Source organism: Mustela erminea, chromosome 11 (genome assembly GCF_009829155.1).
Source record: "Mustela erminea isolate mMusErm1 chromosome 11, mMusErm1.Pri, whole genome shotgun sequence".
Taxonomy (NCBI): Eukaryota; Metazoa; Chordata; class Mammalia; order Carnivora; family Mustelidae; genus Mustela; species Mustela erminea.
Genome location: NC_045624.1, coordinates 12,420,063 through 12,653,634, shown reverse-complemented (window position 1 = coordinate 12,653,634; position 233,572 = coordinate 12,420,063). Strand labels below are relative to the sequence as shown.

The 233,572-nt window shown below is 43.5% G+C and overlaps 7 protein-coding genes and 1 long non-coding RNA gene across 17 annotated transcripts; 7 read left to right on the top strand and 1 right to left on the bottom strand.

Moving 5' to 3' along the window:
* The first annotated feature begins 4,407 nt into the window (after positions 1-4,407).
* Positions 4,408-77,274, top strand: AGK (acylglycerol kinase). 4 transcript variants are annotated; one of them, XM_032303904.1, is made up of 16 exons: positions 4,408-4,667; positions 8,135-8,252; positions 28,736-28,775; positions 31,618-31,697; positions 36,762-36,837; positions 42,213-42,305; positions 44,021-44,053; positions 45,370-45,464; positions 53,154-53,223; positions 59,542-59,621; positions 62,607-62,664; positions 66,516-66,663; positions 67,058-67,155; positions 73,665-73,735; positions 75,592-75,676; positions 76,582-77,274. In XM_032303904.1, exons 2-16 carry the CDS (start codon positions 8,152-8,154, stop codon positions 76,717-76,719), a joined length of 1,266 nt encoding a protein of 421 aa, XP_032159795.1. In that variant the 5' UTR covers positions 4,408-4,667; positions 8,135-8,151; the 3' UTR covers positions 76,720-77,274. The 4 variants fall into 4 exon arrangements, with proteins under 4 accessions (XP_032159795.1, XP_032159794.1, XP_032159797.1 ...); XM_032303903.1 differs by lacking the exon at positions 4,408-4,667 and adding an exon at positions 5,338-5,463; XM_032303906.1 differs by lacking the exon at positions 4,408-4,667 and adding an exon at positions 5,607-5,631.
* On the bottom strand, positions 71,119-124,172 carry DENND11 (DENN domain containing 11). Of its 4 annotated transcripts, none has more exons than XM_032303900.1 (10): positions 123,812-124,172; positions 108,139-108,238; positions 106,997-107,155; positions 96,109-96,262; positions 89,409-89,547; positions 88,339-88,470; positions 88,004-88,154; positions 87,328-87,396; positions 85,261-85,475; positions 71,119-72,716 (listed from the first exon to the last, which is right to left on the bottom strand). In XM_032303900.1, the coding sequence occupies exons 1-9, from the start codon at positions 124,077-124,079 to the stop codon at positions 85,280-85,282; spliced, it is 1,368 nt and encodes a 455-aa protein (XP_032159791.1). In that variant the 5' UTR covers positions 124,080-124,172; the 3' UTR covers positions 71,119-72,716; positions 85,261-85,279. The 4 variants fall into 4 exon arrangements, with proteins under 4 accessions (XP_032159791.1, XP_032159792.1, XP_032159790.1 ...); XM_032303901.1 differs by lacking the exon at positions 71,119-72,716 and adding an exon at positions 79,536-85,085; XM_032303899.1 differs by lacking the exon at positions 71,119-72,716 and having other exon boundaries at positions 79,536-85,475; positions 123,812-124,171.
* Positions 121,036-126,576, top strand: LOC116568501. Its single transcript, XR_004276651.1, has 3 exons — positions 121,036-121,105; positions 121,604-121,671; positions 126,347-126,576. It is a non-coding gene; the product is annotated as an uncharacterized LOC116568501 (long non-coding RNA).
* A 6,588-nt stretch (positions 126,577-133,164) lies between these two features.
* WEE2 (WEE2 oocyte meiosis inhibiting kinase) lies at positions 133,165-167,578 on the top strand. The gene is made up of 11 exons (XM_032305119.1): positions 133,165-133,509; positions 146,520-146,716; positions 148,642-148,693; positions 150,688-150,860; positions 152,712-152,833; positions 158,109-158,255; positions 158,934-159,041; positions 159,372-159,457; positions 160,431-160,601; positions 162,248-162,390; positions 166,187-167,578. Exons 1-11 carry the CDS (start codon positions 133,165-133,167, stop codon positions 166,341-166,343), a joined length of 1,701 nt encoding a protein of 566 aa, XP_032161010.1. The 3' UTR covers positions 166,344-167,578.
* A 5,046-nt stretch (positions 167,579-172,624) lies between these two features.
* On the top strand, positions 172,625-213,947 carry SSBP1 (single stranded DNA binding protein 1). Of its 4 annotated transcripts, none has more exons than XM_032305128.1 (8): positions 172,625-172,719; positions 173,388-173,450; positions 175,306-175,366; positions 175,985-176,125; positions 176,358-176,445; positions 177,881-177,969; positions 182,090-182,163; positions 213,929-213,947. In XM_032305128.1, the coding sequence occupies exons 2-7, from the start codon at positions 173,427-173,429 to the stop codon at positions 182,131-182,133; spliced, it is 447 nt and encodes a 148-aa protein (XP_032161019.1). In that variant the 5' UTR covers positions 172,625-172,719; positions 173,388-173,426; the 3' UTR covers positions 182,134-182,163; positions 213,929-213,947. The 4 variants fall into 4 exon arrangements, with proteins under 4 accessions (XP_032161019.1, XP_032161018.1, XP_032161022.1 ...); XM_032305127.1 differs by lacking the exon at positions 213,929-213,947 and adding an exon at positions 194,604-194,915; XM_032305131.1 differs by lacking the exon at positions 213,929-213,947 and adding an exon at positions 194,604-194,915 and having other exon boundaries at positions 172,633-172,785.
* TAS2R3 (taste 2 receptor member 3) lies at positions 204,583-207,003 on the top strand. The gene has a single exon (XM_032305120.1). The coding sequence runs from the start codon at positions 205,252-205,254 to the stop codon at positions 206,200-206,202; it is 951 nt and encodes a 316-aa protein (XP_032161011.1). The 5' UTR covers positions 204,583-205,251; the 3' UTR covers positions 206,203-207,003.
* Positions 213,844-215,257, top strand: TAS2R4 (taste 2 receptor member 4). The gene has a single exon (XM_032305121.1). The coding sequence runs from the start codon at positions 213,844-213,846 to the stop codon at positions 214,744-214,746; it is 903 nt and encodes a 300-aa protein (XP_032161012.1). The 3' UTR covers positions 214,747-215,257.
* A 6,290-nt stretch (positions 215,258-221,547) lies between these two features.
* TAS2R5 (taste 2 receptor member 5) lies at positions 221,548-222,974 on the top strand. Its single transcript, XM_032305122.1, has one exon. The coding sequence runs from the start codon at positions 221,888-221,890 to the stop codon at positions 222,773-222,775; it is 888 nt and encodes a 295-aa protein (XP_032161013.1). The 5' UTR covers positions 221,548-221,887; the 3' UTR covers positions 222,776-222,974.
* The last annotated feature ends 10,598 nt before the right edge of the window (positions 222,975-233,572 follow it).

Below are 233,572 nucleotides of genomic sequence, written 5' to 3'. Positions count from 1 at the left end.
TGTTACATTGGGAAGATATTCTCTCTCCTAGGAACCTGCTGGTTTCTCAAAAGGCCTCATTTACATGTCTCCAATCTGGTTGTAGTAACTGCAGTGGATAGTAAAGGTCACAACAAGGAAGAGATTTTAAGCGTAAATACCACAAGAACACCATTTTGTACTTTTTCCTAAGGGAAACAGAGTAGTCTGAAGAGGAGTCTGTAGGCATAAAATAAGTAAACAAACCAGAAATGAATGTTAAAAGAATCCATACATAATTTTCTATGATAGAAGTTCTGCCTGGGGAGTACCTATTCCCGCAGGCAGATTTCTTCTGAGATGCTACATATAAAGCTATTATACGTAGGGACGAGCATTATATCAGTTTTTCTGAATCTTGAACTCTTTTCATGTTAGTGAATTTATCAACAACAAACACGGCACGGGTCCAGGGGAATGGCTGGAGAGTGTTATTAGGAACAGTAAAAGGTAAGGCATACCATTGATACCAGTAGTATCTGCCATTTACTTTCACCTATATGCCTCATAAACACTTAACATCTTTTAAAAAATACTGTCCCTACTATGTCTTCTACCCACCCATAGCCTTCGGCTTACAGTTCATCAGTTCAGTGCTCTTGGCATCAAGAAACAGAAAACCCTGACTCTTAACTGACTTATGCATAGTTAAAGGAATACAATAATATTATTATTATATATTATATAAAGGATAAAATAATATATATCACACAAAGGAATATAGTAATATATATTATATAAAGGAATATATATTATATGAAGGATAATAATATATAAAGGAATATATATTATATAAAGGAACATAATAATAATATTATATATTATATAAAGGAATATAATAATAATAAAGGAACTATTTCCTGTAATAGGATGTCCAGAGTTTGAGCAAGCTCTAGAAACAGTCCAACCATGTGGCTCAATGACGTCATTGGGGACCCAGGTTCTTTCTCTCTTTGCCTCCCATCCTCTGTGAGTTGGCATTGGCCCAAACTGGTTCCCGTCATGGCTGAGCACGGGTTGTGGCAGTGACATGGTCAGGCTGGGTCTGAGCACCCCAAGGAGGGTCCTGCAGGACTAGTCAAGATGGTCCTTGGCCTCACACAGGGTAGAATTCAAACGCAAGCTGGAGAAAGTGAAAATTGAGTTTACTGAAGAGTGTGAGCGACAGGTAAAGGATAGACAGAGTGACTGGGAGACTCAGAAAGCAAAGGAGAATGAGTCTTGTCATCGCTTGGGATTAGAGGTTTATACTGCAAAGGGGTCTAGGGTACACATGCCCATAGGAATCCAGGGTAGGGTCTGATCAAAGGCAGGGGACAGGTGGATGACAGGTGTTATAAATTACCAATGGTAGGGGTATTGATGCCTGCATCAGCGAGGTTTGTCTGAGGCTAATGTCCTGGAACGTGGGCAGGAACTGGCTCTTCTTAGGTGTTATCAGGTGTTTGGGGCCTAGAGCAGAACTAGAGAATGGTTAACTTTCTTGTTTCCTCCTTGAAGTGGGAACACCACTTCTTTGGCTTGCTCAGAAGCAAATATAGAACACGAGTTTTCTTAGCAGAAAAACAGCAGAGATGGAGACTTTCTTTTCTTTTTTTAGATATTTATTTATTTATTTGACACAGAAGGAACACAAGCAGGGGGAGTAGGGGAGGGAGAAGCAGGACCCTGGGAACATGACCTGAGTGGAAGGCAGACACTTAATGACTGAGCCACCCAGGCGCACTTCTTTTGTTTTTGTAGAGAGGGAGAGAGAGTGTGCGCCAGCTGGGGGAGGAGAAGAGGGAGAGGGAGTGAGACAATCTCAAGCGGGCTCCACGCCTAGCACGGAGCCCCATGCTGGGTTCAATCCCACAACTCTTGAGATCGTGACCTGAGCCGAAGTAAAGCGTTGGATGCTTAACCAATGGAACTACTCAGGTGCCCCTAGACAGAGCCTTTCTAAGATGGAGTCCCTTCAGCTTCTCCACCTCAGCAATTTTAGGTATTATGCACCCGTATGATCTTGTCTGAGGAAGAAAGTCATCCCGTACCATGTGATTGTCCCCTTACTGTACTCCTAGAGTCCTGCAGCCGTCACCACAGCCAACCATCGCACATTGCATCCCAAAAAGAAATCTCAGATCCATTAGCAATCATTTTCCATTTCTCCCCAACCACCCCCAAGCCCAGCCCTGGGTAGCCTCTACTCCACTCTCCAGCTCTACGTATTTGCTAATTCTGGATGTTTCATGGAATTAGAATCATATAGTATGTGGTCTTTTGTGACTGGCATATTTCACTGAGCATAATGACCATAAAGTTTGTAAGGCTCATCAGCATCTCTTCCTTGAATTCCTCCCTTTTAAGGAGAATGAAACCTTTCCTGAGATCTCTCAGCAGACTCGTCCTTAAGACCCTTCGGTCTAAATGGAGCTACATGTTCAATTTTTAATCCAATCACTGGCACTGGAGGAGGAATTACTATGCATATCTTAAACTGATGCCACTCCTTGGCAGTATACCCTTCACCCAGATTTCTGAAATATTATCCAAAAACCTATCAATTATTTACCATTTTCACATTTACTGCCCACCACTCTGATTTCAGGTCTTCTTCTTAAAAGGACCTTGTGATTACATTGGACCCACCCGAATACTCCAGGATAATTTTCCCATCTCAAGAACCTTAACTTAATTACCCCTGCAAAGTATTAGTAGATTCCAGGGGTTAAGGAGATCTTGGCTGGGGGGGGGGTCATTATTCTCTCTACTACAGTGTTCAGTGTTCAGCATCAACTCTTTTGTTGAAGGACGCAGGCTTGGGCAGAGGGAGAAGCTGAGCTGGGTTGTGTCTGAGACAACCTCAGCTGACCCTGTGAGGAGCTGTGGGGCTCTCAGAGATGTCTGGCTTTGGGCCAAGTGGCCAAGCTTTTGAATTCTCCCCTAGATCAGTCACTGGATGTGGGCCACCTCCAGAAGGCAGTGACATTGGTGAAGATGGTTCACCACATTGGAAGCTGTCCCTGGAGGGGCCGACAGCTGAAGGCTGTCTGCCCAAACCACCCCCAGCAGCTGGGACAACAGGTGTTACATATCCATGTCCAACACTCAGTGCTGGTAATGATGCCTGAGAAGAGCATTTGAGAAATTTCCATGTTTCAGCATCATTTGTGTCCTGTCCTTACAGATTTACAAACCACATGCTTAAGATGTGGCTTTCACTATAATCCCTTGTAGGATGGGAATGAGGGGACAACGTCCCTCTGGAAATGATTTGAGGGGATAATTGTTAGCTTCACTGAGGGGCCAATAGTAGCCTTACTACAGGGAAAATATTAGTAGCATGAGTTATATAACTTCAAAATTAAATGGGATACTACAACAATGCATTAAAATGTCAGTAAATACGTGTAATGGGTACAGTTAACTCCTGGAAGATGAATTTATGACTAATTTATGACTTAGTCCTATTTTGATGCAGATATTTCCCATTTGCTGGTGACATATCTGAGTCATAGGCTCCCCCGTTTCTATCTATACAAACATGCAGTATAGGAGAGAACAGAAATTCTTTTTCAGAGACCTACCATGCCCCTCACCACTGCTCCCCTCTTCTTTTGCATGGGTAGTTCTGAGGTTTTTACTCCATAGAGATGTCTCATCTTTTCTAGTTTCAAAATCCATGCAGAAACCTGGGAGTTGTTTCCAGATTTCTCTGCTGGGAACACAACAGGCTGACATCACCATCCTCATTCACCCCTGTACTGGCCACAGTGAATTGAAGACTTCATATTAAAGAAAGAACATAAACTAACAAATATTCCCGTGTGGCCCTGGGAGCGCTTTTCAATTAGGGATGTTCCTGAGTGAGGCCTGCGATGCTATGCATGTCTGTGTTTGGCCTCCTTGGAGGGGCTGCTTCTCTCCAGGGGTGTGGTTTTCTCCCAGGTGGCAGACACCGGCCACCCTTCTTCACAGGCTTTCTGGGCATCTGCCTCGTGATGCCTGATCTTTCCAACAGGATATGGTTCCAACTCAAAATCAAGTTTTCCTCTCCCAAGTTTTAAGACAAAAACTTCTTTCTAGATTTTCTGATTGGAAAATTATGGTATGTGCATCCAAGCAGAACTTTTCTCATTTTTGGAAACCACTGTTTTGTTGAAGCCCTAAAGCTCAGTCTGCCCATTGGACCCTCCCGCCTTAGTCCCGGATTTTTCTAGCCTTACAGGGACGCAGTTCAGCAACTCATTTTAAAGCAAATGTTCTAAGAGGTTGGGAGAAGAGAAGCGAAAATAACTATCTCCCATACCTTCAACATCACATTTTATAGCTACAAGATGTGCTTCACGATGATCTTCTCACTTCCCTCATTTACTGACAGAGCCTCGGGAGAGAGGGCATAGCAAGTTCCCACGATCTAGTGTGGCCCAGTGAGGACGAGAAGCTGGCAGAGTATGAATTATTTCGCCAAAACCTCGCTGGATGTTCTCATGGTTCCTAACACGTACGTGGAGTGGAAGACAGAAAGGACTCGTGTCTCTCTGTAGCAAACGGGGAACTTAGAATTCAAGCTCTCCGGAGGCTGGAACCGTGCGGGGTGTGGTCCATGAGCGCATCCCCAGGGCCGCACTCCACACCCGGCAAAGCTGGCTGACGGAAGGAAGAAGGTGAGAAAGAGGCGTGCATGGACCGGTTTAGTCCCAACACTAACGGAGGGGTGGGGTGGGGAGGGGCCAGGCGCTGGTGGGAGGGGGAGGAATTCGAGCTGCTGCCTGGTGGTCGGCGCGGGCCCGGCCTCTCGGTAGCTCTCGCCTCCGGGATTTATCACTGCACGTGGCCATGGAGAAATGTAAAGTAACCAGATCCCATCATTGCCCTGGCTTAATGCCCCCACTCCTGCCCTCTCCTTCCGTATAACGGGCGGACTCCCTGCGACCGCGACCCCGGCCCACCTCCCCCGCGTCCCCGCCCGGCGGACTCCTTGGCTTCGCCCGCCCGGGCCTCCCCGTGCCAAACTGCCTCCGGCTTTAGAGCTTTCGCCCCGGCTGTTCCCTCCCCCAGGTCTTTGCAGGCCCCGCTCCCTCTCCTTCCCATCAGCGGCCCCGCTCGGAAAGGCTAACCCGGGCCGCCCGACGTAGCGTAGGCCTCGCCCACCCACTCCCTTCAGATCACGCCGTTCGTGGAGCGTTGGTCTCGCCCTTAGGATCGAAACGTGACCCGTTCATCCACGGTCCGCTTTAGAGCCGGTCCTAAAGCAGTGTCTGCCGTGGTGGCTCCCGGTAAACGCTGCGGAGCGACGAATCACGGCGCGGAGGAAAAGCGCCGGCCGCCCCCGGGCGGCGACCCCCGCGCGTCGGGAAGCGCAGCGGAACCCCGGCGCGGCGGGCGCGGTTTCCCGTCACAGCGCGGGGGAAGCTTGAGGGAGCGCACAGGAAGGCAGGGCGTTGAGCGGGAGCGGCCCGGGTGAGTGGCGGGGGGCGGCGGCGGGGAGCGGAGAGCGGGTCGCGGGCGCCGGGCCGGGCCGAGGGCTCCGGGGTGCGGGACGGAGCTGCGGGAGCCTGCCCGGGGCGCGGCGGCGGCGGCGGCGGCCGGGGGCCGGGCGTGCGGGCCGCGGGAGCCGGCGGGGAGAGGGTGGGAGCCGGGGCCCCCCGAGGGATGGCGGGGTCCGGGGTGTCACTCCGCGGGTCAGCTGCTCTGGGTTCTGGGACCAGAGCTGTCGCTGCCCTGTGTGACCCTTACTCACTCTTCTTGCCCTTTGGGCTTCGGCTTCCTCATTTGCAAAACGGGGAGAATCGTTTCTGATCGTCTGACGGCTTCATTCATTCCCGGTGCTTTTCTAGGTTGTGTTTCCTAGAGATGCCTAGACCGCGCCCACCCGGGAGGGGTTCGCCGTCTAGGGAGAAAATCCCCTCGGTCCCGGCGAGGAGGGCCCAGTACAATTAGAATTCGGGCGTTGTTACAAACAAACAAACAAAACAACGGGAACAACCAACCCCCTGGCCAACCCGCTTTACAGAGGAGAGATGTTCATTTTGAACATAGAAAATTTAGACTTTAACTCAGATTAAGGAAGACGAATTCTCTTGGGTGCTTTAGAAGGAATATGCATTCTTGGCTTATATTTTGCGCAATTGCCATGACAACTTAAATCCAGAAAAATTTACAAAGGGCATTCACCGTTCTTCCAGATGTGATCTTTTTAGCCAAATGACGTAATCAGATAGGTGTAGTATCCTCATTTTTTACTAATGAGTCATGTGCATTCGCAGCCCCATCAGAGGTGATTTGTACAGCCCGCTGAGATAATGAGAGCAGGTGCTGTGTTCTCATTTGACTAACAGGGAAAGACCAGTCGGTAGAGGCTAAGTGACTTACCCAGGCTCTCCCTGTCATAAAGTGACTCTGGAATTCAGGCCTCAGGACCCTTGCACCACTGCTCATTTCACTACACTAGATTGCCTGCGTGTTTCCATGTTTTTATGCACGAATCACTATTTTGTGGCCAAAAGGGAGTTCCACTGGGTCACGGGTGGATAATCATGGATGAAAACAGACTTTTATCAACTGTCAGATTGCTCTGTAACAGCATTGGTGTTTTCCCCTCTTTCTACCCTTGCCTTGGGTGATTTTTATCTGCACTCAAACTTTGACGAGTCCCAAATCTGTATCTTCTACCTCGTTTCTCCCAGCTTCAGACTGCTAGATCCAGACTTCCACTGATCATTTGAATATCCACTTGGACATCCTCTGGGCATCTCAAACTCACTCTCTCAACAGCACACGCCACCTTTCTACACAAACGTGTACTACAGATCTAATGATTGAAAACTTTTATTGAGTTAGTCGCCCAAGTACAGCCCTGGCTTGGTTTCTCCTCTCACCTCCGACAAGTGGGCAACTGAGGTTTATAGCCAAGGAGCAGGCTGATGGTTGGTGGATAGAAAGTTAGGTTTGATGAAGGGTGGACAGTTGTGAAGGAATATGTTAGGTTGAGTATGAGGAAATCAAAGTAAACGGGAAACTAAGGAAGGCCTGTTTGTTAGGATTCTTCTTGGCATCCTTTGTCTTCAGAGATGGTGTTCCTTTCTTCCGGGTTCAGGGAGTGTATTTCACAGATGAGGGTTTTATGACTGATTTCAGGGAAGAAGGTCAGGTGAGGAGGTCACAATGACCTTCCTGCTTCTGTCATTTTCTCAGACTCCCTTAGCTTAAAATATTCAATATGCTAAGTTGCCACATATTGGGGTAGTATGTCCTGAACCCTATGACATTCACCAGTTAGCTGTTGAATGACTATTGTGTGCTGTATCTTATTTTAAGCACTGGGGATACAGCAGTGACCAGAACAAAGTCCTTATTCTTACAGAGTTGACATTTCAGTGCGATGAGCTCATAAACAAATTAGCAAATAAGCATCATCAAATGATAAGTGCTGTGAAAAAGCAAAACAGAGTAAGGATCTATATTGTCACTTGGTTTTTTAGTAAAGTTGTGTGAATTTACTTTGCTTAACAGGAGTACGTGAGTGTGTCTCTCTCCTTTTATTTTGTCATCAGTGAATATGACCATGTAACCATTTCTTAGTTTTAGAGGTGAATGGTACTAATCCTTTGTCATTTGCATGTTTTCATTTCAGTTAACTAGAAGTTGAGCATTTTCACACAGCCATTTGCATTTGCCCTGTGAATTTTCTGTGCATGTTCTCTGCTTATTTTCCTTTTGAGGGCCTAGTGTTTTCCTTTATTTTGAATAAGCCCTTCAGAGTCCTTTATATGTAATAGACAAATACTCTTTAACAGTGGTAGAGTGACTGCAGGGAGAAAGGAAAAGCGGGAAGCCTGGAATTCGCTTCTCTGTACGTCTCTGCTTGCTTTGAATACGTGAGGTTCGGGTGAGCAGAGAGGGAAGCAGTGAGTTTAGGTGGAAACAAGTGAGGAAAGAAAGAAGAAAGACAGGTGGGCAGTGAGAAGATGAAGTTGATGAGCCTGGAAGGGAGCAGATGGGAAGAGACCAGAGAAGGGGTAAGGAGGAGTAGGAGTGAGGGAAGAAAGACAGGTGCATGGAAGGCAGGTAGGGGCCTCTACACAGTGAGCTGGGGTACTTACTTTTTCTTTTTCTGCCTCTGTTAATCTAGCAAATCCTTAGGAGAAGATGACCGTGTTCTTTAAAACACTTAGAAATCATTGGAAGAAAACGACAGCTGGGATCTGCCTGCTGACATGGGGAGGCCATTGGCTATATGGAAAGCACTGGTAAGTAACAGCCCCACCCCACCTTCACCTCCAACGACAAAACCACCCAAAAGGGCCTACGGTCAAAATCTTGTCTCTGTAGCACATTGTGGTGTAAAAGAAAATTAAGTGTTAAAGCCATAAAGACACGGGCTTCTTGTAACCAGTTCAGGAAAACTGTAACTATAGCGGTGCGGTGTCTTTAACACTGGACGACAGTAGATATATAGTAGTGAGATCGGAAGCTGAGGAAATTGAGAAGTTCCCTCCCAGACTCTTAGTAGACAGGGATTGACCCCCTGTGTCTCCTTGTGATTTTATTCTTTCAGTTTCTTACTACTGTCTCTTGATCTGTTACCACGGGTGCTGTTAGACCCTGACTGAATCCGCTTGCTCCAGCCCCTGTGGCTTTTCCAACATTTATCCCATTAGCCTGGGTTAATAGAAATGAGACAAAGACTTTCACATCTTTTGTTTGAATAAGGAATTCAACAGCCATGGGTTTTATTAGCCTCTAGGTATGAAGGGAGAAGAAAGTGCCAGATCTCCCTTCTGGTTTAACATGGTAATAAGATTTAAAGAAAGTTTTTGTGTAAAATTATATAAATAATTATGAGAGCCAATTAAATTTTCATCTTTTGGGGATTAAAGGTGACATCTCAAGTATTTAACAGCACTCTGTAATCCATCTAGGTGTCTTAAATGACTGCTTTGTTAAACAGAAAACAGCTTTTGTAAAGAAGTCTCCACAGTGGAAAGGAGATTCATACTGATACTTCTGTAAACTGTCTTAGTTCACCTTTGCATGGGTCAGAGATAATCTTAGGATGCACCATGGTATTGAGTTTTTTGGCAGCTGTAGATTAAAGGGAACAGATCCCCCCTCCCCCCTAAGTATTCTCAAGGCTCAGTGCTTGAATTCCATTAGCTAGCATGTAAAGAACAGACTTGAGAAGCTTAAAATTTGTAATACATTAAAAAAAAAATAGGTGGAGGAAATGTTTCGACAAATGGAAAATGAAACATAATGTGTGCCTTTTCTCCCTTTTCTAACCATCCTTGAGTCCTTACACGTCCTGCCACATGGGCACTAGGATGCCCTTTGCAGAAGCCCCCAGGCCGAGCCACAGCTCGTGCAAGAAATGATCCCTGAGGATCACAGCCGTTTCTGCTGCTAGGTGAAGAATTGAGGCAGTATCCATGTACCCTGTCCAGGATGTCTTGTAGATACCCTAGTAATTACTTAGCTCTGAAACTGCTAGAGCCAAAATGCCTTTGGAGTCTCATTTTGCTCAAAAGGCCTCATTTTGCTCTGTTTCCACCCTTGACAATCAAGGGTGTGTTCAGGATGCAAGCCCTATTGTTCTGTTGCTTTTCCTTTTCTCAAACTTTTCTCTTGTATTTTGTAGTACTATGTGGTCTTTTTGTTTTAAAATTGTAGTAGAAAGCACATGATTTGTCACCTTGGCCGTTTTTAAGTGTGCAGTCAGTAGTGTTAAGTAGACGCACATTATTGTGCAACAGAGCTCTAGAATTTTTTCATCTTACAAAACTGAAACTCTCTACCTATTAAACACAACTCTGCATTTCCTCTCCCCACCCCCAGCCCCTGGCAAGCACCATTCCACGTTCTGTTTCTTTCAGTTTTACTATCGCAGGTCCCTCGGATAAGTGGCATCATACAGTGTTTGTTTTCGGTGACAGGCTTATTTTACTTATGATGTTCTTAAGGTTCATTAACATTGCAGCCTATGGCAGGATTTCCTTCTTTTTAAAGGCTGGATCCTATTTTGTTCTATGCATGGATATAATCACATTTTCTCTATCCATTCATTGTTAATGAACGTTTGGGTTGCTTCCATCTCTTGGCTGTTGTGAGTAATGCTGCTACAGTGAATTTGGGTGTGCAGTTATGTCTCCCAGATCTTGTTGTCAGTTCTTTTGGGTATATAGTCTGAAGTGAGATTGCTGGGTCATAAGGTGGTTCTCATTTTTTGAGGAAGCCCTATGCTTTTCCATAGTGACTACACCATTTTACAATCCCACCAACTGCAGGAGGCTTCCAGTTTCTCCACATCCTTCCCAACACTTGTTATTTTGTTTTTGTTTTGATAGTGGCCATCTTATTGGGCACAGTACAGCATCTTTTGATTTGATTTGCATTTCCCTAATGATTAGTAATACTGTGCATCTTTTCAAATGTTCAGACACCATTTGTTTATCTTTGGAGAAATGTCTGTTCAATCCTTTGCCTGTCTTTAAAAATCACTTTCCCTGGTTTTTTGTTGTTGTTGTTAAACTGTAGAGCTTCTTTAGCCCATTATGAGATACATGATTTGCAGATATTTTTCTCCTGTTCCATAGGTTGCCTTTTCACTCTATTGATGGTGTCCTTTGATGCCCAGAAGCTTTTAAGTTTGATGTAATCCTATTTGTCTATTTCTATTTTTGTTGCCTTTATTTTTGGTGTCCTAAGAAATCACTGCCAAATCCAATGTTACGAAGCTTTCCCCCTGTGTTTTCTTCTGGGGGTTTTATAGTTTTAGGTCTTATATTTAGGTCTTTAATCCATTTTGGCCCTTTCCCCATTACATTGTTTTGGTGTCCTTGTCTAACATCAGTTGATCATAAATGTAAAGTATTTGTTTATTTACTCACTTGTTCTCTGTTCTTTTGGTCTGTATGTTCGTGCCAACACCACCAGCTTTTAAGCTTTGTAATATGTTTTGGATATTAGGAAGTATGAGGCCTCCAACTTGGTTCCTTTTCAAGATTATTTTGGCTAATTGGGGTCCCTTGTGTTCCATATGAATTTAGGATTTTTTTTTTCTATTCTGCAAAACATGCCACAGATTTCGATAGGGATTGTGTTAAATCCGTGGCTCATTTGGGGTCATATGGACATTTTTGTGATATTAAGTCTTCCAGTCCACAAGCATGCATTTATTGGTGTCTCTACATTTTTTCAGCAGATTTATAGTTTTTAGTGTACAAGTCCTTCACCTTCTTGGGTTAAGTTTATTCCAAAATATTTTATATTTTGGTGCTATTGTAAATGGGATTATTTTCCCAATTTCCTTTTTTGGCTTGTTCATTGTGAGTGTATAAAAATAATGGATTTTTATGTGCTGATTTTTGTATCCTGCAACTTTCCTAAATTTGTTCCAGTGGTTTGTTGTGTGGAATCTTTAGAGGTCATCTGCAAACAGATAATTTCTATTCTTTTCCAATTTAGATGCTTTGATTTCTTTGTCTTGCCTAATTGCTCTGGCTAGGACTTCCAAAACCACGTTGACCAGAAGTGGTGAGATCTTTGCCTTGTTCCTGATCTTTAAGAAGAAGCTTTGTTTTTCACTGTTGAGTATAGGTTTTCCATATGTGGCCTTTGGCTCTGTTCAGATACTTCCTCTACCCTTGGGGGCTGAGGACCTTATCGTCACTTGCCCCTGTTCCGCTCCTGAAATCTGGAGCATCGGTGTCCGAGTCCCCCAGTCTGCCATTATTCATTTCCTAACCTTAGTTCCCTTTCTCAGTGTCACCAAGACTTCCTGTCCCTTGGGCCCTCCTCCAGTTCCTTCCTAATCTGTCACTCTCTCTACTTTCTTCACTTTTTTCCGATCCTAATTTCTCGATTCAGCACATCACCCACTTCTCAGCTGCACGTTTCACGCGCCCTCCCAGCCTTCTCGGGCTCTCGCTCCTTCTCCTGCACAGTTAAGCCATTCGAGTTGGTTTTGTCCGTTTCCCAGCCTCCTACTCCTTCTCTCTCCTATCCAGTCTTGGTTAGAATTATTCTCACCAGTTTTAGTCCCCATCCTTTTTAATAGCCCAGCTCCAGACCCAGTTGACTGTCCTTGAAGTACTTTTTTTCACCAGCTCCTGTTCTTCCTCCTTGATGTGTGGGTGTTTGTCGCTCTCTGGCTCTCTTGGCGTGCCCTTCCCTTCCACTCCGGCCTGAGGGAAGTGGTTCTCGAGGACTCTGCTCCAGGCCATCTTCTCACACTACGTCCTCTCCCTCTGTGATCTCTCCTTACAGTGCCTGCAGTTTCCAGCTGTAGTCGGCAAATCCCAGGTTCATTAGCATTTTGACCTCTTCAGAGCTCCAGACCTACATCTGTGTTCAGCTGTTTACTTATCTATTTGCCGGCTTCTCCAGTGCCTAAAGCTCAGCGACTTGAAAATCAGGACGCTCTTGCCACCTCCACCCTTCTCAGTGATCAGTACCACTCACCGTTTTCTGGCTTCCCAAACTAGAACCTGAACGTCACCCCGTGACGGTCCTTGCTCCTCCGTTCCCACATTCAGGCCATGCGTTCTAAGTGCGTTTTGCCTCTTCTACATCTCCGAATGTGTTCAGTTTTCTTTTTGCTGCTGTACTGTCACCACCACCAAAATGTCATCCCTGGCCTGGATTGGTATTAAATGTATCCTAACTGTTCTCTCCTCACAGGTACTCTTGCCTGTTTCTTATCTAATTTCCCCACCCTGCCAGAGTGATCTTTCAAGAAGTGAGGACTGCTTAACAAAATAAATAAATAAAAAAGAAGTGAGGACTGCTGCTTTTAGACTCAAGTTTACATGACTTGGCCCCAAGTGTATACGTCTCCAGCCTCGCCACATCTACACTTTGGTGTGTAGAATTATCAGGTCACACTCTGGAAGAAGTCTCTTTCCGTGAAGTTCTATTTCAGGGTTCCTTGGAGGGTCTTTACACATGGAGCCCTCCTGGAACACTCTCCTCAACCCTTCTTCCCCAGCCAGCTGCCTTTCCTCCAGGTCTCAGACATTCTTTCTTCCCCATGCCCTGCACACACATTTATAATCTTCCTTTCTGTCTCACTGGGCAAGGTCACCATCCTCCTGCCCGAGGCCAGCCCCTCCAGTGCGGATCTAAATCCTGTTCTCCCAGTGGTTAGCCCGTCCCTCCCTTTATGTTTAGTCTCACCCTTCCTGTTTTTCCCTCCTACTTGTCAAACTCCTTGTGGCTTGAACATGTCCTCTCTCAACTTTGTATTTCCATTTATCCACTGCCCTGTGTCTCTTCTTCCATTTTTGCCATTCTTGAAAGCATACGCCACCTCTGCAGTCTCTACCTTTACAGAAGAATAAGCTTAGTAAAATTTGATTTCTGTTTCATCATTTGATTGAACCTACTGTTGTCAAGGTCATTAATAGCTTCTTGGTTGTCAAGTTCAGTGGATACTTTTCAATCAATTTCTGTCACATTGATTCTTCTTGACTCTATGTTTTTTAGCTACTTGGAGGTGATTTCTCAATCTGCTTATCCCTTTGATGTTGGACTCTCCTAGGTTCTGATATGCTCATTCCACACCTGGCTGAGGTGATCATAACCACACTGCTATTTTCTTTCTTTCTTTTTTTTTTTTAAAAGATTTTATTTATTTATTTGACAGAGAGAGATCACAAGTAGGCAGAGAGGCAGGCAGAGAGAGAGAGAGGAGGAAGCAGGCTCCCTGCTGAGCAGAGAGCCCAATGCGGGACTCGATCCCAGGACCCTGAGATCATGACCTGAGCCGAAGGCAGCGGCTTAACCCACTGAGCCACCCAGGCGCCCCACACTGCTATTTTCAAGTACAGTATCATAAGGGTATCATAAAGGTCCTTATCTTGCTTCTCTTGACATTGTCTGCAAATAGTGGTCCTGGGGTTATATCATGTGACCAGCCATCAAAATATTCTTTCCAAAAGAGAACTCAGATCATAGCCTCCTTCTGCAGATGACCTGTAAACGACTCTCCAGGGTCTAGAGGACAAAGACCCAATTCTTCAGTCTGGCATAGAGGCCCTTTGTGATTTGGCCCTGGTCTTCCTCTCTAGTCTTTTCCTGGTCCCTTCCTGTCCCACCTCCATTGCCTATCACCTTGTCCTGTGTTCCAGAAGTCTCTAAAAGAAGGCCTGCTCTGTTAGCCTTCTCTTCCCCTTTGCATGTGTTCTTCCCACCTCCCAAACACTTCTACTCTTCTTCACCTGGCCGGTAACTCAAAAAATGTGTCCTAGGGCTGGCATTATTTGATGAAGAGGAAAGAAAAGCAACAACTACTCAACAATGTGTTGAATAATTACTCTTTATCTGGGTCTGGGTTGGTTATTTTCATGCGTGCGGTCTCAGAACCCTGAGATCATGACCTGTGTCAAATGAAGACACTTAACGAACTGAGCCACCCGGGAGCCCCATATGCCTTCTTTTTTGAAAGGCTTCTTCCTCTCTGCACAGTGGCTTTGAGATTCATCTGTGCTGTTGGATTTATCCGTAGTTTATTCCTTTATAGTGCTCAGCAGTATCTACATGATAAGCATATAATAATTGCTAACATCTTAGAGAATTTTAAATTACTTGTTTTTTATTTCTAAGATGGGTGAATATAATATCTTATACATTTTAAAAAACAAATTGTTTTATTATGTGCATTTGACTTTTTTCTTCCCTTTGGAAGGAAAATAGTATCTCCTGATGTAGGATTCACATGAGAATAATAACAATTCCCTGTATTTTCATGTTTATTTTAAGATTTTAATAAGGGTCGTGGTTTTTCTAAGGAAAAGTTTTTTTCTGCAACAGAATTGGAAAAGGTTGCACATATTTATTTTTATCTGCCCCATTTTTGGCTGCTGCCTTGAATTTGTCTTTTGACCCAGGTATTATTTATTTGCAGGCTCTTTTCCATGGTTACTGTAAGTTTTCTTCTCCCTTGGGAATTCCTTTCCTTTTTTTTCCCTCCCTTCCCTTCACATTCAAGGGAAAAAAAAAAAACCCTGTGATGCTTTTCCCTCTGCCTCCTTCCCCTGCAGCTGGTTGCAGGCGTCGGCAGGAGCAGCAGGGACTGCTCTCAGGACTCCATAAGGGCAATTGAAGAGGAGGAAATGACCCTGTTTGCTGAAGTAAAGAGAATCTAAGTATTGCTCGTTCCTCTTCAACTGCTCTTCTCGAGCTTTCTGGGCTCCCTGGGGGAAATCCCGGTCCGGTCCTTCAGGTCACCATGCCAACAGTTACCTGCGGTCGTCCCCCTTGTTTCTCACCCTTGTAGTGGCGAGGAATCTGCTCATAGAAAGCGCAGGAGAAAGGAGGCAGGAGGCAGTGGAGTCTAAAGTTGTCTCTGGAGTCAGAACGGATGCGTCCTGGCGGCGTGACCGCCGCTCCCTGAGCCTCCGCGCTGTCCCGCCCTGTAGAGAGGGCTGATGACAGCGCCGCACTGGTTATGGAAGGACCAGGTGGGTCACGGTAAAGTTCTTAGCATCGTCCTGGTAGACCTAAGGGCTCAATAAATGCTAGTAATTGTGAGTAAATTTGATGCACTGTATGTCCAGTACTTTGAGAGTTAAAATGAATTACTTCTGGTAACTGGGCAGCTAGTGATTCGAGAGGCCGCTAGTGAGGAAGGGAAGCAAAGATGTGCCAGATGGTCCAATAGCATCTCAGCCTTACTTATTTTACCTGACGTGTGTAACCAGACAGCTTGGAAGGTGCAGTTCGAACACAGAACGTAACCACAAGAGAGGCAGGGCGAAGCAGTTCCAGCTAGCTTGGTCTGCGCTGTTCTGCATCTAATTTAAGCTCAGATTGTTCCTTTCACTGGAGATCTTGTCTTTGCTTATCCCGGCTCTGGTTTCTCTCCTAGTGATTTTGGTGCATGAGCCTTGGCACAGCATCTCAACAAAGACTCTTGCCTCAGTTAGCGGTAGCCCTTCTCTTGCTCCTTCTGGCTCCTGGCATTCAGCGGAGTCCTTTGGCTCCATGCTCTGGCGCTGGGTCTGCCCCCAACCTTGGCCTGTAACCCCTGGCTCCCTCCTGTGGTTTTCTGTGGGGCGTCTAGCTTCCTGGCCAGAATTCCCGATCCTTGGAGATTTTAAAGTCCCATAACCACTATGAATCCCTCAATGTGAAACTTGCAAAGCAAATACGATACTATAGTGATGATCTTGGGTCATGTGTCCCTAGGTTTTTATTAATATTGGAGTTCCCCCCCCTGCCACTGAATATAGAAACACTCATCTTGGTTATTATACATTGACTTTCATAAGTTGGGTGGGAGCCCACCTTTCAAGGTCTGTGGCCAAAAATTCCTTAGAAGTAAAAATAAGTGGTTGTAAGTTGGCCTGGGGCGGGGGGTGGTTGTGTGTTTCAGTGTCATTCAGTTTTATTGAGAACTTAGTAATGTTAATAATCATTAACACTTAATCAGTGCTTGTCACGTACCAGACACAATTCTAAGCACTTTATGTTTATTAACTCATTTTATCTTCTGAGCAGCTTTGAGATGATTATTAATCTCATACTGGTGTGAGATTAATAGCCCTGTACAGATGAAGAAACTGAGGGACAGCAAGATTAAGTCATTTCCCTAAGGTCACACAGCTAGTAAGTATTAGAGCAGTGATTCCAAGCCAGGTGGTCCTCATGTTAACCGCTCGCAATGGCTTCTGTGTCTAAGGGAGCATGAGAACAATGAAGAATCATAAGCTGAGGTTGTCTTCTGCTGTAGGCCCCATAGGGCATAAGGCAGGTATTAGAAGGTAGTGCTTCAAATCTGGGCTTCTGAGCCAGGTGGGTCTGGGTCCGAGCTTTCTCTTTGTCACTTGCTGGATGTGTGACTTTGGGCACAGTTTGTTAAACTCCACTTTATTCGTGCATATAGTATCTGGCAGCACTATACTGGGACACTTAGGACATATATTCACAGCTCCTGGCACAGATTAAAAAAAAGCAGTTACTTTTATTACAGATGTGTGAGGCACTCTGGGCTATGTCCTGTGTGAGGGTACAAAGTGAATGTTAGGGGTGACTAAGAAAAAAAAGGATTACTGTCAAGTTTTTTTTTTATTATGGAAATTTTAATCGTATAAAAATTAGAAGAGGATAATCAATCCCCATGTGTCATCACCCAGCTTCAGTAAATATCAGCATTTTACTAATCTCATTTCATTTCTCTGCTTTTTTTTTTTCTGGAATATTTTACATAGATGCCAGAAATTCTAGCTTATATCATTTATACTTCGGTTCCTTATCTTTAATAAGTAAGGAATTAAAAAAATCTTGCCATTATGATGAATCTAACAAAATTAAGTCTTTCATGTTCTCTGATATACAGCCCGTTTATATTTTTACCTATTATCCCTAGATTCTTTGTTTTATGGTTTTGTTCACATCAGTATCAAAACAAATTTTCACACATGCATTTAGTGCCTGTCTCTTAAGCCTCACAAACTAACCCCCTCCTTCTTCCATAGTATTTATAGCATTTGCCCTGGAGAATTTCTCATACTCAAGATTTGGTGGATAACTTACATCGGTCAGTGCTGTGCAGAGTCCTGTAGCCTGAGGCGAGAAGAAAAATCAGTGCTCCTGGTTCTCTCTTCAGTTAAAACTGTGATGTTTTGTTCATTGTGGGTCTTTGCATTCATTTGATTTTTAAAATTATTGTATTAAAATATTTGTCCCCATTGTGGTTTTTTTGGCCTAAATTTTGCACCTGAGGCAGATGCATCCCTCTCCTCACTGTAGCCTGGTCCTGAGGTGTTTAATCTGTTCCTGTGTCTTGGAAACTGGTGATCAGACCCAGATGCTAGAGCTTTGCTATCTGAAGTGTGCACTGTGGCCCCGCAACACAGTTACTCCTGGGAATGGATCAGAAATGCAGCATCTCGGGCCCTACCCCACACCTGCTGAGTCCGAATGGACACTTAACCAGGTCCGCAGGGGATTTGTGTGTATACTGAAGTTGGAGGAGCCCTGCTCCAGAGGCATAATTGGATTCAGGTTTAATTTTTTGGTACGAGAATGCCTCATACATGTGTTATAGATTAAAAAAAAAAATATTTTGTTTAGAGAGAGAGCTTGCAAGCGGGCTGGGGGAGGGGCAAAGGAGAGATTGAATCTCAAGAGACTCTGTGCCCAGTGTAGAGGCCAATGCGGGACTCAATCTTATGACCCTGAGACCAAGACTTGAGCCGAAATCCACAGATACTTAACCAACTGCACCACCCAGGTGCTCCGTGTGTTGTGGATTTCTTATGATATCAAGTCAGAAAGTATGCAGCATTGAGTTGTTCTGTTTGGGGGGATATTAAGGTCGATCGGTGCATTTAGAGGCGATCGGCTTGGCCCACCCATTACAAAGTCAATACAGTCGCTTCTGAGAGTTACTAGAGCCACGCGGTTAAGAGGAGGAGCGACCCTATGGGTTAGAATGTTGACTTTACACCTGCCAGCAATGCACCATGGCTGGGCTTCAGTTCTCTGTAAACTGGAGATGATCAGAAACCATCTCCTCAGGTTGTTGTGCTGATTTTTCTTAGAAAAGGGCCAGCCACAAAGAACGCACTCCATCAGAAGTAGCCCTTCTTTTCTCTTTTGGCTTTGCATCCTTGTGGGAGAAAGCATCCTAACTAGGATGTGTTTGGAGTTGGGCCTTCAGCGAGTGCGACCGTGTGCTAGCTGATACAGAGACAGAAGATGGAAATGCACAGTGTATTTTTGGAGATTGGCAAAGAGTTTGACTTCACCAGAGACTCCAGTCTCTAGGTTTTTTTTTTTTTTTTTTTTTTTCCCAGTAGAATGGGAGGAAAAGCCCAATTCCGGAAGTCTTTGTGTAGGCAGTTTGTAGCATTTGGTGAGCAGTGGTGACTTGGTGACGACGTTTAAGGAGAGGAGCGGGTCATGAGCAAAGTTGGGCTCAGGAAGCGTAGTGCAGCCCCCTTAGGCAAGAGACCCTGGAACGGAGGGCGTGGGAAGGCTGCAGGTGTGTGTGTGCGCACTTTGATAGTGTACATACAAGCTGAGAGAGGCCAGACCAGAGTGGTGGCATTGGGAATGGAAAACTAAATGGAAGCAGTGAGGCTTGACCGTGTGAGTGATACGTGGGCATGAGTTCTGTAGGCAGGTAGACGTGTTTGCATTTCACTACTTAGTAGCTTTGCGACCCCTATCAAGCCCCTTAAAATCCTTAAGCTCTGCATTTTGGTCTCATTCTGGGGTAGTGGGGTCTGGGGTAATGAGGTCTGCTTAGCAGGTGAGGTGTGAGGATGAAGTGAGCTGATGCATGTCCTAGTGCCTGGTCCTGTGCCTGGCTCATGGCTTCCCACCGTAAGTGCTTGCTGTTACCAGCATCAGATAGCGGACTGGCTGGTTGGTTGAAGGAGAGGAAGAGAAGTCATTTTTTGGTTTCAAGACTAGGATAATTGGTGATACAGAAAGAGGCAAGTCGCCTGGGAGAATTGGTTTGAGGAGGTATTATTCTATTCCCTTTTAGCTATGTCGGGTTTGAGACCCTGACAGCATATCCAGGGGGAAATGTGTTAGATTCCAGGAATAAATTATGCATGAGCCACACTTGACTGGACCCGTATTATTTCTTTTGGTACAGATTATGGTTTCAGTAATGTCTCGAGCTTCATCTTTAGGTATCTTGGGGGTTCTGACAAAGCAGATGTTTTACCTTGACATCAGTTCGGATTAGCCTCTGACTTTGCAGTTGGTGGTCTAGGCAGGGCTAGTTCAGCACTGGGGGGAGGTAGGGAGGGCTTTTCCCCTCACAGCTTTTCCTCATTTCACATTCTGTTGTGGTTTTAAGGAAACAGTTCGTATTGCTTTTCAGCCATTTCACGGTTCTCCCTCTCTTCTCTCTCTGCACAAGCTGATGCTAAAGTTTGGGGTATTAATAGGTGCTATTTAAAGAAGCTCATTTATGGGCAATTAAATAACGTGCCTGTCAGCTCAGATTTGATAGGGAATGGGGAACTTTTTTTTTAAGGTGCAATGAAGTTTAATTATATTCCCTTTCCTTTTAGCTCTTTTGTCATTTTATTTAGAAAACGGATTTTTTTTTTTTTTTTAAAGAACCTGTATTCTTTCCCATATGTTGATGGTGGAGGGTGGGGTAGGGAGGACTGAGCTGGAAGGGCAGGAGGCGTATCTAAATTTTGTTGATTTCACATACTATTCAGGGCTGTTTCTGTGAGTGGTATTAGCTTCTCCAGGCTGTGCTGAGAGAACTGTCCACTAACATCTCAGGTAGTGCGTGTCGTGGGACAGCAGAAACACTGACCGTAGGAGCTGGCTAGTTTATGATTTGCTAGGTCAAAAGGTCTGCCCTGTATCCTAGAGCCCAGAGTAAATACCCCTTTATGCCCGTGGTTTATAGAAAACACCCGGTAGGCCTGGAGGGAAAGAAGGGACTCCCCCTTGTGTTTTCTTCTCGAACAGCTGACGTAACCTCTGTGCAATCTGTTTTCTGTCTTCCCTGTATCTGCCTAAGTAGAGGAGAGTACCTTGTGTATAATTTACAAGAGTAGCTATTTTCTCTAGATTTTTAATTTCAGTGAATCATCCGTTCTCGTTCGCTGCGGACTCGAGGGACTGATGCCTTCCCTCGCTCCTTCTTTCCCTGTTTTAGTAAATACAGTTCTTTGGAGAATGCCCTTGGCTTGCTTTATGTTGTTACGGAAAATGTTAAGAAAAGAAAAAAAATGTTGATCCTTGTGTATTGTTGAATATACCACCAAGTAAAGAAATCCATCCGGGGTACACTGACCTCAAGATTCCTGATGTAAGGGGCGCCTGGGTGGCCCAGTGGGTTAAGCCGCTGCCTTCGGCTCAGGTCATGATCTCAGAGTCCTGGGATCGAGTCCCGCATCGGGTTCTCTGCTCAGCGGAGAGCCTGCTTCCCTCTCTCTCTCTGCCTGCCTCTCCATCTACTTGTGATTTCTCTCTGTCAAATAAATAAATAAAATCTTAAAAAAAAAAAAAAAAAAAGATTCCTGACGTAAGTGTGGTGTACTTTTCACTAGCCCAGGCTGAAGTGGTGCCATACATTTGTCTTTTACATTTGATGGTAGACTGAACTTTGTTTTTCCTTTGCTAGACTTCCCCAGCAGCAACAGTGATGACAGATTTTAATGCCAGTGATTGCTCGTCTGACTCCTTATTTTCTCCCTGTATGTGCTCTAAGGGGCATTGAAATGAAGACAGTCACCACTTAATATGTGGTTATCAGTAGGATTTCTTCTTGACTTTCCTGACCATTATGGAACTTCTTTATCTCATTGTGGTTGGGAGAGGTAAGAAGATACAAATTTCTGAAGTAGCAGGTAGTACATCATGTGGAGGCCTGGAGAACAAGAAGGAACGTCATCCTCTGGTTAAGTGGAAAGACCAGACCAGAAGGCCCTAAAATCCTCTTCAAAGTCATCAATGTCTTTATTGTTCTCCTGGAGTTTGTGACCTGGCACTCTAACAATTTACTTGTCTCGACTGAGCATTCTTCAGGCCCAGAATATCCAGCATGTTCTTCAGCAAGCTGCACGTCTCCTTGCTTGGTGACAGATCTTTGTCTCGGGCAGAGATGAGCAGTATCGTCCCATGTGTGGTGCTTCGCACAGAGGCAGCCTTCATGTGTTTGGGTGGGGAGCTGGGCTGTGGGGTGGGAGGGGGCGATGTTTACTTGACAAAGGTCCCCCACTCTGCACACAAGAGAATCTCTTTCTCTAAGGTTATTTTCTGTCTCTACTTCCGTTTCCACTGCATCCGGGTTCTTACACAGACAATCCTTGGGCAGTGCCACTGGCAATATCATGATTAATTATTCTAGGAAGCTCAGAGAAGTTGAAGTAGTTGTTATAAACATCTAAGCTTGAAACCTGCTTTGTGGAAAGCAGAAACTGGGTTTGCGTGCACCAAGGGAAAAGCCAGTGGTAGAAATTGCTGTCCAGTTTGCCTCTACACTGTAGATGGAAATATCTTTTTTGGGAAATAGGATGGATCAATATGATATTTTTTTCTTTCCATGTCAAGTTGTTATTGAAATAACAACTTATCTTATTTTGCAGTCCTGAAGTAATAAATAAAACCTTTATGGCGCAGAATAAATTGTGAGCATCGCATTTCCTGTGGTAGCAGGCACGTTCGTGTTCTTCCGAAGCCTCAGGCAGAGTGACATCAGCAAATTTTTTAAATTTTCCAATCCAGAAGCTTCTGGTTTCTGTCTATCAAAGAACCTGCATTTTAGTACTAAGCAGATCTTCAGGGACCTTTTTTGATGTAACTTTTAAATTGTGTTAAACTTCAATTCTCTTGGGAGGCAGCATGATGTAGCAGAAAGCGCATAGGCTTGGAATTTATATACAGTAGTTTGGATTTTTTGTTTGTTTGTTTGTTTGTTTTGTTTTCTTTTTTTTTTTGGTAAAAGGGTCTTAGGTTCACTTTCAGATTCTTGCCCCATTAGCAGTCTAGAATTTCTCTGATACCAGACTCAGCTACTGGGACAGTTCTTGTGGGGCTTCCTGGTGTACCAAAAGGAGTTCCTCATTCAGCTTTTAGATGGTTCTAGTTCCATTACCCTGTCCCCTGAACACGCGCACACACGCGTGCACACTCGCACAGCCATGCGTCTTGATCTGTCAGGTGTCCATGACTGTTCTACATCTTCATCCTCTGCTGTACCACAGCAATTTCTCCTCTTGCCCTTTGGTGGTGATCACAGTGAGCAACTACCCAGGCAATCTGTTGGCTTGAGAATGCCAAGTACTCCCATGAAGAATCACCTTCAGTTTTCCCCTACAGGACAAAGCCTGCCTGTGAGTCCTGTGAGTCAGTCTTTCCTGTTCAAACATTTGCCACTTACTTATTAAACAGTTATTTATTAAGCGCTGTTTATCTGCAAGAGTCTGTGCTGTGTGCTGTGGAAGAGAAAACGGTGAACTGTCCATGAATTCAAGGCAATTGTATTGATGGAAAAGAAGACAAGCAGTTCTGTCTGTGGTGGGGCAAAAGGGTGGGTGGTGTTGTGCTTGGCCGTCTAGTTTTTAAAAGGGAGAGGAGGTAGAACGATCAAATCCCTGCAGGGGTAAAGCTCATTGTGTGCGCTAGGAGGAGGAAAACGCACAGCTTGCTGAGAGTGGAGACAGCATCAAGGGCCTGATGGGGATAAGGAAGTGGTTCTTAACCTCTTGCCTCAGTTGTCCATCACGTTTTTCTTTTCCTTTATTTTTTTAAGATTTTATTTTATTTATTTGACAGAGATCATAGGTAGGCAGAGAGGCAGGCAGAGAGAGAGGAGGAAGCAGGCTCCCTGCTGAGCAGAGAGCCTGATGTGGGGCTCGATCCCAGGACCCTGGGATCATGACCTGAGCCGAAGGCAGCGGCTTAACCCACTGAGCCACCCAGGCGCCCCTCCTTTATTTTTTTAAAAAAAATATTTTTTTAAAGTAACCTCTGCATCCAGCGTGAGGCTCGAATTCACAGCCCCAGGATCAAGGGTCGAGTGCTGCACTGACTGAGCCAGCCAGGGACCCCTCTGCACATTCTTCCTTTGGTTTTCAAGTGAGGCTCAGTGTCACTGTAGTTGAGATTCACCTGGCATTCTCTGTCCTCTGTCACAGGGCTCAGGGCCTCTCTTCCTGCGGCTTCTCGCTTCCTTGTGTAGACGATCTGCTCCACTCTCAGCCCACTATTACCACGTGTGTCTTTAATCAAGATCAATGTCTGCAATCTCAGATGTGTTTCTAGCTGTCCCCTGGACCCCTCCACCTGTACTGGCCGCTATCCCAGATCCACAGATCCAGAATGAACTCTAGCTTCCGGCCTCCCAAACCAGTACCTACTGCTGCCGTCCATCTCTGAGTGGTACCACCTTCGGCCAAGGGCTCAGTAAAAATATGTGGACACTGCGTTCGACCCCCTCAATCCCCACGGACCAGTCGTTAAGTTTGCTTCCTAAATATCAGCTACCCCTGTGCTCTGCTCAGTTCTGGTTCCAGGGCTCATCATGTGCTCATCGCTGACCAGTGTTCCTGGAGAACCCACCCTGCTCCCTAGATCCAGACTTGCCTTGATATGGACTTCACACTGCAACCAGAATGATCCTTCTAACATGTAAATCTGGTCACCTCACTTATCTTCCTGAAACCCTCTCATGGCTTCTTATGGCCCTAAAGGTCAAATCCCAATTCCTAAAATAGCTTAAAAGGCTGCTGGGGCCCGGGTGTTGCCTGCCCTCCTCTTCTCGGGCTCCTCCCATGGCAGGCTGCCTCCAGCTGTCCAGAACTACTTTCTGTTTCTGAAATTGGCCAGGCTCGTACTCTGAGGCTTTGAGAGGCTTTTGCCTTCGCCTGCGTTCCCCTTCCTGTTTTTGCCCTGCTACTTTTTATTTCTCCCCAGATCTAGACTGCAGTGTCACTTCCTGTAAAAAGCCTTTTCTAATTCCCTCAAGCCTAGGTTAGATATTCCTGAACGGGCCCCTGTTGCAGAGCACATAAGAGTCATGTCATGTTATGACTGTTGAACTGCCTCTCTTCCCTTCTATCCTGTGAACTTCGTGAGGATGGGGAGTGCTGGGTTTATGCACCAGGACATCCACACCTAGCACAGTGCCTGGCACATCCTTTATCAAGAAACACGTCTCTTCCTTTATCACTGATACTTGCCAGGAGCTGTCCTTTGCCACGCGCTCGGAAGCTGCTTCAGGTCAGGACAGGATCTGGGTTGTACGGTACCCAGTGCTTCGTGCTGAGTGAGTTAGTTTCACCTGCTACTTTGGGGAGCTTTATCACACCTGAACTTATGAAAAAACACTATGAATGTAAATTTTAAAAATCAGATGAGATTAGAAGTAATGTGTGATTCATGAATGTGCTATCGAATCTATATACTGATGAGTATTATGTATCCAGTATTGTCTGAAGTTAAGAAAAAGCATTAAAGCATTTATTTTGGGTTTGAATTCCAGTCTGCTGTTTAGTCACATGGTGATCTTGGGAAAGTCCGTTAGTTCTCTGAGCCTTAACGACATCATACATAAAATGAGAATATAATGCCTGTCTGGCAGGGTTGTTACAAAGGTTAAAGGTTTGTGAAAACGGTGGCTGTGGTAGCTGGCACATGGGAGTTGCTCCATGAATTTTAAGTTATTTTCTCTTTTATTCCTGTAAAAATGCCTTTCCTGGAACATTTTTGGAATTTCTTTTTTGAAATAGTTTTCAGAGCTGGCTATAGGCGATCGGAATAGATCAATGGGAGAAATCTTTTTGTGGATATGTTTGATTTTTTAGAAACAGCTTGGTTCAGAGAGCAAAATCAAGATGGTTAATGCCATTTTTGATATTTAAAAAAATTAAGTATGATTATAATGAGATTTTCTTTTGTAGTATTTAAATTGGCACATAGTCTGGCTTTCTCACAGGTGGCATTGACAGCATATTCCATCTGGCACATTAAAATCCAGGGAATTAATTATAAAGAAATCTTTTTTGATTTTGAATAGCACTCCGATAAATCAAGAAGTATTAGCAAGCTCAAGAGAACTGAGGTCTTTAATCATATACTTAATCACAAGTTAACATTCAAAATTTTACTTCTAGCAAAAAAGAATTTAGGAAACAGTGAACCAAGGTGCTGTATTCTTGTATTTGGGGCCATTCTCTTTTCATCTAGGTCCACAGGAATCCGTGTGGCTGAAGTGCAATAAGGAAGACGGCGTCTTATGAAGGACCCCAAGGAGCCTGGCACCTTCAGAGGCCTGGCCCTAGTGGGAGGGGAGGAGCCAGCTGGGGGCATCGGGCAGGGATGTACGGGCAGGTGTGCAGCCATTGTAGCCGTAAGGGGGCTTGTACAGAACAGCCCGTAGGATGTGTTCATCACAGAAGAGACTGGAGGTACAGGTTATTCTATCTATAGGAAGAAACAAGTGTTTGGAAGAGCACAGTTCTGTGTGGTTCTGTGTGGTGGTAGTGGTACCCCCAGGGCCAGTGTGGAAGCCGGACTGAGGATTAGCCTAGACCAGGGGGATCCAGTGACATTGCTCAGGTTACTACAAGGAACCCAGGTTTATTTGGTGATCTAGTGGTTACTAAGGATTTAGTATTTTACCTCAGCATTGTATAGAGGTCATGAATGGGAGGTGTCAGGGTCAACTCTAACGGGTTATTGACATGTTCATTATTTTTAAATATTTGACTGCTCTGTACATTGAGTTGATTTCATCTTGTATATGTGTAAGATCTATGTAATTGTTGCTGTTGGGATGATTCACCGAGAGGAGTTGCTGGAGAGCATTTGAGAAGAAGAGCGAAACGTGAATATTCGTGAACCTTGAGTGGGGGGAGGGAGAGAAGCCTGTGCGCCTCCCTTCTGCTGCGCGGGAGTCACGGGGCCGTATCAGTCAAGTAAGTGGGACTGAACCTGGCAGTTAAGGTGCTTGGGGACTAGACTTCACAAGGGATTAGTCCGCGTAAGATGTTTGTTACGGGACAGAATGCACTTTTGAGGTATGGCTTTATCATTTTAATTGAACATTGTTCTTAGGTTTCAGATGGGCAGTATTTTTTCAGTTAAATTTGAATGCCAGGATAGTTAACAGTGTTATATCAGTTTGAGCTGTGCCACATAGTGATCCAGCACTTCCGTACATCACGCCCTGCTCGTCACAGCAAGTGCGCTCCTTCATCCCCGTCACCGATTTTACCCCCCGCCCGCCTGCTCGATAACCAGAAGTGTGTTCTCTATATGAAGACTGTTTCCTGAGTTCTCTTTCTCTTCTTTTCCTTTGGTTGTTTTGTTTCTTAAATTCCACATATGGATGAAGTTTTACGGTGTTTGTCTTCGACTGACTTATCTCATTTAGCATTTTACTCTCTGGATCCATGCATGTCCTTGCAAATGGCAAGATTTCATTCTTTTTATGGCTGAGTAACACACCACATCTTTGTGCATTCATTAGTTGATGGGCACTTGGGCTGCTTCCATAATTTGGCTCTGGTAGAAAATGATGCTATAAACATAGCGGTGTACATATTCCTTTGAATTAAGTGTTTTTATATTCTTTTGTATTCTAAATACCCACAGACAGGCATCATTGCTTCTTCCCCTCACATGGTGCTTTCTAGTTAAAGCTGACTGCTGTTGATGTCTAGGGTTTGTTCTTCAGTCTGGCTCTGGAAGAAAAATTATTGCGTAGCCTTGGACAGCAGCTGTGGCAAAAGGCGAAAGGTTGTTTATTCTCTTTCAGTTCAGACTTAACTATCAAAATTAGTTTTGGATAACTGTAAAAATGCAAAATTTGAGGACTTCAATGTTAGAAGGAAGGTCTAGGAAGACTTTTTTTTTTTTGTTAAAAGAAAGAATTTAAGTGAAAGAACCCTTTTCTCTTTTTAGTTCTTTCATATACATTGTTTATTGGCTGTTTTTAACTGTCATTAACCAGGTTGAAGTTACTATCTTAGCAATGCCAGCAACATACATTAGAGATGACTCTTCAAGAAGATTCTGGAGCCTGGTGGGCAATTGGCCATTTACAGTGTTCTTACAGTATAAATGGCATAAACACATTTTAGGAACCTTTATGTTACATAGATGAACATTTTTCTGATAGAATGTTTTCATTTTTGCAAGCCAGAGTTTCACCTCATGCCAAAATTTCCCATTTGGGCTGCAACTGAGTGTCTGACAGTGACAGAAAAAATAAGAGATAACATAGTAGCAAAAGTGACTAAGCATCAAACTTATTTCTGGCAAATCACCTGAACAATTTCCACCAGATAAGGAAAATGCAGGATATGTGCCTTCATCTTGTATTGCTGTGCTAACAAATTACTACAAACTGGGTAGTTCACACAACTCACATCTATTATCTTACAGTTCTGTGGGTCACAAGTCCGACACAGGTCTTACAGGGCCAAAGTCAAGGTGTTGACAAGGACTGCATTCCATCTGGAGGCTCTAGGGGAGAAGCCATTTCCTTGCTTTTCCAGCTTCTAGACGGTACCCTCATTCCTTGACTGTGGCCTCCTCCCGTGTTGAGCAACAGCAAGCTTGCACCTTTCTGACCCTTCTTCCATTGTCACATTTGCTGCTCATCCCAGCCTAGAAAATTTTCTGTGCTTTTAAGGACCCTTGTGATGAGATTAGAAACCCCTGCATAATCCAGGACTGTCTTCCTATCTCCAGATCCTAAGCTTAATCACATCTGTAAAATCCCCTTTGCCACCTAAGATAACATATTTTCAGGTTCAGGGGATGAGGATGTAGACATCGTGGAGGGAGGGGTCTTGTGCCCCCCATCCTGTGGAAACACTCAAGGTAGGATTTCATTCAGAGAAAGTTCCTTGCACATGTGCTAGTTATGTGTCACAGGTTTTTTTTTTTTTTTTTTTTTTTTTTTTTAAAGATTTTATTTATTTATTTGACAGAGAGAAATCACAAGTAGGCAGAGAGGCAGGCAGAGAGAGAGGAAGGGAAGCAGGCCCCCTGCTGAGCAGAGAGCCCGATGTGGGACTCGATCCCAGGACCCTGGAATCATGACCTGAGCCGAAGGCAGCGGCTTAACCCACTGAGCCACCCAGGCGCCCCTGTGTCACAGGTTTTGAAGAGACTTTCACTTGGGTGTTTTATAGGGAAGAGTTGGGCATATTTAAAGAAAAAAAAAAAGCAGTTTTGTTTGTTTGGATTGTAACCTGCTTATTAAAGCTAATGTTCGTTCTTTTGTTTGCTTTGATAGCGACAACCTGCTAAGGAGAGCTGCCTGTCAAGAAGCTCAGGTAATACCACTGAATGTGCTAAAATCAAAACCTGCTTTATCTCTGTTGCGCAGCAAACTCGGGCTAACCCCGGGGGACAAGCGCGGTGCCTTGCCTCGGTGCAGTGTGGATTTTTTCCCTACCGTGGGGGGGATGAGTCAGGCCGAGAGCCAGCTCTGAACAGAGCGGGAGGAAGTTAACCATCTGGTGTAGAGCAGTTCCAGCGCCCACCCTTTTAGATTGTTTACTTCTGGATTAGTCCTAAGAACACATACTTGGGCTGGTTGGAGCCCTGGGAGTTTGTTCATGTCTGTGGTTGTCCTTAAAGATCGGGCTGAGCCCTGAATCTTCCCTGATCCAAGTAACCCCTGAGGATTTCTGTTCAGAACACGCGTTACCCCTTAAAGTCAAATGTTCTTTCAAGGCATTGATTCATATTTTTAAAGCCTGTTCAGCACAGCTGATTCAGACCATGTGAGCATTGTTCTCCCAGGCCCATGATACTGCTCTGAAATAATCATGTATCTGGCAGTATTAGAGTTGAATTATAAATCTTCTCGAGTTCAAGACCACATTTTTGTTCTGTCCTCCCCTCCAAGTTTGTAGGTTGTGCCTTGCAGGTGAATTTCCATGACTGAGTTGTCTTTTTGTTGTATGTCATTTAAGCTTATGATATCAGAAATACCAAAAAAGAAACTTGAAGTAAAAAAATGACAAAGGTATGATGTATTTAGTGGAAGGAGGTGGGCAGCAGACCTCATGTTTGTTACGGAAATGTTTTCACGGGTGACAATGACAATAGATACTATTAATACATTGCTCTTTTTGGTGGTGATCTAACTGCTCTAAATCTGTGTTTTAAGAGTTTGATTACTTTTCCGTTCTATCTCCTATGGCTCTGCTGTTTTGAAAATGAACGATCCCCACACTGAGCTGATTTTCCATTAGCAACTGGGAAAGCTTGGGAGGAGAGCCTTTTCTTGGTCCCCCAGAGGAAGAGTGGTCACAGGGTCCTTGCTTTCTTGTTGAAGGAAAATGCTTTCCCCTCTGCGCTGAGTGCCTTCTCGTCCTTTCTCAGAGACTCTTCCTCTGGTTACTGCTCACTCTCCATATTTCCCTCTTACCATGCCGGAGTTCTTTCTGTCCCAGTCCCCATGGGGCTCCTTCTGTCTGGCAAACAGAAGCAAATTCATCCTCGGAGCTGACTCCAGTTACTTTTCCTGTTGATGGCTGCCCTTTACAGTCTAAATTCCTGAAAGAATGATTTTTTTAATCTCACGTAATCTCAACTCCCTGTAGTCTTACATAAGCTCCTTAATGCACCGTAAACCTGCACCTGGAGTTGCCAGTAGGTAAGAAACCAAGACACAGAATAATCTGGAACTGTAGATCTGGAGTCTGGTAGGCCAGAGAAACTGGCTGACTGAAAAATTTTTGCCCACATTCCAGAAAAACTATGGGTAGGAAAAGAACACGTTACAATGTTTGGAGATTTGGCAGCAAAATATTAAGGTCGAATTCAGTAAAAGTGAAGACAGGGTAGAAATTATAATGTACCAGAAACTTTGTACTAATGAAACAGTATTTCTTTCTGAAGCTTTCAGAAAAAGTGTATTTCTTTTCTAAAGGAAGAAATAGATCATGGAGAGAACAGCTCCCTGGCGGACTGTCAGGAGGGGTGGTAGTCGCTTACTAGAAGAGTCACTTAATAAAAGTCTTGATTAACTCATTCTCTTGGTTAATTCATTCTTTGCGCTTCCATACCTGAATTCTGCCTCCTTGGCCCAGACCTGCTCCCCACTGTCAAAGACTCGACATTCTGACTCTGGTGTTTTCCTCCTTATTTTTGTTGGTGGTCTTCTCCAGGGGGAATAGCAATAGTTCCCGTTAGTTCCTGTTTTGAGTCTGCACAGCTGGTTTCCTGTGCCTCTGAACTCTGCCTCCTTTATCTGCTCTTCAGAGCCGACAGAGTAGAAGTTGGGGTTTGGGAGTGTAAATTCTAGGCTTGTAACTTATAAACTGTGTGACTTTCACTTAATCTTTTTGAATCTTGGTTTCTCAACTATTAAAAGGAGAGCACTTAGTACCTTCTAAGTTTCTGAGCGCTCTGAATAATGTGTAGCACAGCAGCAAATACTGGGTGCCAAGTAAATATTTCTTTTCCTTGCCAGTTGATGCTATGGATTATTATTATTATTACTATTATTGTTATTATTTATTTCAAGTTTTTATTTAAAGTCTTGTTAGTTAACGTATATGGAAAAATTGGTTTCAGGAGTAGAGTGTTGTGATTCCTCACTTACATGCAACACCCGGTGCTCATCGCAAGTGCCTTCCTTCAGCCCCTAGCTGCTGCTGTTTAGTTAACAAGTTATACACATTGCAAAGAGGAGGCGACAAATAAACTATTAGGATTATTTTTTACATGTATGAAAAATATGAAGATTAATTGGTATCACAGTTCTTTATGAATAAGCCTTAGGAATGAATTGAAGGAGAAAAAGATTATACTCTGAACGCTATGGGCAGGTGGGTTGAACGTCCCTTCTAATGTACTGTGGCTTCCTGGTTATCTGTTTATAATAAACTTAGCCACATCTTAGCAAAGAAAAGTTACTTACCTCTAGTAGATAGAGCAAGAGTTTTTTTTATTACAAAATTTAGCTGATCGTCATTAAATAATGGTAGATTTGGTGGTGGTTCATGATATTTTTATCAGTATGAATCATGAAAGAACATTCTTTTTCCCCCCAGAGTAGGTGCCATGTCTCCTGGAAGTAAATTCCTTTGGAATGAAAGAATATATATAATTGCTAACTGAACAAAAGAATATTTCTTAAAACTTTGCTTTTTTCCTTTTTAGGTGTTTGGCAATCAACTCATTCCTCCCAACGCACAAGTGAAGAAGGCGACGGTTTTTCTCAATCCTGCTGCTTGCCGAGGGTAGTTCAGTGTGTGATTTGTCACATGCTCAGTTGTCCTGAGGGGGGAAACGTCACAGAATATTAGGAAGCTAGTTGGACTGTGTGGAGTCGGAAGAAGTAGGTTCCGTACTTGTCTAGCAATGAGATTAATTTGTGATGGAGAAATAGTGGTTAGTGAGCTAGAACTGTAAAGCTAATTGATGCTTGGCAAACTTGTCTAATTGAAGTTTAATAAAAATCCCAGAATTAGGGGTGCCTAGGTGGCTCAGGCAGTTGGGCGGCCAGCTCTTGGTTTCGGCTCAGGTTGTGATCTCAGGTTCCTGGGATTGAGTCCTGTTGCTCCCCTCTAAATAAATTAAAAAAAAAAAAATCCCAGAATTAATACTCTCAGGTAAGTCTTACCTGCTTGGGGACAGCTCCTGCTGTTGTGGTGTAAATGATTGGGCCTTCTCTGTTCCAGGATGTTCCATGATGGCCAAAACATTGTGGGCTTGTGAAGTCAGAAACATTCTTTCCAAAAGGAGTCAACCTTGAGCTAGGTCTTGGAGATCAGCAGAGGAAGAACATTCAATCTTCCTAAGAAAATAGCTCTTGGTGTGTGTGTGTGTGTGTGTGTGTGTGTGTGTGTGTGTGTGAATATGAATACCAGAGTAACTAGTTCTCTCCCTTGCTGTGTTGCAGGCCAGTCTGCGGCCTTGTCTAGCTGGCCTGGAAGAGTTGTGTGAGGAAATTGTGGGAATTCAGGTGTGAAGAACAGTTGGGACTTGGGTTGATAATCATGTATTCCTGTTCATTTATTATAACAGAGGTCCCACCCTGGTGCAGGATTTGAAAGTGGGGGAGGCTGTGTGTGTGTGTAACTGGGCTAGGGGCCCATGGAAATTCTGTGTATTTCGTTCATTTGGGCTTTGAACTTAAAACTGCCCTAAAAAATAAAGTCTATAAATTTTAAAGTACCACAGGCAAACAAAAATGTGTTTCAGTGTCTGTTGCAGTTCTCCTTCAGTTGGAAAGGTGAATAAAAAAGACCTTGAAGGCTTTTAGAAGAAATCATTTAAAACATAAAAAGTATTTTTTAAAAATAGAATGAAAAGGTTGTCTGAGGTGGGGAGGGGAGTGATACCTTTGATTATCCCTAGCAACCAGAACCTTTCTTTTTGTCTTTTTTGAGGATTGGAAAATTAATAACCGTGTATTAGGTTGGATTCTTGGGTGCCTGGGTGGCTCAGCCTGTTTCGTGTCTACTTTGAGCTCAGGTCATGATCTCAGGGTCCTGGGCTCCCTGCTCAGCGGGGAGCCTGCCTTTCTCTCTACCTCTGTCGCTCCTCCTGCTTGTGCTCTCGTTCTCTTTTTCTCTCAGTCAAATCAAATCTTTAAAAAAAAATATGTACTACATTGGATTCTATAAGACCTTTGTCAAATGACATCAAGATATTAAGAACAACACAACAGAAAGACTAGTTGGGACCAGCTTATAACTGGTGGTCTTGTGTAAGACGCAGGGATTCTGAAAGAAGTTTCTCCAATAATTTGAGAGAGTGAATGTGGCTTTACAGATAATAAGGAGAAATCATGTCTTTTTTTTTTTTTTTTTTCCTTTTTTGATAGAGTGAGAGAATGAGCAGGGAGGGGGAGAGGGAGGGAAAGAGAGAAAATCCTAAGCAGGCACCACACCCAGGATGGAGCCTGGCACCAGGCTCGATCTCACAGTGACCTGAGCTGAAATCAAGAGTTGGACGCTTAACCGACTGAGCCACCCAAGCACACCACACCTTACTTTAAATTCTGCAGTTTAAGATATTTACCTACAGATTGTCTGAACTGGCTCTGTGATTCTGCCTAATTGACTGGCTTTGTTAGAGCCACCTCTCCCCACCTGTAAACATCAATCTTAATGCCTATTGATCATTCTTGTTTAATAAGCAATACGAACAAATGAACAGGTTCTAACCCCACACAATCAAAATATCCAAGATAACTAAACAATGGTGGCCTGTGGCAGCAGCTACCAGAGAACTGTGGGCTCCAGGGTTTGAAGGACTGGCCTTGGATATTCTTCTGCTCTGTGATATTATAGGAACTACTTAAATCCTCAGTGTCCTCATCTGTAAAATGGGAAAAGTGATGGCTCCTACCTTAAAAAATTACCGTATGGAATAGGTGCCTTTGCGATTAAGTGAGATAATGCCTACGATGTGTTTACATTTCCATTTCATGGTGAGCACTGGAGGAAAGGAGTATAAGCTACTGTGATTATTACTGACATGTCAGCTAGGTTCAGAACATTCCCTACTTTGCTTCCCCACCCTTCCTGAAAGTGCTTGTGTGTCTCCCTCTGCCTACTTTAATGTTACTGTGCCAGGTCCTATTCCTTTAGAGACCTAGTTAGTTAGGAACCAGCTAATTCTGAAAAAGAAAAATGTATGGCAGTTTGTTTAAGCTGTACTCTGTTACTTTAAGTTCCTACTTACAAAGGATAATAACTCTAAAAAACAATTTTTTAGAGCAGTTTTAAGTTCTGTTTATATTTTTACATGTAAATGTGTTGGCATTTTTAAAGGTGGATTACTGTTTAAAAGTACATTTTTATCTTTAAAGGTGAGGCCGGGGAAAGTCTTTAAAGTTACTGTCCCCTTTAGCAAGGTGAATCCCTCCATGCTTCTGGGTATGAGCCACTCTGAAGCTCTCCGGCATCTTTTTTTTTCCCTAAAGCTTTCACTATTTAATTGCACTATTTTTGTCATCTCGGCTCTACTCTGAAACATAATATATAATTCATCATGTAACTATTTCATTATGTAGTACTGGTTTAAAACTACATAGGCGCCTTAAGAAATAAGATAACTGTGTGTTTAGCATTAATAAATAATACATTAAGAAGTAATTATTTTTCTGTGTGTACGTGAACCTAGAAATTGTGGTACATATATAAAGCTTTTATTTAGCTCTGGTGCTATCTCACCTTTAATTATATAATAAATAATGCATTTCTTATTGGTAACACTTGCTTTTCAGTCTTTTATATGGAACAGTAGAATTTTAGAGGTTTTCCATAGCGTGGGATCACATAAAGATGTGAGTAAAAGCCCAAATGTTCAAATCCTTATTTCTTTAACTTGGAGGAGCTTACAGATGTGTTGTAAATGATTAATACAGCCGATGGAGACTTGTCCAGAGTTTTGTTTCTCAGAACGGATCTACCTCCAACTGATCTTTTCTTATCAATCCAGTAATGGAAACAAGCCTGGAAGGAGAAACGTTTGTACTGTCATTAGCTCAGCTCTTCCTTGTTGGGTTAAGCCCCACCTGTGGTGAGCTGGAAAGGGGGAATTTTCATTTAGCCTTTTCTGTTCATTCTAGTAAGAATTCAGGTCAGGAGAAAGGGCAGGGGTATTTGTGTAATTTCCTTATAACATGCTCAGGTAGGCCCTTGGTTTGAGGTACTTTTTTTGAACGGTCTGTGTGAAAATTTGTCCAGTAGTTTCTCCATTTCTATTTTAATTCCTAAGAAGAAATGTTGTGTGTGCTTCTGTCTGCCCTTTGGTGGTTGTTTCTTTTTAAAGAATGTTGAATTTGGTTTGTGCGTGACTATGCATGCTCCTCATTAGCTACCTTCGTATGTCTTTCTGCTAAACTTGCATCACTGGTTTTAAAAATCTTTGAAAGAAGACTGAATAAATGTGGATGTGAAAGTTACATGTTCGCTGTGGTTTCAAATGTTCTACTTTTTTGTTTTGTTTTGTTTTCTGATGTGATAGTTGAAAATATCTGGGTGAAAAACAGGTCCACTGATTGGTATGTTCAACTTTGAGACCGTGCCATTGGGGACTACTTGCTACTTTTGCATCCCCTGATGCCTGGGCCCTGTTTCTGACTCCTGACCTGATTTGGACAAGAGTCACTGTCAGGGCAATGTGTACAGTGCTTCTAACACACATACACACACACACACACTCTCTCTCTCTCTCTCTCTCTCTCTCTCTTCAAAGTGCTCTTTAACTGTTTCTCTTCTCACAAGACTTCACAATCCTGTCCTTTCCTTTCCTGCACAATTTACATGTCTGCACTGGGGCAAGCTCATTTATTCATGCTTTAGTGCATTAATTCATCAGACACTTATTAAGTATCTTCTCAGTGTGCGGACATAATTCTAGAGGCTGGGGGACTCAAGGATTATAAGATTTGGTGTCTGTTTTTGCAAGGCTTCCAGTCTCATCCCAAAGACTGTCCTGCAAATCATTGATTGTCATGCCATATGGAAATTCCTAACAAAGATGTATACAGAGTGATGGGGCCACAGAGAGAAGGATGCAACTTTGCCTGTGAGCTTCAGACAAGCTGCCGGTTTTCCTAACATTGCATTAGACACGTTGAAACCTTGCCTTTTGTAGCAGAAATTCTGCCTTCATGGAAAAAAATTTTGCTCCTTCTCCAGGGCTTTCACGACAGGTTTGAAACTCAAGAAATGGAGATACCTCTAGTATATGAAATCGTTAAAAATGTGTTTCTCCCTCAAAGGTTGTATCCACTGAGTTAGAATTAATCCGTATTCTGTGGGGTTCAATATATTCCCTTGGGCCACATGAAAAATGTTAAATACACCTTCCTCCCTCTACCACTGGAATATAAATAAGTTCTCTGAGGACTTATTACATGCTACTTTAGTTGCAGGTATTTCTGTCTGCTTTGTCTTGTTGTATCCCTAGCTCCCACCCCTGTGGCTAGCACGTAGTAGGTGCTCAATAAATACTTGCTGAATGACTCAAGCATTGTGTCCTGAGTGGGGCCATATATACTGTCACGTTCTTCTCTAGAGGAACTAGACTGAACTGCAAGCATCCCAGATGGGTGAGAGCCAATTGTATTAGAAGGTAAACTCCTGGAGGCCCCAGAGTGGTAGCGTCTCCATTTCTCCCCGTAGAACCCAATGACCTGTTGTTTGCCTTCCTGTGCTTGCAGGAGTGAAGGAAACCCGTGTTTCTCAGGCTGTTTCTTGTTCAACTCTAGTGAAGGTGGTTAGGCTTTCTCTTCTTCCTCTTGAGAGCTTGTGTCAAAATTTTTGTGTTTTTTCCTTTGTCTACAGCAAAGCAAGGACTCTATTTGAAAAAAATGCTGCCCCGATTTTACACTTATCTGGCATGGATGTGACTGTTGTTAAGGTAAGAATACTCCACAGTGTTGATTTTATCTGAGCTACCTACCACTCCTTATAACTTACTCTCTTCTCTTGACTTTATAGCAGAAATCACTTATAACGTAAGAAGCTGGGAACAGAGAAATCAACGTTGTGTTTTGTTCTGATAGTTAATAAAAGCGGTTTTTTTTTTTTTTTTTTTTCAAAGCATTGTCAGCTTTTTATTTTCAGAAGAAGATTAGATGGAGGCATGAACTTGATTCCTTTCATCTGAAAGCTGGAGTGCGGAATTATTGTCTCTTGGAAGATGAAAGTAGTTATGGCTGTAGGAATTCTTTTCCTGAAAATAAAAAAAAATTTCCACTTTGAGTAGTTAATTTAATTTCTTGGTAGCTCCACAGACAAGTAAACATTTTCTCTCTGGGGAGGAATTTTCAATGGTAAAGCTCTAGAATTTGCGATATTTAGCTAAGAGAAAAAGGGGACAAAAATAAGTTAGAAGGAAATGTGCTAGATAGAAAACGCTCCAGACTCCACACTTTGTTGACTTTTAAGTGATGAGTTTGGTGTATACACAGGTATGTGCATTTGGTGAAAATCACTCTCGTCATGTTTCTAAGTCTGTGGTTTATTTTTAATATTACTCTTTCATGAAATCAGAGATGAAAAGGTAATTTAGTCCAGTTACCATGAAGCCTTGAACTCCTTTGTCCAACTGGTCTGTGATGTGGTCTTCCTGTTGTCTGTGTCCAGGGATGGGAGAAAGGGGAAGAGAACTAACACTGAAGTGAGTGCGTGTAGTACACGTTACGGACTCCACATGTGAGCGATCCCAAGATGGTTACATAAGAGTTCTTCCTTGGGGCGCCTGGGTGGCTCAGTGGTTAAGCCGCTGCCTTCGGCTCGGGTCATGATCTCAGGGTCCTGGGATCGAGTCCCATATGGGGCTCTCTGCTCAGCGGGGAGCCTGTTTCCTCCTCTCTCTCTCTCTCTGTCTGCCTCTCTGCCTACTTGTGATCTCTCTCTGTCAAATAAATAAATAAAATCTTTAAAAAAAAAAAAAGAGTTCTTCCTTGAATGTTCGTTCATGTGAACTCAGATTGAACTATCTGAACCTGGAGCTGTCTTTGAGGGGAAACTATTTTGTATATTAAATGTCCTTAATGGTTCTAGAAGTAGTCAGGTTCTGTTCTTGAATTAATTTTCATAAGGCAACATTTTCAAGGAATTTGTTGCTTCCATCTAGGTTTCAAATTAATTGGTATCAAGTTCATAATTTCCTCTTTTTAACTTGTAAGTTTCTGTTACATTTGTAGTATCTCGTTTTAATTCTTCATATTGTTTATTTGTGCCCTCTCTTTTTTTCTCTCTATAGCCTCTATAGAGAGATATATACCTCCATGTACCTTTATAGAGAGATATGTCAATTAATCCTTGCCAAGAATCATTTTTTGGCTTGTTCATTTTCTCATTTATGTTTGTTTCATGAATTTCTAGTCTGTTTTTTCTGTTTCCTTCATTCTACTTAATTTGGATTTTTTTTCTGCTGTTCTGTTCTGACCTCTTAACTGGGATGCTTTTTTATTTTTCACCCTTTTCCTATTTATTGAAAGCTATAAATTTCCCTCTACTGCTTCAGCTACATCTTCTAAGTGTTGATGTATAATATTTTCATTATCATTCATTTAAAAATATTTTCTAAGTCCCATCATGATTTTTGTTTGACCTATGATTTATTTAGACTCGTTTTTAGATTTCCTGATACAAAGTTTTTCTAGTTATCTCTTTGTTAATGATTTCTTATTTAATTGCATTATGGTCAACAAATGTAGTCTCTACGATTCCTGCTTCTGAAACTTTCTTGAGTCTTGTTTTAATGGCCTAGCATGTGTTTTGTTTTCATTATTGGGTACCATGTTCTGCACATGTCCAGTAAGTCAGGTCTGTCCATTGTGTGGTTCTAGTCTTCTGTGTCCTTAGTGATCTTTTCTTCTGCTTTAACTATGTTGAGAGGGAGTTTTTAGAAATCTCCCACTGTTATTGGGGATTTTTGTTTCTCTCTGTAGTTCATTTTTGCCTTTTATATTTTGAGATGATGTTAGTAGATGCTCTCAGGTTTTACATGGCTTTATTCTTCTCGAGTTTTGACCCTGTTCTGGACTGGTTCTCTTTAGCACCAGTATTACCTCGGCCACAGTCTATCCTACCTAGTGTTCTTAGTGACTCTACTAGCTTACTTTGGCTGAGTTTTGCTTGGTATAATATTTTTATCCCTTTACTCTCAGCCTTTTTAATATCTTTATATTTTAGATGCATTATTGGTGAGGCATGAAAACAGTGTATTTAAAAGATCCAGTCTTTTTTTGGTCTTTTTATTGGGTCCCTGAATCCATTAATATTTATTGTCATTATTGGCTGTATTGATTTCTATATGAGTTATCTACAGCTACATAACTGCCTTGACAGCTCCTTCTGTGCCTCAGATTCTGTTGGTCTGCAGTCTGTTGAGAGCTGCCCTGGTGCTGGTCACACCTGGGCTCCTCAGTGGCACAGCTGAGGAGGGCTGGCCTGCCTCACACGTCTGTAGGTCGAGGCTGCTGGTGTCTGGCTTATGGGGGTCCCCAGCAGGCGTCTTCACTTGATGGCTGGGTTCTCTGAAGTAAATTACAGACATCATGTCATTTTACCCCTCAATGCTTCAGTGTGCACTTTAAAAAAAAAAAAAGGGTGCCTGGGTGGCTCAGTGGTTAAGCCGCTGCCTTCGGCTCAGGTCATGATCTCAGGGTCCTGGGATTGAGTCCCGCATCGGGCTCTCTGCTCAGCAGGGAGCCTGCTTCCTCCTCTCTCTCTCTCTCTGCCTGCTTCTCTGCCTACTTGTGATTTCTCTCTGTCAAATAAATAAATAAAATCTTTAAAAAAAAATAAAAAATAAAAAATAAAAAAAAGGCTACTTTTCTATGTAACTTCAGTATCATTATCATATCCAGCAGAAGTAACAGTTTTATAATGTCATGTTATGCTACCTATTGTCTTCATTCACTTTTCTTTATTCAATATCATAAGGCTACTATTTTTTTAATCCTTCCTTTGTTGCTGCATTTGGAATTTTCTTCTTCTTCTTTTTATTTATTTATTTATTTATTTATTTGACAGAGAGAGGGATCACAGGTGGGCAGAGAGGCAGGCAGAGAGAGAGAGGAGGAAGCAGACTCCCTGCCGAGCAGAGAGCCCGTTGCGGGACTTGATCCCAGGACCCCAAGATCATGACCTGAGCCGAAGGCAGAGGCTTAACCCACTGAGCACCCAGATGACCTGCAATTTTCTTCTTAACACCAGAGCCTCAAATAGGTTATCCCTATAATCTTTTAAATTATGGCCTATTAAATCTGTCAAAGTATTTTTGAATTTTGGTTCTTTCATTTGTGTAATTATATTTATTAATTTTTTTTTTGCTAGTATTTATTGACTGCCTGCTGTGAGCTAAGTCCTGTTCTAGGTTATTGGGGATATAGTCTGAAGAAAATAAACTTTTCATATCTGTCCCCAAAGAGCTTCTCTTCAAAGTGGGAAAGGGAGAGATGCAGATAAAAGAAACAGATACAGAAACCTGGTTTGTCAGATGGCAGTGAGGGCCGTGAAGAAAGGTCCAGCCGATTAAGGGGACCAGGAGTAATGGGAGTTACTTTAGTTCAGAAGGTCAGGAGAGACGGGTTTGAGGAGATGGCTGTTCAGCAGAGACCTGAGGCAAATGAGTAAGTCCTGCAGATGTGGCGGAAAGGATCTGGGCTGGGGATGCTGCACGTTTAGGACTCTGAAGTGGGAGTGGACTTGGCACGTTTGAGGAATAGTCAGGAGGCCAGTGTCCGTTTTTAAAAATAGTGTCATTTACATATACACATTTCACCTCTGTTGTTGATATAGCCCTGTATAGAGAAAGGCTTGGGGCCCCTGGGTGGCTCAGTCCATTAAGCATCCGATGCTTGATTTCAGCTCAGGTCTTGCTCTCAGAGTTGTGGGTTCAAGCCTGGAGTTGGGTTCCACTGTGGAATCTACCTGCAATTTGATGTCACCGCCCTGAGCTTCTCACTTGCAGCACAGACCTTCAGTTGGTAACTAACTAATCTACTTGTATTCTAGCACATTATTGCCACATTTCTCCATTTTGTCCCCATGGGTGTCATCAAATAGTTTACCAGGTGCCTTGCTGAAGAGCAGATAGACTATCCATCTGGTTTCCTGTATCTCCTGATCTAGTAATGTCAAAGTAGTTGAGGATAGTCTGAAATGCCTCTTTCTTAGCAAACCCGTACCAAACCCATCGCTTATTTTGGGTACTCACAAACCATCCTTTTAATCTGATTGACATATATTCTTAAAAAAATTTACTGTTTGCAAATGTGTAACTATAAAGCCAGTCTTTTCACTTTTAGAATAAAAGTGAGATAATTCCTTGTAAAATTCATGGTGTATGTTTAGGGACTTCCTTTTTACTCTGCGTTAACTGTGCTCAGGTGCTTTAGCCCATCTGTAATTCAGATCTTCAGTTTTTGTCTATTAGTGTGTCTTGTACAGTGTCAGTAGGAGAGGATATTTCCTATGTTAGTGTTAGCTGCATTACGCATTCTAGAATCTACTGTTTGGTTATAGGGGCAGCAGCTTAGAGTCACTGAAGGTTGTATATGTATCTGAGAGGAAATACTCTTAATAAAAATAGTGAGGTTTAGGTACTATTTTGTCACTACTCTGAGTCACACCTGTATTTTATTGTATAATCATAGCAAAACCCAACCTTTCGTTGAAGTACAGTACCGGTCCTGAACGGTTTCCTTGCTAGTTGCTTCATACACTGCTTTACAACAGTACTATTGGGAAGCTGTTACTACCCCAACCCCAACACACATAATTTCAGTGGTGAGGCAGTTAAGGTCCTGAGAGTTTAAGGCCACTCAGCTGAAAAGTAGCAGAGTTGGGGTTTAGTCTGGGTCTCTTGGGCTCCCAAATCTGTGCTTGTTTCATTACATCTGTGTCTCTCTCTTTGCATATACACTTGACTTCCTGCTTTCAGATGAAAGGGGCCGGGTAAATGGTGTAATAGAATCTGCACTGGCCTGGAAATGAGTCCTTTGACTAGTTAGCTGTATAAGTGGACACAGATCACTGGGTTTGGGTTTTATTTTTAAAGAAAGGTTAAAGATGGTTTCTCAGGTCCCTTCCAGTTCTAAACAGTACAGAACTGTGTACATGATTGCTTTGATGGCTACTGAGTTTTTGTGTCTATCAATTATGTAGAATTTGAGGAAAGACTGTGTCAGACTGTAAAGAAAATGTCCCATATTTTTTAATCTTTGATTTTATGGCCCTAGGCTGGCAAATTTACCAAAGACTTCTTTTGTATTTCAGACCGATTATGAGGGCCAAGCCAAGAAACTCCTGGAACTGATGGAAAACACAGATGTGATCATTGTTGCGGGAGGAGATGGGACATTGCAGGAGGTATGGCTGTTTTTCTATTTGAAATCATTTTGAAGGTGAGGAAAATGGAAATTAGATCTTAGAGCACTGGCATAAAGTGCTTATAATTTAAGGAAATTCTTTGTAATTTATTTTTTTAGGATTCTTATTCTCTGAAACAGGTGTAGCATTACATTTCTGTCATGCACTTTTATTCTCTTGTTTTGTATAAACCTTATACCCAACATATAGGAGGATTTTTGTTGTATCAAATTTAAGTTGGATAAAATTGAATAAATAAGGAAAAGATATGGTGATGGGTATGATAAGCTTTTTATATTTTGGGGACTGATGGAGTAGCCCTGTATGTTAGGGAGTTAGGGAATCAGTTTTAATCACGAGGGATGGTTCTTATAAAATAAACTTAGATCCTTCTTTTGAAAAAATGCTTCTATTCTCACATCATTTCCATTGCGTGAAATGTTCTCTCTTAATAGTATGGTTAGAGGCAGGGATCTACAAGTTCAGATGTGTGTATCTGCCTTTGTTTTAAATTTTCACGTCCTTAATGCTTATTCTGGTCCAATGAGGACAATAAGTGCATTGCCTTAGTTGTGCTCTTTCGAGGGCTGCTAATTGGAAACCCCTGGAAAGCCCTGTGCGGGTGCCCCTCCCACTGCTCCGTCCTCCCCTCCTGTGGGCCGTCGCTCACAGCTGGGCCTCATTTCTGATGGCCTTCTGCCTCCATCTAATGGTTTCCTCCGTGTGGAGGGATCCGGAGCTAACAGCAGACAGAGCAGTGTCCTATGTTTGACTTAGTAATTATGTGAGCCTTAGTAAGCTGCTTTTAGAAAGGCTGTGCTAATGATCCCGTAATTGTTTATATGGCTTTCTAATGAAGTGTGAAGAATACTGATAGCATGCCAACACAGAACGAAGTAGACCTCATGGCGGCCCCATTTGATGCAGAAATTCACGGAGGCAGGAGGTGAAGGGAGAGGATTGGCGTCCGTCCTTACTTCACAAAATGTTTTAAGAAATAGACCAAATTATATATTTGGTATAGTTGTGTATTTGTTATGATCTCAGTCATATACAAATACGTGCTGAATGAAAAAGGATTGGAGGGAAATATGCCAAAACGTAAGCAACTGATTCATGGTGGTTATCCGGCATGTGGGATGATGAGAAAGCATTTCCTTCTTCAGGTATTTTTTCACCACTAATGCAAGGCATGGATATTATATTTTAAAAATAAAAAACCATCATGTACAAATTGAAATTAAAAATATCTTTTAAAAGAGGGCTGTTGTTCCCCTTGTCTTCATATTCCTGGATGAGAAATCTTCATAGAGCACAGACTTCTCTGTGTGTAGCAAAGTGTGACTTTTGTTCCTGTGTGTGTGTGTGTATGTGTGTGTGTGTAGTGCGACCCAGGCCGCTCTGTATGATCGCTGTGTACCTCACATTTGTATCCAGTGTAGAGAACGCAGAACAATCTTGCTAATATAATGTGGAGGTTTTGTAATTATTTCATCTTAGCCTTTATTGGGCTATTGATCTTAGGTCAAGAATCCAATCTAATTTTGCTCTGATCCCTCTGCAGAACACTGTATGTTTTAAGAGCCAGTACATCTTTTGACACAGTTTCTAAGAAGAGAACAGACACAAGATTGTGATCCATGAAAATTGAATCCAATTCTTGTTTGATAAGGGAACTACACGTTGTTTATAATAATTTTTTTTAATGTTTGTAGGTTATTACTGGCGTTCTTCGAAGAGCAGATGAGGTGAGCTTTCAAGAAAGAGTGACTGCATTTTAGCTTTTACATCTCCGTGCTTTTTATAGCCTTTTACCTTTTCTTGTCATTTCATATTTTAAGGTGGGCACAAATTGTGCTTCTTTGGGTTTTAGCAAATAAAGTACAGCTGCGTTTGTCCTAGAACACTTTGGTCAATCCGTAGCAAACTCCTACGGATAGCGGACTCCTCTGTTTCAGTATTCCAGAGCACTCGAGAGCTTTTACCAGAAAAGCTGTTGTTTGAAATATAAATTTTTCCCATGGAATGTTCTCTTCACAGAATTCCTTCATAAATAAATGATGGTATATTTATGTACTGGAAGCCATGTAGCAGTAAGAATGAATGAATTAGACCTATAAATATCTATAAATATTTACAGATTTATAGATATATAGCTAGATAGATAGATCTATCTATCTATCTATATAAATATCTATAAAATGATTAAGTCTAAAAAATAATGCAAAAGGCAGGTTGCCAAAGTACATTACCGCATTTCTGTAGAGTCTTGCAGTTCAGGAAGCAGGACTGCATACTATTAATGGATGTGTAAATACATCGTCAAAGAATAATAACGGGGCCGGACAGGCATCACAGCGTTGGCAAGATAGTGGCTTCGGCTGAGGAAGGGCTGCTACTTGAACTTGCTTGTTCTCTTTGCCTTCTTTACACTTCAGATAGTTTATAAAGCTCTGTCATTAGTTACTGTACAAATGTTAGGTATTTCTAGTTGAATTTTATCTTCAACGTTTTTGAATAGTGTGACAACATAATACGTCTCTGTCACAATAGCACGTTTATCTAAATCCTTTAAAAAAAATTTTTTTTTAAGATTTTATTTATTTGTTTGACAGAGAGAGACGCAGCGAGAGAGGGAACACAAGCAGGGGGAGAGGGAGAGGGAGAATCCGTCTTCCTATGGAGCAGGGAGCCGAATACTGGGCTTGATCCCAGAACCTTGCGACCGTGACCTGAGCAGAAGGCAGATGCTTAACGACTGAGCCACCCAGGGGCCCCTATCTAAAAGCTTTAAGACCCTCCTTTTTGTAACTAAATTTCTTTCAACCAGTTGCTGTTAAAGAGTACCCAAATACTTCTTCCAAATTCAGAGAGTCCTATTGTTTTTCGGGCCTGCCTTATTCTGACCTCAGTATTACCTGATTGCTGGGGTCTAGGGACCGGAGAGACTGGGTGGCACACTGAGGGTCAGTTACTTTGTCATGACGGACACATCTGTGTCTCTCTGTTCAGTCTGATTCTCTGACCATAACCATAAAAACTTTCCTCTTCTTTTTTCCCTTAGGCTTCCTTCAGTAAAATTCCCATTGGATTTATCCCATTGGGACAGACCAGTAGTTTGAGTTCTACCCTCTTTGCTGAAAGCGGAAACAGAGTCCAGTAGGTTGTCAATGTGGGGTAGTAGCGTTTGTGAGTGAGTGAGCCTGGGAACCGACAGCTCATGTGTGGATGATATGAACTTTTTGTTTATTTTTCGTTTGGATAGCATGGAACCACAGATCATTAAGAGGAGGATCTAGATCAAAGTACAACCTTTCAGTTCATTGGGAGTTTCCCTGTAGGGTTCTGGGACCCCGGTGTTCTAATACCAAGTGCCCAGGTCAGGTGTAGAGATGAATACTGATGTTGTTCTGTCAGTTCTGAAGATAGCATCCCCAATCCAAACTGTCTTTGTGCCTTTATTTTGGAAGATTCTCTAGTGAAGTCAGATTTGCACTGATTATTTGTTTTCTTTAAAAATATATGATGACAAATAGCAAGTCCCTTGTGAAAACAGAACGGGTAGCCTTGGCTTCATTATCTTGATAACATAAGTAGCTAGAACAGTGAAATAATAGTTAATAGTCCCATCCTTCAGGGAATGCCTAAAGTGGAAGGCAGTATGGATAAAGCAGCCAGGAAGGCACTGTAGCCCTGGCATCTAAATCAAATTGCGGAGTCTGACTGTCTTCGGGATTGTTGTTATCGTTCTTTTCTCGTGAAAGTGTTATGTAAACAAAGCTGTAGTCTTTTAAGAAGATAGCAATCTTGAGCTTGAGTCCTGGCTTTGACAGCGGTAAGTAAGTAGTATAATCGTTCTAGTATAATCGTTCGCAGGCTCTCATTGTCAGTAGTCTCATCGTTCATGCAAGCTTTGTGACGCACTTGGGGGAGGCCAACAAAGAAATACTTGTTGGAGGTATTAATTAAAATCTTCGTACAACATTTTCGGTTATATAACCTTCTAAAATCACGACAATGGTAATAGGTGATTTTCTGTTGGGCTTTTTTTTTTTTTCCCTGCTTTTGGATATTGATTAGGTTGGTTTTTGTGGATTTACTTTTGCTGTTAGAATTTTAGGAGTAATTTTATATCTTTTAACAATTCTCTCTCTATATATCATAAAAGTCTTGGTCCATATATCGGACACAAGGCCTAACCATAGACCTAACCATATCAGTCTTTGTCAAAACGGCTCCTGCTTCAAGCCTTCATCTTTTGGGGCTGTCTGCTCTTCACCAGGCATCCTGAAGCCTCATGTGGCATTTCGGTTTGCCAGGCTTTTTATTCTTAGTTTAGAATTTCTGAGGGGCGATGGGTATAACAAATAATGAATTATTCAAACATTTTTGCTTTTGTGAGATAAATTCTATCTGGTTTGGGTCTTGGTTACCTTAGAGAGTTAGTCTTTGGCTTTATGTCAATGTAGATGATTTGAACTGCTTCCCCAATGTTCCCAATATGTCAGTGATCCAGAGGGAGACCATATTCCTTAGAGAACGCCTTGCCTAATCCCAAAGCCAGGTAGGCGCAGAGTGGCTGCCCACAAGGTCTTAATTTCTGGAAGGTCTTTTGTTTTGGGGGGAGCTGATTTTCCCTGGGTTAAGCTAATGTTGTTGCTGCTTCTATTTAAAATTTAAAGATTTATAAAACTTAATTTATAAGCATGCCCCGGGGCTCTGAGGTAATTAAGTAAATCTGCCCTGGGTTCAGAATTTTGTAGACCTCTCAACATGGCAGATGCCTAAGGCCATTTGAAAGTACAAGGCTTTGCTTTTTGCACTGCTGTCAAGATTTGTTGTACCATAATTACTACAGGAGAAAAAGGAATCTTGCATTTGGAATGTTGTGGGTAAATAATTCTAAAAAATAGCTGGTTGGTGCTACAGTGCTGCTTTAGCTAGAACTTTCAATTACTGCTGGGGCATGATAAATCTGTAGTTGTATTGTAGCTGTGTGCTGCTGTATAATTTTGGGAAAAAAATGAATATTAAAAGGCTTTTTCAGTTGCAGCGTTTTGTTGTTGTTGTTGTTTTTAAGGTCAGTCTCTCAAAAGTGCTTCCTAAGCCCTCACGGTACTCAGTACCACTCAGAGTCAGTGCAGAGCTCTTGGATCCTTTCTAATAGTTTCCTTCAGAATTAATGTATTCCTATCAGATTAATCTCAACTTGGGATCATGCCTCTTGCTTTCTCCTAGATTGAATCTCATTTTCTAAACTGCTGCTTACTTCCCAGATAGCATCTGTATTGGAGGGAAAAAATGGGGTTAAGGATGTGTTGATAGAGAAATATTGGAAAGTAAAATAGGCTGTTTCTTAACCTTGGTTTTGCTTACTACGGAGCCTGGAATGTAATCTAAGTGTTTGAGTTGACGTGTATATTTGTCTTAAATTGTCTTAAATTGTACCCAACGTTGTCAGAAGTGCTGATTCCAGTGGTTGCAATTCCTGACTTAGATGTTTTCATATTAAGCCTGGTCACGCCCGAGGGGGAGGCCTGTTCGCTGTGGGGTTGCCCTTTGGTACGGCCGCAACTGCCTTGCCAGGTGAGAGAGCACACCCTTGGAGCGAGACCTGCCGCTGAATTTCGTTTTGCCACAGGCTTTCTCTGTCGTCTTGAGAATTGTACTGAATCACTCCGAGCCCTGGTTTCTTTCCCTGCCTTTATCAAATGCCCAACAACAGTACTTACTTCAGAAGATTGTTAAGTTAAAATAAGGACTTGTAGGTAAACAGGTAATTATGCTTGGTAACTTACTGGATACGTTGAAGACCTTATGCCTATTTATTGATAATTTAGTATGGAAAACAGTAGATAACAAATAGGGTGGCTGTACAGTTACTGAGACCAATTCTATAATTAAAACGGTATAAGCCAATCGAAGAGAACACTCTATTCTCTTGCTGTTTCACCTAAGGCAAAACACTTTTAAAGGAAAAGACATTTTATAGATATTCCAGTTAGTTACTATGGAAAGGTGACTTTTTCTACCAAATTGACATTATTAACCAGAACTGTACAGAGCAGAATAGATTAGGAGAAGCCATATTAAACGAGAAACTATACTTTTTGGAATGGAGAGTGCAGTAATTTCTAAGTGACTCCTTTCATTTTTTAAATTTTTTTTATCCATTTATTTGACAGAACACAAGCAGGGGGAGCAGTAGGCAGAGGGAGAGGGAAAAGTAGGCCCCCTGGCAAAGTAGGGAGCCTGATGCAGGGCTCTATCCTAGGACCTGGGGCCATGATATGTGCCGAAGGCAGATGCTTAACCGACTCAGCCACCCAGGCTTTCCTAAGTGACTCCTTTCTTATAGTTGTATTTAAGTGCTAGACACAATAAATATTTTACTTTCTTAGTAATTACTATATTTTCTAAAATACAACAATAAAGACACTCTAGTACAAACAGTGCTTTACAAAAACATGAAATACTTAGGGATAAATCTAACAAAATATGTGTACGATTTATATGCTGAAACTATAGAACTTTGAAGAGAGAAATCTAGAGAACAGTGAAATGGAGAGATATTTGTGTTCATGGGTTTCAAGACTCAATATTTAGATGTCTGTTATCTCCAAATTGATTTCTAAATTCAACACAATCTCAATAAGAATTTCAGAAGACTTTTTATAGATACTGACATGTAGATTCTAAAATTTATATGGAAAAATTAAGGAACTAGACTACCCAGAATAACTTCAAAAAAGAATAACAAAGTTCGAGGGCTTACCCTGATTCCAAGACTTATTTTCTAAAGCTACAGTAATCAAGACAGTGTGGTGTTAACAAAAGAAGAAATGAAGAGATCAATAGAAGAAAATGTCCAGAATTAAGCTCACACATATCTGGACACTTGATTTTTTTTTTTTTTTTTTGACATAGGTGCCAGGGCAATTCAGTGGAGAAAGGGCAGTTTTTTCAACAATTGGTGCTGCAGTAGTTAGCTAAGCACATGCAAGAAAATGAACCATATGTGTAAAAATTAACATGAAATCGGTCATAGACTTAGATGTAAAACCTGAAACTTTAGAGGAAAATCTTTGTGACTTTGAGTTAGGTGATTTTTTGTCATTTTTGTTTTTGTTTTTGTTTTTTAAGATTTTATTCATTTTCTTGACAGAGAGTGAGAGAGCAAACACAGCAAGCAGAGCACCAGAGTGGGAGGGAGAAGCAGGCTTCCCACTGAGCAGGGAGCCTAATGCAGGGCTCCATTCCAGGACTTTGGGATCATGACCTAAGCTGAAGGCAGACACTTAACTGACTGAGCCACCCAGATGCCCCAAGGCAATGATTTCTTAGGATACAAAAAGCAGAAACCATAAAAACAACAAAGAATAATTTTGGCTTTAGCAAAATTTAAAATGTTTGTTCTTTGAAAAAAGTGTGTGTGTGTGTGTGTGTGTGTGTGTGTGTGTGTGTGTGTGTTTTAAGATTTAAATTTGAGAGTGGGGCACCTGGGTGGCTCAGTGGGTTAAGCCGCTGCCTTCGGCTCAGGTCATGATCTCAGGGTCCTGGGATCGAGTCCCACATCGGGCTCTCTGCTCGGCAGGGAGCCTGCTTCCCTCTCTCTCTCTCTCTGCCTGCCTCTCCATCTACTTGTGATTTCTCTCTGTCAAATAAATAAATAAAATCTTTAAAAAAAAAAAAGATTTAAATTTGAGAGAACATGTTCATGAGAGACAACACAAGCAGAGTGGATTCGGAGAGGGAGAGGAGAAGCAGGCTCCCTGCTGAGCAGAGATTCCCAGTGACAGGGGGCTCAATCCCAGGACCTTGGGATCATGACCTGAGCCGAAGGCAGACTCTTAACCAACTGACCCACCGAGGTGCCCCTGAAAACCATTGTTAAGGAAATGAGAAGACAAGCTGCAGACTGGGAAAAAAATATTTGTAAGGCACATATCTGGTAAAGGACCAGTATCCAGAGTATACAAATAACTCCTTCAACTCAATAATAAGAAAATAAACAGCCAATAAAAGGGCAAAATATTTCAATGACCCTTCACCAAAGGCATAGATGGCATATAAGCCTATGAAAAAATGTTCATCATTAGTCATTGGGGAAGTGCAAATCAAATCCACTATTAGCTGTGTATGTTAGAATGGCTTAAACAAACCAGATGGAAACCTTAGGTCAAGTGCTGACAAATACACAAAGCGATTAAATCTCTCATATTCCTGGTGGAAATGCAAAATGGTACAGCCACTATGGAAAGGAGTTTGGCAGTTTCTTTTAAAATTAAACATTTGAAGGGCGCCTGGATGGCTCAGTGGGTTAAAGCTTCCGCCTTCAGCTCAGGTCATGGTCTCAGGGTCCTGGGATCAAGCCCCACATCGGGCTCTCTGCTCAGCGGGGAGCCGGCTTCCTCCTCTCTCTCTGCGTACTTGTGATTACTTGTCTGTCAAATAAATAAATAAAATCTTTAAAAAAAAATAAAATTAAACATATGAGCAGCAATCACACTGCTAGGTATTTACCCAAAAGAAATGAAGTCCTATGTCCATACGAAAATCTATACATGAATGTTTATAAGTCATTTCCTTTGTAACTGCCAAAAACTGGGAATGGTGCCAGCATCCATCAACTGGTGAGTGGATAAGCTGTGGTAAGTCCATACAATGGAATACGAATATGCAATAAAAAGAAACAGTCTTTAAATCCATTCGGCAGCATGAATGAATCTCATACTCATGCTAGCAGTTCTGAAAAGCTAAACTGCAAAGCCTTCATATATTTGGTTTCAATTTATGTGACATTCTGGAAAACAGGAAACAGTAGTTGGCCAGGAGCTGGTGGTGGGGCACGTGGGTTGGCCACAAGGGGCCTTGAAGGGACTTTCCGAGATGTTATAAATGTTCTATGTCTTGGTGGTGTGATGGTTACAGGAGTGAAAGCATTTGTCCAAAACTGTAGAACATTGTGCCTAAAAGGATGGAATTTGCTATGCATAAATTGTATTTATATTAAAGTTCTTCTTTCAAACATAGATAATTCTACTTATGTGAATAAGGGCTAGAGAGGAGCTGTTAGTTGTTCCTCAGTGTGGTTGACATTGATAGGGACCTTCCTTGGCGGCTCTTTCTCACTGTTCCTTCTGATTATCTACTGACCCTCATACTCCACCCTTGAAACTCATTCATTTGGGACAATTTGAGTATCAGTAAGGCTAATAACTATAATGCACTGAAACATATCAAACATATTTAAAAATACTTATGAATATGTAGTGATACTTTGGAATAAAGGTGAAAAACTCATTGGTCCTTTTTAGAGGCTCCGGGGATATCAGCTTATTATTTTGAAAATTGGTGAAATTAAGAAATCAAACATTTACCCTGATTTTCTCGTATGACCTCTATTTTATGGTACCTAAATCACTGATGAGGGAAAGTTTCTCTTTATGGACCAGATGATAAGTTAGAAGGAATGATAGGATTGAAAGATCACTATTTTGCAACTCTGTTAACCAATATAGCTATTGATTATCAGTGGTTGCTACTGTCACACACACAAAAAAGCAAAGAGATGCATCTACTTACTGGTAGAAGTACACACCTCTGATGGAAGTGCACACTGCTACCTTTGGAGTATTTTTGCCAAACACACCAAGCTGAATCAGATAGAGATTTTTAGGAAATGCAGGGAATAGGAACACATGTTAATACCAGGGGAATGCAACAACAACTTAGTAAGACAACCCATTTCTTTTTTTTAATTTAATTTTGATTTTTCAGTTTCCAAGCTTCATTGTTTATGCACCACACCCAGTGCTCTGTGCAGTATGTGCCCTCCATGATACCCACCAGCAGGTTTACCCAACCCCGCACCCTCATCCCCTCCAAACCCTCAGTTTGTTTGATCTCAGACTCCATAGTGCTAGAGAATTATACGGAAGGGCCTATAGGCTCGTTAGGGTAAACAGTGACGTTTCAGCGAAGATCTGAAGGATGAGACAGACTAGCCAGCCAAACAAAGAGACAGTGCGTAAGTGACTGTAAGGGGTGGACAGGCTGGGCAGGGAAAGTGTTTGATGTGGGTTGACTTGTTCTTTCTGCTGCAAGAGCAAATACTGTCTGGCCACTTGTTGATTTAATATTTCTTTGGCTGACTGTTGTAACTTAATGTGTGTCTAACCTGGGATCTAATTAGAGTATGAACCCTAGAACTGCTTTTAAGCTTAGCATAGTTTTTTCACATGCCCAGTATGATTGTCAATGGTACCAGGTTTTCTTACCTATAGACTTTTTAACTGATGATCAGAATGTAGGTAGGAATAGTCTTGTTTCTATGAACGAAAGTACAGCCATTAAAATTACATCCTTGTAATCCTGGGAAGTCAGAGGAATAGGTCTTGGGTTCTAGATTATATTTTGCTGAAGATAGTTCAAATCCTATCCCTTAGTTACCTTTTAGGTTATTAGAGTCAAATAATATTTTTTCAAGTGCTTAAATTTCTTGGAATGAATGAAAGATGCTGTTAATATTAAGTATCATATTTTCCAGTGATAAGAGTTAGACACAGAGTAGAGATTCAATAAGTTGTGAAGTAAACAAATGATTGGTGCCTTGTATAAACTTCTCTTTGCCAAAGCCTTCCCTTATATTTGTATCAGTAATTTTTTAATAATCATTTGTTGTGCTGTCTGGGAGTATTTTGAAGGAATAGGTCTTTTTCCCGACCTATTAGTTCTCTGGGCAGGAGTGTGTGTGTGTGTGTGTGTGTGTGTGTCTGTTTGTGTGTGTGGTGGGGTGGGGGTTGCTGTTTTTCCACACATGATCATCTCTTCCCTTTGTCTTTTTAGACATATTACAGATGCCACCCTTGCCATTGTGAAAGGAGAGACTGTTCCACTTGATGTCTTGCAGATCAAGGTAGAGTCTTTTTTTTCAGAGTTTGATAAAATTGCCAAAGTAATACAACACATACATGTTGAAGAAAATATGATATAGCAGTTCAAATGGGGTTACAGTGAAAATAATATCCTTTCCTATCCCAAGCATTACTCTCAGAGAAGAAGAATTTACCTGTTTATTCTAGTTGTTATCACTAGAAATATGCTTATGATGCTACTTTTTAAAATTTTGTTAAACATCCCCCCCACCAAACCTAAGGGTTACCATCATAACCATGTTCAGGTGTATAGTTGATTGTTAGTGTTTAGTCTATGATATTGCTTTTTGATTTATCAGTTGTAGATTCTAACTCTTGACCTCTTTGTTATAATTAAGAATTCCTATAGACCTCCTCTCAGTATGGTGTCACTATTTTTAGTTCCTCCAGTGATTACCTTTGGACTGCATAATTTCACTGTCTTCTGTGGTGGTTTGGGATGGTAGAAGAGCCAGCAATACGAAGCAGTGACTGGGACGGTGACGGTTGGCATGGTGGCCACCACTTGCTCTCGTGTCCCATCCATCCTTTGGAGGGGCTTGTCTTTGGAATTCAGGTTACTTGGCTGTCCTGCAGTCTCAGCTCCCTCTCTGGTGGGGTCAAGAAAAATTATGATTTTGTAGATTATCTGGCTTTTTCTCATTTTTGGGAGGGGATAATGTTCTTTGGAGTGTCCTACATCCTGGATGGGAGCAGAACTTCCCATATTTCTATTGGGTTGTCTAACATTTTATTGATTTGTAGATGAACTCATGAATTGTTTTAAAAAAATATTTGCTGGCTATGCCCACTGAAAGGGCTTAGAAGCAATGAGACCGAACAGTAATGGACACACCTGGCACTTAGATTTTGGTCTTGAAATATTGTTCCCTAGTAAAGGAAACCAGGACTCTGTGAAGAGAGGGATTTCAGAGATAAGGTGAGAACAGAGCCAAGAGCTACTCAAAAACTAATGGAAATAACCTGAAAATACATAGGAGCTCGCCGGATGGTATCCACCTGGCCAACTGTGGGACAGTTTGAACATCCAAAAGAATAATAATGCTAATGGCTTATAATGCAGTAAATAAAAATGAAGAATCTGTGGGCCTACAGTTTAATATTAGAGAATTTCCAGCTTGTAAATGCAGAAGAAATGATAGTTATTATTTTGCAATCACTAATGAAATGATTCAGATAGAGATCATCAGTGGATGCTAAAACCATTGGTTAGAAGGTTATCGGGGAACATATATCGACATGGTCTTAAAGCATCACAGGTTACTAAATGATTACTTAGGGGAAGATGTATGGTAGAGAGACCCAGGATACAGCATGTAACCAAGTGATCAAACCTAGCATCACCAGTAATGGGACAGATGGACAGTATCTGCCTCCTCATGTGATCTGTTGAGAAGGATACAACATCACCTATGGAGTTTCTTGTCTAAAATGTCCACTTCTCTGAATCTAACTGAAACAATGATGAGAAGAAAAGTCTATCAAATCCAAATTATAGGACATTCTAAAAACAATTGTTGGTCTGGCCTCTTCAAAAATTTCAATGTCCTGAAATCCAAGAGAGGATTAGTTTCAAGATTAGGGAAACTAAAGCAATATAGTTAAATCCAGTACAAAATCCTAGATTAGAAAAATGTAAAGACCACAAAAGATACTATTGGAACAATCAGATATTTAGTTCAGAATGTATATTAGATATATGTCAATGCTAGATTTCTTGAGAATGACAATAGCATTATACATATGTCTTTCCTTGTTCTTGGGAGATGCATGCTCAGATATTTAGGGGTGAGGGCCATGAAGTCTTCCATTTATTTGCAAATGATTTAACAAAACTACAAAAAATGTACACACCCAGATAAAGCCAATAGGGGAAAATGTTGGTGGCTGGTGAACGTAGTTGAGAGAGATAAACAGTGTTCATTATATGTTAAACAATTTCTTGGTTTGACATTTTTCTAAAAGAAAAATTTTGGAAGGAAGAAGACCCAGTAGCCATTCCGGATTCCTGATTGGAATCCTCTCTTTAAAAAGAATTTAATTCCTAGAAACAAAGATACCCTCACTATGCAGTAGTTAAGTAGCTATTCCTCCTTCATCAACCACCCCCCCATCGCTCCCCACCCCGCCCCGCCCACCACAAAAGGGCAGATGCCTGAGAAGTCTGAGTCTTAACGCCAAACAAATTTATGAACAGTGAGCCCTGTCATTTACTCCGAGTCGGTCCTAAAATATACCAGCTACACTCAGGTTGCCCTTCAGAGGCTCCGAACATTTTATATTCACTCAAGTTTCCCTGCTGTCTCTGAAAGAAGGTTCCACACTGTGTCACGATTCCGAACTTCAGTCCTGAAATACTGCTGTTAGTTATACAGCATTGGCCAGACGCATGTTTGCAGTTGGTGAACCTATGCGCTTACAGCCTGTTTCCTTTTGTTTTCTTTTGTTCTTCATGTAGTGACGTCTGGACTCCCCACCCTGACGTCACTGGTCATGATAAAAGTGATTTAGATTGCATTGGGTTCTTTAGCGTATAGTAAATCTTAGTCATTCTGACAAAATGGAAGGGCTGTGTGAAAGAAATTCTAGTCTAGGAAGGCAGCACAGATTGGCATCTATGCCAAATTGTTTATTAAAATGTTATTTACCAGAAGAGGTGAGTCAGGCTGTATCTCCTAATAACTAGGTGACTGACGGCTGCGTATAAGTGCGTGAGAAGTAATACACTCCAGGGTAGTTAGGATTTAATTGACAATTGTGGCTTGTGCTTATATTTAAAAGTCTTATCTCCTCTTTTTCTTTTCTTCCAAATGTACTGATTTTGTGAATTAATGAATCCTGTATCAAATTGGCCACAGGCTCTGTATGTTGATGACACAGCCCAGGAAGCAGAAAACTTCACAAGTAGTTCCTCGGAAGCACAGCACAGCAGCCTCCACTGTGGCTTCTGAGGCACCACGACGCTGACTTTGTCTTCTTGGTCTTCCTTCTTCCTGGAAATTGTTTTCAGAATATAGAGGGAAGCATTATAGTTAAGGCCTGATATCAGATTCTTGTTTTAAAAAACAAACTCAGAGCCAGTTAAACATAAATAACTGGAGCATCTCCGAAGATCCAGTCCTTGGACGTTACCGTGATGCTCTGTGTTTAGCTTTTTGCAGTGCTCACTGTGCGCTTGTGTCTCGCTTGGACCTCCGGCTTAAGAAGACAAGATGTCTGTTAGTATCTTCATTTGACAGAGTGAAAAAAATGACAAGTCATGCTAGACAGAAGTAGAATCTAGATTTTTCTGTCTTACAGTCCATTGCTTTTTGATGTGACTGTTTTGCCCAGGTGGTATCACTTGTGGCACCTGGTCCTGTGATTTCTGAAGGCATTTTCCCATGTAGACATCTCCAAAGCCTAGTATTTGACTTGAAAGTAATTACTGGAAAGACTTATGGAAGTCTTTCTAGTTCTTTCTTTTTGTTCCGTCAGTTGAATTCTTAGAACCTGTCAACCCAGAACCCAAAGAGGAGGATAGGGTTGCTGGTCGAAGTTAGAATTTCTCCCTTTCTTCTGTCGTTCCTGGCTTTCTTCTGTTAAAACCCTGACTGAGCAAAATCTCAGGACTTCTGAATTTTTTCTATTTGTTTCTGTCTCTTTATTTAGAATTCCTAAAATTCCTGGATCAGGAATTAAGAATTACCTACCTAGTTGACCAAAATGGCTTTCTTTTCACTGTCCCTTAAGCTTTTATTCCAACCAGAATTCTGAGTTAGTTTTTTGTTCTGTTTTGTGTTGTTTTGTTTTGTTTTAGCAAACCATTGGGCCATTTTCTCTTTCCAGGAGGTCAGTGACTTGGGACTACATATCTTCTTTGCTGTTAAAATCTGGCTGTGTGCCTGTCTTCTGTGTCTGCTTTTGTTTACTGACCTGTGCATCTGATACTCTTGTCGCCCGGGCCTTCGTCGGGTTAACGTCCGGTGGTATTTTGTCTGTCGGCTTCTGCTCTGTCTCCCTGCCCTTGTTCATCTTTCTTGTGCACCCCAACAGGGGCCGGTCTCTCCATTACTGACCCCCAGGCCTCTCCTGAACCCTGGGGCTCTGTGCCCATCTGGCTGATAGCTGGGCTTCTCTAGATCTTTCTACACTCATTTCCTATTGTCCAGAGTCCCACCCCTAGCTAGGAGTAGCACCTCAAATCAATGACACCTTGAGCTTACAAGGCTCTGCAGCTAATCTTAACTGAATATTCCTACCCCCCGCCCCCCCGGAGGAAGAGAAAATATTCTTAGTGCAGCAGTTGGGAAGGCTTGAGTAAACGTCCTAAACCAGGACGTGGTGTGACAGTGCATGCTTTAGCTCAGCCTTTCCCGAGGAATATTAGTTATGCAGAATGCCTCCCAGAGAAGGGGTGTAGTCAACAATTCAGGGAAACTGTGTATTTCTCCTTTTGGACGTTTATAATGTACATTAACATATTAAAGATCCTAAGAAGAACTGCAGTAAACAAGGAGTTCTGGTCTTTCTCAACTCCTTTCGTCACGGAATCCTCTACCGTCATTACTGTCATTACTGGCTGTGACACTTCCCAGTCCCTCTGGAACACTTGGGGGAAATAGTCCCATATTTCCTGTAGGTACTGCAAACTCCCGCAGTGCTGCTTCTCTCCCTGACGCTGGGCCACCCTTTCTTCTCTCTTCTGTCTCTCCATGCTTCTCAACCTCCCTCAATCTAGGCACTTTATTCTTTAAAATTTAATGTAGTATTAATTTTTTTTGATAAAAACTGTTTATAAATTAAATGTTTATATTATTATTACAGACATAAACGTTTATAAATGTTGTATTTCCCCGGCCACCGGTCTCCTTGCCCTCTCCCCCCGAGCCGCACACAGACACACCTGCTCTGCTCTGCACTTTCATAAACCTCGACGTCTGTCTGCGTCATGTGAACCGCTGCATTGTGCCGTCATCCTGTGTGTCTGCACACCCTCCTCGCACCCGGAGCTCTTTGAGGGCAGATACTTTTTGTATCGCTAGTCCCTAATATGGGATATGTATTCATTAGTGATGATTCCATGAAAAAACTGGTGAGCTTTCTACCATCTGGATGGTTCCAGGCCCTGCTGTGTCCACAACATCCCCTTGGCCCCGGGACACTAGCATATCCTTGCTGTGCTGGGCCGAGGTGCCTCCTCAGCACCTCTGTGCGCCGCCGTTTCTCGCCCGAGTTCCCTCCTCCTTGCTTAAGCTAGTGCAGGGACAGAAAAGCACATGTGCTGCTTGAGCAGGTACACACCGAGGACCAGAGGCCCGTGTCTTTCCTTGTCAGCTGCCCCTATTAGTGCATGATTCTCCTGCAAATCCTTCACTTCGTTTCGGAGTCGTGGCATCAGAGTGGGATGGAGGGGAAGACTTCACGCCCTTCCTCCAGACCAGCGTTTGACAGTGTCAAGGGTCCTCCGGTTCTTAATCTTCCACTGCTGCTGGTTGTGGAAATCGAACTGATTCTTCCCCCATTTAGCAAGTTCTGGGGAGTCGTGTTCTCACGTGTGACAGCTCTGTTTAGAATATGGGCAGAGTCTTGGGCTTTGGCGGTAACTCTGAGCTATGGGAAAAGGACCTTTTACGACTTATATATCTGTATCTATATACACATATACGCACACATATATTTATACTTTAAGGAAGGTCCATCAAGAAGTACAAGCTCTTAAAGACAGTGGCTCGACTGTGCATGTTTTCTATCTATTTCTTAACTCATAGATTTATTAGTAACTCAGTGATTGTAATATGCGATATTTTACCATAAAGCATTGGACTAAATCCGAATCACTTTTTATTCTGACTTGTTATGACAGAGACCTGACTCTAGTTTTAGATATTCAGGTGAAACATTTTAGAGTACCAGGATTTTCCTGACTTGAGAGCTCTTGGACCTCTAAAGAGAATGCAGGCTTAAATTAGCTTTGCCTTGGACGTGTCTCTGAGAGAGGAGAAATTCGGGCCGACTCAATGACTGACTGGTCAAAGGGCCAGTGTAGTCAGCCACTTCATAATTTAAGTCTGAAGTACGGTAACATGTTCCTGGCCAGCAGATTCATGAGGTCTACTACAGAAAAATTAATTTCATTTTACAGTGTTGTTTACTCAGGTCCTTTTACTGACTACTCACTTAATTTCTGAGATTCTGAACATCCTTTCTAGAATTTGGTGTGAGGAAAAATAGGCCCTGAGCATTTGCTGGGTACTTACCTGTAGAGCATTCCAAGTAACTGGAATCCTTAACTGAAGATGAATGTACTTCACTTCCAGGGTGAAAAGGAACAGCCCGTGTTCGCAGTGACCGGCCTTCGATGGGGATCCTTCAGAGACGCCGGCGTCAAAGTTAGCAAGTAAAGCGTTCCTGTACTGATGTGGGATGATTTTTTTAAAACTATTTTTCTGCTCCCGTCTTTGCGGTTTCAATATACAGTGGTCATCTAGGATGAAGTTGGGTGGGCCTGGAGGTGAATTACTTATGAATAAGAGAGACAGAGTTTAGATCTGACACACAGAAAGGCTAGGGAAGCTTCCCGTTTCCTCCACACTTGCCGGCAGTGAAGCGGCCGCGATGGCGTCCGTGTCTTTGGCCATGGTGTCCGAGCACAGGGCAGGCTCACGCTGGCCTGGAGTTGCCTGGCATCCTGCAACCTGTGGGGCCGGCCCTGCGGGCAGCCCAGCCTCATGGAGCTTTTCCAGCCCTGGAGACTGGCCCTGAGAGGTGTTCTTGTTGAAAGCCTAGTGGATCAAGAGACCACAGGCTGCAGACAGAAAGAAAGGCGGACGTCGGGCTGTGTTGTGAGCTGGAAGAAACGGGCCTGTCCGAGGCTGTGGCTGGCTTCCATGAGAGTGGACTTCTGTTTGGAGAGTTCACTGTGCCGCATGAAAATGTTGGCTTGGAAAGCGGCTGTGGGTGTTCTGTTCCGAGTGGAGGGTGGTGCAGGCGCAGGCTTCCCGAGGGGGCACTGACTCCGTGCCTGGTGGGTAGTGCTTTCTCTTTACCTTTTTTTTTTTCCCTAACGTTGGCTTATGATTTTAGTATGGTTTAAATGAACTATGATCAGTCTCACAGCTTTTATCAAGAAGACGCCTCTTGCCCCTCATAAGCTTTCCTGCCACACTCTCTTTATGGAAATTTCTCTTACTTGTCTCACTTTGTTATTCCTGCTAATGAGGTTCTCAAGAGTGAAATGCCAGAGGGGGAGGTGCTGTATTGTTTTACAGGCTGCGCTGTTGAACAGTTCACATTGTTTTTATTTGTAAGTTGGCTGTGATTACCTTGATTCCACAAATCACCATATGGTGTTATTTTATTTTATTAAAGATTTTATTCATTGGAGAGAGATGAGAGCAAATGAGAGTGCAGAAGTGGGGAGAGGAGGTCAGGGCAGAGGGAGCAGCAGACTGGGATCCCACAGCGGGGCTTGACACTAGCACCCTGGGATCATGACCTGAGCCAAAGGCAGAGGTGTAACCAACTGAGCCACTCAGGCAACCCAACAAATCACCGTATGTTTTATCTGTGATCTTGAATACCAGCAACTCGCCAAGAGTAATTGCTTTATTTTCCCTGAAAATGTCTGGTGAGAACAAATTGCTTCGTGAAATGTGTTAATCAACAACTGAGCACGAGCATAGGTCGGCCCCTTTAGGAGGATCTCACACGCTTGCCCCTCTTTTGATTGATTTTTGAACAGTGAATTTTAAAATTTTGGTGGTGATTATCTAACACCTCGACTGGGACCTTCCACGGAGTCCCTCTGTGTGCCGTAGGAGAAACAGTGGGCATGCAAGAAATGATTTCCTAGCTGGACATTAGGTACAGGCATAGTGTCATTGGTAGAGATGAGTAGAACTATGGATAGTTAGGAATAAACTGCCTTTCTCTCTGGCTAGCTGGGAAATGAAATAAATTATTATGTAAGCTTAGAAAAAAATCAGATGATCAAGGCCCTCATTAGTAGCATCACAGTATGATCCTGAATAATACTTAGGATGGCTCCACATTGTTCATTGGATTCTATCTAACCCCCTTATTCTGATCCGTCATCAACCCTAATTCCATAGTTACGTATCTTTACTTCTAAGGCTTTGCTGTGGCTGCTGTTCTCAGTGTTTCCTGTGCCTTTGCTACTCCCCTCGCCTAGAATGACTTCTTTCCCTCTTTCGTGGATCTAAATCTGAGCCTGTTATCTTTGCTCTTGTGCAGGCCTGGTTGCCGCGATGATTTTCAGTCTATAGTGATTTCTTGTCCCTTGACTCTCCTCACCATTAAATCATGATATATATATATATATATATAATGGAAAAAATATATATATATAAAATGGAAAAATATATATATTTATATATCTATTTGTATATCATATATTATATTTCCATATATTTATATATCAGTTGGCACTGACACACACACACACACGCACACACACACACACACACAGCCATTTATTGTTTTCTGTTACTTTTTTGGGCTTTATTGTCTCAAATTATAAGCCTTCAAAGGCAGGAGTTTTATGCTTTTACTTCTTTTTCCTTCATATACATAGTAAATGCTAAATAAATGCATATTGAGTGGAATCAAATAGGGAGCCCTTAAGATGAGCTGGTAGGAGACAGAGATAAATTTTAAGAGAGGAACCTATTTTATGTCACTTTTCTAGTTCCCATTAGGCATCTTTCTCTCTACACTAGCTTTTATGTATTTAGCAGTATGCAGTAGACACTCTTCGTTCCCAGATTTAACATTTCCCGTTTGGAAGCTGCATAACACGAGTAATGTGAAGTTAGGCTGATTTACAGATTTTAAGTGGTGTGCGCGTGTGTGTGCGTGCGCGTCTGTGTGTGAGAGAACGTGGTAGACAGGATCCAGTCACTTGAGCATGTGAGTCACACACCAGACCACCCAGCATCTGCGTCTCATTGTGGCTTCATCATCCTCCACCCACTGCCCTTTTGAACGTAGACTCTGCTGTATTCTGTGGTTGAGCCTATATATCACAGTGATACCTGTGAATTGAGAGAGGGAGACGCTGATTATGTATTTCTTGTAAATTGCAAGGGTCTCTCCACTGTGTAACTCATTACGCACTATGTGACACGACATTGAAATGTAGATGAAAAACTTAACTGTCCTTCTTTGTTTCTGCTAAAGCACAATCCCCAGCCTCCAGAGCTGGGAGTGGTGTATTCATAGTCCGCCCCTCACACTGGAGGTGACTGTGCAGGGTGTCCGCAGTGGAGGGGCACTTTTAACATGCTATTCTTCTTGAATGATGTCTAGCCCTTTCAGAGTTCTCTTAATGTTCTAACCAGGTTTTTGTCTTGATCGTTCTCAGATACTGGTATCTCGGGCCTCTAAAAACCAAAGCAGCTCACTTCTTCAGCACTCTTAAGGTAAATGCAATTTCCAGTATAGAAAGTTGCCCTGTGTTCTTTTGTTGTTACTCTGTGATGTGTCAGTTTGGATTTTTAAAAATTCCCTGCTACAGATATATATGACATGTTCCAAATGGGGGCTCTTTACTCAGAAACGAGCGCAGGAGGCGTTCCTGTCACATAAGCCGTCGCCCTCATCTACCAGCTCGTTCCTTCCCTTACCAAACCCGTAGTTAGTTTCTCTTTGATATTCCACTTCCTTTTGTTTATTCACTCACTCTTGCCAGACAAACCTGGAATAGAATGCCTATATCTCATCAATTATTTGTAAGGGTGTCTGCATTAGTATCTGGAAATGAACTGGAGATTTGCATCCGAATGTATGTAATTGAACAGTCTCGTGTATAATAGAGTAGGTTCCACACTGTGCTAGCAAAAATATGGGTCGTAGTTCCTGTCTTGGACAGTACAAATAGGGAATATTTCTAGCGTCAGAGAACATTCCATCGGGCGCTGCTACTATTGCCTGTCCACTGACAAATGTTGTCCTAGAGAAAAGCTGAATGGTGTATATTAATGAAAATGCTAATAGCAAAGTCATCCTTATCTGTGGATGACATCCTGTGTTCAGCTTTTATGCAAATCAAAGCAGTATGTTCAAAAGTTGGCAACTCAGTCTGAAAATTGGCAGAGCAAGTTTGTTGTGAAAATATTGGTTCTGATGTTAATATTCAGAGCGTCAAGTGTTTTTCTAATTGTAAAAGTGATGCATGTCCATTGCAAAACATTTGGAAAACATAGCTCCCTTTACCTTCTAAATAAATTCTTGTTGTGTTAAGGAAATGTAAAAATCAAAACCCCTAAGTACTGGGGGTGGCCAGTTTACATGATTATGAGCATGAACTTGGAGGACAATGCCTTTCTACACTGAAGGCACACCGTTTTAGTAAAATGCGTTGTTACTCTTGCTTAGGGGATAATTTCAGTGGGGGAGTGGGGTGCCGTTCGGGAGAGCAGAGTGGCTGTGTGTGTAAGCTGTCCCGTCAGGGAGAAGGTAAACTCTTCCCAGCCTTTCTTCAGCAAACGGTTATTAAATATCTAATGTGGACAGCCCTGCTATCTACTCGGCAGGTTCCTGCCTGCAAGGAGGATCCATGTTTGGGGAGTGTGAGGCACCAGTAAAGCAGGGGCGTGGCAAGTGCTGGGAGAGCCTGTGGAAAGACAAGGTGGGAGCAGTTGGGGGGGTGGGGTGGGCAGTCGTATCTGCCTCAGGGGCAGCAGCCTTCCCAGGGCAGGGAACACGTCTACTCAAGTTTGAATCTACACAGGACTGCATAAAGGGCATTCCAGGTGGAGGAGCCAGGATGTGTGAAGTGGCTGTGATGTCACGCCGGGACAATGGAAAGGCAGGAAGGGGGTTCGAGGGGTGGGAAGGGAGGTGGTGGCAGTTGGGCTGTGGCAGCTGACTTTGACCATGACAGCGTTGGGGAACTACTGAGTCTTAAGCAGGGGAGAGACATGAGCGGATCTGCATTTCAGAAAAGCTATTTGTCAGCAGTGTAGACAAGAGATTGCTTGTGGGTGTTTAAGGCGAGAGCACCAGATAGAAGATTGTTCAAGTAAGCCAGGGGAGAGGTGATGAGGTCCAGACTAGTTTGCAATCTGGAGTTTTCATGAACTCCGACAAGATTAGAATAGGATCACGTGTGTGAAGAAAGATGCAATTTTCAGTTGGGCACATGGTGCAGACAGGCCAGGGATAGCCTGAGGAATGGAAGCACCTGAAGAGCCACAGAGCTGCCCGTGAAGCCTGAGGGGAAGGGGCGGTCCCCGCGAGAGTCCCCGAGAGAGACCTGCTAGCCAGAGGGAGCCAGAGCGTCACGAAGCGGCAGCACAGAGTCTAAATCAGGGCAGGAAGGTGCACGCTGCATTCAGCAGCCTCTGAAGGTTTGCTCACCTCCCAAGTAGAGGGGCTGAGCCCCCTCCACGGAAGTTAGGGAATAAAGGTAGGTTAAGCCGCACGGACAGCACTTCGAAAGGAAGGAAATAGAAAAGGCAAAAGCTAGTGAGAAACAGGGGGCCAGCCGAGTGTTGTTTTTATTGATTGGAGAGGGGGCTGTGTCTTTCTACCCTGACACAAAAGCCAAGAAGAAAGGAAAGAGGTGAGAGATACGGAGATGCAAAGCAAGACTGAGTCGGCAAAGCCTGGGCGCGGTGGGGAGGGCGTGGGGCCCACAGTGCTGGGTCAGCCTTGGACAGAGGAAGGGCGCCTTTTTCCTTGAGAACGGAGAAAACTAGAACAGAGGTCCAGGTGCAAACAAATTTATAGAGTGTTAGGCAGTTCTCCCTGACATCCTGATGGTCTCACTGAAGCCTGGGGAGCAAGGTGATCTATTGAAAATGAGGTGGGTGGTCGTGGTGAGGGATTTTGAAGAGAGATGAAAATAGGGAGCTTTGGAAGGATTATCCAGTGGTACTGAAGACCCGAGACCCAAGAATTTGTCGTGGCACAGGTCTATTGACCTGGAGTATTAGTTGCCCCTCTAATAACATGGGGCCACAATGTGCGATACAGATAGCTAGTGACAGGATTGATCCAGAATAGGGGCTTTTCAGGGCACATGATGCAACACCAAAGATATAGGAGGACCAACAGTGATGGGAAAAAGAGGGACTTAAGGTAATCAGCTGTTAATTAGGCACTGAAGGAGAATGGTGTGGTCAGGGACTGGAATTCTCAGTGGGATTGGAAATTTGGTGTGGGGTTGGATCTACAGGGGCCAAAATATAACACCCTTTTCTTACTCTTCTGAGTTTGAACCAAGTTATGAAAAAAAATGCAGGAACCAGGCAGATGGAGATCAAAATACCAGCTTTCTAAATGTCAGCAGGACTAAAGGACATAGCTTAGATAATGCGGTCACAGATTTCCAGATACTCTGAATTGAATTCGCCCCTTTAAAACGTCTCCTTTAGGGCAGACACTGCCATAGGAAGCCAACTGCACGAGGAAGCAGTGAGTCCCCATGACAGCCACTTTGGGGGACAGAGGGAAAGAGAGAGGAGCCAGAATTGTTACTCCTTTGTCATTCACCACATGGAAACCTGAGAATAGGGGGGTGGGTCACCCTGAAAGACATACTGAATACAAAAGAATCAGTCAGAAGAACAGAAGAATATGGGACATGGTTAGAGAGTAGAGCATCAAGCTTTTAGATTTCCAGGATGGAGTAGTTCTGGGTAACAGGAAGGACCAGGATGTGGCCGTGGAAATGGGTAGCCAGGGGGTTAGAGCGCACATCAGGGGCTGGGTGACTAGGGAGTATTTTAATTATTCCTGTGGACACTGATGAGACTGAATTGGGGTATCAAGAAGTAGAAGACAGACAATCTAGAGTCTGAGAATGATGGTCCTTGAAGCCTTGGCTCGATCATGAGGCTAGCCTGAGCCATTCTGGGCTCCGAGTGGAATAGGATTCCGGAAGGGAAGAAGGTATTTGATGCATTTCATTTTTGTGTCACCATCTGTAAACCAAAGATAAATTTATTATGGGATGATTCTCTCTTCATTCGTACTGATTTTTTTTTTTTTGGGACAAGTATAAATAGTGGTAGTCTACTTGGACTTCTCTGCTCTGTGTGTGTGAGAGCAGTGAAGGCAGCCATCACCCAGTTCCTGGGTTTCAAGACCAGCCTTCAGTAGGAAAAGAAACTGAGGAGTCCGTGCTCCAGAGTAGAGCTAATTCCGTTCCATGAGATGATTAATTCGCTTGCAGGCAGGCGTAGGTGGGTGACTGACCTTTGCAGGGCTCCTCCCTGAGTTTGGACTTCGGTGCGCATGACAAGTTTTTCTCTCTTCACATTAAAAGGAGTGGCCTCAGACACATCAAGCATCCATCTCGTACACGGGACCTACAGAGAGACCTCCCAGTGCAGCAGAAGAGAACCCTCCTCGGCCCTCTTTGTATAGGAGAATATTACGCAGGCTCGCGTCCTACTGGGCGCAGCCGCAGGACGGTGAGCCGCATGCTGGGTGCAGAGCCCTGGTTGGTTTGGGCCCCCAGACCCCTGTGAGCCACTTGCCTCATGCAGGAGAGGCCCTTCAAGGACCCAAACCAGCACTGTCCGATGCATGGGAACAGCCTGCATCACTGGTGACAGATCACGGCTCCCTCTTTCTGGCACTGACCTTTATGTCGTCGTGCTGGCTTTGGCAGGGATGTTTGGGTATAGAGACTTAACTGGGAGCCTGGCTCCTCCTGTGTGTGAGAAGCTAGGCGATAAATCAAAGTGAGGCAGAGTCCGCAGGCAGGCTTGGGTGGCCAGGCTGAGCGCCGGCAGCTGGCCTTTGGTGGGGGAGTGGGGAAGTGTTAGTGGAAGAAACTGACCCAAATCTAATGCCCCCACACAGCCCATTCCCGAGAGGTGAGCCCCAAGGTCTGGAAAGAAGTGCAGCTGTCCACCATCGAACTGTCCATCACGACGCGGAACAGTCACCTTGACCTGACGGTGAGTGGGCCTTTTTTATTAGCAAAGCCTTTGGTATCTGGGAAAAGTGGCAAAGGCCACCTGCCCTTCCACTAATTGGGTATTTTTATTTTATCCTTTTTGGGGAGAGAAGAAAGGATCAGGGGAAAGAGCGTATGGTGTGGTTTTAAGGAATAACAGCAATGGGAAGAAACAGTGGAGTGAGGCGGGAGCTTTAAGCTTGGTGGGCTCTGAGACGGTATTCTGGGCCCTGCTTCGTCGCCGCCAGGCTTTCTAAGACTTGAGGGCAGAAGACTGTTAGAAACAAAAAGTTAGCCTGCTCCCTTTTGTCTCAGGAATAAAAAATTGTGGAACTTTTACTTGAGTGAATATCACTATTTTTGTGACTATATTAAATATATGGATTTAGGTCCCCAGGAGAAAAAAAATACACATACTCATATACATAGAGTCCTCGCTGCTGACACGCATGGTCCAGTACGGTGGCTGCTAGACCCGTGGCTCTTTGAGTCAGATAAAATCTAGCACTCACTTCAGGTGCCCATTAGCCATACGTGGCTGGCAGCTGCCACACTGGAAAACAGTTGCCAGCACAGATACAAAATGCCGTCAGTGCAGAAAGTTCTGGATGGTGCGCCTGTTGACCAGATGCTAAAAAAAATGTTGAAATACAGCAGAGGTTGACAAAACTGGCCTGCCCCCTATTTTTGTTTGGTGGCACACAAACTAAGAATTGACATTACGTTTTTAAATGGCTGTGAGAAAATCAAGAGAGTATTTTGTGATACACAGAAAGAATACAAAATCCAGGTTTCAGTATCCATAAGAAAAGCCTTATTGGAACAGCCACATTCACTCACCTGCGGGCTGTCTGGGGCTGCTTTTGTGCCCTGACGGCAGAGTCGGTCGTTGCCTCCGACTCCGCGGCCGTCCAGAGCCTCCTGACCCGTGCTCTAGAAGAAACCTGAGTAGTTTGTATTCGCCAGAATGCTAATAGGAAAGCTACCCTGACCTGTGGATGCGTTACGATATTGGGTTTTATGCAGATCCACGTAGTCGCGCACATTTGACCTGGTCCGTCTGGAAGCAGCAGGTGGACTCGGACAGGGTGATGAGCGTGCGCATGCGCCCGGGAGTCTGGCTCTGATGTTTCGTGGAGGAGCGGGTCGCTTTCTAATTAGGAAAGTAACACATGTCCTTCGCAAAACATGTGGGTAACACAGCTTCCCTCATCTCCCAGCTGGACTGAAGAGTTAAATTAGGAAATTCATGAAGCGTAGAGTGAAATGGAGGTGATTATCAGTATAAACGTGGGGAGGACCAGGCCTTTCTAAGCATGGCGTCTAAGGCGCAAATCACATCAATGCATTTGTCTACTTACAATTGAAGAAACTAGAAACAAAAACTTTCATGACAAATTGGGAAAAAGAATGTGCTAGAGCAGGAGTTAATAGCTTTCCTTATGGTAAGGGGGCCTTTATTCTTAGCAAAGCCTTTGGTATCTGGAAAAAGATATACTGGCTCAGAGCCCGCCAAGCCCCCCAACAAACTCTTAAGAAGTAGGCAAAGGACTCCTTTAAGTAACAGGCACGAGCAAAAACAGAAATTCACAAAGAACATAAACTTGGAAAAATAGCTTCTATTTGCTGAATACGTCCTTTCTGCCAGGCACTGCCCTGAGAATTTTACATCATGTCAACTCCTGTAATTCTTATAACTACATTACCGGGGAGACATAACTTTTATATGCATGTAATAGGTCAGGAAACAGGGAAAGTGTTCAAATCGAAGAAATGCAAATTTAAAAGAACAGCGAAATGTCCTAAATTAAGCATGCTGGGTTGTGCCGTGTTGGTGTGCATGGGGAAATGGGCATTCATGCGGTCCTGCTGAATCTGTAAATCACGACACCCTTTCTTGGTGTCTTGCTGGTCTCTCCAAAGCATCTAAAAAAGACTTACTAGGGCCAAGGGTGTGCTTCTGTTTCTAGGAGTTTGTCCTACAGGAATAATCAGATGCACACACATACATAGTGTCGCCATTCCCTTATTTCTTACATAATGGAATTCAGCAAAGACTGGTGAAAATGGAGGTATTAAGGTTGAAAAACAGATTCTATGCTAGAGGAATTTCAAAAAGAAAGATAAAATTTCTAATTATACATTGCTTTTATACCTTGTCTCTGATAATAGGTATTTCTAGTATTTTGTTCTTGCTGTTTAATGTGGCTCTTTTCTCTGATGACGGAATACCAATGAACGGACGGAGTTGGGTCCAGGCTGTGATTGTGGCCCCAGATTAGCCACATGTAGAGTGCCAAGTGCTTTTAATCTTGGTGCCAATTATGGGAGCATAAGATTCTGTGCTGTTATCACAAGGAGCAGCACATTTGTTTTCTGTTTCCACACCTCTTTAAAAGCAAATGCAATAAAATATTCAAAGACAATGAAGCTGCCATGTGATAGCTCCTAACTCGTTTATCATTTATAAAAGTACATTCAGAGTCAAAGAGGCTTTAAGGGGTGTGGAATGTGTGAAAATTAGGATCTCTTGTACAGCTCTGTTCACTGTATTTATAATAGCAAAATATGTGAAACAAATGAACCGGGGGACTGATGAAATCCATTCTGGTACATTTATTTAAGACGTTCTCTCTTCAGTGACATGGAAAGATACTCATCATATATTGTTAAAACCCAGACTGGTATGATATGCATCACATGATTCTCTTTTTCTTTAAAAAGAAACACTTGCACCTATAATTGTGCTTTGTGAACGATGGAGGTAAGGCTCCAATTTTATAATCTTAGCCCAGAGAAAGCCACTGGTCCAAGCACCATTTACTGAAGTAAGCCCCTATTCTACAGTGAGAGCTGGTGTCCCTTGGGCATGTTTGTAGGTTCTCTCTTCAGTTGCTCCGTTTGTCTGTATTAGTACTGTGCCACTTTTGATTATCTTCGTTTTACAATGAGTCCCCTCTGCTTTTCTTCTTTAAGAGTCCCGTTGGCTATTCTTGGCTCTTTGGCCTCTATATATCCCTTAGAAGGTTGATTTTATGAAGTACCATATAAAAATCTGTTATATGGGGTGCCTGGGTGGCTCAGTGGGTTAAGCGTCTGCCTTCAGCTCAAGTCATGATCTCAGGGTCCTGGGATTGAGCCCCGCATCAGGCTCTCTGCTCAGCGGGGACCCTGCTCCCCCCATCGCCCCCGCCTACTTGTGATCTCTGTCAAATAAATAAAATCTTTTAAAAAATCTGTTATATTGATCACAGGATTACACTGAATGTGTAGATCAATTGTAGGAAAAATGACACGTCTCTAATATTGACTCTTCTGTTGTATGAACGTGACATAGCTCTTCATTAGGCTGGTAATGCCTTTCAGGGAGGTTTTATGGATGTGCTGGATATGATCCTGGTTATTTTAAATTTTCATAGGATTATAGATGGTATCCCTTAAAATTTTGTTTTTAAATATTTGATTTAGATGGACATGTAATTGACTTTTTAAATACTGATACTGAATCAACAACTTCATGACTAAATTCTTATTAATTTATGGATTCCTTTGGATTTTGTATAGATTCAGTCATATCAGCCGCAAATAGTGCAAGTTGTCTTTTTCCTTTCAAATACTTAGCCTTCTAATCTTTTCTCTCACCTTACTGCCTTGGCCAGGACCTCAGTCCAGTGTTCAGTAGGAGTAGCGATAGCAGCATTGTTTTCGGACTCCTGCTGGTTTCATTGTGGGGCTCCTAGGTGGCCCAGTTGGTTAAGCATCTGCCTTTGACTCAGGTCATGATCCTGCACTGGGCTCCTTGCTCAGCAGGGAGCTGGCTTCTCCCACTGCCTGCTGCTCCCCCTGCTTGTGCTCATGTGCTCTCTCTCTCTGACAAATAAATAAAACCATATATATATACACACACATATATATATGTAATATATATGTATGTATGTAATATATATATGTATGTATATATGTATATATGTGTGTGGTTTCATTGCTATGTTCTTGAGATTGGTGGGATTTTTTTTATAGATACCATTTATAAGAATAAGGAAGTTTCCTTTTGTTCCTAATCTATGAAGAGTTTTATCATGAATGGGTATTTAATTTTATCAAGTTTCTTTCTAGCATCTTTTGAGATAGTCATGTCATGTGCATCGGTCAGTTCCCACCGTTGATTTCTGCACGTGGACTAGTCACTAGATTTCTGTGTACAATTGTCTCCTCGCCTTCTCCTCTCGGGTGGCTAATACGCCTTCCAGGCTCTGCGTGCCCCACCCTGAGCGGCCGGCCTTCCCTTCCACCCGTCGGCGGCCGAGCTCCATCCAGTCTGCCCCTCAGCTGGTGGCTGTAATTCCGTGCATGCAGTTGTTCAGGCCAGACCTCTTGGAGCTGCCCTGTCCCCCCTCACGTCTAATCTTGGCTTCTAAATACTGCCCGTGCTTAACACAACGCCCCTGCTAACTGTTCCAAGCCACCGATGTCTTTTAGCTGCGTGACTGCGTGGATTCTTGAATGCAGCACCCCCCACCCCCCGCCTTATTCTCGAACTACAGCAGCCAGAGAGGTCCTGTTGAAATGGAGCCAGATCGTATTTTCTCTGCTTGGAATCTTCTCCCGGCTCCTCATTTCTCTAAGCCGCACAGCCTTGTAATGGGCTACAGACCCTCGGGCTCGGGCCTCCCCTCTGCTCTGACTTCGACTCCCAGCGTCTCCTCCTCCCACTCTGCGCCGGCCTCCGGGCTTCCTTGCTGTTCTTTCCTGCGTCAGGCGCGCTTCCTCCGCACAGCCCTGCCCTGGCAGTTCCCTCTGTGTGGATCGCCCTTCCCCAGGCCAGTGGTTTTAGTCCTTGGGAACGTGTTAGAAATGGATATTCTTGGGCCTCACTCACCCCAGCTCTACTGAACCATCAACTCTGAGCACGGGGCCACGGTCTGAGTTTCAACAGGCCCTCCAGGTGATACTTGCTCACGTTGGAGAACCACAGTCCTGGGTACCCACCTTGCTCATTCTCTCACCTCCTACACGTCTGCTCAGAGCTGTTTTTCCAGGAGGCTCACCCAGACCGTCTTTAAAAATGTCACTCTGACCACCCACACCATCTGGTGTTTCTTGTGTTTTTTTTCCTGTCATTTTTCTGATAAATGCTCATATACTTCTAATATACTCATGTTCTAATATACTTCATAATTTATCAATTGTTTCTCTCTATAATTTACTCTTTCTGTGCTTCTAACATGCTTCTAATATATCCTGTAACTCGTTATTTTATTATGGTTAGATTTTATTTTTTGGTTTATTCCCTCCACTCTCCCCAATAGAAGACAAATTCTTGGTAAGCAGAAATACTTGGTTTTTCAGTTCATTGGAGTAACCCAAGCACCTAGAAGAATTTATGGTAGTCAACACTAAATTGTTGCATAAAAGGTGAGCTGAGAGCCGAGTCATCGCCTCGGTGTTCTGTAATTCCCGGGCGAGAGAGAAAGCTGTGCTTCGGTGGTGCTCTTTAATCTTAGGCAGAGGCTGTCTGCTCCCAGCAGCTCATGGATTATCCTGGGGCAACGGATTTTGAACCTGTCCAAAAAGAAACAATACTTGTGTTGGAAGCAGGCACAGAAGCATTGGTTCTGATTTAGAGAGAGCTCAGTTCGAACTGCTAGCCACTGGCTGGGAGAGAACTGGGGGAGTGGCCCAAGAACCAGGTCTGGTTTTATAGCCACTGCCTTGGAGCTCAGTTCTTCCAGACATTTTGCTGGGTGGTAATGAGAAGTCTTTAAACTATCACCATGGCAGAAAGGGACTGCTGCTCTTTGCCTCTGGTTGCATATCAAAACTGCACATAGCACGTTTGAAAACATACACTTGGGGGGCACCTGGGGGAATCCTTGAAGCATCCGACTCTTGGTTTCAGCTCAGGTCTTGATCTCTTGGGTCACGGGATCTAGCCTTATGTCCGGCTCTGCACTCAGTGGGGAGTCGGCTTGAAGATTCTCTCCCTCTGCCCCTCACTTGCACACACTCTCTTTTCTCAAATAAATAAATATTTAAAAAAACAAAAAACCCACATATACTTGGGCTCTGCATAGCAAGAAGCTGAACCCGCGGGTGTGGTGTGAGGCTGATGCACAGTGAAGAGGGAGGCCGGCTAGGGTAGATGGGCTGGAACGTGACCCACGGGGAGGGGACCCCAGAGACCCCAGCAGCTGTGAGGGTTAGTGTCAGAACTTCCCAAACCTCCTACTCTGAGTTCTCACAAACCCAAGTTTTTGTTTAGCTTATCTGGGTAGTGATGAGTTTTATGATATGTAAATTGTACTTCAGTAAGGGTCTTAATGTTAAAAAAAAAAATATATATATATATATATATACATACATACATACATACATACATTTTCAGGATTAAGTTACTAAAAGTGAAGGTCTCTATATAATAAATAGCTTTGACCTCTGAGGCTGAAGGAGGACAACAGGCTGCATTAGCCAAAATGGGGAGTATTAATGTCAGTGTCCTTGACCTTGCAGAGCCAAGAAGACTTCATGAACATCTGCATTGAGCCTGACACGGTCAGCAAAGGAGACTTCATAACCATAGGGTAAGTGGGCTGCGGTTTGTGGGAAACGTGCGCTGAGTAGTTCGTATTCTAGCACCTACTATGCAGATCCCCATGAAGTCGAAGACAGACCCCGTGGAGGACTTGTGGTTTGGGGACTGTGTAGCCTCTTTCCTTCAAGCGTTTGGGTCGACATGTAGGACGCACCTCTCCAACTTCGGCCTTCCCTGTTAGTTTTGGGAAAATCCGAGTGTGGGGGCAGCTGCCTTTCCAGGGAGATGAAGGACTCCTGGGAGCACGGCCCAGTGTCCAAAACCTTGGCTCAGGGTCAGGGTTGCTGGCTACAAATCTCGATCCCGCCACATCCTGGCCTCACGACTGGGAAAGATCCGTAAATTCTCTGGCTCCTTTCCTCTGTGGAACGGAAGACCGTGATCACCACTACCTACCTCAGGCTTGTTCCGGAGTCTCAAATGAGAGGACGTGTGGGAAAGTCTTTCTCCCGGGAAGCGCCTCACCTGACCTTGTCCTCCGTCCAGGGCAGCGATGGAAAGCCGGAAAGCCCGCAGAGCCACGGAGCACTTTGCACAATCTCCCGGCTTTTCCCCTTTTCCACTGAAAAAATATCCCCAGTCCTGCCTGCTTTGTGAAGCCCGACCTCTGCCGGAGGCTTATTGGTTACGAGCGCTCTAACCCCCCACCCGGCTGCTTCAGCACAGCCTCTGAGCCCGCAGGTTGCCATGGCACCTTGGGAATCTGCTCGGCGATGGCGGCGTCCTGCTTTGTCTCCGAGCTCCCTCTTGTGCCCACGAAGGAGCAGACATTGCTGCCGCCCTAGCCCGGTCTCCATGGCTACTCCATTATCCGCACCAGCACTCAAGGCAGAATGTCTTTGCTTTGTCGTGTTCTTGCCTTTGGTACAAATTCTTCAGATGCCGAAGAGCTGATTCTGCAGCCTTTGATTTCCTCGCTGTATGTGTAGTAGAAGGAAGAAAGGGAAACCTTTCCCTTCTCCTGGAGAGTGTCTAGAAGCCACACACTGTCTTAATTGAGACTCTGGCCCATAGGGCCTGCTGTACTCAAATCTCCTCCATAAAACTGACATCCCAAAATAGAAAACCGATTCTATTGCTCAATGCAGGTGAAGTCAGATGTTCTGCACCACCGCTGTCCTCGTCTTCGGCAGCAGGAACACGGCTTCCTTTGGTCTCTACAGGAAGTGAGACTGAGTACTGTTTCCTCTGGGTATGGGACTAGAACATTATGAGGTTACTCTAGAAAACTCTGAAGCTTCATATACTAAAGAATTAATGTTATCATTTAATGATAAAGAATGGACTGATTTACTTGGATTAGCTTTCCTCTTCCCGTTGACCACGACTGGCTCCCAAGGATATGTGTGCATGAGGAGAGAGAGGGAGTGTGTGTGTGTGTGTGTGTGTGTGGTCTGATAGGTTTACTATAAGGCAGAGATAGCATACTACTGTATGCTAAGCAGACTGTTAATATGAATATAGAGAATCATATATATGAGATGTCTACTTTAAAAAATGTTTTCTCCTTCAAGTAATGAGAGACTCACAAGTTTAGTGCTTCCCCTAAAAAAAATTTCAGTCTAATTTCTAAATTCAGGATTTTTAATGACCCAAGAATTAGGTACAGAATCACTCAGTCTTAACTTCACACGCAGTTCTCTACAGCAGGTTAACCTCCTTACTCGGGAATACCTATCACACTGCTAAGCAAGAAGCATCGTGGGAAAGTTATTCACAAAATCCCATGGTTCAGCATGGCATGAGTCCATCTGTTTAAGCTCAACAAAAGGAACTCGCTACGCTCTTGGGGTCGCGTGCAGTCGCCGGCCTGGTGTCTGAACATGCTTTCTCCTGTACCGACAGAAGCAGAAAGGTGCGGGACCCCGGGCTGCGTGCGGCCGGCACCGAGTGTCTCCAGGCCAGCCAGTGCACTCTGCTGCTTCCCGAGGTGAGCGGGGCCGCCCGTCTTCCTTTCGAGAAACAGACCCTCCTGTCTGGTTGCCTAGTGTGGGCTGAGCATGTGACCAGGCTTGGGGTGACGTTAGGGGATACTCGAGAGGAGAGGACGCCCTTGAGGAGCCCCGGACGCCCGGGGCTGAGCTGGGGACACCTGAAGACTTCCAGCATGGGTCAGCACAGTTCTGTAAGGAGATCTTTACACCTCCTGGCCTTTATTTTCCTGCATGTCCATTATGCAGGGGTTACTGTGCTTTAAGACACACACACAGTTCTCTAGTTGGCAGATACTCACAGCAGAGTCTACCTTCACTTTTTTTTTTTAAATAAAGGACCTAGAAACAGTTTTTGGGATGGCACTGAGGTCTCCTGTATTAGAAAATTCCGAGCTTGGAATACCTTATATAAGTGGGGAAAATGTTAGGAATGTAGTCTAAATTGTGTAGTCATCCTAGAAGTCATAGCTCAGGAGGAAGTTCCCGCAGATGGCGTCTGCACACTCGGGGCCCGTCATCCCACGGTATTCAGAAAGGATTGTAGGTAAAACAGACGCTGTTCCCCACAGTGGGTGGCACTGTCGTTTCAACATAGCCACTGTTGAACTAAATGCATGAATTAGGGAAGGTTTTACAGACTCTGTAACATTAATGTTGCTGTACTTGAAGGATAAAGCCTAGTAAGTCCTAAAGAAGAACCATGAAAATAAAAAGCGGACATCACGGCTTTCCTAAGCTAAGGGCTGAGAAGGTCCTAGAACATTGTATTTTAGGAATTCCTGGAAGGTGCGGCAGGACCCCTGTATTTTAGTAAATATTTTTAACTCATGGCCTTGTTTCTCAAATTCCCAAATACTCTGGGAGGTGATAGAAGCCGACCCCTGTCTCCTCCTCTCCACAGGGAACGGGGGGCTCTTTCAGCATCGACAGTGAGGAGTACGAGGCGATGCCTGTGGAGGTGAAGCTGCTCCCCAGGAAGCTGCAGTTCTTCTGCGATCCCAGGAAGAGGGAACAGTTGCTGCCCAGTGCGGCCCCGTGAGCTATCAAGGTGGGGAGCCGGCCGCCCCCACGCTGCACTTTAGGCCTCCGATGGGACCAGAAGCCTCCCCTGTCCCCGCAGTGTTGTCCCAGGACCCCAGGGCACCTCCATGGCAAGCACCCTGCCCTCGCAGCGCTTCCCCCTACTCCGATCTTCCCGCTAGCGCATGCTCAGCCTTCGCTGCACCCCCTGCTCCCTCCTCCAGTGGTTTGCCCCAGGAGGGTCCGGAGAGGCCCACCTGCGCAGGCTGGGAAAGGGCTAGACCTCCTTGGTCCCCATGCGTGCAGCCACAGTCCAGGCCTCCCTGGTCTCGCCCGGGACTTGAGGGGGTGCGGGTGCCTGCCCTCTCCACTGCCGTCCTTTTTCTAGGCTTCTCCACGGGTGCTGCTACTTTCTGAGCTCAGATTCGAATTAAGCTTGTTTCAATCCAACGACCTGGGAGGGGTTTTTGTCTTCAGCCCTCACTAAGAAACTTAGTTTGTATTATTTTTTAAAGTAGTGCTTAACTATGGGTTTGCATGAGAACCACCTAGGATGCATGTTAAAAACTGACAGGCTTGGGGCGCCTGGGTGGCTCAGTGGGTTAAAAACTGACAGGCTTGGGGCTCCCTCCAAACCTGGTCACTCAGTCTGGGAGTGAAGCCCAGGAATCTGCATTTGTAAAAAGCAGGCACCCTCCCCAGGTGCTTCTACTCCAAGAGGTCCCCCAACCTCACCTGTTCACCGTTGTAAAGCATACCCCCCCATTATGCTTACGCACCCCCAAGAGTATTTTGAAAGATCATGTATCCCCCTTCTAGATATCAACTTAAGAGTTGCCAAAGTATGTGTTTCCTGGTGTCATGTAAATATTGAATTATTTTAAAATAAAATTGTTATATCACTCTTTTAAACATATTTGGTGCAATTTAAATGTAGAGCAATTTGATACTTACTCTCCATTAACAAAAATAAACCAATAGGTTCTTTGGTATTTCCATTCTGTGTTCAGCAAAGAATGCTATCATAATGTAATGTATTTTCAGGCCTGAAATTTTATCACTTATCCTATTTTCTTGCCAACAAAAATATAAGTGGAAATTATTTTTTAGCGTTAACTTGGTACAGGATTAACTGTACTGATGAAAACCATACTGCAGATTTTTGATAATTAAAAACTAACACTTTTAGAATGCTCTTTACCTTAATGAGGCCAAGAACATTATTTACAGCTAAGATTAAAACAGGACTCAACATCATTTATATTCCTTGTTTCATTTTTTTATAGATCGAAGCACCTAAGTTAGACGAGAGAAAGAATTCTCATGTCATACAGCCCTTTTAACGTAATAGCTTGATAGATCTTCCTTTTGTTTGTTGAAAGAGAACTAGAAAGTACCTGATTTGTTAAGGATTTGTAAGTCCCTTTATCATTCATTTTTAATACCACCATCAGGAATTTTCCTGTATTTGGTTGCCCCTGAGGTTTCCATACTCCAGAGGGCAGTGCCCGGAACGAATGAGCTATGAGCCTTTCTTTTTCTAAAAAGGGAGCATGGAGTGAATGGGGGAAAGGGGAAGCAGAACTCACAGGCCTTGGCCACAAGCTCATTCCCCAGACAGATCAGTTTTCGGACCATAGGAATCCCCTGGAGAATGAAGACCAATGCTTAAAAGGATTATAAAGCAGCTACAAAGAGCATATGAAGAAAGATCACTAAAAACAAGGCTCACCTGTTCAGCTCTGTTCTTCAGAGGTGTTAAAAGCTGTGCTTTGCTGCCCCAAAACAGGTGGGTCCCAACCTGCAAAAGGAGCCCCCACTCCCTGGTGCCCACAGAGGGGCGCGGGGACACTTTCTCCGGGAGCCAGGTGAGTCCCGAACCATCTCGGTTTTCCGACAGATTGTAAAGGACCGGCGCCCAAGCTGGCTGGCTTCTTCCTTGATCAGTGGGCGGCCAGCACGTGTGTGTATTTAGCGGTTCCGATCCGTCCAGTGAAACCACGGGACATAAGATCAGGGAAAGATATTTAAGAGATTAATATTCTTATTCTTTTTGACATCCGTGATCCCTGGTGGGAATTTTGCTTTCTTGCTTCAGGCTATTTCTTGCGAGAACATTCTTCCTTCTCGTTTACGGCCTTGTTCTTGCCCTGGTCCTGGCCATGGCGTCCACAGGAAGGACACGCGCAGTACAGCTCAGAGAAAGCCTTGGCAGCCCGGCCCTGAAGGCAGGCGTGGAGGAGAGCCCTGACCACCTCCTGTATGCAGAAACCGTTGGCTAAGGCTTGACTCAGAAGCTAGGATGATTTCCACTAAAACCCCAGCAGATGTCTTCGAGGACACAAGCCGCTGGCTGAGCCCCATGGCTGGTCCGCACACACAGCCGTAGTGAATGTGCCGGTGCCTTCTTTACACACGCTAGGGCTTCCCTCAGTTCTCACCCCAGCCGTAGCAAGTAGGGATGTCAGATCGGGGGGTCACAGACCTTGGAAAGGAGGAACCCGGCTTTGAACACAAACGCCAATGACATTAGGAATTCACCCTGTATTGCCTTAAAAGAACTCCCCAAAAGGTTACAAATGAAATAAACCTTGAGCGTGTGGCTATGTGTGTGCAGGCCTCCCTCCTGTATGTGCGGTCAGGCCCAGCTCTGGTTCCCATTACCTGGAGGTGGTTTACGCGGACCGTGGCCTCTTGGAGAAAGGGCCCCAGACTCTCCGGCGGGCACTGTCGTCACCTGGCCATCCACGTTCGGGTCCTGCTCCTCCAGCGGGCCACCCCTCCTGCCTACCACAAACCCCTCTCTCAGGCCAGAGAAGGACTGCAGCAGACACGTTCATGTTAAAATCTGAATTTTAATTGTAAAAACCGTATTCTGTAAATATAGTTATATCAGCCTCTCTGCACGCAGCCTGGTTCAGATATCAACAGCTAGGGTACACGCAGATGTCACTGGTACCACGGAACAAAATCAGTTAAACATTTACTCCTAGCTTCAGGCCCTTAAAATTCTTACCATTCAAAACAGAACAACATACTTCTATGCACTACTATTCAGGGTAAAATGATCAACTGTCTTTCTAATTTCATACTATGAGGTAAAGAATTTAAACAAAAATAGATTCAGTGTCTCCTATTGCTCTAAGTCTTACGCTGGGGTATTAATCCAAGTAGGGGTTTGACACTTAAGGCGACAGGGAGGCTATGCTGATCCTAACTGGGGAGAAAGAGGAAAACCATTTTTCCAAGGCTACAAGTTCAGAAAAGGTTTATATCCCAGACCTACAACAAATAAAAAATTTTAGCCAATAAGCTCGGGTAGATAGGAGGTTAATTTTGCTTTCCTCTACTCTATACCTCTAAAGTCTCCTGCCCAGTCTGTTCGAAAGCACAGACTCTATACTCTTCCTAATGATGGTCTTTGTGGGCACCCTCTACAACCTTCCTGATGCCACCTTCAGAATTTTTGTCTACTTTTATCTTCGCTCAGTTTGGCCTAAGGAAGTTTTTACTCCAACAGCAACAAAGTATATTTGCAACCAGCTAACTCAGTGACCACTGTGTGGTTTTTTCATTTTGTGGATAATCCCTGGCTAATTTCTAAGACCCTAACCTACCCCTGTGTTCCCTACCTGTCCTCAAAAAAGCAGAGTAAATGTATCATTAGTCTAAACCCGCATTCTAAAACCAACATAAGTAATTCACACCTATCCTTCTCCCGTGGTAAGTAAATAAATTTTCTGAACTGAGGTTAGGTTACCGCTAAAAGCCCATGTTATGCTGGGCTTCTAGAATAACTCTAAAGGACTTTATTTCCCCATCTTCATTTATAAGCACTAGGAAATTTTCATTTCCTTTCTAAATGTGCAGTTTCATCCAACTGCCCCTGTATTCCGGCTCCAGAAAAGAATTAAAGTGCCAGGTTATAAAACCACACCACTCTAGGAAGAGGCTCCCTAATCAGCATTGCCACGTTTACACACTGTACAGGAATTTTCCCTAAGGTCGGGGACCGTGTCCTGCTCCCCCAGACCGTCACATTCATCTCCTAGAGAGTGCAGTTCAGACTTCACAGCACCATCTCCTTACTCTCGAAAACAAATACTAAAACGTTTATGGGGTCTCAGTTGCTTCCAGATTACAAAACTTCGCATTTTTTCAAGGCTTCTAGTTTGGAAATCTCCATTTCAACATCTGCACACTCCATTCATCACACAGTAATATCGATAGAAAAATAAACTCCCATTTCTTTTAAGAAAAACATGAACTAAATTCACAGTTAGCCTTTCTCCCAACAGTCGGGGCCCTAGCAGCTCCTGGGAACAGAGAGGTATATGAGTCTTACAATGGAATCCCCAAAATCCCCGACTCAGGAGTAAGGAGCCCTTGACTCCTCCTCTTCCCCTACCTGAATCAGAAAACGGTTTTCCTGAAATGAGAAGGGACAGGTCGGGGAGCCTTGCTGCAGGGCAGGAAGTAGGGCCGAGAGGTGCGGCAGGAAGATCCTTAGGCTGGCCCTCACGGATTCCGAGCCTGCTAGCAAGGAACCAGACAAGGAGGTGAAAGCCCCTGCGTGATACATTGGTCCCCATGTTCATTTTTTTGCCTGTTTCAGAGTGGATATCCTAGCGAAGCCAAGTTCACAGTCTGGCTGACCATTGCCTTATCATTTACTCAGTACCTTACTGCGCCCTTACTTCTGCAAGTCTGATCTGTCCAGGGACTTGGAGAAAGTATCTTAATCCATTCCTTGGGCTATACAGTTTTAGAAAAAAGAAAAAGAGAAAAAAAAAAAAAAAGGTCCCTGAGGTCCCTGCCTCTTCCCAGAGGGCTGCTGTCCTACCACTAAGAATTTAATTCATCACTGCCCTTTACAGAAGGTTCCCTAAGGGCCCCGAATAATGTCATTTTTTTATTGTATCGGAAGGGCTTTCAGTGTATCAAGACAAAGAGCAAGTTCATCCTCCTAGCCACCAGAATGAAAACCAACCCAGCTAGGGCTTCTCTTTATCTTCTCACTAAAATTCCAGGTAGTTGCACTGATAAGTGAGTCTGCACAGGTCTGTGCCCTGTGCTACTCTGAAAATTCCCATCTTGATGTTCATGGGGAACAAAACAAGGTAAGTCTGAGATGCAAATTCTGGGCTCAATGGTTTCGATCACGACCCATGAATTCAGCACCAGGAGCCAAACGGAAGAGCTGCCATGCTGGGCGGCAGCTGTGGGGGGCGGGTGCCTTCTAGTTCACGGCTGTCCTGACCAATGGCTGGACGAGGCCCCAGGTGGCGCCCTGGACAGATCTACACCAGGCCCAAGCAGTGCTTCCTGCTGATGAAAGCCATCGCGGATGCTAAACTAATTGGCGCACATTTTAGTTTCTCGTAAGAGAGAAATCCTGCCGTTTCTGACTCCTGAGGAGACTCCTAAGCCAGAGCACAACTGGACATGTTCTCCAAGGCTGAATATTACCATCTGCCAAGCCTGCAGAATTGGAAAAAAAACAACCCACTTTAATAGGCCTCTGTCACATTTTGCTAGACATCAGTAAACCCTAAACCCAGATTCCTGGCCCCATAAGGCATCTTGCCACCTGGCTTTGGTCGGACTCGACTCAGGAATGACAGCAGCCCAGATGTCTCAGGTTAGCCGTGTTTTCAGGTGAGCACGTGGCTCACAGCATGGCATCGGATCAGGCTTCAAGGTCTCGGAAGGACCAAGCCAAAGTGGGTAAGGGTTGGGGGGGGATGGGGTTCAACAGTTGACAGAGTAGAAGGCGACCATGAGTCAAGCTCCTCCTCCCTCGGCTTCCAGCCCTGTTTCAGGAATCCCTGCCCCTCCAGAGTTTACGGACCTACGAGGCAGGAAAGAAGACTGCTGACCATGTCTTCCGAACAAAAGCAGAAAGGTTTTAAGGAAACTGTTCAACAACGGCAGAAAAGCAAGTCCGTGTGGCCTCTAGCTCCTGCTTTCACCACGGAGTGTCCTGCCAGGCACCTCACCCCCCAGCTCCCCCCTTAGCAGAGGGGCGGCAAAGGACGCTGGGTGGGGCTGCTAACTGCACAAGTGGGGAGAAGGCGGGGGGGGGAGAAAGCAGAGTCAGGAACAATGCCCAAGGGTGACCTCAGAAACAAGAGGCTCCTACCACAGTCCAGGCAAGAGATACTCGGGGGATGGGAACAGTGACAACTGGGCATGCTGCTCGGCCAGCTGGTGGGGGTGCGGCGCCGGACTTCGGCCCGGAATCAAGCTGCAAGGGAAGGACCGAGTCCTTGCGTTCTCTCTCAGAAGGGATACAGGGTGCGGTGGGGGGGTTCTGTTTCGGGGTCAGCTGGGCCCAGGCTTGCTCGTGCACTCCCCTCGGCATCCATCCTGCCCCCTGCCTGGGTGTGAGGGGACCGCACAGAGACCCCACGGCCACCTGGAAGGGCGTGGAGCTGCACGGAGCCCAGAGCCCCACCCAGCATTCAAAGGAAAATACCAGAACCTCATTTTCACCTTATGACCTTTACATGAACACCCGTGAGCATCAAGTCACAAAGCCACAGAAACACAGGTGTCTGCCTGCAGGAGGGCATGGGCGCCGACGTGCTCAAAGACGGCTTCCAACAAAGCCCTCAGGTCCCGAGAAAGGACCCACGTCCACTGAGAGAACCCGACCTTTCCTGTCACCCCTAGCCCTGCTTCTGACACACCACCCCCTAACTTTGAAAACCTTGAGCATTCAGACACCACAAAAAGTAACTGTTACTCGACGCAGGTCGGAAAGTCCGCTCCTTCCAGAGACAAGAGAAGGCTGCTCTTAAAGGAGAGAGGCGGCGAAGCTGCTTTTGTAAACATGGACGTTACTGAAATGATGGCTAAACCCACACTGCAGAGGAGAGAAGAGTGTCCGCAGCACAGCTCACACTTCAACGCCCAGACTTATTGATATATTTACATAAAAGATGCTACTTTGACTACCCAGTATGTATTTGCATTTGTACATGTGAATTTCTTTAGTCTTGAGTCCCGTATCAAGGAGCTACAGTGAAAATATCTCTGAATAAAGCAATGAGCCCTAAAAAGCTAGTCTTGAGATAAGACGTGTGATCCATCCATTCAAAAGTTCTTTCTCTGCCATGTGTATTAGCCTGGGTGGTTGCTGGTCACAGACGTGGACACGTGGACGGCTAGGCCAACGACACAGCCAGGCAAGAAGGGCGAAAGTGAAGAAACTGTCACCAGCAACTCACAAGCCCAAGTCAAAATCCTATGGCCAAAAAGACCTAAACTCTACTCATGAGAGCTGGCTTCAAACAACCACTGTCTCCTTGAAGCTGGCATCCCTGGGATGCCCGGCTGAGGAGAAGAGGCAGGGACTGACGGGAGTCACTTCAAACCAGAACGTGTCAGGGGGATGCAGTGAACTCATCACGCACACTCGGGCTCCAACCACTTCCCCAGGTGAAGGCACTATCAAATTCGCTCTTGACACATGTGTAGTCTCTGGCCCCAACTACTTAGCTCAAGGAATGGCATCTCTGTGGAAGAGAAATTTGTGAGGGGCTCCAAACGGGTACAAAGTCTTGCTCCAAAGTCGGAGTGACCAGCTCAGATCCTTGTTTGATTACAGAATCCAGTCAATCTCTGTCTTGATCTAAAGGCTCTGCTATGATGTGTCCAGAGAACTCTCAGATGGAGAAACGTCTTCTCTATCCTGTTTGAACCCCAACTGCTCTGCCTTTCCTGGTAACAAACAGTACCCTTTAAAAATACCTTAATTACCCCGAAAGGATGCTTAGCCCTTCAAAGAAACTACATTGTATAATGAATTTGCTTGCAAGGTCCAGGGCCATCCCTAGAGGGGAGTCTAGGGATGTCCCTAGAGGGGGACTCGGGGAAAGGAGGAGTACCACCACCACCAATTTCCTCTGCGGAAAGCTTCAGGCTTCATTCTACAATTTTACTTTCCAGCTGGCTGGTAAGAAACCTCTTCCTGTCATTCTGTCCTTAGAGAAGCTCTCCTTAGTGACAGAAACATCCTTTTGTTCCTCTTTGAGATCTCTACTCACATGACCAGACAAGACTCAGATTTGCCCCAGTGAACAGGGAAAGGGATTTGATGCTAACACTGGACCCCCGGAATGGAGAAAAACCGCGAAGGGTCATGAAGTCTAGCTTCCACCTCTAGGAGATACACGTCCACAGCTGTCCGGGGACAGCGCTCTCGTTCTCCAGTACCTCAAGGGATGAAAACCACAGAGACTTTCTGAATAGTCCTCCCCAGTGTTTCCAGAGCTCGGCCCACTGCTGGTGACAGACGGCCTTCAGCACATCCCCTCAAAGTCACTCAACAAGGAGATGAGAGACTGCTCTGGGAGAAGGTGGTGGATCCCGGCATCGTACCTAAGCAGGACATAAAACCGAGATGGTCTCGTCTTACCACTAGGGAGGAAGCGAAGAAAGAGACTGCAAAAATCACATTTGTTGGAAAGTAGAAACCATAATCCTTTGTGTCAACTTAATAAAAAATGAGGTCTTCTGGGGCCCGTTGTGATATCCCCCCGTGAGGGAGGCTCACCAGCCTTGGCTCACTCTTCCTATGGGCAACAGGGGTTGTCGATGACCAACATGACGTCGATGCCGTAGGCCTCCAGCAGGTCCATCAGAAAGCTCCGGTCTCCCTGGGGGTCTAGACCCATGCCGCGGGCATGCTCAGCGGTCAGAGTTTTATCTTGACTGGCAGACACCTCCAGCAAAGTCTGAAATATCCGGTTGTTTTGCTCTAAGAAAAACCTGCATTCACCAGAGAAGACACAAGGAAGGGAGGGCAGAAAAGCCAAAACAAAACAAGTCACCCAATAATCCCCTCATGAGGAACTGGGACTACATGGCTTTAAGATGCTTTTAAATGGTTTCAAACTCAGAAATAGTCCTGAAAATAAGGAAATAGGACCAAAGTTCCAGGGTTGACACTAGGTTTAGCAAAGAAACCATGGACAGTAATCACAGTATGATTGGCAAAGTCTTTGAACCAGTGATGGCCTGACTGCCAAAACCCAACTTTCCTATGGAGGGTTCCTACAGATGCTGTACTGTGCTCCCATGCTCTGTGTTCCTCTGCCTCCTAGTCATAAGGGGAGGAGAAAGAAAAAACAAAACCCCAAACCCACTGATGATGCAGCTCTGAGGTCTAGAGAGAACGTGAGAAACTAAAATTCACCTTCAAAGCCTCGGGGACAGGCCACTGGAGCCAGCAGCAGGGGTGAGCCGTGGTGGGAACAGAGCAGGGCTCCGAACCGGTCCAGCCCCCAGCCTGAGCCACTGGGGGCCTGAGATCCCACAGAGCATGCTGGGCAGAGCTGGGGCTCAGGAGCCGGGGCAGGCCCAGGGAGGTCTCACAGTCAGCAAAGCTGGGAGACAGGGGTGATGGTGACACAGAAGGCACCAGGGACATTGACGGGGACATTGATAAGCCAATACTGCCATGGCTCCCCGTATTTGTTTTCCTTTGTTTCACTTTTTTTTTTTTTTCTCCCTGCTGCTGCCGGTGGTGGTGGGATTATACACAGAACACGATTTGAATGTCATGGGTTTGTGGTACTACATAAATACACAAGTCATATGCAGAAAAGGCATTCACTGTCCTGACTTTCTATCTGTGGGGTCTCAGGCTCGGCAAAGGCTCCTCAGGCCCAAAGCGACTCTCAGCTCTCAGGAATTTCAGATGTAGCAGAACGTGTCACACCTTGACAACACTGTGGGCTCTTTGCTCAATTCACTGTGACATGTCAACATCACAGGAGGACTGGGAAGGACACTTTATCAAAAGTTTTCAAGCCATGGGGCTCCTGGGTGGCTCAGTCAGTTGAATGTCTGCCTTCGGCTCAGATCATGATCTCAGGGTCCTGGGATGGAGCCCCACAGTAGGCTCCCTGCTCGGCGGGGAGCCTGCTTCTCCCTCTGCCTGCTGCTCCTCCTGCTTGTGCGCTCTTTCTCTCACATAAATAAGTAAAATTAAAAGAAAAAAAAGGTCTCCAAGCCAGGTACCGTTCTAGCTGCAAGGGCCCCTTCTTGCCCCCACCCCAGCACACAGGGAAGGAAGACCGACAGGGACCACGGAGAATGGCTTCTGTTGGAGGCGCTGTTCTGTCCTCCACCCTGATCGCTGCTTCCCACAGCTGCTCAGACAGGAGACGAACGCCGTGAGGTGTACGGACCACGGGTCCTGTCCCGACCACCATCACATTCAGGGGAAAGAGCTTTCATTGGGTTCAAAAGGCACAATTTCTGATTCTGCCATAATACTTAATGCGAGGAACGGCTTTATTCAAACAAGGCGATGGAGGAGCCCTGAGTCCTGAGGGACAGACGCGTCTATGCAGTGGACATCCGCAGGGAATGCTCACGGGAAAGACACACTGGGACTCCCATTTTCTCTGAACTTCCCTGCTTCTCTCCTTAACTTCTCTGGGGGGGGGGGGGTCCCCTCTATGGCATCTCAGGGCTCACGGCGGACTCCATACGGAGCCCAGCTCCCAGCGCAGTGGGCAGCAACAAAGGACGTGCCTGGGCTGCGGAGGGTGACAGCGAAAGTGTCGAGGCCCAATGTGGTGGTGGATACCCCACACGCGCCGGGCTGACTTACAGCACAAAGAGGTCCTCCTCACAAGGGTTGTAGTCTTCCTCCACCTCCTGGGAGTACAGCAGCATCTGCCTGTGGGGAGGGAGGGAGGCCACCATCACGCTCCGATGCTGCTGCAGGACCCACGACACCGGGCAGGTCCTCGGTCAGGCCCCTGCATGGGCCACCCCCTGCCGCCTGCCCCAGGAAGGGCAGCCCCAGCCCCTGGCCCCAAAGCTGTGGAAGACGGACGGGAAAGGAAGAGACTGGGCTTGGAGTCCAGCCCCTGGGGTGCGGGGCCAGTTGCAGCCCGGTGTGATCTCAGGCAAGCGACCATCTTTCTTAAACACCCCCCGAACAGGGATGATGGGGACGATATTACTGATCTCGCCACTGATACCGCAGAGGCCACTCATGTCGCAGAACCAAAGTCTGAGAATTAGGCGAGAGGACGCATAAGCACGCTGGCAACACCGGGCTCCCTGGGTGCTCACTCCAGGCTGGTGCTGTCCCTGGGTCCCCCGGGGTTCTGAGGCCCACCGGAAAGAAGTCACCCCACAGGTACGTGCCACCCCGACGCAGCACGGCCTCAGGGACAGACCCCGGGGGCCCCTCTGGCAGGGCGCGGGCCGGCCCCGCCCCCCACCTCCCACCCCTGCCCCCCTGCCCCCTTCCCTCTGCCCCTCCCCCTGCCCCCCACCTCTGCTCGTTGAGCCGCCGGTACTTCTCGCGGTCGGCGCTGTTGATCTTCAGCAAGGGCTGCAGGTGGTCGTGGTGCGTCTTCACGTTCTGGTTGTCCACGTAGACGTCGTACAGCTCCCGCTTCTCCTCGAAAATCTTCTCCGTGGTGCCTGCGACATCCGAGTTCGGGGTCTGGGAACCTGGAGGCCGTCCCCGAAACACACCCGCCCAGCCCCACTGAGGAAACCAGGGGTCCGGGAGCCCCGCATCTGCGAGGAGGAGGCCGCCCCGGGGGGCCGGAGGGGTTCGGGCCGAGGACGTGAGGGCAGGACGCGGGGAGGGCCCCGTACTCACAGGCCACATAGGACACCTCTACCTCCAGGCTCTCGATGTCAGCCACGTTCACATAGAAGAAAGGCTTGGACTCGGGAATGGTGCCCCCGATGCCAGGCAGGGAGACGTTGGCCAGACAGCAGCAGCAGTACACTGTGGGACAGGGAGGGGAGAGGGGAGAGTGTGTCCCTCCTCCCTCACAGCCTGCTGGCCGCCCCCTCCGAGCAGTCAGCCTGTCCTAGAACCCCGGTCACCGTGGAGCACTGGCATTCTGAGGGGTTTGGGCAGGGGTGCCAGCCTTTCCGGTCCCACAGCGGAACGCGATATCAAGGGACACCAAGGAGGCCTTACACAGCCAACAGATGGTTTCCAGTCTTCCCTCACGAGGTCTTGCTTAGGATCTGGCCCCGTTGACCCTCCCCCTCCTGGTAACACCTGGCTGTGGTAACCCCCACATCTCCTGGTTCCCTCCCTTTTTCTGACTGCCCCAGCTCAGTCACCTTTGTCATCCCCGTGTGTTGCTTCACCTCCTGTGCCTACATCACCTCCCTTCACTCTGGCTCTCCCCAAGGGACACCATCAATCCTGTGGTCACCGGCACTCTGCGTGCCACTGTCAAATCTCTTTCTCCAGCCTGACCTTCCCCTGAGGTCCTGACCCGACCACACCGGTGCCTGGTGTCCTCCTCGTGTACAAGGCAAAGACTACCACCCCACCCCCTCTCCTCCTCCTGGGCCCCCATCTGGTGGCCCCACCATCCTTGTCATCCTGAACACTTCCTCCATTACCTCACACACATCAGAACCGTACGACCCACATCACACACCAACGTCGGCCAGGTTTACCTCCTCGACGTGTCAGAGGCCACCTTCTCTCACATCTATTCTCTGCCACCGGACTATGGATGCATCCCCCAACCCAACTTCTGCTCTGCCACCAGAGCCCATTCTAGAACACAAGGCCAACCTTGATATTCCCACGCTGGAAACCTGGGACCCCCTGGGACACCCCAAACTCTTCCGAACTTGGTCAACAATGGGAAGACTCAGGCGGTTTCTGCTCTAGAAAACCGAACGCTGGCTTCTAGTTACCTCTGTAGCACACGACACCCACAGGAGGGGGAGAAAATATCAAAATGCGTTTTCGAAGTAAGGCGAATTTCCAAAGGATGAGGATCTGTTCTCCAAAGAACTTGATAAACTGAGACATGCAGCCAGCTGGGTGCGTGATCTGAAAAAAAAAAAAAAAACCAGAGGAAGAGGCAAGCCCATTCAAGATGTGAAAAATGACTCAGTACAGCTGTGCACTAAACACCTACCTCCCGCCCCCCACAAACCAGAGAACAACCAACAGAGGCACCGAGGGATGGCTACTTCCACACAAAATGGTATTATTCACTTTAGAGCCTCACTTTCAGATGAGATTTCGATCCTCCAACGGCTCCCCTGATACAATAAAATGAGGTCTGAGTTTCGGGATCATGAAGTGCTTTACTCAGGAGAGGGGGCGCACAAGAAAAAAGATAAACGTGATTTTTGAAAAGTCAGGAAGAAAAGTTTCTGAATCGACAGTACAGCCTCAAAGAGAACATTCAACTCAAAACCATTGCTGAGCCCTGGAAGGGGTGAGGTAATGAGCTCCCCATGTATACGGGCGTGCTACTGTGGGAAGGGAGTGAGTATGCAGGTTACAGGTAGAGGACCTCAAGGGCCTCCGTGCTCAATAACGCTGCACGTGGGGTCTAGCCTCTTCCTTCCTGCCAAGTGCAAGGAGCCTGTTGCCGCTGAGGGCTGCTTCTAGGAGCCCTGGGCCAGGAAGTCCCCAGGAGCTCTGACCCCAGAAAAGCTGAATTTCAATCCCAGCTCTGCCATTTACTGATGGGAGGCCCGGGGGAAGTTAGCCAACATTTCCTGTTCCCTCTCCTGATCTGTGGAATCCTGTCCCTCCCATGGCTGTCAGGCCCATCTGAGAAAAAAACCACATGAAATGCTCAGCACCGAGGCACTGATGGAACAGGAAATCCTCGGGCTCTGTCCCTCAGCAAGGGCTTTTGGAAGGTCACTTCCACGCTTGTGTCAGAAGCAATAGCGCCCACCACCCACTGGGGGCGCTGACGAGAGGACGTCTGAGGAGCTGCGCCCACACAGAGACTGGAGCCGGGCTTGCTGGCTGGGAGCCCTGGGGACCCACCGCATGAGCCAGCCTCTCCTGGGACAGCATCGTCCCCACACTTGCACCTTTCACTTGCCCCCCACTGGCAGAAAGGCTGCCCTCTGCTGAGGGTCCCTGTCCCGCCCCTGTGCTATGCCTCTCCCAGATCTCGAGCAGGAGAGGCCCCAAACCACCAGATCTGGTCAGACTGCTCCAACCCCAATCTTTCACAAAACTAGGCAGGCAACGGGACAGGAACAGGAGCCCACGCCCCTCCAGGCCCCTCCCAGCCTCCCCTCTGGTGATCCTCAAGCCCAAGCATGTTCCTCCTCTGCATGAAGGCCCAGCAGCGTTTTGCCTGAACATGTCCTGGGCCCTAGGATCCCAGAATAAATGATCAGTCCTTAATTCTGGTCTCACTCACTCATCCATTCACGGATGCACACACAGATGCACTCGGACAAGAGATATTTCTCACACGCTAATTTTGCACTAACTGTGCGAAGTAAGCTCAGTCGGATAATGAACCTTGGAAAGGCCCAGCCCTGGCCCCCCATGTAGTGTAGGAACTACAGGCAGAAGCAGGTGCACCCGCGATCCGATCCGAGCCCGAGAGCGGATGGAAGGGGGCAGGGGCTGCGGGAGCTCACAGGAGGCACCGACCCGATTCTCGGAGAGACAGGTGTGTCTCGGCTTGAACATGGAGGAGGAGCTGGACCAACAGCGTTCTTGGTAGAGGGGCTAGTGTGGGCAAAGGCCCGGAGACAAGAGACAACACGTTACTTCCTGGGAACTTCTAATAGCTGAGGTGCAGGGCCGGGCCCAGTCAATGAGGGAGGGGGTTACGTCAAGGGACGTTTCTCCTGCTTTCACCTAAATCTGTTTCCCTGGTCTGGGCCTCATTTTGCTGCTGCTTTTATAAGAAACTCGTCTCCTGCCTCATGCAGCTCCCGCCTTCACATTTTCCCTCCGGCCTTCCCAGGCCCGTACTCAGGCTCTCTTCGCGCCCTGGCTGCGGCCGGTGACCCTGTGGGCTCTGTCCCCATCCCTCGCCTCAGCTCCACCCTGTACCCACGGCCCAGGGACTCCATCGGGTCCTCGGGCGCAGTCCCTACGCTCTCTCCCACTTCCCCACCTCCCGAGGCGGGACGTCTACCAGGCACTGCCGGACCCATCGGAGAGGCCTCGAGCCTTCCTTCCTCCCTCGCCAGTGATTTTTGTCTCTGCCACCGTCCCAGATCTGACCCCACCTTTAATCGCTTACTGTAAACCTTTCTTCCTAGGGGTGTTCGCACTGTAGAAATTCACTGAACTACATATTTATGTTTTTTAACTTGTGACTACAAAATATCATGTTTCAAGAGAAAGCTTCTAGAGACATTGCTTTATATGTACATACATGCGATATTTCATAAAGGACCACGGGTCATATATATGGCATTGTTTCAAGTGCTGTCATTTTTCTCCTGGTCCTTTCCTTTTTTATACTTATCCACACCGTCCCTCCATATCTTATCTCACCCCCGGGGAATATATGTATTAGTAACCTAGTGCATACCGAAGCCCTGTCCCACGCCGATGCATGTGTGTAGTATGTGCCCACACCTGAGGCTGTGATTACTGCACAAAAGCACGTGATTGTATCACATACAGCTTTCTGCACTTTGCTGTTCTCACCCAAAAACACTTCCTGGTAGACCCTCCACATCAACAATGTATGCCCTAATTCATTATTTATGCAGGCTGTCTCATAGATGGGGCATTCTCACTTTCCAACACTCTCTCCACTGCTGACTTCAACATGCTTAGAGGGACATCACTGTATTCTGGTGGTTTATAAATACAGGAAAAATCCTAAGGAGCCGGACTGCCAAAGCGAAGGGTACAGGTATTTTTAATAAGTACCTACAAATTGTTTTGTAAAAAGATCACTCACATTTCCATCTGCGACCTACCCCAGGACTCTTGCCCCTGCAGGAAGTAGCGTTTGACATGTGTGCTCGTGAGCTGCCCTCAATAGAGCAGAAGCAGAAGGCGATTTTCCTTTCTCTCCCTGCTGTCCCTCCTTCATGGCCTATGGGGAGGAGGAATCCTTGGGACACCCAGGTCAGATGCTGGTCACCTCCCTGTGGGTTTGAGATAGCCCAGCAGCAATGTGAGAAGGAAAATGTGGGTCAGAGTTAGAAGTGGCGAGGACAAGGTCAGGGTTCAGTCAATACAGACCCAGAATCACCTAATGACCCTTAAGGAACATTTCTTAATTACTGCCTCTCAGGGAACACTGTGGTGCAGGGAACTCTTTAAGCGACATTCCTTGGACTCCCGTGGCAGCCGTCTTCCTGTTATATTCCTCCCCTGGGATGAAATGACTGGCTGGAAGGGAGAAGGAGCTCTCTTCAGTGTCTCACTCCTGCTAGTATTCTGCCAGCAGCAGAGGACATCTCTGATTCTGGCCTTCAGCTTCTCCCAGCAGCTGCAGCCGAGCCACATCCCCCCTCAGCTCCCCCCACCCCGAGGGTCCAGCATCAGCAGGTGCAGACAGCCTAAGATACCTGAGCACAGGCTGTGTAGGGCCCTTCCTCAAGCCCCTGTAGTTTTGATAATGTCATCCTGGCCTCTGCTATCCCAGCCTTGGGAGGGTGCACACAGCAGGCAGCCTCTAAGAGGGCCCTCGGTGATCCCCACCTCTTGGTATTTACAGCCTTATGTAATCCTCTCTCCTGAGCAACTTGCTTTAACCAACAGAAGACGGCGACTTTGCAGGGCTGTCACTTCCAGTTAGGTTACAAAGGATTTTGATTTCCCCCTTGCTAGGAGACTTTTGCGCTTGTTGACTTTGATGAACCAAGCTACCGTGTTGGAGAGACCCACCTGCTATGGACTAAGGACCACACAGAGGCAGCCGTACCGAAGGCCGCAGTCCACTGGCCCTCAAGGAAACCAATCCTCCAACAACCACGTAAGCTTGGAAGTGGATACTTCCCCAGTCAAGCCTTCAGACAAGACCCTACCCCTGGCTGAAACCTTGACTACGGTCTCATGGGAGATCACGAAGCAGAGGACCCAGCCAACACATGCCTGAATTCCTGGCTCACAGAAACTGTGAGCTAGTAAATATGTATTAATTCAAACCATTAACATCGGGGTAGCTAACAGAAGGTGGGAGCTATCTATAAATACAAACATCTAGATTCCCTTGTCCCCTTTTTGTTCTTTCAGCCTTCCAGTGCCTAGGTTATGGATTCTCCGTATTAAAGTATCTTGGAGGGCGCCTGGGTGGCTCAGTGGGTTAAGTGTCTGACTTTGGCTCAGGTCCTGATCCCAGGGTCCTGGGATGGAGTCCCACATCAGGCTCCCTGCTCTGCGGGAGCCTGCTTCTTCCTCTCCCTCTCCCTGCCACTCTCCTTGCTTGTGCTCTGTCAAATAAATAAACAAAATCTTTTAAAAAATGAAGTTTCTTGACTATATCTAACATAGTTTATGTTTTCCTGGCAAGACCCTAACTGGTACCTACTGGGTTCATATTCATTGCTCAAGTATTTAAGGTTCTCTACAATTTGATTCCAACCTACTTTTCCAATCGTTTCTCTCCTGGTCAGTTGCCACGGAAATTCAATCCCAGTCAAACTCCAGGCAGACCTCATTTTACCACCCTTCACTTTATTGGGCTTCGCAGTTGCTGCATTTTTTATAAATTGAAAGTCTGTGGCAACCTTGCACCGAGCAAGTCTGTTGGTATCATTTTCCCAATGGCAGCTGCCCACATTGCATCTCTGTGTCACATTTTAGTAACTCTTACAATTTTTCAAAATTTTCATTATTATTGGGGTGCCTGGGTGGCTCAGTCGGTTAAGCACCAACTCACGGCTTCAGCTCAGGTCATGATATCAAGCCCCGTGTCAGGCTCCGTGCTCAGCAGAATCTGCTTGAGATTCCCTCTCTTCCCCCCTCCTACTCAGGCTCTCTAAATGAAATAAAGAAATAAATCTTTTTTTTTAAGATTTTATTTATTTATTTGACAGAGATCACAAGCAGGCAGAGAGAGAGAGAGGGAAGCAGGCTCCCTGCTGAGCAGAGAGCTCGACACTGGACTCAACTCCAGGAACCCAAGACCATGACCTGAGCCGAAAGCAAAGGCCCAATCCACTGAGCCACTCAGGCGCCCCAAGAAATAAATCTTAAAAAATTTTTTTTCATTATTATTTATTTATGATGGTCCTCTATGATCAGTGATTATGATACACTGAGAGCACAGATAATGATTAGCATTTTTAGCACTAAATTATTATTTCATTAAGGTATGTACTTTTGCTTTCTAGACACAGCATTATTGCATATTTTGTGCAATATAAATGTGCACATTTAAGAAACTACAGCATGGTATAAACATAACTTTTGTCTGCACTTCACTGCAGTCTGTCACCAAACACTGCACTGAACTCACTTTCCTGCACTTTACCGTGGCAATCTGGAGCCGAACCTGCGGCATCTCTGTCCTGTAAACCGGCCTTGGCCTTTCTTCCACCCGCCTCTCCACAGAGCTGGTGGGGGGCGTGTACTCGCTGTGGCTCCAGCCCCATGTTTAAATCCTGGCTCTATCTCCTAGCTGTAAGGCCGTAAGTCACTGAACCTTCACAGACCTCACTTGGTTTATGAAACAATCCTTTACTTAAAAAAAAAAAGGGGGGGGTGCCTGGATGGCTCAGTGGGTTAAGCCTCTGCCTTTGGCTCGGGTCATGATCTCAGGGTCCTGGGATCGAGCCCCGCATTGGGTTCTCTGCTCAGTGGGGAGCCTGCTTCCCCCCCTCTCTCTGCCTGCCTCTCTGCCTACTAGTGATCTCTGTCAAATAAATAAATAAAATCTTTAAAAATAAATAAATATTTTTTAAAAAGATGGCGCATCAGGTAGAGACAAATACTGGCAGAACACCTGCGTTCTGAGAGAGCCACAGACCACGACTCCCAAGAGCCCCCCCTCGGTCTGGAATCAGCATTCCTTCCTTCTCACCCAGCCAAGTACTTCAGGGACCAACTCCTCTTTGAAGATGCCAGAGTTTCCCCTCAAACCCCAGCACAGAATCCCCACCGGGGAGCTCTGTCTCCCCTGACTTAGCTTGTGACCACCTGCAGGGGAGGGAGAAGGAGCTTCACGTTCCTACTCATCTCGGCAGCCTCCCAGCACCTCAGGCTGTGAACTGTGAAGGAACCCGTTCCGGCACCCCGGCAAAGGACTTTGGAACAAAATGTGATAAGGCAGCATCAGGAAGACGGTAACCACACAACAGGACATCTGTTCACCATGTTCTTCTTCTTTCTTCTTTTTAGTTCAAGGGTCTGGTTTTAAATGATCTCAGCCAATACCAGGATCAAAGCCCCCTTCCCCCCGCTAGGACTCCGCCACGACTGGCCTCGCCTCCCACGTGGCTTTGCTCCACGGTGACAGCCACGTCTAGAAAGCATACTGTTGCCTTGTGTTTTAAAAGAACCCAAATGCTTAGGTCAGAAACCCATCAAAACCAGACTTTGGGCATAGGTCCCAGACATAAATTCCTTAGGAATTTAAACAACAACAACAACAACAACAACAACCACGGTAGCAGACACAAGTCCAGGACCGTGTGAGCGCACGGCTAGCCCTACCTTCATCTCGGGGTACATGTATCGGTGGATGGAAGGCAGCCAGTAGACGGGGGGCAGGCTGCCACCTCTCCCCGGCCCGGCGTGGAGCACCCCTTTCTTGTCCTCGTAGAACGCAGCCAGATGGGAGTAATGGCCCGGCGTCTCCAGCTGGTGTCTGCAAACACACGCACAGTGAGAACAGCTCCAGCCCCGGTGCTTGCCACTCAGGCCCCTCGTCCCACGGGCTAGAACGCTTAAGGACAAAGGGATAAACCAAAAAGACCCCCATTCTGAAGTTGCCTCGGATGCCTACTTTGGCTACAGAAGATCCTTACAGAAAGCTCGAATGTGGGGTCTGATTCTCCCTGACGCCTTCGATCACATTCTCCTCCTTGAGGGAAAGTCACAGAAGGAACACAGTATGACTACCGTCCACACCTCTAGGGCAAGGTGTGCTCACGGACGTGTGGCTCTTCCCAGAGAACACAGAGACAGGGACAGCTGGCAAGACCCTAAACCCCCAGCTTAAAGCCGCTCGCTGTCGAGAAACCATGCTTGTTTGCTTTGTTATATAAGACTCAGAGGAAGCTGACCCCTCAGTGTCTCAAGGGAAAACAATCATTACTGGATGTCACCAGGCCTCATACTTTCTGCCTCAAGTAATTAAATAATAGAAACCTCAAAATCTCTTATTTTCCTACCCTAACTGCTTGGGCCTGCAGAGACTGGGCTGTGGGGAGTCCTGTCAACTGTCCCCCAAACCAAGAAAGCCACATTGAATCCCTGGGGCACCTGGACACGGAGAATCCTGCCTTCAAGTGAAGCATAGGAGCATTGTGGGTGTTCTGTGGTGCCATGTTGAATGGGGGTGTTCAGGGTCAAGCAGAGGAGCACTGTGGGCATTCTGTGGCGCCATGTTGAATGGGGGTGCTCAGGGGTGATTTGTCCCTCTCCACTCTCCTCCAGAAAAAAGTTCTGCTGGATCCCTAACTCTCAGTACCAAAAAGCACTGTCTTTGGAGACAGAGTCTTTACAGAGATAATCCAGTTAAAGAGAAGTCACCGGAGTGGATCCTAGTCCAAAGGATCAATGACCTTATCAAAAGGGGGCAATCTGGACACACTGAGATACACATGAGACCACCACGTGAAGACAGAGGCAGAGGTCAGGAGTGAGGACCACCAGAGATCACCAGCAGACCACCAGAAGCCAGGAGAGAGACAAGGAGCAGATTCTCCCTCACGGCCACAGAAGGAGCCAACCCTACCAATGTCCTGATTTCAGACTTCCTGCCTCCAGAACATAAGAGGATTCCTGCTGCTTTAAACCCACCACTTTGGGGTACTTTGTTAGCACAGCCTTAGGAAACAAACACAGGGAGGAATACAAGGCATTACAACCCTTTCAGTCTTATTTTCCTGGTGCCCTAAAACTTCCATCATATTGCAACAATCAAGAGTCAAAATACAGCCAATCACGGTTAGCTGTGGAACAACCATGACCACAGTAGGCAAGCGCCTCAATCCGTCGCTGTCGGCCGACCCCAAACTTGGGCATAAACTGCTCAGGGTCAAGATTCTCACAGTCCAGCCGGGAGCCAGCTGCCCTGGAACTGCCTCCTCTCCAGAGGAATCCCCAGCTCCCGACGCCAAGGCAATGCCTCCACCCCATACGGTGAGATCTCAGGCAAGTTACCACACTGTTCAAAACCCGCTGTTTCCCCACTCACCTTCGGACAGAGATACCGGTATCACCTCAAGAGTCTTTGAGGGGAAAATGAAGCAGAAAGAACACCTCACGCAGTTCATGCCCCACTTTGGTCGCTCACGACGCGCGGCTCCTTCCTCCCCAGCCATCCCGCAACATGTAGCTGGGCGCACGGTGAGGGCCCGACACACAGGGTAAAGGGTAAAGGGGGAAGAGTCAGGCCAAGCCCCTGCAGGAGGTCTTGGGACAAATTCATGTTTAAAAAAGAAAAAAAAAAAATCAACATCAACTACATTTTAGAAACTTACCGCTCAGGTAAGTTCCTCTGGGGTGTGTTGTGGGGGAGGCTCTCTAATTTGGGGGTTCCTATACATTTCGTTCTAAGCTTTGCACAAGAAGGCAATCCCATGACCTAACAATGCCTGCCAATGGGAGGTGGGGGCTTATAACCCTTTCTTTCACTCTTACTCGTGTGCTCCCTGGGAAACCCACGGTGCCTCAGCTCTGTGTAATTCTGAGACAATGGCAGATTCCAGATACCCTTTAAGGATGTGTGTCCAACTGACAAAAATTTGCTTAACACAAAAGAATGCAAAGATGATGAAGTTCAAAGGTGTTTTCACTAGAATGTAATTTCCCTAAAGGAACAAGGAGAATCAGTTCACTGTATTTTCAATACACTGTTTTCTGCACTAAAGGGGGGCTTTACCTGTATCCAGGGTAATTTCAGTGACACTCTTTATTTCCTAGGTTGTGGATTGGATGCCCGATTGATGGTCTTTTTTGTTTGACTACCTTAAGATGCTATACTTAGGGACGCCTGGGTGGCTCAGTGGGTTAGCCTCTGCCTTCGGCTCAGGTCATGATCCCAGGTCCTGGGATGGAGCCCCGCCTTGGGCTCTCTGCTCAGCAGGGAGCCTGCTCCCCCCCCCCCCCCACCGCCTGCCTCTTTGCCTACTCGTGATCTCTGTCAAAAAAATAAATAAAATCTTTAAAAATAAAAACAACGCTATACTTGAACCGGCTTTCTAAAGAAAAGCTCACTACGTTAGAGAACCTTAGACAGAAAGCTAGTTTCCGGAGCCTGTCCTGGGACAGTCTCAGAGATCTCTGACGGGCAGAGCGGAACAAGGCACTGGTATGGAAGACCGCATATGAGCATGGGCATAAACAGAACTGGCAGTTCCAGGTCAATGTTACAACTGCTGTACGAAAGCCGTGAAATATAAACCCACTGGAGATTTTGCAACAGACGACACTGATGAGCGAGCTGCCACACTGAGATAACTCGAAAGGTACTGAAGCAAGGTTGAGAGCTGGGAGGTGTGTTGAGCTTCAGAGATGTGCAAAAGGAGACCTTCTGGGTGATCTTGTCTCTATGGATGCTTGGACAAGAAAGTACCACACCAAAACGCAGGCTAAGCCATCTATGCAGACAGTCCAAGAGATGGGACCTCGTAAACACTAGAGAACGAGGCACACGGTATATGCTAACTGATCTGAAGCCTCAGGCCAGTGTCCAGGCCAGATGGAGAGCTCCCTGCAGGGCCAGCGACACGGGGCTCTCCTTAAGCGCAAGCCCCTTCGCGGACAGAACATGAGCTCCTGTGACCACGCGGACGCCCACTGCAGCTAACCCTGCCTTCCCCTACACGCCCCAGCGATGATGCATCCAATGTCAGAGCTAGAAATGCCTCTGTGGGACGGCTACCCTGTGTCACTCCGTGCACTCGCTCCCGGTCTGAGCCCGTCTGTCTTCTGGATTCGCAAGTACAGAAAGACAGGCATCGCTTTGACTGCTGGGGTAGGTACAAAAGGGTACCACCTTCCTGGAGGGGCGCTTGCAATTTGGATCACATTGTACGCTGCATGTACTGTCTGACCCCGTGACTCCATCTCTAGGAGTGTGGCTCAAACGACTGTATCTGGATATGAACGATCATTTACCTACAGCGGTGCTCATGTTTCCAGGGGCAAAATATAAGAAATAACTGAAAAGGGGCACCTGGGTGGCTCAGTCGGTGAAGCAGCTGCCTTCAGCTCAGATCATGACCCCAGGGTTCCGGGACCGAGCCCCATGTTGGGCTCCCTGCTCCGTGGGGAGGCTGCTTCTCCCTCTCCAATCCGCCCAGGCTCTGTCTCGCTATCTCTGCTGCTACTTCTCTCTCCCTCTCAGATAAATAAAATCTTTTTTTTTTTTTTTAAAGAAACAACCTAAAAGCCCAATGGCAGTGATATAGTTAAATAAATCATGCTATATCTAAACACCGAAATGCTTGGAACCACCATGATGCTGAGAACTATGATGCATGATATTCATGGGAAGATTACCATATCAGCTCAGGCATTATAGATGTTGAATGACCTTGTATTTTTTTTTATTGTATATGTATATATTTACATATGGGAAAAAAGACTAGAAGGATATAAATGTTAATGGCAGATATGACTCGCTGGTGGGAACATGTTCTTTTTATTTTCTTGAGCTTTTCTCTTTTTTTCAGTCTTCTACAATAATTACATGGTAATTTTATTTTTGGTGTTTTACACTTCTCATTACAGAAAATTTTAAACTTATACAAAGAGTAGAAAAAAGAATCTGAAGCCCCATTACCCATCACTTAGCTTCAAGAGTGTTAATATTTAATCAACATGGTTATACCTGCACCCTATCCCCCTACTGCCATTCTTCTTAGAATACTTTAAAAGCAAATCCCTTATCCTAACATTTTACCCAGAAACACTTTGGTATACATCTCTAACTGATAAAGTCTATTTAAAAAAGAACATAAACACCATGCCATATCTTGCCTATCAAAAATAATGATGAAGCCCGAATATAAATTAATGCCAAGCCCATATTTGAATGATATCAACTGTCCCCAAAACGTTTTACACTTGGCTGTTTGAATCATGATCTAAGCACAGTCCAGAGACCTGGTAATGGGTTCTAAGTCCCTTTTATTACGTAACACTCCTCCTTCTTTTTCTATGTTTTAAAAATTATAAGGTACTTCTCCAATGTCTTCTGATTAATAAGAACTAGTCACAGGAAGGACTAACTAGAGAGATATTGAGGCCAGGAGTTGTGGAGGAAATCTAGTAAATTAATTTGGGGTACGAAAAATAAGAATGGATAGAAAACACAGACTCAGTGTTTTCAGAAATCAAGTCTAGTTAATTTAGACACAAGTCACTGCTGTAGTCCAATACAGCCCCTGCCTGGGCTTACCTCAAATACTCCCCTCCCCCCTCACACCCTCATGCAAGACCCTCCTCTCGTGTCACCTCAAGTCCTCTGTAATCACCAAGCTGGAAAACCTTCCTAGCTGTGACTGGAAATCTAGGAGCCATGGAAAGATAAATGAATTCAATGAAGAAAAACATCTGCATGACAAAAGGTAATGTGGAAAGATGAATGACGGGGCACCTGGGTGGCTCAGTCGGTTGAGCGTCAGACTCTTGATTTCAGCTCCCGTCATGATCTCAGGGTGGTGGGATTGAGCCCCACACTGGGCTCCGTGCTCAGCAGAGTCTGCTTGGGATCATCTCTCTCCCTCTCCTTCTGCCCCCCCACCCCGCTCACACACACACACACACACACACACACACACACACACACACTCTCTCTCTCTCTCTCTCTCCATCTCCCAAAGAAATAAAATCTGGGGCACCTGTGTAGCTCAGGTCATGATCCCAGGGTCCTGGGATGAAGCCCCACATCGGGCTCCCTGATCAATGGGAAGCCTGCTTCCCCCTCTCCCACTCCCCCTGCTTATGTTCTCTCTCTCACTGCGTCTCCCTCTGTCAAATAAATAATAATAATAATGATAAAACAAATAAAATTTAAAAAAGATGAGTCACAAAGTGGAAAAATATTTCAGTTTATTTCACAAAGAACAAATCTCCCTACTACACAAAGAACTAGAAATTAATAAAGCCAATAACCAGAAAAAAGGAAAAAAAAAGAAAACTGGGCCAAAGTTTAGACACGATTCACAGAAGAGGAAAAACAAGTAACTCAAACAAATATAAAGGTGCTCAATCTCACTCACAGGAAAATGCAGATTAAAACTATACTCATGTACCTTGTTTTACCCATCAGAATGCCAAAACTCTCAACATTTTGTTTTTGTGTTGGCAATGTTGGGAGGAAACAGCATTGTCCTGCATTACTGGGGATATGCAAAATGGCACCATCTTTATGGAAAGCAATTTGACAATATCTATTACAATTATAAATGCCTCTTCCTTTTGAACCACCAATTTCATTTCTGGAAATTTAAGGTACACATATGCTGTTCATACGTGAAACGATTCTTGTGCGTAGGTATTCATTATCCATAATAGCAAAAGACTGGAAATGACCAAATGTCCATCAATAAAAAAGACTTGATAAAGAAAGTGTGGATCTTCTCTGTAGGGCACGTACACAACTGTGAGACATGATACTCTCTGTACTGATAGGAGAGTATGATGTCCTAGATATAGTGATCATTGCGAATGGCAAGGTACAAAATGACATGGTTAACTTGATGCTCTTTCCATGAAAAGCGGGGTGGGGGTGGGGGGCGGATACAGAATATCCACTTGTGTCACATTTTATAAAGACAGAGAAGAAATTAACAGTAACTACTGGGATTACTGGATGGATATGGGAACTGGGTGAAGGCTTTCCTTTCTTTCCTTTTTTTTTTTTTTAAGATTTTATTTATTTGAAAGAGACAGCATGAGCAAGGAGAGGGGGAGGGGCAGAGGGAGAGGGAGAAGCAGGCGAACCAGTGAGCAGGGAGTCCCATGACCCTGGGATCATGACCTGAGCTGAAGGCAGATGCTTAACTGACTGAGCCACCCAGGTGCTCCTAGGCTTTTCATTTTATGCCAGTGGTAGAGCCTGCCACTCTCTTCTTCCCTGTGTAATAGACTTTTCTGATTGTAGCTCGTCACACAGTCACCTCATTAAGGACCACAACTGCCAGACTTCTTGCTACCAAGCATGTCTAGGAATGAAGAACTGCCTGCCGCTCCCCCTACTTGTATGCTCTCTCTGTCAAATAAATAGAATCTTAAAAAAAAATTTTTTTTTCTTTCAAAGCTTCTGTGGAAGTCTCTAGTTAGGAGTAGAGTCACAGGAGTCACGCCCATTTGCAAAGATCAGATTTCGGGTGCGGCCTCAAGGCGGCTGCCATTAAAATGAAGAAAGATGGGGGCACCTGGGTGGCTCAGTGGGTTAAAGCCTCTGCCTTCGGCTCAGGTCATGATCCCGGGGTCCTGGGATCGAGCCCCGCATCGGGCTCTTTCCTCAGCGGGGAGCCTGCTTCCTCCCCTCTCTCTCTGCCTGCCTCTCTGCCTACTTGTGATCTCTGTCTGTCAAATAAAATAAATAAAATCTTTAAAAAAAAAATGAGGAAAGATGGAGACGCCAAGCACAGACACCAGTAACTAGTATGTCGTCCAGGGATTAAAAACTAAGACCCCAAAGAAATCTTCGGCAGTGGATACTTTTATCTGGAATGGACTGGAAGCAAACAGACCAGAAGACTATTTAGTTTTTGAGGGATCTGTAGTGTCACTTGCCTTGTCTATAAAAGCCTGTGACTTCTCAATCTTTAAAGAAACCTTACACGCACAGATGTACCAGTGGGAAATGTGTTCTCCAGCTATGCAGCCTCAAGAAGATCACGTTGGAGAGCACGCCTGCTTCAGAAGTGGTTGCAGTGGAAAATGGACAAAGAACCTCCGAGAAGGCAAAGCCAGGAGCCATGGAGGAAAATGGGCAAGGGGGCTGTCAATAACAGAACCAGGGTTTCAGCAAGGAACACACGGCTCTGCCAGGACAAGAAGGCTTTGCAAGCCCTGCCCAGCAGAATTTCATCATCATTAGGGACGAACAGCGGCTTGGAGTTCCCATCCTTCCTTTTTCCAAATGGAATCAGTACGGTCTACCTTTTTATCCCCTGCAAAGATTTATTTCTTTATTTGAGAGCGAGAGAATGCATGAGTATGTGCAAGGGTGAGCAGAGGAAGAGAGAGTCTTAAGCAGATTCCGGCTGAGCAGAGAGTCAGATGTGGGGCTCGATCTCACGACCCTGAGATCAGGACTGGAGCGGAAACCAAGGTGGACGCTTAACCAACTGTGCCACCCAGGCACCCCCCACATTCCACTTTTTATATTGCATTTGGGAGGTGGGGAGTGAATGGGCTTGTCTACTCTTTCGTAGGTTTTCAGGGTATGAGAAACCATGTGCTGATCTAATGGTAGGCCTTATGCCACACGGAAATCCTGGATTTTAGACTAGAGTGTTAAATGGAGGAGCCTCTGTGAGGGCTCACGTGGGGTGTGGGGAATGTCCTCTACATGTGGGAAGAAGAGTGCCCATGGATACTTGACTAGTAAAAAGGGCAAACTGAGGCAGGGGCTGCTAATTTTGCCCCAAAGTCCATCTGTCCCTTTTTCCTGTCTGCAACAGTATCACCAGATTTTTAACTGGTCACAAGGTCACCAACCTAGAGACTACCTCTTCCAGTCTCCTTTCCTGTGAGGTGTGTCTTTGGATGGAGAAGTTGACAATGGTGAGTGAGAAAGATGATGCAATTTCCAGGGGCTTTCTCTCCTCCCTCGGGATAGATGCAAACAGTAGTGGTGAGCAGCTTTGAATACAAACGTCTTAGAATACAAACACTACTCTTAGGATATGATCGAACAATCTGAGCAAAGAAGTGTGGGTCCCTAAACAACCGTAGGGAACAGCAGGCTTCCCACCTTGAGCACCTGCCTACCACAGACTATCACATCAGAAAGAGTCTTCTACCTTATTTGAACCACTGTATTTTGAGGCCCCTGGTACTGCCATTTAGCTAGGACCCTAATTGATAATAATGCCATTTTCTAATTTTTAACAGTTGAGCCATGAGAAAATATTGTCTACTTGGGGAAATTAGTTTTTTCAAAAGGAATAATAATTTTTTAAAAAGTGTCAGGATCCCAATAAAATTTTTTTTAACTCCATAATCTTACTTCTGAGACACAAAACTGAGGAAGTATTTCAAAAACAGAAAAAGAGATCTAAATGAAGGTGTTCTCCACAGCTCCAGAGTGTAGAGGAGCAATTAAAAAAAAAAAAAAAATTAGAAGCATGCTAAGTGCTCAACCCATAGGGAACAATCAAGAAAACTTATGGAACAACTAGCATTACAGAGTTATTAAAATAATCATCAAAATGATAAATACAGAGGTTGAGGCAGAGAAAACATATGCCTAACCGGTGCATAAAAGAAGGAAAAAAAATGCAATGGAAAACTTGAATATTTTCTTACAGGTGGAAAGTTCCTGAAATTAAAAATAAAAGGCATATCTCTAGATCAGAAGGGACAAACCATCCCTGGAAAGAAAGTTCAGACACTTCACAAGTTAAGAATCTATATGGATCTAGAAATCAGAGACTTCCAGACAACAAGTATCAGAAGATAGAACAGCAATATTTACAGCATCCTGAGAGGAAGGAGGATCGATCCCCATACCTTCTACCCATCCAGAGGAAAGGTGACAGACACATGTGATTAAGGGCTCAAGACCTCAAGGAAGGCAGCACCCATGATCCTCTCATGGGGGACAGAATAAAGCACCTGATGGACTTGATGATAAAACCCAACCAGCCAAGAACAAATCCAGTCAGGAGCTGGGGAACAGGGCAAGCCACAGCCAAGCCATGGCCATGGTGGTACACATGGAACCGAGACTGAGAACAGTGGGAAGCAGGACTGACGAACTAAATATAGGCTAAGTCTCACCATATGTAAGAATTGAGATGTGAACTAGGACAGAGGAGCTGAGAGGCGGTAGACAAGATGGCCGACTACGTCCACAGTCGAGACACTGAAAACCACCAGTGACGCTTATGCTGAGAATATATATGTTATTTCTCAACAAAAATAGGAATGACACACTATCTTTGTGGTTTTCATAATCTTTTTCCTTAACTTTGAAGGACTCTTTCAAGAAATAATGTAAATCATTGCAAAAAACAAAAAAGGAAAACAACCAAACATCCACTGGACGTTTGAGAATTCCTTCAGTTCCACTATTCTTTTCCTCTGAACTCTATAAGAAAGATTAAATTCAATGGACTTCAAACCAGCCCGCTATGTGATGAAATTAAATCCTCGTAAAGCATTAATCCTATTTTTGTAAAACTATTTCTCTTTTAGACTGGCATTCACTGAATATTCATAATGGATAACTTGGTGTTAAAATTTAGAATTTTTTTTAAAAAAATCATTTGTACTTTTATATATATTTTAAAAAATAAGCTTTTCCCCATAAACAACAAATTTCATGTTCTTTCAAAGATGACCAAGAAAGACAATTATATAAGAAAATTAAGATGATAAATTTTAAAAAACAGACTCATATGTAGAGTCTGGTGCCAAGTATATAATTTTTATAAGTATACATACATATATACCAGAAAAGATACAAATGTGCCAAAATTTTAATAATGCTTCAGAGATTAGGAATAGATTTCTCTGTTAAAATCTGAAATGAGGGGCGCCTGGGTGGCTCAGTGGGTTAAGCCTCTGCCTTCGGCTCAGGTCATGATCCCAGGGTCCTGGGATTGAGCCCCGCATTGGACTCTCTGCTTAGCAGGGAGCCTGCTTCCCTTCCACTCTCTCTGCCTGCCTTTCTGCCTGCCTGTGATCTCTGTCTGTCAAATAAATAAATAAATTTTTTAAAAAAAATCTGAAATGAAATTAGAGTAATAAAAAATGTATGAAATCATGAATGGTTTCACTGCTTCTGTTAAAAATTTCTTTCTGTTTACCACAGTGGTAATAATAACCCCAGATAATAAAGGATTAGGCTTAAGAAGAGTTTATAGAGTCTGTCTGCCTACCAGGGGCAAGCAGGTATTTCCTGTGGTTTAGGGTAAACAAAGATCAGGTAACTGTCAACAGATTTTGTCATTAAACAAAACACAAGCTGAAGGCAAACCCATCTGGCTTTCCCTGCAGCGTGAAGAATCTTTAGGACAGAAAGACCCCCCTCTGAGGCATGAAATGTGGCCATGGATGTCCGTGGAAGGCCATCTGCTGCGTGGGCACACAGGCTTCCCCTCGGAGAGCTCCTCACACACACGCCCCCCCACCCCCAGCAGGTGGTACGGCCCTGTGGCCTCCCCACACACGCACGCAAGCCACGTACCGAACCTGGTTCTCCAGGAAGTGCATGTACCGGTAAAGCAGGGTGTAGGACGGAGACAGGATGCCCACGGACTTCATCCGGGCGCCACGCTCCAGCTCGCTCTCCACAGGCATGTTGGCGAAGCAGGCCAAGCCGAAGAAGGGCCCCTTCCGGAAATAGCTAGAACGGACCCAAGGTGTAGCATCAATCACCATCAGAGAAATTTTGTGCAGCTTCGTGTTCTAATTTGAGATGCAGTCCCGAAGGAGACAAGTAGTGGTGTCCAGGGCTCTACCTGACGAAGCTCGGCCTGAAGATGGTTTTTAGAACCACAGGGGAACACTGGTCCAAGCCACTCAACCCCAGAGATGCGACAACTGAGGCGTAAGGAGATAGTGGATGCACCAGCGGTCATCCAGCGGTCATCCAGCGGGCGCCATAACTTGACCTCTGGCAAGCCTGCTGCTCAACACCCCAACCATGGACAGATCCCTCCTCCTCTCTCGCAACACAGCGCATGCCATGAGAGGGAACCAAAACAATGATCCCTCTTCAGGACCATCTGGAACGGAACTGTTTTATGAGCAAAAACCACATTGATTTTTTTTTTTTCTCACTTCCTGAGTCCTGACACTTTTAACGGGGCACAGGACCAGAGCTGGCCTTTACTCCTTCCCCTTTCTCACGCTCCTAGCCGGGCTGCAGCCCAATGAGAAGATTCAAGCTACCTCGCTCTTCATTACCCTGATGTTCTAGCTGTCTGCTCCTCCTCACACCGATCTCCATTACACAGGATTATCACCCGGCCTCACTTAAAGCTGGAGTTTCAAGTTTGGGGACATAAATGTCTTGAGGTAACCCACACTGAACTGAAAGTCCACTCTTTCAATAAAGCCAAACCTTAAGAGAAGTCTAGTGTTTTCCTAAAAGGGAGAGAACGTCTGATAGTTCTTAACGTTCGGGGGTCATGAAACCCACTGAGACTCTAATGAAAGCTGGGGACCTTCTTGTTAGACAATGGATATAAACACAAACTACACCTATACTTTCAGGGCCTTTCCACACACCCTTGGAAGCCTCTCTGACGAGAGCCCTTACTCTGAAGGGAAATGCTGTGAGGAGAGGAAACGGTACACAGAAGACTGACATTCGGAAATACTTACATGAAGTCAGACTGAATTTTATGGGACCCACTGGCCATAGACTTGAACTCAACACCTTCAAGGTCAATATCTTGGGGTAAGCACCATTCCACCATGTTTCCTGCGGGGGAAGGAAGGATCCACGTTAAAAGAAAGTCATTCGAAGAAGAGGGCCTTGTGCAGGAGCTGAGGGCGTCCAGCTGTCCAGCTGCCCGCTGACTCGGCCACCAAGACACTCAAGTGGGTCATCTCATCCGCCACCCACATGCTGGCAGAGTCCCCCGGTTACTCCAAAGTGCCAGGAGACCGGCCTTGAAGAAGCCTTCCATATCCGCCTTGGGATGGGCACAGACTCCCTTCTAGCACGGATATGGTCTTTGGTGATGTCATTCTGCTTCATCACTTCCAAACCTCCTTCCTTTCAAAGCCTCACCTCCAAGGGCGTGTTTTTACCCTCTCTCCCCCTTTCCTTTCCTTAACCTCCCGAGATCTTGCTCCATCTTGTCCTTCTACAGCTACTGACTGACAGACCTAAAACTCTGTATTTTGAGTCACATTTTCATTGACCTCTTTGTAGCATTTGCGAGTTCCTCAAAAATTTCTTCCTCGGGCGCCTGGGTGGCTCAGTGGGTTAAGCCTCTGCCTTTGGCTTGGGTCATGATCTTGGGGTCCTGGGATTGAGCCCTGCATCAGGATCTCTGCTCAGCAGGGAGCATGGACCTCTTTGCCTACTTGTGATCTCTGTCTGTCAAATAAATGAATAAAATCTTTTTAAAAAGTTTCCTTCCTCTTTTCCCTTGATTCCCATGATAGACTACTACTTTGGTTCTTTCCCTGCCTCTCTGATCGAGGTAGCGGTTTCCTTCCTGAACTCTTTCTCCTCTCTCCCCAGGTTAGGCCCACATCCTAGATTCAGCCACTGGTTCTTTGCTTCCAGAATCTTGGGGCCCATTCACTCATCATTAATTACTGAGTTTCTACTGAGCTAGATGTTGGAGCTACAAAGTCAAGTAAGACATAGCCCGTGACCTCAAAGAGATTAGAGTCCAGAGATAAACAAGGAGCCCAAATGATTACACTTCCGGGGGATAAATGCCATGACAGAGGAGAACATAGGATTTAGAACGAAGCGGTCATGAGCATTCATCCGACTGAGGCAATCAGAGACCTGCACAGTTAACACTGTTACCCAGAACACTACAGAATATTTACTATTGTTTTCTCGCATATTCATAAATTTTCAAAATAGAATACTAAGCTACGTGTGAGATTTCACTTTTATCTTCTCCTAACAACCTTACTGAGATACAATTCACATACGGTACAGTACACTCACTCAAAGCCCACAATTCGAGGGAGAGTTGTGTAATCATCACATTTTCAACTTTCTCCCATTTACGTATGAGGAAACGAGACATTAAGGAAACGTGCTTAGTCACCCCTACCAGCTGAGCGGGCACCCTGAAGGGGTCGGCAGGAGTTAAGGGGCCTGGCCTGGCGCCCCCTGCACGGGGCTAGACCAGCCCCCTGGTGGCGGACAGTGGTGTAGCAGGTAAAACACACACTTGGGCCAGGGGAGACTTGGCTTCCAGGCTTGGTTTTGCTACAAGCTATTGACCCTTGGTAAAACCTCTTGGAGCCTTGGTTTCCTCATTGCAACGGGAGGGCAATTCAGGAAGCGAGGAGGGTGACTCACCTGTAAGATAGCTCCCAGCTACGTAATTCCCAACTTCAATGAAGGGAAAAAAATAAAAATAAATCCCCGAGCATTCAGTACAAGAGGGATACGAACTCCCTGAAGACAGAGGCTTCGCTCCTGCTCTGAGCACCTGGCACAGGTCTTGGTGTTCCTCATGGACCAGCCTTGGCCAGGTGCGAGAGAAAGTGTGAAATGAGCCGTCCAAAGGCAGAGAAGGGTGGGAAGAGGTGGGGGGGGGGGCAAGAGCGGGGGCAGCGGAAGCAGCAGGCCTTGGGATGGTCTGTCTGCCCAGGAGTGGGCAGTGGGCTTGTGAGGGTAAACGGGGTGGCGGGGACCGTGGGATTTTTATTTCAGAACAAACTTTCGTAGGCATTAGAATTGCCATCAGGAATGTAGCCAACAGGCCTTACAGATCACTGCTCGGAGCATCAGAGATGCTGTGTGTCCCATCTCCCGACAGATGATCCAGTCTCCAAACACGGCAGACATCACAGAGGGTTACCCAATCCCATAGTCACAGCCTCGGAGCTTTCAAATAGTTTACTTTCAAGAGAGGAATCATGAATCTAACAGTGAGCTAAAACAAAAAGCCTGGAAAGGGGAATTAGTATTTTATAAAACAGGCTAGAATGATATTGTGTGTGTCCAGGTTAAAGACAAGAAAAAGCACAGTGCACTCTGAAAGAGGGGTGAACTTGGGGATAAAGGTATCCCCATCTTTCCCCTTACCATCCAGGTCTCCAGTCTCTGGAGTTCAGGGGCTCTTTGCCTGTGGAGTGCCTCAGGACCCCCCAGGGAACTTAGAAAGGGCTGGGGCTGATCCCAGAAATACCAGATCATGGTCCCTACCCTCGTGCCGTGGAGGTGAGTCTGCTGGTGAGCTCCTGCTTTGGCCTCTGTGTCCACGGCCTTAACCCTTCACGATGGCAGCACATGGCTGGCCTAGGAAGGGACAGCCTGGGACAGAGCTGTGATACCCCTCAGGTAGACTCTGTCTTCCTTTCTCACAGAACCTGCTTCTTCCCGGACCTGTTGCCTTCTCTCCCTACACTAACTTCATCTCTTTCCTCCAACTCGAGGAGGAAATGATCCGTGACTGCTCAGCAACTTGTTAAAACTTTAATTTGACCTATAAGCTTTTTTACTGCAAGTACAGGAGCGCACACAAATCAAAACCAGCTCAGTGAATTTTCCCACAGGCACAGAGCTGTGGAACCAGCACCCAATCAAGCAGAAGAACATCACCTGTGCATCAGAAGCCCCTCTCCACAGGAACTATTATCTTGCCCTCTAACATGGTAAATTAGCTGGGCTGTCTTAAAATGTACATGGATACAATCACAGTTTGTATTCTTTTGTGTCTTCTTTTGCACAATACTTTTTTGCAAGATTCATTCATGTTGATACACAAAGCAATGGTCTGTTCATTTCTCCCTCCATTCTGGCATGTAACACAGTAGCTATTTAACTGCTGGTGCACATTGAGCTTATTTCCAATCCAAAGCCATTACAAAGAGACCACTATAAAAATTCCTAGGCTTGTCACCTGGTGAATACATGGGTGGTGGCTTTGTAAGGCGTCAGCCCGCCTGGGCTTAACCAGGTTGCTCAGAATTCCCTTCCTTGTATGTTTCCCGGGGAGACAGGGGATGCAGAAGGGGAGCAGTAGGCATCTTGTATTCACGCAGACGGCCGGTACAGAAACATCGGGCACCTCACGTGCACTGTTACTCATCTGCAGGCCACCTCGATTGAGGGCAGGGTCAAGGTGCAGCCAAGCCTGTGAGTGCTGGACCCACCCTGCCCTGGGTCCTCTCTCACCTTCTCTGACTCCTAAGCCAGGTGCATGTTTGGTTCCATAATGAAGGCCATCGGCTTCATCGGGACACCCACATCATTAAAGTTGGAGGTCGACTGACCTGGGCCTCAGGAGTTCCAGCTTCTCTCCATCTTCCAAACCATACACACTCTTCTCTTCCGTAACTGCCTACCCAGTAGACTTCAAGCTCCGTCATTAGGCAGAAAGACAGCAGCCTCACACAGACTGTCCACCCAGCTCCCACGACTAGGTAAGATCAAATTCTTGCAATAAATCCCTTCAGACATCTCCTAGAGGTTCTGTTTCTTTGATTAGACTTTGACTGACATAATACGCGCACATGTCTGTTGACAACACCCCTAGGAGTAGAACTACTGCAAAAATGTCTACATCACTGCAGACTAAGAAACCTTTAATCATCCCCGAAGCAGCATTTTTCCAAAGCTTATGCTAATAGGGCTTCTGTGAAAAATAAAACAAATTTTTAAAAAAGGGATTTTGGCCAAGTTATCTTAGGTTAAACAAGGATACACACATTTCTTTACTGCAGAACTTCTCAGAGGCTTTAATAGGTTACTCTGCACTGTGAATTTCTGAGACCTTAATGTTTCCATTTTTTTCCCCCAATAAACCTATTTTTAAGAAGCATCTTAAGGGACTAATTTTATAGAAGGCTTTTTTTTTTTTTTTAAGAAAATATGCTAGTATTCAAGGAGGTGCAAGTTGGCCTCAGTACCTACTCTTCCTTTCTTACAGGGAATAGAATACCCTCTATTTAACCAGGCACATGGCCTTGCAAATGACAACTGTTTCTCAGTACCATCTTGCATCTAGGTAAGGCTACATAGGTCGGTTGTAGCCAGTGGGATCTGGACAGAAGTGAGGGGTCTAGTAGCCAAGATACCTCACAGGGCACGTCCGGTCTGCTCCCCTTCCTCCATCCTGCGCCTGGGATGCAGACGTGGTGACAAGCCATCACGAGTCTAGGTCCCCGGATGAGCCCACGGATCAGAGCCAGCGTGCCGGCCCCAGGCCAGCTACCTCCTGTAGCATGACAGAGGAATCAGCTCCTGTCTTGATGAAGCTGCTGTTAATTTGGGTCTCCGGGATTCACGGCCAATTCCACGTGTTACTCAATACCACTGACCTGTAGAATAAAGCCCCCACCCCGCAGCCTGGTTCTCAGTGCCACTGTCCTTGCTCCGCCGTGCCTGTCCAATCCTCACTGCACAGAAACTCAGAGACTCAGACAGAGGGAAGGACATCCTGGGAAAGACATTCTTAACTTCTAGATGGATACAAGTCCCTCAGGGGAAAGTTCCATCGGGGCAGCTAGTGGATCATGGAATGGGCACCAGCTCCACAACATGGCTCTGGGCACAGTTCTCTCTGCCTCGCAGGTCCCCGGAGTGCAGACACACTCCTTGAATGAGAGGAAAGTAGATGAAGCTACTATGGTCCTTACCCTCATCGATAGAATCACTGTCTAAGATGTCTCTCCATGGGAGACAGGACTTCTTCAAGACAGGAACTTTGTTTATCTTCAGATCCTAACACAGTATACTGCTTAGCGCAGGACAGGATGGGTTTTTTTGTTTGTTTGTTTTGTTTTAAGATTTTATTTATTTATTTGACAGAGAGAGATTACAAGTAGGCAGAGAGGCAGGCAGAGAGAGAGGAGGAAGCAGGCTCCCTGCTGAGCAGAGAGCCCGATGCGGGACTCGATCCCGGGACCCCGAGATCATGCCCTGAGCCGAAGGCAGCGGCTTAACCCACTGAGCCACTCAGGCGCCCCAGGATGGGTTTTAATAACAATAATAAAAGAAAGAAAAACAGCTTTATTGTGGACAAGCACATTTTTTTTTTTTTAAAGCTCATTGATGAGCTTATGTTAATCACCTTCAGGGTAATGATACTGTGGTTATATAAGAAAATGTCCTTCTTCCTAGAGGGTTTATACTCAAGAGTTTAGGAGTAAAGTATTGTGTTTGCATTTACTTCCAATGGCTCAGGAAAAAAAAAAAAAAGTTATCCCTGTATACAGTCTGTTCTGATATGATGCTTGCGGAATTAGAAATGGAGAACAATGGGCGCCTGGGTGGCTCAGTGGGTTAAAGCCTCTGCCTTCAGCTCAGGTCATGATCTCAGGGTCCTGGGATCAAGCCCCACATTGGGCTCTCCGCTCAGCAGGGAGCCTGCTTCCTCCTCTCTCTCTGCCTACTTGTGATATCTCTGTCAAATAAATAAATAAAATTAAAAAAAAAAAGAAGAAATGGAGAACAATGCTGAATTAGAAGTGGATAACAATCTGACCATAGGAAACTTCACATTTCCTTATGCTAAAGATCCAATGCAATTTCAACCAAAATCCTAACAAGTTATTTGTGGATATTAAAAAAAATTAATCCTAAAGTTTATATGGAAAGGCAAAGGCCCCAAATAGTCAACACAATACTGAAGAAAAAGTCGGAGGACTGACACTACCCAATTCTAAGACTTAGTATAAAAAACTATAGTAATCAAGATGGTAATTAGACAAGATAAACAGATCAAGGGAACAGAATACAGAGTCCTGAAATAGACTCATGCAAATACAGTCAGCTGATCTTTGCCAAAGAAGCAGAGGCAATACAATGGAGAAAGGATACTCTTTTAACAATGGATGTTCACAGGCCAAAAAAAAAAAAAACAAAAACAACAACAACAACAACAACAAAACTAGACACAGAGACACAGACCTTATAACTTTCACAAAAATTAATTGAGTACAAATAGTACACCTAATTGCAAAATAAAAAATTATAAAACTTCTGGAACGTAACACAGGAGATAATCTAAATGACCCTGTTTTTGTTTTTGTTTTTGTTTTAAAGATTTTATTTATTTATTTGACAGACAGAGATCACAAGGAGGCAGAGAGGCAGGCAGAGAGAGAGGAGAAAGCAGGCTCCCTCCTGAGCAGAGAGCCCGATGTGGGGCTCAATCCCAGGACCTGAGATCATGACCTGAGCCAAAGGCAGAGGCCTCAACCCACAGAGCCACCCAGGCGCTCTGAGTTTTTAGATACGACACCAGGAGCACAATCCATGAAGAAAAAATTGATAAGCTGTACTTCATTAAAATTAAAAACTTCTGATCTGTGGAAGACACTATTAAGAGAATAAGAACAAGCCATATACTGAGAGGAAATATTTGTAAAATATTTTTACAAATTTTTACAAAATTTTAAAAATTATAAAAATTTTTACAAATATAAGATATTTGTAAAGTATTTGTAAAATATAAAATATTTATTAAAATATTTTACAAATATAAAATATTTGTAATATAATATTTGTATATTTGTATTGTAATATAATATTTGTAATAAAATATTTTACAAATATATTTGTAAAATATATATTTGTGACAAATATATTAGTAAAATATTTTACAAATATTTTATATTTACAAATATTTAAAGCCTGATAAAGGCTTAAATCCAAAATAGCCAAAGATTTCCTAAAACATGGGGCAGCTGGGTGGCTCAGTGGGTTAAAGGTTCTGCCTTCGGCTCAGGTCATGATCCCAGGGTCCTAGGATTGAGCCCCACATCCGACTCTCTGCCTAGCAGGGAGACTGCTTCCCCATATCTTTCTCTGCCTGCCTCTTTGCCTACTTGTGATCTCGGTCAAATAAATAAAATCTTAAAAAAAAAAATCTCCTAAAACACACTGAGACAATATAAACACCCTATTTAAAAAATGGACCAAAAAAATCTTTAACAACATGTGTGTATGTATATATACATACCCCTATATATACATATATGTGCCTTCTGATCTCAGGGTCAGGAGACTGGAACAGTGATCTCACCAAACAAGATATACAGATGGCAAATGAGTATAAGAAAAACAGGCTCAAAATTACAGGTCATCAGGGAGTTCCAAATCAAAACAAGATTCTACTACACACCTATTAGAATGGTCAAAATCCAAAACATGGAAAACACCAAATGCTAACAAGGACATAGAGCAATGGAAAATCTCATTTGTTGCCGGCGGGAATGCAGAATGATACAACCACTTCAGAGGACAGTGTGGCAGTTTCTTACAAATCTAAGCATATTCTTACCATATTCTTGATCAAGCAAGCAACCACATTCCTTCAGTTATCAGATGAGTGAAAGCTTATATCCACATGGAAGCCAGCATGTGAATGTTTACCGCAGCTTTATTTATAACTGCCCCAAACTGGAAGCAACCAAGGTGTCCCTCAACAGGTGAGCGGATAAACAAACTGCGGGACAGCCAGACAATAAAACACTATTCAGCAATGATGAGCGATCAAGCCACAAAGACATGAAGGCCACGCAAGTGCATATTGCTAAGTGAAAGCAGTCAGTCTGAAAGGCTACTACTATGCAACACCGGCTCTGCAACATTCTGGAGACAGTAAAGAGATCAGGGAAGAAGGAAGGAGGAACAGGTGGGGCACTAAGGATTTTCAGGGCAGTGAAACTATTTCTCTCTGATACTGTTACAGTGGATTCGTAACATTGAGCCTTTTTCAAACCCATAGAACGTACCACACAAAGAATAAATCCTAATGTAGACTACAGGCTTCAGTTAACAATGTATCAATACTGGTTCAGCAACTGTAACAAACATCCCACACGAATGCTAGATGTTAGTGACATAGGGAAACTAGATGGGAAGGTAGCATAGATCAGCAGAAAAAGAGAAGCACCCCTATCTACACAGAGTCAGTTCTGCTAAAATGCTGGCTGAATTTGTTCCAAAGCATTTGATACATTAGGGGACAATCTGATCACAGAGGATTTCCTGTTTGCTGATCCATGATTTTGATCACAAGGGTCACAATGCGAATGCACCCAGCTGAAATAAGCCACACGGAAATACACAGAACTCAGCCCCCTCCACACCTCAAGCCCTCAGGCCTTATCAGAGCCCACCATGTTAGGATATGCACCTGTCATTTCTAGGGTCACGGCTGTCCATCAAACGGCACACAGCCCTGCTTCCACGGCACCATAAATCACAAGCTCGACCCTTCAGACATCCACCTTCATCAGCAAAGACAGGTCTTAAGGTCAAGTGCCATACTTGGAGGATCTATGTATTTCTTAACTAGTTACCAAATATAAAACTGTCCTACCATTTGTATTCGGTTCCCATTTTCTTTTAAACTTGTCACTGACAGCTTTTGAGTGCTATGCCCTGACCCCATCTTCTCCAGAGACCCTGTGACTTTTGCAGCATGTCTTTCCTAACACAGTGATTTTTAGGAATGCACGTTTCACATCAGAGCTGAGCAGCGTAAGGATAAAGCAAATGTAGCAAAGTGTCCACAAATGGGGGCAGACCCTAGGTTTGCACTGCACTGCTCCTCCAACTTTTCTAAGGTTTAAAAAATTTGAACATACAAATTGGGGAACATAATGTAAATACTAGGGAAGGGAAGAAACAGAAGGTAAGCAGAAAGGACTTTGCAAAAGCAAAATTTAATGGAGGCAACGTGTCACAAATAGGGCAATAAAGAGGCACCTTGGCTAAAGGTCATGCTTAACAGAAATGTTACACTATTTGCAAAAGCTGGAAACCAGTTTACCCATACAACTTACAGAGGCTTAAAGGTGATTCTGCAAAACTAAAATCGTTGCATTTAATGCCAGAACCCACCCCCCAACCTCCCCAAATCCTAGCCACCCCAGACTCAGTCTTCCCACTGCAAGCCTTCTGGTTTCCCAAACACTCTCAATGTACTTTAGGGACCCTGCCAGGAAGCGGGGGACGGGAAGGAGTTGACAGAAAGGGCTCATCTGAGGGGCCAGCCATCGAAAAGAGAGGAGTCAACAATGCCAAGTGCCTTCCCCCCTTACTTCTCTCTCCTTCCTCCCTCCTCTTGGCCACCCACGGACCCACCTCGAGGCCCTGCCTCACCTCTAGCTGCAGAGACAGCTCATAGGGAAGGGCCACGTGGGGCCAAGTGCATTATGTACATCCAGCCAGCCACTCAATAAATATTGGCAGAGGAGAGCTTGGCAGCAAGTGCCAGGGGCAGGGCTCATACAAAGGCAAATATGTCCCTGTTGAAAGGCACCAGGACTGCCCAGCTTATTGGGCAGGCAGCTCAGTCACCCTGGGGGAAGGAAGCTAGAGGGCAAGGCTGAGGCTGGCTGTGGATGGACAGATGGTTGGAACCTGCCAGTCCCAAGTGAGGAAGGTCAGCCCGCAGCTGTGTGCACACCAGTGCCTCCCAGGGCGGATGCTCGAGGAGCTCCTGGGCTCGCTAAGACATACTCGCTCCTGTCCCCAACAAGGAGGACCGCCTCTGTCTTCTTTCCGCTTCCATGCAAGGGGCCTTTGGCAACCGGTGCTCCTCGGGGACAGCAGACCTCTGGTGCTGCTGCTGCCTGCTAGAAAGTTCAGCTCAAAATATTTCAAGTAGAACAAGATCTTACCCAAAATGATCTCTAAGGGGAAACACGTGACTTTCCTTCCTCCTCCTCCCTCCTGTTGGGTGGTTCCCAATCAAGCATTTCCTCTTGAACACAGGGGAAGGGAAGGGAAAAGAAAGACGAAAACAGAGAGGGAGACAAACCCTAAGAGACTCTTAACTCAGAATAAACTGAGGTCGCTGGCGGGGCGGGGGCTGGGGGGTGGGGGACACTGGGTGACGGGCAGTAAGGACGGACACGATGTGATGAGCACTGGGTGTTATATGCATCTGATGAATCACTGAACTCTACCTCCGAAACTAATAATACACTACATGTCAATTAAATTGAATTTAAATAGAAAAAAAAAAAAGGATTTCCTCGTGAAGTCCTCACATTAGAAGCAGTGGCTGTGTCAGCTCACACTCCTGTCACGGCTCCTTCTGACCCCAGGAGCTCAGCTTTGCAGCCCTCTTTCCTCCTCAACATATACTTTGGGTTTTTTTGTTTTTGTTTTTGGTTTTTTTTTACCTGGTTCATCAGCTCCTGCTCATCAGCATACAGACATTCGCTAATTCCGGTCAGGAAGTAAAAAGGAATCTTGTCTCCAGAAGAAAGGCAAGAATCCCTACACCACATTCCCTTCCTTTCCTTAGGGGGCCGCCAAATGCCAGAGAAGGAAGAAACCTCAAAAGACTCCAAACACCAGAAAAGGAAACAGCCTCTATCGACTTTCGGTCTTAAATGCTTTTAAATAGTTTTAAAACCACCTGGGATGAGAGTAAGCGCCAAGCAAAGAGGAGTCAGTATAAAGAAACCTAAGGCAGGAAGAAATCAATCCTGGTGATTTCAAGTCAGCCCTAGGCCAGTTCATGGCTAAATTCCAATGCATTAATTTCAGGTGGAAAAACCATTCCATTTCATGGGCCCTGTACCATGTTACCCTGACAGCGGTGTGTGGAGGGCGGGCAAGGTCCCGGAGACCCGGCTCACCGCTGGGCTCTGCCCTCTCTGCTCCATGACCTGAGATGACTGAACGGCTCAGTGCATCTGCTGTTCTCACCATGCCAGTGACGAGCAGTGTTGGAAGGATCAGAGGTCAGGTCGCTGAAGCCTCCAGCCCAGCTCCCGGCCACAGCGGGCACCCCATAACTGGTGGGCACGATGGCTCCCACTCCTGCTTTACTCTCTTATCGTTTAAGCAAAGAAACAGAATTCACAGCAGATGGCCACAAACGGACTTCTCCCTGAAAACCACAAGCAGGTGAATCACCATTAGCCAAGAAGATTCTGCCAATGTGGGATTAATGAAATGAACCACAACTGTATTCCACTGACATCTGAGGGAACTACTGAGAAACGATGTGGCGTGGTTACTTGTTCCAAGGACCTGGTTGGTTGGCAGAACAGGCCTTCTCTTTGCCCTTTGAGCTGGCTATTCTCAGGACTGCTCTTTGCATCTCAAAATCATGTTCCAAATCTTCCTTTCTCCTTCTACTTGGTCACCTCCCCAGACACGGCTGGAGCCATTTACTGTCTGCGCAAGTCAGGTGACCTGGGCAGTGCTCCAGCCTTGTGTCTAGGACACCTACCTGGCTCGAATCTGCTGTGTCCCCTCGTCTCCGCTGTTGTAAAAGAAAATGCTTGCATTGTGTGGACTTCATGGAGAATGTATGGAGATTAAAATTAGTGGGAGTATCTTAAACACACTCACTTGACATAAACAGGAGCATTGAGATGAAATTAAACAGGTGTTGAGGTTGGGCGCCTGGGTGGCTCAGTGGGTTAAGCCGCTGCCTTCGGCTCAGGTCATGGTCTCAGGGTCCTGGGATCGAGTCCCGCATCGGGCTCTCTGCTCAGCAGGGAGCCTGCTTCCTCCTCTCTCTCTGCCTGCCTCTCTGCCTACTTGTGTTCTCTGTCAAATAAATAAATAAAATCTTAAAAAAAAAAACAAAAAAAACAAAAAAAAAAACAGGTGTTGAGGTGTAATTTAGGCAGTGGCTAGCAGGTGAGGGAAGAACAGGTAGTAAATTCATCCTTCATCAGGAAGAACAAAGGGAAAAGAAGGATCTTAACCTCAGCTCCCCGCTCAAGACTTCCCCAGAGTCCTCCTGGGAGCCCTCCCCAGCAGCCTAAGGCAAACACAGAATGCACAGGAATTCCCCCCAGCCTCCCCATGAAACAGTGTTGGGGGTGCGATGTAGCCTTTTAAAGCAGATCTCGTATCAAGAAACACTCCAATGAGTCACTGGTGTCAGACTCTCTGTCCAAAGACTTATCTGCCACAGGCCCACACACAAGTGGGCAGAAGTACGAAAATTTTACTAGAAACTCAAAGAACGAAATACAAATTAAAAATCCGGGCTTGAATCATGGGTTGAACACAATGAAAAAACAAGATTCTGGCTTCCAAACCTCTCCCACCTGGCTTGCATAGTTAGCATCTGGGCCTGGTGTCAATAGCATCTTTGTAGCCCAGATGGCCAGCACCGCCATCCTAAGGGCGCCCAGCTCCAGGGAGAGGCTGAATGAGGGAGAGAGGGAGAGGGGGAGAGAGCGAGTGTGTGCACCTCTACTCCACTCGAACCCAAAGTCCTTAGTCCTTATGTCATTTATAGATTGACCAGCATAATTGTCAAGCCATGAATCCAAAGAAAATCACATTCTTTATGCCTCTCTCTTCTTCTGATTCTTCCTTACAGATGCCCAACCGAAAATCTGTATTCAGAAGTACAAAAGAACTACTGTCTCACTGCCATAGTCTGCAAATCACTCGGCGTATTCCTGCCAGACGTGTGCGCGCCCGTGTGCACACCCACCCACACCCTAACAAGGCCGCACCCCTCCCTCACACCCTCTTCCAACCACTCCCGCAGCACAGACCACGCCCACCCCACAGATGCACCACAGCTGTGCATTCTCTCCTCCTGTACCTTCTCTCTCGCCCTCTTGTGTGCACAGGTGCCAACAGGGACATACGCCAGGTGGGAAGCTGAATGAAATCGCCACGGGCCGGGCAGTAAATGACTGGGTAGGTCTGGGGAGAAGGGAGGAGCTTCTAGGGAAGGGAACAGGACACAGGTGGAAGAAACATGGGGTGGGGGGAGTGGAGAGGTACGCAGGAAAGAGAAAGTCTAGACAATTTCTCCCACATGAGAAATTGTGATGTGTTCTGGACACATCTGTGATGTGTTCTGGATTTTTGTAAAGAAGCCAGTATTCACTTTATTATTTTTGGTATCACAGGCTAAGGAAGGACCAAAGTTTCAGTGGGCCCAGGTTACTAGCACTATGCCCTAACCCACTGAGCCACCGGACCGAGAACACCGAACTAAAACCGGGAGACATAGCCTGGTCCTGTGACCGTCCCCAGCTCACGGGGCAACAGAGGACGGGCATCTCAGCTCTCTAGACCATGACTTCCTCACCCACCACGCAAGGGACAGTGCAGCTCTGAGTCCTGGTGGACCCCCGGGGGATCCAGAAACTTCCACTTTGGGAGATGCACCCTGTAATTTTCACTTCACAGAGGACTATCAGAGTACTCTTACCGGATGCCAAGTGCCATCCTCGACTGCGAAAGATGACAAAGGAGAGGTACGTTAAATGGCAGGGAATAACAACGCTTTCCGAAAAAACCAAAAAACTACCAACCAAAGGGAAACACTCATTCTCTTCCCTGACCTCTCCCACGGCTCCTTCCCTTCCTCTCCACTCCCCGGACATGGTAATGATAAAAAGTTGGGGGACAGAGGGTCATGCAATGCAGTACACCAGAAAGAACACTGGACTTAGAGTCGAGGGTGGACTGGCTAGTTAATAGCTCCAAATGACTTCCGCATCCTTGGTCTGCTTGCTCCTGGATGCCCTGGGCATCAACGATGCTCACAGTTACATGAAACGCCACCGAGAGTAAAGGCCTGTGCAGTGTCCAAGTATCAGTTACAATCCCTTCTTTCCACACTAACCTTAATCTGAAAACCATGCCATAGACTCACCCTTGTATGTACCTACATCACACCATCACACTTACAAATATTCCATATACCCAAACCTGGCCAAACCACAGTCACAGCTGGGACCGACAAAGCAGCGGAAGGGTCCCAGCTCTGCTGTGCTCCTCGATGTCATCAACTCCATCTGTGGTTAGTGTAGGATTTTTTTTCTCCTTCCCCCTCCCTACACTCTGCTGCCGGAGCTACCACTGCTGAATCAGACCCTTCGGTGTTCCCTTGCTGTTTCTTCTAGTGATCCTTCCTCGTTTCCCAGAATGAGTCTCACGCCTGCATCTATTCACCTGTAGGTGATGGGGTGGGGCTTAGGGAATATTATTAGTTAATACAAAGTATCTGTTTTTGTCTAGTAAGAAGGATCACTTTGGTCAAAAGAGTACCTTTTCAAATTACTGGTATCTGGGAGTCCTAATCATACCAGTCGACCAGGAGGTGTTAAAAAAAAAAAAAGGAAGAAAATACCAGTATGTACTACAGGTAGAAGAGGTCAGTACTATCTCATGGAACTTCAGTCAGTCAAGCGTGTATGAGTGCACTGCGATGTGAAATTAACTTCCAACAGTGGGTCACCGTCAAAGAATTGTCAAAGCCCCAGGGCTAAGGAACAAAAACCAGTCAGAAAGGCCTAGTCCCTGCACCTGCTGGCCCTCTTTCTTTCTGAGTCTTGCTGGTTTAGAATCCCTGGCCCTAGTTAGGTGACCCAGCCAGGTAACTGTGTCTTCCGGCACCTGAAGATCCCAACACTTTCCCCATGGCAGCCCACACAGGGCTTCAGAGTCCATCCCTCGAGCACCAGGAGGAAGCAGACCTTGTCTCTCACTAACAGGCACTCTGCATTCCAGGACTCCGATGGGGAGTTAGGATCAGAAAAATGCCTGGGTTTCCTAAAACCTCATAACAAGGACTACCAGCCCTGCTTCCTTCAGTGCTGAGAGCAGGTGCGCTGGGACTTCACGCTGCTCACCGCCGCCTGAGAATTTCCGAGGAAGCGTATTCACTCACTTTTGACCCTCCCATGAAGTCTCTTACCGTCCACTTGGACACTCTGTGGGTGGCTAAGTCCAAGATTATTTTAGATAACCCTTTAATTCTCCAAATCAACCAGGAAGAGTCTACTTGAGGAGGCTTCTCCTTTAATCCGTCTCCAGCTTAATCCCTCAGTCCCAACCCTTAATGCTCCCTGCACGGATTCCTCAAAATGTGTTGTCAGAGCGAGTGAACTTGGCTGCTTGGAAAGTTACCGTGCGGGGAGCGATGGGGAGCGAGGGCGGGGCAGCAGAGAACCTGGGAGCTCGGTACAACCCGTTACAGGAGTTCACCTGGGGGGCGTTTCTGCTCTTGATGGGAGAAAAAAAACCTTTCAGCAAAGCAACAAAACAAAAGCCAGCGCGCCCGTGGCCGCACTCAGGATCGGCCAGCACTGGAGAAGTGCAAACAAGGCTGTGGGGAGGGGGCGCGGACCGCGGCTCTGCTCGGAGGCCGCGGGACGGGAGCAGAGGGGTCCGGAGGGCGCAGGGAACAAAGCCCCGCGTCCCGCGCCCAGACCTCGCGGGGGCACTCTGCTCGCTCGGACCGAGCCCGCCGGCGGGGTGTGGGGGGGGGTGCAGGTGTGTGGGTGCGGGTGCGCGCGCAGCGAGCCCCTCCCCCCGCCGCCCCCAAAGCCCCGGGGGTGGACGACCGTCTCCCGCCCCCCGCCCCCCGCCCCCCTCCGGAGCGGCTCTCACCCGAGCGGGGATCGAAGGTGACCACGAACACGGCCACCACCTGGTCCTCCTCCACGTCGCCGAGCTCCAGGCGCCCGGGCTGCAGCAGCACCTCGGAGGCGCCCAGCTCCTCGGGCTCCCGCCTCCTGGGCGGCTCCGCGGCGGGCCGGCCGCCCCCGCCGCTGCCCCATCTCCGGCCTCCAGCCTGCAGCTCCGGGGCCTGCGGCGGGGACACGGCGGGGCCCTCGGCCCAGCGCAGCAGCGGCGCCGCGTCTCCCCGCTCCACCATGGCGAAGCGAGGAGGAGCCGCGGGCGGCGAGGGGCGGGCGCAGGGGCGGGCTGCGGGAACTCCCCTCGCCGGGCCGGGCCGGGCCGCCGCACCGCCCGAGGCCGCACCTGCCCCGCGCCGCCCCGCCCCGCCCGCGCGAGTCCCGCGTCCGCCCCACCCGCTTCGCCGAACTGCGTGCGGAGTTTGGGTTCACGGCTGCATGTGTGTGCCCGCGTACAGGAAATGTCCCGTGGCACGGACGCGCGTCCACCTGGCTCCGTCCACCTGCGCTGGGCTGACGTGCCTTCTCACCTAGGATCCCGTCGGATAACTGTACCACCGTGCGTGTCTACACGCCATCATTATTTTTGTCATTCCCCTGGTCATATGGACCGTGACAAAAATGTGTTACATAATCCTGGAAGTGCGGCTAAAGCTAGCGCTGGGCTGGGAAGTGAAGCAGAAGAGGCACCCCCGGCCGTTCTGATGGTATTTGGACTTGGGCCTGGCTTCCCGGAGCTGTGGGCTTTGGTATTTGGCCGGAAGTAGTTGTGTCTCTAACCCACTCTGCTGTGCCCTTGACCGAGCTGGATAGTGCCCAGCCCTGGCCTTCACCGGACCCTACCCCGGGCTCATCCGTTTGGGTGACCAGGTCTCCAGAGAGAGTGGTGGATGGTCACTTACCTGGCCTTGGGGTTGGGAGCGGGAGGTGGAGGTAAAAAGATAAACGATGAAAGCAGTCCCCTTTCTTTAAGCTAAATGTTGCATAAATAGATTATTGTTATGTCATAGATTTTGACCTGGAAGCGGTAGCCCTGGGCAGTCACTGACCATCTCCTTGGGCAGAGGGGTGCAATTGTATCATCATTGTATCTCTGGCACATAGGGCACATAGGATGGGGAGTCTTCATCAACACCCCCCAGGGGACAGCCCCTGCATAAATCCCCTGGGCCCTTCTGAGAGCAAGCCAACTGCTGGGCCTTCCTGAACCTTGGATGAATCTGGTGTCCAAACAAGTCTCCCTCCTCGCTTCATGCTTTCTTATTCTAATACCTATTCCTATTATTCCCACCTCCTCTGATTACTTAGTGCTGATACATTCAAGGGGTGAGGCATTCGAAATAGTATTTCTCAATATAAAAGTGGGATTTCCTAGAAAATCCATAGTCAATTTCCAAAACCATCACTTTCGGTTCTGACTTGTCTTTCTCCCCTGAGGAACTTCTTTTTCCTGATCTTTTGTATGAACTCCATCCTGAACCCCCTTGTTTAATACCTTCAAGTTGTGTATGTACCAAGAAATAAACTCATAGTCTCTATACTACATTCATCCTATATATATATATGTCCTATATATAATTTGCTATGTAAACAGAAGCCTCAGACGTCCCAGCCTTAAACCTAGAGCCTTTCCCAGTCTTCGTTTATATGTGTGTATAATATAGCTCAACTGCCCACCGTGTCTACCATCAAGATTCCTAAGGCCTTGAATAACAGGTGCACAACAGACATTTGTCAACTAAGCAGATGAAGAGAAGTAGAGACTCGCCGCTCTGTACCACTGGCTCCTCCTGCCAGGCCTAACCCAGTATCTTGCACTTAACAGGTGCTCGAAAATGTTAATGAGGCTGAAGACAAGCCTTTCCACACACATTCACAGTCTGAAAGAGGCTCTACACGGGACCACCAGATTTATCTTCTTGGGATATGCTGAATTTCACAAAATGATAGGAAAGAAACTAATTAAAATTAGAAACTAATTAAAATTTGTCCACTCTTTGGTGGACAAAGAGTGTGGAAGGCGAGAGGAAGTGCAGGGCAGTCACAGAGACCCTAGGATGGTGTTCTATTTTAGAACGAGTTCCCTTAGAACCCCATATATTTAAAGTTTGAAATAAAATAATTCTATGTTCCCAAATAGTGAATATATCTGCATTCTACAAAACATTATATAAAACATACCTAGGGGCCCCTGGGTGGCTCAGTTAAAGACCTGCCTTTGGCTTAGGTCAGGATCCCAGGGTCCTGGGATTGAGCCCTGCATTATGCTCCCTGCTCAGTGGGAAGCCTGCTTCTCCCTCTGCCTCTGCCCTCCCCCCCTCCCTCCCCCGCAGCCACTCCCTCTCTCAAATAAATGAAATCTTTAAAAAACATATCTACATGATGTAAATATATAATACATAAAAATGTGTATAAAATACATTATTTACAAGTAATTTTGATCTATAAGCTCACCGCTAAGTTGGCCATTGTTAGGATTTGGCTTATTCTATTTCACCAATTCTAGGGTGAAGCTTTTCACTTGCTAACATCGCTATGGTGACGCAGAAGTGCTGCCAGCCCCACGGAGGAGATCGTGTTCTCACGGAGGAGAACTGGGTTTGCTCTTATCAGCCATCGGAAGGCACCACCAACCCAAGACGACTTTGAGTTAAATTCTCTGCTTGAGGGATGCCCGGGTGGCTCAGTTCGTTAAGTGGCTGCCTTCGGCTCAGGTCATGATCCCAGCGTCCTGGGATGGAGTCCCACATCGGGCTCCTTGTTCCGTGGGGAGCCTGCTTCTCCCTCTGCCACTCTGCCTGTGCGCTCGCTCTCTCTCTCTCTCTCTGAGACAAATAAATAAATAAAATCTTTAAAAAAAAGTTCTCTGCTTGAGGTTCTTTGGACCACGCTGGTAGCGGGAATTCAAAATGCAAGCTAGCACAAACACTGGTGTGCAGTTCACATTCTTGGGCGAGATGTTTTCCTTCCCTCCAGCCAACGACAAAGTGGAGATGAGCACGTTTCTGTCCCCGCCCTCTCCGCGTGGGAGGTTTTTTTGCCACAGTCGCATTGGGGCTACCTTGCTAGACCCGGCAGCTGGGACATTCTAAAATTCTTCGTGGCATGTAAAAAAAAGGGGATCTCTTAAAATAAAAGATGCAATTAAAAGTTTTCTCCGTTTATGTTGAAATCATACTGTATATCAGTTTTGTGTTCTTTTTTTTCCGTAACATCAGACTATGAACATTTCCCCATCCTATTAGGAACTTCTTATATGCCTCATTTTAATGGTTCCCATTGTGTGTTTGAAAATTTACTTAACCATTCTCTCCTTGTTCAATGATCAAGCCCTTCCTTTTTTTGTTATGTTTAAAGTGTTGGCCAAATTTCACTCTGAACTAACATTGCCTGTTATATGCCAAGCCCTGCACGTAGTACTTGGGCAGCTAGGAAGAAAGCCGACATCTCTCCTCATCAGGCTTAGAGCCTAGCAGGGAAGGCAGCGATCAGGCAAGGAATGAAATCTAGAAGGAGGGGTGTCAGACAGGGCAGCTGTAATCAGTTATTCGGGATGTTGGTTTATGACAGAGTGCCAGATGGGGCAATGCTGGGTTGAAATATATTCTTATTTTTAAGGTTTTCGATAATCTTGCCAAATTGTTGATTCACTGTAGGTCATCAATTTCTTTTCATTCTTGTCCCAGTTAGATATTACCATTTAAAGTTTTTTCTTGCCAATTTATTGGATGAACATGGCATTTTGTTTTTAAAATAATGTTTTATGACTGAATCTAATCATGGTTTCAAAATCTGTGTTGGTGATTTGTGGTCGCTCTTTCTGCTTGTGATGCCTCCTGCTTGTTTATCTGCACTTCGCACTCTTGCTATCAATTTACATGAATTCTTAATACAGTAAGAATATTATACATTTGTCTGGCATAATTTTTGTTAATCTTATTTCCGATTTATTATGGTTTCAATGCTGCTTAATTGTTTTATGAAATTTAGTAGTTCTAAATCTTATTTTGCCAAACTTATCCATTCTTTTTGTGATTTCTTATGTTGATTTGACATTTAGAGATTTGGTCCCCACCCAGAAACTGGATCGATATTCACTTTTATTCTTTTAGTGATTTATACATTGGTTTTCCACATATGACCTCCTAATCTAATCAATGTTCATATTGCAAAAGTGATAATGAAGTGAGACTCAAATTTTTATTGAATTTGGTAACCAATAATTGCTATACCACAATTGAATAATTCTTTCAATTCCTATGATTTATAATTCCCCTTTAAATTGCAATATTGAATTCCTGGTATTTACTAATATGTGTACACTTCCCCATGGATGTGTCTATTCTTACAAGTCTTGTAAGCTTTTTATTTCTTAGAGAGGTAGTCTTCTCTTTTTACTCTTTTTTAATAAGTAGATCTCCATGGCAAAATAATCAAATGACACTTAGGACATACAGGGAGCAGCAATTTCCTTCTCCTCCACCCCTGGCCCAAGACCCCTCTCCCACCTCAGGGACACCCACTTTTGACAGTTTCTATCTTTAGAGTTTCTGGTGGTTACCCTCTGTGGAAGAGCTGTAACTCTTCCTTATCACACTTCCCCCCAGTCATTGAGCATTTGCTTTGCTTTATTTTAGGAAGGTAAAACTTCAGTGTGGGGATCTTTTAACTGGATCTGAAGCATGAAGAAATGGCTGGTGATGTTCAACCAAGTTACTAGTGACTTCTTGAGCCCCAGCCCTCACAGCAGAGATCTCATCTCTGTGGCTGGGGACGGCCTTGGACCAGGTCACGTAGGCAACCCAATCCGCTCTAATGTTGGAGAATCTGGGAATGGCCAAGTGCCACATAAATTTTCCTGACCATGGATAATAGAGATCAGATCAGCAGATTAATGAGTCTAGACCATAGTTTCAAACTATCTGCTCCTTAAAATATGGACAGTACATCAATGGTCTCTAAATTATTGGGATGTCACGTTAGCAATCTGTTCTTGTTATAAGAAGAATACCACGTCTTTGTGAGTGGACAAGCAGTGTGTCTCTAAGAACTATTTTGACAGACACCCTCTAGTCTTAGCAAATGGGACATCTTGGCAAGAGAAGCAGTTTGTTAGAATCTGATTTCTTCATCAAGTAGGATGGATTTTTACTTAAGGGCGCTAAAGCCTTCGTGAGTGAAAAGACATCTTGTCAGTGATTTGCTTTAAAAACAAAACAAAACAAAAAAACAACCCTCCAGTACCCACCCCCTCCAACAAAATTGCAGATATAAATGAAACAAGATTTTACAGCTGCCCATAATTTTTGAAGCTACGTTACTGGTACATGGAGACTCATTATACTGTATTTTCTCTACGTTTGCTATGATTGAACATTTCCACAAGAAAAAGCAAAACAAGAAGAAAAGAATTAATGAGGCTTTAAAATGACCCCCAGGCTTTATCTTACTTAGCCCATAATCTTTCCTTGGAATTCTGTTCTGCTGTCAATGCTACTTAGTACATACAGCTGTGTAAGCACTTGGAAATGAGAAACGTGGTGGCCAGATATAAAGTATTGTTAATGATTTATATAATTATCACTGGATTCACTGCGAGTGAGAGGTGTCTGCTTCTGTGTGCTCTCTCTTGGGGGGTGGAGGAAGGGGGTCAAGTGTAGATCCCCTTCAAGGCTCCTGGCCTCGCTGAGCACCCTGGGGAGTCAGGAGCACCTGAGACGCCGTGCTGCTGTGGACCTAAGCCCAGGGCAGCCACGCCAGTCTACACCTGCTGTCATGGCTCCTGGTGGATTTTCCCGGGGAGCTGGTGAATGTCTGTTACTGATGAACATGGTCCGCTTTTCTTGAAGTGACGGTCAACTTCCCTCTGTGGGGATGAAGCAACACTTCCAGTTATGATGAGACACTGAACGAGATAAGGACAAGGAAGAATATGGGACGGGAGTGGGCAGGGACCTCAGAGATACTGTCTAGTCCTCTACTTTCCTCAGTGAGCTGGAGAGAACTCCCCCCTGAGTCCGCAAGGCCCACAGGCCCCAGTCTGAGAATGCTGACAGCCGCACTCCCCAGGGACACGTCCTGGTGACGGAGGCCAGCGTTCCTCTCTATCACCCTAGAGTTCCCTCAGGTTTGTCTCTGGTCTTCAGAGTCCGGGCCCAGCGGTCTGAGGCCCAGAACGTTGCTTGCAGCCCTAGTCCTCTTCGAGTCTTTGCTTCCTGTCTTGGAGCCTGCCAGCCTCCCAGAAAGCCCCAGAGGAAAAATGTTCCTTTCTTGCTTGGGAAACCAGACTTCCCAATGTGTCCCAGTGGGCAGTCCCACCAAATATACCATAATCCAACACCAGTATCTTTCAGAGTCTGCAATGAGTCAGTCCTAATTCAGTCTTCAATAAATAATGTGTGAGAGCTTTGCTTTGGCTTGTTCGTGCCTTTTTTTTTTTTTTTTTAACAACTCTCCCTCCTGAGGGAACATTGAGGCCAGCATGTTCTTCCATGGAGCTCAGACTCTCAAACAAAGAGCTCATTTTCCGTGGCGTTAGCTTTACTTTTACAAAGGAACGGTCCCTCCCAAAGTTGAATATGAGTTTCTACCTCTCCTGAATCGATTTGAATCGATAGACTCTCTTACTTCCGTTCTTCCTACTGGTGTTTTAAAGGCCTCAACGCCAAGGTTGGTTCAGAGTTGGGCTCTGAGTCTAGCTTGCTCTTCACTCAGCTTCCCCCGAGCACAGGGCTTAGGGACCTCAACCCTGAGATGCAAAGCAGGCTTCTTCCTTCTCCATCGTACTCCTTGGGAACATCGCTTTTCTCCACTGCAGCAACCCCTGAAACAATAAGAAAAATACTCAAATTTCTAAAATGCCAAACACTGAGTATTTAAAACAAAACTGAGATATATTAATTTTACTTTCCCAAGCCCATTAAAAAAAGGCCCTAGGGAACACCCACTACGGGTCAGATATTAAGGGAAAAAATCCCCTTTTCTCTCTTCTTGCCACAGAGTATCTGCATTCCTGTCTGACCTCTGGTCTCACGATGTGAAGCTGTTGGCCTGGGATGGCTGCCTACAGTATTAACACACGCTGAAGCAAACAGGGGATTCTTCATACTGTGCAGAAAACTGAGAACAAAGAACAAGAGTGAGGCGTGACACCCCAAATAGTGAGGCTGTGGGCCAGAGGCAAAATGCATGCTTCCGGAGATCCCCCTGGGCCATCAAGGTCAGGAACTGGCCCGTTCCCATCATTCTACTTTCCAAATTGGGAGTATCTTCTTTGTACTTGTCATTCTGCCTTTCTTATTCTGAAGCCTTAGCACTATTGTCCTTTGAGTGACAATATGTGACAGGTAAATGGTGCCAGTTTCTAACAGAATCAATGCTGGTGACAAGGGACCCCGGAACAGCTGCCTCCCTAGGTAAACAGTGTAGTCATAAATGAGGGTGACTGAGAATTCTAGCAAGGCCGAGAGGAAGGGGGAAGTCGGGGGGGGGGGGGGAGGGGTGATGGTAAAGAACCACTTGGTCCATCTAGGTACCGTCCATGAACCAGCCCCTGTGCCCTGCCTGCAGGCCAGTGATACGCTCAGAGTGTTTCAGGTGAGTCCCACCCTGCTTGAGAACAGAGTCAACCTAGCCATGGCCTGAGACGGGGACACTGGTCAACACCCAGGCTGTAGCGAAGGAATAATATCACCTGGCCTGCCGTGATCGTTGTGGACAAAGAACTCCCTCCCAACTCCAGAATCTTAGTTCACACCAATTTCTTTACTTGTAACCTGAATCCTCCTTTCCCTGGTGATGATGTTCTTATCTCTGACCCCTGTGGGATGGGGAGACCCTGACAGAGGTGGGCAGTGAGCTGCCGCCTGCTGTGGGCAACAGGATGTCCCCGTGGAATGATCTGGGAAGGTCAGTGTGCGCGGGATGGGCAGGGAAGGGCGAGGGAAGGATCTGGTGGCGTGCGCGCCGGTACAAAGCTGGGGTGCGCGGCGTGCGCGCCTGTACAAAGCTGGCGTGCGCGAAGGCCTTTAGCTGAAAAAACGCTTTCACGTTCTCCCAGTTACTTTTCATTTGGTTTAATGTCCTCAGGAGTACTGGTCAGAGATGGGAAAGGCGGAGAGGAGAAAGGCACGGAGGCATGAATGAAGAGAGAGGAGATGCAAGACGGGTGATGACCAACAAGCAAGCGAAGACTGTAAGAGACATTAACTTCGTTTCAGCCGGGATCGAACTATCCTCCGCCCTTCTGTCATCGGCCCATGGAAATGATTCCATGGGTCCAGTACCTCTAGGGTCTCCTCTGAAGGTACAGGAGGGGTCCCGTGTATCATTTTCCTTTTACATGGATGAACTTTCACGTGGTTTCTCCCATAAAGTGATATTGGTGGCTTTTTTTTTTTAATTCTCAGTTTTTTTTTATTCTTCTCAAGAGGCCCCTCCAAGAAAGAAATTAAATAATTTAAATACTGTAAATACTAAATATTGTATTTAAACAGTATTTTTAAAATTTTTTATTATTATTATTATTATTTTACAAAATAAGGCATTTCAGGGCAAAGTAATTGATGTTTTCAAGTGATGCTAACCCGTTTCTGTGTGTTGCTGAACTTCCTAGGCTTGCTTTCTTCAGTTTAGGAATTTGTCCTGTTCCCCAAAAGTTTTAACTGCTGATATCTGGGGGTGGGTGGAGGGCGTGAGATGCCTGAACTCGGGCAGGTGTGCCTGGCGGGAATCTAAGGTATCTCTCTGCGAGGGAGATGAATTTCAGCCAAGATAAGTCAGGGGCCGTTTAAGGATGATCACGATGTCCCGGGGATGCTGAGTTCTAATTAACTGCTGTTAGCCGCCAGGTGGGTGGCAGAGACAGGTGAGTGTGGTATTTCTAAACGGTGGGTAGAAAGGGTGAAAATGATTTCTTTCCAATAATGAGCTTGTCCCCGAATTGGCTAATGGGTATTTTTAAAGCTGTGCTAAATTAAAGGGCTCCATCTCTCTCGCCAGTATCTCATAGCGCACGGGTTCAGGAGACCATGTGGGATATCCAGAAGAGTTCTACATGTAAATTGGACTTAATTGATCTGAGAGTCGCTAGAGCTTTCTTTAATCAGACTGGAAATAAGGATAAGCTGAGGCTTCACAGACATGTGGTACTTAAGTGGGCAAACGAATGCCTCGCCTCCAGGTAGCTGTGAGTGGGCAGAGGGAACAGCAGGCTACAGCGGGGGGCTCTGCCAATTCACGGTCTGTTGTCCTCTCCACTTCTGCAGCTCCGGAGTGCTCCCTTCTTGACAGGCCCTGACTGCGCCGTGAAGCTCTCCGGCTCACATGGATGTCAGCAGTGTTAACAAAGAGCTAAAGCAGAGGCTGAACTTTTCCTACTGCGAAGAAGAAAGCGAGAGTGTAGGACAGGAGGAGGCACAGGAGAGCGGGATGGCCCAGGGCCACGCCCCAGACAGGGCTGAGGGGCGGCGCTCAGAGGCGAAGTTCGCCCCTCCTGAGCCTCCACTTAGTGACGTCTGCGAAGTTGGCACATTTCAGGAAAAGGACAAGATGAGTCCAGGACAGGTTTTGAGGACTCCGGTGTCAGGCTTTAGCCAACGTCCAGAGACACCCACCCAGCTGGACAGCGGGAGCAAGCTGCTGCATGGCGAGAGCCCCTTCACTCCCAAAGTAAGTAAGTTGTGGGGCAAGGGGACCCGGGTCGCCACGATCTGCGTCCCTTCAGCTCAGGGGACGGAGAAGCAGGACATGGCTGCGTGTGTGTATCTGACCGATTTGCCGCACGGGCTATGCATCGCCTCAATTACGTATTTATCGGTGAAAATGAAGAAGAGTTTAAAGTTGCCAGAAAACAGAACTAAACCCCTTGCTATCTTCTCCAAATCATTGATGTCAGCCTCTATTTGGTGTAGACCACAAATAAATCCTGGTGGGGAAAAAATATTCCTAGTTAAAGAATATTGGAATTGGAAGGAATTCTGAGATCTAGATCCTTATTATGCATTCTGCCTGTGAGAAAACCCAGTTTCACGGATAAATGGGCTTTTGCTGATGGCACAGGCAGGACTAGAAACCTGATCTTTTTGGTCTTCGTCTACTGCGGTTCTTTCCATTACTCTAACTGGCTCTACGTGCATGTGATGATTTACTAGTATTTCCTCCTAAGAATGTTCACATTCACTGTTGGAACATATTCCCATATCTGTCGCTACTGCTCCCCGAAGGAAGTCCTCCCCAGTCTAGCGAGAGGCAGGCTCTTCTGCTCTACGTGAGTGAAGAGCTGACTTGTCGAGGCTTCTTTATAAGCTGAGGATGACAAATAGGCAAAGGTACCACGTAGTTTTCTTAGTCCTTTATTCTTGCTGTGGTTATTCTCCTACTATAGCTACACATCACGAAAGCCAGGGAAGGGCAGAGTTACTTCTGACAGCCTGGTGCCATGGTATGTGAGCCTCAGGATTGGTATGAGCTTTGCTTTCTGCTGGCTCAGCTTGGTGCTTAAGGCTGTCATAACAGCATTTGTGCTTCTGACTGCAGACATAGTCACTGTCAGCAGGCCTCTTTGGTTCCTGCTGTGTTTGCACACCACGCCCCCCAGGAAGAACGAAGCTTCTTGTCTGTTTTGTAGACAAACCACTTTACTACGCTTATGTGTCCACCTGTGGGTTTTCCAATGGTCCCAACGCCAACCAGTCAATCATCCATTTATTTTTTTGAGAACCATTTATTTTTTGAGAACCCAGTATGAAAAGGAGCAGAAGACATGGCCTCTGCCCTCAAAGCGCTTACCATCAGCAGAGAGAAGAGAGGAGATGCGTCTCTAGACCCTGTGATGGGTGCTTTGAGAGTGGTTCTGAGGAAGAGTGGGCTGAAGGAACGAGGCTCTGAGCCAGAGTAGGCAGGCAAGGAAGCATGACACGGTAGGTCTGTTCCAGACTTTCATTTAAAACTGAGCACCTTGATATTAGACCTTCTGGCAAATCCTTCACTGTGTCCAAAAGTGCCCATGAAATGAATGAAGATAAACAACTGAGACAATAAAGTTCAGATCAGCTGTGCCAGGGGAGTGTTGCAGCACTTAATTCCCAATAAAGAATTGGGAGTTATGTCTCAAGATCAGGGATGCCGTTTCTAAGAAAGTCACGTCTGAGAGCGGTCTTCAAGAAAGATCTAGAGTGAGCCAGGTGAAGAAGAGAATGAGAACTCGAGGCCAAGGGAAAAGCAGCTACCAGGCTAGGAGGAGGAAGATCATGTCATACCTAAAAAAATGGCATGTTGCTAGTGATGGGGACCTGTAAGCAAGAGGATGCAGGCACGAGGTCCGAGTAGGTGGGCAGGAGCTAGATCAAGATTTTCTTCTGAAAGCTTTGAGACCTTCATTAAATGATTTTGATCAAAGGGCTTTTGGAAAAATTGGCCTTCATGTGAGGGCTGCATGGAGTGGGAGAGATCCAGAGACAAATATCTGTTGACAAAGGAGAAAGGTCTGAACTATGTCAGTGGTGCACAGTGATAAACTGAGAGTTGTTTGGGATTTGCTAAGTGACTTTGATGTAGGATCCTCAAGCCCAATGGTCAAGAAAGAATTCTAGAGCTGTTTTACAGTGCAAAAAGGTATTTTTATTCTAATATGGGGACAGGCCTGCGGGCAGAAAGACCTGTGTTGTGATTGTAAGGAGTGACTGTGTATACAGGGTTTTCTAGCTTATGTAGCCAATATTGACTTTAGGGCTCCGGGAAATAGGGTCTATAGGTTCCTGGAGGTCTATTATTAAGATTGTGTTTTTCCTGTAAATCATTAAGACAGTTAAAAAGTCTAGTGGAGTTTCATGTCCTACGTGACTGTGATCTTTATCAACTGACCATTTGTTCTTCCCCTGCCTTTGTTCCTAGGCAGTTACTAGTGCCCAAGGAATGTTGTGTATACATATCCTACCTTAAGGGGAGGGGTGTTTAGTGGGGTGTCAGGTCATGTTTTGCCCTCAACTTGCCTTTTTTTCTCTCATCATTTCCGACCCTGAACAATCCTGATCCTTAAATCTTTAAGATTGTTGAAGGCAGAAGATCTCTTCTGTAGTTTCTTCCTGCCAAATAAGAGCATAGAGATGTCCCTGCCTATGGGTCAACATTGTCCAGCTAGGGAACCTACAAGGGAGTTACAAAAGGTGGAAGCAGCTGAGTCCAATGTGGACAAAATAATAACTCTGTGGGTGGGCCCCCAGGTGGCTCAGTCGGTTAAGCATCTGCCTTAGGCTCTGGTCTCTGTTCCAGGTCCTGGGACTGAGCCCCGGGTCTGGCTCCCTGCTCAGCAGGGAGCCTGCTTCTCTCTCACCCTCTGCCTCCTGCTCCCTCTACTTTCTACTTGTGTCCTCGCTCGCTCTCTCTGTTGAATAAATAAATAAATAAAATCTCAAAAAAAAAAAAAAAAGAAAGAAAGAAGTAACTCTGTGGGTGGTAAGACCCTTTCAATCCTCTTTTGAAGAAGAGTTTGAGATCTACAGGTTCACAGGAGTAAGAAAGCTCATTAGTTTGTTCATGGGTTTCCTGTGAAGAAGCTGCATGAGTCCAGGAAGAGTGTCCCTCTAATATTACTGCACTGGGAGTACATAATACAACCCAATATGGACCTTTCTGTTTCAGACTGAGGTCCCCTGCTGTATTTGGCTTCCAGTCTTTTAAACAAACCATGTTTCTGGGGCTTACATGGGATTGACTTTCAGTCATAGTTAAGTCAGGTTTTGGGAGCATGTGATCAGAATACATATTAGGCAACATGAACTGAACCAGCCTTGAGTGAATAATTTAATAAGGTATTATAATCTTCATCTAATAACAAGTCTATCGTAAGAAATTGTTTTCCATATAGTAACTCAAACGGGCTTTGTCCTAGAGGTTGTTTTGGAACAGTTGTCATTCTAAGAAGTCCTCCTGGTAAGAGAGTAACCCAGTTTTTCTGGGTCTCTAGACTAAGTAAGGTGTCATTTTAAAGTATGATTAAGAGAATTCTGGATGACTGCCATTTTGAAGGGATCACGGAGGCACAATCTAGGAATAATGTCTTCAACAAACCTTTGGTTACTTTGGTGGTTCTTTCAGTTTTACATGGAAAGGCCTCATCTATCCAGTGGAAGTATCAACAGACACTAGTAGGAGCCTGCAGTCTTTGTAAGGAAGCACGTCTGTGAAATCAAGCTGCCAATCTCCTCCTGGCTATGTTCCATGGCTTGGGACTGGTTTCAAAAGTGGTATGGTGGGGGGTATGGACTGCGCCTTCTGGATTTACTTGTGCCCAAACAATACACAATTGGCAAATCTGTTTTATTATAGCTATTAAATTTACTCCATCAAGTATATCTTTAAGGGTTTCAAAGCATTTTTGCCCAAATGAGTAGCCTGGTGTAAACCTTTTATTGCCTTCCATGAGTTATTTTTGGGTATAAAGATTTTTCCCTCATTATTAATAAGCCAGTTCTGTGCATTTTTTTTTTGAATTTCCTTGTTCCTGGGCCATGTGAATTTCTTCGTCTGAATAGACTGAAGTTATGGACTTGATTGGAGTTAAGACTGGTATGAGACTTAATATTTGTTTATTTTGTGCTGCCTGCTCAGCTGCATGGTACACCAAATTGTTTCCTTTAAATTCTTTTTTTTTTTTTTTAAGATTTTATTTATTTATTTGACAGAGATCACAAGTAGGTAGAGAGGCAGGCAGAGAGGAGGAAACAGATTCCCTGCTGAGCAGAGAGCCTGATCCCAGGACCCTGTGGGACCCTGTGCCGAAGGCAGAGGCTTAACTGAGCCACTCAGGTACCCCTAAATTCTTTTATTTTTTTAAAGATTTTACTTATTTATTTGACAGAGAGATCACAAGTAGGCAGAGAGAAAGGGGGAAGCAGGCTCCCTGCTGAGCCAAGAGCCCGACTTGGGGATCCATCCCAGGACGACCTGAGCTGAAAGCAGAGGCTTAACCTACTGAGCCACCCAGGCGCCCCTCCTTTAAATTCTAATTCTAAATTTAAATTTTGATGTCCTCTGAGATGAATTATAGCTACCTTCTTAGGTAGATGTCCAACCTCAAGAAGAGTAATTATTCAGGCTCACATTTGATTGGGGAGTTATGGCTTGATAATAATCACAATCCTCTTTCCTTCCAAATTTCCCCATGGTCATGTAGCACCAGGCTAGCATATTTGGAGTCAGTATTCATTTTTAGGCCTTTTGCCATTGAAGAGCATGGGTAAATGCTATTGGATTCAGTCTTTTGAGTGGAAGAATTTATTGGAATTGGAAGGGCTTTTGCCTCCATGGTCTTATCTAACTATGGCGTATCTGGCTTTTCTTTTTTTCCTTACCTATGAAGCTGCTACCATCAGTAAAGCAATTGTCATCTGCATTTTCAATACGGGAATCTTTTAAATCTAGATCTGCTAGAATAACCACGATCAGTAATCTCTGAGCAGTCATGTTCTAGCATAGACGTATGATGGTCAGGTCCAGGCATAAAGTATAACAGGCTTTCAGTGTTATTTTAGGTTCATCTAAAAGCATAGCCTGGTATTTAGTAAGTCGGCATCCCGTCATCCATTGGTGGCCTTTGGTCCCTAGGACCCTTTGGACCTGATGTGGAGTCCTCACTGTCAAGAATTGTCCCAGAGTAAGTTCGGAAGCTGCTTCTACCTGGAGGGCTGTTGCAGCCTCTGCCTGAAGAGAAGCCAGCCACCCACATTATCAAGTGACTTTGGAAAAATAGCCCACCCACTTTGTTTCATTTCCTAGTTTCTGGGTAAGAACTCCCAGACTTGTCCCTGTTTTTCTGTTACACATAAAGTGAAAGGTTTTTCTAAATTTGGTAAAGCCAAAGCTGGGGTTGATGAAAGCTTAGCTTTAAATGTTTGAAACGCTTTCTGTTGGGCCTTCCACCCAGGGTACAGGTTCTTTATCTGTTTGACTGAATTACACGATTGTTTGGCTAAGAACCTAAATCCAGGAATCGACAGCGGGCAAAATCCTGCCATGCCTAGGAAAGTATAGAGTTGTTTTTTTTTTTTTTTTGTAGCTGGCGGTTCAGGACCTAATGCTGCCTTTTTATTTATTTATTTATTTTTAAAATTTCTGTCAGTAGATGGGGTTCAGTGACTTGGTATTAGCTCATACCCCAAATATTGTACTTTCTGTTTTGATATTTGTGCCTTTTTAGGGAAGACATAATACCTTCTATTTGCCAAGAAATTAAGCAAAGTTATGGAATTACTATCCGATGTTTCTTTTGTGGGACTACAGATTAAAATATTATCCACGTATGGAACTATAGTTCCTTGAAGCAGGGAGATATCAGGGAGGTCTTTGCTAAGTGCAGCCCCAAAGAGTGAGGACAGTCTCTAAGTCCCTGTGGCAAGACAATCCAAGTTCATTGAACAGACTGCGGGCTTAAGGGTGAGGCCCATTCAAAAGCAAATTAGTGGCTGTGTTTCTTCACTTAGAGGGATGCAGAAGGTGTCCTTTAAGTCATATACTGTAAACCAGTGGGCATCACCAGGGACCTGGGTGAGAATCGTATTTGGACTTGTCACTATGGGCTAAATAGGCATCACCGCATCATTGATAGCTCTTGTGTCTTGTACTGCCTGATATTCTCCATTCGGTTTCTTTGCTGGTAAAACTGGAGTGTTATAAGGAGATTGATGAGGTTTTAAAATACCATGTTTTGAAAAAAGAAAAATACCATGTTTGAGAGATGTATCAATACGTGGTTGAAAACCAGCCTTTGCCTCAGGTTTTAAGGGATACTGTTTTTTTATGAGGTATAGTGAGTGGTTGGGTCCTTTAAGGTCACTTTAATAAGCAATATCCATTAAAAATTGTAAGTCTCATACCAACTGCAGACCTGTGGGTTTACTTCCTTCCAGATACTAGAGGGGAGATCAGAGCAAGGTTTAAATTCTTCGGGTGTTGAAGAGAACAAGCTGTCCTCTTCAGTAAGAGAAAACCGGCTTCCTAGTTTACACGTTAAATCTCCTCCCGCTCATGGAGTGGGACAAGAAGGAAGGACTAGGAAAACACGAGCAACCAACTGATTCTTGTATGGACAGGCTAAAGTTTCCTCTTCTGTGCCAACAATTCTATGGTTAGAAGACAAGTAGGGCCGGAGTGCTGAGGAAGAAGAGTAAGTGGCTCCTGTATCAATAAGGATATTGATCCACTTACCTTCCAAACATCCGGGGGGTAACCTGGGGCTCAGTCATCCCAACTTCAGAGGGAGCCAGAACACCCTCAGGGCCTGCCATGCTGGAGCCTCCGGTTCTTGCTCTCCAGTGGGGAAGTGCTTCCCTGTCTTCCCCTCTTTGGAGATGAGGACAGTCTCTCTTCCAGTGTCCTCCTTTCTTATAAACAGGACATAACTCTGGTGGAGAGACTGTGTGTAGAAATTTTTTGCTCCACTGTCTGATTTGGCCATACCTATAGCATGGGGTCTTACCTGCTCTTTTGTCTGATACTGGCTTTATATTTGGCCCCTGGTTAGTCAGGTGTTATAGGGAATCTGCAATAGCCTCAGTCAATATTTTACCCCGCATTTTAGCTCTTCAGTCCTTTTCTTGCCTTAAGGCTATATTTCTATTATTAAAGACCCTAGTAGCTACCTCTAGTGGGTACTGGGTGGGGGTTTGAGGGCCAAAAACCATTTTAGTCAATTTATAATGAATGTCAGGTACTGACTGACCTAAAAAAAAAATGCATTTTTAGTACAGTTGTTCCTTCAGGGGAGGTTGGGTCCAGATTTGTATATTTAAGGATGGTGTCTATCAGACAGCCCTGAAGTAAAGCTGGATTTCATCAGCTCTTTGCGTAACTTCCTGAATTTTATCAATCCTTTAGAGAATCCTTTTTTCATTTCTTCTATTAAACAAGTGATCATATGGTTTTGCCTTTCCCTTCCATATCATCTTGGTAATTCTAGTAAGGTTCAGTATTGGGAAGAGTGGTTCCCTCCACTGATTAATGATGTCTATCTCTGACTGTTACTTCATCACCAAATTCTTGAGCACTTGCCCAAAGATGATTCTTTTCTTCAGGGGTGCAACAATATGATGTATATATCTTGGCAGGTCAAATTAAATATAATAGGTTATTGTTGAAATTCCTCAATAAATTGGGAATAGGGTTTTTGGAACATTGTCCTACTTATTCATCAGAACTAGGTCTGCCATGGAGACTGGGACATGACTTTAACTGTGCTCCTTTCTCTAGTAGCAACCTCCCTAAGAGGATACAATCCAGATTGAGGCAAAATCCTAGAAGATAGGGAGTCCCGCTCCTGGTGTGTCCATCTGGGCTGGGAGCAGAGGGGTCTTGAGGTTTACAAGCAGGAGAGATACTAACAGAGCCAGGGTCATCCTTGTTTGGATTAGTCAGTGATCTCTACAGTAGCCAAGGTTTATTAGGAGAAAGAGGCCTATTTACGCAATCATCATCAAGTATGTCCAGCGTGGGTTTATTGGTGGTTAGACACATTTTCCAAGAGGCCCTGGGATCAGGATCCTGATTTAGTGCCATCAAGGCCTTGACATAGGGTACCTCAGTCCATTTGCCCTGTTTCCTGCAAAAGAGTGGATAGATCGTATTCGAGTTTAATGCCCATTAATGGGCCATTTTCCACTCAATTCCTGAGGAGTGCTGAGGCCATGCAATGCTACAGAAGATCATTTTTTTTTTCTTTCTTAGATCTTGCAATCTGAATTGATTCCAGCGGGTTAAAAGGCATCCCAAGGAAGAATCCTTGGGAACTGAAGATATCCCATGCTCTTAGAAAAGTAGAGAATGTTTATTACCAAAAATCCCCCGTGCCTCCTAGGTGGCATCTCTGCAGGATATGTCAGAGGTTCCTAGTGTCAAAGTGACCAGAGGCAGCCTTCTAAGAAGTTGCAATGAACGCTGCAACTTGGAGGGATGTTAATGTCCCTCAGCTTCCCCATTGCATTCTTGACGACTGATGGGAGCCAGTGAGTGGACCAAAATGCCATGGAGAACCTGTCATTCTTAACCTATGGAAAACACCAGAAAAGTTTTACAAGGGGAAATTATATACTACTGTAACTTAAGTAGTCAGTAGGGGACATTGATGAAGAATAGTAAAGATAGAAATCCATCCTAGTCTAAGTGACATTCTAACACATGTAAGTCTTCTATAGCTTACTTCACTAGATAGTCCCTGGTTGGGTTTTAATTCAGTTTGGTACTGGTTTCAGCCATCTCTGAGTGGAGGTCTCATGGTCAGAAGTGGCTAGGCCAGGGATTTGGAGGGGATTGCATTAGATGAATGAGGAAGAAACCTCACATGAGATTTTTTAAGATCAGCAGCCATCCTAGTGACTTAGGTGGTGGTCCTGCACCCAAAAAAAGACAATTGTGTTATAAGAATAGGAATGATGAGAGGGCATTGTGTTTCTGGGCCTTATAACCATAAACTAGCCAATGTACTAGCTTCCAGTCAAAAGGCAGGCTCTCTCATCCCCATAGAGTAGCCATGGGCTAGAGGACTGCAGCCTGAGCTGTTGACATGAAATTATTCCAATAAGCCCATACTCCTTGATGAGCCTCTAAAATGAAAGTAAAAACAGAACAAAGAGTAACTCACCAAGTTTGCTCTGACATTCAAAGTCCAGATGAAGGAAGATGCAGGATTCCTGTATGGGCCACGAAAATATGATGCAGGATCATTGAGCCCAATGGTCAAGAAAGAATTCTGGAATTCTTGAGATTTTTTGCAGTGCAAAAAGGTGTTTTAATTTTAGCATGGGGACAGGACCTGAGGGCAGAAAGAGCTACATTGTGATTGTGAGGAGTGACTGATTATATAGGGTTTTTAAGCATATGGTAGTGAAGGTGATGTTAGGGCTCCAGGAAATAGAGTCTATAGGTTCCTGGATGTCTATTATTAAGATCATGTTTTTTTTTTGTATATCATTAAGACAGTTACAAAGTCTAGTGGAGTTTCATGTCTTACATGACTGTGATCTTTATCAATTGATCATTTGTTTTTCCCCTGCCTTTGTCCTTAGGCAGTTACTAGTACCTGAGGAATGTATATATATATATATATACATATATATATATATATATCCCATCTTAAGGGGAGGGGGCCTTGGTAGGGTGTCAGCTCATGTTTTGTGCTCAGCTTGCTTTTTGTTCTCTCATCAACTTGGTGGAGGGGTTGAGGGAAAAGGAGGGATCTAGGGTCCTGTGAGGCTTCTGTCTTGACTGAGTAGATGGTAACTTGGATGAAGAAAGATGATGCTAAAGACATTTACGGGTTTGGAGAGATCAGAGATGTCCTATAAATCACCAGATAAATGGGTCTGGAGTGCAGGAAAACAAACTGAATTAGAGATCTATATCTGGATATCATTAGCATTTTGGAAATTGCTTAAGTCTTGGTTGCGGATGAGCTCAAGTAGCCTGAGTGCCAGAGTAAGAAGAGAAGTGGTCCAAATTAGGAATCCTGGAAGTGCCAAGATTGGAGGGGCAGGAAAAGAACAGAGCTTGGGAGGGAAACTGGAAAGGCAACTGAAAAAGTGCATGCTTTATGAGGAATACAGTTTGGATTAAAAGAGAGAGAGTGGGCAATGATCAGTGGTGACGTTATGCTAAAGGCAAGGATGCTGAGGAATGGAGGACTGACTGACTTAGTTCAGCCTTACCCATGGGAGAGGACAAGAAATCCTGTGAAGTGACTTCAGGTCACCATAAAGACTTCCTAGCACAACGAGCTAGATTAGAAGAGTTTCCCAAGGAGGTAGCTGGTCCCCATGCTAAATGCATTGAGCACTAGTTGATGACCACTTGGTAGGAATGTTGTATAAGGATTCAAGCATCAGGGGACTAACTGTACCAGCTGGGTCTTTAAAGTCTTTGCACATCCTGAGACACTATGATGTTGTGTCTTGAAGGTGGGAGATTGCCTTCTCCTCTCGCCATCTTCACAACAAAGGAGTGTCTGAAAAACAATCTGAGGGGTTTGAAGTGTTGGGCGGGTGGGAGGTTGGGGGAACCAGGTGGTGGGTATTATAGAGGGCACGGATTGCATGGAGCACTGGGTGTGGTGCAAAAATAATGAATACCTGTTATGCTGAAAATAAATAAAAAATAAATTAATTAATTTAAAAAAAAAAGGAGCTATTCCTGAATTTTCCTTTCCCTTGATCATCTGTAAGAGAGCTGTTTCTTACAGAATTAGCTACACTCCCTGGGACATATTTATACTCTCAACCTGGACATCTTTCCAGAACTTTTTTTTTTTTTTAAAGATTTTATTTATTTATTTGACAGACAGAGATCACAAGTAGGCAGAGAGGCAGGGAGAGAGAGAGAGAGAGAGAGGGAAGCAGACTCCCTGCGGAGCAGAGAGCCCGATGTGGGACTCGATCCCAGGACCCTGAGATCATGACCCGAGCCGAAGGCAGTGGCTTAACACACTGAGCCACCCAGGCGCCCCTTTCCAGAACTTTTTAATCTGCTTTACTTTTAGGCAGAACTTCCTTTTCATAAGTCGTGTTCCAAACTGAGTTCTTTTGGATTTCCAAAAGGCTCACTCACAGTTCCAGCATTCTGGCAATACAACCCATATTAAATATAATTAATATCTTTCCCTGTATCGAAAGTGGAGCTCACAAAAGCTATCGGCCTTCATATTTCCAGACTAGGAATTCCAATCTTTCTGCCCTGATGTGAATACTTTTCCTACCTTCTATCTGAAAAATTTCCAGGCCTTTTTTGTTGTCCTTGAAGGGTGGCAACCGGTGTGTGTATCATTCCAGGTGTGGATGCCCCACTGTTTCATATGTGATAGACACATTTTATTTTCCATATAATCAGCACAAAAAACTATTTCTCAGGGAATGATTTATTGTGATTCTAAGTTCACTTTGAGTCACATACACAACTGAGAAATATTATATAGTTGTACTTTGAACAAATATTCAGTCCTATAATACACTTACAGGAAAATTGTGAGTTTATCATTGATGGCTTTGTCGGACAGTAGCCCCAGGATTGTTCATCCTGTCAACTCTAAGACATGTAAAACCTTTGTAAAAACTTGGCTCCAGCAATGACCTTTCTCTTCACTTAAAAAAAGGTTAGGTTGGGGCACCTGGGTGGCTCAGTGGGTTAAGCCTCTGCCTTCAGCTCAGGTCATGATCTCAGGGTCCTGGGATTGAGCCCCACATTGGGTTCTCTGCTCAGTGGGGAGCCTGCTTTGCGCCTCTTCCACCTGCTTCTCTGCTTACCTGTGATCTCTGTCAAATAAATAAATAAAATCTTAAAAAAAAAAAAAGGTTAGGTTGCTGGGTGTACTCTATAGTTTCTTTCATTTCTGCTTTCATCATTTAGGATGTATAATTTCAATATTCATTCTTTTATCTTCACATTCTTAAATTACATTTTTATATAGTGACTCATGTTATAGTCTAGCTTCTGCTTCTACACTGAAAAGCCATGGCAGACACTATCAAATAGGGACATTCTTTTAGAAGAGCCTCACAGTACAATGATTATACTATGAGGTTATATCATGGCCCCTGTGTCTACTGCTGGACTCTTGGAGACCCATAACACAGCTCTCTGGCCCCCAACTTAGGTCATAAAAGTATTCTGATGTCTCAACAGAATTCTTTGTCTTCTACCTGTCCCCTCTGTCCTTTGGTTTAGTTCTGGTTAGGTCATAGGTGTATGTTCTCCTATTGTACCTGCTTGGAGTGGTAAGTCCTCTACACTTTCCTCCTTATTGATATACTGGTTATAGCCACTACAAGGCCCTGAATCTTAAGGGCTCAGAGGATTATTTTTCAAATTCTTTACCCTACTTTATGGAACTCTTCCCATTTGGTGCTCTATTTTAAGTGGAACTGGAAACTTCTTTTAATGTTGAGATACTTTTTCCTGTACAATGTGATTATTTCTGAAAGATTGATGAGCTGTTGACTAATGGACTGTGCATCCCTTAAGAGTTGGAATTCACCTCTGTACGCCTTAGCATCTAGCCCAGCATCTGCTACTTACTAGGCACCAAACAAATATCTGGATGAAAATTGAGGGGGAGTTAAAGTATACACTGAGAACATAAGGACCAGGTCTTCTAGAGTTGTTTTCATTTGTCTAAACTGAAGTATAGTCTTTAAAAATCTAAAGGTAGGGGTGCCTGGGTGGCTCAGTGGGTTAAAGCCTCTGGCTTCAGCTCGGGTCATGATCCCAGGGTCCTGGGATTGAGCCCTTCGGCAGGCTTTCTGCTCAGCAGGGTGCCTGCTCCCCTGCCTCTCTGCCTGCTTGTGATCTCTGTCTGTCAAATAAATAAACAAAAATCCTTAAAAAAAAAAAAAAGCTAAAGGTAGTAGTAGAGTTGATGTTTTTCATAGCTGGCCATCAGAATTGCCCAGGGGGAGGCAGTGGAGCTTAACAAAAGTATAGATTCCTGTGTTGATCCTCTCATCAGGATATCCAGAGGAAGACCAGGAATCCGTATTTTTCATAAGAGGACCAGTTATAATGCAACTAGCTTGCATTGAACCAGGCAACCTCTAATTCCTTCGTAGCAGTAACATTCCTTGGATCAAATATTAACTAGCTGATATGGAACTTTTTTTTGTACTAACCCCATTCTGTTTTCCCTTTTCATCATCTTCATTCAGGGTCTCCTAAGCCAGTCGGTGATTTCTTCAAGAGAGAAGCTCCCCTCCAGAGGCTCTAAACATTTGAGGCTCACACCTGTTCCCTTAGTGGATGGGATGACCTCATCGGCTCTGGTCAATATAAATCCCTTTACCCCGGAATCCTATAGAAAACAATTCCTTCAATCCAATGGCAAGAGGAAAAGCCGAGGAGATCTGTAAGTGTACTGTTGCGTCTAACTTTTGAGAACTGATCTTAGTATGCTCAAGTAGAAGGGAGCCTGGAAAGTAAGATTAGGAAAAAGAACTCTATTTGCCTGTTCTCACATCGCTCCTCCCTACATGTTAATGTTGGTCTGCTTTGTCATGGAGATTCTAGCGTGTCTCCATCCTGAAGTGTACTGTATGGTGTCTTCTCTCTAAAAGAATAGGGCAGAGTAAGCTATAGACATCTGATTTCCATTAGCAAGTTGCATGAGCTATGGAATTGCATTCAAGTAGTCTCCCCTAGGTAACAGAAGGCTAGTCATTGGGGCAGGTGTAGCTCACACTTCAGGGAGTATACTGCTGTTTCCAGTATAATAACTGCGTGTGACTGAGAGCTATAATGCAAGTATTAAAACCTCTCTGCAGGTGACAGGAAATTGGCTGAAGAGAAAAAGATAGTGTTGCTTTTGGAGGTACTAAGAATAGAAAGCCAAACTGTAAAACTCCACAAGGTCTCAATGGTAGAAATTGTCCAAATGAGGACTGTACATATTACTTAGGGACATTTCTTTACTATGTCTCTTCAAAGCTTTGTTTTTTTTCCACAAAGGAAAATAAAGAGCAAAATAAATGCACAGCTAACAATCTGAGGTATGCAGAGCATTTAATGTTTTAGTTTGAGTTGTTTCATTTGGAATCAATGACTCTGTAGTAAGCAGCTTTGTGGCCAGAATAGGTTTTCTCAATGCTATCTCCTGGATCTTAAGTTAACAGAACTTCAGTCCAAGTATACAGGTCCACTTTTTTTTAAACCAAGAATTCTATTGGTTTTAGCTCTTCACGAATCTTTGTAAACTATCAGAATTAACTGATTCGCCTCTCATGGAAAGTGGCCAGAGGAGACCATTAATTTGCATTTCCCGCAATGAAAGTGATGACACTTTAGTAACAGCTCTTGGTGCTTCTGAGTGGGCAACCCCCCCCTTACTTATTGTGCTGTTGTTTTTTTGTGGGGTTGTTCTTTTAGACAGTATTGGAATGTCATGTTAAACTTAAGTCACAAGTGTCCAGCATCAGTTTGTCTCCCTAGTGTAACGTCTTCCTCTATTTGCACTTTCTATCCTGTGCTTCTCCAGAAGAAGAATCTATAGCTGGCTGTTCTAGAGCCTGAAATCTGGCTTACACATCCAGAATGCTACTACTCATGCCAAAGAGGATGTTTGTCGGAGCTTTTTGGAAAGTAACTAAAAATATCTTAGCCAGTTGTTAGAGCGTATTCTGCTGTACTGATGGTCTTCCTCTGAACCTAGGGCAAAGTGGGGAGATGAGTTTTGAAGGGGAAGGTGGCGATGGGACAGCACTCAGTTTCCTGTGTCCTGTGTGATCTCCCCTTCATGGTTCAGCATTGCTCTGCTTTCCAAGAACCCCATTCCGGCCCCTTAGCTAATTCCTACTCATTCTGGAAACTTAACTTGCCTGTCCTCTTTCCCGAAAGACTTTTACTCTTGAAATCATGATCTGGGTGCTGCCTATGGTGTCCCTTGATATCTTGTTCTTATTCTTTTTTATAAAGATTTTTAAAGATTTTATTTATCTGACAGAGAGAGAGAGCACAAGCAGGCAGAGAGGCAGGCAGAGAGAGAGAGAGGGAAGCAGGCTCCCCACTGAGCAGAGACCCCGATGCGGGGTTTGATCCCAGAACCCCGGGATCATGACATGAGCCGAAGGCAGAGGCTTTAACCCACTAAGCCACCCAGGTGCCCCCTTATTCTTGCTTCTTACATTGAAACTTTCTATTTATCCTTGTTCCCAAATACAGGCTGACGTGGGGAAGGAATTGTCTTAATTAATCTTACAACCTCAGAACCTAGTAGAGTATGAAGCTCAATAGTGTCAGTCACACATTGATATCACCTTTTTTTTTTTTTTCCCTAAGTGAGGAAGCTGGTCCAGGGGAAGGCAATGTAGAACAAGGGCTACCTGCCAAGGTGAGCACAGTTCTTCGTTCCAGCTGCCATAACTTCGTCACCTCATCCTGTCGCCAGTCTCTCTCTCTCCTCTTCTCCTTCTCTCTCTCCTTACCACCCCCGCCTCACTTTGTAGATCTGCAAATGTGCTTTGCAGCTAAATTGATCTGGACTCTCGACACAGTCTGTATTCTTAGCTAGTTATTACTTTACCCGACAGAGCCTGATCAATATGTCACCGAATCATTACCTTGCAGTGTTTTTAAATTAATGGCTACTGCTTCTATCTTGGATTTAAGGGAAAATTCTCTATTCATCGGGTTAGAGAAGTGAAGGGAAAACTCAAGATATGAAAGGTCCAAAAATGGAAGAGCAGAAGAGAGAAAAATGGCATAAAGCCATAAGTTTAAATGTAAAATTTTTGCTCTTAAATATATCAGTTATCTATTGATTTTTATATAATGCTCACAGTCTTTGTAGCATCCCTCATTCGATAACCTAGCCTAAGAAAATAATGCTGTAAATATTATCACCAGAGATGTTTATTGCAGCCTTAGCTGTAATGGCCAAGAAGAAAAAAAAAAAAAGAAAGAAAAGAATACTAAATGTCCAATAACAAAAGAATGGCCAAATAAATTGGAATTTACAGTAGAATATTAAATTGCCATTAAGAAGCTTATAATCCCATGAAAACATGTTTATGCTCAATATTCCGTTTACGAAAGTGGAGGGGAAGGGCTTAAGGCTGGGGATAATGTAGATGGTAAGCTGGCTTATTTGCTGTCTGAGCTGAGGTTGGGAAGGTAGTGGCTGAGCAATTGGTAAAAGACCTTTAGGTTTCTGAATCCAAACTTCTGTTTGGATTCCTTGGGGAAGACAATTAGATATGTCTTATTCTATGGTAACATTTTGCAAAAATAATTTTCATTATTAGAAAAGATGGAGAGAGGGCTTATAGCTATGGTAGCCCCAGACATGGGAGAAAGAGAACTTGAGATTGTCTAAGGGCAAAGAAAATTCTAGATCTTGCTAATGAAGACTGGTTGGTATTAGTTGTTGAAATGAGGAGCTAGTAAGAGTCAGGATTCTTTAAAATCCAGTTAGATGAAAAAATTCTTGCTAACAGGGACATTGGGAAAGAATGACTTCATGGAGATAAAGTGGTTTGGATTGAGAGTCATATAAATTCATGGAGATTTTTATCATCTTAGCTATGATTTTTCTGAGAATTTACTGTGTGCTTGGCATTGAGCTAAGTTACACACACACAAACACACACAAACACCTTTTCTCATGTAATATTTAAAAGAACCACAAGGAGTAGTTGCTAGGACGCTCACTTTACTTTAGAAGAGAAAACTAATAAAGGAGTTCAGTGTTTTTTGTTTTTTTTTTTTACATTATTTTATTTTTTTGCCTAGGGCTACGTACTAGCTGGAAAAAGAGAGATATTACTAGTTAGCCAGTAGGTGGAAAAATCGCTGTACCTGAACACATAAGGTGAAATAATCAATTTGACAATTTTGTTCTCTGTACTAAAATTTTTGAGGAAGCAAATTGAACAATAAGTTCATTCAATTTGAGATGGAAACACCAGCAGCCAGAGTGTGAGGTACGTAGACAAGCGTCAAAGGGAGGTGTCTTTTCTTTCTCCTTAACATGTTCTACTTGGACCCTGGCCATTCCTTTAACTGAGGACAGTAGCTGTTGCTGTGAGCAGGTGTTTTCTCCCTAAAAACATATTGAGAATAAGCATATCCCAGAAAGAAGAAATAACCTAGAAAAAGACTTAATATATGAAAAAATGCCAGTACAGAGTTGTATAGATGGTTATGAAGAGTACGAAAGGTGGTCAGCAACCGGGGAGGTTCTTGCTACCATGAATTACTGACACAGAATCCAATAGATTTGCTTCAAAAGTCTTTTTGAAAACTTTGAGAAATTTTGGAATATGCCTTAAATTTATTGCTCACAATATGTTAGAATTATTTTAACATTTTAATAAAATATTTCAGAGGTGTGTTCTACGAGAAACCAACATGGCTTCCCGCTATGAAAAAGAATTCTTGGAGGTAGAAAAAATTGGAGTTGGGGAATTTGGTACAGTCTACAAGTGTATTAAGAGGCTGGATGGATGCGTTTATGCAATAAAACGTTCCACAAAACCTTTTGCAGGATTATCAAATGAGTAAGTTCCTCTGAAATGTCCTAGAAGTACAAACTTGGATTTGGAAAGTTGTTTCTCGTCAAAACATTTTAAATAATAGTACTGATATCATTAAAAACATTCCATTGCTATTCCTTCCATTGTATGTAGTTTTACATTCATAATCTTTCTGAGTTTTCCAAACCAAAGATAAGTTATTTCCTTAAACTAAACCATAATTATTTGGATACAATTCTGTTACAGTGTTTTTGTTTGTTTGTTTTCTTGCATGGTTCTTGAGGCTATTTCTACTGGTGTTCCTGCTTTTGCTTTAATGAATAGGTATATGGAACGATCTGCCTGTTAGTTCATTAAAAATATTGCCAAGCAGGAAGTTACTGTTAACTCACTGGTTATTTCCACTTTGTATTAATAATGAATTCAATAGTGAGTTCAATGTTTCAAAGACTACAAGTGAGGAAAAAGCAACAAAATTTAACTTTCATTCCCAGAGCTAATTGTTCAGAAGTTTTCCTTTTACAAAGAAAACAATTATTTTTAGATTCAGCCAATGCTTTAGTTAACTGTAGGAATGTAATAGTTTGCTGAATCTGAAGTTATGGACCTCAGAATTCTTCATTTTTATACCAAAATTCACTGAGTATTATATTTCACTTTGTTTGTGTGTTGGATTTCCTGTTCCATAATGAATATCTCTCCCCAAGACTGCCCCTATGACCATGTCATATTGGCTAAGTGTAATATTGACTCTAATGACGGTCCAGCCTTCACAGAGAAGATAGCTGGATATTGTAATGGATCCTCTATCAAGTCCATAGTGGCCTTATTAAGCCCATCAAAGTTTTTTTTTTAATTGTGATACAGTGAAATTAAAACTCAAAGCATGTCTGCCACTGAGATAGTTACAACCTAATACTCCTCTTTACATATGCTACATTCAGTAAAAAATAACATGGATTTTGGTACCAGGATGATCAGTGTTCTTGTCTTAGGTCTACTATCACTGGCTTGACATTGGTCCAGTCACAGCTTTTCTAAAGCCTTCATCCTTACCACTATATCTTACTGAGTAGTTACGAAAATTAAATGAACTAAAATACTAAGTAAGCAGTGAGTACTCGGTAAATGTTCTGCCACTGTTAATATGCCTCATACATTGTCTTTTATTTTTTATCAGTATTTTTATTATGTTCAATTAGCCAACATATAGTACATCATTGGTTTTTTTTTTTTAAGATTTTATTTTTATTTATTTGGAATATATATAGAGAGAGGTCACAAGTATGCAGAGAGGCAGGCATAGAGAAAGAGAGAAGAAAGCAGGCTCCCCGCTGAGCAGAAAGCCCGATGCGGGCCTCGATCCCAGGACCCTGAGATCATGACCTGAACCGAAGGCAGAGGCTTAACCCACTGAGCCACCCAGGCGCCCACATCATTAGTTTTTGACGAATGTTCAACAATTCATTAGTTGCTTGTAACACCCAGTGCTCATCACAACTATGTCCTCCTTAATACCCAACACCTGGTTACCCCATCCCCTCCCGCAAGCTTCTGTAACTCTCAGTTTGTTCCCCAGAGTCCAGAATCTTGTCTTTTTAAAAAAAAACATTTGTGTGTATATTATCTTGGCTCATTTTTCTTTTTTAAAAAGATTTTATTTATTTATTTGACAGACAGAGATCACAAGTAGGCAGAGAGGTAGGCAGAGAGAGAGAGAGGAGGAAGCAGGCTCCCTGCTGAGCAGAGAGCCCAATGCGGGACTTGATCCCAGGACCCTGAGACCATGACCTGAGCCGAAGGCAGAGGCTTTAACCCACTGAGCCACCCAGGTGCCCCTTGACTCCTTTTTCTTGATGCTTGTCTGTCTTCTAGGAATTTGGCTTTGCATGAAGTTTATGCTCATGCAGTCCTTGGGCATCACCCGCATGTGGTACGTTACTACTCTGCATGGGCAGAAGATGACCACATGATTATTCAGAATGAATACTGCAACGGTAAGTGTGCAGACTAGTATCTATGGAGAAGGGGATGAACATCTGCATCCAGGAAAAAAATCTTTGCCTCCTCCTTGTAGTTTATGCTAGGCATAGCTGAGTCGTACTTAAAACGTTTGTACTATAGTTTTGTTTGGAAGCAGAGCGCTGGGGACACAAGTTGTGTTGAAAAGGAATTTCCATTTTATGCTATGTTGTATATCTCTCAGAGCTGATGTGTGGCTGACACATAGAAGCTATAAACCACTTCACATTTTACTCAATATATAGAAAAATTTTGCCCTAGTGGTTTGAATGGTAAATCCTCCTCTTATGTTTGCTAGGTATTCTAAAAGATTCTAAAACCACAGTCCCTATCATTTTCAAGGAGGGAGTGGTAAACTCACACAGCCAACTTTTGATTAATTTTCAAGTGGATTCCTGAATTGGGGCATAGTTCATGTATCTTGATGCTTCTTACCTTTGAGCTTTGGTTTAGTTTAGTTTTTTTTTTTTTTTTTTTTTTTAAGATTTTACTTATTTATCTGAGAGACCGTGAGAGAGGGAACACAAACACAGGGAGTGTGAGAGCGAGAAGCAGGCTCTCTGCTGAGCTGGGAGCCTGATGTGGGGCTCGATCCTGGAACCCTGGGATCATGGCCTGAGCCAAAGGCAGATGCTTAATGACTGAGCCACCCAGGCGCCCCAACCTTCAGTGTTCTCACCAGAGTGTGAGCATGGAGTGGGTGCTGGGAATGAAATGCAAGGACTTCAGGCATATTCCTTCAGGACTATACATACACACGAAACTGGTAGAACTTTTTCTGGGCTACTTAAATTAAAAAAAAAATAGTCTTTGGGTTTTAACCTATTTTAATTTGTGATTAAGGTGTTGACATCACACTACAGTTACACGTGATTATTCGCAGAGATATTTCTCATCAAAATGTTCCCTGGAAAAATAGAAAAGTGCTACCAAATTAAATAGAAGCTTGCTGGCATTTTAGGAGTAGCTACCCATATTCTGGTCATGATTAAGATCAGATAATAGCATCCCTCCCAAACGTCCTCCCCCTAAAAAACAACATGCATACCCACCCTCAGGTTTCTCTGATAGTACAGTTTTGGAGTAATTTTAGTTACCATCAGGTAGCACTGAGCATGTATGTGCGGCTTGACTTTTGAGGAGAGCGGTCAGTGATAAAGCTTTGTTATTATATATACAAGTAAGGTAGATAATATTATGAAATGCTAGAAACATAGAAAATATCACACATATACTGCAAAATAATGACTTGGTGTTTTCTTAGGGTCTGATTTCCTTGCAGTATTAACTGTGAACTTTGTTGTATTTTTTTTCCTCTAGCAAGTTTACCTAAATCCCTTTTTCTAATAGTCACTTTAGGATAAAAAATGGACCCTTCCTTGTGATAGAGAAGTTGATACTTTTCTTAATCTTCTCTTCCTAATTCCTTATCATAACCTGAGATTCCCTATTCTTTTCCCTCCCCGCCCCAACATTGGTTTTATTTTCATGACTTACTACTATCAAAGATAGTATCAGAGAACAAACTTAGCCAAGAAAGTCAAACAAAACATAATTAATTTAATCTGATTTGGGGCATTGTAAAGATTTCAAATTTTAAAAAGAATAAGAAGGAGTGATTATTCCTATTACAAATTCTCTTCTAATTCTTTTCAACATCTGAATCCCTTCTACAGGTATGACATTGTATTAAGTTCTAGGGTGAGATACACCATTGATTGAGCCAAGAAGTCCTTCCAGGAACTTCCCTCCACTTGCTCTGTTAACAATGAATACGCAAGAGACGATTTGCTTTAGAGCCAGGTAGTACAACTATGGATAAAAAGCATTCAGAGAAGATGCATATGAGCAAGGGGCAGCACAGTGTGGCAGAATGGGCCTGGGCTTAGCAACACCTAGGCAGACCTGGGTGTGGCACACTAGTTGTATGATATCTGGGATGTCAGTCCCACTGAGTAAAGAGATTGTAATATTTACTTAAGGGAGTAGTTTGAGAAATAGCAGCAATGTATGTCAAAGGCCAGCACAGGGCCAGTACCTGATACATCATAAGAACTCAATACTTGTTATTAGAGCAGCCCAAGAAAATCCCATAAAGGAGGTAAGACTTGAAAGAGGGTTTGCCAAAAGATTACCAGAGTTTAAGGAAGTAGAGGGAAGACTTCATTAGAGGGAAGACTTCATTAGAGGAACAGCATGCAGACAAAGGGCATGGTTTTGGGAATGGGTCTGACTCTGCAAATAGGAGACTGACAGGACCGAGGTGATCCCTATAATAGGAAATAAGATCAGCACGGTAAAGTGTGGGAAGACTACAGAGGGCTTTTGGATGTTTCTGGGCAGTTGATTTTGGAGCAGATTTACGAGGAATCATTGTCTGTTTGCCATGGCGGTCTGCTAACCTCACTGCATACTTGCCCATTAAAAGGTAACTCTGATTTATCAAAATGTAATTCACATACATTGCTTTCAAACGTGAACTGATCATTGAAAATAAAGCGTGCCCTTATATTTGTCTTATTTATAGTTATGGATTATCCATAACTTTGAGACTTTGCCCTTCGGCTCTAAATCAAGGAGAGTTAAGTCCAAGTATTTGTAAGGTGGCAGAGTAGCCAGTGCCCGATTCCTTCTAATGCTTCCGCCTCCATCCTCTCTCTCTTTCTCCTCTCTTCCTCCTCCTGCTTGCCACCTTTACCCTTGTGCCCCCAGCCTGTTCTAGCAGTCCGGCTAGCACATTTATAGGTACGGCTCTATTCAGATTATAAATGACATGACTTAGATAACGTACATCATAATTAGTAGAGACCAGCAGTTACCTGATTTTCCCAACTGTGCCTCGTGAGCCCTGAACCGATCAAATGTTCCTTCTTCCACTGTCAACCTTGCCAAGATCTCCTATGTGTCACCTTGGGGTCAGCCTCTGAAACCTGAATGTCTTCCAGCAAGCAGATCAATTATGCAGCCGCCAGGATTCCGACCGACTCAGGAGATGGGATGGTTAACCTCTCCCTAACAGCGGTATTTTCTTGTGATGACTTCTGTCACTGAGGTTTTATAGAGCCTGCTCCCCTAGAGATGGGAGAACCTACAGAACCACCTAGGATGGTGGTTCTTGGATTTGTTCTAGTGATGTGACATCCAGAAGCCTGCATTCTCTGTGGAAAACCATGAATAGTGGTTATGGGTTTTTTTCCCCCTACCAAACAAGGAATTACTTTACTTGCAGAAAAAGATGCTTGTGTTGTAGATAGCAACATAAAATCAAGATTTTGAGAATACAACAAAATATCAACAACATATCAACAACAAAACAACAAATATCCTGCTGAATTATTGTTCTGCTGTTTACATTTCATTGTTGGGAGGCATTTGCTATTTCTGTATCTGCCAGTCCTCATAAACAGATGGAAAAACATAGATTTGTCTTCAAGTTTCTTTTTTTTCCTTCCCTGCCAAGTAGGGAAAGCACTTTTATTTTATCTAAAGGAAAGAATTCAGCCAGCAATCTCATAAAGATGGTTTGAGAAGAGCTGTCTAGGAGCTGGTTGTTTCCTCCGAGGACATAATGATGACAATTCCGGTACCATCTCCAGGTGGTACGCTGGGGTATGGAGTTAAGGCTCCAGTGTAGCTGAGATTAGTAGGGATGAAGTTTATAGTTCATTCAGCATTGCTCTATGAACACCTACTTTCTTAATACTCTTTAGCAAAGAACAGTTAAGAATGCTCTCCAATAAAGAGGAAGACAATCAGCTTTAGTTGTGGCAAAATAAAGACCTTCTAACACTTTTGCATAAATGCTTTTCAGTAACTTTTACTGTTAATTATTACTTGGCTACCTTTAATATTACCTACAGAGCTTCTAAGTAATTAAAAGTGCTCCTAGCACTGGTCTAGTTACCTTAATACCTGTAGCTCTTCAGGGAATTGGCGATATATCTTTGCTTATTATCTAAAAGACCATCTTAAAGGGTTCCTACATACCCTCAGGATGTTTCTCTCTTTTCATACCTTTTATGGGGTCCCTGTCCCAGTCTTTCCTTTCCCTCTGTTGTGAGACTAGACATTCAGTTCAGAATACATAGATTATTTGCAAGACCTTGAGAAAGTGAAAAGGAATAGGACGGGGCCGTGTCTTGAAGGAGCACCTAGCCTAGTAGGGAGAGGCGTTCCAGGAGACATGGGGGCCTTAGATGCAGGCTTCCTTCTCCCCGCCACACCTCACAGCTTCATCTCCAAACTTAGATTCTAGGTGACTTTGTTTCAATTCACTCTTCCTTTCTATCTAATATCCTCTTCCACACATACCTTGCAAGAAGATTCCCAGAAAAAAAGGCACACCCTTCACTTTAGGCCTCTTTGTGTTTCTGAAAATGGCTAAAACTCTTCTCCTTTCTGAATTTAATTATTTTTTAACATGACTGGTCAATCTGTATATTGAATTTTACAGAGGATACTTGAAAGAATGGATTTCCTAAAAAATACCATTACCATCTCCGACCCTATTGTTCTGGACACATACTTGAAGGCTGGATCCCTAACTGCCAGGGAGACCCAGGGCTCTATAATTTGAAGAGCTGCCAATGAATGCAAATTAATGAAATAAAGAGTTCAGAAGCATTCTAATTCCTTAGGACAGGGCACGCAAGATCAGGTGGTCAGATGAATCCAGGCCTTATTTTTCACTGATAAAGATAAACCAAGAGTCTATCCATAGCTGATGTGCAAATACTATGGCTCAGATAGGACTTAGATGTATATTGAAGGTTTATATTTTCCTTGGGTTAGCAGTCATTAAATATTCTTATTTTGTGATATATTTTAACGGAATTAAGTTTAGAATCAATTACATTAAAGTTACTAGTAGCCTGTCATTACTAGCTTGACACTGAATTAATCATCAATGTCAATAGTAGCTATTTGTCCAGGCCCGATTGGCTTCCGGTTAATGATTAGATAACACTTCTAAAATGTTAGTCGGGGCATACTCAAGGCAACAGAACCACATATTGGATACCTGAGGTATGACATTTTATTTTCTTCTTTAAAAGTCCTGTAACTCTTCTCCAGTGTGTCTGTGGTATAGACAGTGGCAGATATTATGTTTTACACCGAAACTGAATAATCTAGACTTGTTGGACTGAACTCATTCACAAGAAATTTCTTGACTGTTTACTACACTTTTACCTATTGAGATTCATAGTTTTTCTCCATTCTGTGGGCCTGCTGTCTATTGTTCCTTCCTAGGTGGGAGCTTGCAGACTGCTATATCTGAAAACACAAAGTCTGGCAATCATTTCCAGGAGCCGAAACTCAAGGACATCCTTCTGCAGATTTCCCTTGGGCTTAAGTACATCCACAACTCTGGCGTGGTGCACCTGGACATCAAACCCAGTCAGTACGGCTCTGCTCTGCTCCTCTGGCCAGACTCCCCCATGTCAGAATTGGTGCCTGTGTGTCTACCAAGTGTTGAAGATGCTGTTAGCTGGTGAAATCTCTTTCATTTGTTTCCCTAAAAAATTTAAACAGCTTTGTCCATTATCCCCTCTGGGACTAGGGGACAGAGAGAAAAGACTCTTTCACGGATAACGAAGCCAAAGTATGAAAATGGGTCTCTAACTTACTGCATAGTTAAGTGATCACGTTTTGGCTACTTCCCGAAAGTATTGACAACTAGTGCTGTATACACTCTTTCTAATTCAGCACTGACTAAAGTGAACAGAAATGGTTCTGGCACTCAATAATGTGAAACTCAAGGAAACATCATTACCATGTTTTTCGGCTTATTTCTTTGTTTTGAAGCTACTAGCCTCTTCAGAGGAGGAGGGGTGTCTGAGATCAGTTTCCCTTAAAATAGGTATTCTCAATCACTGAGCTGTTCAGTAGTAGTAGAGAGATTCCATGGAAGAAAAGAAACATTGATAGTGTTGTTATATGTACACAGAAGAGGAGGAGAGGAGGGTGGCTGAAATGACAGACACAGAAAAGAATCTTGGGCGTGAAAAAGCTAAGGAATCGTGACTTTGTCAATTTTTTTTTTTTTTTTTGATTGTTGGTTTGTTTTTGTTTCAGGTAACATCTTCATTTGTCATAAGATGCAAAGTGACTCTCCTGTAGTCCCAGAAGAGATTGAAAATGAAGCTGATTGGTTTCTCTCTGCCAATGTGATGTATAAAATTGGTGAGTTTGGGGCACCTGGGTGGCTCAGTTGGTTGAATGACAGCCTTCAACTCAGGTCATGATCCTGGAGTCTCGGGATGGAGTCCCAAATTGGGTTCCCTGCTCAGCAGTGGGTCTACTTCTCCCTTTGACCCTCCCCCTCTTATGCTCACTCTCTCTCATTCTTGCCTCTCAAATAAATAAAATTAAAAAAATAAAATAAAATTGGTGAGTGTGCCTTAAGCTCTGATCTGTATATTATCTTATAAAATTTATAGTGATGACCCCATTTATTCTAGTTTTAAAGACATGCTTTTAAAGGGCTCTATTTTTTTTTCTTTCTTTTTTCAGGTGACTTGGGTCATGTCACATCAATAAGCAAACCAAAAGTGGAGGAGGGAGACAGTCGCTTCCTGGCTAATGAGATTTTACAAGAGGTAAAGCTTAGGGAAACAGAGGGTATTTTATAACCCATTGAACTTCTTGACTCTCAAATGAAGGTTCACAGTGCAAGAGATGTTTATAGTTTTTAAAAAAGACTATTTATTTTATTTATTATTTTTTTAAGCACTCTACCACTTTTTTTTTTCTTCATACGGTATTTATTTTAGAGAGAGAGCCCTAGTACATGAGTAGGGGGGAGGACAGAAGGTGGGGGGGGAGAATCTCAAGCAGACGCTGTGCTGCGTGCAGAGCCCAGTGCAGGGCTCGATCTCATGACCTGAGCTGAAATCAAGAGTCAGATGGTTAACTAGCCACCCATGTGCCCCAAAAGTTCATATTTATAATTTAAATTGATATTATCCACTTTCCTATTCAGAATTGAGACCAAAGATAAGAAACTTAAAACAAAACAGAACAAAACAGCATGAGGAAAGCTGGCTCTGTCATGGATTAAATCAATGCTTTTGCTGTTTTTTATTAAGGTCCTTTACTGTTTCTAGTATTTCTTAGAATTCCTAAACTCATGGATTCCCTAGCAGAAAGGAATCCTTTATTGGCTCAGCCCATCTTTATCATCCTTCTGGTAGTACCATCAGCTCTGATGAAATGACCTTCATTTATTGCTTACCTTTTAGGATGTCTGTGGAGTCAGGGTAGGAAGGATTTAACTCCCTCTAGGATGATGGTATCTGTGCCCAGCCGGTCTGTGCTTGAAGCCTCTTTGAGCCTGATAGAATAAAACAGTACTAAGACTCTGACTTAAAAGCTTCAGGGCACAGTGATGTGAATCAGGTGCATTTGTGCTGTATCCTCCATCTTCTCTAGAAGTAAACTACCAGCCATGGCAGATGCGGCCTTGCCCACTGTCCAAGCTCATACGGACTCAAAACAACCTCTCTTACCAGTTGGTCTTTACTGTCATCTCACTCGGCAAACTAACTGGCCTTCCTCTCTTCTGTCTTGAAGGATTATCAGCATCTTCCCAAAGCAGACATCTTTGCCTTGGGATTAACAATCACAGTGGCTGCGGGAGCAGCGTCCTTACCCACCAATGGCGCCACATGGCATCATATTCGTGACGGAAACCTTCCCGACATTCCTCAGAAGCTCTCGGAAGAATTTTACAATCTACTCAAGGTGGTATCTCTTATGAGATGAAGAGAAGATAGAAATGTCTTTTTTTAAAGAAATACAATGGCAAGGAGGTGGGGAAGGGGAAAAGGAGATGCTGGTGGTGCCAATGACAGAAGAAAAAGGAATCATGACCCTGAAGCCCAGAAAAGTCACAGGACAGACTGAAAGCTTCAAGGAAACTTAGAGGACATTATAGAACCTTTTATGTTCCAGTTTAAAATCCTATTACATTTTTTCCTTTTCCCTTCCCAACAGGTGGGCAGTTCAGGGAACCAAGGCTCAGAGCAGTTCCTGGATCATATTCTCACCTTTGACACCTGATTAACTCTAAAATCAAACCTGGTTTTTTGCTCGTGTTTCAGGGTTTTAACTATTGTCATTGGTAATGGTGATATTATGAAAGAAATTTGAATTCTGAGTGTATAGAAGAAAGTATAAGCTATTTTACCGATGGGTACCTGGCAATACCACCAATCAGCTGTACTATTGGAAAAAGGCATAATGTTAGTTTAGAAATTTGTGTGTTACTTGTATTCTGTGATATCTGAGTATGTATAGGGACAAGGAAAGGAGGCGGTTCTGTTGAAACAGAGGTGCAAGAAAATGACACTGTTGAGAAGCTTAGAATTATATTAAGAATTCAAAATACCTATGTAAGACTTCATGGTTTAAGGAACAAGACTGGTTAGGACACCTTCAATAGTCTTAGAAACATCTACTCTTAGGGATTAAATTTGAGTTTCATAGTTCACCTGAAAACTTCAAATTTAGTTGCAAACTTGTCCTTCTGTGCTTCTGCTTTCCTGAAAGAATAAAGTAAACCCTTGCTCCCAGCAGACTTTCATGCATGGCCTAATCACTTATTTCTATGTGTAAATTACTGTTAGATTTAATTAATACATACTGAGTACTTCGGTGCTGGTCCGGTGCACTAGTTACACATATATGTCAGTTCATTTAAATCCTGCGATGCTCCAGAAGGTGAATATTGTTATTCCAAGTATCAGGAAAGGGAAAGCGAGTTTCAGCATAGTTAAGTCACTTCCTCAAGCTACTTAGTGAATGGTGGAGCCAGTTCTGAACATTGGTCTTCAAATGGAAGGTCTGGTGTTATCTCCGTTTTATGACATTGCTAATTGCTGTAAGTAATTAGCTACTTTTTACTGTATTTAAGTTGTTAAATTAAGGCACTTTCTACCTGAAGATGAGTGCTGTAGGAAGGCTGTCATGGGGGGGGTACCCTTAGTTTTCAGTGGAAAGGAGCATGTTGGAGTAGAAAGCAAATGGAACTAGGAGTTGGTTGACTTGGGTTTTAGTCTTGGTCCTGTTAATAAGATGGGCAAGTCAGTTTTGATTTCAGGACCTCAGTTTCTCCCCATTTAAAATTAAGGCATTAGGCTAGTTAATCACACAGATAGCTCTAAAATATGATAAAGATAAGTCAAGGTTATAGATGACAGATGTCACTGTATAGAGAGAACAATCCTGCCCCTGGTGGAGCTAAGTTTTCATTTATTTCTTCCCCTGCAAAGTTAAAAGCAGAGTTTGACAAAACTCACCAGCAGTAGCTGAGTTGGAGTTGGCTTAGGTGGGGAGATTTTCCCAGCAGTGAAATTTCTGTATCTTTTGCTTTGGTCAAACATCAACAGAGCATGATCCACCCTGACCCAAGGGAGAGACCTTCTGCAGCAGCTCTGGCCAGAAGTCGAGTTCTCCGGCCCTCCCTTGGAAAAGCGGAAGAGCTCCAGCAGCAGCTTAACTTGGAAAAGTTCAAGACAGCCACACTGGAAAGGTAGTTTTTTTTCTTTTCTTTTCTTTTTTTAAAGTAAATCCTAGGCCCAGTGTGGGGCTTGAACTCACAACCCCAAGATCAAGTCACTTATTTAACGCATCCCTTCCACCTCCCTTCTGGTAAACCATCAGGTTGTTCTTTAGAGTTAAGAGTCTGTTTCTTGATTTGTCTTCTTATTTTTCCCCTTTGCTTTTTTTGTTTCTTAAATTCCACATTACGAGTGAAATCATATGGTATTTGTCTTTCTCTGACCCTCTAGTTTGATCAATATCCCTGCAAATGGCAAGATTTCATTCTTTTTTATGGCCGAATAATATTCCATTAAATATATATACCACATCTTTATTTATTTTTATTTTTTAAAAGATTTATTTATTTGACAGAAATCACAAGTAGGCAGAGAGGCAGGCAGGGAGAGAGGGGGACGCACACTCCCTGCTGAGCAGAGAGCCCAATGTGGGGCTCGATCCCAGGACCCTGGGATCATGACCTGAGCAGAAGGCAGAGGCTTAACCGACTGAGCCACCCAGGTGCCCCTAAATTAACAAATAACGTATTATTTGTTTCAGGGGTACAGGACTGTGATTCATCAGTCTTACACAGTTCACAGCACTCACCATAGCACATGCCCTCCCCAGTGTCCATCACCCGCTACCCCATCCCTCCCACGCCCCTCCCCTCCAGCAACCTCAGTTTGTTTCCTGAGATTAAGAGTCTCCTGTGGTTTGTCTCCCTCTCTGGTTTAATCTTGTTTCATTTTCTTTCCCTTCCCCTATGATTCTGTCTTGTTTCTTAAATTCTTCATATCCATGAGATTGTATGATAATTGTCTTTCTCTGATTGACTTATTTCGCTTAGCATAATATCTTCTAGTTCCAACCATGTTGTTGCAAATACCAAGAGTTTGTTTTCTTGATAGCTGCACAATATTCTATTATATACATAATGGAATTATATAAATATATGGAAATATATATAATGGAATATTGCATTATATATAATTATACATAATTAAATATAATATAACATATAATTATATTAAATATATAAATATATAAAATAATATAATAACGTATATTGTATTATATATAATTGTGTATATATATATATATATATATATATATCACATTTTCTTTATCCATTCATCTGTTGATGGATATCTAGGCTCTTTCCATAGTTTGGCTGTTGTAGACATTGCTGCTATAAACATTGGGGTGCATGTACCCCTTCAGATCACTTCATTTGTATCTTTAGTATACCACATCTTCTTTACCGATTCACATATTGATGAATACTTGGGCTGCTTCCATTATTTAGTCATTGCAGATAATGCTGCTATAAACATTGGGGTCCATGTATCCCTTTGAATTAGTGTTCTTGTATTCTTTGGGTAAATACTCAATTGCTGGATTATAAAGTAGTTCTCTAACTTTTTTTTTTTTTTAAGATTTTATTTATTTATTTGACAGACAGAGATCACAGGTAGGCAGAGAGGCAGGAAGAGAGAGAGGAGGAAGCAGGCTCCCTGCAGAGCAGAGACCCCGATGTGGGGCTCGATCCCAGGACCCTGGGATCATGACCTGAGCTGAAGGCAGAGGCTTTAACCCACTGAGCCACCCAGGCGCCCCTCTCTTTAACTTTTTGAGGAGCCTCCACAACTGTTTCCCACAGTGGCTGTACTAATTTGCATTCCCACCAAAAGTGCAAGAAGGTTCCTTTTTCTCCTCATCCTCTTCAACGCTTGTTGTGCCTTGTGTTGTTGATTTTTCCATTCTGTCAGGTGTGAGGTGAGTCTCATCGTAGTTTTCATTTCCCTGATAAGTGATGATGACCAAGTTTTCACGCATCTATTTGCCATCTGGATGTCATCTTTGGAGAAATGTTTGTACATGTCTTCTGCAAATTTTCAATTGGATTATTTTTAGGGGGTTGTGTTGTATTAGTTCTTTATATATTTTGAAAACTAACCCTTTATACGATATTTGTCCAATATCATCTCCATTCCATAGGTTGCCTCTCAGTTTCATTGATGATTTCCTTCACTGTGCAGAGGCTTTTCATCCTGAGGTCCCAAAAGTTCATTTTGCTTTTGTTTCCCTTACCCCAGGAGACATATTTAGTAAGAAGTTGCTATGGCCAATGTTGAAGAAGTTACCACCTGTGTTCTCTTGTAGGATTTTTATGGTTTCAGGTCTCAAATTTAAGTCTTTAATCCATTTTGGGTTTATTTTTGTGTATGGTGTAAGAAAGTGGTCCAGTTTCATTCTTTTGCAGGTAGCTGTCTACTTTTCCCAGAACCATTTGTTGAAGAGACTGTCTTTTCCCCCATTGGATATTCTTCCTGCTTTGTTGAAGAATAATACACTGTATAACTGTGGGTTTATTTCTGGATTTTCCATTCTGTTCCACTGATCCCTGTGTCTATTTTTGTGTCAGAACCATACTGTTTTAATTACTACAACTTCGTAGTATAACTTGAAGTCTGGAATTGTGATGCCTCCAGCTTTTCTTTTCTTTTTCAAGATTGCTGTGGCTATTCAGGCTCTTTTGTGATTCCTTACAAATCTTAGGATTCTTTGTTCTACTTCTAAATGTTATTTGTATTTTGATAGGGATTGCATTAAATGTAGATTTCTATGGGTAGTATAGACATTTTAACAATATTTGTTCTTCCAATCCATGAGTGTGGAATGTCTTTCCATTTCTTTGAAATGTCTTTAATTTCTTTCATCAGTGTTTTACAGTTTTCAGAGTTCAGGTCGTTCACCTCTTTGGTTAGGTTTATTCCCAAGTATCTTATAGTTTTTGGTGTAATTGTAAATGGGATCAATTCCTTGATTTCTCTTTCTGCTGCTTCATTACAGGTACATAGAAGTGAAACAGATTTCTACAGATTGATTTCGTATCCTGCAACTTTACTGAATTTGTCAATTAATTTTAACAGTTTTTTTGTGGAGTGTTTAGGGTTTTCTATATACGGTATCGTGTTATCTGTAAATAGTGAAAGTTTGACCTCTTCCTTACTGATTTGGATTCCTTTTATTTCTTTTTTATTGTCTGCTTGCTGTGGGCTAGGACTTCCACTACTATGTTAAGTAAAAGTGGTGAGAGTGGACATCCTTGTTTTGTTCCTGATCTTAGGGGAAAAGCTCTATTTTTCCCCATTAAGGATAATGTTAGCTGTGGGTTTTCATGGATGGCCTTTATTATGTGGAGGTATGTTTCCTCTAAACTTACTTTGTTGATTTTTTTTTTTAAATCATGAACAGGTAATGTACTTTGTCAAAAGCTTTTCCCGCATCTATTGAAATAATTATATGGTTTTTATCCTTTCTCTTATTGATGTGGTATATAACATTGATTTATGAATAATGAACCACCCTTGAAACCCAAGAATAAATCCCACTTGTGGGAATGATTGTGGTGAATGATTTTTAAATGTATTGTTGAATTCAGTTTGCTAGCATTGAGAATTTCTGCATCTATGTTCATCTGATGTATTGGCCTGTAGTCCTTTTTTAGTGATATCTTTATCAGGTTTTAACTTTTAAAAATTTTATACATCATTTATGCTCCAATCAGTAGGATTTAGGAAACCTAATCTACCATGTGTTATGGCATGTGTATGCCAGCCATTTTTAAAAAAAAATCATGGAGTTAATTTTCTATTCTGTATATAGCTCAGGCTTATTTCTATAAATACTGAAATAAAAAGAAAAATCTATGTTAGTTTCGATCAAAAATATCATCCTTAATTTAGGATCAAGTAATATATTTCTTCCCCTTTAATTGCCAGGGAACTGAGAGAAGCTCAGCAGACCTGGTCTTCCCAGGAAGAGCATGGTGATGCTGGGGTCTCTGGGACTCCCACAGGATCAAGAAGCACCAAACACCTGGTGGGAGGAAAAAGTGCAAAATCTTCATGCTTCGGCTGGGGCAAGTCTTCCCCATAACAACTCAGTTCACACCAACCTCCTTTTTGCCTTATAGCTTCCAGAAAGAGATATTGACTGTGTCAGCCTTCCTCTTGTAAAGGGGAAGATTAAGCAACGAGTGCCCAAAGAATTCAAAAACTACTCCTAATTTAGCATTGAAAACCAAGATAGTCAAGCTATTAAGGCTGCGTATTAGCAATGGTCCCAGGTACAATTACTGGCAGCCATTTCTCTTCTCTTGTTATATTCTTAAGGCTACCTATCAACAGTTTGTTTACTTCTCACACTCACTGATGTACTATGGGAAAGCAGGTATCTCTGAACTCAAAGAAGAGAAAGCAGCACCCTAGGCATAGCCTATGGACTACGAGGCTGCTGTAGCTGATTGCCTACCAAGGAATAGGGACTCTCCCTGCAAATAGAGAGGAATATAGTTTTGTTTTGAGTTCAGTAACTGTGCACATATTTCAATAATGTTTCTTGGGGTGAATGATGGTATTCCTAAAAGAATTCTCAACCACTCTAATCAAGTGGTTTTCCTACTATATTCTTTAAGTGAAGACAATCTCTTTACCAGATATTATATTTATTAAATGAGTTCACCATTATGTCAAGTGGGTAGCAATAGCCTATATATAACTTATAATTTCTGAACTGGCTATTAACTTATGGAACAAAATACTGGGTAATGGAGTTCAAGGAAAATTTAATGTGGTTGTTCTTCAGAATATGTGCCCTGACCCTCCTGTAATTGTTATGACTGGTTTTGATTTTGTGGGTGTCACCAATTTCTCCTTGATTTTTTTTTATCAGAATTTGGGTTTGTTTCCTGTGATTTTATGATATTTTAATCCAAATTATTTTCTCTGTATATATTTTAAGGGAATAGAACATTTGTAAATAAAGGTTTTTATCTTGTCCAAAGCCAAATATGGGTAAAGTACTCTTCTTTGTAATATGTAACAAAGAGTGAGAAATTTCTGTTAGAAACTATTTCATGAGTAGATATGTGAGAAAATTCAGTAGGTTGGTAGTACCAGGTCTTGGCTGTAAGGCTCAGCTTTGTGGGCCTAAAAACTAAGAATGGTCAGGCTCTAATACAGAAAATAATATTGGTCATAACAGCATTTGATAACTTGGATGTGCCATGTTAATGAAGGTAGCCTGTTAATGCTGTAGGCTTATTTGCTGCCTTATAGTTTTCTTTACCCTCCATTTAAAAAAGCAAATTAAGAAGTTTTTTTAAATTGAATAAACCATCATACCATTCTTTGTTCTGTCTTGGAGTAGCAATTCTTCCCATGCAGGTAAGTGGGGGTAAAGTGCTCTGTATTGTCCCTCGCCATTTTTAAAGAGCTAGTCTTTATTCAAGGTTTTAAAATGGGTTGATTTATCTCTTGCCTCCCCAACCCCAGCCATATCTTTTGAAGTAGCATATGAGGTCAACCACAATCTGTGAATAGAAACAGGTGTGTTATTAAGCATTTGCAATGTGGAGACCAGAATTCTTTGATTATATTTGTCTTCTCAGGCACCGACAACTAATACTATTAAGGTCTATGACCTCTTCTCTACCCTGCTTCTCAGAGCCCATGTTGGCACCTGAGTGCCGGACTACTGCTTTCTCTCCCTTTCTTTCTGGCGGCGGGACTCCACAGTAGCACAGTTACTAAACCAGCAGGTAGCTGCATAGACACTATAGAGTCTGAGAGGGACTGGGTCTTTGCTGGGCTGGGGACTTCATTCCTTCCAGTTCAGTTGGAAGTTGAAGTTGACCCCTTGCCTCAGTAAGAAGCTCCATCCTCAGTCTGAAGTTCTGTTTCTGCACAGAGATCACAAGATAACCCAGGAATTAGTTATCCAATGTCAAACTGTCAAATATTAACATCACTGGACTGACAATACTAAACAAGTTGAACTTAAATATTTTAGGATATAAATATGCTGCTTTTTCTATAGATGTATCTTAAACACAGACATTAAGTTGCCAACAGATAATCTTGAGGCTTAAAGGAATACTATTGTGCTTTACTAAGCACTAACATATGTATTGGTTTATAGATGCCATTACCTAAAGCTAACTTACATTACCTAAGTATAAAGATAAACATTAAAAGATAAAGGTCACCATTTTAGCCTGAAGGGTTAAGATTTTTTTCTTAATCTCTGTATGAACCATAATTTTAGTCCTGAATTACATAAAAATTGTCAGGTTGATTTAAAAAAGAAACTTAACAAAAAGTAGCCATAATAACTAATAACTGAAGTGCTGCTAAAATTGCTTTTGAGCCACTTTAAAATAGATGCTGTAATCCATTTAAATAGTAAGTGCTGTAATTTTCCAACTGTTATTACGAGGCTTGAGAAAAACTGATTTAGAACCAAAGTGAAAATCTGATTGAAATTTCTAACAAATGTTTTTCTACCACAACAAAATTGTCCAAAGCTTCCTATCCGTGATAAAGCACCACCATCCCTGGTCTCTACCACTTGATACCTATTAGTGAGACTTTTTCTAATTTTAGAAGGGAAAAAAAGGCAAGGTCAAAGATAACTAGGTGGCTCTGGGCATCTATTTTTCATTATGTTAGTCACCATACAGTACATCATTAGTTTTTGATGTAGTGTTCCATAATTCATTGTTTGCATATAACACCCAGTGTTCCATGCAACACATGTCTTCCTTAATCCCCATCACAGGGTTTATCCACCCTCCCACCACACATCCCTCTACAACTGTCATATGTTTCCTGGAGTCCATAGTCTCTTATGGTTCATCTCCCCCTCTGATTGCCTTCCCTTCATTTTTCCCTTCCTTCTCCTAATGTCCTCCATGCTCTTCCTTATGTTCCACAAGTAAGTGAAACCCTATGATAATTGACTGTCTCTGCTTGACTTATTTCACTCAGCATAATCTCCTCCAGTTCCATCCACCTTGATGCAAAAGTTGGGTATTCATCCTTTCTGATGGCTCAGTAATATTCCATTATACATATGGACCATGCTCATGGATTGGAAGAATAAACATTGTTAAAATGTCTATACCACTTGGAGTAATCTATACTTTCAATACCATTCCGATCAAAATTCCACTGGCATTGTTCAAAGAGCTGGAACAAACAATCCTAAATTTTGTATGGAACCAGAAGAGAACCCGGATTGCTAAGGAAATGTTGAAAAAGAAAAAAACAAAACTGGGGGCATCACATTGCTTGATTTCAAGCTTTACTACAAAGCTGTGATCACCAAGACAGCACGGTACTGGCACAAAAAATAGGCACTGGGCGTCTATGATAGATACTTCGCTTTCTCAGCTAGCTTTGCAAAGGATGAAAGCCCTGAATTATTTCACCACTGCCCGGGGAAATGGTAACTGATTAAAGTCACATTGTTATCTTTCACTAGTTCTCAGCATTGAGAAGGCCCTTTCTGGGTCCATGGGCGAACTACAGAGTCTACAGTTATGCACACTGGAGATTCTTGAAAGAGAGAGGCAGCTCTATTACAAAAATACACTTCAGCCACTCTTCCAGGTCTCTGATTCTTTGTTGTTTTTAGTCTTCTAATTTCAGGCTTATTTGAGTACCCTTCTGGGTTCTTCCTGGTTTTTCTTTTCTTTTCTTTTTTCTTTCTTTCTTTCTTTCTTTCTTTTTTTTTTTTTTTGTTCTAGCCTATGACCTGAATGAACCCTTCTAAAGCCTCTCCTTGCTCTAGAGCATAATTTTTGATTCACAAATTGACAAGGTCCCTGTCCTCTAGAGCTCACAGACAATGGGGTAGATGAGGCACCTTCATGGTCATCTACATTATAATACAAGATAAACTGAGTGTGTAAAGAAAGTGAAATTGGAGAAAAAAGTAAGGACTTTTGAGTAGAGAATTCTGAAAGTATGGAAAAGGGCATTTCAGATGCTGAGAACAGGGAGCAAAGTGATGTTGGAGCATTTGTTGTGGGGAAGGAGGATCTAGGTGATAAGAAAATGCTTCAGCTCCGCTCTTCCATGACATTATACATTTACATATTTTGTATATTTTAATTTTTTTTTTGGTCAAGAAAAAGTAAGGTAGCACTTGTGATTTGTCTCAACAGTCTAAGGAGCATGTGTATTAGTAATTCTTGTCTGAGAATTGAGATTAATTTAAGATGCTATTTATTTAGATTAAGGTGTTATTAAGTTATGAGTTTGTCCAAGGATGTTTTCAATTGGCGTACTTTCTGCTTATTTATTTATTTATTTATTTATTTTTAAAGATTTTATTTATTTGACAGAAACACAGTGAGAGAGGGAACACAAGTAGAGGGAGAGGGAGAAGCAGGTTTCTGCCAACCAGGGAGCCAGATGCGGGGCTCGATCCCAGGACCCTGGGATCATGACCTGAGCTGAAGGCAGACACTCATTGACTGAGCCACCCTAGCACCCCTGCTTTTTTTATTTTAAACAATCCTTTCCACACTCCTCACTCAGAAGTATGTGCAAAGAGAAAGAGGGAGAGGTCAGTGGCGTCATGAAATAACTTTGAGAGCCGACTGCATGTGGACAAATGGATGTAGGTGATCAGGGAGAAGTTTTAAAGATGATTCCAAAGTTCAAGTCTGGGATAATATTGGTACCATTAAAATAAACAAATAGCTTAAAAGGGGGAAATTGGTTTTGGAGGACAGGATGAATTTTGCTTTTCATTTGAGTCAACAGCTCGTAGAAGGAAGATTTCTTTTAAACATAATTTTTAAAAAATATTTTATTTTAGAGGGAGGGAGCCGAGGAGGAGGGTGGGGGAAACAGAGAGAGTCTCCAGCAGACTCTGGGCTGAGCACGGAGCCTGAGGTGGGGCTGGATCTCAGGATACTGAGCTTAAGACCTGAAACTAAACCAAGAGTCAGATGCTTAACGGAGTGAGCCCCTAGAAGTGCGATTTTTATACAGGAAATCACCGGAGGGCACTGACAGTAATAACAGCTGGTGGGGTGTGGGATGATTGAAACCTGTGCAAGGCCGGAAGGCAGTATAACACCGCTGTTTCAGGAGCTAAACATGGTGAAGGCAGGGGTAAAACAGGAGATAAGCGTCTAGAATGTACCAACTAGAAAGCCAGGCTTTTAGGAGCAGGTTAAAGTGTGCACTGGAGACCATGTTAAGTAGTTTGTATTCTTCTCTTTTAATGGCAAAAATGGGCCAATGAAGCCCTGTAAGTAGGGTTTGGAGAAGGAATGTGCTAGAGGGTACCTTCCCTTTCTAGACGTTGGACAGGACAAAGACCAGCAGAGGAGGGGCCTGGGGAGGCCACCTCTGGCCTGTATCCTGCAACCTGTGGGACCCCAATACTCTCTTGCTAAGCAGGGCCAAGATTAGGGTGAATGAGGCAAAATTTAAGGGGTGCCCAGAAACACAACAATCAAGATCAAGGCCACTTTAATGCAATACTTAAAAAATATTAAAATTAGAAAAGATCCACAAGGAAGAACATATCAGAATTTTAAATAAAATAAGATCAACAAGCTGAAGTTAATTAAAACTATGTAAGAGTGCCACTTGGTCAAGAAAAATGGTCAGAAATGGCAATTCCTGCAACTGGAAATAAGCAAAGGTGTTGATTTTTGCAATTATTGATCAAATTTACTTCTATTAAAGCCAGGAAAGTAAAACTACAGTGACTTGGTTTTAGTATAAATAAAATATTTAAACTTCATGTGGTGAGTTTTAATATACCCTCTCTTCGAATTTCTGATATTCAAGTATTTCAGTGTTCTGGATTTTTTTTTTTTCTTTTTCTATGTGTAAAAAAGTTCATTTTTTCCTTGTGCCTCAGGATTCACTTCGGCTCAGAACTTACACTTAATTAAATTTTTTATTTTTTTGTTCCTCACAGAGTTTTTTTGAATGAATGTATTCTTAAAATATTATCCTGATTCTTCCTAAAATACTATTTGGATTGCCAAATGTTTTGGCACCCCCTGAATTTTTTGCGCTCAGCCCTACTTTTTTCTGGGAACCCTATTGCTTAGGCAGGCCTGGACCTTTCCAGTCTTTCCCCAGAGGCCCCGCTCTCTATCCTTTGTTTCGTCTACCTCGCCCCCTCCCGGTCCAGGCTGGGAAGCTTGTCAAATAATTTCATTTCAGTAGAAACTTGAAACCAGCAGCACTCACCACTCGGCGGCGTTGCTTTCTCCGCCGGGGGGAAAAAAAAAGCTCCCGGAACGATTCCATCACGGTGCTTGCTTTCCCCCGGCACTAGCCGGAGCATTTCTATGGCGCACGCTGCGGGCTTTCCGTTTTCTTATTCCTCTCGCGAGGCTTGCGTCCGCGCTGTATCCGGAAGTGCTCGCCTAGCTCGAACCTGAACCGGCTCGAGCGTTCGGCGAGGGAGGGAGTGAGCCGGGAGTTCCTCGCTGCGTGTGCGTGCGGCTCTAAGTGGCTCGGGACGCGGTGCTGTGTTTGTCTTGGTCCTTCTCTTCTCACCTGTGCGGAGGACTTCAGGGTTTTCTGCCACTACCCCAGTCCCTTTACGTTGCTGGTTAGGACCGCCACCTTTGAGAAGGGGCGCCCGCCCATCCCGGCGGTGAGGCCGGGGAGCCCCGGGGTCTCCATGGTCATTGCTCACGGGGTTGGAAGCAGTAATTTTGGCAGCAGCCAGTTTCAGATTTAAGTCCCTTGGTGCTGCTGTAATACTTAATCGAATCGTCACCATGTATTAGGAACTAACTTAGAAGTATTGAATGTGGCTGTGAGTAAATCAGACGAAAGCCCCAGCTCTAGGGGGGCTTGCATTTTAATAAAATTTGAGAAGACTGTAATGCAAATGGGCATAAATCAGAGTATTTTTTGCATGTGGCAGAGGAAGAGGAAGCCAAGGGGAATAAAAAGATAAACTTTTTTTTTTTTTCTTTGAGGGGGAAGTCCTTGTAAAATGCGCAGGAATGTTGGTGTTTATGGTCGTAAGGTGGACTGCGTGAAAATTATGAATGGAGTTAGGAATTTAGGGTCAGTGAATTTGTGCTTTTGCTCTAAGAAACATTATTTATCGTGCTTTCTCCCTCTCTCTCTCTCTCTTTTTTCCCCCCAGGGGAAGACCAAAGACTAGATTGTAGGAAAAGCAGGAGCCATGTTTCGAAGACCTGTATTACAGGTAACCACTTTGACATATTAGTTGATGCCTTACCATCAACTGTAGTGATCAGATCTCGTCCGGCTTTTGACTGCAGAGGCCAAAGGCGTTTGGGCCCGCCTACTTGATGTGTGCTCATTTGATAGGATTTGGGACGATTTTACGTGTGTAAGTGATGTTCACTAAAACAGAAAATAATTTCCTAGCTGACATGTATAAGGGGAGTCCTAGTTTTAAAAAACATGCTACTTGCATTTAGATCAGTTAGCATTTAATGTCTTTGGTGATCTAAAGACTGTAAGAATCGTTTCCAGTAGTTTTTCTGTGAGGCATGTGGTCAGACTGTCCTCTGTGGTCAGACTTCCACCCCGCTTCTCCCTGTCCTGAAGAGTGCGTCTGAAGTCCTCGTGTCACCACAAATGTACGAGGTCCTGAATTCCTTCTCACTCCCACCGGTCTGACTCCTTATTTCTCCAGACACTCTAGCCAACCTTCACCCAGACTAGACCACCCATTTTCCTCACTTACATTTGGTCACCAAGTTGGTAGTTTTTTCTTTATAACACCTCTCTCACTCCCCAGCCTGTTAAGACTGATGAAGAATCAGTTCCTCTCAGAAACCTGTTTTCTCCCACGCAGTCTGCAGTAGAATCAACCCTGTATTCTTGGAGTGGGGACACTTTAACCTCTACATAGTTCTAGCCTTTCTCGGTGTATTGGGTGTTGGAATTTGGAACACAGAAGAATTACTGCTGTCTTAATACTACAGCGTGAAGATGTATACAAGAGTTAAAAGTTTAATTTTAACAATCATCCCAGTTAAAATCTTTCCCTATTTCTCCTTTTCTAGTGGGTCTTAATTTTTGTGTCTCCCAAATGAGACCCATTATTCTGCGACTTGGGAGCTATGGCTCATCTGAGTATTTCAAGTAGGACCTTTCGAGAAGCATGATAGCAGTACTAGTTTGAGTCTTTTTACCGTGTGGCAACTCCATCTTTCCTTCTTAACCACCTTGTGTCCCAAAACGTAGGGATAGGATTCTGTAGTCTGCACTGCCCCAGGAAAGGGTGTTCCTTTGATTGGTGGACATCTCCTTTTATATTAACAGTGCTACCTACTTGACACATGCTTCTCTGATGTACCGAGTAGTTCTCTGAACACTGGAGGCAGCAGAGGGCAGTGGGAAAAGTGGCAGCTTTGGTATTAGATGGCCCTGGGTTCTAGGCACAACAACTTGCCTGTTATTTCTTGTAGGATTTTGGGCAGGTTAATCTGTCTAAACTCTTTTTTTCTGGTCTCCAAAGTAGGGATAATTTTACATAGTTGATTGGTTTCTTCCAAGGACTAATCTGTAAGAGGTAAAGCACTTAGCTGGTGTTCAGTAATGATAGCTTTTGTATCATTGCTGCTGTTTTGTGTCACTTAACTACTTTCCACTGACAGACGGACTTGAATGGTCCTATTTTTGTACTTTATCAGAGAACCTGATTTGTCCGAGTCTTTTTCCTTTTGTCTATCTAAAGCATGCATTTTTCCAAAATACATTTGATTTTACCCTTTGTGTGCAGCCACAGAAGCACCACAATCAGGAGGGCTGCCAGAAAAGAAACAAGGATTCTAAATGAACCTTCCTAGGTGTGCCGTCTAGGACATGGTACCCTTGGGCTTCTGGAGTAGTCAGCCTTCAGGGCCCTCAAGCGTTTGTGTGGTCCTCGTGGTGCTGTGTGGGGGAACATGTGACATGCACTGCTAGTCCTTGGGGGGTGTGTGCCGTAGGAGTCGCTGACTTGATGGTGACGGAGTGTGAGCAGGTCTTCTGTTGGGTTTACCTTTCCTCCCAAGTTAAAGTCATTTTACTCATTTGTTCTACTTTAGGTATTTCATCAGTTTGTAAGACGTGAGTCTGAAGTAGCCACCAGTTTGGTTCTTGAAAGATGTAAGTAGTACATTTCCTAGTTCCCTAGTTTTTCCTAATTTCCTAGTTTAAAGTATGTTATTTATAGCAATGTACAAATATTCTTAAGTGTGTTGTAGAAGAGGTGCACTAGTTGGCTTGTAATCTGCTAATCCTCAAGCCCTTGGCCCATGTTTGCCTGTCTGCTCTTGGCCTCATCCCATCAGGCTGAGGGGCCTTGTAAGAATTTCCTTGAGTCCGGTTTGGTTATCTCGGTCTTCCAAGGTCATCTGCTATTTGGCTGGGAGAGTGAAGGTCTGTGCAAGCTGTTCTTTCACAGAAATATTCACTCATATTTGTAAAGATTTTCAAATCTCAGATTTGTCCTTTCAACCATATGTGTTTTTTTTTTCTTTTCAAAAAAAGGTATTTTAAAGATTTTAAGGTAAAATAAAGAGCTTAATGTTTGTTTCTTGGGGTACTTTCTTTAAGATTATTTTCTCTCTTCTTTTCCCTCCTAGCCTCCCCTTATTTGCCCCAACTTAGCTCTGATCTTCTAGAACCTGTTTAAGGCTGAGCTCGAGGTTGAAGTAGTATTCATAGCTATTCCCCTTCTGGACCTTTCTCTAAATCTCATTTTATTTACACACTGCATTTCAGCTCTGAACCGTGTGCAGCTGCTGGGGCGAGTGGGTCAGGACCCCGTCATGAGACAGGTGGAGGGGAAAAATCCAGTCACAATATTTTCTCTAGCGACAAATGAGATGTGGCGGTCCGGGGAGAGTGAAGCGTACCAGATGGGTGAGTATGAAAGCCTCGGGTGTTCGTTGTATCAGCAGTACAGAGACATTTTTATTCTCAGTTAGTTGACTAGAGATGAGCTACTTTTAGAAAGAATCTTTCTTCTCTAGTTCTGTTCCTTTCTCTCAGAAATTGTGACGTTGGTTTTGCTGGGCATGTTGTCTTTTGGCGTTTGCTTTGTGTGCTGGCATTTATAACCATGTTTCCTATTCCTCCTATTCCTGTGATGTAGGTGATGTCAGTCAAAAGACAACATGGCACAGAATCTCCGTATTCCGCCCAGGCCTCAGAGATGTGGCCTACCAGTATGTGAAAAAGGGGTAAGTTGAGGAAGAAAGGATTTGATAGATTGGGTGGTTTAAAAAACTGGTCAGAAGTGTTCCCGGGGAATGCCTGCCTCCTTTATCCTACTAATTACTCTGTTAACCCGAGATACTTATTCACAGCTTAGTACTATATGCATGGGGTGTTGCCGCATATGACTAATGCAGAGATCTGTAAAACATGGTTTAGCTTTCTAAGAATTTACAGTTTGGGACAGATAAGGAGTGTACATAAATAGAAGCAGATGAGGCAAGAGAGAAGGCAGAGTGTACTGAGTGCCATGTGAGCAAGTGTAACATGCTTTTAGGAGTTCCCATGTCGCCTCTTGGCATCTGCATGGGACCCTTAGCACGGGACCTGGAGTGTCTGAAGTCTGACTCAGTGAGGTACCGGCAGTGTTCACAGCACTTCTGCTATGTTTGATAATTTTATGTCAGCTTAATAGTTCCCTTTTGGGGTGCTTGGATTAATTATAAATAAAAATTGTCTTTTCCAAACCTACAGAAGGATGAAAGGGTGTGTTGAACAACAATTATATTCATAGTTAATATATTTAGAATTGTACTTGTTTTATAGAAATGAAGTATATTTCCTGAAAAACAATTTCAGGAAAAACTAAAATTTGTTTCTTTTTAATTAACTGCATGCCTTTTTTTTAATATGTATTTCCATTGTCCAGTATGTATGTATGTTTGTATGAATTTGCATTTACGCACACATATATACAGGAAATTTCAAGAAAAGTATCTGTTTGCAATTTTACCTGTGGATTGATGAATTTGTGTGTACTCCCTTTGGCCTACAATCATTTCATTAGCTTTGTCTACTTTCTGTTTTTTGGTGATGGTAGACTCTGAAAATGATGTCAGCGTGCATTTTCTACCCTTTAAAATCAGCTATGGTTGTCTTATAGTTCAGCCTTCTAAACAGTGCAGAAATAGTCTTAGTAATTAACGCTAAGTGAAATACTGAGCTGAATACCTTTTTTGAATTTTAATAATCCAAGTCCCTTGAGAATAAGTTCATGAACCTATGGGAAAGAATTGGACAATAAGTGAAAATCAGCAAAGCTTTTAGGGAGTCCAGTATCAAAGTGGGGGGAAATGTTGGAAATCAGTCCTAGAGATTGAAAGGATCCCATGACATTGCTTTTCCAATTCGTGGTCTTAAAGTCACTTTTTTTTTTTAAACTTTCATGAGGACTGCTGGCAGCTCAAGGCTGAGAGCTGTATGTGTCAAGTCCGTGTGGACATCCTATTTCAGTACCCTTAGTACTCCTAATGTTGAACTTTGAGCTGTAGCAAAAATGAGATTATGCCCGATTCTCTGTTTCATCCTTCATGTGTGCTTGTTACTGCCTCTCACCGGACTCTGTCTCATAAAACAGATGACAATCTCCAGGCTGAAAACTGTAAATTTTATTTTTATCAGGTCCCGAATCTATGTAGAAGGGAAAGTAGACTATGGTGAATACACAGATAAAAATAACGTGAGGCGGCAAGCAACAACGATCATAGCTGGTAAGAAGCTTGTGATAGTAGCTATTCCCTGCTCCCCCTTCCCTTTTTGAAAAGCTTGGCTTGTTGTCAGTAACTTGAACGGAGGCTTTGAGTACTGATGCTATGATTGTCAAGCAGCTCGCCGTGAGCGCTGGGAGTGTGGTTTGTGGGTTTGCTCTGAGTGTCTGAGTTTTGGTCATGCAGAACATTGTCTCTGTGCTCAGTTTCATTTCACAGGTGACTTTTGAGTAGACTGTCCGTGTTAGTACTTAGCTGTTTGAAGTGAGAAGAACTTTAGTGTCTTTAAGGACATGGCCTAAACGGGAAGAAGCCTGTGCCAAGATAGAGTTACTCTACTATGAGTGGCATTAGACATTTGTGCAGGTTTAGTCACCACCCAGTTGGTCCTTACAGGGTGATTTTAAGTTCCTGTTCTCGTTAGACAAAATGCGAAACAATGTAGAAAACATACACACACAAAGTTTAAGGAAGGTCAGGAAGATACCTCCCTGAGATACCTCCCAGAGCTGAGTTTTCAAACTTCTGTGAAAATTCTGTAAGAATTTTGAAACAAATGTAGCCCTTTGGACATATTTAAGTTGACATGAAAATTTTTTTCAATATGGGATTGTTACTCTGAAATGTATAAATGGATGTAAATACCATAGCTGTTTGATACCCATCATCCTTGAAAAAAATACATGAACAAGCTCTTCAACATTTGGAAGTTTTATGTTGTTTCTTTTTCTCTGAACTTGTTTTTCCATTTTCTCCTAAGAAATGTAACTTAATACATATTGTATAAATAAGAATATTTTATTATTCATCCTATTATATTTATAACATAAATACATACATAAATTCAAAGTTTTTTTAAAATTTTATTTGAAATTTTATTTTGAATAAAATTTTATTTAAAAATAAGATTATTATTCTGTGATATTAAGGCTATAAATGTTACAGTTTCTTTTGATTGAGTTATAATTATAGTTGTTTTTAAAACATAAAATACCAAAGCAATTTTAATATATAAATTTGAAAACTGAAATTGTATTGGAATGCATCTTTTCTGAGAGAAGTGCTCCTTTTTTAACTCTTCAATAAATTGTTAAAATAAGACAACTGATCCCAGCGTCCTGGGATCAAGTCCCACATCAGGCTCCTTGCTCAGCAGGGAGCCTGCCTGCTTCTCCCCGCCGCCTCTGCCTGCCACTTTGTCTGCCTGTGCTCACTCTCTCTAACAAATAAATAAATAAAATCTTAAAAAAAAATATAAGACAACTGTTAAAGATTTTATTTATTTGAGAGAGAGAGAGAGAGCAAGCGAGCATGTGAGGGAACACAAGCAGGGCAAGTGGGAGAGGGAGAAGCAGGCTTCCCGCTGAACAGGGAGCCTGATGTGGGGCCTGATCCCAGAACCCTAGGATCAGGACCGGAGCTGAAGGCAGATGCTTAACACACTGAGCCACTGAGGTGCCCCAAAATAAAATAGTGGTTAAACATTGATTCTATTATTAGTTTTTAATGGATATAAACACTAAGAAACCTTTTGTATGAGTAAGTACATAGAAATGAAAGAAAGTAATGTCTCAAGTGTTTATGTACGTCTGAGATATGCCAAAATTGGGTATCTTTTAAAAATTAATTTTTTTAATTATTGAAAATGTCAAACACACATAAACATAGAAAAGTAGAAAAAAATTTTCTGTCATTTAGCTTCAACAGTTATCAACTGATGGCCCAGCCTACTTTTCCTCCATTTGGATTATTTTCTAGTGAATTCCCAGACATTATATTATTTCATTCATAAATATTTTCAGTAGGTATTTCTGAAAGATAAGGATTCCTATTTAAAGTGTAACTACAGTGCTATTACCACACTTACTATTAGGAGATTATTAATTGTTTTTTCACCAGATATCACAATGTTTAAATTTCTTTGACTACTTCATAAATATAAGTCCATAAGGTTATCTTACATGGTTTATATGTATCTTAAGTCTCTTAATCTTTTTTTTTTTTAAAGTTTTTATTTATTTATTTGACAGAGAGCTCACAAGTAGACAGAGAGGCGGGCAGAGAGAGAGAGGGAGAAGCAGGCTTCCTGCTGAGCAGAGAGCCCGATGTGGGGCTCAATCCCAGGACCCTGAGATCATGACCTGAGCCAAAGACAGAGGCTTAACCCACTGAGCCACCCAGGCGCTCCCAAGTCTCTTATTCTTATGAAAAAATTTATTTCCTCACAATTCTGGAGGCCAGACCTCTGAGAACTTAAGTCTCTTAATTGACAGATTTTCCTATTAGCTTTCTTTTTCACCTTGCTCCAGAGTTCATCTCTTAACCATGCTACCCTATTGATAAACTATAATTTGTTATAAATAATAAAAAATTTATTTCTTGTGGTTTCTCTGAGGTATATTGATCTTGAAAACCAACATAGTTATCTTTCTACCCTCATTATCAGATCTTAGATGAGGTCCTATCTGACCATTTTGATTTCATAATTCTTGGGCATCTTGACAGTATTTCATTTCTGCGTGCTCTTCTTCCTTGGGCCATGTCTCCAGAGATCTCTGCCTATTCACAAATTTTTTTGTAGACCTCTGTGGGGCGTAGGACTATACCTATGAATTCAGCAGTGGAAAGTGAAACTTTCTAATAAAAAAGTTGGCATTTCTGGGGTGCCTGGGGGGCTCAGTGGGTTAAAGCCTCTGCCTTCGGCTCAGGTCATGGTCCTGGGATCGGGCCCTGCATCGGGCTCTCTGCTCAGCGGGGACCCTGCTTCCTCCTCTCTGCCTGCCTCTCTGCCTACTTGTGATCTCTGTCTGTCAAATACATAAATAAAATCTTAAAAAATTGGCATTTCTAAATCTCTATCAATTAGGTATTTCTGAAGCATTTAACACTTTCATATTCCACTATAAACCAAAAGTATGGGCAAACTTTGGATTGTAGGAATTGTTCTGAGCCAAGCCAACACTAAATTGAAGTTTCAGTTTCTCTGTCATTTTGTTTTCTTCTTGTCACTAGTATTCACAGCATGGGTGTGTTAATTGAGTCATTAACAGATTTATGGTCAGTAGTAAAAATGAAGAGATCTTTAGTGACATTTGAATTGAAAGAAATAGGTTTTATTGTTTTTTTCTTCAATCAACCAACATACAGTACATCATTAGTTTTTGATGTAGTGTTCAGTGATTCATTAGTTACACGTTAACACCCAGTGCTCAGAAATGGAGTTTAAATTTGGTGCTTGGTCATTTTTTTCCTCCTAGGGATCCATGTCTTTAATGTAAACGTAACCACCAGTGGATGGCACTCTTGCTTTTTTACACTGTGGTGTCAGTTGTAATAATCTCTTCTGCAGTAACCTTTCTGTGTCAACCTTTCTGTTTTTAGAAAACTGTATTTGTAGATACTGTAATAACCACTTTTTAAAATAATTCTAAAGTTACAAGAATCTGGATTTTTAAAAAATTGTACAGAAAGTACTTCTTTTCCTTTGCTTCTCCTAAATTAACCCCATCTGGGACAACATTTTAAGTGCAGTGTCTGATCTTGTTTGAAAATGCTTTCTCTGTAATATTGATTAGTAAAAAATTTCCCAAGAATGAGTATAAAAAGTCAATCTATTTTAAAATTTAAAAATAGAGTGTCTTCTGTGTGAGTGTTACAGCCTACTTAAAGACATCGGTCGGTTTGTCTTTGCCGACAGGGCCATATGTTGGACCCCATCCTTTCTCTGTACCTCCAGTGTGGGGAGTGTTATGCCTGGTCCCTCTTCTGTGTGAGGACGTGCTGCCTGCTTTCATGGCTCTATCTGAGCACTGCAGGCTCTGAAATTTGTGACTAGTTCTTTTGCAGGAAGTTATTGCTGAGCAGTTGTAATTGTTTTCAGGGAAGACAAGAAATACCACACTTTTTCTGCAAGGTCTCAGTTGTCACGTCGCTGAAGCCCAACTTTTAGCTCCTTTGGTGCCTCTTGAATATATGCCTCTCGTGAACATAGCAGGACTTAGTTCACATTTTGGGAATTTTTCTAAAATCCTGTTAGATAATAGCACTAAAGTATGTGTCATCGGGGAACGATTAAATGAGAAAGAGTTCTGAAAATAATACTTATGATTTGGTTTCTTTACAGATAACATTATATTTCTGAGTGACCAGACCAAAGAGAAGGCATAGAGTGGACGAGTCTCCTTTGGCCATTGTTTGGTACAGTCTCATTTCCAAATTATGTATAGTCTTTATAGGTCCTAAGGACAAGAATTAAAATATTATTTTATATAAAATGAATGATAAGACTTCTCATGACTCTTACTCCCCCTCCCCTTTTTGTCTCATAGGCCTTTGTAGCTAATGATTTATTCTTTTAAGGATGGTTTCTGTGTATAAGTGTACAAAACAGTGAGCTGTCAGGTTCATCTGTGTTAGAGCAAAGGGCTAAGTGTCCTTTGGGATGCCCCATTGTTTGTTTTTTTTTTTTTTTTTTTTTTTAGCTTTAAATTTTTATTTTTTTTATTTTTTTAATTTCCAGCATAACAGTATTCATTATTTTTGCACCACACCCCGTGCTCCATGCAATCCGTGCCCTCTATAATACCCACCACCTGGTACCCCAACCTCCCACCCCCCGTCCCTTCAAAACCCTCAGATTGTTTTTCAGAGTCCATAGTCTCTCATGGTTCACCTCCCCTTCCAATTTCCCCCAACTCCCTTCTCCACTCTAAGTCCCCATGTCCTCCATGCTATTTGTTATGCTCCACAAATAAGTGAAACCATATGATAATTGACTCTCTCTGCTTGACTTATTTCACTCAGCATAATCTCTTCCAGTCCCGTCCATGTTGCTACAAAAGTTGGGTATTCATCCTTTCTGATGGAGGCATAATACTCTATCCCCAGGGGTACAGGTCTGTGAATCACCAGGTTTACACACTTCACAGCACTCACCAAAGCACATACTCTCCCCAATGTCCATAATCCCACCCCCTTCTCCCAAACCCCCTCCCCCCAGCAACCCTCAGTTTGTTTTGTGAGATTAAAAGTCACTTATGGTTTGTCTCCCTCCCAATCCCATCTTGTTTCATTGATTCTTCTCCTACCCACTTAAGCCCCCATGTTGCATCACCACTTCCTCATATCAGGGAGATCATATGATAGTTGTCTTTCTCTGCTTGACTTATTTCGCTAAGCATGATACGCTCTAGTTCCATCCATGTTGTCGCAAATGGCAAGATTTCATTTCTTTTGAAGGCTGCATAGTATTCCATTGTGTATATATACCACATCTTCTTGATCCATTCATCTGTTGATGGACATCTAGGTTCTTTCCATAGTTTGGCTATTGTGGACATTGCTGCTATAAACATTCGGGTGCATGTGCCCCTTTGGATCACTACGTTTGTATCCTTAGGGTAAATACCCAATAGTGCAATTGCTGGGTCATAGGGCAGTTCTATTTTCAACATTTTGAGGAACCTCCATGCTGTTTTCCAGAGTGGCTGCACCAGCTTGCATTCCCACCAACAGTGTAGGAGGGTTCCCCTTTCTCCGCATCCTCGCCAGCATCTGTCATTTCCTGACTTGTTGATTTTAGCCATTCTGACTGGTGTGAGGTGATATCTCATTGTGGTTTTGATTTGTATTTCCCTGATGCCGAGTGATATGGAGCACTTTTTCATGTGTCTGTTGGCCATCTGGATGTCTTCTTTGCAGAAATGTCTGTTCATGTCCTCTGCCCATTTCTTGATTGGATTATTTGTTCTTTGGGTGTTGAGTTTGCTAAGTTCTTTATAGATTCTGGACACTAGTCCTTTATCTGATATGTCATTTTCAAATATCTTCTCCCATTCTGTCAGTTGTCTTTTGATTTTGTTAACTGTTTCCTTTGCTGTGCAAAAGCTTTTGATCTTGATGAAATCCCAATAGTTCATTTTTGCCCTTGCTTCCCTTGCCTTTTGCGTTGTTCCTAGGAAGATGTTGCTGCGGTTGAGGTCAAAGAGGTTGCTGCCTGTGTTCTCCTCAAGGATTTTGATGGATTCCTTTCGCACATTGAGGTCCTTCATCCATTTTGAGTCTATTTTTGTGTGTGGTGTAAGGAAATGGTCCAATTTCATTTTTCTGCATGTGGCTGTCCAATTTTCCCAGCACCATTTATTGAAGAGGCTGTCTTTTTGCCATTGGACATTCTTTCCTGCTTTGTCGAAGATTAGTTGACCATAGAGTTGAGGGTCTATTTCTGGGCTCTCTATTCTGTTCCATTGATCTATGTGTCTGTTTTTGTGCCAGTACCATGTTGTCTTGATGACGACAGCTTTGTAATAGAGCTTGAAGTCCGGAATTGTGATGCCACCAACGTTGGCTTTCTTTTTCAATATCCCTTTGGCTATTCGAGGTCTTTTCTGGTTCCATATAAATTTTAGCATTATTTGTTCCATTTCTTTGAAAAAGATGGATGGTACTTTGATAGGAATTGCATTAAATGTGTAGATTGCTTTAGGTAGCATAGACATTTTCACAATATTTATTCTTCCAATCCAGGAGCATGGAACATTTTTCCATTTCTTTGTGTCTTCCTCAATTTCTTTCATGAGTACTTTATAGTTATCTGAGTATAGATTCTGTGTCTCTTTGGTTAGGTTTATTCCTAGGTATCTTATGGTTTTGGGTGCAATTGTAAATGGGATTGACTCCTTAATTTCTCTTTCTTCTGTCTTCCTGTTGGTGTAGAGAAATGCAACTGATTTCTGTGCATTGATTTTATATCCTGACACTTTACTGAATTCCTGTATAAGTTCTAGCAGTTTTGGAGTGGAGTCTTTTGGGTTTTCCACATATAGTATCATATCATCTGCGAAGAGTGATAATTTGACTTCTTCTTTGCCGATTTGGATGCCTTTAATTTCCTTTTGTTGTCTGATTGCTGAGGCTAGGACCTCTAGTACTATGTTGAATAGCAGTGGTGATAATGGACATCCCTGCTGTGTTCCTGACCTTAGCGGAAAAGCTTTCAGTTTTTCTCCATTGAGAATGATATTTGCGGTGGGTTTTTCATAGATGGCTTTGATGATATTGAGGTATGTGCCCTCTATCCCTACACTTTGAAGAGTTTTGATCAGGAAGGGATGCTGTACTTTGTCAAATGCTTTTTCAGCATCTATTGAAGGTATCATATGGTTCTTGTTCTTTCTTTTATTGATGTGTTGTATCACATTGACTGATTTGCGGATGTTGAACCAACCTTGCAGCCCTGGAATAAATCCCACTTGGTCGTGGTGAATAATCTTTTTAATGTACTGTTGAATCCTATTGGCTAGTATTTTGTTGAGTATTTTCGCATCTGTGTTCATCAAGGATATCGGTCTATAGCTCTCTTTTTTGGTGGGATCCTTGTCTGGTTTTAGGATCAAGGTGATGCTGGCCTCATAAAATGAGTTTGGAAGTTTTCCTTCCATTTCTATTTTTTGGAACAGTTTCAGGAGAATAGGAATTAGTTCTTCTTTAAATGTTTGGTAGAATTCCCCCGGGAAGCCGTCTGGCCCTGGGCTTTTGTTTGTTTGGAGATTTTTAATGACTGTTTCAATCTCCTTACTGGTTATGGGTCTGTTCAGGCTTTCTATTTCTTCCTGGTTCAGTTGTGGTAGTTTATATGTTTCTAGGAATGCATCCATTTCTTCCAGATTGTCAAATTTATTGGCGTAGAGTTGCTCATAGTATGTTCTTATAATAGTTTGTATTTCTTTGGTGTTAGTTGTGATCTCTCCTCTTTCATTCATGATTTTATTTATTTGGGTCCTTTCTCTTTTCTTTTTGATGAGTCGGGCCAGGGGTTTATCAATTTTATTAATTCTTTCAAAGAACCAGCTCCTAGTTTTGTTGATTTGTTCTATTGTTTTTTTGGTTTCTATTTCATTGATTTCTGCTCTGATCTTTATGATTTCTCTTCTCCTGCTGGGCTTAGGGTTTCTTTCTTGTTCTTTCTCCAGCTCCTTTAGGTGTAGGGTTAGGTTGTGTACCTGAGACCTTTCTTGTTTCTTGAGAAAGGCTTGTACCGCTATATATTTTCCTCTCAGGACTGCCTTTGTTGTGTCCCACAGATTTTGAACCGTTGTATTTTCATTATCATTTGTTTCCATGATTTTTTTCAATTCTTCTTTAATTTCCCGGTTGACCCATTCATTCTTTAGAAGGATGCTGTTTAGTCTCCATGTATTTGGGTTCTTTCCAAACTTCCTTTTGTGGTTGAGTTCTAGCTTTAGAGCATTGTGGTCTTAAAATATGCAGGGAATGATCCCAATCTTTTGATACTGGTTGAGTCCTGATTTAGGACCGAGGATGTGATCTATTCTGGAGAATGTTCCATGTGCACTAGAGAAGAATGTGTATTCTGTTGCTTTGGGATGAAATATTCTGAATATATCTGTGATGTCCATCTGGTCCAGTGTGTCGTTTAAGGCCTTTATTTCCTTGCTGATCTTTTGCTTGGATGATCTGTCCATTTCAGTGAGGGGAGTGTTAAAGTCCCCTACTATTATTGTATTATTGTTGATGTGTTTCTTTGATTTTGTTATTAATTGGTTTATATAGTTGGCTGCTCCCACGTTGGGGGCATAGATATTTAAAATTGTTAAATCTTCTTGTTGGACAGACCCTTTGAGTATGATATAGTGTCCTTCCTCATCTCTTATTATAGTCTTTGGCTTAAAATCCAATTGATCTGATATAAGGATTGCCACTCCTGCTTTCTTCTGATGTCCATTAGCATGGTAAATTCTTTTCCACCCCCTCACTTTAAATCTGGAGGTGTCTTCGGGCTTAAAATGAGTTTCTTGGAGGCCACATATAGATGGGTTTTGTTTTTTTATCCATTCTGATACCCTGTGTCTTTTGACAGGGGCATTTAGCCCATTAACATTCAGGGTAACTATTGAGAGATATGAATTTAGTGCCATTGTATTGCCTGTAAGGTGACTGTTACTGTATATGGTCTCTGTTCCTTTCTGATCTACCACTTGTAGGCTCTCTCTTTGCTTAGAGGACCCCTTTCAATATTTCCTGTAGAGCTGGTTTGGTATTTGCAAATTCTTTCAGTTTTTGTTTGTCCTGGAAGCTTTTAATCTCTCCTTCTATTTTCAATGATAGCCTAGCTGGATATAGTATTCTTGGCTGCATGTTTTTCTCGTTTAGTGCTCTGAAAATATCATGCCAGCTCTTTCTGGCCTGCCAGGTCTCTGTGGATAAGTCAGCTGCCAATCTAATATTTTTACCATTGTATGTTACAGACTTCTTTTCCCGGGCTGCTTTCAGGATTTTCTCTTTGTCACTGAGACTTGTAAATTTTACTATTAGGTGACGGGGTGTGGGCCTATTCCTATTGATTTTGAGGGGCGTTCTCTGAACCTCCTGAATTTTGATGCTCGTTCCCTTTGCCATATTGGGGAAATTCTCCCCAATAATTCTCTCCAGTATACCTTCTGCTCCCCTCTCTCTTTCTTCTTCTTCTGGAATCCCAATTATTCTAATGTTGTTTCATCTTATGGTGTCACTTATCTCTCGAATTCTCCCCTCGTGGTCCAGTAGCTGTTTGTCCCTCTTTTGCTCAGCTTCTTTATTCTCTGTCATTTGGTCTTCTATATCACTAATTCTTTCTTCTGTCTCATTTATCCTGGCAGTGAGAGCCTCCATTTTTGATTGCACTTCATTAATAGCTTTTTTTATTTCAACTTGGTTAGATTTTAGTTCTTTTATTTCTCCAGAAAGGGCTTTTATATCTCTCGAGAGGGTTTCTCTAATATCTTCCATGCCTTTTTCGAGTCCGGCTAGAACCTTGAGAATTGTCATTCTGAACTCTAGATCTGACATATTACCAATGTCTGTATTGATTAGGTCCCTAGCCTTCGGTACTGCCTCTTGTTCTTTTTTTTGTGTTGAATTTTTCCGTCTTGTCATTTTGTCCAGATAAGAGTATATGAAGGGGCAAGTAAAATACTAAAAGGGTGGCAACAACCCCAGGGAAAAAATGCTTTAACCAAATTAGAAGAGATCCAAAATCGTGAGGGGGGAGAAAGGGGATAAAAAGAGGTTCAAAAAGGAAGAAAGAAAAAAAAAGAAAAAAGAAAAAGAAAAAAAAAAGAAAAAAGAAAAGAAAAGAATTAAAAAAAAAAGGAAAACACCTAAGAAAAATGTAAAAAAGAAAAAATATATATATTAGATAAACTAGTAAAAAATCGTTAAAAAAGAAAAAGGTAACAGTTAAAAAAAAATATTTTACCCGAAGGCGAGAAAAAAAACAAAAAACAAAAAATGAAAAAGAAAAAAATTAAATTAACTGCAAGACTAAAAAAAAATCACAGGGAAAAAGCCATGAGTTCCGTGCTTGGCTTTCTCCTCCTCTGGAATTCTGCTGCTCTCCTTGGTATTGAAACCGCACTCCTTGGTAGGTGAATTTGGTCTCGGCTGGATTTCTTGTTGATCTTCTGGGGGAGGGGCCTGTTGTAGTGATTCTCAAGTGTCTTTGCCCCAGGCGGAATTACACCGCCCTTACCCGGGGCCAGGGTGAGTAATCCGCTCGGGTTTGCTTTCAGGAGCTTTTGTTCCCTGAGCGCTTTCCGTAGAGTTCCGGAGGATGGGAATACAAATGGCGGCCTCCTGGTCTCCGGCCCGGAGGAGCCGAGAGCCCAGGGTCGCACTCCTCAGTGCGCCCTCAGAGAACAGCGCCCAGTTACTCCCGTCTGCCTGACCTCCGGCCGCGCTCCGAGCTCTCCGAGCCTGCGACCAGTTCAAGGTAACACCGAGCTGTGAGCTTACTGTCGGCTCTGTCTCTGTAGCCGGCTTTCCCGTTCCAATACCCACAAGGTCTGCGACACTCAGACACCCCTGATCCTTCTGTGACCCTGCGGGACCTGAGGCCACGTTGAACCCGTGTGGGCTTCGCCCCGGTTTAGCCTCTGGAGCGATGTCCCTCAGCGGAACAGACTTTTAAAAGTCCTGATTTTGTGCACCGTTGCTCCGCGGCTTGCCGGGAGCCGGCCCCTCCCCCCAGGGTCTATCTTCCCGTCGCTTTGGATTCACTTCTCCGCCGGTCCTACCTTTCAGAAAGTGGTTGTTTTTCTGTTTCCAGAATTGCTGTTCTTCTTCTCTTCGATCTGCCGGTGGATTTTCAGGTGTTTGCAATCTTTAGATAAGCTATCTAGCTGATCTCCGGCTAGCTGAAGCAGTCTCAGCCTGTTACTTCTCCGCCATCTTGACTCCTCCTCCTGCCCCATTGTTTTTGTGCACACTTTTATAGTGTTGATTCAGCCACTGAGTATTTGTTGAGCTTCACTGTGTGGCAGGCATTTATCCCATGGTTGTGAACAACGATTTTCTTACTGTTTGCCCTATAAACTAGATGGCAGGGACTGTATCTTCTCTGTTTACCTGCCCCTTAACCAGGACTTGGCACAGTATACTCGATAAATGGTGACAGATGAATGATCCCAATGGGATATTAAGCTTTAGCCCAAACTGGAAGGGGTTGCTGAACAGTGGTTGGTATCTAACCTAGAGAGCTTCAAGACTAACCTACCTTCTTCTCCTCTTTTGTTTTTGGGCAAATTTCACTAGTAGCATTCAAATAGATTTTATCAGCAGTAAAAACCTAAAATAATAAGGAGGGGTGAAATAGTTCATCTCCAGGTGATGCCTCCGGGGCCCTGCTTCCACTATTTTCTATCTTTCTAAGCCCCACTGTTATCCTTTAGTCCCATCCAGAACTTGGGGGTTTCCCAAACAACCTTTCACTTTGCCTCCCTGGGTTAGAGCCCCAGGAAGGACATTTTCCTTTAATTTTTCCACATGGGCCCGTGGTGTGCATACACATCATGTATACACAGTTACTTTCATGATAAGATTCTGGAAATTACAGAGTAAGAATGATTTTCTAATAAATACTACATAAAATGAACTTGAGTTTTTCAGTGTGTCTTGTACTGTTCAGGTCTGCACTAGATCTGCACGGGTCTGCCTGCTGGTTGGCCGCAGTTCAGACTCGGCTGCCGCGGAGCCTGGTGTCCGGGTCTGATGACAGAAGTCCCTCACTCTGTCTAGGCCACCTGGCCTCCGGCTTTGCCTCGGGTCCAGCCTGTGTACATGTGCCCCAGACGGCGTGTCTTGTCCGCTCCGCCTGAGATCTGGACTGTCTGTGGTTTCCCAGTTCACATACGGCACTACGGACCCGCACTGAGCAGTGTTTTGTACTTGCAGTGCAGTTTGGTCAAGGAAAGGTGGAGTTCCTTAGCTTTCCCCTGTTCCTGCGCAGGACTAGTGACCAGTGCTTTCAGTCCCCTCCTCTCAGCTGTCCTTTTCTCCTGCCGCTGGGACCCTTAATCAGTACGTTAATTCTGCTCCCTGACGTTCTCCGTTCAGACTGGTGACGTGGTCCTCACTCTTTTGTGCCACATTCCTCAAGCAAGATGTAACGTAGATAAACTTGATCTTTGGGCCAGTCTTTCTTGGAAAAGCTACCTTTCTACTCCTTAAAGGTTGTGAGAAGTGATGCAGATTAGTATTCCTGTTTAGTAGTGTGCCTTGGGCAGGTAATATGGTGAACAAGACAGTGTAATGACCAGCCCAAAGCAACTCTGCATCTAGGGCGCAGGGGCAGAAAGGCGCGGCCTGCAGGACCCCCGTGAGCCGCAGGCTTCTGCTCACTCCGCTGGAGCTTACCTGACGGGCCCCGAGGTTGGGCAGCGGGGCTTTCAGAGTCGTGTACTCAGTGCGGAGCCTCTGCATGCGCGTGGTGCTGCGGACCTGAGGAGCACAGCTGTGCCCTTCCCATCTGGGCAGCCCCCTGTGCTGGGAAACTGCACCCTCCCAAGCTGGTCTTGGAGGACGTGTGGGAGGTTGGTGGTGGGAAGAGTTGGTGGGGGTCTCCTAGGCCATGTTTTGTGCCTTGCATTCCCTTTTCACGTTGTTATGGTATCAGGGAATATACCCGTGGGAAACTGTCCTTCGACTTTGATACTGGGATTCTGTGTTGGGTGGAAAGTTGAGTATGATACGTAGAAGTGTGGGAGAAGAAGTATCAAACAGCATGTGGTGTTACCCTACTTTTGAAAAAGAAGTAGTAGATAAAAGTGTATGTTTAGAAATGTCTGGGAGGAGAAACCTCAAACGGTTGTGATGGTCTCTCGGTGGGGGGGGATTATGTGTGGTTTACCTTACTTTTTTTTGCACTTTTATATATTTTATTTCTTTTAAAGCATTGAATATACATTATTTTTGTATTAAGAAAAACAAAAGTTTTCATCTTGGGGAAAAAATCTTTCCATTATTTCCAGGCCAGGCTTGCACTTCTGATCGACCTTCAGCTAATACTGCTGCTTGTCCTGGAGGTGAGCAGGAGAGCAGGAGAGCCTCTCGTGTGTCGACGCCGATCTTCTGCATCTTAGTATTACGTGCTTAGATACATCATTCACCTTTTTCCCTCCTTTTTCTTTTGTGTATTTCTTAATACCCATATGTAACCCAGAATAACGGTCTTTAAAGACCAACCCATCTGATATCCACCATTTGCTGCCAACACAATTCTCCAAGAGTCATTCAGTTCTTAAAAATTACTGGACAATGAATCCAGAGACATCCCAAAACACCAAAGATGTGTTTTTGTGGCTGTTTTGGGGATTACTTGTCATTGTCAACTGGGTTACAGCCTAACCTCTGCAATTCCGGAGAAATTACTGGTGGTTTCTCTGTATTCCCGAAAGAGACCAGACCAGTTTTTGAAGGCAGGGTTGTCTTTTACTCAAAACTACCTGTTCATACCCATCCAGCTCAGCCGAGCACAGTGCCGTTGCAGGGCTTTCTAAATGTCAGTCCGTTGGATCGCACTGAAACACTGACGTGAAATTGAGGGCAGAATCACTTCACTTATTTTTCTGTCAGGGTTTGGATTATATGCTGTGAAGCTTGGTGGGAGCAGCAGCGAGCAAATCATTGTAGAAAAGTTCATGAGTTATAGAGACATCTCTTACAAGGTAATAATTACCATATTAATGCCTGACATTTATTCTGTACTCAACAGATGCCAGACCCTGAGCTCAGGGCTTTTTATTGTTGTCTCATTTAACTTACCCCTAAGAAGGTGGTATTATCCTGATTTTACAGGTGAGGAAACGTGAAACTGAGAGGTTAAGTAACATGTCGGAGTCATGCAGCTTAGCGGGCACACTGGGAGTGGGAGTTTAGGTATGTGAAGCTCGCGTTTTGCTTTCTGCCTACTGTCTGCTTCCCATTGTCTCCCTCTTCCATTGGCCCTGCTGTTCAGAACCCCCCACAGATAACTTTTGACCATTCGGGGTGCATCGAAGTCACACCAGGAGTTGCAGTACCTAAACGGTTTTGGTTGGGATAGAATTGGGAATGAGGGAGGAATACCTCAGCTCTTCATTCTTTCTCATTTTTCAGTCTGATGATCCTACGGGAAGGTTGCAGTTAATCTCTTTACCAAGTTATCTTCACATATTCTTCTTGCTTCCTTGTTACCCAGCAGTTTTCTTTACTGGTTAAAATAGGTTCACGGTGTCTGCTCCTCCCGTTGTTTCCTTCCTGCTGAGGGTTGAAACTGCCAGCAAGATCGCTCCGGAATTTGACAGGCCCGCGTCTTAGAGGACGAGACCTTCGGCAGGTGTCAGCAGCACGGCAGTCCTTTCTCACGGCTAAATTTGCTTTTGTGCTGTTCCCACAGCCTGTGCTGGGATGGCGTGTCGCTGTTGAGGCTGTCCGGATCCCGCAGCCATGATGATGACATTTTTCTCCTTTTGTCTCTTTACTCTTCATCCGTTTGCTCTCTGCCGTGCTTTGGGACCTTGGGGTGTTGTTCGTCCGTACAGGCGTACGCTGTAGTTTTGTAGCTTTCCTGCTCCACCTGCTGTTTGGATAAAAGGTGGCTTCTCGTGGTAGTTCAGTTAAGGCTGTGTAGTCAGCCAGCCTGGATCTGCTGCACTTACCAGCTGAGGGGCCTCTGCTCAGTTTCTTAACTTTTGCCTGTGTTGGATTTTTTGTCGTTTTGTTTTTCTGTGAATAAAACAGGGAAAATAGTGGCCCTATGTTCCAGGCCTGCTGTGAGCAACGAATAATGTATATAACTTACATAGGCCACATTATCCGAATCAAGTGCTCGATACTATTGGCCATTATTATTCTGGCTGTAGTTATTTTAAACAAGGTGTTATCTCTTTTGGTCCCCATGCCCATCTCCCCAAGTCTCATAGGATACTTACTAACTTTAGGTTATTGTACTTGGCCTTTGTTGTTGTTGTTGTTAATGTCTGTGGGTTACTAAGAGCATAGTTTGTGTTAGTGTTTTTTGGTTTGCTTTTAATCTTCCATGGTTATTTACAGATAATCTGGGTATGTTTTTAAATTCAAAAGTCAGTTGGGCACCTACTTTGTACCATGCATGTGTACAGGCCTAGATACAGGGATAAATAGAACAGGGCTAGAAGGGAGAAAGCCTGCCGGCAATTAGGAAGCTACTGAAGGAGCCTAGAAAGGTCAGGAGAGTGGGGACTATAGGTGACACGAGGGGAGTGTGGTCTTCACGATTCATTTACTGTGCAACAGTTACATGCTAGATCCCGTTATGGACTCTGGGTAAGGAATACTGAGTAGGAGAAGAACACGTAGCTTTGCCCAGGATGTTCTAGGGACAAGTAGGTGCTGGCGGTAAGAGAAAAGGCTGTGAAGAGAGAATTCTGAAGCTGCTTGGGCAGGTGTGTGGAAATTTTGTTTCTGAGACTAAGGAATGTGAAAGTGGGAGCCGATTTGAGAAGAGGAAAGATCAGGAGTAGTTTTGAACATAGTTTAATCATAAAGTCCTTAGCTTATATTTGATATCAATGAGTGGAGCTCAGAAGAGCAGTCAAGACAAGAATGACTATTTTTTTCTTCTGTCAAACACTTTTGAAGCACATTTTGTGAGACAACATAACAAATGTTGCCAGGATTATAGCTTTCTGTTGTGGAAAACCAAATTATGGGAAAGATTTCCAGTTGCTTACCAGTTTTACAGTGTTCTAGGGACTTGTGTTAATCTGGTGTGGCAAGATGATAGACATGAAGACCGTTGTCTTGAAAGAAGACTTTGTTTCAGTTCTCAAGAGGAAGTCTCATGCCACACCATTTGAACCACATGGGGATGCACCAGTGTAGACCAAAAGGCAGAAGGAACGAGGGAAAGTGTGCACCAGACCTTTTATTGTGGTTTTTGTGGGATAGAATAATTTTCACCAGGCTTTGGGAAATAGGAGTGGTCCCTTGTTGTCAGGTACTTGGTGATTTTGGGCAGAGGAATAGTGTTCTGGACTGCAGGATAAAAGGAGGCTAATGGTGGGTATGAAATCAGGATTGGTTGGTTTGTGTATTAAAGACTTGCTCATGGGCAAGTGTTTACTATTTCTAGGATTAGCTAATGTTGGGAGGGGTTAGTTACTCCCAGGGTCTGGGAGGCTTCAAGATGTCAAACATCAAAATATGGAAAATAAGAAACATGATTAATTCACTACCCAGTAGCCATTATCCTTTCTATTGAACCCATTAATTTACAGAGCCCACATTTTATTGGAGGTGACAGTGTGCACAGCTGAAATACTGCATTCTATTCTCCTTTGCAGTTAACAGTTGCTAAGGGGCTGTAAGCAGAAGTCATTTGGTGGTGCTTCCAGGAAAGCTTCTTAAATGATTAACTCTGTTGGGAGGCTTATCCTTTGTGCTTCTCCGGATCCTCACCTGGCTTTTTCTGGTCTGAAATGTGGACGTGATGGCTGGATCTCCAGCAGCCATCTTGGACTATGAGACGATCTTCAGGATGGAAGACAGAAGAAGCTGGAATCTGCGATGACCATGGAACCACCATACCAGTCCTGGACAGTCTATCTCTGGACTTCTTTGGAAGACACAAATAAATCTCTGCCTTGTTTAAGCCACTTCTTTTTGCTTTGCAGTTAAACTCATTCTTACTAATTCACACATTCTTTATCTTCATATACACAATGAATTCATTATCTAATTCTCTCCTAAGACCTTCCCCTGCTAGCAGAAGTAAAAACCTACTGCCACAGTCCTTCAGACTTTATCCTATGTCTCATTCTAAATTTGGAGAGGGACTGGGGCATACTATGTACACAAAACCTTAGCAATTAGCCTTTAAAAGAGTAAATATAAGCATAATTTTTCAGCAGATAGGTATTACCTAATTTGGCTTGAAGCCTCTAACGAGGATCCTTATTAAATTATTAAATAAAGTAGTGCTTAAGTTAAGAACAGAAGTACCACCCTTAGGCTTCTCCTGGCAGCATAGCAGACAACATAATCTGGAGTGAGGAGGTGTCCCACCAGATGCTAAGTATGATAATAGTTTCTATCGTATCCTTGGGAATCTTCATTTGGGCTTACCAAAGTACCAGAGACTGGGTGATTTAAACAGCAGACGTTTTGTTGCAATTCCAAGATCATCAGGGTGCCAGCATGGTTGGTTTCTTATAAGACCTGTGAGGCCTGTGTTCCTGGATTGTAAATGGCCACCATCTCGCTGTGTGCTCACGGGATGACCTATTTTTGCTGGCAGAGAGTGAGTGAGCTCTCTGGTGTCTCTCTTAAGGACACTAATCCTGTTGTGTCAGGGCCCCACCCTTATGACCTCATTTTACTTTATCGTCTTAAAGGTCCTATCTCAAAATGTGGTCACATTGGAGGATAGGGTTTCTATATGTGCATTTTGAGTGGATACTGTTCGGTCTGTAGCATCAGCCTTATAAGACAAAAGGGAATTCCTCAAGTGACAGTTCTAAACTAAGCTGAAACTAGAGCAGTAAGTGGGCAACACACTGAAGAAAGGGCGTTCTCTGATAACATGCTAATCTTGACATTGTGGTTTGGATATAAAAACAAAGAGTATGTGTCCAAGGTGTGGCTCAAGTGGCCTTGGAATTAGAAGAGTATTTCTCTTAAAATGAGCAGGCAGTGATACCTTATCACTACCTCTTTGACAACTTACTTGTACTGAGGCTTTAGCAAGCATAGTTGGGAAGGAAAAAAAAAGTATTAAGATGGAAATGAAGAAAGTTACACATGCTGGGATTACATAGAAACCAGAAAAGAATCTGTAGATGAATAATTAGAAGTTGCTGGAGACATGATCAGTATACAAAAGTCAATTGCAAACAACAGCAAAGATGCCCTTATACAAGAGCATCAGAAAATGAAAGGAGTCTTTCAAGTGTGTGGTCTCTATGGAGAACATAAAACCTTATTGAAATACATTCAAAGACTAAATGTATCGGTAAACCATGTTTATTGTAAGCATCGATAATGTAAAGATACCAACTGTCCCCAAATTGATGTTACAGATCAAATAAAAATTCCCAGAAGTTTTGGGCAACTGGACAAGTTGATTCTAAAAATGCATTGATAATCAAAGGTCCAAGATCAGACAACATACTCCTGAAGAGGAAGAATGAGATAGGGGACTTGCTTTGTCCGTTGGGAAGACTTTTCTTTTAATTAAAGCTGTGCTGATAAAAGAACTGTACTGTGGATGCAGGAATAAACAGAACAGTGGTATAGAATAGAGAACCCAGAAGCAGACCATGTATAGATGGACATGATAAATGATAAAAGTGGCATAGATCAGTGGGTAAAATAGAGATTTTTATTCAATAAAGTGTGCTAGGGAGATTTGTTATTCATACAGAAAAAAAAAAATGAAATCAGATCTCTACCTTACGCAAAGATCAATTCTTGGTTATTTAAAGACTTGTGAAAGGCAAAACATTAAAAATTTTGGAAGAAAATATGAGACAGTGTCTTTATGCTCTGGTGGCATGGAAGTCTCTTTTTAAAACAAATGTAGGGGTGCCTGGGCGGCTCAGTGGGTTAAAGTCTCTGCCTTCAGCTCAGGTCATGATCCTAGGGTCCTGTGATCGAGCCCCGCTTTGGGCTGTCTGCTCAGCAGGGAGCCTGCTTCCCCCTCTCTCTCTGCCTGCCTCTACCTACTTATCATCTCTGTCAAATAAAATGTAAAAAGGAGGGATACATTTAACTATTAAAAGTAACCTTTTTTAAATTAGAAGTCACCATAAAGAAAGCAAAATGACAAGTCTGAAGCTGGGAGAGAAGATATTTGCAATAGTATAACTGAAATACAGGCTAGAGTAAATAAAGGATTACAAAGCAATAAAAATACAATCTAGACTATATGAAGGCCTACAAAGCAAAGAGGAGATAACAGCTTAGTAGAAAAATGGGGAAAGACATAGAGACTGAAATATAAATGATCTATGGAAAAGTAGTTGACTTCATTAATAATCAAGGAAATGCAAACCAAAAACTGCAATGAGATTTCATTTTAAGGCCTCCACACTAGCAGATTCTGACACATTTGATAGAACGAAGTGTGAAGGGGGATTCTTTACACCAGTAGAAATTACGCACTGGTGGGAGGGTGTAAACGGGCACCTCCTTTTGAGAAACATGTCAGCATGGACTGGTTTTGAAATTTCATCTAGTGATTCCATCTTGAAGGTACACCCTTATAGGAAGTTTTGCTCATGTGGCCCAAGAAACATGTACAAGAGTGTTCTTAGCAATAATGTACATAATAGCACAACCAACAACCCAGGGAAACTACCTAAAGGTTCATCAGCAGAAAATGGGTAAATAAATGTTCACACCGTGGCATACAGCTATGTAAATGTATTACAACCATTCCAGAAACAGTAATTTTTAGAAACATAATACTGAGTCAATATCAGTTAAAAAATGAATCTGAAACTTGGGTTAAAAACAAAAGAATGCCAAGTTGGTGCAGCCTCTTTGGAGTCCAATGTGGAGATTCCTCAAGAAATTAAAAATAGAACTTCCATTGCACTACTGGGTATTTATGCCAAAGATACAGATGTAGTGAAAAGAAGGGCCATCTGTACCTTAATGTTTATAGCAGCAATGGCCACGGTCGCCAAACTGGAAAGAACCAAGATGCCCTTCAACAGACGAAGGGATAAGGAAGATGTGGTCCATATACACCATGGAGTATTATGCCTCCATCAGAAAGGATGAATACCCAACTTTTGTAGCAACATGGACGGGACTGGAAGACATTATGCTGAGTGAAATAAGTCAAGCAGAGAGAGTCAATTATCATATAGTTTCACTTATTTGTGGAGCATAACAAATAGCATGAAGGACATGGGGAGATAGGAGAAGGGAGTTGGGGGAAATTGGAAGGGGAGGTGAACCATGAGAGACTATGGACTCTGAAAAACAATCTGAGGGTTTTGAAGTGGCGGGGGGGTGTGAGGTCAGGGTACCACGTGGTGGGTATTGGAGAGGGCACGGATTGCATGGAGCACTGGGTGTGGTGCAAAAATAATGAATACTGTTATGCTGAAAATAAAAAAAAATAAATTTAAAAACAAAAACAAAAATCAAGCTTCCTTTAGAAAATTTTTTATTCAGGGTATCTGGGTAGCTCAGTCCACTAAATGTCTGACTCTTGGTTTTGGCTCAGGTCTTGATTCCCGGGTTGTGAGATGGAGCCCCACCAGACCTTGGGCTTCACACTCAGCAGGGAGTCTGCTTGAGATTCTCTCCCTGCCCCCCTGCCTTCCCCCCATCTCTATGTGTGTACTCTCTCAAATAAATCTTTTTTTTTTTTTAAAAAGACAACTTATTTATTCAGTATATATTTATTGCGGTTCTGCTGTGTGCTAAGGTCTGAACCTAGGACCTTAGTGTTTAATGAGTAAAACATCCAAAAGGGGCACTATTAATTAGTTGACATGACAGGCTGAGCAGGGAGCCTGATGTGGGGCTTGATCCCAGGACCCTGGGATCGTGACCTGAGCCGAAGACAGACGCTTAACTGACTAAGCCACTCAGGCGCCCCGATCCTTCTTTTTGTAGGAAATTTGTATTGCAATGAGAAAAGTTGTCTGAAAATAACCCTCCTTCAAACTCAGTTGTCTGGAGAAAACACTAGCTGGGAAAAGAGGGTTTCTTTCACTTGCCCCACCAGTAAGTGCTTACATAAGCTCAGTTACCCCAGAACTGTTGACTCTTAATATCAGTGGGAACTATAACATCCTGTGGGTTCCAAGGTCCCCACGTCTTGGTCATCTGGTCTTCTCAGACAACTCCTATAGTAGCTGGCTTCCCAAATTCGTGTTTTCTGGCACTAGGACTGTTCTACTACTGACGAAGTTGCTTTCATGCTTTTATGACAAAAAGTGAGAACAATAGAAACAAGAGGGTGAGGCACTTCCATTGGCATACAGAACTGCACTGCTCGCCGAGCATTGCTCTGGCCCCCCTCTGTGTGTAATCATAGGAGGATGAAGGAGAGTCATGCTTTCATTCCTGTTGTTGATACGAGTTTTCTCTTACTCCAATAAAGCCTGTTCTTAACTCAAACTATATGATATGGTAAAATTTATCTTGAATCCTGGTACATGCAAGAGGACATGCAGAAGAGATTCTTAGTATATAGTATAAGGAGTTTACATTTTGCAGCTGCACTACAATGCTGTCGGAGTGTTTTAAGTAGTGGGGTTAAGTGATCTAAAATACATTTTAGGATCATTCTTGTGATTGTATGGCAAATGTATTACAGAAAAGAAGATTAGAAGTAGAGAATGAGTTTGGGGGCTGTTGAGTAGTTCAGATGAGAGACCATGGTAACTTGGACCAGTATGAAGGTAATGAAAATGGAAAGTTCAGGATATGTTTTGTGACAAAAATGGAGAAGTCATTGATAAGTTGATGTGGGGTTATAGGAAAGACAGAATCAATTTAATTCTTAGGTGGTGCTTGATTTGAGCACCTGCACAGATGATGTTGCCATTTGCTGAAATAGGGAAGATTGGGGGAAAGAGATAGGTCTTTTTAAGTGAGAGTAGGAGTGCCTGTGTGGTTTAGTCATTAAGTGTCTGCCTTTGGCTCAGGCCATGATCCCAGGGTGCTGGGATCAAGCCCCGCATTGGGCTCTCTGCTTGGCAGGGAGTCTGCTTCTCCCTCTCCCACTCCCGCTGCTTGTGTTCCCTCTCTCACTGTATCTTTCTCTGTCAAATAAATAAATAAGATCTTTAAAAAATAATATGAGAATAAATTGAGAGTTTTGTTTTGGACATGTTAAATTTGAAATGTCCATGATAGATCCAAGTAAAGAAGTTAGATAGGTAAGTGGATATGGGAGTGTAGAGCTCTGAAGAGTGGTATGACACGAAAGTGTGCATTTTGGGCTTACCAACATAGGATGATTTAAAATAATGAAAATAATATGTATTAAAAACTTACCGGCAGGAGTTGCAGTATGAAAATGGTATTATAGGTTAAAGTTTCTTATTCCTTTTGGAAATAACCCCAGAACCCCAAGGAGAATGCAAAACAGAGATGGGTGTTGTATCTTTTTTGAAATGTAACAACTAAAACTTCGAAAATACGTGGAAGGACCGTGCATTGTTCAGTGTCCAGTCAGGAAAGGGGAAGCCAGGACAGGTATCTCAGACAGAGGGGATTTAATGGAGGGGATTATTTACAAAAATGTGGGAAGAGGGAAAGAGAGAAGGAAGGGTAGTGTCAGAGCCAGAAACTGATACCATCGCTGGGCTGGCACCGTTGAGCATGCACCTGTTGCTGCATTGCTGGGGGTTACAGTTGTTTCTGGTGTGCTGACGGGGCTTTGCCTTGGCCAGGCTGGCTAACACTATATAGATGATTTTATCCTGGTTCATGGGGTCTACAGTCATCACTCTTAACCTAGTCAAAGGAACTGCCACCAAGGGATACCCTGTTGGAGTGAGAGGCAGGATTTTTCTTTTTCTTTCCTGCTCATCTGCCAGTTTTCATACTGACAGATAACCAACAGCAAAGCATCTGGAAAGGGCATCTGGGAAATGATTTGTAGAATCCCAGACCCCACTGTATGGAGCAGAGTACAGGTGGGGTTTGTGGGTTTAAGGGGGAAAATAATAACTAGAATACGCTATGGAAAGCAGTGGTGGTCAAATTGAGGTTGGCTGTGGATTGGGGATTTGATTTTACCCTATTGACAGGCCTGTAACTTAGCCCGTCACTGTTTCATGGAAGCTGGCAAAAGATATGAAACCTCTGGATTGGAGAAAAGTGTCGTATTATCAGCAGTGCAGGAAGCAGCGTGAACACCAACGTGTTTCTCTCAGTTCCCTTTGTCCCAAGAGTCCCCAAGGGCAACGCACAGGGCCCAGGTGGAGTTCATTATGGAGAGAGACACTGAGCCTGGAGAACATGCAGCTTTTATAGCAAGCAGGAAACAAGCCTGCTCCTTGTCCCGGAGGGGCACATTACCTCCTCCTTTCTGGTTGCTTACTGCTCAAAATGGCCCCGGTCAAGGTGGCCGGGCCTCGTATACTTAGCACATCCAGCAAGGTGTGTGTTGGAGCTCAGAAATCCTGGAGGAATGTCCCTGTCCCCAGTGTCTGAAGGGAAAGACTGGATGAACATTTTTGGGTAACATTATGGCAGGATGGGGCATCAAGCTGGTGTGTTAGCATGGTAGCTGGTTATTGAAAGCATCTGGATAATAGACTCTTGTTCTGTTTCTGTAAAACAAAGTTTTATCAGTTTGGGGGATGGAACTGAAGGTGTAAATGAGGCCTATGTTCATTTGGAGTGGGCCATACGCTGCAGTGTTCCGTAGCGGGGCTGTATGCAGTGTAAGACCAAGGTTGGTAAGGTGCGCTCTCCCAGATGAGGCACAGAGAGAATGTACATGTGCACACCTGGTGGGAGCGAGGGCCTTCAGACCAGTCCTGTTTACTCAGACTGAGAGTTTGCCGTTGCCTCACCTCCAGGTGAGGATTTTAAGGGACCCAGAAGCCTGCACTTCACTTACTGTTGTAGCTTGTCTCTCTGCTATATACACTCAGCTGTGCTGGTTTCCTTCTGTATTCTGCAAATTAGTGAGCCTCAGTTGATGGAAAGGGCTATTATTTGTGACTTGTCTTGCTGTCAGTCTGAGTGTCCCGCTGGTGCTTATCAACTCAGTTGTCATGCTAGTGTCAGAGCAGGAATGAGGCGAAGACCTGGACCGTGATACCTCAGTCCCTGCAGAGAAAGTGCCAGAATAATGAAGGGCAGGAAGACGATAGTGCACTGTCTTGTTAGTCTGCTGGCCCGTGTTTTGAGGCTTATTCGCTCAGTGCACTCTCTTTGGGGTCTCCCAACTGAGAAATCTCAGCGACAGTCAGGAGGTCCCCTCTACATAGCCCTCTGTTTCTGGGTGGTGTGGCGATGTGGAGTCCCACTGGTCCGAGCCCTGGGGCACTGCACTAGCTGTTTATGGTTTCCCTATCCTCTGCTCACTTTTGTAAATAATTCCACTTCAGCACCTTTCTGGAATTACCTGGTTTGTACCAGTTGCTTCCTGTGGATGCCCTGACTGATACGCTTCCTTTGGTCTTTTACTCAGAAGGATGGTTGAGAACAAGAGCGTGATCTCCCAGTCGTCGTCCTAGATGTCTGCAGCCTGGGATGACAGGTGCAAGCATCCAGCACCTTGGCTCTGGCATGGATCCCTAACAAACCGTGGTTAAAGATGCACATTTTGTGTTGGACTTGAGTATATGTGGCTGTTTCAGTGGAGGGTGGTGAACGTACATTTTGGAAGCAGACATTACTAATGCTATGATATTAGTTATTGTATGATAGTTGTAGTGTTTATGTTAAAAAGTGGGAATGGGGGCGCCTGGGTGGCTCAGTGGGTTAAGCCTCTGCCTTCGGCTCAGGTCATGATCTCAGGGTCCTGGGACTGAGCACTGCATCGGGCTCTCTGCTCAGCGGGGAGCCTGATTCCCCCGCTCCCCCGGCCTGCCTCGCTGCCTACTTGTGATCTCTGTCTGTCAAATAAATAAATAAAGTCTTAAAATTTTTTTTAAAAAAGGTGGGAATGGTATAATTATGGGCTCATAATTCTTATCAGTGGTACCTGATGGAGAAGGGGCAGCGATAATGCTGATATCCAGCAATGTCTTTTCTACCCCGATGATCTTTTTTTATTTTTTCTCATTTAACAAATATTTATTTGTTTGTTACAATTTTAAAAATGATGTTATGTTAGTCACCATACAGTACATCATTAGTTTTTGGTGTAGTGTTCCATGACTCCAACGATGTCTTTTAAACTCTGAAACGGAACTCTGGCCACCCGCTAGTCCATTGTGCATGGAAACACTGTCCTGGGAAAGAATCAAAACTGAGAGAGAAAAATTATAGTTAACCCTAGATTGCTCAGTAATGACTTCTAAAAAGGTAAACGTTATAATTTTGGAAGGGGTAAAAATAATAAGACTTGTAAAGCAGGATGATCAGCCATACGTGGTACATGAAATGAATTCTGATATGTTACATATTCTAATGTTTCTTCTCACTGGATAATTCTAATCCCTGCGTAGAGGAATCTTATTAGGTTATTGCTTCTTAGGAGAGGATGTAGAAGGTGTTGTGAGAACAGAAATGTGCATCTATAGAACTGAGGCCATGAGAAAAAACCGAACAGCGTCAGTGGTGGGTTGTGGGACCAGCGCTACAACTGGGCTAAGGTCCTGTTAAAGGACTGCCAGAGACAGCTGGGAACTGCCATACTGTAATTCTGGAGCCCAGAGCTCAGGAGCATGTGGTCAGGTTGCAGAGTTAGCCCGAGAAGGCTGAGGGTGATGAAGGGAGGGCTGTGCTCATGGCCGAGGATTCTCGGAAATGCTTTGTAACCGTATCGTATGCTGCAGAATGCCAAGCCTGATGAGGTTCACCTGGCTGTGTGGCGGGTATCCAGAAGAGACTCTGTGCTGTTTGTGCAGATTTGTCATCTGCTACCGTGGGACGTCCTTTTGAGGGGATCCGAAAGTCTGTCCTTCTGTTATTTGGATGGTGTTGCTAAACTCTCTGCTTTGTGTCTTGGTGGCCTTGATTTTCCTCTCCATCCTTCAGATCAGTGTTTTCAAACCATATTTATTACAACTCATGCGTAGATTATAAAATCAAGTTTGTGGTAGACAAGCAGCAATGAAAGAAATAGAAAGGATAGAAAATATCAGACTGCCACACATCTAGAAAGGGGAAATAATTGTTTTGTGACCTCCTTTGTGTTCCCAGTATAATATGTATGTATGGTGAGATCTATACAAAGCCCTATAAAGATTATTACTGTTGGCCATGGTCCAATTTGTAAGGCACTGTTTTATATAAATCAGGCTTCTTTGGTTGAAAAGACTGCGTGTGATTTCTGTCAGCTTGAACTACTGTTGACATATTGATACAGTGGTCCTGCACTCTGAAAATCTACATTTTATTTATTTATTTATTTTTAAATATTTTATTTATTTAACACAGAGAGGAGAGAGAGAGAGAGATCACAAGTAGGCAGAGAGGCAGGCGGGGGTTGGGGGGAAGTAGGCTCCCTGCTGAGCAGAGAGCCCAATGCGGGGCTCAATCCCAGGACCCTGGGATCAGACGCGGGGCTCCATCCCAGGACCCTGAGATCATGACCTGAGCTGAAGGCAGAGGCTTAACCCACTCAGCCACCCAGGTGCCCCTGAAAATCTACATTTTAAGTAGCTTATATGCTATAATTCATTATTGTTATTTAAGTAGTCAGGTAGTTAAGACTTCTGGTGATATGGCTCTCTAGGGAAGAACTTGGAGCCCCCTCATGTAAGGTATACACTGAGAGGCACACCTTTTAATTCTAACCCAGGACCTCTGGCATTGAACTTTCTTTGTTTCATGCACTTAAACCTCCCTCCAGGTGACTTTGGTAGCGCCTGTGGTGGGATTCTGATCTCCCTCCTCCGTGTGTGTCCCGGGGTCCTCCTTCCAGGAACAAGACTTCTCACTCTTCAGAGCGATTCTGTCTGACTTCTGGTCATGCACCTTTCTGTCCTGGCTGGCTTGGAACCTCCCTCCCTGTGTGTGCAAATCCTCGCCTTCGGGAGTGAGATCTCTTCCTTCTTCGTGTGACATTGAATACTACTCCATTTGCATTTTGGCGAAGAGCCGCTGAGTTTAGATCATAGATGAAATGTGACAGTCGCTGTCATCTGTGAAGAGGACAGACTAATCGGAAAGATCCAGAGAGGGTTCACTAAATTGTGCTCTACAGCGGACTAAATTGGGCACAGACAAGAGACAGGTACAGTGAAGCAACAGGTAGAAGTGACAGGTTCACAGAGCGGAGTTTCAAGTCAGCAAGGAGATTGTACATCAAGAGAAAGAACAAGGTCAGGTCTAGCTGACATGTCAGGGCTGGAGAAATGGATGTTCCTGGTTCTGTCTGCCACCGAGTTCATTCTGGGGATGCTGGGGAATGGGTTCATAGTGTTGGCCAGTGGCAGCAGCTGGTGCAAAAACAAGACAGTCTCTCTGTCTGACTTCATCATCACTAACCTTGCTCTCTCTAGGATCGTTCTCCTGTGGATTCTCTTGGTGGACGGTGTTTTAATGGTGTTCTCTTTCAAAGTACGTGATGAAGGGATAGTGATGCAAATTATTGATATTTTCTGGACATTTACAAACCACCTGAGCATTTGGCTCGCCACCTGTCTCAGTGTCCTCTACTGCCTGAAAATTGCCACTTTCTCCCATCCTGCATTCCTCTGGCTCAAGTGGAGAGTTTCTAGGGTGGTTGTATGCACGATTTTGGGTGCCCTGTTCTTATCGTGTGTCAGTGCCCTATCTCTGATCCAGGAATTTAAGATCTATTCGGTTCTCAGGGGGATCGATGGCACAGGGAATGTGACCGAGCACTTTAGAAAGAAAAGAAATGAATACAAAGTATCCCATGTTCTTGGGACTCTGTGGAACCTGCCTCCCCTAATTGTGTCTGTGGCCTCGTACTTTCTGCTCATCCTCTCCCTGGGGAGACACGTGCAGCAGCTGCAGCAAAGCGGCATCAGCTCCAGAGATCCAAGCACTGAGGCCCACCAGAGAGCCATCAAAATCATCGTCTCCTTCCTCTTTCTCTTCCTGCTTTACTTTTTGGCCTTTCTGATTACATCCTGCAGTTATTTCATACCAGGAACTGAGATGGTCATTATGATCGGAGAAGCAGTTACAATGTTTTATCCTGCTGGCCACTCATTCATTCTCATTCTGGGAAACAACAAGCTGAAGCAGACGTTCGTGGAGATGCTGTGGTGTGAGCCTGGCCTTCGGAAGCCTGGATTCAAGGGACCTTTTACCCCCTAGAGTGACTGAGGGCACAGACGAGAGCCTGGGAGTCCTTTAGTCTGGCTCAAGGCTAAGGGCTCCTCCTGATCCTTTCGTGGCACCAATTCTGTGACACAGGAGGAGAGAGACGCGACTACATTGTGCTAGCCCACTGGGGACATGTCTCTTGGCTTTTCTTTGTGTGGTGTTTTGGAGAGGGTGAAACAGTCTCTGGAAAATGTCAGTATAGTAGGAACACTCACTATATAGATGTAGAGTTGTACTTTAATAGCTATCAACCTAATGAGCTGATTCCTAGCTTTAACTTCAAGTTTATATGGACAGTCATGAGCTAATGTAACTAGGACAGTGTAATGGATCTGCGGGGAAGAGAAGAGGCTTTGCAGTTCCCCAGACTTGGGTTTGAATTCTGGTTCTATTTCCAAGACTTTTGGCCGTTGGTGAGTTACTTTCATTTACTTTCTGATCCTCTCTTCCGTCATTTTAAAATGCGGACGGTGACACGGACTTCACAATTCAGGAGGCAGCGTGGCCTGCGTGCTGTGTAGAGCCTTCGCTCGGTGAAGCGGGCATCTGACAGTGAATTGTACAGCAGGAGCAGTTCCCGCAGGAGATGAGTTTCCACACGTCCTCTGTGTGAGGACAAAAGCAGCGGAATGAGAATCAAGACCCTTGGCCAGTAGGCTCCAGTCCAGTCCCGTGGTGGTGATTTCCCTTCAGGACTCCTGGTGTTCCTTTATTGTTTGGCTGAAGTAAATTGCCAAGTAAATTTTTTTATTTTTGGTTAGGGCAAAAGTCCAAGCAGATTTTCTTTTTTAAACTAACCATGATGCATGTGAGCTTTGAAAACTTGAGAGTTTAAAAAAATATATATATATATAAGCAGTTTTTATAAATTCAGTACATCATCTTTTAATACAGTTACACAGGCATTGATTAATTTCCTCTCACTAAACAGCATTAAGAAGTCAATGAGAAGATTATTACTTATGATCATGAAGAATTCTTAGACTCATGGGTATATACAGTTAGGTCCCACGGCAAATCTGAATCCAGCGTTCTGTCACTAATGGGGCTGTCAGGTGTAGAGCATTGTGGCTACGAATCTGGGCACTGAAGGCAGACGGCCTGGGTTCTAGCCCCAGCCCCGGCCCCCGTGAACTGGGTGACTTGTGGGAAGTTTCTTCACTTCTGTTTCACCATCTTCATTTCTAAAATGGGATTAGTAATAGTTGATGGGGTTGCTGGAAGGAGTGAGTGAGTTACCAGAAGAAAAGTGCTTAGCGTCCCAGGGAGAGTAATCCATAGCTATTGTTATTATTTTTATTATTTTGAGGAATGAGTGATACTTTGACATAGCATTAAGGATCACCATGCTACTTGGCATTTGGTCGTATGTAACCAGAAATTAATTTGGGGCTTGTTCTGGGATTTATGTATTCATTTTTAAAGTTACAGAAATAAATGTCTTTTGGTTTGCACTGTTTGTTTTCATATTGATACTTGCTTCTTGAAGCTGCTGTGTCAAAAACCAATGATGTACTACTATATGTTGGCTAATTGAACATAATAAAAAAAGGAAAATTCTTAGTTTTGACATAAAATTGTCTTTCAGAAAGGTATCTGTTGAAACTTAAAACAATTGTTTAATATTCATTCATACTTCACTAAAATATAGGGATTCTGAAATGGGTACTTTTATACTTAATAAAAATCTGCGCTGCTATCCAGCACAGGGAAGTTTAGCTATGGAAATCCATGCCGTCTTGATTGGTTTCTGTTTCGTTAACCCTGATCCTCACCATTGAATTTATTGTCACCCACTCCCGAAGACTTGCTCATACTTTCATTACATTGAGGACTTGTCTGACCTTCTGGTTCTTTCGTCCTTAATCTGAATTCCTGATTCTGCTTTCTAGTTTAGGTATGGTTCCCCCCCCCCCCTTTTTTAACTTAATGTAACATTTTACTGGAGATTATGGCTTAGCTGTTTTTTGGTTCTTGGTGCCTTAGGCTAACTTCTCATTTTTAGTGTTCTCTGAACTCGAGCTGAGTTCACAGATCCTGATCCTTAATGAGATTGAGCTGTATTTTGGGTATACAAGGATCATACATAAAAATAAGTAAACAACAAAACTAAAAAGAAACAAAACCCAAAAAACCAAAACAAAAACCCAAAATGCATTCCAACATTTCTCAGTTTCCATGTTCACCAATGCCCTTTGCCTTAAATAACATCCATGATATTTCCCAACAGTTGATGAACAGAGCTGTCTAGATCTTGGGATATGTGGAAGACAGAGTCTGGTATTCTGTTGATATTCTGCAAGAAATTGTGTTTTAAGAAAGCAAAAGTGGGGGCACCTGGGTGGCTCAGTGGGTTAAGCCACTGCCTTCAGCTCGGGTCATGATCTCAGAGTCCTGGGATTGAGCCCCGCATCGGGCTCTCTGCTCAGCGGGGAGCCTGCTTCCTCCTCTCTCTCTGCCTGCCTCTCTGCCTGCTTATGATCTCTCTCTGTCAAATAAATAAATAAAATATTTTAAAAAAAGAAGAAGAAAAAAAAAAGAAAGCAAAAGTGACCTCAAAAACTCTGACAACTGCTAATGACAATCATATGTTATTTTTTGGTGTTTCTTCATTTTGCAGGACTAGAAGAATGTATAGCGTAGGGGCTAAGGGTGTTATTTTCTGGAACCTAACACACTGGATTTGAATCCTGACCTCATCACTTCTCAGATGCATGATCTTCGGCAAGTTACTAAACCTCCTCAGACTTAGTTCCCTTCACTATAAAGAGGTAATTTTATAAAATACCTCACAGGATTGGTCTGCAGATTAAGCAAGACAATGTATGTAAATTATTTTAGCAACTAAAGCATAATAACTATACAACAGGTATCAGCTGCTAGCATTTTAGCTTATCAGGGGTTGAGCGCAGAGACTGTGTCTCATGGAGTTCTAGTCTTATGACAGTGTATCCATGGAGTTTGCTGTTGCTGCTGTATAAGAGGACATGGTCTGAGTGAAAGCCTGCTCCTTCTGGTCCCCACGGGATGGTGGGAGGAAGCAGAGGGAGACAGAAGGGGGATTGCAAGGGCGGCAGGTGAGAGCCCAGATCTCCCCTCTCTGGGGACTGGCTCAGAGCTCCCAGGCTGTGATCAGTGGGAGCAAAACACAGGCACCGACTCAGCCCTGAATACGGAGCAAGCAGAAACCAAGGAACGAGGACGTCTCTCTGGAAGCCTGAGGAGACTAGGATGCTGAGGGAGAGGGAGGACATGGCATCACGAGGTGGCATTAATCTCCACCTCTCTCCCCGTACACACGGACTCTAAGAGGAGAAACATTTCAAGGGGATAATGTCTCAGATTTTAATTTTTAAATCTAAAGAGACTCAAATTTTTTCTGAAGACATTCATTATCTCATTGGATTAAAAAAACACTTACCCCCAACCAGCAGACAGGGGCTCAGGAGAAGAACTGTATTACCTTTAGACAAAATGAAGGACTTTTTTTCCCTGCTCTTAACGAGTTTGGCAATGAACACATTGTGTTGATTTCCCTGTGATGAAATTGTCCGTGCGACTTGGTAGAGCTGGCCAGATGACCAGAGCGGTATTTCTGGGTTAACTCTGAAAACTATTTTTTCAGAAGCCCATGAGTGGAGTTTCTCTGTGTGGTCTGTCTAGCCTCAGTACCCGTCTGTTGCTAAGTAGGGTACTCACGGCCGGTGAGGGAGAATTCTGAACGTTTTGTGGTTGCTCAGGTTTGTACCCTTACAGCCCACCTAGCAGATCTCTTTGAGAGACGGATGGGTTCCAGGTAGCGGCTGGATACTGCTGTGTGTTCTAGGCATACATAAATTCTCACACCATTTTTTTTTAAAGATTTTATTTATTTGCCAGAGAGACAGAGAGAGAGAGAGAGAGAGAGTGTGTGTGTACACACAAGCAGGCAGAGGCAGTGAGAGAAGCAGGCACCCTGCCGAGCAAGGAGCCCGATGCGGGACTTGATCCCAGGACCCCGGGATCATGACCTGAGCCGAAGGCAGCGGCTTAACCGACTGAGCCACCCAGGCATCCCTCTCACACCATTTTTGATTCTGGCTCATCTTGATTCCAGTTCATTCATTTATACCGCAGGCATTTATCTGACCATCGCTTTGTACCAAGCACTATTTTAGATAGCAATGGCTCTTCTCAAAAAGATCACACCAAGCGGGCAATAAAGACATACAAACAAGTATTTCATCTCTGCGTCGCTGAAACAAATGCTTCAGATACGATGAAGGGTTCTGGCCCCCGTAATCTTTGTCTCTAGACTCCTTTTGTGACAGCCACAAACGTGCACTGCTCTGTTCTGCTGCTGGGCTCCACCACTGCGTGGCCATAGTTCGTGCGGGCTGCTTTCAGCAGGGCTGGAGCCCTGTGGAGTGCCAAGACATCTCCACTCCTCTGAGACAGGAGGCTCGAGGGCCCCTCCTGAACACCCCCTACACCCTTTGTTTTCCCCTCACATAGCACCGGAAACACTGAGCTCTGGTTTTTTTTTGTTTGTTTGTTTTTTCATCTGTCTCTCCATGTTCTGTGTGTGTTTAAAATTTATTTGAGAGAGAGCGAGCATGAATGAGAGGGGCAGAAGGAAAGGGAGAGAGAATCCCAGGCAGACTCCATGATGAGCTCAGAGCCAGAGGCGGGGCTTGATCTCACAATCCTGAGATCACCATCGTAGGCCAAAGTAAGAGTTGGGTCCTTAACCGATTGTGCCACCAGGTGCCCCGTTTCTGTGTGTTTTTTGAAGGCAGGTTGGGCTGTGGGTGTTTCCTCTGTTTTCCCAGCACCTACCACAGTGCCTGGCTTATGGTAACAGTTTATTGAATGAATGACCCGATGAGGGCAGCAGTGGAAAGGGCTCAGTCTCAGAGACGCCTTACACTTTAGCCACCGATTTCCTGTGCTGGCTCACAGCCGCTTACTCTCTCTCATCTTCATTCTCCTCATCTGTAACTAGGGATAACCGTATCTTCCTTGTAGAACTGTTTTAAGGATTACCTGAGTTTCAAGATACCTGCTGCGCTGCCGGGAACAGAGGAAGCACTAAAAACAGCCTAAGAAGTAGAAGTTTCCTTCTGTCTTCCTCCCGAGCAACATTAGTACTCTGTCGAAAACAGCTCACAGTTTGTAATTCCCATTTATTCATGACTGTAATTCCCATTTATTCAAAGCCTTCATCAAATGAGCTAAGTCGTCCTTTTGCTTGAACTATTGGCCCTAAAGTTTTCCCAGCAGATCTGCTAGATGAATCTAGAGCTTGGACACCTGACTGCAGTATACCTGCCGCCACTGGGTCTTTTTGGGCTCCAGGAAGTAGTAAGACTTACACAATGTCTTAGGCCTCTGGCACCGGTCTACTCAGGTAGATATGGTTCAGCGACCTAGCTTATGGGCAGGGGAGTGTCAGGCCTTTCTGTTTTGCAGAGTCCTTGCTGCGGCCATAGAGCCAAGGTGCTAGGAGTAGAGATCCACAGCTGTGCAGGGGTGGGGCTGGCCTAAAAAGATTCATGTCCCAAAGGTGCCAGTTTCTCTTGTAATAATTTCATAGACATGGCTGCCAAGGTTGAGTCAAAGGAAACACACATCAGAGATGTCTGGGTGGCTTGGTCAGTTAAGCGTGTGCCTTCAGCTCAGGTCATGATCTCAGGATCCTGGGATTGAGCCCTGCATCAGACTCTGCTCAGTAGGGAGCCTGCTTCTCCCTCTTTCTCTGCCCTTCCCCCCTCCCCTGCTCATGCTCTGTGTCTCACAAATAAATAAATAAAAATCTTAAAAAAAAAAAAAAGGCACACACATCAAAAGAGTCACCACACTCAAGGAGGCCCAAAGCAGGGAATATCCATAAGACTTTTATATTTAACTGAAGGTAAATTCTCATGCAGAAGGGGAATGGGTTTTGTTAATGCTTTCCCCATACTGACCTTTTCATAAATAACATCTGCCAGAACCAGTGTGTTCACTGATGACCCTAGGCGACATGATCACATCTTAATTATAGCGCCTGCTGCTACTGAGAGCCCAACAGCATTTATGTCGCATTTTGGATAGGGTCTCGTGCTGCCAGTATGCGGTTCCCCCACCCCTTTTGGAACACTTACTTCTTATATCTTACTCCATATTATTTATTCTATTTAAATGTGATATTTTAAATATTTTAACTTAATTACTTTAACACAGTGATCTATTTTATAAATAATTCAGTGGAAATATGTGCTATGGTATAAACTTCCCTTTCCTTGCCTTGCTTGTTCACCCTGTGTTTACCTGGTTAACTGATCTGGGCACGCTTTTGTCACGTGCCTCTTAGTTTTATACAAATGCTTCTGTAAACCACTGGGTTCCTGCTTGGGGAATCCCTCCAGGCTGCTTTCCTGTCTTAAAGGGCCCCATGAATGTGCTTCCTCTTCTGGACCTGGTCTGCACATCTTAGCTTCTTCCGTTCCTCTGTTCTATCCATCTGTTTGTATTTCTGTTCCCATACAAAGGAACAGGACTTCGTATGCTTTATTTTGATGCTAGTTTGGTAACCTACATGTGACTGCATCGAAGTTTACACCTTGGGTCCCCCAACTGCTGGAGTAGATAAGATATGTCATACTCTCACGTTCACTCATAGTCTTCGATACTATAATTTTCCTTTTACTGTGCCCTTTCCTGTCTGAGAAATTACAGAGGAATCAGGCATTGAGATGCAAAACTATAGCTAAAGCATTACTGTGTATTTGGGATCAGAGTACTTTGATTTGCAGCTAAATGCCCAAGAAGAAATAGTCCTATGTGATCTAAGCATAAACCCATGTCTGTAAAAGAAACACATGAAATGGCTGATTTTTTTTTTTTCCCCAAGCAAAGCATATCACAGCAAATGATTATGGCACACATATGTGTGACTGGTGAGGGAGTGCAAAGTAAAGGAATCATCCTGATAGATGGAATTAATTGCAAAAAGGCTCTCTTGAGAAAGTGTGAAGTCCTTGCACTTGGTCTGTGTGTGACTGTGAATCACTGTATGTGCTCAGGGGTGAAAATGTAATGTTGACCAGAATGAGAGATGGAGAAAATAGGGCTGCAGCAGATCAGTAGATTATAGGGAGGAGAGAAGCTGGATTTCAGTCATCCATGGAAGACTTCTCTTCCATGTATGGAAGAGAGTGGGTCAGTGGGAGTGAAGCCTGGGATTTCCCACTATCTTCTGGGGTTGCTATGAAGAAGAGCTTTATTCCCTGTGAAAGAGGGGCAGAGACATTGGTGGACTGGAGTTTTGTCCCTTGGATTTGAAATCTTGGAGCCTTCCATAGCTTCTCGCTCTAGCTATATCCTCTTGGCAGAGTGGACTCTGTTTTCAGAGTTCACTAGGGCTGTTTTAATTAGGCATTTCTAAGGAAAACAGGATATGAATGAAGAAATAGTAATGCAATCCTGGGAAGATTTGCATCTCAGGAAAAGCAGCTGGCTTTTAGGCCATTAATGGCTCATTTGTCACACTGGAGACAATTAGAGAAGCAATGTTCTTCCTGGCTGGGTCTTGGTGCCTACTTACGCATCTCAGTTATTTCTCCTGTTCCCAGCGTCCAGACCACACTGCTAAATTCTCGATGAGGAAATATGCTTCAGATATTCTTTTTTCTAGCCATTATTGTCTCAGCAATTTTGAATTTTGCGGGACTCATTGTAAATCTCTTTATTGCAGTGGTCAGTTTTCGGACTTGGCTCAAAAGCCCCAGAATCTCCTCTTCAAATAGGATCCTCTTCAGCTTGGGCGTCACCAGATTTCTTACGCTGGGACTGTTTCTACTCAACATCAGTTACTTCTTCATCTCTCCAAATGTGGCAAGGTCAGTGCACTTATCTACTTTTTTCCTGTTGTGTTGGATGTTTTTGGACTCGAATAGTCTCTGGCTTGTCACCTTGCTCAATGCCTTGTACTGTGTGAAGATTACGGACATGCAACACGCGGTATTTCTCCTGCTGAAACGAAATCTCTCCCCAAAGATCCCCAGGCTCGTGCTAGCCTGTGCGCTGATTTCTGCCTTCACCACTCTCCTGTATGTGGCGCTCAGACAGACGTCGTGCTTTCCCGAATTTGTGCCTGGGAGGAATGGGACAGGATGTGACATCAACGAGGGCGTCTTGTCTTTGGTGATCTCTTTGGTCTTGCACTCGTTTCTCCAGTTCATCATTAATGTGACTTCTGCTTCCTTGTTAATTCATTCCTTGAGGAGACATATACAGAAGATGCAGAAAAACACCACTCTTTTTTGGACTCCCCAGACTGAAGCTCACCTGGGCGCTATGAAGCTCATGATCTGTTTCCTCATATTGTACATTCCCTACTCACTGGCTTCTCTGCTACATTATTTCCCCTTTGTCGGGATGGATTTGGGAGCCAAATCCATCTGCATGGTTACTTCCACCATTTACCCTCCAGGACATTCTGTTCTCATTATTCTCACACATCCTAAACTGAGAACAAAAGCAAAGGCGATTCTTTGTTTCAACAAGGAGTAGAATTTCAGTAGTGAATGGTGGCTGGAGTCACCTCATGGTTGGGAGCAAGACTTTCTCTGTTAGCAGACTATGGACTGTGGACTCCATTTCCGTAATTGCTGAGCTGACCTCCTTGGCCTTTGAGTGCCTGTACTTCAGTTTATTCTGCAATTTAAAAAATTTAAAATACTAGGCATTTTTTTTTTCTAAGTTTAAGACATTATTTATCATGTAGTTTGCATTCCTGGCTGGTGGAAGTCACCACATTGTTCCATGAGCTACTGAGTATAAGGGGGAGTTCCCCCAAATTAAGCAATACATTACAGTTCACACCATTAGTTAAATTTTTGAGGTTTAGCTGAGGAGCCCTGGGTAAGGGCTTAGCAGTGGACGAGTCATCAGCAGGCACTAGACTGGCTTAAAACATAGCAAGAGGATGCAAAGAGCAATGGGAGAAAAGAAAGTTGTAGAGAGAAAAGGGAAGAAAGAGAAGGAAGAGAGAAAACAGGTGTATATTGTGGCAGATGTACACGAAAAGTCATTGAGCTATTATTCTCAAGAAACTCTAGGACTGAATTTCTAGGTTTGTTCTGGAAAGAAGGGAAGGGCTTCTTCCTTAATGGTAAGGGAAGGGTAATGGAATGCTAGAAGGCAGGGATTAGAGTGACAGGAGCCCACTCTAGGAGAGTTCCAAGGATCTCAAAATCCAGGGAGTCAGCCTGAATTCAAGTGTGTGCTAGGAGGCACCTGGGTGGCTCAGTGGGTTAAGTGTCTGCCTTCAGCTTAGAGCATGATCTTAGGGTCCGGGGATCAAGCCCCGCATTGGACTTCTTGTTCAGCAGAGAGTCTGCTTCTCCCTCTTCCTTTCCCTCTGTGTTCTCTCTCTCTCTCTCAAATAAATAAATAAAATCTTTAAAAAAAAGGTCAGTGCCACATAGTGAAATTAATACAATCTGAGTACAACTTTACAAAAGATTCTACCCTGTCATGTAATATGGAATTCAGGGGAAAGCCAAGAGTTCATTAAATAGCTTGGTAGTGGGATTATCAGACTTTTGGTGAGTATGTGTCATCTGCTTATGAATTTATCTACTAAGTTGTATGAGCACTGCACGGTTCTTCAGGGGAACGCTGTTTTTTTTTTTGGTTGGGAGGATAGTTGAGACAGCAGGACTGGCTCTGGAGGAACAGAAATCTGAAGATGGAATATTGATCAGTTTTGGAGTGGGAATTGGGGGTAATAATTTATATTTGTATGGTTTTTTGTATTTATAAAGTACTTATGTGACATTTATACATCTCAAAGTAAATGATCTTATTAAAATAACAGTCTCTTTATTAAAATAGAAAAAAATGAGAAATCTCCAAATTTTTACAAATTACCTGATGTTTCCCATTCTGGACACCAGAATCTTGACTGCATTATTCAGTAAGGATTACCCAAACCAATATTTTATGCTAAAAGAAAGGTTTTCATCATGTTATGATCTTAAGATTAAGAGATAAAAGGATTAAATATACACAATGACATAAGAACTCTAAGTCAGAAGCAGAAAGCCTCATGGTCCCCCCAGATCCATTCTCTTTACTTTCTCTTCTATAATAACAGAATTTTTAGCTACCTAGAGCTTTGGCAGCCAATTACATTTTACAGCTTTCTCTTACAAGTAGGCATCACACGTGATCACATTCTGCCAGCGGAGTGTGAGGAGAAAGTGATGTGTTTAATTTCTAGGTGGTGCCCCTAGAACAGGTAGGCCCTCCCTTCCCCTTTTCCCTCTTTTCCTGTGCTCTGCAATGGCGGGTGTAACGACTGGCCATCTTGGGCCAGCAGTTGAAGGGACTGCCTGGGGATTGTGGAGAAGTCATCCATCCTAGTTGGCTTCACATTTCCCGACACTGTGGGGCACCCGGCACCACCCCAGCTCTGGACTATTCACAACTTAACTCAGTGACTGTTCATGGGAAATAAACATCTCCATTCTTTCAGACACTGTAGTTTTGGGTCTCTGTTGCCTTACTCGACAAACCTCACTATGCTGTATTCTTTTGTTGGGACACTTGCCTATAGTCCTCTTTGGGTAGAGTTTTTAACGATGTCGTAGGTTGGGAGTTTTGCTGCTTCCAGTATGCTCTGCCACTAAATACTTATTAACCAGGACTTTAAAAATTTTAGAGTTTATTTAAGATATGATACCATACAGGCTCTCTAATAAGCAGTCTCCTCCTCCTCCTCCCTATATGCTCTGCCTAACCAGGGAAGGGAGGGATGTTTAAAACTCCCTGTTAAGAAGAGGCACTGGTGGAAATGAAGGGCGGGTGCCGGGGCAGCGTCTGTATGACATCATGAAACACTGTGGAGCTGTAGCTCGGGCTCATTGCCATTTAACTTTGGACGGCTAAAGCCCAGTATTGTCTGAGCTACATTTTCACATGTGATTTTGTTGGTTCCTCACAACTTCATAGAGAATGTTAGTATTGCCTGTCATACTGATGAAAAAATTGAGGCACAAACAGGTATTATAAATGGCTCATTAACTAAGAAGGGGTAGACCTAAGCCTCCAATTTGTCTTCGGATTCTGTTGTTCTTTTTTAACGATATCACTGTGGATGGTGGATGGAAAGACTGGAACAGTGTAGAATCATGCCCAGTTATAAAGCTTTGTCTCCTAGGACACGAAGAAAATATTCAAGGGGCACCTGAGTAGCTCAGTCAGTTAAGCTTCTGCCTTTGGCTCAGGTCATGATCTCAGGGACTAGGACCAAACCCTGTATCGTGCTCCCTGCTGAGCAGGAAGCCTGCCTCTCCTTCTCCCTCACACTTTCCTCTGCTTGTGCTTTTTCTCTCTCATAAAATAAATAAAATCTTAAAAAAAAAAAGATAATATTCAAAAGGGTGTCAGAAGCATGGTATGTCCAGCCTGAAAAACCCACCCAGGGTTCCTAATATATACATATATAGATGCACACACACATGCACATATGTACATGTATATCTAATATTTCATAATATAAGATTAATGTTGTATAATATAATAATACCATGTAGGGGGAGGTATAAAAATTTTATAGGTGCTTAGTTCCTTAGGTGAAATAAATGTCATGATATCATGCAGAGAGATAGTGGGCTTTTAAGCTTGAAATTTAGGTGAGATTGTGTGTGTGTGTGTGTTTATCAATTTTTAATTTTTTATTATTTTGTGTTTTCATCATGGTAAGTGTTCTCTTTAACCTTCATTGCCTATTTTACCCATCCCCTACCCACTTCCCCTCTGGTAACCTTCGGTTTGTTCTCTGTAGTTAAGAGTCTGTTGGTTTGTCTCTCTCTCTCTTTTTCCCCCTTTGCTCATCTGTATTGTTTCTTAAATTCCACATATAGTGAAATCATATGGTATTTGCCTTTTCCTGATTTGTTTCACTTAGCATTATACCCTCTAGATCCATCCATGTTGTTGCAAATGGCAAAACTTCATTTTTTATGGCTGAATAATATTCCATTGTATGTATGTATGTGTGTGTGTGTGCACACGCGCACGCTACATCTTCTTTATCCATTCATATATTGATGGACACATGGGGTGCTTTCATAGTTTGGCTGTTGTAAACAATGCTACAATAAACGTGGGGATGCATGTGTACCCTCGAATTAGTGTTTTTGTATTTTTTTTTGGATAATACCTCGTAGTGAAATTACTGGGTCCTATGGTGATTCAATATTTAATTTTTTGAGGGACCTCCATACTGTTTTTCACAGTGGCTGTACCAGTTTGCATTCCCACCAACAGTGTGAGAGGGTTCCTTTTTCTCCACATCCTCACCAGTGCTTGTTGTTTCTTGTGCTTTTGATTTTAGCCATTCTGTCACGTGTGAGGTGGTATCTCATGGTAATTTTGATTTGCATTTCCATGATGATGATGAGTGATGCCTAGCATCTTTTTATGTGTCTTTTGGCTGTCTGGACGTCTTTGGAGAAATGTCATATATTCTGTCCATTTTTAAATTGGATTATTTCCCCAAAAATAGTGTATAAAAGATGTTGTGATCCTGAGCTCGGGACCTCTTAGCGTCACCCGCAATGAGTGCGCGGAGGTCTGGGTTTGAATTCCTAATAAACGACCCTTGCTGTTTGGCTTTGACTCTGGACTCTGGTGGTCATCTTTGGGGGGGGGGTCTCGAAATTTGGGCACAACAATTCTTATCATAATCTTCCTCGAAGATTGTGATCCTTGTTACTTATGGGTTACGACTGTACCCCTCCTCCTCCTTCCAGACACCTCCCACCAAGAGGCGGTATTGACCCACCATATTAGTGCTAGTGAACTAGCACTGTTGTTCCCAGATTTCTCTCCATCTTGACCTCCTCTAGCGCATAGTATTCAGCAGTAAATATTTATCTTGTCTCATAGTTGTTTTTACTCATTTTCTCACCCTATTTTTTTCTTTGTTTCCCTGGTAGTGAAACAAGTCTTTGTGTGTATATAAATACAACTCTAGATTTATATATTCAAGTTACAAGCATGTTAAAACAGCATTAGTTATTTGCTTCTCCCACCAGAATATCAGCTCTGGGACAGTAGGGACTTTGTTTTTTTTTTTGTGTGTGTGTGGTGATTGTATCCCCAGAGCCTGGATTAGGGGCCTGGCACACGATAGACATTTAATAAATGTTTGCCAAGTTATTCATTAATGTTGTACTTGACCTGTTTATAATATGAGGTGCTTTGCTTTTGCCACTGTTGAGATTCTTAGAATGTCTTATTTCGGTTCTACAGAGTCAGGGTGGGTGGGAGCAGGGTCCAGGAGCTCGGTGGATTTGACTTGCTTCCTTCGGAAGGACAGTCTCTAGCTGTGGCTTGTTCTTCTTCTCAGATGCTAGGCCAGCTTCATGCAGATGCAAATGGAAGTGAGGCTCTTACCTTTGAGAACATTACTTGTGTTCACAGTTGTGTCTTCTTTGTCAGAGAATGGATTTCAAAAGGACAGTGACAGAATCTGAACTCTGAGGAGTGGAATGTTCTACCTTAATTCTGTATCACTCTCGGGATCTGAAGCTCAGGCAGGACACACCCACACACACACACACACACACACACACGGCTGAAGCAGGACACCTTCTGGAACAGGCATGTTGACTGTTGTCTTGGCGCTGCTGATGGTCATGGCTGTGGCTTAATTTCTCATTGGCCTGCTTGGAAATAGGATCCTAGAGTTTTGAAGAATGGATCTGAAAATGTAAAGAGCTCCCCAAACAAACTCATTGTCCTGGATGTGCTGGCTCCTCAGTGACTTCTACTGCAGGAAGATCATGACCCCGGAACCCTCTCTGCTTGTGGCCAAATCAAAGGGCCTGGGGTGGGGTTTTTGGTTTCTTCTAGGACCTTTCCAGATACTTTGGTCTTTCCTCTGCATCCATGCTGACTTCCTCCGAAGCTAGCCTCGCCTTCCTCCTTCTTCCCAATTCAGTTCCTCTTTCTCCTTGTTTCCTCATAGTTTCTGGCCTAGTTTGACCATTGTATTGGTCTTCTGTTTGCGGTGTAGCATCAGATACTTAGCAATTTAAAACAACACACACATTTATTGCACAGTTTCTATGGGTGAAGAGTCCAGTCACAGCCTACGTGGTCCCTCTGCACAGAGTCCTAAAAGCTACAGTCCCCATGTTGACTGGGCTGTAGGTTTTTGGAGCTTAGGTTCTTTTCCAAGATCACTCATTGTTTGCAGAATTCATTCAGTTCCTTGCAGTTGTTTGACAAAGGTCCCCGTTTTCCTGCTGCTGCCTTCTGCAAGCCAATCTCAACACCTCACAGTTCTTGTCATGTGTCTCTCTCACAGCCTGGTAGCTGGATTCTTCAAGGTCAGTAGGAGGGCCCAGTTTCTCTTCCAAGACTTTTACTGGTTAAGTGAAACACACCCAGGGTAATTTTTTGAGTAGTTCAAATGCACCTGGTTCAATTACATTTGCAAAAGCCCTTTATCTTTGCCATAAAACATAACCTAGTTACAGAAGTGACAACCTGTCTTATTTACAGTCCCATCCTGCTCAAGGATTATTCAAAATCTCTTTGATGCTGTCTTAGAATTCAACCTTCCATAAACATTTGTGTTAGACTGGTCCTAGGGAAGTTGGAATCTGGACAATAAATGAAACACTTTACTATATTTCTTGATAACTTTGCTAGTCTTTTTTCACTTATTTGAGCTCATTTCCTTCCTCTATGACCTTGGTTTGAGATATATGCTGAGTCATGTGTGTGTGGGTACTTGATCATAAATTAGGACAGATGACCTCAAAGACTCAGATTAGCAGTGATGGCTCCTCTCCCTGACTTCCATTTTTTTTTTTAAATTATTTGGCACTTAAATGTACTATTTTTGTTCCCTGATTGTTTTCTTCCCCCAAATTTTCCCTACTTCTCTCTTTGATAGTGAAATATATTTTTACTTTATTATTATTTTTTGATAATGAAATATATTTTATATTTGAGTTTATTCAGCTTTCATATTTTTATGTTCAGAGTACTTTTTATAAAAATAAGATTTTTTAAATAATAAAATTTGGCACATTTGGCAACTGTATAAAATCTGAGAATGTTTTTTTTTTTTTTTTTTTTTAAAGATTTTATTTATTTATTTTACAGAGAGAAATCACAAGTAGATGGAGAGGCAGGCAGAGAGAGAGAGAGGGAAGCAGGCTCCCTGCTGAGCAGAGAGCCCAATGCGGGACTCGATCCCAGGACCCTGAGATCATGACCTGAGCCGAAGGCAGCGGCTTAACCCACTGAGCCACCCAGGCACCCGAGAATGTTTTGATTTGATCTTCTTAAGGGTCTTAATATGTGCTAGTGTCTAGATGCTATCTCATGACCCTTGAGAAGGGGAACCAGTATCTGTGGTGCTATTTTAAGTCTCTGAGTGTAGGCACAGAGTGCATTCATGTGGATGCAAATACAGAGGGGATCATAATTTCTAAACTCTCTGTGCCTGGTCGCAGCTCTTCAGTCTTGAACAGCAGGGCAAGGCCAAATCCAGATTCTGTGGGGTGAAGACTTACCTTGGGTGTCTCACCCTCTGGGGAGCTGAAACTCAACCACAGGCACACACATTCCTGCTGAAGCAGGACACCTTCTGTGACAGAAGTCAGACTCCTTCCTGTCCCCAGCCATGCTGAGTGCTGCCCTAGCACTGCTGATGGTGGTGGCGGTGGCCGAATTTCTCATTGGGCTGGTTGGAAATGGTGTCCTTGTAGTTTGGAGCTTTGGAGAATGGGTCCGAAAATTCAATGGGTCCTCATACAACCTCATTGTCCTGGGCCTGGCTGTCTGCCGATTTCTCCTGCAGTGGCTGATTATGATGGATTTAAGCCTGTTTCCACTTTTCCACAGTAGCCACTGGCTTCGGTATCTCAGTGTCTTCTGGATCCTGGTAAGCCAGGCCAGCCTGTGGTTTGCTGCTTTCCTCAGTGTTTTCTATTGCAAGAAGATCATGACCCTTGAGCACCCTGTCTGCATGTGGCTGAAGCAGAGGGCCTATTGCCTGAGTCTCTGGTGCCTTCTGGGGTACTTCATGATCAGTTTGTTACTTGTAACCCACATTGGCTTAAAGCCCTATGATCCTTCCCAAGGCAACAGCAGCATTCTGTACCCTTTTGAAAGCTGGCACTACCTGTATGTATTAAAGCTTAATGCAGGAAGTGGGTTGCCTCTGATGGTATTTCTTGTTTCTTCAGTGATGCTGATTATCTCTTTGTGCAGACACCACAAGAAGATGAAGATATATACAGCTGGTAGGAGAGATGCTCGGGCCAAGGCTCACATCACTGTCCTGAAGTCCTTGGGCTGCTTCCTTATACTTCATGTGATTTACATCCTGGCCAGCCCTTTTTCCATCATCTACAAGTCTTCTGCTAATCTCCTCATTGTCTTCATCTCTGAGACAGTCATGGCTGCCTATCCTTCTCTTCATTCTGTCATATTGATCATGGGGAATCCCAGGGTGAAGCAGACTTGTCAAAGAATTCTCTGGAAGATGGTGTGCGCTTGGAGATCCTAGAGAAACGTATGCTCAGAATACTCTTTTGAGACACTTTTTGATAGCTCTCTATAAAGGATCTGACTTTCATATCTTTCAAAATTTTTCTTTTTTGACACCAAATCAACAAATGAGCTACAGGAAATTCAGAATAAAAACTAATGCTGTTTCTCTTCTGGCAATGTAAAGTATAACTGTTTTATTGTATTATAGACATCAAGACTGGGGCTTTATGTTTGGTAAAGTAGGTGTTTATATGTACTAAATAATTCTGTTTATATGTACTAAATAATTCATTTCTTTTAATATTACGTATATAAGTTGTGTTTTTCCTATTATAGGGAACAAAGGTTAGGAACAATTAATATAGAGATTGTTGATTTTTATTATATTTCGCCTATCCATTAACGTTTGTCATTTTAGATAAGCTTTTTAAGCAAAGAAGTATCAAATAATTTTCCCATTTCTCTACTGTAGTAGATCTAGTTATCTAACTGAAAAATGAAACAACATATCTTTATATTTCTAGAAGTTTCTTTGAGCCCTAGACTTGCTTTTTACAATAAAAGTCAGTTGGCTGTCGTGTTCTGTATTAAGCTCCAAAGCCCAGGACCTAGATAGGGACAAGATGGGAATAAAGGGCACTTGCTTCTGCTCTCAAAAAGAACACTGCTCCCTGAAGAGGTGAAGCCTCCTCCTCTTTGGTCCATTTTGGTCTCTCCACAGACTGAAATCAGAGTATAGCATACCATGCTTTTGAGCTGGATGGAGATTACCTATGTCAAATCCATGGCTGCAAGAACTGTGTCTGTTTCTGTTTTCTCCTAGGTTCCTGATGCCTGGAACAGTCCCTAGCTTATAATAAATAGTAAATATTTTCTAAATGATCAATTAGCTGCATTAATTAGTCTTTCAGTTCCTCTTTTATGTTATAAAGAAACAGAGGCCTGTAGAGGACAATGGCCTGCCCAGGGTTTCATAGAGAGCCGAGGGAAATGCTGGGACTAGAACTCAGTTTCCTGACTCTGGGGTCCGGGCTCTATCCTTGGACATCATGCTACCTTCCTAAACACATAGCTTTGCCTTTGGCTTCTCTGTATTCCATCCCTCTTCATATGTGCTTTCTCAGTCATCTTTTTAGCTTTGTTTGAGCACAGTTTGTTTTGGTTCAGTTCTAGGGATCTGGGATTCAAAGGACAATACTTGATATACTTAACATTTTTTTTTTTTTTTTCACTTCTTAGGAACCATGTTCATCTACTTTCTGGAATCTATTCTCCCCAATGTGTGTCTTTTCCTTACCTAAAGCTGTGAACTGAGGTACGTGCTGGGCACGTGTAGACGTTAGTCATCACGAAGGAGAGAACTGGCTCCTCTGATGTCACCGTGCATTGTATGAAGTCAAGGACTGTCTTTTGTCTTCTGGGAATGATAATATCCATCCATTTCAAGTAGAGAGATGCTTCTCCTGGGTTATATTTTTAGTAGTAGGATGAATTTTCCACTATGCCATGCCTATCTTTATACAGGTGTCCTTTGTGAACAATTGTAAGAATGATAGTAATAGTACCTCCCATTTGGGTTGGGCTTTACATTTTACCACGTATTCGTATATATCACCCATCATCTCATTTGATTTTAATAACAACTCTATGTAGTTAATATTTCTTTTTTTTTTTTAAGATTTTATTTATTTATTTGACAGAGAGAGATCACAAGCAGGCAGAGAGGCAGGCAGAGAGAGAGAGAGAGAGAGAGAGAGAGGAGGAAGCAGGCTCCCTGCTGAGCAGAGAGCCCAATGTGGGACTCGATCCCAGGACCCCGAGATCACGACCCGAGCCGAAGGCAGCAGCTTAACCCACTGAGCCACCCAGGCGCTCCTGTAGTTAATATTTCTATCTTCATTTTATACATCACAAAACTCAGGCTGGAGCAGTGATTTGCTCAAGATCATCAGCTGGTAAACGATGCAGGTAAAACAGTCTCAGAGCTTTGGACTGCAGGTCTTGTACATTTTCCAGTAAACCTTAAGTTTCTCTTGTTCATACTTTTAAGTCTTTATGCTGGGGTGAGCCTATAGAATACTCCATACTCATAAACTCCAACTTTATGAGTATTTTTCAACAGATGAAATAAACAATTAATCTTTCAAGTTTGTTGCAACTTGAAAGGTTATTAGTGGGTTGCCTGGGAGCCAAGATCCCAGTCACAGCTGAAGTATCTATGACTGGCTCTTCTTGGGGATAAACTACTTGCATTTTCCCTACTTTGGGGGATTAGATTTCCTTCATTTTCTAAACATGATTTAGCTCAGGATGGGTGTGAGGCTGCTTTGTGTTTTATCCCAGAAAACAAATCTGGAGGCAAATCTATGCTCTTGCACTGGTTTTTATGTAAATCTTTTCTAGTTTGCATTCCCAGAGCTGCAGCTGGATGCATGTGCCTGTGCGCATGTGCCTGTGTGTGCCTCTGTCTATGTGGGTGTCACTGGCCTTTCTTTCTGTTACGTAGTATGAATCAGCCTAGGAGAGGACTAAAAAGTTTCAAACGAACATGTTTTCATTCCACTCCCCATTATTCGTCCCACTGCCCAGATGTAGTCATATTTTGCCATTTGCCTTAGTTACTTGCAGAACGCTTTAAGATTTTGCCTCTCTTACTTGGTTTATCAACTTTGAACTGTAACTTTCGAATCCTATCCATCACAGTTTGGGGATTATCTCACTTAACCCCAAAACTCTTCTCCTCCCCTAAATTTGATGGGTTTTATTTATCCTTAATTGTATAACTTTAAGTAATATGTTTTTAACTTTACTATTTTGAACCATAACTTGTGATAGTATCAATGGAATCTGAGTTATGTAGAAGGAAGAAATTACTGCTTCATCTGTCTGGTACTTTCTCCATATCCTATCTCATGTTCAGCTTCAAATGACTTAAGGAGAAAATACATTTATTGGGAGGAAATTGGCTATCTCACAGAATCAGAGGGAAGACTGGACAGTCAAGATCAGAATGGGAACCAAGAGAGTTTAAACAACTGAGAACACGACCAGGTCTCTTTCTGGGGACTGATGCTGGAACCACCACCACACACATTTCGACTGTCAACATTGTGCCTCTCAACATTGTGACACGGCCACTGCCTCTGTGAATGTGCCCCTGGGTGCTAGCTCCAAGGTCCACAGTCCTGCTGGCAAGCCTCTTGGTTGGCTGATTCTAAGTCACACACCTGCTGTCTGATTTCTTTTTGCATTCTGAAATTGTATTTTTAAATGAAATAAAGTAACTCAATAATTAGATTAAACAGCAGAATTGATGGTGAATTAATGAATACTTAATAAACTAATTAACGAACTGGAAGTTCAGCTCAAAGAACTCTCAGAAGGTAACAGGCATCTGTAAAAAGATGGAAAATGTAAAAGAAAAGAACAGCTATACGGCACATAGAAGCAACAGAGTAGTTATTGTGTAAGCGGAGTCCCAGAGGAGATGGGAAGGGCCATATATTCCCCAAAGTTTGTAGCAGCAATGGCCACAGTTGCCAAACTGTGGAAAGAACCAAGATGCCCTTCAACAGACGAATGGATAAAGAAGATGTGGTCTATATATACAATGGGATATTACTCCGCCATCAGAAAGGATGGATACCCACCATTTTCATCAACATGGAGGGAACTGGAGGAGATTACGCTAAGTGAAATAAGTCAGACAGAGAAAGACAATTATCATATGGTTTCACTCATATGTAGAACATAAGGAATGGAGGGGAGGACCACAGGGGAAGAGAGGGAAAACTGAATGGGAAGAAATCAGAGAGGGAGACAAACTATGAGAGACTCTGGACTCCAGGAAACAAACTGAGGGTTAGAGAAAGGAGGGGGGTGGGGGGATGGGGTAACTGGGTGATGGGAATTGAGGAGGGCCTGTGTTGTGGTGAGCACTGGGTGTTATACGCAACTAATGAATTGTTGAACACTACATCAAAAACTATATGTTTGCTAACTGAAAATAATATAATAATAATGATAATGATGATGATAATAATAAAATAAAGCTTCCCTGGCTGATTCTACTGTGCAGCAAGGGTTAGAAAGAGGAGAGCATTAAAATCACTGAAGTTTTCCTAATGTATAATCAATCTAATTAACATAGTATCATGTTGAGGAGGACTTATTGAATATAGGGTAAAAGATGACTATGAAACAAGAAAGACTCTTAACTATAGAGAACAAACTGATGATTGCCAGAGGAGAGGTGGGTAGGGGGATGGGTTAACCAAGGTGCCACCCAGGTGCCCCAAGGGGATGGGTTAAATAGGTGATGGGGATTAAGGAGTGCTTTTGTTGTGATGAGTACTGGGTGATGTATGTTAAGTGTCAAGTCATTCTATTGTTCACCTGAAACTATTATTACACTGTATGTTAACTAACTGGAATTTAAATAAAAACTTAAAAAGAAAACACGTATGAACAGTTCAGGCTTTCTTTCTTTTAATAAGGTTTTGTAATTCAGCACTCTGGATATTTGTGAGGAACTAGAAAAAGGGTTGGAGGAACATCTGATATTGCAGTTGATGAACTCCAAAGCCCTTAGCTGTGTAGCAGCTGGCTTTGGGTTTTCCTATTGTTCCCACAGGAGCACTTGCCAGGCCGAATCATTGCTTCTTCTCCTTTTTTTTTTTTTTTTTGATTTTTATTTATTTTTTTAAATTTCTGTTCAGTGTTCCAGAATTCATTGTTTACGCACCATAAATCATTGCTTCTGAGATTTGTATTCTAGATGTCCCTAGAGAGCTCTCATATCCTTTTCCTTTCTTTTGTTTTTTTGTCCTCAGAATCACATGGGTAAACTCAGACATGGAGGCCACCTTTTGTCACACTTTATTATACCTTACCAAAAACATTCCCTACACTCACTCGCACCCTGATGATGGCATTCTCACTATGTCATGTTAATAATAACATCTCTAGGAACCCAGATGCCACCTCCCACAACCACCTTCCAACTCCATTTACTGCTTTCCTGGGATTCCCAAGGATTCTTAGAACCTGCTCAGGTTATCCCAGCACTCCAATTCCATTTCACTTTTCCCCCCATAGCACTTATGTGGTATAATAGATCTTTAAATTTATTTAACTGCCTTTATCCTTAAGCTAGAATGTATACTCCACGAGGACAGGGATCTTTTTGTTTGTTTTCCTCTTGTTCTTCACTGTTTAGATTATTAGGTACTGTTGTTGCGTGAATAGCCATGGGCACAAAAACCATGGAGCTATAACACATATACTATTGTATAAACTGAGTTTTATACTTACAGTTTTGATGCCATTACACATTCTTCTCTATATAATTTTACTTTTTAATTTTTATTAATATTCTGTATTTGAGTATAGTTGACACACATTGTTACGTTATTTTCAGATGTATGACATAGTAATTCAACTTCTCTACATGTTATGCTATGCTCATAGTGACCACCTGTCACCATAGGGCAGAATTACAATGTCATTGCTATTCCCTTTGTTGTGCTTTTTATCCCCATGATGTATTTATTACATAACTGGAAGCCTGTACATCCCACTCCCCTACACCCATTTTTACCATCTCCCTACTCCCTGCCTTTCTGGTGACCATCGTTTTGCTCTTTGTATTTATAGGTCTGATTCTGCCTTTTCTACACCATTTTACATGACCATATATGTTATTATTTATGATTGTACTACTTTCTTAAAAAATAAGCAACAGTTTATGGCTGGACATTTTTATTACCATCTGCCCCCGTTTTTTGCTTTTTACAGTGCTACAGCAAACATCCTTGAAAAACGCTAAAAGCTTAAGTCTAAAAGTGGTGAATAAACATAATTCTAAGGTTTCTCATATGCATGTCACAATATCATAGACGATTAAGACATACTTTCATCAGAGGTAGGGGTCCTAATTTTAAACAGGGTAGTCAGCTAAGACTTCACTGAGTAACTAATATTTAAGCAAAGATTTTTAGGAAGTAAGCCATGCATGTATCTGAGGAAAGTGCAAAATTTAGAGGCAGGAAAGTGTCTAATGTGTTCAATGAAGAGCAAGAAGGCCAGTGTGGCTAGAGTAGAGGGTGTGATGGAGATTAGGTCAAAGGGGCCAGTAGAATTTTTAGGGCCCATATAGACCATTGTGTAGACTTTGTCTTTTATTCTGAGTGAGATGGGAAGCCATTGGAGGGTTTTTAGCAGAGGCAAGTGATAAAACTTGACTTACATTTTAAAAGATCACTTTGGTAGTTAGTTGTATTGAGAATAGGTTGAGTTTAATACAGCAAAAGTAGAAAAAGGGAGATGAGTTAGGAAGATTTTGTAATAATCCAGGCCTACCAGGGTGGTAATAGCGGAGGCAGGGAAAAGTGGTAAGATTTCTGAAATGTTTTGAAGTAGAACTGGTAGAATTTACCTGTAGATTGGATTTGAGGCAGCAGAGAGGAATCAAAAGTGATTCCAAAATTTTGGGCTTGAGTAAATTACAGGGTCCTCAGATTATATGGGGAAGACTGTGGGTGGAGGAGGTTGATCTTTGGGTAAAACTTGGAGTTCAATTTGGATATGTTAAGTTTGAGATATAGATTAGATATCAAAGTGTAGCTGTTGAGTAGACAGCTGAAGATATGAGATTGGAAGTCAAGGGGGATGTCCAAACTTGAGATATACATTCAGGAGTCTTTAGAGCATGTGTGGTATTTAAAATTTCAAGACTGGTATAGATCACTAAGGAAGTAGGTGTATATAGATGGAAGAAGTCTAAGACTGAAACTTGGGTACTCTGATGTTAGGAGATTGGAGAGATGTTGTTGAATCAGTAAAGTAGACTGAAAAGAAGTAGCTGGTGAGGTCACTAGAAAAAAGATCATGCTGCCCTGGGCTAAGTCAGGAAACTGTTTCTAAGAAGAGGGAATGACTGACTGTCAGATGATACTGATAATGTCAGGTGAAATGAGAGCCAAGATTTGACCTTGTAGAAATATACAAGCCATCAAAGACTTTAGAAAGAGGAGCTTTTAGAGGGAACACTGTGAAAGTCAGATTTGAGTTGGGGCAGGAGACTGGGTTGGAAAGCAATTGGAGAAAGTGAGAAACTTTTCAAGGAGTTTTGTTGTAAATTGGAGAGAAAGAGCAGCAGGAGGTAGGGGACATGAGATCTAGATACTTACTGTTAATAGAAGAAATAATGGCTTAGTTGTATATTGATGTGACTGATCCAGGAGAGAGGTGGAGGGAAGGACAGGGAGAAAGGTGGAGGGAAAGGGAGTAGGGAGGGGAAATATTGGAGTCATTTTCTTGACTAGAAGAGAGAGTATGAGATCTCCTGAATAGTGGAGGCTTTGATTTAGATAAAAGCTATTAAAATCCATACAAAAATAATCAGAAAGCCTATGTCATTTATTAGTAATTTATTTATTAGTAATTTTTATATTCTGACCAATGCGAGGTGGTTTTTTGTGATTTTGATTTGTACTTCCCTGATGTGGAGTGATGTTGTGCATTTTTTCACATGTCTGTTAGCCATTTGTATGTCTTCTTTGGAGAAATGTCTGTTCATGTCTTCTGCCCATTTCCTGACTGGATTTTTGTGTGTGTGTTTTTGTTTTTTTTTGGGGGGGGAGGGTGTTGAGTTCAATAAGGTCTTTATAGATTTTGGATCCTAGTCCTTTATCTGATAAATCATTTTCAAATAGCCTCTCCTTTAGGCTGGGACAAACACTTTTGGGTTTGTTAGCTGCTTCCTTTGCTATGCAAAAGCTTTTAATCCTGATGAAGTCCTAATAGTTCATTTTTGCTTTTGTCTCCCTTGCCTTTGGAGATGTGTCTAGCAAGAAGTTGCTGTGGCTCAGGTCAAAGAGGTTACTGCCCATATCTTCAGAAGCTAGTATCTTTAGAAAACCTTCGAAAGGTTACTAAAACAAATGCATAAATGCTTTTTCAAAAGCTCTTCTGCATTGGCTGTTCTTTTTCAGTCGAGCATTCACTTTAGCCAAGAATGTGATGTGACACTGATTAGGATGGGCCTAAGTCAGAACATGACTGATGTCTACAGTTGTCCTTTTTACTTAAGGTGCACATGCAGTAGGATATTCTAAACAGGAGGAGCCTGGTAGATACTCATCCAAAAATCTTAAAGATCTAATGATTATTTCAGCAATTTGTTGCTAGATTTTAGAATGAGTATTTAAAAAAATCATGTCAGAGTTAATATCAGTCTACAAGTTAAATTCTTGCACAAAAATTTATGTCCATAAGGTAATTCTATTACATATAGTTAATAGTCTGAATTGAAAATATTTTCACTCTTGGCAATAATTTTCTTTTGAAGCACACAACTGATAGAAATTTCTATATTATGAAGATGAATAAATTATAGCTAAATCTGTGTCAGAAGCATTAGTGGCTAAAATGAAGAGGGTTAAAAATCTGTTTTCCTTGATTATGACTTAAATGGTTTTGAGAAATAATATATTGTTTATTTTAATAACAATAGCAGCACGTCCAAGCTGATGTAGTATTTGTTCAACAAATCATTCTTAGCTTCAGCTTTATGTTTCAGGCATTTATCTGCAGATTTCTTAAATTTATCTCTGCTAATATTAGTTACTGGCTCATTACGATTTTGAAATTCTTTGTAAAAGGAGAGTGAATTTCTTTCTTTTTTTTAAAAATTTCTTTTCAGAGTAACAGAATTTATTGTTTATGCACCACATCCAGTGCTCCATGCAATATGTGCCCTCCATAATACCCACCACCTGGCTCCCCCAATCTCCCACCCCCGCCCCTTCAAAACCTTCAGATTGTTTTTCAGAGTCCATAGTCTCTCATGGTTCATCTCCCCTTCCAATTTCCCTCAACTCCCTTCTCTCCATCTCCCTATGTCCTCCATGTTATTTGTTATGCTCCACAAATAAGTGATCTAAAATATGACTATTTGGTTTTGTTTCTCAATTAAAGATTTATTTATTTGTTTGAGAGAGAGAGAACATGCCATGTGTGAGTGGGTGGAGGGTCAGAGGGAGATGGAGAGAATCTCAAGCAGATTCCCCCCTCAGCACAGAGCCTGCTGTTGGCTCAATCTCATGACCGCTGAGATCATGACTTGAGCTGAAATCAAGAGTTGGAGGCTTAACTGACTAAGCCCCTCAGGTGCCCCAATGATTTGTTTTTAAAATGTTGTTTTGGCTTTGATTTCTCATTCAAAGCTATTTACCAAAATATATAAGTTGAAATGATATTGCCAATTACCTCTTGATATCATAGTTTAGTCATTCTTGCTATACCTATATTGGGCTTACTTCTATCATTTTCTGGAATATAGAACTGGAACATTGTGAAGTGGTTTCCAAAGAGGCCTTATTTTTAAATAGGAATTGTGATGACTCACTATATACAGACCTCGAAGAATTTTTCAGTGGGAGCTAAAATCAGAGATTACATGAGAAGCCATGAAACTTCTTATGTTATCTAAATAGGGGCTTTTTTGCTGTATGTGAGGAAAGAAGGAAGTTTAAGTATTTAGGAAACATCTGTGTATTTAGAAATGTGGTTATGGAAGAACATAAAGGGAATGGCACAGGCTTTGGTCAGTTGGACAAGGTTTGTATCCTTAGTCTGCCTTTTAAATCTATGGTCTTGGACAAGTTACTAGATATCTTTTTTTTTTTTTCCCCCTCAGAAACCTCAAGTAAGTGGGGGAATATAGCTTGAGAAGAGATCTAAGAAAAAAAAAAAAACGAAAATTGGGTGACCCTTACTGCATTCTGTTTAAACTGTATTCTTTTAAAAAATTACTTTAATAAAGATTTTATTTATTTATTTGACAGAGAGAGAGAGATTACAAGTAGGCTGAGAGAGGAGGGGGGAAGCAGGCTCCTTGCTGAGCAGAGAGCCCGATGTGGGGCTGGGCTCAATCCCAGGACCCTGAGATCATGACCCGAGCCAAAGGCAGTGGCTTAACCCACTAAGCCACCCAGATACCCCTAAAACTGTATCTTATTTTGGAGTAAACTTGCCTCTCTGTCTAAGACAGAATGTAAACTAAAACCTTTTTGGGGTTTTAAGGGGTTACGATCAATAAAATAACATTAGCACCTTCCTCAAGGAGAGATGGCACCTTCCTCAAGGAGAGAACACAGTACAACCTTAGATGTAGGAGCCAGGAGTAGAGGGAGGACAGAGGGAAAGGGATCTGTGAGCTGCAACATGGCACTCAGGGAAGTCTTGATGATTCGTAGTCTTGATAGTTTAGCCCTAGAACCATGCTGTTGCTGGTCACTGTGCCTGAGAAACTCACTCTAATGAATGGGATTGAAAAAAATGAGTAGAAAAAACCTACACTGAGGAGTTGATTGTATAGTGACTGATATGATTTATCTTTGTCTAAATCATAGGCAGTGGGGGCAGAGTAAATACTTTGCCTGGGATAATGCTGCTTTTGCCTTCACCACTAGGAATATTATATTATATTATATTATATTATATTATATTATATTATATTTTATATTATTATATTATATTTTATGAGAAAGAGAGAGAGAGTGAGCTAGGTGGGGAGGGGCAGGAGGAGAGGGAGAGAGAGAATCTTGAGCAGGCTCCATGCCTAGTGGAGCCCAACTTGGGGATTGATCTCATGACCCTGAGATCATGACCCAAACCAAAATCAAGAATCCGATGCCAAGTCCAGTGAGCCACTCAGGCGCCCCTTGAGGAATTTTTTTTGAATCTAACTTTGTGAAGTTTGGATCTTGACCAGGTTGCCATCTTAACAGACAGAGGGCATTAGGCTTTT

Bases quoted from the DNA above. Each gene is read 5' to 3' on its own strand.
- AGK (XM_032303904.1), top strand. From the start codon at position 8,152: ATGACCGTGTTCTTTAAAACACTTAGAAATCATTGGAAGAAAACGACA. The intron at 45,465-53,153 runs GTAGGTTGTCAA...TTGTCTTTTTAG, and splicing joins GAAAGCGGAAACAGAGTCCA to ACATATTACAGATGCCACCC. The intron at 73,736-75,591 runs GTAAGTGGGCTG...CTGTACCGACAG, and splicing joins GGAGACTTCATAACCATAGG to AAGCAGAAAGGTGCGGGACC.
- DENND11 (XM_032303900.1), bottom strand. From the start codon at position 124,079: ATGGTGGAGCGGGGAGACGCGGCGCCGCTGCTGCGCTGGGCCGAGGGC. The intron at 89,548-96,108 runs GTAGGGCTAGCC...TTTTTTTTTCAG, and splicing joins ACATGTACCCCGAGATGAAG to ATCACGCACCCAGCTGGCTG. The intron at 87,397-88,003 runs GTGGGGGGCAGG...CCCTCCCCACAG, and splicing joins CGGCGGCTCAACGAGCAGAG to GCAGATGCTGCTGTACTCCC.
- WEE2 (XM_032305119.1), top strand. From the start codon at position 133,165: ATGGATGTCAGCAGTGTTAACAAAGAGCTAAAGCAGAGGCTGAACTTT. The intron at 146,717-148,641 runs GTAAGTGTACTG...TTTTTCCCTAAG, and splicing joins AGGAAAAGCCGAGGAGATCT to TGAGGAAGCTGGTCCAGGGG. The intron at 159,042-159,371 runs GTGAGTTTGGGG...TTCTTTTTTCAG, and splicing joins CAATGTGATGTATAAAATTG to GTGACTTGGGTCATGTCACA.
- SSBP1 (XM_032305128.1), top strand. From the start codon at position 173,427: ATGTTTCGAAGACCTGTATTACAG. The intron at 176,126-176,357 runs GTGAGTATGAAA...CCTGTGATGTAG, and splicing joins GAGTGAAGCGTACCAGATGG to GTGATGTCAGTCAAAAGACA. The intron at 177,970-182,089 runs GTAAGAAGCTTG...GTTTCTTTACAG, and splicing joins AGCAACAACGATCATAGCTG to ATAACATTATATTTCTGAGT.
- TAS2R3 (XM_032305120.1), top strand. From the start codon at position 205,252: ATGTCAGGGCTGGAGAAATGGATGTTCCTGGTTCTGTCTGCCACCGAG.
- TAS2R4 (XM_032305121.1), top strand. From the start codon at position 213,844: ATGCTTCAGATATTCTTTTTTCTAGCCATTATTGTCTCAGCAATTTTG.
- TAS2R5 (XM_032305122.1), top strand. From the start codon at position 221,888: ATGCTGAGTGCTGCCCTAGCACTGCTGATGGTGGTGGCGGTGGCCGAA.